Here is a 288,358-nt window from a genome sequence, read left to right as displayed (position 1 = left end):
CACCTACCTCCACAAATCTCCATAATTAAAGGAATTTTCCATGGAGGTTTCCAGATACGCAAAGACCTATCTTCCTTTCCTGCAAGGAGTATTTCCTGCAATACTTTCTCAAACATTCCTGTATTCATTTAACAAAAATATAGGCACGTGTCATGGCCATTATATTTATATATGTGTGTGTATATACAGACACATAAATTCATAGTTATATAAATACACATAGATATAAACGTACAGAGCTTGCTGGAGATGCTTGCTTGGGCCACGCACAGTAGCTTGTGTTGATGTGTAATGAAGCACCACTAGACAGAACAGTCACTTGTGGCAGGTAGCTAAGAAATTTCAATAAAGTAAACTCTCAGTATTATCAAAATTATACATTTGGGGCTGTTAGCATGGCCTAGAAAAAGATGAGGACAGGCTCATCTCATTAAATGAGAAGAAATAGTGGAATTAGCTTGAATCTAATTACAAGCCACACTATCTAATGTAAAAACATGACTGTTTTTTCACTCCCATTCATTTTGGCTAGTAATTAGTTTTGGCCTCTAAAATGCCACCCTTTAATCATCCAAACACAGATGTGATTTGCCGTGCAATTTAATCTTGCTTTAATGAAGAACTAATGGACGCATCGCAAATTACTTTCCCTGTTGGAGAAAAATTCTATTTCCTGCTTTTCAAAAGATCAAGAGTATCTTGTGATAATAGCCCAAGCGGCCCTGGCAGCCTCGTCACACAGAGCAAACAAGCTCTTTTACTCAACTCCCAATTCAATGGAGAAAAAGAGGCTACAATTAGCAACAAAGCAGGGGAAACGCGGCATTACAGCCGAATCACTTTCTGCAGCTCAACCCCCAGCAACCACTGCCTTGTTAGAGCCAGGTCTAAAGTGTCAGGAGCGAACAATGTGCTGTGATAAATTACTCTCTTCAAACAGCTGCACTGCTAATTTTCAATTATACACACAAATGGCTCTCAGATTGGAAGAAAATGGAGTGCATGGGGAGAACAGTAGTAGATTTCTATGTTTGTTTGGTGGTGAGTGTGGAGGCGGGAGAGTGACATCCTGAAAAGAAAGCTGTAGCATGTGGAGTCGGTATTTCAACACCGGATGATGAGCCCTCCCAAATCTTACAGAACCTGGTGGCTTCCTTTTCACATCTCTGCTAGGCTGATGCAGAAAAAGGAGCAGAACAAGTTAGATCCATTTTTAGAGTACATAGCTTTGACCATTGGCCACATCAGTAGCCTTGGCAGCAGATGCAAAACAGCCGAACGACTTGGAGGCACAGGTTCAGATCCCAGAGGAGCTGATTCCCTTTTTCTGCTTTTCGACAGAAAGGCAGTGGATTCCATGTGCTTCTTTAAGTGGGAGATGGGCTGAAGTACGTGAACCCATGATTCTGTGTGGACACTGATCATATGACGTGTTTGGTGGCAGCACCAATTTCACCATGATGAAGGTAAATCCCATTGCCATACGATCAGCTACTGTGCCACATCCTGATGCTGGTGGATTCAGATGACAAACTGCAGAATTTACTTGGAAAAGGTGCTAGTGAAAATGTCTAGGAGTCTTGTTTAAGTCACAGTTCCTATTTTTAAGCATTTGGGATAAAAAAGGCAATAAGGATGCACAATTAGGATTACTGTTAACAAGATGTGGCTCAGCTTCAGTAAATTACAAAGAATTGACAGTGATTTTTTTCTTGTCTTAAAAAACTTCACCATCCCACTGAAGTCAAGAGGTATACCTTAATTTGGCCCAATATACTAAAGTTTTCATTGATGCTTCATCATGATTTGTTTTCTAATAGATGGGAAACAAGTAACAGAACTCTACAAATTCAAGCAGCTGGCACCAAGGTAGAACAATCAGTTCAGTACAAGTTTTGCAAGAAAAGGAAGAAGGTAGCTGTTCTGCCTTGTGTTGTTTTACTTGACCTTAATTTTGATGAATTACAGCACTGGGGGCAGGAGGGGAGGCAGGGGTGGTTTACAGGTTTTTCACCTGCCCAAACTTAGATAACTTTAAAAACCAGCTTTCTTTAAGATTTGATCCTCAGATTTCATGATTTGATTGTTGCTATCAAAATTGATGCCCAGAAAGTAAACATTTAAAATCCTTTCAAAATCTTGGGTAATTGTAACACTTTCGTAAGGCTAGAGAGAGAAAAAGCAATTAGGGCTGACGGGAGTAGGGAATCTACCATTTTTAAACGGCAATATGTTGCCTAAACCAATGACAAGGTTCCTAAAGTTCTCTGTAGCACAGTGTCAGCCATTTGCCAAAAAGGGCTACTGAGCACAGCTCTCCGAAAGACATGGGAGCGAGGGGAGCCCCGTGTGCGCAGGGAACCACGCAAAGGTAGATTCTCAACAACTGCAGGTTACTGTAGTATCTTTGATTTCATTATGAAGCAACAGCTTTGCAATTTACACCCTTTAAGGTTCTGGTTCATAATGTTTTCTCTTAGCCCACCTTCATTAGCTTCATACTAACCCTAAGTTCAGAGTGAGTTTTGAAACATTTTATGGTAATTGCAGTCCATAGTATCCCTGAGACAGTCAAATATAAAATACGTTATTAAAATGTTTATGGAAAGGGTTGGCAAAGTCATCAGATTTGGTTTATAAATAGCTATCATTTCAAATGAAACGGGCAAAAAAAATCTAGTTGATTTTAATACTTTTCAGCCTAGCTTTTTTTCTACTTCCAATAAATGCTAACATTGTGTCTCCTAATTATAAAGCGCATTACCATACAAAAAGGATTATTTTTAAATTTAAAAATGCCAGTCACAATTTAAAATTACTTTTCTCAAATATGGCTCCTCAGAGAAGCTAAAGAGAGAACAGAAAGTAAGGGGGGTTGGAATGGGGGGGGGGGGAGGAGAGGATGCAATATTGAATTGTAACAAGACACTTTTATTTTTTTGCTGAAGTGGGATTTCACTCCCTCTAGTTTATAATCGTTACAGAAATTTAAACCTCAAACCATTTCAGTCCAAGCTTATACTAAGCTTGTTAGTGGTTTCTGATGCTGCATATGATAGTGCTACAGCATTACCATAAATCAGCAGAATTAACTATGATCTTCAGAAGCATGCCTGAAAGTGGGTGACAGAAGTCTGCAATTTGGTGCTCTGAATATTATGATAACATTCTATATTAAATGTTTATAATCTACTTAGAGCTGAGCTTCAAGTATATTTTATATTTGTGCTTTACCCAATATTAGAAATCATGGGCTATTATGGCTTCCCATGCCTATGTTGTTTGTAATACCTAAAATTAAAGAAAATATAAAAACACAAGGCGAGCAAGTTTGTTTTCCCACCAATGCAATGTTATTAATATTAAGAAGTTAAAGTTTCCCTACAGGTTTGAAAATCTAAATGCACCTTGCAATAAATATACTTTACTCCTTTCCATTCATATATAAAATAATCTACAGCACTGACCGGATTTCAGAAACTCCATCCTAATACAATTTCCAAACTCTCTGCTGGTATTCGAGATACAGACTCAATTTTCCTTCCAGTCTTCGTAAAAGTAACATATCTAAATATTCATCAAAGAGTAAATAATGATGATGATTTGCAGAGAATAAAACTACAAACTCAACAGTTTTGATAACTAGTACAAAAAATCAAGGTTGCCACATTACACAAAGAAATGTTCTGATCCTAAGCAAGCCTGATCCAAAATTTATAAAAAATAGCACTGCCCGTATGAGGTGGGGGACTCTATTTCTGCCCTATTCCAACTGCCATCCTCCCAACTTAAAAAAAAAAAAAAAAAAGAAAAAAGAATTGGACTAGCTAGTATTTTCCTACATGCATATATAATTACAACTGGCAGCAGGATGCGCTTTTATCAGAATGCCTCCTGATGGATACACTAGTCCTGCTGCATAAACAGTCTGGGGGGACAACGAACTATATATCCTCCCTAGCATAAATCAATATATCTCTGGGCATCCTAGCAAAAGTAGGTTGAATTTGCAGCAGCCGAGAATCTAACTTCATGACTTTTCAAGTAATTCTGAGCATGAGCTACCAAACAATGTTGTGTTTATTGTTGAAAATTATGGTTAAGAGCAGCCTTCTTCAGATTTAGACTACCAGAAATATCAGCTAAGTAGGTGAACCTGCATATTTTTTTTCTGAAAGGACCACATCCATACCAACATCAGCAGGCTGAACTTGCTGTGCTAGCTACCAGACGTGGAAGGTGAGACACAGACACCTGTCAAATTTTATTGTGTAACAAGATGATTTAATCCCAATTTTAGAAAAGTTTTATCATTAATGGACAAGAAAAGCAGAAGCTAACAAGTCCTTTGCTGTTTCTGCACTCTTAAGGCACCAAATTACCCACCATCTCCAGAGGCAAATGGCAAACAGAACCAAAATGCAGCCTCCACAGCATGAGCCCTGCGTTCTCCTGTACGCCCGGATTATTAGGACCCTGCCCGTAGGCTCTTACACACAGCTCAGGAGGCAGGTGACCTGATCCAAGGAGGTGAGAGGAGTGTGTCCTGTTGGGGGCTGCTCTAAAGGTTGCTCCTTCAGAGCACCGCAGGGCAGCAGGCAGGAGTCTCTGCGACTCAGTCTTTCTGTAAGCAGGCACATTCACTTGGCTCGCACTGAGCTGTTCAGTATGCACAGGGCTCTCTAGGATCTCAGACGTGACCTCACATCGCTGCTGGGAAGATACAACGAGCACCAAACAACACATTTAAAATACGGAAAAAAGGGAATTACAGGCAAATATGTCAGAAAATTGAAAAATAGTACTCAGTGTCTTGGGTTGATAACTGCCGAAAAGAAAATGATCTCCTGCAAAGATCACTTCATAAATTCTAACAAGGCACTAAGACCTATTGATCTGCTGCATAAGCATGGGTCGTGCGAGCCAGAGCTGCCTAGAGACAGCCCAGCCAGCTTTTCAGTCTGCCTCAATCCCCTTTCACACGGGCACACCCCACACTTGCCTTTAACAGCTGAGAAATTTTGCCTAAACTTTTTATGCTACTTATGGTGTTAAATATAAGCCAATATAAATCTATGTATCTGCCTAGCCCATGAATCTTCAACGTGAGTTATACTGGAAAATAGGGACAAATCAATACAGCAACATCTGTGGATGAAGTTTGCACCGGTACGTGTCAGAAGGTGAAAAAGCACCATGTTTCTGGTCCATCCTTAACAGGAATGGGGTTTGTAAACAGTGTCTTTCATATTTTGTCTACTCAATGTACCCTCTCCTCTCCGGGGCCAGATTTCCTGCCTGTGCCGTACACCCCCCGCTTGAAACCACACACAGACACCTATGGGTCCTGCCCAAATGGCCCAGCACTCCTCCTGGAGCCATACGCACTTAAGTCGTGTTGATTTTTCAGTGGTTCGGTACCATTACAATTAGCAAATGACCTTGAAGGTGCAGCATCACCACTGTTTAAGATGAATTACGCCAATGGGAAAACAACTGCATCCCATAATATATGGCAGGTAAAAGAGAAGAAAATGCAACCTGTTCTTTCATTACTTTAGTTCCCATCTAGGCTAGTTTGAAGGCTCTTTCCTTTTTTTTTTTTTTTTTGACTCAGAACATACTGAAGTGTAGATGAACACTCCAGCAAGTTGGTTTGCTCTAAGTTTTATTAGAGCTTTTAAGTTTCTTTAAGCTGCAGCATTTTCCAAGTGAAGGATGAGAGCAGGGATTTACCCTCACGACATCCACTGAAATATATTTTTTTGTGCTAGTATGAAGACTACAAATTAGCATTTTGTGATGTTCCTGAAATTAGAAGCCCCATGAACTAACCATTTTATGATATTTATGCTTTGCTTCATAATGCATTCTCCACAGATGAATCAAAGGGCCAAATGCAGTTGCTGTTGTGAGATAATAAAGCATGAAGTGTGTTTGGAATTAAATTTACATAAGACGAAAGATGGTGGGAAAGTTTATGATGACAGTAACAATCGGTGAGCGTACCGTCGTGCTGGCTTCTCAGAAACTGCTGAACAAAATACCGCATCATGAGCATGAATAATTAAAGCAGTGTCTGGGGATTCAATCAATTTAAGAAGGAAGGAGAAAAGTTTCCCCATATTTTCCTGAGTTTTATGATCAGAGCTTTGTCTAGGACCTGCATCAGAGTTATTTCCCCAAAACAGTCTCATAATGCTGCGTAGCTTGCTGGTTTTGTGTTTGCCTCTCTCTGAGATGTGTTTTACAGTTAGCAGAAGGTCTGTTGGATTAACCTAGGCAGAACCCCGCACAGAGCTCCTGGATTCTGGTGAACCTACAGTTTCAGCCTTTCATTTTCCACGTTTCAACTCCACGAGTGCCCCTGACCCCTCTCTGCTGCTCCAGAAAGTCACTGGAAGGAGGCACCCCCTACCTTGCAGAATATAGTCATTGCAGTTGTGCCATAGTGTGGTACAGGGACTTCTGCCTGTCCCATTGCCCAACGCCTTGTGAGCCCTCAGAATGGAAATGCACGCGGTAATAATTAGTATCATTCACATATTCAAAGTACCTCACAGATATTAATCAATTAGTACCCCTCTCACCCTCACTTCATATGTTCCATCTCATCCTGCTAGCACCTGGGGGAAACTGAGGCATGGAGAAATTAAATGTTTCAAAACCAGCTTTTGCTTTCTGGAACACGTGAGGCATCTGGTTTCAAAGACTTGTATGTCTGCAGTTTTAAGCTGAATTTATTTTTGAGGCATGTGAATACTAAGGCCTTTAAAGGCATGGCTAGTTAGGCACCAAATATGAGACAAATCCTTTCACACAGCAGGTGACACCACTCTTCCCAGCGACACTTCCCCCTTGGGGTCACGTGCCACTTCAGTAGAAGAGGCAGGACTGGAATTCAGGATTTCTCAACTCTTAAATCTATTCAGCCATAAAACTCACTTAAAATAGTCATTATTATCTAGGAATGACACTTTCAGTTCCATTCCTGATCATGCTGTAGCCATCTGCCAAAGCAGAGGAAGCCAGAAAGACCAAAGGAAGGCATTCCCACAAAGAGGACAGCACATCTGTACAGTGGCTAGTGCCAGGTCTTATCAGCCGGAGTTGAGTGGCTGGTCACAGCTGTAGGACGCATGACAAAATTCAGAAATCAGACTTCTGGAAAGTTTTAAATAGTACCAGTTGCCGCACGCTCAGTTTTTCTTAAGCATCAGCACCAGGTTTCTCTAGAGCACGAAAGGAAGTCTAGGTAATTGCAGTTAGTAAATCTTGCTCCCCTGCCCTGCGTGTGCGGAACCACTGCTGACTGGGGATGGCACACAAACACTGACAAGGGAAGGGGAGGAGAGGAATCACACTTCCAAGGAGTTTGAAAAAACACTGCTATGTTCAAATCACATATAAGCTCAATGGTGAGGGGTTTTTGGCCTGAATGGTGTTATCAATTATTATCCTGTGGATAGTCTCACTGAAGGATGGGCACCATGAGAGCTCATCACGGCACAGCCTGCAACCTCCAAGTATTAAATTAAGAAAGAGGAGGGTTTCCTTTGGCTGATGAGAACAAAGGCAGACCTTTTCAGGTCTTTACCCTGTGTCCATGTTATACAACCTTTAAGACAATGACAAAACCTCACATCTTATTCGTTAAGGTCTCACTGAGTTTCAGAACACTCTGAAGTTGGAAAATATCTTCAAATGTATGTTTCTTAAAGAGATTAGAGAGCAGAACTCTAGTTAGCTTTTGTCTGTCTGTTTTGCTGAGGGTATTATTCTCAGAGCATGCAGGAGATGAATGATCAACACTGAAAACCTTGACGCTTCTTTAAATGCCTTATTTTCATTTTTTAAGCAATATGACAGCAAGAATTAGTACTGGCTCTTCTATTTCAATAATGGTAGTCATGTTGAAATGACAACAAACATCATTACATTTACATGCACATTTATGTAGACAAAAATTGTCATTACTTATTTTGGTGGAACATTTTATAATTTGCCCTATAAACAAATGAAATCTGTATAAGCTGTTTTTAGCCTTCGGCAGTATGTCAACACAAGCAACTTAGAGCTAGACTTACTGACACTTACTGGAAAATATATCCTTCCATTTTTAAAACGCTTAAGATTAAAAATATAGTATTTATTTTTCAGTTTTTAATAATACAGTGAAAATACTTTTTGATTGCTGGCTGCAAATAAAAAGCAGATGGTTGAATGCCCATAAATGTTATATATTTAAATGAAAATGGGGGAAAAATAGAGACATACCCATGTGCCTGTTTTGACTTTAATATTCTAACTAAGTAGGAAATAAAATGCAACAAAAAATAAGATGCAAACTGAGAAAAAAGAACACCTTCTTTTAGTCTACTTGGAGTAAAAAATTATTCTAATATTCTTCTACCATATTATTGACTTTCTCTGTTCTCCCTTCTGTCTCTTGTCTGTGCTCTAATCGCTGTTACAATCGACTTAAATAGTTTGTATTACCCTACAGAAGTCTTATGGTTAAGGCTGTAAGTGTTGGAGCACTTTGTATACGTATCTGTTAAGCATCAGAGGTAAATGGGAATACTCCATAGGAAAAAAGCATTTCCTAGCACGGGAGGAGCTGAACTGGCTTTTCTAAGAATTACTTGTTTGAATGTACAATTGGATAACGCCAGAAGAGTCAGGAAGTATCTGGGAAGACTATGGAATAGTCAGACAGAGCTCCAGGTCTACTGTGCAGGTCTTCCATAGCTACTATGGGGTGTAGAACAAAGATAAAAGAGGGAGATCAGCTAATTAAGCTACAGAAGACAGTGCAGGAACAAACTTGCTGTTACATTCGGTTTGTCATGAAAATTTTTCCTGGCAGGAGGTCTTGGATCAGCTTCCCAACAGAGAATGTAGGGCCAGAGAACTGAACTTGCCTCAGGATGGAATTTCAGACATTTGTGGTCAGAATTATGTGACACATCAGTGACTGTGAGAAGCACATTTAGTGGTCTGTGATGCTCCAGATAGTCTTGCCCTATGTTTCTATGCTAGGTGTCAGCATCCTATCAAAACGAGCACTGTCGGGTCACTTATGGGAGGTAGGTCCAAGACAACACAGAAGGGAGAAGGGGTGATGTGGAATGAGAACAGATGCCTGTCCTTGTATTTCAGCTCTCCCATGCTAGCAGGAACCATATCGCAGCAGATGGTGGCAAAATGGCTGTGCACCTCGATACGGAAGTTTCAGATTTTTTGTATTTCTTCAGTTATTTCTTCTCTTCCTTTCACACATTCACTAACAGCGTCAAGGGATTGCAACAGGGAAGGACTTCACAAACCAGGCTGTGTAAAGGGCCTGGCAATCTATCTGCTTGAATGCTACCATTTGAATTCTAACCATTATCATTCAATACACCAGCTGAATCCATGTCACAACAGAGCCAAACCCCATCCCTGTTTATCCTCAGCAAAGCCTGAAGGACCTCTGTTGATGTCAGCAGAACTATTCGGCATTTGCTTCAGTATGGCCAAGACCAGTATTTTCACCTGTGAAGAGAACTTATAGTTCTCTTTAATATCAAGTCTGTTTTCAATATTGGTTACGTTGGACCAAACTCTGCTTTTAAAGTAGAGCATTATATACCTGGGTTAGCTTTGCTGAGGTAAACATAGTCCTTCTACATTTACAGCCATGCCGTTTGCCTGAGAATTTTATTTTCCTATTTCTTAAGGCCTTTAGTAGTCAAGATAGCTCTGTAAAAGCACAATATAAACTTGGCTATCAGAGTAAACCAAGAAAAAAGTCATGTAACATAAAAAAGTCACGTAAGTGTGACATACATGAGTGCTGATATAAGAAACTGAATAAGCAGCTGAGGAAGAGCCAGGCACGGTCACCTCACATGGGTGAGGGTTACAAAGGACTACTATCTCTGTCGCATGGCTTGGGTCAGTGTTATTGGTTCCAACAACACGGTCGTATCTTCCCTCTTTTTTGAAATTCAAATGTGAACAAAATGTATTGCCAGCTACAAAGACTCAGTACAAACTAATACAGCCCGTTAAAGGAGTAGTTACTGCTAACTCCTGGTAGCTGCTACTATTGCTTCTTGAATTAAAAAATAAAATAAAATGGCACGTTTCATTTTCAGACAAACTACCTGGCTGTTCCTTCATCCTCATTGTAAAACATTACATAATATGATACGGAATATGGATTTAGCATCATCTTTTACTCCTTCTCCTTGCCTCAGAGAAAAATACTATGTGGTAAATGCCATTTATTGTTAAGCAAGATCTAAGAGTGGAAAAAGGCCTTATGCAGAATGTACCTTAGGGTATCATAATTGAAAGAAATTTAAGAGAGTTTTATGAGGTAAGAAAAGGAAAGCTCCATTTAGTCAATTCAAATAGTTGTAGCATATTTGTTTCTGTTTTAAAATACGTTTGAACAGTATGTGCATAGATCACAAATACAATTCTGTTAATGAACACCGAAATACAGCAAGTAGGGAACTATGTGGTTTGCTTCCCTCCCCTCATTTAGATTAGAATAACATTGACAATACATTTATTTAGTTCTAGTGTTGTTTTCTTCATAAAGATCTAGCCTCTCTGGAGGCGATACAGGTGATAAGGCAGGCACGTACAACAGCTTTACTGTCAGTGGGTGAAATAGCATGAGGAATAATGTAAGCAGAAGGGGTTTTTTTTTAATCTTGGGGAAGGGTGAGGGAAACCTAAAACTAAGACATCTTCTCATCAGGAGAAAAAAAAAATCATTTAAAAGCTTTTCATAAATGAAAACAATTTACTTGTGCCGGTGTCCTTAAGTGCGACAAACTCTTCTGCTTCTGCTGCTACATTCCTTAATGATATTACTGCATATAGCACATCTCATCTAATCTGTTAGTAAAATCCTAAAGTCACTTATGTCAGTCTCTAATGCAAGCCAAATGAGCCTTCCCAGTAATAAGAAGCTTCGCAGAATTAGTTTTCGTTTTGCAGAAAATTGCCATTGGGGCTGGCACTTTTATCTAAAAATTTCACTCGTGCATAAGCAAAAAACTCATATATTATTTGGTTACATTCCATCAGTATGAGAAATAACATTGTGAGAATTCTATGCATGCTAATGATATATAGAAATCCACCTGCTTTCAGATAAAATGAGTTTAATTTTCTGTTGCCCACTGCCTGGTTGGCCTTTCATAAATTACTTATGCACAGCTATTATTAAAATAGAGGGAAAGCAAATTAGAAAGTCCTCATATCTCTCCACTGGATTTAACCAAGGCAGGGCTGTGACAGCTAGAGTCAGCGTTTTTGAAAAAATTCTGCTCTCTTGAAAAATTTTGCATCTCTATACAATTCTATGCCACTGTTGTAAACGTTCTGACCTGCCTTCTTACCAAATTAACCTAAATCCTTTCTATTTTTCAACATTAATGGAATCCTCTAGAGTCCTGCTGATATATATTAAAATATATTTATTGGTTAATTTGAATTCAAGCATTTTGTACCTCATTTCCCAGTACTTCTGTTATATCTGAACAGCTTGGAGCTTTAGCATTAGAAACTTACAAATTAAGATAAATACATCTGACAATTATCAGATCAAAACAACTTAACTTTCATTGGAATATATGATTGCAAATTTCCCTTCCTGATGAAAGAGAAAATGAGGACTGCCTGCGTGAAACAGTTAATTGGATTTGAAAGTACTGTACGTTTCAGCAGTCGGTGCAGCTTTTGGTTGGTCAATGACTACTTGACCTCCTGGTTTTCCAACAGACAAATGGTTTCCTTTTCTTGAGGGTCTTTTAAGTCCATAGTTCATGGTGACTTTAAGTTTAATTTTCTGTTAATGATATTATTTTGCGCTTTTAAGATAAAACTTTCTTGTGATGTGCTGAGCAGCAGCGGCAATCCCATTACTGTGTGAGGAAGGACACCTTCTCAAATGGCATGCTTTTACTATTGTCTGTATTGTTATGCTATTTCTAAATGTCATTTTAACACTTTGGGTTTGTATTCCATGTGCATTTAAACTGATAGCTACTCTGCTCCTTGAAAAAAATACAAATATTAAAAAAAAATAATCAAAATGCCATTGTGGCCACCTGCCCAGTCAAAGATCCCTTTTAAGTAACTGGGTCCTGATTCTAATCAGCTACTGGTTTAATGCCTTCCACTTCGGTAGACTGACTCCTGATTAGAAGTGGTGTGGGTTAGTTTGGGCCAAGGACGTGCCCTACAGGTTTCAGGCTCAGTCTCTCTATTTTCAAGCCCATTAAATTTGCATCCATACCCTATAATAGTGCATTAAGCCCATCCACACAGCAGGCAATTTTCTAATGCTAACAACAATTTTGTCCATAGCTGACATCCACAGTGCTTTGCTAAACCCAGCCAATCAATGCTAGCACTGCTAAAAAGAAGCCTCTGCAGTTCTTATACTAAAGCAGCTTTCCTAACGACTTGGAGCAATTATTTCAGAAGAGTTTTTCACTAAATTTACATAAAATGCATATTTATTTGTTATGTGCCATAGGTGTTATTTTATTTCATATTGCATTCTCAGAGGGGACTAGAGCCTTACAATACCGCCCGCTCTTAAGCTGTTGTTTCACATTAGAGCCCCGCAAATCTAACAGCTACGTGCCACCAAGGGGGGCTGTCCTGCTCTTCCTCCACCTCCACTGCACCAGCGCCCACAGCGAGGCAGTTCACAGAAGTAAACAGGAAGAAAAGCATCCACTTTTTTTGTACGGTTAGTTTTCTGATAGTTGAGTTTCCTTAACTGGTTTAGCAGTGTGGGGCAATAGAGGCAGAGAGAGCATATGGCTGGCAAAGGGAAGGGGGCAGACAGCAGTCCTAGACTGACTTAGGTATGAGGTAAAACCAGTTTCCCTGGTGCTCCGCAGCAAATTTAAATTCCAGTGAAGAACAAGTGGTTTCTCAATGAGGTATTTCAACTTTTCATCCATGAAAGAAGGCTCTGGAGAGATAGGAGAATGAAAAATTATCAGTAGGTCTAAAACTAGACATAGACTGACAAGAAACTGCGGAGCTCTGAAAATCTGCTGGAACCAAAGCTAGAAGTCTGGGTTCTTTGTAAAGTTGAGTAAAGAAAAAGAGAATCAGCTGAATAGCTTGTTTCTGTAAGTTTGGTTTCTGGGTCTTAATTTCATGTGAACACAGAACGAGTAAGAGGTGCTCAGCACTGGGTTGTCTCTGGCAGGTGGCACAGGGGGTAGTGCCACGGCTTTGGTGATTTTCTGGACTTGGCAAGCTTGCCCTCTCACGATGTAAACCCCTGGGCTAGCACTCAAGATCTCAGAGTGCTTCTGAAGCCACTTTTATGCACAGGCACCTGAATTACTGGCTATGGAGCATGAGAGTGGGTCTACCTTTGTGGGCAGATAAAAAAGAAACGTGTCATTTTAGCTTTACTCATATCAGTAACTTGTGCCTCACTCAGGGCAATCATGTGAGAAAAGCCAACCAGAGTACTTGGGACTGGGATCTCAGAGAACAGCTTTTGATCACAGCAACTCATGTGTTTATCAACCCTAAAATAATCCGGAAGTTTTTAATTCCTAAGAGTGCTTCTTGATGCTCAGGAGCGGTTGCTAATGCGGAGACTGGTTCTATTCAATGATTCACATTCCTGCATATGAAGCTCTATAAAAATGGGATAAGTTAAACATCCCATTGTGCAAGGATGTTATAAATCTTAAAAAGTTTTTGCCTGGATAGAATATACAATGCAAATGCAAACTGTTGAACAGAGTTTTTACTAGATGCCTAGCAAAACGTATTTTTTTAACTGCCTAAAATGTTTCTAGAATTGGTTCATATGTACACATCCAAACATCACTGTATACTATGCAAAGTTAGAAATCTCAGAACGAGTCATCTAAAAGTTGAAATCCTTTCTAATATGGAACATTGTCAAGTTCCTTTCCCTGTTTATTTTAGAACGTACACATTTTCTCTCATTTCTTCCAGTTCTATTATCTAATCAAAAGGATTAGTGGCGAACTGATAAAACACCAGTTTTTACCAATATCAAAACCATTTAAAAACTCATTGCTCATATTCTCCAAAATAATGCATTGTTCTAGCTATAAATATTGTTAATAGCTACAAATACTGTTAAATTTGTCTCTGGTTTTGAGACTTTTAGACTGTACTTCCTTCATGGTCTCCAGAGTTAAAACTTTGCGTGCATGTCCTTCCACCCTTCAATAACAATTTCAATTACCATAAATTCATGTAAATCCAGGAATGTTCTTTAATGGAAAGCGTATGTTGCAAAATTTGTGATAAAAATGCAAAAATTAGCAGGTAGGGTATAATACTGTGTTTCACAAATAAAACCACATATTATATGGTTGTATGCTTGAATAAATTGAAATGCAATGTTCTAAACATTACCAAACACTGCTGTCCACAATATCTGATTATTCCCTGCAGTTTCCTATCCCTCCTGACAATTCAGTATCTGGAAATCAGACCATACCTTTTGACATAACTCTTACCCTAGGCAGTCAAGGCCTAAGCAGTTCTTCTTGAGGCCTAATGGAACGCACATAATGCAAAGGCTTTAGATACAGTGATACAAACAGAGAAAAAAAGGTCCTGCCAGAAGTTTGCAATCTAAATAATATAAATTGTAGACGTATCTGTGAGCATAATGCAATATGCTATATAAATAGCTTGTGAGAAATCCATAGACTGAAATACATTCTCCTGAAACAGTGACAGATAATTTTCAACAATAAGTAATTGCATTTAAAAAAACCCTGTTTCCAAATTGTTCTTGAACAACAATTATTCACTTTATATAACTTACCCAGATGCAGCAGTCAACACTGAGTAAAAGCCTGTCATGAATTAAAAAACGTTCTGAACATAAAGAACACCAAAAACTATGACTTCTTTCTGTACTCTCTCAAGTACAGAGTGTCCTGTGCACTAGTAGAGGACATCCTATACTATAATACTGTTGAAATGCTATAATTAAAGGTCTGTCAGAGTTTCCATTAAATCCCTGATTCTCAGGGTTTAATTAATAATAACAGTGAAAATTAATGTGAGTAGAATTAAAGCCACTGTCATAGCTCTACTGCATATTAATTCCTGATTTTAAGTCTCTACAACATGTGGGACTGATGCAGCTTCCTCTCTTCAGGCAAAACTCCCATCACAGGGGAACTTCTTTGAATGTAAAATTCCTCACTGGAGACAGTGGATATTTGTTTGAATGTAGACGGTGCGCACAGGCTCTGAAACACCTATAGCGTTTATATGGTAAGTTAAATGAACATTTCAGAAAGATGAATTACTGAATCACATAAAGTTATGGAAGAAATGCGCTAAGCATAGTTCAAACTTATATACCTTAAACCCCATGAACATTCAGAACTCCTCAGTCAATTCCTCCCCATTAGTCAACTTTTTTTTTAATGCATTTCTTTTTGAAATATTAGTATTCTTAACTCCTTCTCATTTTTCCTAAGTAAGAACTAAGGGATTGGTCCCATAATGGAAGATGGAGACTATATCTAAATATTGGGAAATGGACTTTCTCTGAAAGCATGAGAGCAAATCAGGTGTTCTGTTACTGAAACAAAGGCTACTGGCATTTGGATTTGGGTGCAAATAATTTCCAACACAGAACTTTCCGTAAGATTATGCCTTAAAAATAAGCATTGATATCTCACCATACAACACAAGGAAATTTAATCTTTGGCATAAAAGGATCAAATAAAACTACCTCAGTGTGGAAGTCTAGAGAGGGACCTGGCAGAATACTAGAGGATATTAATTTCTCTTCGAAGCAAATAGCATTACAGCTGAAAAATGTGAAAGCATGAAATTTTCTCAACACTGCTGTGAGAAACAGACCAGAAACACCAGACGTATGCAAAATACTACAGTGAAGGGTAGAGACAGTATTTTCAGAAGTTGTTGAAAATGTTAGGAATATTTTGTTTCACATAAAAGCACCTATTATAAAATACACATTTTTGTCCAGATTCCAAACTAATAGGTGGCATTATTTTCTCTTACATTAAAAGAATCTATGTTGTACTGTAAACCTATATCACACACTTCTGTAGTTAATAGAGAAAAAAGGGTTCCAAACTAATTGCTGCTAGAACTGCTAAGTAGGTCGAGGTAGTTCACAAGTAAAAAAAACTTCACGTTATAAAGAAAAGTGGGTATTTATACGGCTAATGAAACCTATGCTTCTCAGAAGAAGCACTACAAAAAACTAAGTCCACCTAATGAAAAATTCACATTCTATCATAAATAAGCTGAAATATCATCATCAGAGAATATGATCTGTTTTCAGTAAAACTGGGTAGTCTGCAGCACAACCCAAGAAGTGTGATAGAAGATAAGCAATGGAAGAAAGCATGCTTCTGCTATTGTGATCTTCTATCAGTACTGTCTTGATATCTAAATGTGGGGTACACTGTGGTTGTCACTGTGCAATTCACTAAAAGATGCAGTCTTTGACCTGGAGAGCTTACAAACTAAACAGATAATATGGACAAAATATAGGAAAGTGTTACCACAGCTTTATCAAGCTAGAATCGAGACTACAGTTCCACAGCAGCCTAAACTAGAAATGTGACTGCCAGGCCCTGCCTCTGCCCTCCTCTCTCTACGTGCTCCCTAGGCCATTCGCTGAGCTGCTTCAGTTCACTATTCCAGCATAAAACTGTCCTCTCCAAACTGAGCTTACTTTTGCCAGACTAAGGTACTGATGTGGATCAGTAGAGGAATTGCCAGTTACCTGAGACAGCAGGGGACACCGAAGTGAGGCCAGGTGGGAGAGGATGGAGGGGAGGGACTCGTGCTTTGGGACAACAGTCAAACATAGACATTAAGTCATTTACCCAAATTCACTTAGAAATTCTATGGCAGGTATCATATAATGTTTCTGTTATCAGAATAAGTAGCTATAAGCAGATCCTGAATAAGTTTAGGATGGACATTTCAAGAGACTTTTTAATCCCTAGAGCACCAAAAGTTTGCGTCAGCCATCCTGCAAGGTTAACAAGAGCAAAAATCATAAGGAGATTTTAGATGGAGCTTTGCATTATATGAGATGGTTGACAGAGATGATAAAGAGTTACGACTTGAAAACTCAAGTGTCCTTTCAATTCTATGCATTTTGAAATGGCTCAACTAATTCATAACTAAGAGAAGCTGAAAAAAAGCTCCTTCAAGTACACTGTATTGGAGGAAGTTACATCAAATGAATGCCAATGCTAAAACCAGGAAAAAGATACGAATCCAATTCTGCAACCCTTAGGAGCCGAGAATAGTACTCTAATTTACTAACGTCACTATAAACCAGGACACAAAGAACACTTAGGCTCTTGATAGAGAAAATTACCAATCAAAACAGAGTAATCTATACTATTAATCTGGAGTGTACCTTGCCCTGCTTACCCAGTCTTTCAGAGTTTAAAGAATTAAGAAACCAGACCAAAACTTTGCATGGGGGCACAGTTTACTGTAATCCATGTCACGATAAAGCAAGGCATCTCACAACCAAAATGGATAAAGCCTGTAACTGTTTGTGTGTATCTGTTGCTGAGCTATCAGCTCTTGCGTTAGATTTAAGCTAAGCATCACACCATCCACTTTCTCCTCTCTCGTATTCTCTGATGCTGAAGTCACATGACAAACATCTGGTGATCAAAGCGAAATCACGAAGTGGATAATTTCTATTTGGACGTTACTTTTTGGCTCCACTTATGCCTGCAGCTGGAGCGTTTCCTCCCTGCAGCTCTATGCTGTTTTGTGAGCAATGCTGGCAAAATGTCACAAATTTAGGAGAAACTTTGAAGGGGCGTAGTGTTAAAGACTTCTACTTTCAAATCAGTACAGCTTGAATCAATGACACCGCTACTAAATGTAAACAGGCGTAATGGAAATTTTACAAAGCAAAACCATTTGTGTGTAATGTCAAAAACAGCACAAGATCCTCTTTCCATAAGAGTGCAAATCACATTTAGAGAAAGGCCAGAGAGAAAAGCAAGATTACTTTGTGATGATTTGCTGCCAAGTTCACTACACTATTTGCTTGATAATGAATTTCCGTCATATTGTCATGTACTTCAGGCTTCATCAACAGAGTGCTACACTGCAAAAAAATATGGTTTTAGCACATTGGAACAAGGTGAAAAAAGGAGAAAGAACACACATTATTATTTGATTTCCTGCAAGTAATAATTTGTAAAAATATTATTTTACTATAAACTAAATTCATGTTTCTAATGCATATTAAATATGGAATCAGAACTCCTTTACTGGATTTCAAGTTCTTAACTTTCATAGTTTTATATTCATTGCAGCAGGTTTTTGGTTTTATTTCACTTCCATACCAGCAGACAAATGACAGTATGCATTTTGTGGGGAATAACAACCAGGAAGAGATAAGGATTTTTTTTAAATGCAGTTTGAGAAAACACCTTGCCCTGTCTAATCACAAATTCCAAAAAAGGGAAGGAAGGGAGAAAAGATGAAGTGTCCTGTTGGAAGAATGAATGTGGATTCAGGTGTATGAAATATTGGCTAATTATGTGGTAAGATTTTGCTTCCATCAGAAGTAATAAATGGGAAGAGATTACCGAATACATTTCTGCTGCAAAGGGAAGAAAGCAGTTTCTGGTATGTTGCACTTGTAACAATATGATTTTTTTTTTGGCTTGCCATTACTTACAGTATCTTATCTACATTAGTAATAAATAAAAGACAAACAGCATCTTCTGTTGCCCCTCAAGTCGTCAATACTTCAGCGTGCTCTGAAGAGCAGCCAGGCTGTTCACATAAGCACGGCTTCAGGCACACCCAGAGAAAGCCCTGTGACCAAGTACACGCAGTGCCTCCGAAGGCTGGAGGCCTTCCAAGCCCGACACGCACGCGCTGTCTATAGGTGCTCCGGGTGGCCGGTAGCACGGATGGGAGAGGAGAAGCTCACAGAGCACATCTGCTGCTCCGAGAGTGCTTTTTAAGAGCTGTACACACTAACAGCAACTGGTGAATAGGTACAAGGAGCCTTCTGGTTTGTGTGTCTGTATAAAAGCACGGTCCCAGTTGTAAGTAATTAAGGGATTTATTGGTCAGGTCAGGTTGCAGAAGCTGTAGCACACAAGGAGAGATAGCTAGGTTTTGTGGCTCACATTCCCGTGTGATGTCACAGTTATAATGCTACACAGCTCTCAGTCCCTCACGTTTACATTCTGGCTGCTGCTGGTCTTCTCAAGCCCACGGCTATGCTTTCAAATTAGCATGAGTAACTGGACACAAAAGGCAGAGAACAGCTGCTTTTACCACAGGCCTTGTAAAGAACTTGCTGGGAATTCTTCAGGAAAACTGTTCTTCTCAGAATTGAAACTTTTCACATGAGTTTACCAATTTTAGTGAAACTTGCAGACGGAAAAGTATCTCAATTCAAAAACTGGATTTCTGACAAAGGTAAGAAAGAGAGGCCTGACCAGCATCCCAGGATCTAGGTACTAGCCTGGAGTGTCAAAGACAAGCGTGCAAGTTCACATTCGGGTGAACCTGAGACAGCATTTGTGATGTTGTAAATATAACTTTGTACTTATTAGAATACCTACATTTTCCAGATTGTTACCAATATAGAAGCTGCTTGGGTGCATGAGATTCCTGGATGTTGACTCAAGTTACGGCCTTTCCAACACTGGCGCTGTACATAAAGAGCTGTCTTTCCTGAGAAAGTCACAGGTACAGTGCTGGTCAAATGCACAGCATGCCTAGAAACCTCGGTTTAGGGAAGACGTAAATAGGGGCTTATCATGAGCATAGAGAAGCAACAGCTGGAAAGTTGCCTAAGGACTGTGAAAATGCTCTCACAACATCCATTTGATAATGACGTTACTCCAATAAGTTCAGTGAAATTATCCTCACTTTACATGGGGGGTCAGAGAAAAATGAAGCCGCTTAAACTGTAAAAATCCACCCTGTATATCTTATCATGCAAATTAAATTTAAAACCCCCATGGAAATAGTCCAAAGAACTTTCTCTGCATGTGGCTGTAAGTCATTTAAGTCACTCAGTGAGATGGGATAATGGCCATTATTTTTCATTTGGCCAGTTCATATTGTGACACTAGGAGAAAGACAGTCTGTCAAGTTTTTGTCTGCAGTGTCTAATTTTTCACCACACTGCTCCTGCCCTCCCTCCATTGTGTCAGGAGTACATTAGGTGTTGGAAGGGCAATGAGAGACTCAACCAGTGGGTGGAGAGGCTGGAGAAGGGGGATTGAATTATAGGCAGCCTGCAGAGTCTGTCTGAAAGGCTATGCTGTTCCTCTTTATGGTTGATATGGATCTATGTCCCCATGCCATATTACATGGAAAGGATTAGAAATAGGATTTCTGATATTTCAGCTGACATGTCAGGAGAGATGATTTCATGCAACTGCCTATGTTGCAACCTAAATTCAAATATTCTGCCTTTTAAAAGGATTGTATTTATTTTCATCTGTACTTCCTGGCTCAGAACCTTATACTGCAATGAATGATACTGCAATGAAATGCACTTCAAAGAGCCTAATTCATAGCTAATATTTTGTATCTGTAGTGTACCTTTCTCACTCCCCAGTGACACAAATGACTCTACGAAATGAGAGTAAGTGGTAAAACAGCTCAGAAAGCTACGTGTATCACAGTTTGTAAAAGTTTGGAAGTTCTTCTGTAAATAAAAAAATCAAACATCAGTGTTTTGTTTTGACCAAGGCCAAGAAAATAAAGGAAAAAAGAGAAAAATATCTTAACTGAAAGTGCAACGTATCAAGGCCACTGGCTATAAATATAAATACTGCTGCTGCACATAAATCTTAAATAGCCTACTGCAACTACTAATACAGTAGTATTAAATACTATAATTTTACTATATTAAATAAATATAAAATTATAGTATTTACAAGATCAATATTTTTAAAGAAAATCACAGGATCATAGTATCAAACAAGATTATGCTATGTCCTATATAGTATTTTAAGATACATAAAGCAGTAACATGACCGCACATATGCATTTTAGAGATATCAGGTAACCATTGCACGAAGATGGTAACACTGCGTACCTAATGCTAAGCACAGCAACAAGTCTGAGGCCCATCTGATCTCCCCATGCAAAACATGTTGTTCAACTCTTGCTAGCCTCATTGTATGTCTAATGGGAAATGCGTCACTTTTCATGCCTCCATAGAAATATGCATTGAGTGTTCCAACTATAATATATAGATCTAAGATTTTCTTACTGTTGGCTGTTGAGGCAGTAGAAATTACAGAAATGCTACAATGCAGAAAGAATCCCTGGATCCTGCCCTTGGTACAGAATGAAGGTACTTCTGTGAGGTTATATGCATTTCTAGCACGCTTGCGTTTTCCACGTTGAATTCATGCAGTCCACAGTCGGCACCAGATAAAATTTAGCATAGCTCTGTTCGTGCAGATAAGCTATGTATTTGGTACTCACCAAGGATCTAGTTCACTGTTTCTGAAGTTTGTCCAGCATGGGGAACAAATCTTCCAGCGAAGGCCAGCAATATCACCGTAAGAATCCAGTTAGTTGTTTAGGCCAATGGGCACCCTTCTTCTGGAGCACTGAAGAGTGATGAAAATATTAAGTAGAAAGTTTCACTTGCTAGAAGTTCCCGGTAGTAGAGAAAACCAAGCTCCCTTTCTCTTCCAAAATCTAAAAATATTTGATTTATGCCCATATTTTAACATGGCCAGGTAATGACCTTGCACAACAGAACAAACGCATCGAAAAGAAGCCCAGCTTGGGCCTGCAGTTACATATCTGCATGTACATTAGAACGTTTTTGTTAGAAGCATAAGCTCCATCTCGTTATGTTGCACTGCGTGGAACTTCGACTTTCACTAACCTGTAAATAGATACTGTTTGCAGCAAAGGGACCACGCACGTTTTTATACGCCATACAACAAAAGACCTTGGTCCTCTGGAGGACGTACGTTCCTGTCACTTTCTCTTCAACGGCTCCCCAAGCAAAAGCTGTTGCCTTGACAACTCTGGGGCATTCTCTGGCTCCATGTGTGCCGGTAGGAGGAAGGCCAATTTCCTTCCACAAGAAATAGAACTGCTAAGAAATAAACAATTAACAACTGTTCCGATTCCCTCAGTACTGCCAACATGAGGAAGAAAATGGAGAATCCGATTACAGACACAGGATTTCGTAAGCCAGAAGCAGAAGGATTCAAGCACTGAGAATTCACAGACACAAGTGGGGAACAGAAGAAACTGCAGTTACTTGAGACCAGTGACACTAGGAATGGCTATGGCTAAGGTCAGGCTAAGGTTCTTCTCTTTGGTCAGCTTCCTATAATTGTAAGGCCACTGGCCTTCCATGGCATTGCCCTTGCTTTACCATTATGCTGTTTATGAAGAAAGTGATAATAAACAATATAAAAAGGATCCATTTGCAATTTCCACTACTTCTGCAAATAACCTTTTGATAATATTAAGTAGGACTAACTTTATCTCGAATTTTGTGCTCCCTTTTTCTCCTTTGAGTGCAACTTTTCTTCAAGTAAGTGTACTTCTGAAGTAAAAAAGAAGACACAGGAAAACTGATGGTCAGGAAAGAGATCACAGTAGTTGCACTTCACTTGAAAGAACAGTAGACAGAGACACCGTTTATCTGTAACACAGAAAACTATAAGCATGCTGCCTTGAAGCTCTAGTCTATTCTGTATCCTGTAACTGAGCTGAAGCCTATTCAGCTATGGAATATTCAGCTGTATGGTTGTTCTGTACCAAAAATCTCACCACATCCATGAGGAAAATCACATCCATTGAAAGTCAAAGCTTGTACACAGAAAGAGAGATACACTGTTGTAATCTTTAAATTCTTCATTACTTCAAGGACGTATCATGGCCTTTGGCATTTCTCACTTATTAAACCTTCCCCTCCTTTAAGGGTTAGTCAAAGCACAAGCTATCTGTTTTGCCAGCAAATATATAATGATAACAGGTTACATGTGTCCTTTACCAAAATCAAACTATTTTGGAAAGTTTCCATTAGTAATTAGAGCAGGGTTTTCAAAGTCAATAGAAGCTAAAAGTACAGGAGAAGCTACTCAAAATTTCATGCCAATAGAACCTGTAATAAAAAGCAAAGTACTCTGTATTCCAAAGAGACTGTGGTATATCAGTAAACACATCTGCCAAAAGCACCTAACACCACTGAAGCTCTAGCATGCATTCTATTTGTTTATTGTATTTTATTCAAGGAAAGGACAGACAAAGGCTACTGTAGTAACACTTCTGCTGGCAGTTAAATTCCACGTGCAGCCACGTATGGCCAGGCTTCACGATACACCGACCTGCTAGTCAAAGTAATAGCATTTCTAGTTCAAGTTAAATGGAAAGGGACTAGGGTTAGGGTAAGAAAACTCTATTGACCACTGACATTGTTTATTACATAAAAGGTAATTGCTTAGAGAAGATTCCCTCTGCTTTTGCTGCAGAAAATGTCTTGGTTTGTTGTTAATCCTTCTCCCATTACAGTGTAGCCACATATGTACCACTGCTCACAGAAGCAAAGAGAGCCTTCTGTGTGACTGGGGGTGAGTACATTGTAATGCACTACTTTTATCTGCCATATTTTGGTCTACAGCAGTACATTTTGGATGCTTCTACTGACTACTCCCTGGATATATGGTAAAGACGTGGTCTTTTATACAAAGATACAGTACACAGAAAAAAAATCTAGAGAAACTGTGGTAATAGAAAAGGACAGGCTCAAACAACAATGAACAGCTCACAGTCAAATCCAAAGCATTAGAAGATTTCAGGCTGTGTTGGCAGAGTACAAATCCATCTTGGATCAAATTATTCACCCATTTACTGTGGTCCTCACTTGGCCTGGCAATTAGTTCAACTGTGGAATGCTACTTATGGGTACATTTGCAATCCCCACATATTCTCTACAGCACAAACGGATTTAGGAAGAACTGGGTTCAGGCTACCCCATGTAAACCAAATAGCAATTACTTTCATATAGGTGTTAAAGTTGTGCCTGAAAATAAAACACAAGTGAAAAATTCTTGTCTCCTGCTCTGCATTCTGGGCAATCTGAGGCAAGTCACTTAACCTCTTTGTGCCTCTGCTTCGTCATCTTTAAAACCAGGATCATACTACTGTCCTTATGGGACACACTGCATGTTTTTTGGACCTGATAGGGTCATTAATTTTCCTGTTACGTGCAACATACATGTGGACCTTGGTAATCGTATGCACTTTCGTAACACAATGCTTTCTCACCAGGTCATCTTAACATGGAAAAACCTGATCTGCCAAACAAAAAGTTATGTTAGCAAAACTTACTTAGGCAAAACAATATCCACAAATAAGGAAAATAAGAATCTGATCTTCAGCACATTCTTGAGGAACTCACCTGAGCAGACTGAAGGTAAAAGTTAATGTCACAGCATAGGCCTGATCTGCAGAAAGAAGTTTTCCCATTCTCTATAAGAAACAAAGAGAAGGAAAATGCTAGTTTTAGAATTACGCTATGAAATGACCGAGTTAGAAGAATTATGACATGCAAAAGTTTATTTTACCCTCCTTTTTCTTACGCATTCTGATTCACCATTGCATGACACAGTTTTTACAACTTACAGTGAAATATTGCAATTACTTTAATCCTGCATAAATAAAACCGCTTTATACTAAGCAGTAAGTCTCAGTCTCTCCCCGAAAACTGTTTAAAGTAATTTTGGTTATAATTAGTGACCCCTCAGAACATAATTACTCTGTGACTGGCAGTTTTGCAGCAAAGAGTACCCTCCTGTCAGATGGGTTTTAAACGGAAAGGTCATTTTGGCTAATAATTTCTATGATTTTATCTCCCTCTCCCCCTCAAAGTTAAAAGCTTAAGTTAACACATGATGTCTTAAGGGAAAGGAACATGCTTTCTTCTAGGGTTTTAGAAATGTACTGTAACCTTGACCTACATGAATAACTTCCGGAGGCAAAAGTGCAGTTTTGTTTCTCAGAGTAAGTCCTTGGCTTTACCCCCAAATTCATCAGAAGGCTGCTAATCATAGCGTCAAACAAAAGGGCAATTTTTAACAAGTTTTGTGCTTGAGCATGTAGGATTTGCTCATCTAAAGCACAGTGCTGCTTTTTCTTTTGCATTTGCCTGCTTCCACTCAGTGTAAGCAGACCCTTAGTTACCTTTCAGCTGACTAGTATCAATGATAATAACAATACATTTTTATTTTTAGAACACTCCAATCTAAAGGCAAGTTAGCTCTGCACACGTATGCATGCACACACAAATGTAAGTAATATCGGAACATTTCCAAAGGGCAACAAGTCCTTTTGGAATAGTAATGAATAGAGAAATCATCTTGTGCCCTGCATGAGATAGGTGCATTTCAAGATTTTCCTGTATAGCTTCCATGAAAATTGGCCCCTAAGCAAGGGTGTGAGTCATTGATGAATAGAGCTCTAAGGCTTCACGCTGTGCAGCAAGAGCTGTAAAAGGCATTAGGGGAACACAGGGGAGGAGGAGGAGAGAGAGAGGGGGTTAGGAGGTTATTAAATAAAACCTAGTAATGGTTTTACATGAACATTTTTCTGAACAGTGTTTTGAAAAACGTACATCCGAACCCACTGGGCCCCATTCAGACTGCTGGCTGCAGTGCCCTCTGTTGGCTGATGCTCAAAGGGGCTGTACGGACCCTGCGCCACTGGCAGAAAACAAGCTTTTGTCCCTGCTTAAAGGGACCTCTTGTTACAGCTACCCTAGCAGCCTCTTCCTGAAAACTCAGGTTGTACAAGTAGAATAAATTACCCTATGTTGTTACGATTTACAGCATTTTTTTACATGAATATTGCAGCAAAAGGATGGGGTTTTGTCTCCTTTGCACCCATATCCACCACACAAAAGCCCATGCCCACAACACTGTACCAGCAAGTCACAGCCTTCACCAGCACAGCTATGCAAAAAGTCTAGAACAGACCAAAAAGAACCTACTGGTGACATCTTTAAACTTCCTCAGAGGTATTTGATTTTGGCTTACACTTGTTTTTTAAGACCACTGCATTAAAATTGGTGCCAATGTATATAATTTCCTGGTTAGCAACAGACTGTATGTAACTGATAACGTATCACACCTGGATTATGAGCATTTTTCTTTTTTATACACCTGTGTTTCTCCTACCTAATCAGGAGAGCCAGGTTTCAATAAAGACACCAGATCTTTAGTCAATATGTAAGTCATTACCATGCCAGATTCCCCGTCCTTCAAGCTTCCTGCACGTGCTGATCTCCTACTCACCTGTGCAGTCCCCTCACTCTCTCTTCCCATTTTTGCTTCTTCCGTTGTGTTAGCAGTCTTGGTGCACCCATCTGAAAGGAAAGATACCATGGGCCCCATTACACCCTGTCATCAAACACCTTGCGACTTACAGGGGAAAAGGTTCACATGTGAAATTTATTATAATCAGTGATTAAATGACACTCACTGGCTACATTGGTTTAGTTACAGATAATCCAATAACCCTTTAAATAAGTCTTTTTTAGGTAGATGGCTTAGATGAACAGCCAGGAAAAAATGTTTTGCTGTATTTTAGATAACAGAAGTATCACCTGCTAGAAAGCAAATTGTAATGGAAATCTTGATTTTCACACAGGTAACTATTTAAGGAGCTTGGACATAAACTAACTAACAGAAAATATTTTTTTAAGAGGCTGGAAAGGAGCTATAAGTGTTTTAAAGGACAGAAAGAGTGGGCTTACATTTATGTAATTGTAACAAATGGGCACAGTGGTCTACATAATTGAAAATTCAATCCAAAAGGAATGCTAACAGAGGAAGATAGTTTGTCATGTTACAATTACTTTTGTTCCCCTAACAGCTTTAAAAATAACACACGATTTAGAAAAAAACCCTTCTGTGTGTATGTGTATATATATATATTTAAGAACAGGAATTATATTTTCCCTTTTAACCAAGAAGCCAATAAATATTGTTGCTGTTAAAAAAGAAAACAACACAAAACCCCCCAGAACTACACAGACATGCAGCACCATCTGCTGGGTTAGTTTGTCTGTCAAGCATCTGTGCGCTCGCAGAATATATTACCACAGGCAGAAGAAGCGAAAAGCCATACAAACAAAAGCACATCATGGAGATTTGTTTAGTCAGGATCAGGCAAGAGAAATCAAGGGGTGCGGAATTTCCATTAAAATCGTGAAACAATACTCTTTACTCATACAACGCTTTATACTTTTCAGACACTATGTATAAATGCTTTACTCACAAAAACATATGAACAGAACATTTATGATTACAAAAATTCAGAAGTTTGGTAGGTGTTTTAAATAACTGGATCAAGATTGATCTAATTTGATTTCTTGCATCTATGCATTATGGTACATGATTATAAATTACCATTTTTTGCACTGGATGCCTGCCTTGCTTAGCGAATAGGACTGACTGTTCACCTAATTACAAACAACTATCCAATAATTTGCTTCCTTCTTATCACGCACTATGTGGTCTCGTGTGTTATTTAACACATAAACTCTGCTTGGATAACACAAGATTATCAGGCGCTCATCACTGCAGTGCTACACTGCATTACAGATGTTAAATTAAAATCCCTGCAAGGTGATTTGTATTTATTTTTCACACACAGCGAGCAAGAGGCTCTCATTTTGGCTAGGGAAGGAAGGGGCCCCTAACACGTATACGCTGATGTGCTATTGTAGTCTCTGCTGTATCTCTAGTAGCTTGTAGTGTCTTTGGAATTCAACCTTTCCATTCAGCCAGGTTACCGAACTGCACTCTGCAACACCTAGCTCTTGGCATGCTACCCTCCAGTGGGTCAAAAAGCAGAGTACTTCGCAGGCAGCCCTTTCGCCCGACACCTCCCAGACAGCTGGTGCTTCTGCCTCGTTATCACACCAATGCATCACCCCTGCACCGACCCCTTTGTGCTTATCCCCATTTCTGATAGGGTGCTGAGAGCTGCTGGTCCTAAGAATTCATTTTGAAAAGCCAGCTGTCTTCTCATGTCAATCTTCTACAGGTCTCCTCCACATATACTAGAATCAAGAACACATATATCTTAAGAAGCCTCATTTTTCTGTCTATAGAAACTTCCCTTCTTAATAGCCATATATCTCAGCTATCTTTTATCCTCCTGCAGATGACCATCTTTGTCTTGTCCACCCTGGTAATGCAGGTCAAACCATTCCACATTCCTCTGGAAGACGCTAACTGTGCTCTGCACATCATTCTCAGCATCAGGCGGACACCATCTCTGAGCAGGCTGCAGAAGCATACGCAAAGAGACCAAAGCAGAGGACTTGGGCCATCATGTCTTCACACACCCCAGAAGGCGAGCAGGAAGGTGACAGGAGGCTGCTTGCTGCCAGTTACTGTCTCGAGCCACTACATTTTCCTGCTGTTTACCAGGACTGCCAAGCTGGCTTCTTCAAAAATAGCGTTCAGCACATCTTAGCACATAGTCCGCTGTGCCATGTAGACAACAGAGGCAAAAAAGACCTTCCTCATGACCTCTGCATTTTTTGCACAGGTACCTTGAGGCACTGTTCCTCTATTTTTAAGAAACTAGGTTGTCTCCTCACATTGTTCTTTTTTATTTCAATACCTTTAAGAATAACTTGAGACTCTTCTCAGGGAGATGATCAGTGAAGCAACCAACAAAGACAAGCAATAACCTGCACAATATTGCAAGTTGCCGCTTTGGTGCAGCCTCATCAGGCCTGACTTTCACGGTTCTTCAGTGAGCTTTTCTTGTCTGGAAATATCATTCCATAACATATGGCAGATATCTAGCAAAATCAGTGTCTCCAGCTACGGTCAGTGCTGCTGTTACACCGTAGGCCCATGCTTTTTAACAAACCTCACTGCAAACTCCTCACTCCTCCAAACCCATTTGTCAGTGCTTCCTGTCAGACTAAGTAAAACAATTAGAGAGTAAGATAAAGGCTTACCTTTCCTAGTTCATGGGATCAGAAACTCAAGGTTGGAATTTCTTATCTTCTCTTGGTTGTTTCCCTCAAGAATTAAGGCATTTGCAACTCAAGTGATCTTTTACCCCTTGCAAATTATAACCCGGCATAATGTTAAAGTCTTTTTTTTACTGTGAGTAAACATATTTAATCTGAGTTGTTCTATCTATTCTAGAATAGGGTTCTAGGGTCTGGAGCACAAGTGTGCTGGGGGGGTTTAGCCTGGAGAAGAGGGGGCTGAGGGGAGCCCTTCTCGCTCTCTGCAGCTGCCCGAAAGGAGGCTGCGGTGAGGTGGCGGAGCCTCCCTGCCTGGGCTGACCCCGGGCTGAGGCGGCTGTGGGGCGGGCGGGGAGGCCATGGCGCGGGGCGGCCTTCGCTCGGGGGCCTGGGCCGAGGACACCGGCTCGGGGGCCTTCCGCTGCGGCACGGGGACAAGCGCCTGCCGGCGCCGCCACCGCCTCCAGCCAGCCCGGTAACGCCGGCCCGGCCTGGGGCGGGGCGCGGGGCGGCTCCCGCCTCCGCGACGCCCAGGGGCTCGGCCGCCGGCGCCTCGCCGTTGCTAAGGGGCCCGGCGACGCCAGAGCTGGTTCCCCGCCGCCATGGAGAGCGTCCGCAGCCGCTCCACCGCCTCGGTGCTGGCCGCGCTCCGCTGGGACGATGGCTTCGCCGTCCCCGTGGCCAACGCGGAGAACAAGGCGCTGGAAGACGAAGTGAGCGCGGGGCGACGGGCGGGGAGGGAGCGGGCAAGGTAAAGGTAACCCCCCGGCGGCCCCAGCGGGTTCCCCGGCCCGCGAGGGGCTCCGGCGGCCGGTCCCTGCCCGCCCGCCTCAGGGCGCGGCGCGGCTCGGAGCTCGGAGCCGCGGGGCCGGGAGGGCGGGAGCTCGGCCCCGGCCGTGAGGCGCGGGGCTGCCGCCGCCGCCGGGCCCCCGCCGCCTGCCCTCCGCGCGGCTGCTCCGGGCGCGGAACCTCGGCCGGTTGGGTTGCTTGATGATAAGCAACGGTACTTAATGGCAAAAGTGGCTTTGTCGCTACGTTTTCTTCCGAAATCTCTCATTTCAACGCTTTGAAGGAATGTGGTGCGCCCTTGTTGTGTTTTTTGGTCAGTAAGCGCTAAGACTATATTTTTAAGTAGTTGCAGGTATTAAGTGCTCAACTAAAAGCAGTCGCTTGACAATTCTAACTCTTAAATAGCTGCAGAAGATGCAAAAAGAAAAGGTAAACCTGCAGAATGAGTTGGCCGACTTTGAGGAGCGTATAGAAGCGATGACATCTCATTTGAAAAACGTAAGACAAGAATTGAGCTTCACTCAGGTAAATTGCTACCTCTTGCAGATCCCCTTTATTGGACTTGTAGTATCTTTCTGTGGCAGGTATCCCTATGTATTCTGCCAGCTTTGTTGGAGATTTGTCAGGACTTTCATAGGAAACAAAATTTAAACTATACATATCGGTGGTATTATGTGGTGGTCATTAGAAAGACCACCCAAGATCAAATGATCTGTGCATAGTAGAACGCCAAGAATGATGAGTTTTCGAATTCTATATTAATAGAGGCTTTTGTAAGAATGATTCGGTCAAGGAAAATAAAACATCAGTGTAAGGGGAAAACAACTTTATAATCTCCATTATGGTCAAGAGTTAATTGTGAAATGCTAGTAAAGAGTTAATTCATGAACATGAAAAGAAAGTGAGATGGTTAAGGTACAAGTGTTCACTTACACTTGGAAGTAATTGGCCAAAATGGGTGGTTTAGATTTCTAAAGAGTCCCGTGTCAAAGCTGCACACCTTTCAGGTAAAATATCCCAGGTGTAAAAGTCTTAAGAAACTTCCCTGCAGCTGAGCAACTTCTTTTTTGTGCTAGAGTCAAGTTTTTACCTGCACACAAAGAAAGAGGCAGCACATACTAGTCTCTGTTTAAGAGAAGGTTCTAGTAAATTATAGATTTGTTATTATACAAGGAAGAAAACCCTGTTAAATCACTTTTGTCAGATAGATTAGGCAATATAGTGCTATAGGCCAGCCTGGTGGTGGTCTGTCTCTGCACAAAACAATAAAATGGTTTCTTTTTCTGTGCCTCCTGAATCAGACGTAAAGCTGCTGGTGATCAAGAGACTCGGATTTTGATTTTGAAAGATTAAGATTTGGAATCTTGGGTAAAATATCTTTCAGCTGAATTTTTAGGACTATAAATGGTTGATCTGTAGATATCTGGTACAATACAACGGGGGTAGGGGTGGGTGTATATTAGAATATGTATATTTGAGATACTAAAATCCACACAGTAAAGTTGCCCTGAAAATTCCTGTATTTACATGACAAAATCATACCATCTCTGACTTGGGATTTGGTTGTATGTAAATTTTGTGGTTTTTTGATGTATGCCTCTTGTTTATTGTAAAATGCTGAACTGTATTATTCTCTAGTCTCTTTACAAAGCCAGAGAGAATGAAGTCGAAACTGAACAACACTTTAAAGCCCTTGCTGAGAGAGAATGTGGACGTCTCAAAAGTGAGATTAAACGACTGGAAGATGAGATAGTTTCCTTAAGAGGAAAGAAAAACAGTCAAGAAGTAAGGCTTAAAATTTTTGTAAGAAAACCCCCATATTGCAAGTAGATTTTGTGACTTGTCCTCATTTGGACTTACAGAAATTATAGTAGCTAATTATAATTAAATCTCATAAACAATTATCTGGATGTGCCTTTCCCTCTGTAGGCAAGTGGGGTGACACTGAGGGTCTCCTTGTGTAGACTGGTCAAGGCTTAGCAAATATTAGCTAGATACTGAAAGACTGCAGTTCCTAATGTTCTTAATGCCAGATACACAGCCACACATCCGTGTCACCATCTTGTGAATTCTCACAGGTATTTTCTTTATGGTTAAAAAATTAAATTGTTGGTGGCAAATCTTCCCACTTAAAATAAACTTGGGGCATGATTCCAAGATCAAAAATTTGCTTTACATTTAAAAAAAAGTGATCTAATGCTATCTAATTAGAATCGTTTTTCTGTTTAATGGAACCATCTCTTTTTCTTTCTAAGAATAATTTAAATTATATTTGTTTATTGTTTTTATTTTCTCTCTTCTCATTAAGTCTATTTGTAATCTCCAGTCTCTTGGCATGGGTAGCCCGATGAAGATATCTTTGCTATTCAGCTGGATCCAGATTCTTTCACAGCTGTGTCAGGAAGTCTCTTCACAGTCATGTAGGGCCATTTGTAAACTGATAGGCAGGATAAGGGTCTAAGAACTGGAAATCAATGTGTGAGGGAGAAGCTTTACCCTATGATGCCTCAGATCAGTTAAAGAATAAATATCCCACACATAGGCGTATCTCACCAGAGGTTGACTTTTCTGTTTAAAATTATTTGCATTTCAAGTTTGTGGTAACCTATTGCCCTGTTCCGTCTTTAAAACCAGGATCTGTGTTAGCATTCCTCAAGTATAATGCACAATTAACAAAAAAAAGAAAACTAGCAGTTCTGTTGCCAACAAGATGTATGTAAACTTTTTACAGTAGCTCGAACTGGTTGTTTCAATTACTATTCCAGGAAAATATTAGACATTTAATATTAACCCTTTAATTTATCTCTATTTTTCTTAGAATACTATAAGTAAAACCACTAAGAAGTTGGAAAACTTAAAACAACAGATGAACTGTGATGAGGAAGTTCTGGAGAGCTGGATAAAGGAATCAAGTCGTAAAGATGATGATGCTATTACAATCCAGAAGTATGCACAACAAGATGAAGGGAAACTAGGAGTAAGTAGAAATGACAGCAATTCAGAAACAAAACAGAGAACCATTTTAGCATTTGAAGCCTTTGTTATGTTATTAAGTCAGGTAAGGCGGAGACAAGTTTTTGTACAACAGTGCTTTTAAACTGCTTTCCGCTTAGCACAACAGAGCAATTCTGCATGAGGATCACTTTAAAGGTCAGAAAGATCAGGTTTTAAAACAAGTGAAAGGCGTAATTGAAGACATTAATTTGTTTGTTCATCTGGGCAAAATTTAAGTTTGAGGTTTTCTGAGAAAGTGCACAAATGGCTAATAAAGTCTAGAAGACACTGCCAGTGAATTAAGAGAGGACTTTGTTCAAAAATGCATTCCAGTTAAGGACAAATAGTGCAGATTTCCCCATTAGAACTGAACTGGTTAATATTACTGAGAACAAAGTATGGCTATTTCAGTAAAGCTGCCCAGAATAATGAAAGATGATATAAATAGGCACAAATTCAGACTTTATATAAGGGTTCATTCTCAAATATAATACTAATTTAGAGAGAAGTATCCCTGGTTAATATTCTTTTGAGCCTTTAAATACAGGGAGGAGAAAACTGATTATTTACTCGTTAAATACTTAATCAAAAACTTCAGCTTACACAGTCTCACAGATATCATTTACGTTAGCAAGTCACACTGCATAGTAAGTATAGTAAAGTGAAACAGCTGATGCTGAGGACACCACGTACACATTTATATGTGGTGGAGGGTTACTTTGGCCTAGATCCGGTCGGGTCCCAGGGGCTGACAAGAGATGATGGCCTCTTGTACGATCAAAAATTTGGGAGGCTATATTCTCAGGTTTTTTGTTATCTAAACCACAATAAAATTGATGCCTCAGTAATTTCACCCCAGACTATGGCAGAGCTTTAAAAATTTATAAGACGTTATTTATTTGTTTTCTATTTTCATATCCTTTCATTTTAGGCATTAACCCTTCAAGTAGAAAAGTTGACCATGCAAGCAAATCAGAAGCGTAGAGCTCTTGATAATGAGCTTACAGAAACCATAACAGCTCAGGTTTGTGCTTAAGGTTCTTGAAGATATCTTGTTGTATATGAAACTTTCAAAATCAGAAATCATGGGGGTGCTTTCTTTTCAACAGATAGAGCTTGACAAGACAGCTGAAGATTTTCGCAGAGTTCATCAGGAGAGGCAAGAAGTCATCAGGCAGTGGGAGAACACAATACAACAGATGGAGAAAAGAGATCAACAGATTGATCACTATGCTTTGGTAAAACTGCTGTAACTGATCCATATCAGTATATCGGCCTTCATTCGTATCTATGATATTGATAGGAATTTTGCCAGTCGCACATAGGGTCTTTCAGGTGTTCAGTGTTGTCTTTGTGTTTACCTCTGTATTTTATTAAGTTGTTTCAAAGTTCAGATATTACTGAAATATATTCAGAATTTATTTTGAATACAGTATCTTTCAGTGTAAGTCATGGTGCTCTGCTTGATACTCTACAAGGTTTAATTGTCAATCTAAGGTTGTTGGAAAATGCAAAGCATGCCAGTTTCAGTATTTTCTGTGATCTAAGAATCAACAAGATGGAGTGTTATTTCTTAGACATAAGGACAGTCAGCTGCAAGGAGAGGATTCTGTGTCTGGCATGCAATATAAGAGAGAAAATAGAACATTTATTATAGAAGGAATTGGCATTGCTACCTCTGAACAAATGCACGACTCACATTTATGTCAGAATTATGATAAATAATCACATTATGATTAAAAATTTGTCCTTAAGTACATTCTGCAAATTGAGAGAAGCAACAGCACTCTTCTAATCCAAAAAAGATCCTGTTGGGCATTATGAGTCAGAATTAATTTCTAAAAGATATAGTTGTCTTTGGTTTTGTCAGTGTCTTATGCACAGATGGTACAATGCAGGAGGTACAAATAAAGTATATTTTATCCTGACTCTGTCAGAAAAAGTGTGAACTCCTCAGAAAGTTCTGCAGGGCAATAGAACAGATGCACCAGAAAAAGCCTGAAGGATCAGCGTAGAGAAAAATTTTTTAAATGTGGATTCCAAAGCAGCAATGGCTTTTTTTGAAGGGCGGGAGTGGGGCGGTGGATAAAGCATAATTACATGTACAGGAAGGCTCTACCTAAATCCTTAGCTCTTCTAGAACAGTATTTTCCTGCCGAAAGAATATCGGCTTTGTATTGTTGCCCATATGGGTATTAGGTATACCCTGAGCAGAAACATGGTTTAAATAGGCTTAAGATATAACACTAAAAAAAGGTTACAATAGAGGATGACAAGCTGGAAGAAATACTACCAAACAGAAAATATAATGGTCTAATTTAGCAGAAATATTTTTGATTTCATAGTATTTCAGGTCAGAAGATTCCTGCAACGAGCAAACAACAAACAGGTATAAAAAAACCTGCCCCAGCAACAGAAAAAACCCCATCTCCGGCCAACCTTCCATATATTAGTAGTCCTTAGAATGGTCCTAATGATGCTTTTGTAAACAGATTATTATTTTTTTCAACATTAGAACTACAGTATAATTTTCCCAGTAACTTAACCTTTCAAAGTACACAACTTTCACTGAATAGCTATTAATCTGGCAGCTGAAGTAAACATCACTACTGTTAGTATTTTTCCTCCTGCATTTCCTTCTTTTCAAGTCTGTCTGAAGTTTTGTTCACGTAGCTTTTTCTCTTTCCCCCATTCAGTCAATCAAAAATTATTTTTATTTCATATAAGTTTATAGTGTCATGGGGTTTTTTTTTTTAATTATTGGAATAGTTTGGAAGTTTCCAATCCAAAATAATTGTATTTGGTGTTGTGATATATTAGTGGAATATGGTGACTTAAGAACGCTGTGATCACTGGGCTGTCTCACACAGAGGAGTCTTAAGAGCAATCTATCTTCTGGTTGTACCCTTTATTAATCTAACACAACTCATGCAAATAAATCTAAATTATTTTTATCCTGCTAGCTAATCACAGAGATAAAACAGGAGATCAGAAAGAAAGAAACTGTGCTGAAAGAGAAGACTTCCTTTTTGGTAAATGAAACTCTTAATAATATGGAATATGAAAAGAAAATTTCTTTGGCTGAACGGGAAGCTGCCAGCCTCCGAAATGAATACCAAGCTCAGGATACCTACAGAGTTCAGCTGCAGGATGAGGTAAGGATGCCCAAACAGTTCAGAAAAACAGACTGAAACTATAACTTTTAACTCTAACTTTAGACCAGATGGAGGAAATACAGGAAGAGCATTTGCTTTTCTCTGTTTTTACACTAGACTTTTAATAATGCAACAAAATATCTGCTCTTCTCAGTCTACTCATGATTATTGGGATCTGAACCCTCAACATAGTCCTTTCATTGACAGTGGTGAGGAGATTAGCTTGTGTTCTCTGTTGTGTTGGTATAAAATGAATGGATTTCCTCTTAAATGGTGTAATGCTATTAGATGCTTCAGAAGGAGGCGTCTTGCCTTTAGCATACATAGACTGTAGTATTGTATAAAGATGGGAGAAATCTCTTCTGGATTCCAAACAACTCCTATCCTGTGCTCCCCGAAGTGAGTGTTGGTGGCCCTGGTGGCCAGGTTAAAATTCTTGGGAAAAAGCCCAAACACTTTCACATGGCTTTCTGATCGAGAGGCAGTGCGATGGGGCTGTTTGATGCTGTCCATACTTGCTCTGTTACTTTTATTTGATATGCACTTAAAGCTAGGATTGAGCAGCACTGCTTAATTACTTGAATGCCTATGGAAGTATTTCTAAGAGGTCCTTCAAGTGTCATGGCTCTGATGAGAAGGGATACCGTTGTGTTACCTGAGTAAGTTTTCCCTTAACAAGAAAATGGTACACTGGGCTACTTGGCAAGCTTGGGGATTTTAAAAAACAAACTTGCATCTGCTGTTGCCTTAACTTTGGATAGATTTTCTGTGGTAGATGGTTCATAAACTGATATTCTAATGAAACTGCAGGTAGCTAAACAAGGTGGAGGCTATTAGATTACCCTAAAATTCATGCAAACTTGAGGATTCCCAGATTTAGTAGGTTTTCATCGCTAAGCAGTGATGTTCTTGCTTGATGCTTTTCACATAATGTGATAATGGGAACAGGCTGCCATTATTAAGTGGTAGAATATCTGTGGCATGCAAGTGAGAAACAAGGACAGAGACAGACTTACAGTTCCACTGTGCCAGCTGCACAACTTGTGACCTCCCAGTTTCTCATTCTGGTACAGGAAGAGACCTGCTATATGTACCCTTGATCAGGTTTCTTCATCTGTGAAAGTGAAGACAATTACACTATTAAGTGATACTGTGAAGACTAATGAGCTGCTGATTGTAAAGTATTCCTATCCTGTTCAATGAGTGTATGCTATCATGTATTTTTTACCAAATTAAATGTCTGTATGTTTTTATCACAGTGTTCCCTTATCTTAATCAAAATAATTTTAGGTACCCGACAAAGTTTGAATTAGAAACGTTTAGTAGCTACATAAGGGTATCCATGACCACAAAGAACCTCAGCAAAGTTAGCTGTGCTCTCTAAAACCAGGGTCCCACTTCTACAGATGATGTTGGACAAGAATTGCAGCCCACAGCACCTTCATAATTCATTCTGTATTTGTACTGATGAAGCATTTTGTCCCAGTACTCAGATTATGTAAATTAGCCTATGGAGTTCACTAGCTGTGCCATTTACAGCACCTCAGAATTTGCAGCGCTTCTCACTTGGAAAACACCGTTAAAAAGAAACAGAATGCTTTCCAATAAAGAGGTCCCTTACAATTTTAGATATCCTGACATGTACCAAAGTACGTAAGAGCTCCATTGTTCCATTTTGTAATTTGTTAGCTGGATGCTTTGAAATCCGTTGCGGACAGAACTGCTTCTGACCTTGAGTCTTTGAGAACACAAGTAACCAATCTGAAGAAAGAAATTCAGAAAAAACAAGCCAGGTAAGAAACAGACCTTTAAAAACATAATTTTTTAGGATTAGTAATACAATCAAATCCTTGAGCTAGCGAAGGACCTTAAATAATGTTGATGATTAAAGCCCCCAACTTTCTGGCTACTTCATGTCCTGCATAGTTTCTGGCACTGGGCAGTTTAGGAAATACTCCTGGTAATCCTTGTTTTTGAAGGGTGTGGAAAAACTCGGTTAGGGCCTTGGTTATCATGGGTTAAAGTTTAGCCTGCTTTATTAAGCAACTGCTTAGCAAAGTATGCTGCTTGGTTTTGGCAGTGCTGTATATGCAACATACATTTAACTTGTGAAATCCTGTAATTTTTTTTTTAGATTAAGCTTTCTTAAAGAAAAAAATGCAAGTCTTTCCAGTAAGCTGAAGCTTGTGACTGAGGAGACGCTCAGCTCAGAAGACAAAGCTTTGAGGATGGAGGAAATACTAAAGGAAGAAGAAAAAATTGTCAAGGTAAAATGCTTTTCATAGTTTCTGCAAATAAGGATTCATTTGAATTTGAATTTGCAAGCTTATCTAGAACAAACATGGATTAAAATGGAACATCAGTATTAATATGACGTGGCTCTAGAAATGCAGAAGATGGGGTCGCTGTAGATTAACACAGGATACTGGAACTGTTATATCGGTATAAAACCAGTATTCTGATGGCATCAGTGTACTGAACAGGGAATTTACCTCTGACATCAGCTAGAAGCTGCTTAGAACTTCTTGGCTAGAGTGAAATAAAAGTTATTTACTGGAACGTGGCAAATTTTCTTATAAAGACACAGTAATGTTTTGCTTCTGCTGTGTAACAATACTGAAAAATTTCAAAATCCTGTGTTTTGCTTAGCTCTTCTGGGAGTTCATGTCTCTAAACATTCTGGTTTATGGGCTCCTGAGAAGCAAGGGTCCTTGAACTTCTGTTTCCCATCAATAAGGTTGTTAAAGATTGAGAATCTTGTCAGGATGACTTTTCAGTAACGTTACCACTGAAAACCTCTTGGCTTTAGTATAACACCGCCAAAACTTCTGAACCTGCAAAGAGCTATGATTTTGGCAAATTGGGATTAAAAAAGATTTTGAAATCTTTTAATCAAATTTGGCTGGTCTAGTCTCCTCTTCGTTATTTTAATTCTACTACATGATACCCTGACACATCTAACTTGTTGTGGACTATTAAATAATTACTGGCTCACTTTAGATTTCATATTCATGATGAATAAAGATTTTGTTCTCAGAAGTGGCACGTACAAGCTGTAACATGGTGACTATTTTTTTAACATGTCTAATAATACTACTTTTTTAATTCAAAACCCACTTCTTATGTTGCAAATTAAGTATAGGAGTAAAAGTATCCTAATTCATTATCATCTGATGAGCTGCAGAGGGCTTTTGAATAAATGCAATGTTGTAATGCAATCATTTGAACTTCCCTGCATTTCAGAAAATGTTCCTACTGTTTTGGCATTTTGCTTTTAATTCTCTTGAAGGCTGTTACTACTTAGTGTCTCACTGAACTTGATACAGGTTTGGTTGGTTGGGTTTTTTCTTCTTTTTTACGTCTTGCTGGACAATAAAGTATTGACTATGCTGAAGCTTTCCTTACTGTAAAATGATCAGGTTAAATCAACGTGACAGCAGGCGTTCCCACACAAGTGACAAAAAGCTGTGTCTGTGCATACCACTGGATACTTTTTTTTCCCCTATTTTGTGTTTCCTGTAGCATGTACGTGACACAATGCCTTGCAGCAGGTTGAGTGTTATTGTTCAAACTTTTTAACTCCACAGGCATTAACTGTACATTTAAAATACATGTGCAGAAAAGTAGAGGGGTTACCTTTCCTTTATAGAGTTTCTTAAATGACACGCCTTACTTACTGGTTGGGTTTTTCAGATAATTTGAAAACAAGTTGCAACGATATAACATATCATTAAAATGAAAACCTTATTCGCTTCCCCTTAAGACTGTTAGCAGGGTGGCTAAGCCGTTAGCAGGGTTTCTTCACTGGCATCTGTGGCAGACAACCTAAGATGACATTGAGCTTGGCAGCTCCACAGCTTCAGGGTAATATTTTAACTAGGATGAACTGTTCTTTACCAATGTTCTAACATATTAGTCAGAAGCATGCTTTCCATCACTGTTACACACGTGGCTATTTGCTGCATCTATTAATTTACTGTGAAGAGATATTTACAGGAACAATGGGGATGAGACGTCACTGTTCTGCACTTCAGTTCTGTGATACCTCTCCCTCTTCAGTCTGTGGCAAAACACTGTTGCACAGTGAAGCTTATTGAATATCTTTGTTAACAACCTCACTTAAAGGGAGAGAAACACTTTCTATGAAATAAACTAATTTAGATATTATCAAGAAAGACTATGAAATTAAGGTCAAATCATGATCCGGTTTTAGTAGACAAATTCATCATTGTCATTAGCTTCAGAAGTACAGCTCAGAATTGGGTGCATGCCTAAAACAGTTTACTTGTGAAATGAAATTCCTTTGTTCAGGCATGGTCAGGCCCACAGACATCAGCGTAATACGCTACAGGCTGTAATGATTTCAGATTAAACTTACACCTGCTTTTCCGTTTTGGATTTGAATCGCACTTACAGTGAGTTCAACTACAAAAACATTCTGTCGTGGTAGAATGTAATTATGAACTCTTAGAGGAGTTAAGGTATCTTTCACCATCGTTAAAGCTAGCAAGATGCTTTACAAGCAAATTTCACAATGTATACACATAAAATCAGGAATAAGCAAATTTTTAATTAGTGTAGAAAAGCGAATTCTAAGGTGTTTTGCTGTATTAATTTAAATGTGCATCTTTGAACTCTGTGCCAGAGTTCAGCTAAATGTAAATGAGTCTTTTGGAAGAGGATTGTGATGCCACATCGCGAGTTTTAGAGGCTTACCTTACAGGGAACCAGCATGCTGAACGGCCTGAGCTAGGGTTATGGGGTGGGGCAGGGGTAGGAGGAGGGAGGGAAAGAATAAAGTTGTCCTCGTGTTAGGGTTATAAAAAGAAAATCTCAATTTTGTTTGTTTTCAGTACATTTCAGGTTACCTGAAATGTTCAGCATTGTCTCACTGTAACAGACCCCACTAAAAGCTCATTTCCTGTGCTGATATAGGTGTAAATGGCAACTTACCTCTCAGAAAAAGGAAGTGATTTTAAAATGTGTAATTAATTTTTGAAACAAAATTATTCCAATTTATATAAACACACATGTGCATACACACAGAGTTACAACTTCTAATAAACCACTGAACAGCTTTGTATTGTATTTCTCCAAATATCCGCATATACTGGAATCAATAGGAGGGGTTTTTGAAAGGATGACAGGAATTTAGTTTTCTGAAAGGCTGAAAAGAGTAGCATTCCCATAATGGAAAAAAAAGGGTCATGTAATAGTAGGGTAGGATCCAAGTTAAAAAAAAATTAAAAAATTAAAAATTATTTTCTCTTCAAGTCAGAGACTTTTCTTGGCAACCATTTTGAAGACCAGTGAAATTCCATGTTCATATTAATGGATATAGTATTGAAAGTTTTTTATTTTCCTATATATGATTAATAATTACTCAGAAATTATTCTTATGGGATTAATTATTTCTTACTACTTAATGACTGCTTTGTCACCAGGAGAAAGAAACAGAAATGAACCAGTTAAAAGAACTACTTTTCAAGAAGACTCAAGAGCTAAAGGTGCAGAAGGATAAGGAGAAGTGTGTTCTGGCGGAAATTGAAGGTAGTCGAACATCGCTTAAAAATCTTAAGAGTCGACTGCACAGGCTTGACGCAGATGCATTAAAACAACAAGAATTAATATATAATCAGGTAAAATATTAACATACTTCCATAGTATGGTTGTTTCTTGGGTCTACTGAGGGTAAATTGCTTGAGTTCTGTAATCTTTGTCAATACCTTACCATTTTGGAAATGCCATACAGTACAATTCGAAGTCTGCATTTATTTCTGTCTCTAAGATTTCAATGTTATCCATACATATCTGAAACTTCCTATAGTATTACCTACATTAGGCACACATGTATTTCATTATTTTTTTGGATCTGCTGCTTTTCCTACTAATTTCTCAAATCAGTTCTTTACTTTGATCCCTCTGAACCACAGACACCTCAGGGTAAATTTTTAAAGCAATACAAGAGGTACATGCCAAAATCCTGTTATTTCCTAATTGGATTTTGTGCATATTTCCTATGCACCACTTTGAAAATTTGCTCTTTCATATCAGCATCCACTGGTAACAGCAAGATGGCAACACCACTGTAAGCTTCCCTACAGCAGACTGTGCTGAGTAGGCTTTGTTACTCTTCTAGAAGATTACTCTGCACCATCGCTGCACATCAGTCATCTAAGAATACTTTGCTAATGAGGTCTATAAGCTGTAAATTATTGTAAAAACAATAGCTTAATTGGGTGACTGTCCTAAAGCCAACATTTAGATCCAAGTTTATATACAGTGTTTCAGCTTTATAGGAAGGCTATAATTGCTTATCTCAGACTATTAATTCTTTTAAAAATTACTTTAACAGGATTTTTATATTCAGCAAGTACAGAGGCGGCTGTCACGGTTAGAAGGAGAGGTTAATGCAGATGAAAAACAAGTTTTGGAGGCAAAAGTTGCTGAGCTTAAGAAAACCTTAGAAGAAAAGAAAAACGCATATGATGTCTTACATGCACAGCACAAGAAGCTTCAGGTAACTTCCTTAGGACGTCAGGTTGGCTGTGTAACATCTGGAAGCCTCAGTGACTTATGTAGATTAATCAATAGCTTGGTGTTAGATTAAAAGATATATGAACTTTGTGTAATCCGTGTGGAAAACTTCATGTATTCCCTGTACCTTCCAGAAAAACAGGTCACTACTGCACAACTGAGACATCTTAGTGTGAAGACAAGCATTGAAGTGTTGGAAAGTAGAGTTTAGCTTCCATTTCAGGATGGCACTGACTGCTTGCAAACGTCTGAGTTTGTTGTTAGGACCGTGTGGAAATAGGATAATGTTATTCTGTGATATTACTACTTTTATATTTTTCATCAAATGATAAGTACAGTTGCATTTAAAATTGTGTAACATAACATTACTGAATTGAAGATCCGCTGTGTGAGTTGACTCCATCCTGATCTGTAATTCAGAAATACTATTTTTCTGTCTTTATTCCATGTGAGAGTTTTGCATGTTTTCCACTATCCAGTGACCACCATTAATTCTCTAAAAATGCACTTACCTTGCTAGTAGATATGAACCAGTTATTCTGTAGCCAATTCATAATTTCTTAAGAAATATATTTGTTTATTGATCAGCTACCTTTTAGCACATCTAGAAACCTCTTTTCAAAGAGAAACCTTACAAAGACAAAAGTCAGGTTTTTAATAAAACATCACAACTGGTTTCTTAGTGGTAGTTAAGAAAAAACTTGACCAATGTAGTGAGGGGAATAAACTGCTTACAGGAGGGCCCTTTAACTGGAGATCCATGCAATAACAAGATGTAAGGCCGGGCAACTGGTGCCCGCGCTTCTGTTTTGAGGAGATGCAAGATTTGAGCACTGAGTACAATCAAACACTGAAACACACCTCCAGGAATGTATTCACACTCTGGAGTCTTACCAAAGACAGATGGTTTTAGGGAGATGAGCTACGAGTATCAAAGTCATGGCCAGACATGCCAGGAGGTTGTTTTTGTTTTTTGTTTTTGTTTTTTTTTTTTTTTACCTAGACTAAAATACGTGACTACATGAGGACTGCCTTATTGGCCAAAGGGTGTATATTGTGTACCTAACAATTACTACACTCCACATAAAACGAGCAAGGACATTAATATTGCAGCAACACTCTGCATGAGGACTGCAATGCTCTAGGCACTGTTTGCAGAGCAGCATAGGGCCACAAGATGGTTATGGTGCCTGGTTCCAGGACTTGAAAAGATCTCATTTAAAATTAACTGTTAGCTATTGTTGCAACCTACATTCACTGAAATAAACATAACTTGTCTGGAAACAGAGTGATGTCCATTTCATCAAGAGAGCAATGGACAAGACAGGAGAAGAAACAAGTGGCATGATGGTCAAGATAAATGAACTAAATCTTTTCAATGAGAGATCAGATCAGGAGTTAAAAAAAGCTAAAGCCATTAAGCAGGTACAGTATTGTTTTGTAACTTTACTAACACAGGACACACTTGTTTATTAAAACACGTAAACTCGTGGCTTGATCTGAAGGCTGTTGTCTGCTTCCCACAGTGCTACATCATTACATCCCTAAGAACCCTCTCTGTGGTTTCTTGACTTACACCTTCCTTCCCAAACTTTGAAATAATTTTCATCACTCTTACCTTACTAGGCAAAGTGTTGCTTCTCCTCTGTATCCAGTGTAAAGTTCGTTTGGGCTTTTTTCCTTTTTTTCCTGAGAAACAATTGCCTTTAAAATAGAAAATGTATCTACTGGTCAAGGACATCTTTACCTAGCACTGAATTTTTATTCTCAATGTGTGATGCCAGCTAATAAGTTTGGCTCAGTTTTGTTATTAAATTGTGACAATTTTTCCAGCAGATGGTTTGGATCTATTCAATTTAAGGCATTAGAGATAAAATGGAAGTCCTTCTCCCCATACTTCGATAAACAGAAAACCCCAGTTCCCAGTCCTCTAATTACTGTGCATTTTTTCCTGCAATAAGCTCTAGCCTTCCTGAAGGAAGCACTAAGGGAGCAGAACAATACAGGGTCTAAGCAGCCGGGGAAAGAGTTTTGCTATGAACTGGTGCACTTGCTTTTTGAGGAAAACTCTTTCTTTTCCTAACCTGGAACTTTTCTTTGGGGATGAAATTCAGGGGCACAAAAGAAAGAAGCTGATGGTGTAAAAGAACTCAGAGGAGAAAATGTTAGAGTTTGCGATCCATAGGAGGTTTTTTTAAAAAATTATTCAAAGTCTTTGCATACTAATGAAGTTCACCACTTGCTGCTTTCCATAAGCTTTGGTACATATAAATTTGCTCATATAACAACGTGACTTGAAGACCTACAGAATCTAGAACATATTCCAAGACAGTTATAATGGTTCAAATGAGACATTAACTGCTTCAGAATGTGCCTTGTAAGGTCTGCTTAATTTCTCTGAAACCACCCCAGTTGAAAGAAGGTTGTAGACGGAGAAGTCTAACAACGGGAATCGCAGTTGGGATTAGAAATTCTGATGAATTTGTATAAAACAGGAAACAATCTATCCCTATTGCACGCGCCGTGTAAACTGTCAGCAAATGAGAAAGTGAGAGCACTTCTAAATGCAGAGCAAAATGAGTTTTACAGTTGTGTGTATATATATTAAAGATAACTGATGCTTTGTAAAAAAAAATTATTAACTTAATTAAAAATTATGCTTGCTTATTTTGAGACCTTTTTGGCATTTATTAGGAGACGATGGTTGAAGATAATCTCTTAAAACTAGAATTGAACCGTCTTCAAGATACTCTGTGTAATAAGACAGAGAAAGTTCTAACACTGGAAAAACAAAAACTGGAGTTAAAGAAAGCCATAGCAGAAAGAACTGAGGAAATTAAGATTCATAAGGCAATGCTGGATTCCCAGATAAGACTTGTGGATCAGGAACGACAACGCATAAGGTAACTATCATTATATAAATTAAACTGGTAACTCTTACTGAGTACGTTTTATATGGGGACTTACTGAAAAAGAGAAGCATTTTACCCAATTTAACCAATTGGAGAAATTAAGAATTAAATAAATCTTCTTCAAAGTTATACAGTGAGACAGTTGAGGCCAGCATGAGATCCTGTCTCTGAAATCCAGCCTACAGCTTTAGCTGCTTGGTGAACAAGAGATCACTGTTTATTCTGTTAGTGGCAATCCTCTACAGTACTGAGAGGAAGCCTCAGTATAAAACCACCTTTTTAAAGTAAACATCTATCAGGTGTGTGACCCTGCATACTTCAAGATAATCAGGAAATGTGAAATCCGTGTGTCTGGAGGTATGACAAAATAGTTGAAACAGAAGAGTTGCTTTTAAAGAGGGTTTACTCCCAACTGCTTGGTAAAACTGACTTCTTTGACTCATACAGTACGTCTGTTTGGCTTGGTTTGTTTTTTTTTACCTTTTTAACAAACGAGCTGTCCATTATGTGTCCTATATAACAAAACTAAATGTTCTGAATTATATATGTGCCCTCTTATAAAGCAACCACACATGAAATAACGTCTCCCTTCTGTAATAATCAGTGCAAAGTATCTGGGACAGTTCTAGCTCTGAAATCCCAGTATCTATATCCAGCCAAAAGCCAGCGCTTCAGCGGCTGAACTGCTGAAATCTGGCAGGCTTTTTATTCACTCCTCTGCTTACCACACCCCCCACAATAGGAAATTAGAGTGATTTAGTGTGTGACTAAAGCTTAACTGCTTACTGAGAGAGCAGACTGTGGGGCTTTTTTCCTTTGATAATTACACAGCTAATTGATACTTCCATGTAATTTGATTTGGGGTTGTTGCCTACTGTTGCTTACACTCATCTAGTAGTGGCAATATTAAGATAATATCAGCAGGGGACAGCTTGTGCAGCTGTAGCATTTAAATGCCCAACCTTTAAAAATTTTGGGGAAGGACCATGGCACAGCCCCTCCAAGATGCAGTGAGCTGGAATAGGAAAATAAATTTGCCTCAGCTTGGAGTTGCGTGAGACATGTCGGTACGCAGAGGCGAGTGGATGGCTGTGGCTGAGAGAGGAGCAAACCCAACTGCTGCCCTGCCTGTCTCCTGCTGCACAGGCAGGCTGCTGGAATAACACCAGTAACTTAAACTGCAGTAACCAGAGCTGCCCACAAAACACTACCAGACACGTCCTCAACCCATTTTTTTTTCCCCAAATAAATCAGTGCTGAATTTCAAGATCGCCTGAATAAAATTCATAAACTGAGGTGCAGATATGAAATTCTTACTGTTGCCATGATGCCACCTGAAGGAGAAGAGGAGAAAACGCATACCTACTATGTAATTAAGGTATTCTATTAACATAACTCTTATAATTCAAGTATTTAAGTTGCAGACCTTCCTGGGCTCTCTTCTCTAAGACAGCCTCCTGCCTGCCTGCCTGCCTGCCTGTCAGTCTGACTGTTTTACACTGACACCGTTGGTTATTTAAATGATACGGCGATTTCACATGAAGCTCTGGCCAGGCCTAATGTCAGTGGAGCCTTAACGCCAAGCAGTTTGGAAATCTTCCCTTCAGTGCTCATTAATTTACAAAACCACAAGACGTACCAGTCACGTGCTAAGCTGCTATAAACTGAAGTTTATCACAGTCTCACCTGATCTTAAAGTCTTCTACCCTTCAGAGTTATTTTTAGGTATTTATTTAACCATATGGCATTTAAACCTTGAAGAATGTCAACTTCCCCCTTTTACTTATCAGCTACCTCGGCCTGTTCGGCTTTTCATTGGGGAAACAAAAAAACTCAGTCTTCGTCCATAAGGCAATACCCTGATTCAGGATCAAAAAAAACCCTATTATTTTTGGTATCCACAAATTCTCCAATTTCCTATTAAAGCAAGATGCCTCTAACCGCGATCTTGGCTCTAAAGCCCATCTTATTCTTAAGTGTTAAAATTCCTTACTGATGGTAGTTCTGCTACTGTGAGATCCAGCACAGCACAAGCCCCTCTCAGTAAAACCCGAGTGGTTGCTGTGGGTGTAGCCCCTCTCCAGCTATGGAGACTTTGCACTGTATCAGGTGTTCTCAGGGGCCATCGAAAACATGTCCCTTCGCCCGCTGGCTGTGTGTCTTAGATCTCACCGACCAGTCGAACGAAGACTTCCGTATGAGTAACTCCTGGGCAAACCGGATGGCCTTTAGTACTCGGTGGTTTTGTATCACGTACAGTCTCAACTGTTACTTGGATTTTGTGGGCAAAGGAACCAGATGTGCTGCATGTGCCGCAGTTCACAGCAGCAGCGCAAGGCACGCCAGCTGCTCTGCCCGCAGTGTGGGTACTGCTAATCGGGACCCAGCGAGACAGAGGGAGAGGCAGGCACGTGGATGAACTACCTCACAGAACTTCCCGTACTGTAAATAACTACTCTGTCCAGTTACCTGCTAACTCAAGCTCAGCTCAAGCCTGACAATGCAGATAAGCCCCATATCTTGCCTAGGATTTTAACCCCTAAATGTTGCAGGTATATATATTTTTTTTCATATAATTGTCCTGATCTTTTCAGTATGCGAGCAGTCACCTAAAATACCAGTTTTATTTTCAGGCTGCACAGGAAAAGGAAGCACTGCAACGTGAAGGTGATGATTTAGATGCAAAGATCTGCAAAGCCGAAGAAGAAATTGTAGCTCTGGAAAACACTTTGTGCGTCCTTAATAACTGCAACAGCAATTACCGAAACTCCTTCAAGGAAATCACTGAGACAAGTATGTAAAATAGAAATCGCCGTTTGCTGTGTGAGTTAAGGATGATGGTGGAGCTCATGTGCATAGTGGGGGAATTCCATGGCACAAAAGCATGAATCACAGGGAGAGACTGAACGGGTGGTAGCAAAGGGGAGCGTACTGCCCACGCTGCTGGGGCTAGTTAGCAGAATAAGCACAGCAGAGAGTGCGGTAAGGCCTACTCACCTAATATTTGCATTCCTGCAGCTGGTTTTGGTGAACCTAATGGCTAGTCACAGAATGTAGGTAGGCTAAGTAGGAGCATTCAGAAGAGCCAAAGCATAAAGGTGAATACTGAGGAAAAAAGCCATTACTGGGAGAAAGGAGTGCTCACTGAAGCGTGTGGGTCCAGCGGGTAACGCTGCACAGCACAAACCCCATGCCATTCGCTGTCGCGCTGCGTCGCACACAGCTACTCAGGGAAATTACAGAAGTAACCTGTCATCTGGGAAAATGATAAGGAAGAGTAAAACTTACTTAAACTGTGTTATTTTAGTATCGTGTCAGCAGATTTTTAAGATACGGCCTACCTAACTCTTGAGTTTTTGGATATGTGGAAATTCCTCAGAATTCTGGAAAATGTCTTCCCCTGTTGTTTCCGTTGCCACTTAGACCTCATAAGTGTGCTCTCCTTCAGTGGACTCTTCTTTTTTTAGTGTGTAAAAAGCATCACCGCAAGAAATTACATAAACTTACTTTCTAGAAAATATTTGATTATTTAACTTTTGTGCCCTCTGCTGGCTCTGGGAACAGTAGCTCTTAAATCATTCACTCTCATGAAGCCAGTTCCTTTTTCACAGTGATTTTGAATTAGCACCAGACTATTTAAAAAAAAACCCTTAAACCTTGAGGTCTCTGTAATGCTGACAGCACTGACGTAGCAATGCTCTGTGATGCAGTTACTCCAAAGTGCAACTTATTTTAAAGTGAAATTTGAGTTGTATGTGCTGCTTGTCAAGCATTAATGCTGCCTCATTGTTTGGGATCACAGGTGAGGAGTATGAGGAAAAATTGAAACTAGAGGAAGAGAAGAGGGCTGCTGATGAAAAATACAGGTACAAATGCAGGCAGATTAAGGAACTTCAGGAAAATCTCCAGGTAAATTATGAGTACAAGTTTTGGTCAAGCAGACGAGACTGCAGCATGTAGCTAAATCCATGCAAGCTGTCCTATTTAAAGACGAGGAAATTCTGGGTCAAGTTTTTGCCTGTTCTTTTATATCCTGTGCTTTGTGTGAATGGGTGCGATTTTTTAGAAGGCTCTACCTCGCATTTCAAAAATTTAGTACTTGTTTAAATTTTCTTGAATCCCAATGAAACTTGAGGCTTTTCAGTCCCGTGCAGCTGGAAGTTTCAAAATCCCAGATGCACACTGAGAGATGCTGTGTTCTGGCATCTAAGAAAGCAGTTGTATTTTTGTGGAGTGTGCACCACTGTATTATATCATCCTCTCCGGTCCTGCAGAGACTAAAATCCCCACATCTTGTGTCTTCTGGCATCTAAGCCCCAGGATTTTTCTAGAATATATTCTGGTTTATCAGCATTCAGGGTGCTTCAGGTTAAACAGGATTAATTTAGCTCCAGAAAGCTAGCTGACTCTGAACGTAGCAGGCTGGGCACTAAATGCAGGTAAAGGATAGCTTGTGTTCCAGGCTCCACATCAAGGACTCTCTCTTGGTTCCCCTTGTTATCAGAAAGCCCATGCTTAATTCTGATGTGTGATGGTTTAGTTAAAACTTTCTTAGTCAGAAGCAGCCAGAGGCAGCCCGTTACATCTAAGCCCTGAGTCACTGGCTACAGGTTAACAAACCTTCCTACTGCTTATTCTACCACCGTACTTCAGAAATAACATCTCTGAAAGTAGGGAAGAGGGATGCACGTCTTTGTCAGGGAGTCAGGCCTAGGATATAATGAGGTGTTAAGGCATGACCTTTCCTGCCTTTTTATTTATTTATTAAAAAAAAAAAAGCCACCCTCACAGAGCTGACTTTACTCATTCCCAACAAAGGCATCCACCTCTTCCCAGGGCAAACAAGGTATTTTCCTTAGGAGCGCTTGCACTGGGGAGTTGGTACCGTGCCAAGTAAACCGTTTGTAGACACTGCTCAGAGGCACATCTGAAAATACATACGTAGAACTTCGCTAACAGTACCTTTACAGTAATTTTTTAAAGATACGTAAATTGCCTGGTGGTCTCTTTATCCAGGTGTTTACCCACTAAACAGGCTGACAGGCAGAAAGCGGTGAGTGGTGTTAGCGTTGGCACTAATGGCTTGAGCTACAAGCAGTAGCGATATCAGACCCTCCCACAAAGTAATTCAAAAAGTGAAAGGAGATCAGAACGGCTTTATCAACTAAACCTGCTGTTCAAATGGCTTTGCAGAGCATGGAAAAAAATTTTGATACGGTTCTGAAGCAGGAGGCCCTCCTCCAAGAGCAAAAGAAGGAAAAAGAAGCTCTCATTTTGCAGCTGAACAGAGACGTAGAAGAACAGAAGCCAAAACTAGAGAGGGTTATAAAACAGGTCTGTATATTCATTAATGACAACTTCTAATTTGTGGTGATAGACGGTCATATGGCTAAACCCACAGCATTTAAACTCAGCAGGCTTCTGAACAAGTGTTGCATTTGTCATAAGAGCAATGTTTTAAAAATATGTGTGTTAAAAGTGTTCCAGACTATCCAGAGAAATTCAGGCTCTGAAGAAGAATAAAACAGAAACACAAGAAGAAAGAGACATTGATCTTCGTGACTTGAAAAGCTTCAACAGAAACATCAACAAATTGTTAGCTGATGTTCTAGAAGCAAATCCTGACTTAACTACGCCCTTTCAGATGTATTTTCACCAGGTGAGCTTTCCACTTAACTGCCACCAAAATCTTGGTTGATGGCTCTAGTCTGCTGCTGAGCATCCTTCAAGGGTAACTCCTAAATTCCACAACAAACTACTCGGGGTGTAACAGGAAAAGTGTTCATCCGCTTCCAACATCTCTTCAAATACAAAGGATTATGACCCTCCCTCCCCAAACCCAGTCCTGTTATACAACCATTACGGCAACTTTTTTTTTTCTTTCCAAATTTTCTAGTCCAATTTAGAGCTTCCTACAATTGCGTCTGCTGGTGGTAGTCAAAGTTCTCGATCACCATCCACACAAAGCTCGTTGGCTTCTACCAGGTAAGTGCAAGCAGTGGGTTTTTGGCTTTTCTTTTTTTTTTAAAGTTAAAGTGTAAACCATCAAAATTGGTCCCTAAATGACAGAATTTCTCACTCCTGAAGGTCTGCTCAGTCTTCTATTTCCTGAACACTCTATAAAAAACTTCCTCCTCGTACTCACCCATCTTTACTAGACTTTTTTCTAGCGCACAATTCAGTTTATTTCTGCATCCATCACAGATCGAAACTGTGACTGCAGAATAATGACACCTGCTGTTGCTAACTGTGCTCTGAGCGAGCGGTTCCACAGTCCAAAAGCCCGAGGTTGAGCTCCAGCCTCACGTTGCACTTGGCAGCGTGCGCTCCCTTTCCTAATTCAATAGCGTGCACTTTTCTGGTACCTTTTTCGCTGTTCAACAAATACTCAGCTGATGGTGCCTGTGACGTTTGGGTCGGTTACAGTCCGACACCATCCCCGCGAGTCACTGAAGCCATTCGTGGTCACGTCTACAGAGATGGTTGCGGGGGATCTCGCCTCGAACGAACGCTGCTGCTGGCTGGCTTGTAAGCTGCTGCCGGAAGCGCTGCGTCGCACGCAGGGGTTTCTGCGCACCCATGAGCAAGCTTTTGTCTTTCAGATCCTCCAGAAGCACAGGTTCAGGCTCTAGCCAGACTTCATCGCTCAGAGTCATAGATCTGAGCCTGCCTCTCCCCACTCCCGCAGAAGCAGCTGCTCTTGGTTCACGGCCGCCCAGCAGAGCTGGCACCTCCAATACTTGCAACCGCAAAAAAAAGTCTTAGGTCATCTTTTGAAGGCCACAGTGAAGGCTTCATGCTAGTTAAGACTTAATTGATTAGTCTGTAAATTAACTCATTGCATACTGCAGAAGAAAGTTGAAACGCACGTTTCTGATGATAGAAATTAATGCCAAGATTGCCGATAGACCTTGAGAAATATTTTCTGGAAGTGTTAAGCATATGCTTTATACAATAAAACAAATTAACCTTTAAATGACTTTCCCATTAATTCATTTTCCACATAATGGAGTTACGTTAAAGCCATTCATGTTAGCAAACTGGTATCTTCGCTGCTGTCAAAATAGTTTTAGATTACATTGCAACAACCCAGGAAAGAAAACGTGTGCTTCATTTCAAGATCAACTTTGACTATTACTCATACCTTAATTGAAAGGTGACAGTGTATGACTGAAGTCAGTAAAGCTGTACTTTTTCTATTCAAAATTACACAGTACCTTTTTTGCAACGGACCAGTATCTACAGGATAATGCGGGAGGCTGGCGGCTGCAGCGCCGCTGGTCGCGCACAGCCTGCCAGGCGTCGCCTCCTTAGCGTGTTCTGGCAGCCACCACGGGAGAACTCGCTGGAAACAGCGAAACAGTTCCCACAGCAATGCCAAGGACAAACACACCTGCACAGAAAGCAGAGGCCCGCTTACCTACACAATGAACAGTTTTAAAACTCTTCTACTTCCATGTTTTCTTTTTTATTTTAACATCACTTAGAGACCGTGTCTGATGCCTTTGAAGAACGTAACAGACTTGCCTTCACAGCCCCGGAGGGTTCCATTCGCGTAAGCAGCACTGGTAACCAGTGCACCCCTGTGAAACGTCCCAGCGCCGTTAATGAAAACCAAGACACAAAAGTAAGAAAAATTAAGAAAGTTTAATGATCAGATGAGCTATACACACTGATGGCACGTGGCTTCCATTCAGTTACCCCCTTTCTAGAGCTGGAAGTTCTGATACAAAAGTAAAGTCAATGGTACCCCAGGGGACCAAAAAAAAAAAAAAAGCCCCAAACCCAGCAACCAAACCCAAACAGAAGTGTCTGCTGTTAAAGTGCATATTTGATGTGAGTTCCACAGCTAACTACAGCCCGGGAGCACAACAAGATTTCAACCCATCGGACAGAGACTGTTGTACAGGAGCATCCCAGGTTAAGGGCACAGGAAACTTAGATTTTTAAATAATAACTGATACTTTGTGTAAGATTCCCTTGCACCTCTTTCCACCACGCGAGCTTGAGAGTTCATTGACATTCTGCAAGACAGAACAGAATCTGCCCGTCTGTGACTCCTCATACGCGTTTCCTCACGAGACTCTCCGATATCTAACGTCCCTTTAGCTACACTCATCAGAACAGCATTTTCTTAGGGACTTTTCTGTTTCTTCTGCTTACTTCCTTTTTCCCTCTCAAACTCCGCTATTTGATTGAATATATTAACTAAGTTCTGGGGCAGGTTTCTTTTAGTGCCGCTTTCTGTTTGTGCTGCGCCGTTTAAAGGTGTTTCCTCATCTGGCTCCTGTGCTTTATTAGTCTCCTCAAAACTCCTGTTCTTAGACTCACTTTCATTTTTATGCTGACTTAACACGCGCCTGTCGCTGTCGTAACCTCTGTCACCCTCATGTAGGCTGGTGCTCGGATACGGCCTGTGCCTTCCCCCCGCCCTCCCGCAATAGTCGGACCCTGATGGAGACGTGTAAAACCTGTCTTGACCTGAGCCGTATTTTTTAAAGTGCTCTCTTCTCCCCTCTACGTCCCTTTCTAACTTCCTAAAATAATGCATCCTGGGTTTATTGTCTGACTGACGATACGAACCTGAGGAACCCCTCCAACTGGAGAAAAATCTATCGGTTTTCCCGTATTTTTCCATTTTGCTACTACCTGGCAGAGCTCTGGAGCTACTGTAGGAATCTCTTGCCTCTTCAGACCTACCTCCGAAAGTGTCTTCATCATCACCTGACGTCCTCGAAAAAGAACAGTGTCTGTCTTTCTCTCTTACTTCTGTTTTTAGGTACTCTAAGCTGTCCTGCCTTTCCAGCAGCTTTTCCACTTCAAAATTTTGGTTAAGAAAGGAAGCAGAGGTATCAGCGGGAGGCGAATACCACTCCTCCTCTTTCCTAATCTGATCTTTATAATGGGAAGAAGCTCTAGATGAGCATTTTTTGGAGCTGTGAGCAGACTCTGATCTATTCCGACGCTTTTTCCTACGTTTCTTGTGATCAGAGGAAGAGGAGGAAGAAGAAATTGATATATCTGATGAAGAATCACTTGATGACGACGAGGAGGAGGAAGAGGAGGAGGAAGTTGATACTTTCCTTTTCTTCTTCAACCTAAAAAATGTAATGAACCTGTGAGATAATCTTCAGTATCAGGCAAAAACTGCACGCAGAAAGCAAATCTGTGCTCCCCAGAGTCTGGCTGAGATTGGGCTGCACGGCACAAATGGAAGCTGAGCCTGACCTGGCCAGGCAGTTTCAAATATCGTTTCTTTATCACAAAATTAACATGAAATCCAGGGAACAGTTTCTTAGAAAAGGCACCTTTCCCAGTTTGATGTGGCATTACGCTTTGCAAATACTTCGCACTGCAAAGTATTTTTTAAGCAACTTCTCCACATCTATCTCCATTAAAGGGTATAAGCTCTAAAGGACGCTACCCATTAGAAAATTCCGGAGGAAAAGCAGCTCACCTAGGTACAAGTTCTACCGAGCTTAGCCTGGACAGTCTGTCTGGGAATGGAGTGTTCATGGGCTTATCTGCACTTATTGCCACATCATCAGCACACTGAATATAACAAAGTTACCTTTTTTCTTCTTTTAAGAGCTTACGCAATTTTTCTGCGCTTGTTTCTACTCTCTTTTCTTTCTGTCTCTCTTCTTTGGCAGCTTGTTTCTCCCTCATTTCCAAAGATTTCTTTTTTGAACCCAAGCATCATAAAAAAATTACATTAAAAGTAAGCGTTAACATGGGTTTTTTCCCCCGTGCCCCCAACCCCATTCAAATGTATGAACACACCAGGGATGTTTTACCAGGATTCCCAGATCAAGAATTATTGTTGAGGAGTTTGGCATTAGCCATTGTAATAATCAGGTTTATGTTAAGGACCGTATTGCAGTTTTTATCCCATTAAAGTGTATTTGCCCAGCCATTGCAGTGGTACCCGTGGATCCAGCACACCGTGAAGCATGGAGCCCAAAAGGCACGGACAGAATATGCAAGAGAAACACAGTGTTAGCAACAGGGAGAAGGCAAAAAAAGGGGGGGTGGGAGGGCAGCAGGGTTTGAGGGGAAGAATCATTATTGTAGTTTACAAGTAAAACATGGTGGAACCCGTTTCAAAATGTATTCAAGTTGGCCACGTTTGAATACAAACCGTTTTGTAACAGTTTCACAGACCAGTTTGATGCATAGTTTATGTAAGAAATCATGTTCCCAGGGTTTGTTGGTGATGAGCAGCACCGGGTGTCAGATACAGCAACAACGGTCCGATTCAGAAGAAAATGCATTAGGAGAAAAACACATAATCAGTATTACAGGAAAGCATTCAGCATTGTTTCAGCCATTCTAGCACAACAGTGACAGTATCCGACTTACGCACTAAAATACATGAAAATGCAGAGCAGCACCTCATCAGAGGGATAATCCTTGAAGATAAACTACTTCAGTCTATCAGAGATGAGACTTCTGCCATCTACAGCCCTAAAGATAGCTCTGTTCGTATTCAGAGCGAGCAGAAAGTCTGATGGTTGTTTTCAAAACTTGGCAAATGTCTTAACAGATGCGATGAAGGAACCCGTGACTGCGGTTGAGGCCGTGCAAACCAACAAACAAGAGCCAGCGGCCTGATTTTTATCTGCTGCATCGAGGACTCGTTACACCAGGAAAATGCTAAAGGAGAGCAAAATCATCTCCTACTCGTTGGGAGTATTTTTCATCATTTTAACTGAGACTGACACCTGCTCCTAAAGCAGCCGAATGTGGACAGTGCTCAAACACCGAACAATGGTTTGCCTATGACGTAGCTCAGTTTTATTAAAGAGATTGCCAAATCTCCTCTTCCCCCTTCTGTCAAACAGCCCGTCAGCATTATGGCTCCACCGACCAACGAAGCGGTGATGAAGGCCCCCTGCCCCGCTCTGAGTGCTTCCTTACGTGCAGAAGCACAGAACAGAGCAAGCCTGTCTCAGAGCTCGGTTTTACCCTCTGATCCTCTCTGGAAGACAACACAAGTCGAGGAGGTAAATGAAAAAAAAAAAAGGCAACGACTCGGACTGGCACAGAGACCCACCAGGGCTCACCTGGGGAACACGATGCGTGCAAGAGAAGAGAGGAAACAACCAGCAGAGAAGCAAGCTAAGGTATTCAGAGCTGCCTCCCAACACACCCTCCCCCTCCTGCTGTCTTCCTTTAAATTGCCTCTGAATTCCCCCTCTGAGGGATCTCCTCTCAGTTAGCTTTCTGGGCAGTGTTTATTTGGCGTGCGTAAGTGTTCTACACGTTGCCGGTTTGCATTCGCAGAATATTTTAACATTATTAATTACGTTTGTGCAATAGACTATCCTTATCCTTAGGCTTTGCTCTTTCCCCATCTCCGCTGTCTGGCATTTCTTTCCTATCCTGTTCAAAACAGCAGAGGCACCTTTCCTCTGGTAGGTACAGCCATAATGCTCACGGCAAAAGATGTACCGGGGAGGAGGCAGGCAGAGAGTAAGACAAACCACTTAAACTCTCAACTTGAACTCTCCCTGTTTGAAAGATTTAACAGGATTTTTGATGCTCGTTTATTTTCACTGAGCACTATGTGAAGAGAAAGTAAAGAATCACCTGCATGTGCTTACGGAGTTTCACTAAAGCCTCTTCCGCTTCCTGAAAAGTCTCATCCAGACTTAAGGCTTTCTTATAGTAATTCTCAGCATTCAGAAGTTTGTCTTCCTCTTCCAGCCTAAGATTGAGGTCATAATTCATACACAGTTAAGCCACAGATTTTGACAGGTTTTTTCTTATTTTTAGGACGGCTTTTCTCACGTGCACCACGGCACTACCACCGCGTCCGTCCAAGGCCCTGTCTCTCGTCTTAGCCCACCTCAGTAAAGACATACAGTGATATTTCGGACACATCTCCCAGTCATCATCAGTAATACTGTTCTTGGAAATTTCAGTTTCAAAAATACACCTCTCTCTTCTTAACACAGGGCTTAAAAAAAAAAAAATCTATTCCCTGAATGCTCAGAAGCAAAATTTTGTGTTACAGCAGCTAGCCAATACCTCCGCAGCGTCAGAGATCACAATTTTGTTACAAGTATTTTTAAAAAAACACCACAAACGACAACAAAAAACCCCAAAACATCCCCCCCCAACACCCAGAAATGAACAAACCTATTGGAATATATTCAAGCATTCCACAAGACTTTACCCAGGCCTGGCAACCTCCCAGTGGAAGGGTATCACAGATTAAACCTCAAATATGTTGCCAGGATTTTAACTGGGACAGAGAAGCAAGTGTAAACCACTGCACAAGCAGGTATATTTCCCACAAAGACTTTTTATTTTTAAAAACACACGCAGCCAGGAAGCAAAGATGGCATTTGTGTCTTAACTAGAATGGGATTTAAAAAAAATTAAAAAATTAACAGCCAAACCGACGCATGACCCTGACACTTACTGCCCGCCTCTTTCCACAAGTGTCTGACAGAGGTATTTTCTTGCATTTCTGTGGGTAGGACAGTTTTCTAACGCAATTTCAAAGTCACCTATGGCTTTGTTCAGACTGCCTTTTGTTGCATACCTGGAACAACAGAAAAGTTGGGCAGATTTTAGCGACGTTTCCCTTTCACAAAGCAGAAAAACCAAGGAAACAAGCAGACTTACAGAGCTCCGCGTGCTACCAAAGCTTCGACGTTCTGCGGATCAATTTCCAACGCCTTGTTGTACTCGTTCATGGCGTCCACGTGGCGCCCAACCTTAAAATAATCCACCCCAGCCTTCACGCTGGAGAAAAATATTTAGAAGACATGATGTACAGTTAGCCTAGGCAGATCTTTATACTGTTAATTACTCACAAATCACGGTTCCAAGCAAGTGGTAGGTAACAAAGCTTGACCTTGTTATCATGTACTTAACACGGGCATTTCAAGTTAGCGCCGTATCACCATAATTCCACAACATACTGTCTTTAATCCAACATCTGGAGGCACTGGAGGGCACTTCTGCAGACGGTGCTACTACGTTACACGGTTCCTCATTTACAGAATGAACAGTTAAGCACTTTTCCGCACAAAACTCTACACGTGACCTACTGCCATTAAACTAGGACAGGCTTAGTTATACCCAAAGCTAAAAACCACCATTAGACCACGGGCACGAGGTGCGGTGGGGAGGTGGTAGCACACACCGAAACCAGTTCGCCCCAAACTGGAATATTCTGAGGTTTTATATTTCATATTACTTGAACCTTGCTTCTACGTTTTCCAAGAGATCAACTTACTGGAAGAGAACTGGTAGGAGTTGATTTTCAGAACTTTTCATTACAGACTTTTTTAAAAACTAAAATTTAATCCAACGTTGCAAGCAACTTTTTCTGCAATTAATCAAAGCTGCAAAACGCTGTTGTTTTAAGAACTCTGCTTTGCTAGCACAAATTCTGAGGCTTCACTGGTAGATTGAAGAGGAGTTTTTCCACAGAAAAAATTTAGATTTTAAGGAGAAAAGTCTCTTCTACTTCTGCCCCCTCCCCGAGTGCACTGCACAGGGGAAGAGCAGTAGCACCTCTCTAGAGCTGCTGTTCCAAACACAGCCAGGGACGTACGTGTAACTTCTCAAAGACAGCAAGTGCGCTTGTTAAAGCATTCCACACCCGGTCATGCAATGCAGAACTGCGTCCCGGTGCTGTCCCGACTCTCGCTCTCATCTCACCGCTGGGATGGCACGTCATAAGCATTGTAAGCTTAAACCTGACATTCTTTTTAGAACCAAATCTCAAGGCTTTATCTACCACGTACCCACTCAGCAGTTAGGGTTACTCTAAAGAAGGTCTTCCTGGTTACATCACTACAAATGCAGTGGAAAAACTGGTTTGTGTGTTTTCTTTTAAGAAATATAACCTGCAACCTGATCTAACCCAGCAATAAGCTCTGGGAAGAAAAAGTATCGCGTACCATTTCAGGGCCCAAGACGCAGACTGCTTTTTCCTCAGTGCAGGGGCAAAATCTTCTTCACTGAAATTTTTACTTTAAGGAAAAAACAAAAACGTCAAGTTGGCCTTCTGAGTCTACAAACTTAAACTTAAAATATGTAACGCAGTTGAAATAAGCTGAAATATTATTCACACAATGCCTTACTGCTCTCCCTCAGTCAGGAATGGTCTTCTGTGTTTCTGAAACCAGTTTTTCCCAACCTGTTCTAAAGTGCTGAACTGAACGGGTACAGCTGCAGTACGTTTAGCAAAAATATAACATATTCACACCTGCTTTGGGGCCGTGTATATATATATATTTAGGGCTCACAGCATCAATCGTTGCCTATGTTTGAGCCTATTTTACTGAAGAGGTCGGGCCTATTACTAAACAAGACATTGTGAACAGACACCTGACAGAAACCATTCAAATGGAAACAGCCTGCATTTCAATCCAAAGATGTCAACAAGGTTTAGCAATAAATTCTTAAAGCATTTGGTATCAAACATTTGGTGGGATAAGGTGTCTTGCTTATTCAGAGCGCCAGAATTTCAAATGGAAATTTCTTACTCTAGAGGAGTTTGCTTTTAAGTATTTAAGGCTGCAGTCATGCAAATCAAAATGAAAAAGGTTTAAGTATAAGTGGTCTAGGGCTTCCACTCATGAGTCTCTTTCGATGGATTAGAATAATCTCCACAAAGCTATAGGATAGGAACAACGTAAAAATCACTTACATTTGAAGGCTTCTCATCAAAGACGGTGGATTTGATTCACTTATTCCTAGTTTTTCTGCTAAATATTCAACCAATGACGGATTAGCGAATCCTGGAGAACGATGCAAAACCTCTTCGAATGTCTCTGCCGTATTAGCAACTTCCATGCTTCGCCTTAAAAAAAGCACCAACGTACACAAGCACAACCTCACAGGCACCGTACTCAGTCTCATGGTGCTTATGTTTACAATAAAAATGCCTATTCTGGTATTTGTTCCTGCTCACAAGCTGTTCTCTCTCTTACAGGCACGTATCTCCCTGCTACTTGAGCCTAGGTGAGCTTTTAAAACCTGTTTTGGCACCCATCTGGGACACAAAAACACTACAAAAACGGCAGAGATAGCCGTGTCCTTCTGTCTCCTAAGGGCAACTTTAAAAATTTAAGAGTTTTATATTCCAGTCTCCCAAGGTTTTTGTTTATTGGGGTTTTGTTGTTGTTTTGGTTGGTGGATTTTCCGTTTGTCTTTTCTATTTGTTAACACAGTCCGGCAGTGACAGATCCCTCACTCTGCTTTTTGCTTCCCTTACGTTTTGGGCAAGGTGCTAAAAGACCAACCCCACCTGACGTGCCCAGAAACGAGTATTTTAGAGAGAGGAACACCAAGAAGTACATAATCAGAAACACCATCGACAAGTTTAAAGACCAGTCCATCACAGACGCGCCTCAGACACAGCGAGCACAGCCAGCGAGTACAGCTGCACGGCGCCCTCGTACCTGTAGTGTAGCGGGAAGTCGTCGGAAGTGATTACGCCTAGACTCGTACTGGAAAGACTGGGCGGAAGAGCTGAGCTGTAAAGCGACACCGTGAGCTTCTCATGGTAACGATCAACGTCCTTGACCGCAGCTACAGAAACAAAAAAAAGTTCAGATAAAATTACAGCAATGTCTCAAAGCCGAAACAGATTCCTGGCAATTTTTGCAGCTACATGCCTCGAATAAGGTCTCCAGTTTGATAATAAGATAAAGGATCTCCGTGGTTGCTCTGGGGAGGCACATCTCTCAAGGGACACAGAGCCTACGATAGAAGAAAGTAGGAATGTCACAAACAAGTCAAAAGTTCTTTTTTTCCCTCCCCGAGATTAAGCCAGAAGTTTAGTTTAATCTTAATGCAGACCAGAGCCATGATAATTAAAAGCACGGCTTGGTTCAAATACAAATGTATGCATCCGTAAACAATGAACTTTTAAACGCAGAAGTAATGAATATCGTGTGGGTCCCAAAAAGAAGCATTTGCTGACCCCACAGAGCATCACGAGCTGTCCGCAAGCTCAGCCACCCCCTCCGCCCCACAGCCCACCTTCACCTTTACGCATACCGCTCCATTAAGGGCTACAAAGGACAACTAATGCACTAAAAACTACGTATCAAGAATAAAATATTGATCAAAGCCGTATCTTACAGTTATTTCCAAGTCTGAAATCTCCCGTACGATGCCACTTCCCAGACAAATCAGCACCATGAAAAAGCCAAATTCACGAATAGAAGTAATCCTCCCAATCACGATATCGCCGCGCTCGATGTCGCGAAAAAATAATTCCCTCCTGTCTTCCCTGGGAACCTCCATGAACCGCTCCAGGGGGGGCATGACGGCGTAGTACTCTGCAACACACGAGAGAGTCACGGCCACGGAACGGCCGAGCACAGCCGGGAGGCACAAAGCGCCCCGGGGCGGCCGAACACGTTAGACCCGGCGTCTGCTCTCGCAGGAGCCTCAGGCACGGCCCGCGCAAAGCAGCCGCGCAAGCTTTTCGCCTCGCCTCCCGAACGGCCGCGGGTCTGGGGCCAGCGGCCCGGCGGCCTCACCTTCGTTCTCTTCGATCGTCTCCGAGAGGGGCCCGTTGGGTTTCCACGCGTGGGCGAAGAGCAGGTCCGCCTTCTTGGCGATGAAGCGCTTTATCTCGGTGTCGAGGCCGGCCGCCTCCTTCCTAGGGGAGGGGAACCCGCTGAGGCCCACACCGCGGCACCCCGGGTCGGGCACCCCGCCCCAGGGGCGCCCCCTCCCAGGCCAGCCCCGCCCCGGCCCGTGCCCCCCCCCCTCACCAGGCGGCCGGAGGGGCGGCGGCGCCGCGGGGCGGGTCGGGGTCGGGGTCGGCGCCGGGCGGCGGCAGCAGCCCGCGGAAGTCGGGGTTGTCGTGCTGCTCGGCGCGGAGCAGCGAGAGCAGCGCGAGGCCGTGGTGGCTCAGCGCCTGCCGCAGCAGCTCCCGGTCCATCCCGCCGCCTCGCCGCCGCCACCAACCGGAACCGGAAACAGCGCCGGCCTCGCGCGGCGACACCGCCCCGATGACGGACGGACGCACGCACATGCGCCGCGCGGGGCCAGGAGCGGAGCGGACAGGGCGGCCGCAGCGCCCCCTGGGGAGCGGGAGGACCGCCCGCCCCCCACCCGTTCGCGGCCGCGACACAAAAGCACCGGACAATAATGAACGATAATAAACGCACAGGGCTGAGGTCACGCGGCGGGGGCTCCGCCCCGCCCCACCCCGCCCGCCCGCGCCGGGGAGCGGCAGCCGCGGGCGGCCCCTGCCCTTCCCGCCGCCGCGCCGGGAGGGGGCGCCGAGGCGGGCGCGCCGGGCCCGGGGCCGGGAAGGGCAGCGGCTCCGCGGCGGGGCGGTCGCTCCTGAGGGGAGCCCGCGGTGTGCGCTGCTGCGGGCGGCGGCGGCTGCTCAGGCCAGAGGGTCGCAGAGTCACTGAGGTTGGAAAAGGCCTCTGGGATCATCAAATCCCACCTAAACCATGTCCCCAAGTGCCACGTCTGCACCTGTTTTGAATCCCCCCAGGGATGGCGGCTCCCCCACCTCTCTGGGCAGCCTGTGCCCGGGCATGACCACTCTTGCAGTAGACATTTTCCCGAATCTAAACCTCCCCTGGTGCAGCCTGAGGCCGTTCCCTCTCGCCCTGTCACTGGTGACTTGGGAGCACAGACCGACCCCCCCCTCACTCCAGCCCCTCTCAGGCAGCTGCAGAGAGCGAGAAGGGCTCCCCTCAGCCCCCCCTTCTCCAGGCTAAACCCCCCCAGCCCCCTCAGCCGCCCCCCAGCACACTTGTGCTCCAGACCCTGCCCCAGCCCCGCTGCCCTTCTCTGGACACGCTCCAGCCCCTCAAGGCCCTTCTTGTCCCGAGGGGCCCAAACCTGAGCCCAGCATTCGAGGTGGGGCCTCCCCAGGGCCGAGCACAGGGGCCCCATCCCTGCCCGGCTCCTGACCCGAGGAAACCCACCACTCAAGAAGTCCTCAATCAGTTCTCAGTCAGTTCTTAAAAATTTGCATCGAATTCGGGCAAAGAGAACAAGGAACGGGCGCGGCAGCCCCCACGGCTGTGTGGGGCTGGAGCTGGCCCTGGAGGCGACGGGGGGCTCCCGCCGGAGGTCGAGGCTGCCATGTTCAGAATGCCACTTCTTTGATCTGTCCCTCTGACAGGCTTCCATCAGAAATTCCGATCAGAAGCAAGGAAGTGTGCAGGCGAGGGATTTTCTGGCTTGCTTTGTCAGAATAGCTGTACTGCAACAAGGGTAAAATGGGCGGTTATGTCAGGAAAAGATAATGCACGGAGGTGACAGTTGAGCCTTGAAAATGGGCCTAATGCAGGATTCGGTGGTTCAGTTTAGCAGCACTAACTTTAGATGCTAAAAAGACACTTAACTCAGGAGGCTCTTTGTGCTAATCACCTCTTCTAGCTAATGGAGAAAGGTGCTTAAAACCGGCTGGAATTAATCCAAGTCTATTAGAAGGATCACAGTTCTTCAGTCCCCAAGAATAATTTGTCCCTGGCATCACATTTAATAATTAATTTTAAAAGGGCAGAGAGGGGAAGGAAAAGAAAACCCACTGCAAACAGCATAATGTCACTTCTACCCTCAGTACAATGTTGAAGAAAAAATAGCAGTCTGGCTGTCAGCAGATCAGTGACACAAACTCCTCTAGGAAGCAGCACGACTGAGAGGGCAAGGATCATACCAAAGACTGGGCTCAGAAGCTCAGTTCAAAGCCAGCAGGGATATCACTGGCAGAGCAGGCTTGGGGAAGACACTAGAAGGACAAATTCATATTTTATTTTCATTTCATGTCCCCCTGTTTTAATACAACACAAGATAAAGGAGGCATAACACTTATTATGTATCGAACAGCCACCAGGATTTTGATTTAGATTCTTCCCGATCTATACAGGACCAAGTGTGTACTTAGATTTCTGGTTACTGTGGTGGGAAAAACCCACAAACGCTAGATGGAAATTTTTAGACTTTAAAGCCGACTATAGAGAGATGGACATGGAAAGGTTAATGCACCTGCGAAGATGCGGTGCAGAACGGGAGCCTTTCCTGGATGAATCACACTGCAAGTGCAATGTCCTCAACTGTGTTGCACAACTGCAAATAATGGCAGTTTTTATTTGAGGGAATGGTATTTTGAGGAAGAGTTAATTTATGTTGCTTAGCAAATACAAAGAGCTAGCAATAAAAAAAGTTGTTTGAAGCACAAACTCTGCTTGTGTAAGCATTTCTCTGGTCTAATATGCAGATACACACACAATGTACAAAGAGTAAGATATTATCAATAAATACTTTAAATGTATTGTACCTTCTGGACTTTACATACCAGCAAAAAATCACAGTGAAAGCTGAACCACTCTAATTATGGACTCTTCTTGCAGGCATTTTCTTCTATGCGTAGAAATCAATTGCATTTTGGGAAATTCAGTGATTTATGTCATATTAACACACAGAACATAGATTAGTTGTCTCTGAACAGAAGGGTTAACTTCATGTTTAAATTGATCCTTTCTTTAACTGGGCCCAACAAATTCTGAGGTTATCTTAATCAAGCAAACTAAAATACTCCAAATAATTCTGCCTTCAGAAATAGCTTTGCCAGAGCAGGGTATGTGAGCAGGGACTTGCAATTTTCTTTCTTATTTTGCAGGCCAGAGTAATGAGCTCAGAATCAAAGCAAGGCTCCGGCATATTGCACGTTGTTCCACCGCACTCAGGGCACCCATGAGCCTTTGCCATCCTTTTCTCTCGTGGGATACTGCCTGGATATCCACTGTGCTTTTAAAAATTTCTCTGCATGTTTTCAGTGGTGGATTATTTGTTTTCAATTTTTGCTTGTTTTCCTTCAGTTACCCAATAGGAAATATTTTTGATAAAACGATACAGCAGCCACCAGGGTTCAGGCGGGGATAGTGCCAAATGGAGCAGTATGGAATGAACCCAGAGGTATAGATCTACAGCGTAAGGGACCCCAGGCCAGAGGAAGGGGCATTCTCCATATGCTGCAGCGTCATTAATCCTCTGCACCATTGACTTAGGAACCGCCTGGATGAATAGCGCTTCATCCCATATGCTGAATAAACAAAGAGGGTGGGCAGGAAGCGTCCCGATTCTGCAGGAGAAAGTGACGCAAGTCAACACGTCGTCCTACTCGAAGAGGAGCGTTCCAGATACTCTGAAACCAGACATGTCTGAATGAGTTTGATGTGAATTTTCTGACAGTTTAGGTCAATGCATGATAAAAGACAGCTCCCCAAATCCATCACGCAGCCTGCAACTCCCACAATACAAAGCTTATGACTTTACACCAGCCAGCTTTGAACCCAGGGTCAAACTCGCAGTGATAGAGCCCCTGAACAACCCAAAACCTGATAGGCATGATAGAATTTCAAAGTGGGTAGGTGAAATACCAAGCAGATTGTCATCAAACTCCAGTAAGCACAGTTTGAATGCAACAAGGTCAAGCTGCTTTTCAAATGTTCCCAAGTATCCAATATCCGTGGTAAAGCTCACAAGAAAATTGCGCGGAGGAAAGGATTTTATGTCAAGAGCCACATTTTATCACTGACAAAAAGATTGGATCCTCCAAGAGCATGCTTGTCAAAGTATTATTTTCTCCAAAGTTTGGGCAGGTTTGAGATAAATTTTAGCCTGTTGCAAACGGGAGCGAAATGTTCAACTCAATACGCTCTTTGAGCAAAGAAAGATGAAACTAATAGTACTAATGAGAATTAACATGAAGAGCTGTACTTCCAGCTGTGTTGTCAGATTTTTGGCAAACTCTGCCAAAAGCAGTCCTGCTGCCCAGACTTTCTGTTAATTTATGAAACAGCAAAGGGATTGTTCAGGGATGACGTGATATCCAAGATACTATTTTAGCTCAAGAGCGATGAAAGGAAGTTCAGCACAAAATAATTGCTAGCCAGTTAGTAGCTCTACTTTGAGGAAAACATTATGTCTGCAGGCATAATTCACCAAATATGATGGAGGAGGTGTGAAAACACCACCAAACCCGGAGTGATGGAACAACACAAGCCATGCCCATTCAAGCATTTCTCTTTCTAACAAGGTCATCGTTAAGTCCACCTTCGGCACGGTCTGTGAGAGCGAGTACGGTGTCAGTGACATGTAGAGTCACCTGGAGATATGCTGAGCACCTGCTTACGGTGCCATCGGGACCTTTGCACTTCCCAGATTTCTGGAAATGTGTAGACAGAGAATTGTCGGTCGCGTGTAATAAAAATGCAAAGACGGGCTGTGGAAACTGCCCAGGCTCTGGATCAGCAATTAGACCCTGTTGGAATACAGCAGAAATGTCAGCTGCGAACCCCCTCTGACTTGGGGCGATTTCTGTCAGTCTGCAGGCAGTGGCACTGCTGAGCCTTTGTACGGCTCTAAGGATAACTGCTTGTGCGCTTAGTGCAGCATTTTGTGCCTGCAGATTAGTGACAAGTGTTTGAAGGTTTCAGGTGAGACTGAAAATGTTACTGAAGGAAACATTGGCGCTGACATTTCTTTACCTAAATATGTCATGAATGAAGGTTTGCTTATTTGACAGGAACACCAGTCAGGCAACTTAGTGGTAATCATGACACAGACAATATGTGTGCACCCACCTGTACAGCTGGCAACACATCTAGAAATCCTGCTTACGGAGCAAATTCCTATGATACGTGAGGGACTCAGCAGAAGGTATGCTGAGCAGACAGGGTTTGGGGGTTTTTTAATAAAATTTCCAGATTCTAACGCTCCATAGACTGATAGTATCTACTGCCTACAGCAAGGGAGAGTCATCCTGGTCTCTGAGTTTCCAAGTAAGTCATTGCAACTTGCGGTCGGCATCACAGCTTTCCAGTCAGCAGAGCAGAACGCTACTTACAACCCAAAATCATATTTCCAGCATATAGCAAAGCACAGTAAGAACATTTGATCTCAAGCCTGCAGGCACTACAAGGAGATATTTAACTTTAAGCACCTACTCTCAACTATTAAGTCTCTTACCCATAGTAGCACAGTATTCACGTTTTCATTGTAAAATTCTTCCTCCAGCAATTGTTAGCTTTCTCAGTTGCCATGCCGCAGGTAGGAACTTTGCAAAGGTGTTCAAAGAAGTCGCTGAAGTATTCTGAAGATCTAAACCGACTGGAGTTCTTCTACGCCTGGTAAAACAACCTACTTCTTGTGTCTCGTGGTCGGTTGCTCTAACATCCCATTTGTGCAGCATGTACAATCAATACTGGCTAAAGAGCAATTAGCAAATATCAGAAGTTGTTTTCTTAATTGCTCGCAATGAACCAGGCATTTAACCATCCTCACAAACTAATTAGCAGCCTCCTAACTTATTTAAAACCTGTCGCTATTTAAACTACACTAAAATTAAAAAGTTAAAAACTGTTTTAGTTAACTCATGAAGAGTTAAACAGTTGGCAACGTCACAATACAGATCGATTATCTCCATGTTTGCTCCCACTTAATGCACAAGCATACCTTTATTTAAGACAAATAAAAAATATTTAAAAATTAGTTTTGTCCTAAGCAGGTGAAACTCCCATTAAAGTTGAGTTCATCTGATATGATTTCCAATTAAGTTTTATCTCAATAAGAATTGTCTGGAAATACAGTGATTAACATATACTTTTGCAAATAGAAAGAGAAGTTAATTCCAGTATTATCTGGATGGTCTAATTCCAGTAACTAACAGCCGCAAGTAGCGACCCTCACGTGTAGGCATTCATTAGTGTCCTGGCAGATCAGGTTTGTTTTTCTGATCAACAGCCCAAAGCAGCGGCCAAGTGGAATAGTGAAACGTCAAGCTGATGTATGTATGTGATATTTGTTTAAGCATTTGCTGAATTCATCACAGTGTTAAATCCAGAAAGCTGGACTGATCTGCAAGTAAATAACAGGCCGTGAAAAAAAAACAAGATTATATCTGCTCTGAACTTCATAATTATCCTTAAGTTTATAATGTATTATTAGAGGTTTCCAGTTTGTATCACAAAACTTTTAAAATCTGTAAGTAAAATCTGTTGTAAGTAAAATTGTTGGTGTTCCAGTTTGCTTTTGGCTCAGCGAACAAGTTACAAAGGCTGAGATGGAACAACTGCCACTGTTTATAATGGGAAGTTCAGTGCGGCTGATGGATTTTGGATGAAGACTGTGAGGGCTCCCGTTGGCTTCAGCAGGTTTCAGGTCAAGCGTGAAAGTCAGAAATCAGTCATTAAGCTTTCTGTGCTCGCACTGCTGTCTACAATTAGGAAAGCATTAATCACAACATATCAGCGCAATCAAGTGTCAAAGTCCAGACACTGTTTGGCTGGGGCTGTTGAAATGTAAGTAATATGCATCTGTTGATTTTCTCTAGATTCTTGTCTTACTAAGGCAGTTGAGCTCAAAAACATAATCACAGGGAACAGAAGCTCTGAAACAAATGAAACTCTAAAGCGGAAACAAGAAAAGAGGAGGTAGCTTGAAATGTGAACAAATAACACTTCCGAAAGAAAGATGTGCATGTGTGCAGGTAAAGGTCACGGACTTGTGTCAAAAGTACAGCCAGAGCCAGAATTTCTTTCTTTAAAAAAAAAATAAATACAACCTCTAATATTGTATCCCAGAACAAACGCAGAGGCAAACTGAAATGAAAAGGATGCATTCCATTCACCTCTCTTTTGTAGCCTGTTCTATGACGCCGATGCCAAATTCTGATTCTAAAGATATTGGCTGCTAAAGCCACAGACGGTGCCTGAGAAGGTTTCAAAAAACGTAAAAGCAGGTTAGGCTTGTAAATACCTTTGCAATTACTGCCCTAAGAAAGGATTATAATTAGTACCACAAATGAAATTCTTACATATGCAAATGGAATTGTTTGTTGTCGCAACTAATTACAGATGTAACTCTGTGCCGAGTTGATTGTGAGTGAGAAATAAACAGGAAAATTTAAAACACTGGTGTTTAAAACTCCTCCCTTGTAATTGTAATGATCTGATCCTCCTAAAACTGGCAAATATATACATGAGGGACTGTGTGTACATGTGTAGGAGAACAGTAAGTGGGAGAAAGAAAACCAGATTTTTCCATCTGTACAAAATGTCAACATACTGACTATAAAAAGCCGTCAACAAAATCCTTGTAAGCACAATTCAGTCTGGTCAAGTTTTAATCTGTATCTTCGCTGACAGTGAGAGTTAATCAGAGCTCCAGTACAACGTTTTCTTAAGTTGAGAGGTGGGAAGGAAATGATGTGGCACTTTCAAAACTGCTGTAAGGCTTGGTTAGTGCTAGATCGCATGCGTAGCCTCAGAAGTTTAAACAGAAGGTTAACAGTCCAGGAGGAGGTTGGTCCTGAAAACTAACACTTGAGTCAGACGTGGTTGAACTGCCTTGCCGGCTCCCACTGCCAGAACGTGCCTCTGAGGAATGACAGCTAGGGGAACAGATTGTTGTCAGGTCCTTAAATGCAGCGTTCCATTATTTTTTATCTTTCACTTCTCTAACTTGGTTTTTAATCTCATAATGCAAATTCAGCGCTTTGCTTCTCTAAAATTGAAAAAGTTTGCCTTGTGTTAGGAGTGATCACGAGGTACAAGGAACAGTTTTTCTTCAAAATCAGTGAATTCAAATAACGTACGGCATCCGAACAGCATTTTGGGTCCTGTGGTCCAGAAGAGGTTTGGATATTTCAAAATGTGCAAAGGTTTTCCCTAGATGGCAAAGGTCATTTTGGCATCGAGTGCCACAATGAAAGGAAGAGCTTTCCCTAGGCAGGACTAGCAGGGCCTTCTTGAGAGGGGTGGGCAGCAGGGACACCATTTACTGTGTCAGGTGGTCAGAAACTGCCTGGGGTCTTTGATAAATCGCTTGTTGCAAAGTGCTGTCAAACCCCTCCCCAACAACAGGTACAGGAAGGATATAGGGCAGGGATATGATGGGGAAAGAGTAGATGAAGATCTACTTAAAAGTAGATTAAGTATCTTCAGGAGGGGCAAATGGATGTATCAAAATATAACAAGGGCTATAAAGAGAAGTCTAAGGTATTGTAATTGCAGACTCCGGGCAGTGATAGGTTCCTGATGGCACCTAAAATGGACCATAATCCTCTGTGTTCTACTTCAGAAACTGCATCTCGCTCTGCTGGGAGATGAAACAGTCATTTGGTCTCTTTAAGAGCTATGTTAAGAGCCAGAAAGAGCAGGAGAAAGTGGCAGCTTGGCTAGTGTGATATACAAGCCTTTTTTTCACAGGGAAAACATACTATTGCCTTCATGCTTTCAAATAATGATCATAGAGAAGAAAAAAATATTGTAAAGTAAGATAAGAGCACTAGAGCTGTTTAGCTTCACTGAAACCAGAATGGAAACGCAGACACTTTTTTTTGTAATTTAGCTGGAAAAAAGGAAAGCCATTACTAGCAAAAATCTGTAGATTCCTTCAGTACAAAAACATACAGCATAAATAGTTTACATTTTCAGTGGGGAGCATCCTTTGGTGCATCAAGCTGTCACGCAGCCTAGCAGCGTGACACATCTTAGTGATTAAATGCTGGCTCCCTGGCAAAACCTAAAAAACAAAAGAAATGAATTTTTCAGTGGATAAACCCACTGTTCTCTTATCTGTACAGTGGCGCTCTCAGCTGAAAAGAGGCAGCAGCAGGATGTTAGAAATTAAAGTGTACCAGCAGGTGATCTGTAGTGTGAGCATACCACCTCACAGGGTGCCTCTATCTGCCTTCAGCCTCACTCATCTGTTTGGGCAAAATACACCATGACTTAAAAATTTCACTTCAGTTGTTGACTATGCAACATGCTGGCCCTTGGAAAGCAACTCTTAGGGAAGTCCGCCCAGCCAGTGGGTCTGGGTCCAGGTCCAGGTTTGGAGGTCAGAGCCTGGCACAGACACAGCTCCAACGTGGCTGCAAAGTAACACAGGGAAAGGAACAGTAAACCCTCAGCTTAAAAGCAGCTCCCAAGGGAAAGGGGGGCCAAGCCCTCACTTCTAGTTTTCTTTGCAGTAGTTCTTGTTAGCGAAGTTGCTGATCTTGAGCTCAGCCCAGTAACCCCTTAATGTAGCCAGCCAAGCTCCGGAAGGGCATACAAGGCCCTGCACAGACTCAGACTGTACGCTGTGACCAGTGCAAAAGCAGCTGCACATACGGCACAGGCCAGTTTCATCACGCAGGGGCCCTGTATGTCCCTCACCAGCCAGTCCGAAGAGCCGAATTAACTTATTTCTTGAGAAGTTCACACTTATGCCTCAGCTCATTCACTATTACCAGTCCCACCAGTATGTTACCATCTGAAAAGTCAGCCTAGGTTTACTTCAAATTATACAAAAAAGTATTATTTTTTGGGGTGACTTCGTAGTGTTTATCCACCTTTGTTTTCTTTGTGCTGTTTGCAGTTCCAAAGGGGTCACATTCATCAGCTGACCATGAAAAATATTCTCCTTAGATCAAAGAAAACTATTGGGAGTTCAGCGCAGGATCTGCAGTCACACGGGGGCCGAGGAAATGCACGCACTGACGCTTTGATAGGGTAGCGATTATCCCGTAGTTTAATAATAACATGTTAATCATCTTAGAGTCATTATTCGCTCCCAGGCACACACTGTGCTCCCATACTGATGTTAAAAAAAACCCAAACCCCACACCAGAGGACATTTCTACAGGGCAAAACACACTTGGAAACAGAAAGGATCCTGTCAGTGAAATGCCCTAGAGCACAAAGCCAAGAGAAGGGTGGTGTACTTTTGTGCTACTTCGTGCTAGTCATCCCAAATGATTTGGGATATAATTGCATAGGCTTTTATTTACTAAATTTAACAACAGTGTGAATGTAAAAACCTAGTCTTGGCATCATATGAACACCCTGTGGTAGCATCAGCAAAACTTCCCCCACACCAGTATCTTACTGGGTTGCAAAGGTTCCTGTGGGAAATCTGTCTCTGATTCATCTTTAGGTGACACACCTAACCGTGACTGCCAACAGAGCTGTCTGTGCCAGCTGCAGCAGTAGCTTTCAGTATTTTTTATCTGGATCATCTGTGATTTGAGGTCACAGCTATGGTCACCTGTGCTACCACCGGTCCAGAGGCTTTTAATTTTGTCCGAACCTGTCCGAACCAGAGGTGGTTCACGAGAACTGTGGGAGGTTGCAATGGATGGGAAGTGTTTGATTTGGGCGTTCTCAGTCTGCGGATATTCCTTAAAAGCACGTCTGAGTTCGATGGACCCGTCAGGCCCATGGGGAGGCTGCTCCTTCCCGTGGAAGCAGCTGAGCCTGTTTGGTGACGACGGTCCCACTGGCACAACATGGCAAAAGGAGAACAAGAAAATCACAGCAAGGAGCTTTGCCTGTATCAAAGCAAAGACAGTGAGACACGTAGTGCTCCCAGGAAGAAGATTCCTAAGGAGCAGAACAGAAAGTCATTGAGTTGTCAAAAAGTAAACCTGGAAGGAAAGACACAATCTGCAAACTGACAAGCAGCACAGACAGACATTATTTTACATTTTGTGTTTGCTTTAGAGTTGGTTGTAGATAAAGAAGTTATTTACTATAGTTTATATTCTAATACAACCTGACTTATGAGTTTCAAAGCCTTTTAGGGGTACTGACTCAGTGTAGATCTACAGACTCCTCTTGGAGGTCGGACGGGTCCCAGGTCCTGTCACGGGTCTGAACTGCATTTGTTGGGAGTTTGCTGTACCGCAGCCAAGCGCTAACAGCCAGCCCAGTCCCTGCTGCCGCTTCGTGAGGCACACGCCAAAGGCATGGAAGTTCATGGGAGTTTGGGAGAAGGTCATGTCCTGATGCTAATGGAAATACATTATTTGCTGAAATATACTTAGTCAAGACTTTGTCCAAGTCTTCAAGAAACGAGGTTTAAAAAGTTCCCTGGGAGAATTTTACACTGCATAGTTCGTTTCTGACTCAGAGTTTTTACCTTAGTAATCAGCCTAAATTTTCATTTCTTCCTTCCTTCTGCCTCAGAACATACTAAATAATTCCTCTTCCTTCTTGCTGCTTACCCCATCTGTAGATTGTTGGCAAGTTCTTTGATTCTCAACCACTTAACCTTCCTTTCACCAGCCTATAAATATTGATCCATTCCAATCTTCCCTCTATTGTCTATTCAAAAATCCCTCAGTAGTTATTTCTGCTGTACGCTGAATGACCTTCAATTTGTTTGTTGTAATGAGCTACCTCGAAATGCATGTATTCTCTGTCAGAGTTGTACGGAGGTGAACAACTACCATCATATTCGTGTTGCACGAGCACAGGCACTCCAACCATTTCCCTGTCCTTCACACTGCTGCTTTCCAGATTTGTCCATCACAATGAGTACGTACAACTTGAATTATTTTTCTTGCGATAGATCAGCTGGCAATTTTGCATGTTGAATCCAATTTTTGTGGCATTCCATCAAGTTTTTAAGACCTCCAAGAAACAGACTGTTTCCCAGTTGCTTTCTATGCTTTTTTAATAACTCATCCAGGGCACATCCAAAGCACAGTCGGGAGGTTTCATCAACATGTGAGTTACTTCTTTGCCTAGGTTATTAGTGACTGTATTTTCCCAGGAGCTACCAGTGGTCTCTACTCTACAATTAGTCACCTTATTCTAACCCAGCATCCGCCCATTTATCAAACTGTCTCTTGATGTTACTCTTGACTCACCACTAGCTTTAGGAAACAAACAACTGTTTGGCTGACATTAAAAGGTATCATATCAATGGCATCATATTCCAGAAATGGAGACAACTGCAATTTTGCTGTATATATGCACAGATATATTTATGAAAATGAGTATGATTCACTGCACAGATTACAATTTTATGTTTAATACTCAAAATTATTTCAATCAGTTTCTAATAATATAGTAGATACGCAGCAACTGCTGCCTGCAGCAATAGCTCTTGCAAGCTTGCAGCCACAGACATTATTATAACGCACTATACAACCATAATATAAACTGTCCTGGATGGTGAACTGAAATCATAAAGAACTTTCTGGAAATTCCTAATAACAAAATTTGTCTCAGTAGTCACAGAATTAATTCTGTTTAAAATCTATGTACGAAAGAAGCTGGAAAGTCTGTTTGAGGGAGTTAATCTTAGATCAGTTGTCTCTTGAGAAGAAATTTTCCTTCTGCGTTCCAGCCAGAGCAAACGAGATGCCGTTGAGCTTGTGGAAGCAGAGCCTGTAGCCACCTGCATCTTTCTGGCCGTAGTCTAAGTCCTTTTTTGGATTTAGACAAGTAAGACATCATGTAGCAAAATCCCACTGTTCAGGCTTACAGCACCTGCTAAAAATATCTGGTTATTGCTATTTAGCTAGAGCTCAGCCTTTTCTTTTGTCTCGTGCGTTTCCTCAAGCTTGTCCTTACAAAAGGTCGCACAATAGAAGAAAGGCCTCATTTTTTGTGACCCTTGTATAATCCTATCGATTCACCCTGTGTTCAACCCAGTTAATTTCAATTTACCCTTTTATGATTTGTTTTCCTCAAAGTTAATAAACCTACGCTAACCATTTTAGTTCCAGCTATTATTTGTCTGTGCCAAACCGCAGGGGAGAAAACTGAATGGTAATCTCCTGTGCTGTGCCCCTGCGAGATGCAGCACCGAAACGCCAGCCCACGGCACGGCCCGCCCGGAGGGCTTACGCAGAGCTGGAGGCAGCTGCAGCGATGCTGGCGGACTGTGCAGCTGCTCCTGGTACCTGACCACACTGTGTGAGACCTGCGGTTGGTTCATGGCACCCAGTCCCCTTGGGAACACCTGCTTTTGTTTGTTTGTGGCTTGGCGAGGGATTAAAGTCAAGTGTGATGAGCTCTCTGGGCTGTGATGTAATTCAGGATCTACACAGCAGTCTGATCTATGATATTTGCTGATGGTCCCAAGCTGGGAGGAGCAGCTGATGCACCAGAGGCTGTGCTGCCATCCAGCAAGTCCTGGACAGGCTGGAGAGCTGGGCCCAGGGGAGCCTCATGGAGTTCAACAAGAGCAAGTGCCAGGCCCTGCCCCTGGGGAGGAACAACCCCCCGCACCAGCACAGGCTGGGGGGGACCTGCTGGAGAGCGGCTCTGCTGAGAGGCCCTGGGGGTGCTGGGGGGCAGCGAGGTGACCCTGAGCCAGCACCGGGCCCTTGGGGCCAAGGGGGCCAGCGGTGCCCTGGGGGGCATGGAAAGGCGTGTGGCCAGCAGGGCGAGGGAGGTTCTCCTCCCCCTCTGCTCTGCCCCAGCGAGGCCACATCTGGGGGGCTGCGTCCAGGTCTGGGCTTCCCAGTTCAATAAGAACCGGGAACTGCTGGAGCAAGCCCAGCGCAGAGCTGCCAAGGTGATCAGGGGCTGGAGCATCTCCCTGGTGAGGAAAGGCTGAGAGAACCCATCACTACTGCTGACCAGCACTAGGACAGACAGACAGTGCACACAGTGCTGTCTTAACAGCAGTGTAGCTGCTTTGGTGTAGTGCCAAATCTGAGATAAGAACACCAGCTTCACAGGCAGACTCATTAGGAACACTGTGTTAAAGAAGTTACACTGCTCTCGGTTTCGTTGTGTGATGTGGATGTGCCCTTCACGATGCCTGAGCACGGGAAGTTCTCTCCTGGTTGGCACCCTTTTCGGTTTCTGCTGTACCTCTTTTGGTCAGAGGGAACAAGAGAACCTACAGACTGTACCACACACGAGCAAAAGGAATCGGGAGAGATCAGGATGTATGACAGTGTAACCTGTAAGCCTCTGGACCAAGCGTATGTTTGAGCAATATGTCGAAGAGGGTTGTACTGTTAAGGAACACCGTCTGCATCCTCTTGTGACCGTCCCCTGAATGTATTTTGCAGTGTTCTGGGACCTCCACAAAACATGCTGAAATCTCCACAAATTCTGAAAGTTACATCACTCTCCGCAAATTTTCTGACAGTATTGATACAGGAAGGTCAGAATTTCATGATAGCAAACACCACTGAAGTCACAGCTTGCCACAATTATATTTTTCAAAACATTTACAGGAAATTGTACCCATGCCTAATGACATATAACTTGGTGTTCCTTTCTGTATAACCTGAACGTTCTCTCTAAAATCCAGTTCCAGTGGATATCTGTATCATCTATAACTTTTTCAGCCAGCAGTTATTTCAGCTCATCTCTGAATCGGAAGCCTGTGGTTTAGAGCACAGGAAACATTTGAGAAAAGATAATCTCAGAAGTATGGTGTTAGATGGCAAAGTAGGGCTGAAATTCATCACACTGTGGCCTCCGTGTAACCCCTGTTTCAGCCAAAGCAAACAGTTTTCCAAGAAAAGCAAATACCTAACTATAGCTCCTGTACCAATATTATTTTAATTAGATTTGTAGCAAAGAGAAAGCACAATATGTAACTGCTGATTGACTCAAAAATAGCTTTAACTACAAGTAATAAGAAACGGGTTAGAGCAGGGCATGGTGCCTGGAGATTTTACCAGGCAGCAGATCAAACAGCTGAACTCCTGACAGACTCTGCAGCTTTCCTTTGCCTGCTGTTTCCTGCAACAGCGAATTCGGGAGCCATTTGAGTCAGTGGCCAGTTCATCCTCACAAACCATTAATGTCACATCTGAGCTTTCAAATGCCACAATGGAAACAGCGACCATTAAAAAAAACAAAAAACAACCAACCAACTCAGAACTTTCCTGTTTCTCGAAGAATAGTTTCATTGTACTTTTTGGAAAGGTTTTTGGAATGCGCGTTGCAGGTGATTGACAGGCCTATGTCTGACCTAAGTTTGGGTGGAAAAAATCTATATAAAAGCTCTTAAAATGTTCTCTTACAGTTATTCTTCCACTGAATAAGTCTTTTTATCATGATCAAGCATCAAATGCGAAGTGCCATTTCCTGAGTGCTTGGTGAGGGCTTTTAAATTTTCCTTTATTGAGAAAATTAGAACAGCAGTTGTAATTTCCCCACAGTTCCCCAGGGAACTAATGCATTTTACTCCAGAGAGAAGCACAAGGACCTCAAGGTCTACAGACATGTATTTTTTAAACAATTTTACTCATTGATTTTGTGCCTTAAGGAGGCCAGAGTTCAGAACAGCCTTTTGTGTTCCACAACAATGAAGATACCAGCCAGTGACATTTATAGATCTACTATTAATTGCACATGCTTCTATGCCTGGGCTCTAATGCATAATGCTTTGAATCACATATCTAACAAGGTCCAAACTAAAACATGCCAAAGAAGATGATGAGAAATCATCATATAGGGATAAAGCGCCAGATGCTCTCCTGGCCGCCGGCTCTCCAAGGCTCTGCTGATTGATCAGCGAAACCGAAGGCTGGGAGGGGTTACCTGCAACACTACTGCTGCTATCTGTGTTCCGTCTCCTGTCACCAGGGCACTAGTTATCTCCAGAACACTCTTGTTAATGCTGGCTCCCCAGCTGTGAAATGCAGGCAAGGATGTGAATGACAAGAGCTCACCTCTGTCTTGCTCATGAGTAAACTCTTAACAGGAACCCAGCTCCTCAGATCTAATTATAGCCAAAAATTCCCTCTGCACTGACTGAAGAGTGATGGAGTAAATCTTACCTGACTCGGAGCTAGAATTCAACTGAGGTTATTGCCTGCTGGAGACACAGAATATCATTTTTCTTTATGTACTTTAATCTTTGGGGTTTGGTTTTTATTTTTGATAGTCTGCATCTTTAAAAATATTAGGAATATTATCAATGTTCTGAAATGATTAAAAACAGGCTTCTAAGAGTATCATTAGATGCTTCTCAGCGCAGCACACAGTCTGACCTGTTGCACAGAGCAATAATTTACAGTTAATGGAGGCGAGAGCTCTGAAATTTTCTGGAATCTTTTTATACAATAAATCCCCAGAGAAATGTATGCATTCATATGGGAAAGAATTATATATTAAAAAAATGAATCTTGTGTATCCACAAACTGCCCTGTTTCATTTAAGCCTCTTCTTATCACTTTGAATTAAAACCAAACTGTTCTGACTGTCAAGATGGAGGCACTACACAAAACAAACTCGTGTAAGAACAGTACTGTTCTCATACAGCACTTGCAGTCAGGAGGTCTCAAAGTAATTACAGAAATATGATTATCCTCAATTTCTAGATGGGGAAATTGAGGTACATAGAGGTGAAGTCACTTGCCTAAAATCCTCCGGTGGGTCAGAAATCTCAGTGAAAAGAGCAGATTTCAAAGCCTTTGCAACAGCTTGATGTGTCAAGGAATTCCAAAGACAAATTACTGACATTCAGGCCCATTCATAACCTGAAAATCAAATTCAGGTTCTTGAAGTACCCAAATACTCAAAACGAGCATCTGCATTGCCACTGAAAGTTATCCTCCTTAACTAGGGAGAGGAACCTAATGTGCTAAGTATACAAACCTAATGTGCTAAGTTATACAAAATTAGTAAATATTAGTGTTTGCCTCGAAGGGATAAAATGATAGTAATTTTGTGATTAAAAAAAATCTTTCTTACACCTTAAGAGTTTCAGAATTTTGGATCCCTTGCTATTAATTACATATTTATTTCTTACAATTTTCAAGTAACAGCTGCCTCAGCGATCAAAGCCAATCAGAATAACCGGGTGCAAGGAAGGGCTTGTATTCTCTTTAGAACATTCCTGCGGTTTTGATCAAAGTATGCAGAGAACCACATCAAGCAGAGACTGAATTTCATGGGAGGCAGCTATTTTCAGCTGACATAGAAAAGTTTACTTTATTGGATAAAGAGGTCTGTGTTTATCCTATTTTTGTCTCTCATCTCAATTTTTTCCTACACTGTGTTCATTATATATGTGCGGACTGAATGGGTTCGGGGGTGTTCAAGACTAGAACCTAGCCCCTAAACCGATGAGGGTCACAACTGCTTTCACTTTACCTTCTGCATTGTGTCCTCCGCTGCCTAACTCTGTGCCCACCAAAGCACGGCTGTAACAGCACAATGATGAGCGGAATCTGAGGCCCTTGGCAAATCTTGGAGAGTAATTGTTAACGTAGGTGGCCCCAGGCTTTGCTTTTGTGAACAGTATTACCTCTGTGCATAAAGCCACACTTTGAGGGCAGAATATAATGCTTAGAGACATCCCCTGTTGCTTAGGAAAGGGTCCAGAAGGCTGTTGTCGTATATGTTTGAAATGGAAAAAACCAGCCTTCATAAGACTACTCAGATTCACCTAAACAGAAGACTAACTGCCAAGCAGATAACATAGCCTTGTCAGGGCTGTATTGTTTTCCAGAGCCAAATGTTCCCAAACAGATCCTTCAACAGAAGCAAGGAAATCTATAGGTATCTTTAAATCGTAAGGTGCAAATAGGATGAATATGTGAGAAAGTAGCATTCACGTAAGATAAAACAGATTCCCTACAAGTGTAATTACATCAATGCAAAAGATTTTGCATATCCTATTATTTTAGTCAGAAGAGTAGCTTGTTGCCAACTAGATTAGTGTTTCTAACAATTTCACGTAAAATTAAAAAATAAACCACTCAAATAGAACTAAAAGAAACCTGAGTTTTTCTGCACTAGCTTAACCATATTAGATTAAATTCATATTTTAAAGTATACCAGTGCACTTCTGTGGTAAAAATTAGTCTGTAAATAAGTGTGTTCATTAAAACCATGGAAAAAGGAATGGAATACCAATGAAATGAAACACGTGGTCAAGGGCAAAGTATATGCATCTATCAGGCTTCATAAAAACTGTAATCTATTCCAAAGTTAAATAGAACAGACTCATGGTCAAGGTCCCAGACATTTTTGTAGACTAAAAGTCTGAAAACTTCATTGTTAGAAAAACAAAGAGCTCGGTTTTGTGGTATTAGATGAAAGCAATAATTCCTGCAGAAAATATTTTTTTCTTTTGAAAAAAAATATTCTAGTTTCATAATGAAAATAGAAATGTCAACATTTCCTGTGAAGACTAAATGATTTTTAAAAAATTATTATTATTTTAGAAAAATGGGGGGAAATTCCTTTCAACTTTTTATTAACTGAGAAGCAGCTGCCTGGCCCATCTCTAGGAGACTCTCCAGGCCAGCAGTTAGAATCACAGAACTGTTTAGTTTGGAAAAGACCTTTAAGATCATCAAGTCCAACCGTTAACCCAGCACTGCCAAGGCCACCACTGACCCATGTCCCTAAGCACACATCTGCACCTCTTTTAAATACCCCCAGGGACGGTGACTCCCCCACCTCCCTGGGCAGCCTGTGCCAGGGCCTGACCGCTCTGGCAGGGAAGGCATTTCCCCTCATCTCCAACCTAAACCCCCCCTGACGCAGCCTGAGGCCGTTCCCTCTCGCCCCGTCACTGGTGACTTGGGAGCAGAGACCAGCCCCCCCCTCACTCCAGCCCCTCTCAGGCAGCTGCAGAGAGCGAGAAGGGCTCCCCTCAGCCCCCCCTTCTCCAGGCTAAAACCCCCCAGCCCCCTCAGCCGCCCCCCAGCACACTTGTGCTCCAGACCCTGCCCCAGCCCCGCTGCCCGTCTCTGGACACGCTCCAGCACCCCAATGTATTTCTTCAGTGTCAGGCCAACCCAGTTTGTTCCCAAGAGCACAGAAGTCCTTTGAGTACATGGGACGAGGAGGGGAGTCATGTGGGATGTGCCCGGCACCACGTAGGGCTACGTGAGAGAGGCACGCTCAATGCACTGGGATGTGGAGATGACGTGGAGGTGGTGGGTAGAGTCCTGCCACGGTGCTGCAAATACCTAAATTGGCTTTTCAGCAGTGGCTTACAAAGGGAAGGTGTGGATGATTCTGTATGCTGGCACGCAGAATGGTTATTTGTTCTGGGCCTAAAATTCAGGGGAAAAACCAGCTGGGCAAAGGGTAAGCTCCGGCCTGGGCAGTGCAGGACGTGGGATCCAAGAGCTGCGCTTGGGCAGGGCGCCCACTGCCACGCAGGTTTCCCTCCCTTGCCTGATTACAGGGTGCTGCCTCAGTACACAGCCCAGCCAAACACTTACATTTTGACGTTATCAGCATTTTCCAAAGGAAACATTCCTCCAGAAAATTGCCAATGAGCTCTTATGTGCCCATATTGAAATGCCAGCACAGCCAAACTGCGTTTGTCTCATTTCATTTTATCTATGCACCTGAATTCTTTCCCATTTGGGATCTCCTCCTCTTCCTCTCCTGAGCTCGGCTGTGTCAGTCGTTATACAACACTGCAGCACTCTTTTGCCCTCTCAAAGGCTTTTGTTAAGTGGTAGATTATTACTTATTTATAGTTAGATAGCTGCTCACTTAAAAAGGGCCTAATTCTGCTCTTAGAGTCCCTTAATTGGCAGACACTGCATAGAAAATACGTAAGTGGTGAACAAATGGGGAGAAAGATAAGGTCGAGCCCGAACTGATGAGGTTCTTTAGAATAAAAAGGGTGTTATATAAATAGATCATATTTTCTCATTAACAAGAAAGTTTTTCCACTTTCTTTCTGAGGCCTTGAATCTGCTACTGAAGTCACCATGAACTTTTGCTTTCAGGGCCTGACTTTGGGGTTTCTCAAGAACTTTTAATAAACAGTTTAGCTTGCAACTTGCTGGCAGATGGAGAGCGCTGGGATTAATGTTAGTAGGCAAGGGGTGAAGACATTTCTCAGGCTGAAGAGCTCTATAAAGATGAGCACTTCTCTCTTAATGCCTAGTGGCCAAATTCTGCATGCAGATTCCTCAGCATAAATCAAAAGGAGCATTATCACAATCAGGGGTATTAGAAAGGTAAAATCCTAATAAATGAGAGGAAAACAAAGCCTCAGGGGGTTTTAAGAAAGTGGATTAGTTTAGGTAATTTTGAGCAACTATTCTCAAGAAAGCACTTGGGGACAGTTAAGTTTAATTAGGCTACAGCTCGTCCTAGCTGCGGGTGGGTTTGTTTCTGCCACAAACCTCTTTTCTTCTCCTCTCCCATGTACCAGTGAGTAGCACTGATAAACCGCTGAAACTGCTCCTGCTTGACAGCGGAGGGAGGGAGAGGTGACTGGGCCTCTCTCCGGAAGGGGTGCAAGCGGAATCACTCTTGTCACTTTTGAATTAACCACAGCTAAATAAATCTCGCTGCAAGAGGTGGGGTTGGGTGGGAAAAGGCGCTTGTATATATGAGCTGATCTGACGAATACACTTGGTCTGCCTTAAGTAGCATTGGCAGCATGAGAAGAGCTGGGATCGTGACTGCTCCTTTCATCCGACCGTGATTTTGGATAAGGCTGGTTTCACCACATTTCCCTTCTGGGACCTTGATGAAAATGCCATATTTACCTGCTGGAACCTTCACAGCTGTTATCTGCTTGAGTCAACACAACTACAGGGAGAAAACTGCAGCAAGCGTACAAAGCTTAGGAAGAGGTTTCAGGTCGCTGGGAGATTTTAAAAATTATTTTTAATTTATTTGGGTTAAATTTTAATCATGCAGAGAAATGTGACTCTAACAGCAGAGTTAATTATATTTTGTGTTTTCTGCATTCACCCACAATTTTTTTTAATGTGGTGTCCCTGACACTGCACTTGTGACAAAAACATGGTGGAATGACTCAGTTTCATACAAAATTTATTGAAATTTTTGTAACTGTACATTCCTTCAGTCATTTTCATGTATAATTGAGCTTAACTTGCATTTGCCTTAATCTGAATTAGGAAATCTTGTATTGGGATCAGGTCAGATTTGTACATGCTTGGTATCTCAATAAGAAGCCAATTCTAGATCCTCACTAGTTTTAAAAACATCCTTACATCTTAATAAAATGAAATTGAATTGATGTGATTTTAAAATCTGAACTTGGGGTTTGAATATATAAAGACAGGGATTTTTGTACTTTCTGAGTATTTTCTTACTTTCTCTTGAATTAGGAAGTTCTCCCGAAAATCTTTCTGATTATATTGTCTGGTTTTAAGTATTTATGCTAATTTTACAGAAACATCAGGAGACCGGCAATCTTCTAGTAAACCAAACAAAATAAATTCCAGGCCTAACTGTAACCCCAATACTATCAGGCACTCCGAAGCACTTGCTGGGGAAATCCATGTAGACGCTTAGCGATTCTACAATACCCAACGCTGCATACATACGGGTAGTACCTTCTTTTATACGCTTGCAAGGGCAGCTGGTCTTGAACAAAATGGGACAAAGAGCAGAAAAATGGGTGCATAGAGGGTGCTAATTTGGGAAGATGTGAATTTGCCTTCCCAGGCTTATCACACAAACTCTCACAGTAGTCACTGAAGTATCCAAAAATAGGAGTCTGCAGCCCTAACTATAGCCTTGCAAAACAACCAGGAACTCATAGCATCTCTCCTATTAGAAGGACTTGCCGTTTAGAAAGCAGATCATTTGGCACAGCGCATTTCATCCGCTTTCAGTAAGTCGGCAGAATGTTTCAAAGCACAGCAGAGCTCAGCAATACAGTTCTATCACTTTAATTATAACTCATCTCAGGTTTTATCACCTCAAATCCTTTGGCCTAATTTTGATTCATATTGACATGCAAACAGGAAGCAGGGACGATGGGGAAAGAGAAGGAAGGAGAGAAGGAACTCTACAAGATGTTAATATTCTTGTCAGCGAACAATTCCAAAAGTCATGCTAGTACGTGTGTGACCTTGTCCCACCAAAGTGCAAATACAAGGGAAAATAAGACCATTAATATCAAAGGCAGCACTTGGGAATGTCACCATGTTTATATAGTGTTGGCATTTCTGTGGGACATCAGTTGCTTTCTTTTTTTCATTATAATTGGATCTTAAACATTTCCTCAGTTCTGCAACTTGGAATTTCAGTGCCAGCCCAGCAGAAACTTCCCTTGGAAAAATATCTGGAAAGTCAAATCTGTTCTGAGTATTAAATGAAGCACAGTTATTTGAACCCTTTAAAGCAGTCTTGTTCTGGCAAGCAATCACAGCACCTTGTTCAACAAGGCTGCTCTCCACTATGGCTGATCACTTAAAGGCTAAAAGTAAACTTTGCTGTCCCACACCTCCTGGAACTGATGCATCTGAGAGGATGGAAAATTGATTCTATTACTACTTGGTACAACAGCAGAATTACTACATTTTCATTACCTCCCTTTGTAGGCTCTCCCTGAAGGCACTGGGGTTGCAAAGGTCTAGAAGTCTGAAGAGTCTGGCCTTTGAAAACTTTGTTCTTGGCAATAACATATGAAAACATATTTTTTTTTCCTGACTTGTCACTTCATAAAACATACTTTAAAATGTAAAGTGAGCGAATTTGATACAGAAATCAGTAAGACTAAGCAAAAAAGCACCAACAATATCTATTTAGAGCAGAATTGTACTTCAAAGGTTTTTTGTTCTGCATCACTGTAACTGTAAAAAACCATTTAACTGTAAATATTAGTGTTAAAATGTTTATAGTCTGGGACTGCAGATATCTGCAATATGGCTCAATTTTTTTCAGACTAGAAGTTCAAAATTCCTGAAAAAGTATCCATTAAATAATGATAGTGAATTTGCAGAATTTGCAAGAGTTCAGGATGCTGAGAAAAAAAGCATTTTTGAAACCTGGCCGTTGATGTCCCATGAGAACTGAGATTTTGAAAATGGGCCCTGAATTTTTTGTTTCAGCTTTACAAAGCATTTATGATGTGCCTAAAGATGAAGAGACACGGCTAGGGACATTTATAGAAGCACCTGAACACTGGTTGTTAGTGAAAATTAAGCGTATAAGCCACTCAGATGCTTCTGTAAATCACACTAGATGTCCAGCTGCATATTTAAAAATAGAAAACATTTGTAAATCAATTCCTTTGAAGCTACAACCTCTCATAAACCATATCGGCTCTCTGGCATATCCAGGGATGGATTGCTCTCAGCCTGGATCCTTATCTTAAAGATGTCCATTACCTGTGTGATGGACCAACGTAACACAGATGGACAAATTACAACTGAAGCATCTGTGGTGATGTCAATGATTACTAAATTTCTATACCTTTTTGATTGATTTCCCCACACAGGACAAATTATATGTTGTTTACTGTCACGTTCTGGAAAACATATGAAAATGTGTTTCTCCTGAGGGATAGTACATGAGCTACAATAACCTTTCATATGTCACTGAAATATGGTGAGGTATTTTGAGATGTTGTCTCCACTGAGGTTTTATATTCACATAAAGTCAGGCAAAAATGACAGTGATTTGCGATTAATTTCCCCAAAATATAGAAAGGACTTTTTTCTGTTTCACTTTCAGCTTACTCGTGTTGTCTAATATAGACTTGGGAGGAATATACAGGGAGATGGCACATGTTTTGCTTGGAACAGATGCAAACTTGGATCTAAAATGAGAGGTGTGTTTTGTAAGTTGTTACTGATGACATATGGGCATGACAAATTCAGGACAGATTGTCATTTAACACCACCAAGAACCTTACCCTTCAAATGAGGCTGGATATGACCCCAGCTGATTACATCACTGCCTGCAGTCGTGTCTTTGTGTCCGGGAGGGATTGTTTCAACTCCCTTGGCATTGTGACAAATTCACCAGATCACACGTGTCATTTAAAAGAATGACTTTGGTGACCTCTCTGCTCTGCAAGTGCCCTTGCCCTTGTGATGCTATGTATTTCTTTATGCTCAGTTGTATCTACATGTGTACAGCCTGCGCACAGAGACAGTGACGAGGAAGAGGAGAGCGCAAGATCCTCAGTCCTCTGTGATACCAGGCTTACACAAGTAATTCTAGCATGGAACACCCTGATGTGGCATCTGATTCCCCAGCATTTCATTTCCAGTTTTATGTGGAATAAAGCAAGTGAGAGCCGCTCTGCCGTAACACTGCCAAACAATGAAAGGAAACCTCACGCAGGTGACGTTATGATCATTCTTACGGGCAGCTTCGAAATGCTGATTAGAAGAAAGGTATTAGGCTTTAGCTGCAAATCTGAAACTTTTTGCTTGATAGAGAGTTGCCTATAGGTACCTATGGATTAATGACGGGAAAGATGGCTGGCTTTCCATGTAGCTGCTTTCTGGCTTGTCATCAGCTCCTTATTGCCTTACCAGCCTAAGGAAATTTCCAGAGAGGACTGTGCTGGTCTTTACTCCAGAGTGACATGAGGAAGAACTACCAAAATAAAGGGGGGCAAAAAGAGATCAGTAATAAGTCACTCACAAATCTGCTCCTCAAACAAAGAAGCTTGGAGAGAGATGAGCAAGGAGTTGTGCGAGTTGTCCAGCTACCAGAGGAGGAGACAGAGCAGCCACCTGAGTGCCTGAGCGTGCAACTGCGCGTTTTGCTTGCACCTGAGACTTCTAAGTGATGTTCTCAATTTCTGTATTAAGTCAAAGACTGCAGCCAAAGGTAAAAACCCAAAGCCTCCAGGGAAGAGAAACAAATCGCTTTGACTTCTCAAGAAAATCAATATTAGATGGTCCACTGATTAAAGTGTGGAAACCCATGGATCAGTTCCAGATTCTGTGTGAAGAGATCCCTTAGTAGATCTTCATTATATAGGGCTTAGAAACACTTCAAGCAGGAGACAAAGTTAAGCTGGACAACTCTGAAAGTAGCTTGTCTTTTGGCTTAGAAACCAAAATGTATTTTAGTGTAATTTAAAACAGTCTGCTAAACCTGTGAACTCTGCCAGCAAAACCACCGCTCTGCCTACACAATCTCCTACCTGGGGAAATAACGGGCAAAAGAAAAAACCTCAAAAGTCAAAAGGTTCCCTTTCCCAATGAAAGGTTACAAGGCACTTGGGTACTAGGTGATGGGAGAATTTACATAAAACGAGATGCAAGATGACCATCTTCAATTACATTCCAACTTACAAAGCTGGATCCTAGAAGACCACTCTGTGGCCTTATGAAATAATGTGAAATTAGAAGCAGATTCACAGGTGAGTTACAGGAATATGAACTTTAAGGAGACAGAAGACACTGTATTGGTTTAACTACGCTTAGACAGTAAAAGGGCATTCTCCTCTGGTTCCAGCTGTGCCAGTGTAATATGCTGCCACCCTCAATCTAATCCTCACTGAAATCATCATATTTCCTGTGGTAGGAATTATGCTGCCTCAGATCTGCTGCGGCTCCGGCTGCTCATGTGACTTTTCCTTAACCTCCATCAGTCTAAATGAGGCACACTAGTTGAAATGGTTCAAAAGTATATTTTTTTCACTAACCCATCAAATTTGGAATGAAATGGGTTAGGGAGCACATGCACAAGCAGTCCTGCTGGCAGGTTGGAGGGGCTGTTACCCTCAGCACAGGAAGGGTAAGTAGGTGCTGGGGGCTGTTGAACTTCCGACAGCTAGACAGAACTGTTTGCGAAGTGAACCTCGCACTTCACCCTTCTCCAGTTACCTCTTGGCTCTTTTGTCTTTCAGTTTCATTGAAATCTTAATGCTCTGGGCAGTCAGGGAATTAAGCCTAATGGTGGAGAAACAAAACCAGAAAAAAAAGGACTATAATAAAATCTTGCTTTGCCCAGTCCTACGCTCAAGGATTGCGGCTGCTCAAGAACTTCTCAAATCTTTAAAGAGACAGTAAAATCTGTATCATCCTCATGGCACATGGTTTCATAATTAAACACTTATTAAAACCTAAAAGCACACATGTACACTCTCAAAGTCAAAAAGCATACAGAGATCCATGCCACACTCCATTTACACAAAAGCCTGGTTAAAAAAGGAGCAAGTCACCATCTGCTGAACCATCTGCTTCATCCAAGTCCTGTTCTTCATTTATGGTCACTGGGAGCTTCCACAGGAAAAAATGTTCAGCATCATCAGAATCCCCAAATAAATATTTAATACCTTCTAATACCAACCTCAGCTCCCTCACAATAGTGGTTTCAGGACAGAATTTTGGCTCGGGACACAGATTTGATTTAGCTGGCTATATACTCGAAGACTGAGGATGTGTGTTTAAACAGCACGTCAAGTGCTAGGGAGTAGATCTGAGGGGTTCTGCTAGTTCTGCTTTACTGCTTGCCATGGGACGAGTAGCCCACAGCCTTGGCAGAGAGCCGTCATGTGAAAAGACTGTCTTGTTTGAGCCTGTGTTGTATTGTGGCCATTTGCAAAAACAGTGAGTTTTGCCTGTTGATCCTGGTGCGCTTTTGGTTTGAAAAGGAAAAGTGAGGCTTACAAGCCATAGATTTCTTTCCATATAACCTGGCAACTACATCATTTTTTGCTACATAATACCTATTTTAATCTAAGCCTACCTTAATGTTTAGCCTACTAAAGTATTTGGGCCCTCAGAAAGAGACTGTTTTCCTGCTCTTCTCCTAAAACAAGCCTTCTGTGGAAAAACTGTCTCTCTGAATGTGACATGAGCTCAGAAGGGTAGAAGTTTCCTTCGACAGTTAAATATTCCTTCAGCGGTTCATTCCTGTCTGTGTCTTAGAAGCCTGCCCAGGTGGGCAGAAAACCAGGCTTTATACCTGCCTGCACTGAGCGCACCTGCGCACCAGGAGATAGCGGGCGGTATGCCTGTGTTACTGTGCAAAGGGCAGAAGATGGAACTATTCCAGTACCTTTGTCCGTAAACAGTTTGGTAAACATTTAATCCAAAGCAGGCCTGTCTGCTGCTGACCAAAATGGTGCATTCCCTAATTCCGAGATGCCGGTGGTCAGAATTTAGTGGAGATGGGAACAGGCATTATAAAGGGCAGGTGACTGGTGGCAAAGAGATGTATTTTTGTTAGTGTCTGAAGCAGCCACCGCTCTGAGCTCTGTGCTTCACCTTCTGTTGGACTTTAGGACAGCAAAGGAGCAAAATGGATCAAGCGAGCATTGCTTATCCGCTCCAATGCAAAGCAGATGAGTTGGTTTAAATAATCCCAGTCCAAACCTCTCTGCTGTCACGGGCACCTAGGGACAGCAAAGCGGCTTCCCCCTTCTCATAGTTAGGATGTTCTGTACAGCCGTTCTTTTCCTGCCCAAATCGTGTTTTCTTCACTTTACAATTTTTCCATTTAGTTTAACTAAACTTATCTTGCCTTCAAACACGGAAGAAGGAAAATATATATTTAAAAACCTAAATAAGAAAATGTACCCTTCCCCCTCAAACTCTTATGCTTCCTTTTGACCCTTTCTTTTCTGAATCATTTCAGTGGATTCTCCCAACGGGGAGTAACTGCAACAGCCCAGCAGCCCAGCTACCATTTTCCCATGTAAATTAGTGTATTTATTATGGGGCTGAAAATGACATTTGAACAAAAGGGAACCTTGGGTGCTTTCTCCAGGTTCCTATAGCAACTCTGTGCTCCAAACTGCACACAAGCAGGTATAGCTTGGGGTAAAGTGGCCGTAAATCCACTGGAGGTTGGCCTGGTTTCATGGCCCAGAGCCATCTAATAGAGGTTGCTCTGGTACATCATGGGCTGGCACAGCCCCAAAGGGCTATTCTTGCAGAAAAGGATATGCTGTGGCTGACAGGCATTTCCCTGACTGTGTTTCAAGGACAGGAGCTAGAAGGTGGCCAATAATGTGCTGCCGCTTTGTCACTCTTCCACCTCAAATGCCCACTTAATAAGAAGAAATTCCCAGACACATCGGTACTTTGGTAAGTTTAGTCTCTAGAATAGCAGAATAGAGCTAGAAGCCTTTTACAGTCACAGGTCAAAAATGATAGTACAATGTGTAAAGCATGTACGCTCATGCTAATAATCTATTCTTCAGTACAAAAGGAAATAATTCGCATAACTGTGTTAGCCGCTGCTTATATAAATGTTGCACAAATTTATCATAAACCCCCAGTCTTGAGGAATGATGAACCATGATAGCAGTTATCGCTGAGCAGTTCTCAAGGTACCTATTTACTAGAAAGACAATCAAGACCTAAAACGAGCAAAATGTTGTATTTAGAGGGGGAACCCAGAGCAGGGTGCTCATTAAAACAGGAAGGGTGAATGCTGATTGCAGCTAATAGCCAAAGCAGGCTCACTTTCCACAGCAAAATGATTTAGTGCTTCCATTAGAATTTCCCCAAAGCTTGAAAGCAAGACTGAGAAAGCTGGCATGGGGCTGCGTACCAGTGTAGGAAAAATACAGCTCTGCTTTGAACGCTGGGACCTGCAGAGGTAATGGTAGGCGGATAATGGACAAGATTAGCACAAAAACTCACTGCTCCACTGATACAGTTCTGAGCCATGGTTTATTCCTCTCTTGAAGGAGAGCGAAGGCACCCAGGACAATATACCTGGGCTGGAGAAGGCATGTCCAAAAAGAGATTGTAGGGCTTACTCTGACTGTCCTTTCTTAAGGGTGAAATTCTGCAGCAGCAAAAATGTGGTGACTTAGCGTTCACTCCTGTAGTGACTGCTGCATTTGGGATCCTTCTGTGCTGAAACATGAACTTGACTGGAAATGGGATATTTACTTTTCCATCCCAAAACAATATTCATATATTTTTTGTGTCACAGTGCATAGGCTTGCATGATTTAGCACCATTTTAGTGAAAAAGAGGCAGGACTCTATCATAAAGAGGAATATTCAGGCCATAAAAATGGACCATACTCTTCTCTGGCTCTTTAAATCCCCGACAGAGAAAGCAAACATGATCCATATATCCTGGTCATTTGATAACTGTCTCTCTCAGCCTTGACTCCTTCTGAAAGCATATTGCACTGCCCAGCTGAGAGGGCTGCACATATCCTGGTTTCTGTACTTCATTTATATGGAGGATAAGGATAATAAGGATATTTGGACTCAGTTTAGGGGAGCAACTCTTCTGAAAGCTATGCATTTGGCCACATTTTCAGAAGAGCATCACTCTGCATAGCTCTGTTTTATCCTCCCTTGTGCATATTTCCAAAGACTTGGTAATATGCAGCCCCTGGGTGACTAGCCTTTTCACACGTTCACCATTGCTTGCTTGATAATATTATGACTTGATTATGGCTTGAGCATATTCAAATGCTACCAAAATAAATTAATGCCATTCTACTCTAAAATTAGATATTTAAGAACGTGAACTTTGCACATCAAAGATTTGTTACTGCCAGTTTTCCAGATTACAGCTCGTTTCTGCTAGTCACAAACCCAGAGTTTTACTGAAGAGTCACAGCTGAAGGACGGGGAGCTGACTGCTGCTCCAATTTTTGCTTTTCTACCAGATTTGCTTCCTGAGTTTGAAGCATTTGTTTGGCATTGGCAATAAAGAAGTCCCAAAGGTATGAGAAGTGGGGCTGCCTGGCCTGTAGCATTGCCATTACCTACAATAATGATGAAGAAATCTGAGTCAGGTTCGCTGGCAACACCTAAACACTGCAGTGTAGCTACATTTGGCTGGGGTGAAGGGAAGAAAAAACACATTAAGATGAAGTTCAAATTGTATTCCTTCTGCAAAGTAAGAGGAGATTAAACCTGTATTTCTAAAGCTTCATCACGTCGTTAGGAATGTAATAAATTTCTTGTCTTTTAACCAGTCCCATTTCAGAGCCAGTTTCTCCATGAGGAGCCTTAAGTTTGAAAAACAAGGTCCCTTGTGAACATTAAAATAAACATTTAACAAAGTCATTAGGGAATATTTTCTGCTTCCTTTTCACGCTTACTCAACTGCTACGTTCGTGAATTTTTGAAAATTCTGGTTGTAAAGATCGTAAGTCTTGGTGGAATTAAAGGCTAAAGAACTTTATAGTGTGCAGCACTCCATCATAAATCATGCCAGGCTACGTGGCCAACCTCATATTCCATCAACAGCAAAAGTGGTATTGCTTCCTATATGATGCAACTAACAAAATTCAAAATCCTCTGCCACCAATCCTGCAAATTTGTCATCATTTGAACCAGGAAGATCCTTATGTAAAAGGCCTGTTTGTTTTACTTTTCAAATATGACTAGCAGAGGGCTTGAACTGGATGACTCAGTAAGTTCTTACTGTCTCTAACTGCTGTGGTTCTGTTTAGCAACTGCCTTACAACAGGAGTATAAATGCAGTCTGTAGAAAGATTTCAAACTCGCAGTGGAAAAGAGAGTAAACCCATCATTTTTAAAATTTGAAAATTAAAATTTCTTGGGTTGATTTTGCCAGATTTTCTCAAGAACTGAATAAGGAATGGGTTTTCGTTTCCGTGCCCTTTATGGAAAACACGCGAATAGCCCTGACACCTGTCTTCTGCACTGAAAAATCAGGGTCAGCTCAGCATTAGAGGTAGAGATGATAAAAAATGTTTTAATAATTTTTTTTTGAAAAATACCTGTTTATCAAAACAGAGATCATATCAGTAGAGACCTGCTGGAAGCTGCTGGGCTTCTCAAAGTTTTTTCTGGATTGTTTCTTGCAAAGCCCCGGCTTCCCAGATGGCGCTGGTGTGAAGGCTGTGATTCCAGGCTACCTTTGCATTATAGATAACCTGGGGACTAGGCACATTTCAGTGGTTCTCTGGAGTCCCTTGGTTCTGGAGTCCTAATTCAGAAGGTTAGGCTTGGTGGTGCTGCCATTGTGAGATTTCCAGTTTCCATCGGAATCCGCCCATTTCCAGGGCGACAGCTGCTCATTAGAGACTTCTGCCGAATGCAGCTGCACAGGCCCGGAGCTCAGGCAGGATCCACAGACACTGCTGAAATAAGTGACTGCAGTTACTTCACTTATCAGTGAAACACAGAGCTGCGGGTGAGGTGATCTAGCAGCGCACAACACGACATAGCAGGTAAAGGAACAGTTGATCCAGCTGAAACTGCCAAAAGAATTTATAAACCAATCTTATTGCACAAGGGATCGGCTTTGTCTGTCCTTGAAAGAATTTTTGGGGATCCTTATTGACTGTAAAATAAACTGTAGGCAAACTAACCTTACTAAGTATCAGAATCCTATACCTGTATCCTTACAGAAGGTTTCTTGGTGTCTTTGCTGACGATGAGCTGCCCAGGTCTAGTCTGAGAAAGAAAAATCTTTCCTGCACTGACTCAGAATGTATCTTTGTTAGTTAATGCCAAAGCTGCAGTTGACTATGGTCCCAGAATTACTGGTCTGTAAAAGCTGTGATGTAGTTAGGATTTGAGCCTTTTTGCCTCCTGCTGTCTTGGCTTTTTCACATTTCCATCAACTTTATGACAGCGGTGCTTAAAGAAAACCTTGCAGAGGCCACTGAGGAAATATTTCAGTCGTGTCAAACGTCATGGTTGTAACACACTCAAACTCTGTCCGTACCATTGATTACACAATTGCTACCAAGAGCTGAATGTTATGGATATGAAGCTTGTAAGTCTCAGTGCAGGCTCTTTTAAAACTTAAGTTTTCTTGGAGGTCTCAATCCAAATACTAGCCATGCATGCCACTCTCAATTTGAGAAGGCTCAGAGATTTCACAAATGAAAGTGGCATGATTCAGACTACTTTTTTTAAACCTTCCTGCACATTGACATTACAGTAAATGCCAAGTGTCAGAGGAACTGCCTTTCTGAATGCTGACTTATTGCTACTGCTATCTGTCACTATTGCTGAACTACACCAGTGCCTAGATCCCAACTTTAGATCTGGGTTTCAGAGTGCAAAGTAAGCCAGAAAGCCAGTGGGAAAGCCATTACCCTGAGAAACAGTTTAAATAGCCAAAACCAAAGAGGGAATAAAAATGAAATAGAGATACCTAGAAATTTGGAGCAACTTGCCCAGGACTATAAAGCAAGGGTTGCGAAGCAGGAAATAGAGCCAATACTTCTGAGCAGCTACATTATGCTTCAGTAATAAATTTATCACTTTCTTATTATGATATGACTGATATTCCCTCTTTAACAGACACCCAATAGGGACGCTTTAATAGTGGCTCCCAATACAGTCAAGGAGTATTTCATAATACCTGTCTATAACTGGCAAAAGTTTTTTAACATCCGAAGTATTAAAGAAGCTAATCATTAACAGAGAAGTTATATTTATAAGAGGTAAAACAGAAAGAAAAGGCACAAATCTATTTTGCAGAGTTAGAGTATATTACAAAGACCATATATGAACTACCCACACAGAAAAATAATAAATCACACAGCATCTGCCTTCAACACCTGCATGCTGCTGAACTGCAGTGATGGAAATGGTCTATCACTTCTGTCTTTCGCTTCTAGTGATGCTAATCTCCTCTATTCCTTCCTCCCTGGTGATTCTTTCAATTAATAGCTTTTAAATGTTCCTTTCCTGCAGGGACTTCATCTTTCCATGAATTTTCCTGTAGTATTTACATCATATGTGATACAAGCAGAGATTACAAGCAAAGCCTGCAATTTAAAGTACTGAACTCCTTACGCTAATGTCTCTTAATAGTACTCTGGCACCAAAAGGGCCATAAAGAAGGGGAGATTAATTTGCTGAAGTGTCAGCACAGGGACTCCTCTCTTGCATGCAGAGAACTGTGCGCAGTGACATGGGCTGTGGCCAAACTCCACTGTACTGCACGTTTCCTCCATCTCCTGAGACTCAAAAGGATCATGGGGTAAAGAACTAAATTGCTGCACCTCCAAACCAGATCAATACACGCAGAGACCAAGCAGATTCCCCATTCTTTTCAGAGCAAGAGCATATAAAGGATGCCTGAGGTCCAGGCTTTCCTTCTGCCCTTCGCTTGCATGAGATCTCAGGGGGTGAGATCAATTTCATAACTGTAATTCCACTGACTTGTATGGACTCATTTCTGCTTTCAAATGAAAATTGGGTCTAAGAACTCAGATTTGATAGAAAAGTGTCCTAAAATATTCTGGTAGGCCAACCCTGCAGTCCCTGGCACTGCTTTTGATGGAAATTTGCATGTGCATGCGAAAGCGGATTTAGAAGTTATTAGTTAGATTTGAGCCTAAATGTAAAACATCTGATTTAACATTACACGTTCCCATGAGTTTTGCTTGTTTGTTTTTATATGCATAAGCAAAATTCAATGATTGCCTGTTAACATATTATTCAAAACATAAAAATCAATTAAAATAATTTCCTACAATTCACTCATAGCCAAATGCTGACACAGTTTAAACTGGCTCGCTACCTCCGTCAAAAGCAACGGGAACACCAAGCTGAAGATGAATATGGATTTAGCCACTTTAAGAAAAAACTTCAAGTGTTTTTCCTCCCACATTACGAAGCAACTGAAGAACAATGAATAATTAAAAAGATTGGTCAGCTTTTAAATAAGCTTTGCTCATACTTGCTCTAGATTAAATAAAGCTATTGTAACAATTTAAATAAAATAATTTCTATTTTTAGAGGATTTAGTCTGACAATGTAGCTGGTAATTAAGGAAATAACCGTTCTAGCACTTGCTTTTTCTTGTATTTTCTGCAGGCAAAGGATACACGCTTTCTTGCAGCCCAGGCCCTGCAGACCTTCCTGGTATGAACAACATATTTGTGGCTTGCACAAACCTGTCACTACAGCTACAAAGGAACCTGCCGGCAGGATAAACCACAGGGGATATCAGAGTCCACACAGGCTGCAACTTTTCATGGAGATAACTCTGCATTTCCCAAGGATTCTCATAATTTTTGTAGAATGTGACACTCCCTAGAGTTTGTAGTTTATGTTTCCCCCTTCATGGATTAAAAGCATCCTCTCATTCACCCCTCCCCTGATGGACAAAGGACCTATCTGCTCCAGTCACAGCAGAATTTGGGCCTGTGAAGTAGGTGCGATGTGGTAAAGACTGAGCCAGGACTAAGATTTCAAGATTAAGGCTTATTTGTTATCATTCTTACAGGACATGCTTTGTTCCTCTTCTCATTAGGGAGATATATCTTAAAAAGCCCTGAACTCTCCACTGATCCTACATTCAAATGCCAGTGAGAGCCTATTATTAAGTAGGAATTAAAATTCAGTAAGGAAATAATTTTCCTTTTCATGACTTGACTAGTTATTTTAAGTAGTAAGTAACTTGTTTTAATAATAGAAAGAAATCAGATGGTTAGAAGACAATGGTTGATTTTCAAAGGCATTTTGCTGACAACAGGAGTTAAGCACTTCTGTTCCTTTATAAATCTGCCCCACAGTGTACTTCTGACTAATAAATGAACTAAAATAATATTAACCTGTGTTGGAAACAGGGAGCAGTGCCACGTGTCCATGATCAGCAGGTCCCAGGTGGGGAGTCAGGCTGTGACTGAGGCAACTTGTTCGTACAGAGGAATGCTGCTTCTGCTTCCAGCTTCTGCTCTGTAGGCCCATCCTCATCTCAGAGCTGTTGCACTGTTTTCCCCCGTACTTCAAGCACTCATTAATTTCCACTGTTTTTCCCTCTCAGGCTTACGTTGGGGAGCAGGTTTTTATTCAGACATCCTTTGCTTATTGCCCTATGTGCCCTGCAGTAAGTTTGCCACAGCAAACTCTTTTCTTGTACCTCTGACATATGCCCCAGTCATTTCCATCTCGCCTGACCTTTTGAAAGATGAAGTACCACTCAACAGTGACAGAGCTTCACATGCTTGATAAACTCATTTAATATCTCAGATTTTTCCAGGCCATTAACTTTTTGGGTTTTTTTGTTTACTTAAAAATACCCAGTCAAAGAAATTCCCCAGCGTGATTGAAGTTCATTCCCAAAGCAGCCTCACATGAGCAGAGGCACTGTTAGAGGATCAGACATTATGTAGCTAATATTCAGCCCTGTAGAATGTTATTAAAGTGTCATAAATATTTCATGCAGTTTTGTAGCTGTAACACCACTAAAATTTTACATCAGATTCACTTCCTGTACACTGAGATTGTATATTAGGTAAACTTGAATACATTTTAAATGAATTGGTCTTTATGTTTCCTGTTGTGTGCCTAAGTCTTCCTGTCTGTCCTGGTTTTGGCTGGGATAGAGTTAATTTTCTTCCTAGTAGCTGGTCCAGTGCTGTGTTTTGGATTTAGTGTGAGAATAACGTTGGTAACACACTGATGTTTTAGTTGTTGCTGAGCAGGGCTTACACCGAGTCAAGGACTTTTCAGCTTCTCCTACTGCTCTGCCTGCAAGGGGCTGGGGGGGCACAAGGGGCTGGGGGGGCACAGCCGGGACAGCTGACCCCAGCTGACCCCAGGGCTGTCCCACACCGTATGGCGTCATGCTGAACAAAACACTGGGGGAGTTGGGCAAGGGGCGCAGTCGCTGCTCGGGAACTGGCTGGGCATCCGTCAGTGGGTGCTGAGCAATTGCATTGTGCGTCACTTATTTTGTATATTCTTTTATCATTGTTATTCTTTTCCCTTCCTTTTTCTGTCCTATTTAATTGTGTTTATCTCAACCCATGAGTTTTATCTTTTCTTTCCCATTCTCTCCCCTATCCCACTGCGGGGGGGAAGTGAGCGAGCGGCTGCGTGGGGCTTAGCAGCCTGCCGGGGTAAACCATGACACTGCCCCTGGGCTATGATTTGCATCTCTGTGCCCAGGCTAGAGGGGTATATTAGCAATAAGTCTGTCGTGCTTCTAAAGTCTGACGCTATCATTTCCCATTAATGAGCAGAATTGCCTAAGGCTGCTTGAGCAGGATTTGCTCCATCTTTAACCCCCATCTGCACCTGCCTGTGCCAGCACAGGTGGTTTTGCAGTTGTACAATAATCCAAAGGGAACGTGGGCGTGGGGAGGTGATTTTTAATTTCCCTGCCATGTTTTGCTGTGTAGCCAAACACGTAGAGAGACTGATACTGGTGTGGGTACAAATTGCCAAGGGCAAATCACATCCACTGAAGAAGTGCATGTGGGAAGACAGTCTCTGATATTCTGAACTTTCCTACTTGTTTTTTTGTTTTTGTTTTTTTTTTTTTTTTTAACCTGGTTGTTATGGCTAAATGTGAATTTATAGATTGCTAGAGATCCTTGGCAGGTTTTTGTTTCTGGCTAAAAACATCGTGCTTTTCCCTATGAATTATATTTATCCAGATCCCTATGTGTTATAAATCCTCACCACTCACTGCATATCAACGAAGCAATAACAATGTGCAGCAAGTTAATAAATGTCCCCCTTAATGTCAAAGGCAAGGAGAGATTTAAGCAACAGCTTATCTTTAGCTGCACGCTTATTCACAAAAGGCAATGGGACTGAAGAACATGTGTAGGTGTTTTGCTGAAGCATGGCTCAATGGAAAGCCAGAGCTGAGCTTCCTCTGTCAAAACTATCTGAACTAAGTTATACAGATTAAAACACAGTACAAGAGCTTAGGCAGAACCTATAAAAAAAGCAAGCAGCTAAATACCATGTTATGGGTTTTCGTCTTTTTTGCAGAGCGGAATTAGCTTAACCAATTTCCGTGCTTCTGGTAGAATACTCACTGAACAATCCCATTACAGAAACAGAAATTGAATGGGCAGCCAATCGTAAAAATAATTGCTCAACCTTTATCCTTTCCAGCTGATTTTTGAGAATCTGAACTCAAGAGCCCTCCTTATGCTAAGCATGAATTGATTTGTCTAAAACGGAATTAATTTAATTTGGGAACAGTCATGTTTGAAGGCAAAACGTTGCTTGACCAGAATTTATTATTTTAATCTCTGATTTCTGCGTAAGTGCAATCAAAAAATGAAATACCTGTATTTTGAGGATGATTATGTCTTTACATGAGACTGCTACTTTGTTATATCACCAGCAGCAGGAGCAGACTGTTTGCTACGCAGACCTTTAGACTGGCAGCTTAAATATGAAAGCAAGACGCAGAAGTCCCAGAGCTCCATCCTCTCCTTAGATACTGGGCGAGATGCATAACCTTTCTATATTTGAGTTTGACATAATAGGAAGAAATATACTTACAAGCCCAGCTGACAGCCATACTTTCACATACATTATTAGTTTAGAAGTTTGTAAAAAAGAATTTTACTAAGACCAAAAGCTGTAACTTGAAATGCTTCAAAATATAAACCCCACGCAGATATATGGATAGTATTGAGACTATCTGTAAGCTGGCCCTACGCGTCAGAAAACATCACAAGATTATCTAGGTCTTTTTTAAGGTGTTCCATTATCGAAAACAGCAGTACAAGAGTTAGAAGGAATAAGTGTATTCCAGAAGCTGATATGAATTTATCTACAAGACCACAGATGTATCAATTAATGTTTTTATATTAGGCAAGACTGCTAAACTCTGCAAGATAGCAGTGAAACGGTGTGATTCTAGAGCCACCATTCAGGCAACTTTTATAGTTAACCTAATTCGCAGACAGGCTAAGAGCTTGCTGTTTCCACCAATTTGCCCTAGAAAACCAAGGATGCTTAGCAACTTGGAACTCCTGTCTGAGTCTGGCCAGAGAAAGATTGTAGAATGATGCTGTATATTAACATGTAGCTGTAGCATGTCATTTATTTTTCAATCACAGGCAAAGAGTAATATGCAAAGAACTGTATTTCCTCTACCTTTCCACCTGTTAGTCAGCCTTGATCATTTCCACTGATTTGCACTACAGTGACATCCAGGGTCCCAGTACTGAAGCCCCACTGCCTTATGGTTTGTACACACACACTGATTTCTGCACTGCCTGCATCTTCTGCGGTTGTTCATATGCACAGTAAGCACATGCAAATTTGTCTTTCTTATTCGTTAGCATTGTGAACCCATCTTTCATGTGAAAACACAGCATTAAAAAAGCATTTCTCTCACTGTAGATCACAAATTCTTTGGGCGTCCAGAAAAACATCAAGGTATTGATACTATCCAAAAACCAGCTACCTCCCTTTAATTGCTGGCAGCATGGGCTAGCTCACTGTTGGTACAGTTTCTCAGTGCTAAAGGCAATTAAAGCTAGTCAGCTGGTCAGTGGATAATATAAAAAAGACACCTGCCAGAGACACAGTGGGGGAGGGTTACATAAAGATTCACAAGCTAAACATTCTGCTTGCAAACCTTTGAGCCATCCGTGGGTCAGCTTTCTCAGCAGCTAGACAGAATGAAGTTTCAAAAGGAGAGCTTCTCCCAAAGGCATTCACAAAATACGTGTTGTATACACCTTGTATTGATAAATCTGTCCTCTGTAATAGACACTTAAACTCCCCAGGCCCATTCTGTCATTTTATTTATGGTTTGGGCAGCATTTGGCAAAAGAGGGTTGTTCTTTTAGAAACAATAACTGGCATGTCTGTTCACTTTTTCTTAAGACGTTGTATGCCTGAAAGCCATAAATTACTTTTTTAGGTATTCTTCATTACCATGCGAAGGAAGTAGGCCTTCTTCAAGAAAGAAACGCATCCCTAAGCAGGAATATAAAATGGATGAAGATTAACAGACAGGTTCATAGTTGTTACTGAAATTATCAGACACAATGAATTCTTGCAACTGTTAATAGAATCAGCAATATTTAAATCAATGGAAGCTGAGCACATATTTGGAATACCCTCGTGACGGGGTGAACTAAGAACACGGCAAAATGCGTCCCTAGGTTGGAGCCTTACTGAATTCTGAATGAAACCCCTTAGTACTTGTCTCAGTTGTTCAGAATTAGATACAGAAGATTTTAGAATCAGCAAACTCCTTAAGATGTGAGAACAGTTCTCTTTTCAAGACTCATTAAAATATATATGTGCACTTCAAGCTCTTTCCTATCTCCTGCTAGCTTTTAGTCTTTTTTTAATGAACTCTTCACTAATTGGGAAAGGTCCTTTCCAATTTGTGACATGTTTTTGGATTGCTCAACAGATGTAATTAGCATTAAGTCACTTTATCTCTGAATCAAGCATTTTTCTGCTCCTGCTATCTTCCAGCATTTAATGAATTAGTGCTTATTAATGCCTCCAGGCCATTATTAAAATCTGTCCCTTAATCTGGCAGTGTGGATTGGTGGTCCCCTGACTCTAAAAAACCCATTGTCTGTGAACTCACAGGAGTGAACGGGAGAGAAGGAAGGATGGTGGGCCTGGAAAGATAGTACAAATGCACAGAAAGGAAGCAAGTCACTGAACAGCAGCAATCCCATCACTAAGCTGAACCGAAGACTGATGGAGTGTTTGAGGGGAAGGTGGCTTCCACACCTCCCATTCAAGACGCCAGAACAGAAGTCCTGCCCTTCCCAGCATCACTGGCAGGCTCTAGCGAAAACCACTGAGCCTCCAGCGCTATGTCATCCTGGAAGGAGACTCTGAATTGGCTTTTAAGAACACACATAAGTACCTCCAGAAAGGGAATCTGCAGTGCAGAACAATTATATAAAATTCAGGAACTACCATCTATATGTGCAAACTGATAACTGATTTATTAGCTTTCTGGCTTACTCTTAGCTAATTGTTTACAGACAAAACAACCTGTGATACGCACAGGAGGCAGTGTGGCATGGATGGGGAAGATAAGGAGATACCTGATAAATAATATGTAGAACATTCAGGTGTGAATGTAGAACATTCACAAGACAGGTTCAGTGAAAGCTCCTTGGTTGTCCAAGTATGAGTGAACAACATATAATTCAACCCAATGACCCTCAACCAAGCAACACATAGTGGTTTTTATTTGCAAAACCTGAAAAACCATCCCATTCTATTCTTGGTTCACTGGATCTTGCGTTCCTGTTTCCCTTAGAGGCTGCAGAAAACATTATGCTTTTGTCTGAAAAGGCTATAAAGCAAACCTGGGAATAAAAAGCAACAGTGAATGAACAGAGGTGTTCTTTAGAGACAATTTCTTCCACTACTTTTTCGGGTTTTGCTTTTAGTCATAGTCTGTGTCCCAGTGGATAATGATGCTAAAAGCTGGATGGCACCCACACACAGCATCCCAAGTCTGACATACTAGAGATAATTCAAGGGGCAGAGGCTCCCTTCTGAGCTCTGAACAGCCACATCTGTCTCAGTCCTTTGGGCTTTTTCCTTCTCACTCAGCAATTATTTCCTCTCTTTGTATCCGTCAGCTTGCATGAGCACAGAAACCCCTTCTCTTCAACAAAACTGCTCAGACAGCTGCCTGGCTAGAGAGGAGAGAAACCTGCAGTACAGGAACTGGAGCAATGTCAGAGCTTGCATCAAGAGAAAAGTGTGCTACCCAAGGGTAGTCGTGGCCACTGGCCTGGGCCAGCCTTAGCCAAAGTCCTGTGCCCTACTTGAATCTCAAGTGTGTATGCCAAATCAAGCTGGCCAATCTCTTACCTCACCACATTCTTCAGCAGCTGAATTTGTTGGTAGAAATTAGGAATTTTTACTATCCACTTCAGTTCAGACTTTGCCCACACCAGCTCAAGGGGCAAGCAGAGTACATACCAATCTGTCCTACTTGTTTAGAGCAGATATATTACAAGGTAAAATGTTGTTGACTGCCAAATTACTTGCTATGTCTTTTACTGTACATCAGCTACTTCCTAGCACCTTCTTTTGTTCAAATTTGGCTGAAGCTCCATCCACAAAGAAAGTCTGAAAATGTACTTGGAAAAATACCTCTCTCTTCTCCCAGCGCCATGCCAGCTGCTGCCAGCTTCTGTGATTTGGCTGAAAAACCACCCAAAGCTCACAAAAGGGAAGACTAAACCCTCAAAGCTGTTATTTTTACATTTCATATTCCTGACACCATTTTCAGGGTTCCCAAATGGCTGGCAGACATTTTCAACATCTGATGTTGGCAACACTGCATATTGCCATAGCTGAGCTCACATGAGCTGGATCCTTCTCAGTTTAAAGGAAGCTGATTTCAAAGCATATCCAGGAAAGCATTCATCTAGAGAACGACTTTCATGACTTCCCTGATAAAAGACAGTCTTCACAATCAGGCCAAAGCTAAACACTTTATTTTAATTGGCTTTGAAAGTGAGAGCACCTTACCAAGACTTAATATTCAGAAGGAAAGGGAATTCAATGGGGGAACAGTTGGAGGAAAGAGCGCCAATGCATGAATGACTGGTTTAGTTTGACTATTTCTTCTTGGGGCAAAGGAATGTTAAGCAAGAAAATGGATCGTTTAAACCATTACAAAATAGAAAAAATGGGCAGTTAAAAATTAATAATCTGTTCAATAGTTCCTATCATTGATTCTAAACTTTTATGTCTAAACAGGAAAACCTTTATGAGCTCCCAAGACCAGAAATTTGTCCAATCCCTTTAGGCTGGTGTCTGTCCTTATACAGCAAGGTACTTGAATTTAAAATGCTGTATTACTTAGCACTTAAAATCTTGGCTGTATATTCATTCTAATTACTTTCAAACCAGCTTTTGACTGCGCAGCAAATGAGATAGCTGGCAGGTTAGAATAACACTGCAACGTTCTATTACTGCCTTTTTGTGCTAAAAGAGTCAGTCATGGCACGCTGTGATATTCCCACTATTTTTAAAATGAACAAAAATATATCTCAGCAATTTTTATAATAGACATAAAGACTCTTTCCAGCTCTGCTCAATATGATTTTAGATAGTTCCTCTGGCTCTGAACAGAAGGTTTTATAAGGAAGCAACAGATAATTCACAGCAAAAGATTTCTTTCTTTATCTATACTATTGCTTTGTTTGCTTGATGCATGGGGCAAAATGCAAGTTTTAGACATATTGCAATGTCTTAATGTCACACAATCAAATATTGGTTAGTCAGCCTCAAAGACCTACAGAGCTGAAACCAGCAGGAAAAGAATGAAACTAGGCAACCTCTTATAAGTTTTCACAACTCCTTCACACAGATGATACTTGCAGAGCACACGTCTCTCTGGCTTCGGGTACTTTGCACTGCTCCGGGCATGTAAAAATGCCCTGTAGTCAGGTTAGCCATCTGCAGCAGTCATTTGTCAGGTGGAGGGAACCCATAGCAACTCAAAAGCCAGCAAAAATTTTTACAGCTGGTCAAAGGACCTAGCCAAAGAAACGGGGGGAGATGGGGGAAATTGCCGTTACTTTCATGTCTCTGTGTTTCGTGGCTCTCCGGTCGCTGGACCAGCATCTTACAGTCCCTCACACTTTCAAAACTTACTGCAGCCACTGCACTGCTCTCATTTGTCTGCAAGCTCAGAGCCCTGCACATAAGCATACAAGTGACTATTTTCAGCGAACTTTTGCAAATGTGCATACACGTTTTCCACGGATTTTAATGATTTTTCCAGAAGTGGATTCACAGATAGAGTCTACAACTAAAATAGAACTGTACAAATAATTTACTGTGCTGGTTTAAATGATGTATTATGCTTCTTTATAATTGCAAATCATTTTAGAAGAAATCGTTAGTTTCTTAAACGTTCCCCAGACAACTTTCACAAATAATTCTTGATTTGCAACTGCACTTCCTTGGGAGATGTTCAATATTCAAAGTCTGATGTGAATTGATTGGAAATTCCAGTCATGCAAAATAGATCTTTGTATCTAATTGATTAAATCCTAAACTAGGATTTTGGTGCTATATTTTATCGATTTAAAACGTACATTCTGCAGAGCCCCTTTCAGTATTTGGTTTACTCTTGCTGTTCATGTCAGGGAAATAATTTCTTAGAATAGCTAAGAAAATGAAGCATACTAAATATACACATTCTTAGAAAAAGTGGATTAACAATTCAAGTTTGCATTTATGATTGTAGTTTTATAATGTTCACTTAATTTAGGATAGATTTTACTAACGTGGTACAAATATGAGAGTTCTCCTAAGCGATTTCTTTATGTAGGACCTAGACTATTATCAGTGTATTATTGATTGTACAACAATGTTCAAAAGTTCTCAGAAAGCACAGACTTTAAGAAGAGAAGATACGAGAGGACACACCAACAATATCAAACAGATAAAAATCAGTGTTTGCAGTGCTGGGAGGCACAGATGGATTGCCCTGCCCTTGGAGGAAGACAACTTTTTGTATAGACACTGCCAGACTTGACTTTTATCGTGCCTCAGAAATCATTCTACAGCACAAAACTGGTTTCCCTGAAAGGGCATCACATGGCATTTGCAGTATTTCCCTAGGGCAGAGCTTACCTCGCAGGGCTATTCGAAGAGCCAACAATTCACTGATTGCTCAGTGCTGTGAAGACAGAAGCATTATGTTAGTGCTTAATGCCTCTCACAATTTAATGATTATTTGTGCCGCCTCCACCTCTGCAGCACCTCAGGTCTAGCAGAGGAATGCACCTTTTAGAGACGCTCCAGGCTTATTAAAAGCTAGGTACTGGATTCAGTTTTCAGGGCATGTGATGCAACTGCCATTTGTGGCTACATTTGAACAGTTTGTCTCTCTCATTTTCTGTTTATACTTGGTACAACCTGACTGCATCTGTGTGTAGGCCTCTTGATGTAAAAAAAAAAAAAAAAAGATAATTTATTTGTGCTCTTTTAAACCAAACACAATAGGCATAGAGAGAATATGCATCTGGCTGAGAAGTCCTTTCACAGCAAACTCCTTTCTGAAGTCAGTGAGCCAGGCTGGAGCTCTTGCTGATTTTCGGTAAAGCCCTGACATGCCCTAGTGGACGTCTGTTGAAGAACAAGGCTCAGTAAATGGGCCTGTCTTGCCTCCCAAGGGCGCAGGATGCATACAAATCAAGTCCCGTGAGAAAAACCTGCTCTTCTCCTGGACTCACCTTCCCAATCCAACACACACTCCAAGAGCACAGCTATGTCTTCCATCCACATAAAAGGTTTTACCACCTAATGATAAAAGGTGAAGCTATCCCTGCCACCCCTCCACCGAGATCCTCTGCTGTGGCTCTGATTAGTAGTATGCAGGAGCATGTCTGCCTTGGGGACATGCTGCCCAGAATGCCAAGGAAAGAAGAGATAACCTGGAAGTGCATTCTCTCTCCAGGTACCCTTGGCATTGTTAGAACAGTCTCCTTACCTGCTTCTGCTCCCACAGTTCCTCATTCAACTTCTGTCTAACCTTAAATACTCAAATATTCAAACTGAGACATATAAACTAAATTAAATTTCAACCCTATGCTCTTCTACGCTGACTAGGTGTTCTGCTCCTCACAACCCTGTAGGCAGACAGGCTCTGGATGTGGAACCCAGGAAAGGCTCACACGATTTCAAGATTTTGAGTGCAGGGAACTTTTCCGTATTCGCAGGGTGCAAGGGAGGCCTTACGCAGCGGGTCACTCCTGCACCTGGAGACCTGGGCAGAGAAAGGCATCCAAGAAAAAAGAAACAAAAAGCCGTGACGAAGGATTTTCACCATTAGCTTTTAAGTAGCAACTGAATAAGCAGTATGATGGGGTTTTTTAATCATTGTGAAAAGGTTTTCAAGCATTTTGAAACCGCTAATAAATGCACTTGCTGGATTTCCATACAGCTTCCATTTGTCACTGTCAAAGCATCCGAAGTTGGCAAAGCTTTGTATATTTGGTAGGGTTTTTTTTTGCATTTAGTGCATTTATCAGTGATTTTGAGTTTCAATATGATTAGCTGGTATCTGAACCTTAGGCAATCTTACAACCAGGTTATATGATGATTAAAAAAAAATTTACAGGATAACTGAAAAGGACAGTCTTCAAGATACAGCAATAACCTTCATCAGAAGAATAAATGGAGGAGTCATGGCGACAGAGAAGATGAAGTCCAGATGTAGTCCAAGACCATTATTCTGACCAATTTCAACCTAAGCATCACGGCAGAGAGACTTGGGAGAGAGAAAACGAGATCATGGGGTGGGGGTGGGATAAATCATTCTAATGCAGGAAGCACCAGAGAGGCAGGGCCGATGGAGGGATTGTGCACACCCCTACCCAGTCCCCATCACAACTCAAAGCAGACTTCACTGGGTGGTGGAACGAGGGCTATGGCACTCCCAGTATTTCTGTAACTTGGGTTGAATAGAAAGAAATGCAGCTCTAAGGAGGCATAGCTATACCGTGCTCCTCTGATGGGCCTTGTTTCCAAAGCAACTGACTGATACCACCTCTAACTCATCCTCAGTCTAGCCCATGTACCAGCAGCATGTCTTTCCATCCATCGCCTTGCTCCTTCAGAGCCACTAATTCCTTTTCCTTTCCCATTTTCAGCACTGGGTCCTTGTCCTTTTCCTCCCTTCTTGGCCCTTTCCTCTGTCTGGATAGGATCTCTTCTCCCTCCAGCTTCTTCAAAATGCTCTTAAGGTGCTTGCTTGTGCTTCAGATATTTTAGACTACATTTTTGAACATCAAAACCTATCAATCACAGAATTTCCAGTTCCAGAACAGATACGTCCTAGGGTCTGTAAAAATATATGCAGAAATGCCCTGTCTATTCACCACGTGTATGCACCCATGGGCAGGACATCACTGTGTGAACGTGATTTGGCAGTTTGATCAGGAGTTGTTTTGTTCAATCAGGAGCTGCTTTGTATAAGAAACCTTTCTGTAGCACAGATTTGTATGCAGCCTTCGTGCAGACCACCTGCTTTTTCATGCTTGAGGCATCAGAAATATCACCCAAGCCATTTAACTCCAAAACCACTGGACTAGTGTAGAGGGTGAAGGACATGCTGGCATAGGCCATAGCGCGCCACAGCCTTTCTAGTGGAAACACCTGTCAATCAAACGACCAGCTGGGGGATCAGGGAGGAGATGGAGACTGAGGCACTGGTCAGTCAATGAAGGAGCTACAGGAGATGGCGACAACAAAGCGTGCAGCAGAGGGACAAGGGACAACTCCTCTGCAGTGTGTGAGACCTGAGAAGTCTGATTTCTTTTTTACTCATATTGCAAATCGTAACACCATGCTATTCTAGGCCCTTGTTTACAAGAAAAGCATGCTGTTTTATGGTAGAGTTATGCCATTTTCATTTAGAAATGGTTTATGGGAATGATTAGCAATGATTTTGAGACCAATTTCTGCTTCAGCCCCTCTGACGCTCATTGGCAAAAGCCTCTGGCACTCTCTGAGAGTTTTGCAAATGCAGCATTAAAGCTTTTATACCTCCTGTCACTAGTTATCGCAGCTCTGTGGGATTACACGGAAAGTGAGGAGCTGGATTCTGTTTACCTGTCCAGTGCTATAATACCACAAATTCAAATGGCTTCAGCCTCGAGCATGGCCACAGGCAGCACTTTGGAGACCTCAGGTTTACTACTTTTCCATGAGAAAAAAATTAACCCCACTTTTCTTGAGGAATATTACATAAAGAATGGAGACCACTGACAAGTGTTTTTTTGAAAGGGACAAGGACTGCAGATAGTAATGAAGCCAGAGGGCTTAGCTTAAACTAGGGAAGGTGAGGAAATGTAACAGAGAGAAGGGAAACAGAAAGGAAAGCAGACAGAAGAGTTCTGGGAATGCAGCTACTGCTATGCTAGCCAGCACAGAACCAGTGTTTCATCTATGTTAGAGGATAGAGAAAGGCAAGAGAGACAGTAGGGAGCAGGGAGATGAAAGAGGCAGACTTGGCAGGAAGGTGTCTGTACACAAGAGGTATGGAACTGGCTGAGAAAAGCTGAGGCTGGACTCCTCTGGGCTCAAAGTCGTCACTCTGCTCTCCCCTGTGCTTGTACTGTGGCAGGGTTGAGCATATAAAGCGTTAAAATAGGGGCCACATCATTTTAGAGCCCCTGCACATTAAAGGGCTCCTGTGCTCCATGAACAGTCTTTCCTGGAAAAGAAAAGCAGGCTAAGCTTCAAATCAAAAGACTTGAAAGAAGCTGAAACCTTATATTTTGAAAATAGCAGAACAAAATATTTCAATTATTCTCCAGAAAATAATTCCTTTCTTCTGTTATCAATAATTATATTAAATAATAACTTTAGTTATACTAAAAATACATATTTTTGGTGATAAATTGTTTGCTTAATGTCATCCAGCTTCATCTGGTAGCTGTTACCGTAGTGCTCAAGAAATGAGATGTCAGTATCTACCAGCAAATACTGAATAGAGCAGATTCATTAGAAGGGTCTCAGAGACTTGTAACACAGTTCCTCAGGTTTGCAGGAATAAAAAACCTATAACCTTAACTTGTTGTCGTGCATAGAAGAGAAAGCTAGAAGCGACTCCCTGTTACCTTCTGCACTGGACTTCTGAGAAGAGCCTGAGAAAACATACACACTTCCACCAAAGTGAGGGTTATAACTCCCACTGGTTACAGAGGTTTATTAATGGGCCCAGAGAGGAGAAGAACACATGAGAGGAAAGGCAGACAACCTAACAGTGAACGGAGAGCCCTGTTAGCAGACCCCAAGAGAGACTGTCCAAACCTGGAAGGAGGAGAAACAAAGCAGGAGCTGTGTACACCTTAAGTGTGCAGTGGCTGTGGCACGTCTGAACACCTATTTCTTGGAAAGCTAGTTTCCACCGTGGGATGCAGCCCGGTACAGGGCTCAACAGCCTCCCACGTTTCCTTGGAGTAATACTGCTCATGACAGGCGCTGCGTGTCTACCGCACAGGCTAGAGTGTGTGTTCAGATTTAACAGCCAGCCTCAAAGGCAGGTAACCAGACTGACGAGAACACAACCAACAAAACTGTACGCCAAAATATGAAGATGCAAACCTGATCCATGTAGCAAAGCAGTCACACCTGGCATACGCAGTTTGTTTGGGGTAAGTGAAAATTCACTCCATGCAGCAATGATTCATTAAAAGAACGCACACACACAATCTCTCCTAACCACTGGTTATTAATGTCTATTTACGGTGATGTTATCAACATGGGTTTGAATTTGATATTCTTCTGGATATGCTTCTGGCTCTGAAGGAATGTTATGTTCATGAAGAGCTCAGCAGAGCTGTAATTTCAAAGTAACTTTTTAGACATTCTTTTTATGGTACAAGTTGTAAAGGCTGCTGGATAAAAAATAAAGATAGTTTAGTAAGATACAGCAAATAAATAATAGATGCTCAGCATAGAAGATGACTGCCTTTCCTCTCTCCAACATGCTGGCCAACTGCAGAAAGTAAACCCCAAGGAGACTAGGTCGTAGTTAATTTGTCTGTCAAGGGAGAATATTAAATGATGAAATCACATTTTCACCTCCATAAAAAAATGCAGGAAGGATATTTATTTTGCATGTATAAGTAACATATTTTAGTGTTCTATTTTAACATTTCTTTTCCTCAGACCACCTCCAAGAAGGTTTCCATAGAAACCCAAGAAGAAAAGCAAAGAGGAACATAGTTTTGCTCCGTTTATATTGATTCCAAATACCACTGTACTTACACCAGCAATGTGTCTTCTGCACACATTTTATCAGCTGAAAATCGAAGTGTTACAGTTGATTAAAATAGAAATTTAGATTTAGCAGTTACCAAAAACTCTGTTTGCAGTTCAGTCTGTCACCTACCCAAGTTATGGCATTGTAGAACATCAAAGATGAGCAATTTTTAAAGCAACTGTAATGAGCTCTATCAAGATGAAAACTGCTTTGGAACAGCTATGGTCCTCCATTCTCTCTGGTCTTCCTTGGTGCTGATTTAAGGTACTATAGATAATATATTAAAACTTTAAATAGGCTTCACACATGATTCTCTTCAGTTTCTTAAACTGCCTTGTATTGGTGATTAACATAATGATTTCTCCAGAGAGCCTGACCTCTGTTCATTCCATGGGATGTGAATTGGCCACTTGCTGAGGATGATGCAGTCTCTGATCGCACTGGGCCACATGCTTTTTGCAACTTCAGTGTCCTGATTTCTTTCCTTGGGTTTTTATTTATTGCACCCATATTTGGTGCGTATTGGTTCCCCCCCCCCCCCCCCCCCCCCCCCATTTTAAAATCTTTTCATCCAAGCCAGAAAACAAGGAGAAGTAAAGAAATCAACACATTTTGAAAGGATTCCCAAAGGCTTCAAGGATGCAACCCCTTTTCTGCATGCAGTTACTTATTGCTGCTGTCCACTTCTGACTCATTTACACATGCCACTTCAGGAGAACCAGTCCAACAACTGAATATTGTGTTCTGAGAAGAAGCCTCATGCTGAGATTCCTGGGAGACACTACACCTGAGCTTGCAAGAGCATGTAGGTAGCTTCGCTCAGAGACCCCATTCTCTTTTCTCAAGGAAGCTGAAAATTACCAAACCCTTTTAGGATGTGATGACCTTTCACACTGTTTATCCTAAATGCTGGTTGTTGGACATCAAAGCACTCTCAGTGGCATGAATCTAGCTTTACTTTCATGCAGTTCTAGCACTGCCATTCAAAAAAACAGAATACAAATAAACCACATTGCAGTACTTGGCTAAAAGTATAAATTACTTCAGTTTTGTTGTCTGGGATCCATTATTTCTGCTGCCTTATCAGTTCTGGATGAGGCAGTTATTTATGCAACTACAACTACACACTTACAGATGGACCAGGTGAAGGTGAAATTATACATTCCCGTTTTATTTCAGGCTGATCAGGAAAGACGACCTGTGAATTTACACTTTTGCTCATACTTTATTTTTTTATCATAGCCACTTTAGGGATGGCAGATTTTTTTCTATTCTTCTTTAATCAAAAGCTGCTTTTTTTTTTTCAGGACATCCAGAGGATGACAGAATCCACCCTGAAAAGCAAACACAGCGGACCGGACCTTTCATGTGAGAGCTCTTCTCCCCTTCCTGTACTCACAAACACTAAGATACAGGTAACAGTACAGAACAAGCAGCAACATAATAAACCAGAGCACCATTTCTTGGGGACTTTCAAGCTTGATTTCTAAATTATAACCCCATTCTAAGATCAGTTACCACACCACTTTCATAGTGGAGCTCTTTCAGATTTCTTGTGAATGTTTATTTTTAGGCCAGGTCTGCTAATGAGCTCAAAGTGAGTGAAAAAAATCCCCCTGATGAAATGACGTAACAAGTACGAGCTCTGAATTTGTGCCCAACAATGGTTAACAACGTTGGCACTTGAATCACGGCCAGAACAGGCTGAATTTCTGTTCCTGCCATTTTAAAAAAAGAAACACGTTGGCCTATCTTTCCTCGTTCTCCGATAGTGAAATGTAAAAATAGAACTATGCACTCCGGAGGGCTCCAAGGGCTCCTTTCATTAATGTGAAAAATCCATCATGTATAGCTCTGCAGCATGAATAGGTTTGGAAGACATTTAATCACTAGTAAAAATGCCACAACCCCAGCCCTACTCCTGCAGCAGTATATATAGCTCACAGCTATTCATCGGGGCTTGTTGGGAACCGCTCGAGTGTTCCATATATTCTCTATAGTGAATGAGAGCAAAGGAACACGTAGTGAGAACTCCTAGTCCAAAATACAACTTACACTGAAAATACATAAATAATCATTTCGAAGGGAAGGTAAATGATATTGGTTGCTTTCAAAATATAATAGATTTTGCCTAAGTACTTTCCAACGAGGATCAAATCACACTTTTGATCTCTGTCTTGGCATGATAAGTGGCAAATAGGAAAGCAGCTGTAAGAAAATCTGTCTTGGTATTAAGGACAGGAAGGCTTGTATCCCAAGGACTAATCTGTATTACACTTCAGACCCTTCCACAACCAGGTGTGAATATTCTAGATAGTTTTCTGCTTTCCAGAAATGCTGAGGAGGATAGAAAAGGTTTTGCTGTGAAAATTGCCTGATTTGAAATGTTCCATATGTTACCAGAGGGAGCACAATTAAATTAATCTACCTTTTTGTCTGGATACACACATACAGGGATCTACTTTTGTTATAAAACAGTTTAGATTCCTAAAACACTTCCAAGAATCTGCTGTCTCTTCACAGTGCTATTTAAAGGTGGATCCAGATGCTAGTGGTACCTATGTGATTCTCCTGATTTTTGGCTGTGTTTTTCAGTTCAGAGCTCCCACAGGCTCTCAAAACCCGCTTCCTTTTAATATTTTTATTAAAACCAAAGTTCGGTTTTAAAGACCTGTATCATTGAAATGGTAGGTACTGCTTTAGAAAATGATAATTGTGATACGAAAAGCGTACTTCTTAAAATTGAAAGAGAGCGAAGTAGTTAGTGCACATGTTTAAAGTAATGGGCAACATGTTTCGTTCCATAACTCAACAAGTTTTAAACTGTTTGCACAAAGTGAAAGAATGCAGCAGAGAAAATGGAAGAGAAAACCCCAAACCCGAAGCTAAAATGTGTGACAGGATTAAAAAGGATACCTTGGATCATTGAATCCAAATCTCACATAACCACATGCTGTTTTAAAGACAGATCTCATTTCCCAGGCTTTCTGTTTCAACACCAAGCAAGGATCATTCTGGTGCCTCAATCAGACCTTTTTCAGATCAGGCAATATATAAATCCCCCTTTAGACCCCCTAGCACTACATCAGAAATGCTGCCAGCACATGAGAAACAGAGAATGTGGTATAACCTCTTATCGCCTTTTAAAATTAGTTGGAAAAAAACCTGTCTAGCTGCCGTTGCACTGGCAAGCTCTGCATTGGATTACCTGTCTGGGGCACCCCAGCTTCAGGCGGGTCAGGTACCACCTGTCTTTCCGCAGGCAGCAGGAAGCCGCGTTAACTCAATGCTGTGCGCTAGTATTAACGTGGTAGAAAAACACCTGCATATGATTTCTACCCAGTTTGCCCTGTTGCCTGCATTAATAATTAATTGCCACCTTGATTTCAGATGCAGGAAGTGGGCACAGGCACTGGCTGATACACTTTCTGCCCACCTTCTCCTCCCATGTTTATGCAATGCAGGGGACTCGAGAATGGAAGGTGCCCTTTGCTGGCAGCTCCGCGCTCGCAAGGTGGAGCACCACAGCCTCAGCTGGGTCTCTAAGCACATCTGCCTAAAGCAGCACAAATACACCATCTGCAATACACATAACTTAGACCATTTGCAGCTGAGTTTTCACTGACTTCATCCGGGGAGGAAGACAGCGTGTTCCACAGGGTACGTTAGAAGTCTGAAAAATCTAGAGGTAAGCATAACAAAGAATGACTCTCACTGAATCTGGCAGTCATTCATTCCTTTGCTATCTCCCAGATATGTCAAGGACACTCAGGAAAAGAAGCTGAATTAACCAAAAAGGTGTCAATTTAAGGCAAATTATGTAGATCAGCTCCACTAAATGGATGGACTTTCACTTAGAAATAAAGGTGGTATAACTTGGTTTCATTAATTCATTTCAAGTGAATCAAACTAAAGCAAATTGAGGCCATTTAAATTCTGACTGCATGTACATAAGGCGATTTAATATGGTTTCACTAATACATTTGAAATCCAAATTCATTTGGGTTAATTTTATTGAACATCCCTGAGTAGACAAGACAAGGTATAATCCAGCTTTAAACATCTGTCCCGGGATTTTTGGATTTGTGCATTCCTTTCTTTTTCATCTTTTCTTTTACATATCTACCATTGCTATTTGAATTTCAAGATAAGTGTCCCACAGGGTACTGTGAGTTTTTTTTCCTTTCAAAAAGAACCATCTGGAGAAAACCAGCAATATTGCCAACACTAGCATTAGAATCATGAGTCAGGCCTTAAAAAACCATAAGATTTATTTAAAAGCATGAATCTTTCCCCCCACAAATAATGTATTTACATTTTTTAGCGTGTCTCTGATATTTTAGATGTACACCAGCCACATTTCCAAACTGCAGCGCAGGAAAAGCTGGCTTGCCTACTTAACCACTAGACTGCAAAAGCCACAGGTTTAATAAAACTACCAAATATCAGGCGAGATACAGAGTCCCAAGAATTTAAATTCTAAAAGGCAGGAGCCATGTCAGCACTATAACTGTTGATGCTATGGATCAATTAAAATGAACCTGTTCAACAGGAGACAGCCAAGACAGAGACTGCTGGATTTGAACCTGACACTTGTTTAGTTCAGACCCCAGTGCAGAAACAGCCCATTTTCCTCCTTGTTGCTTGCGTAAAGCTGAAGTCCTGCTTGCCAGAAGAGGATGCAAATGACATGTAATGTTTGGGGTTTTTACTGAATTCTGATCAAGTAACCTTGACCAACTACTCACACATATCAAACTTGTCTGTCTGTCTGGTACCTAGATTTTCTCCAAAATACCTATAATAAAGAGGTATTTTGATCAAGCTGTCACTTAGAAACTTTTATTTCTTAAAACCAGTTCAGAAATACATGTTCCTCTTTTAAGTTACAGACAATATTAGTGGTGGTGAGCTTATCTTCTTTTAGTAATAGAAACTTCACAGTATCAAGCATTCTGCAGCTGGGTCAACCACACCAGAGATTCCCTAAAGGGACTTGTAGAAAAAGTAACAACTGCTGCTTAAAGTTGTGGGATTTTAATCAGAACAAAACTTTAAAACAAGTTAATGCAAAGAGAAATATTTCTAACTTGTCAGCTGCTTCATTCAACAGACGTTAGTTCGCTCTGCTTTCACAGATTATGTAGTTAAAGCTTGAGTGGTGCAGCAGAAACGTCTATTCACAGGAGCTAAGCTCAGAGCTAGAGCTACAACCCACTTGGAGGGTTTGGATAAAGAAGGGATTCTACGGATCCGGAATCACACTGCGATGCTTGGTCCAAAGCGCCTGGCGGCAAAGCAGATCCTACAGGTTTACACATACAAACGATGAGGGTTGATCCAAACCTTCAGGGGAGGCTTCCCACAGGGATCTCTCCCAGCCCTCCAGCACAGGCCCTGAGCTTTTCCTCAGGCAATGCAGGGGCGGAAGGATGGAGAGGAGAGCTTCTCTCTGCTAGGTCTACACTTTCTGCAAGTATGACAGCATCAAACCTCAGGCCCACTCATCAGTACAGATGGGTTGCAGAGTCAAAGGGATTTTTTTTCTCTAGCCCCACTCAAAAGAATTATTTTTTCCTAACTTGTGCTTGCTGAATGTATTAGCAGCCCTTCAGTGTTCAGCACTGCATGGGAGCTTTATACTACATACAATACAAGTTATATAAGAATAATTACTGGCCTGCATGCTGGGATACTTGATGAAGGACATGTCTACTTTTTTTTTTTTTTTTGCAGGCACAAATATACCATAAACAAAAAGCACTAATTATAAAGCAGCTCCCTGGAGAAATGGAAATTACTTGAGAAGTAAGAATGACTGCTCTGTCCAGGCCACATCCCACCAATATGCAGTTTATTTCCTTCTATATCACTCACATCTTTTTTCTTACACCATCGCTCCTGTATTTTACTGACTTTTCACAACCCTCAGTACGTAAGGCTCAGTGAACTCCATATCATTCTTCACAAGATGTGTACAAAATGCAGTAAAAATATTTGCGTAGTATATTTAAAGATATTATCACAGCCCAGGGTTGTAAACATACATTTTTTTACTATAAGTCAGGTCAGAATTTTAAGCCAGACATTCTTTTCCCCTGCATGATCGAGTATACTGTAGACACAGTAGCATCTCTTGTGTTTCCATCAGATTCTTTTTGCAGGAAGGCTCTGATTTCAATATCAACACTTCTAATAAATTATATGAGGGCAAATGAAGAGGAAGCATGTCGAATATGATTAAAACTACTGAAGAACAGCTTTACCGAGCAGATTCCCCTATCTACAGGATTGCTTCATGACTGTTATCGGATGGAGTGATAGGGCAGCCATTCATCCTCCAGGCCAGCAATCCTACACGCACTTTATTTCTATAACCCAAAATGGCTTGCTTCCAGGTAAGCAGTAAGGTGTCCTACAAAAATCCAGAGGTTCCTTCAAATTCACGGTTTCCATGAATTCTGCGACAAAAGCACAGTGTGAACCTCATACCAAACCAATATTTACCCAGGGCATTTCAAAGACAGACTAAGTATTGTAAGCACAAGTGCTCTGGCAGATAACTATTCATGCTTCTCTTTCAGCCGTTCCTGGGACACATCCCCCGAGTCCAGGGATTCTACTGAGAATCTCGATCCATATGAAAATATAGCCATCTGGGAAAGCAGTAAAAAGCATCCAATCAAACAGAAAAGCCAGCAGTTATAATGGCCATTTACACATAGGACTACAGAGTCCTACGATCTCACAGGACAAAGTAGCCGTGTCCTGACCAAAGCACCATACACCACATCGATAGCTTTTCCCTGTAGTTTTGAACGTAGGCTTGGGTTGTTTCCTGTCCTAAACTGCCGTGTGGTATCACAGTGCACACTTCAGCAATTGCTGTCTTCTGCTGCAGCAGAGAATGAAGTCATCCCAGATGGTGTGCAAGGATATACTTGTTTATAGAGTGACTCATATTTTGGAACCACATAAATACAAATTTTTTTTATAGGCCGTATATTGATATGGTACAGCAAACAGTTGTGGAGCAAGTTCTGCACTCTCTCTTCTGTGGGTTGTCGAAGTAGCGCCAGATGGAGGGCTCTACCACTGACACATGTTGTACCTCTAAACCCTGCTCTATGGGAAGGAGTAACCTGAGCAGCCAGCTGCTCTCGGTAGCCGTGCTCCATGCTACTTACTGAAAGCGAGAGCTGCAAAGTCCACTCCATAAACATTGTGCCAAAGCACAGAACAAATTATTTGATTCAAGCTTTGGTTTATACTCTGCATAGAACTCAGCCCCTAACTGGCCTACTCTTTTAGGAGCCTAAGAAGAAGAGTAAATTATACACAATGCAATCAAAGTGAACCTAGTCTAGTATTTAAGATCAAATATTCACGAATAGGTATTACCATGTGTGAGGGAGCTGAAGGTGAATTATTCTCCAGAGCTAATTGAAGAGTTTCCTCTAAAGGAAAGGAAACCTGTTTTGATACTTTATTTTGCTAATGAGATGCAACATAAAATGACTTCCCAGTTATGCTGAAATACGTTATGCATATTCAAAAACTATCTCTGAGGAACTGAAATGATTTAGACAAGATGAGTTACTGAATACATGAAAGGAATTGACTTCATGATCCAGCAAATGATTAGATAGGCTCAACTGTTAAAAATAATGGCTGAACCAAAAAAATCATACAGTCACATCAACTGTAACCACTAAAAGTTTCTGTGAGCTTGCAGGCTGAATGGCAATTTAATTTTATTTCAACTGTTTGCTTTTCATTTGTCTTAAAAAAAAAAAAGAGTCCATTTATGTTCTTTGCACATGTGGAAATTCAGCATCAGGTGTTTTTGAGTTGTCTTATGACTAAAGTACTGTCAATTATTCTCTAAGGTAGTGCAAAAGTGCTTTAACTGTCCAAGGGTTTTGACACTTTAAGGGTGCATATTCACCCAATAAATTTAAGCCAAACCTACAAAAAAAATACTATCCAAAGGCATCTACTTAACACAACCATACTTTAACTAGCCCAGAGTAGAGCTGCCCAGTGCTATGCCAGGATACACAGTAGAACAAGCTTCCAAATGAAAATCGATAAATTCTCAACAGAGTTACAATGAACTGTAAACCAGTGATGCCTGTTACAGTATCTTCATGACTCTTAATGTTTTTCCGCATCCTCCATGAGGAAAATATAAATCAATGTACCCAGGAAAATTTCCAGAACCAGGACCGAGGTGTGAACATTTGATCCTTTATCATTTTCTGTGAAGTAGCCAAAAACTTGGTTGAGCCAAAAGAAGTTACAATACATAAAACACGTAATGGAAGTAACAACCAGACCTTGAAAGGCCAGAATCATTGTTTTGTAGGAGCAATGCACTGCTGGATCCAAACAGGTTATGAGATCCCACGCTTAACCTAGGAGCAGGTTGTACTTAGAATCATAGAATGATAGAATGCCCTGAGCTGGGAGGGACCCACAAGGACCATCGAGCCCAACTCCTGTCCCTGCACAGCACACCCCAAATTCACACCAGGTCTCTGAGGGCCTTGTCCAAGTGCTTCTTGGATATCACCAGGCTGGTGCCGTGATGCCTCCCGGGGAGCCTGTTCCAGGGCTCCACCACCCTTGGGGGGAAGGACCTTTTCCTAATATCCAACTCCTCTGAGAGTGTCCGTTCATGTTGGCCAGTGCTCACTGTTTTCTCTGGGATGGCTCAGAGAGAATCATAGAATCATTAAGGTTGGAGAAGACCTCTAGGATCATCAAGTCCAACAATCAACGCAACGCTACCATGTCTCTTAAACCATGCCCTGAAGTGCTGCATTTACACATCTTTTAAATACCTCCCTCCTTTTTACTCCAAATGCTTCCAAGTGGCACAGCAGGACCAGCGCTTGAGAATGACATAATTTCCCTGCACTGCCTCCAGGAAACCCTTCTGACAAAGGGCATAATCACTTACTCTCTTTGTTTGCAGTTTAACCAAAAACACACAGCACCCACACCATCAAGAAGGTAGAGCTGAGCAGAGGGGATGAGACCTGTAACTCGCGTGTGCTGCTGCACCCGGGGCCAGGCTGGACCTGCTGGTGACAGAGGAAGTCATCTGCCCCCAGGCGCAGCCGATTGCAGTAAATCCCACACATCCTGGAGCTGGCTGAGGAAGGGTCTGTCTACAATGAACCCCCAAAGTGGAAAGCATGATGTTCTTTGAGATGCTCAAAGACTGTCCAACATAGGATTTTAAACTTCTGCTGCTGAAAGGGTTTGACCTTCAGAGCAAGGCTGCAAGGACAGGGGTCAGGGAGTCTGATTCATTTTCAAGCTCTATATTAAATCCGTCTCACCCACGATGTCTAATCCCTGTTTACAGAATTAATATCTGGTTTATTATCTTCCAATATAATATTTAGGTAATTGGGCATCTGTATTTTTTTATATGATCTCAAGGGTGCGACTAACTCAAGGGCCTGTCATCCACCCTTCCCTCGGGGTCACTGGGGCTGTAAATGGGCACAGGTTTACTCCTGCACAGAATTGGCTGAGTATTAGGGCCTTAAATTCTGTATATCACACCAAAAAACCCCCTCCCAACAAACAGGGAAGCACAGATCAGCAAGAAAAGCCTTCATGAGAGAATTTTTGACAATTTTTTGGCATACTTGGTATGCTTCATATGTACTTACTGGGAGGAGGCAGAAGGGAGAGGGTAGCAGTGCTTGATTGGGACAGGGAGAAATAGGCAGGTTGAAGTGAAAGACGTTTTAAGCAGAATTTAGAAAGGACATTTAGAAGCACCTACCCCCCCAGGTAAAGAAAGGCCAAGTGCCTTTACTCCAGCTTTCCTAATCAAGTTAGACAGATTTGCTGGGTATATAGTATTTCTTGCTTGGGGAAACTGATAATTGCCCCGTTTTCAATGGCAGTAACCTGCTACTGTGCTGACAAGGGCAGTTTAAACATAGAAGTCACTCACAGTAGCCTCAAGCTCCCAGAAAAGTAGAAAAATTCATTTAGACCCCTATTGGCTTTTGTAAGGAAAGCTTAAAAATCTCTGTTTTCAAATTAAGTTACTAACACTCCATCTCTAAGCTGACACTTCACTTTGCTTGGGTGGTGTGTGAACTGCAATAGCTGGAGCTGATGCAGCTAAAAGGACACACAAAATGACAGAAGCAGCCATTTGAGAACATATAGAAACGTATGGGGCATCCACAACTTCTCTGGGCAGCCACCACACTGGATGATTTAATGTTTCATAAATCTAATACAGGCTTGTGCTTCTCGTTACTCTGATGAATGCAAACAATGAAAGGAAATTTTTTTTTTACTTTTTCATTTACTTTATTTTTTACTTTTATACTTTTTCATTTATTACTGTAGGATACAATACAACAAGCTTGGAAGTGATGGCCTTGCTAAAGCTGAACTAGGCATAACACTAATACTCTCTCAGCTGATAGAGAATGTGAAATAAAACCACAAAACTAGGGGGAAGTAATTCTGGCAGTGGAAGGAAAGTATCTTTATTAAAATATAGCACTATCAGGATCTGCTTTTTCCTTGACAGGTGCTTATAACTCTGACTAGTTTGTATTACAGCATTAGTGCATAAAAGCTTGTTGGTTCCTGGTAACAAAAACTGGAAATATTTTTCAAGAACAACTCCTGCACGGCAATCTCTGTACTTTCAACACAGCTGCCTGTGCAGACTCTGAACTGAAACTACTCTCCATAAAGTTCCTCTGATTAGCACATCAGCCTTTTTACTAACAGGTAAATTTTATAAATAAATATTATCAGGTTAGTGTAATATAGCTTGAGCAAATAACAAATCAAAGTATGATCTCATTATCTCTCTCTGTTATCCCCTACCGGGGAAAATCAGCTCTGGCTCTTTCCTTTGTGGAAAGAGTGGCTTGCTTTCCTTTTTTTACTGTGGTTCAGTTGAACAAATACAGAAACATCGGCAAATGAATCTACACAGAAGGATGAAAAATAACATAACGCAGTATTTTCACATGCTTGCTTGCCCACCTCTTGCCCTCCTGCATAGCAGGAGAATCGCAATCTGGTATTGGCCCCTTTCCCGTTGATGAAGATAAAGTAGCTGACATACAGGGAGGTAATGGGGCTCCCTACTGCTCCTTAGTCACTTACATGGAAGAGAAGTGTAAAGGCTTATGGCTGAGCGCAGCTCTTACATGACAAAGCACTTTGTTCATTTGAGCCATTCCTTTCTACTTTGCTCATAACCCTGCTTGTTTCTCAGATACCTCAACGAATAAAATCCACATCAGTGAGCAGCAGGCTCCAGGACACTACCCAGGGAGTACCTTTGCTGGTGACACAACCCACCTTCAGCTTCACTAGCACAGAGCTGCAAAGATCAGCAGAGATGGACTTGAATCCAAACTTGAGGCAGAAGCCTCAGAGTTTTCTATTTGTGAACATGGTCCGTGTTTGTAAGAAAGGGGGGAAAAAAAATGCCCACAGGATTATATCCCACAGACAGTTTAGATGCTGCCTTTCCAAAGCCACGACAAAAGAGGTGAACTACGCTCAGCATTCTGGGAAAAAGGCCTACAAGCACTGATGTCAAGGTTTCAGCCCTGACAGACCTGAAGGCGGTAGGAACTAGGAAGTATACAGCCAGTTTCAACTTTAAATGCTGAAAACAGAGAGGTGGCTATTCAGCTTATAGTTCTATGGTTTCATGTTAAGTCAACTAAAATCAGTCTCTGCCATGTAGGATGATTTAAACAACATCACTAGCAGATACAATACCTGAGAGGACCAACTCTCAGCTTCAAATCATTCACAAGGAAAGTCTAATAGGAAAAGCCAGTTAGAGAATTGGATTTAGGATTGTAATTAAATGCAGCACTTCTATAAACAGACACATCCTTATCAACCTAACTATTCAGACATCTGGAAGTGGTACTCTCCAGTTCCAGAAAATCTATGTCACTTATTAGGCAATTAACAAGCACTGTGGTCACCAGCGCTTACGAACACCTGGTATCCCAAAAGCTAGATTAGCTGGTCTGATTTCGGTGCAGAAAGAAGTCAAGGAAGAGAGAATTCATCATAAATAACAGGTATGATAGTTATTTCTCCAGACTTGAGAAGATAGCTACATTTAAAAAAAGTTCTGGAACACAGATTTTGTGGAAATCACGTTGGGGACTGTTTTAAAGCAATTAATCACAATGACATATATGTGTGATGAAATATTGGTTTACATGTTCTGGATGTCCTCTCCACTTTCACATGGATTGAACCTTCCAAACATGAAAGGTTTAACTGACTGACCTAGAGAATATAAAAGTGGTGGGGATTATAAAGCAAAGATTTTTGCAAAATTATGAATGCAAACTTGTTTATTCTATGATGCAAAGCTTTTAAAAAAGGTGCAGATGGAATTGGCTACCAAAATTAAGGTAGTTTAATTATACATCAGAAGAAAGTAAAAAAAAAACCTTTGATAACATATCAGGATATACTTGAAATACATAGCGGGTGTTGGACTGAGCTCCATTCAGTCATTAGAACTGTGACAATTTCTACTTCTGACACTGGGATCCTTAAAGGAACACTGGGGGATGTGGAAGGCCTCATGGGCTGGGATGGAGGGGGCCTCCAGGCTCAACTGTCCCACTCCATACCTGACCATAATCAGTTATCTGTCCACTCCCACCTCTGTTTTTTCTCACAGAGTTTTCTCTATACATTTGTATATCTTGAGGCTTCAGTCTCAGCTGTGGCTTTTAAACTTATTCCAATAAAAATATTTAATAAAAATAATGCAAATGCAATAAAGCAAATGAATCAAATGTAGCCAAAGGTGTACATAAACTAAGTAAAATAGCTATCAGGAACAGACTAATAAAATCATGCAAATATATGACAGTCATCAAAGAGCGGGTATTTTATATGTAATCATAGAACAGTTTGGGTTGGAAGGGACCTTTAAAGATCACCTAGTTCCAACCCCCAGCCATGGGCAGGGACATCTTCCACTAGACCAGCTTGCTCAAAGCCCCATCCAACCTGGCCTTCCACACTACCAGGGATGGGGCATCCACAACTTCTCTGGGCAACCTGTGCCAGCACCTCACCATCCTCACAGTGAAGGATTTCTTCCTTATATCTAACCTAAATCTACCCTCCCTCAGTTTAAAGCCACCCGCCCCCCACCTTGTCCTGTCCGTACATGCCCTTGTCAAAGGTCCCTCTCCAGTTTTCATGCAGGCCCCCTTCAGGTACTGGAAGGCTGCTGTAAGGTCTCCCCACAGCCTTCTCCAGGCTGAACAACCCCAACTCTCTCAGCCTGTCTTCACAGGAGAGGTGCTCCAGCCCTCTGACCATCTGCGTGGCCTTCCTCTGGTCTTGCTCCAGCAGGTCCATGTCCTTCTGATGTTGGGGGTCCTAGAGCTGGACACAGCACTGCAGGTGGGGTCTCACTGGAGCAGAGCAGAGGGGCAGAATCCCCTCCCTCGACCTGCTGGCCACGCTGCTGGGGATGCAGCCCAGGGCACAGTTGCATGGATGTTCAGTGTGCTGCATTTCAAAAGCAGAACTAGGTTTTGTGGCAACTTGTGAAAATTTATATATAAATACCTGTCAAGCCCTTCCTTTCTATTGGCTCCATCTATCCTCAAACTGCTCCTCCCAGTATTTTCTCTCTGCAGGTTATGAATAGCTACTACTCTCTGCTGCAATACTATGTGGATTCTTATTATAAACATATAAACAGGAAGTAAAGCAGAGGGTACACAGTCAGACTGCTCATATGTATTTCACATAGCCCTTTTAGGAAATAAGGACGGGGAAGCCAGCCAAAGGGCTGGCTTCAAATTTTAGCTTAAAAACGGTCACAGGTTTCTACATCACAACAGCAGGAGCCTTGGTCAGAATCCTCCACACTGTCACTCCACCAACGTCAGCGGAGGGGTGGCAGTGCTGGATTTGGCTCTGCGCACTGTCACCGCCAGAATGACTGAGATAATACATGTTGCCAGAAGGACAGCACTTTCTGAGTTCTCAGGACCAACCTATCAGAATCCTGAAAAAATTATTACATCTTTAGATTAGAAAAGAGTGATGACATATATATATACACCCCCCCAATATGTATCTACAGCCACCTAAAACGAATTGGTTTAAAATTTAGATAAATATATTAATGGTAAATAAGATCATTATCTCTAGTTTTAACTGAAAACAGAACATTACGGAAGTGGCTGAGTTGCTGAACACAGTGGATTGGCTGAGCTTTTCACAGCTCCGAAATGAGACGCACAAGTTGAGAGAATGAAAGATGTTCCCTCCTCCGGATGGTAAGCTGCCTAGGCAGTAATTGATTTTAATCACAGATTCCTGACAACATTCTTTGCCTAGAAAGGGCTCAGTAGCTACTGATGCCTGAAGCTGAAAGAATATGGTGCCTCTTTTCTGTCATTTTTGGCCCAGTTCCCAACATGCACAGTGAACTTTCAGTAACATAGTTGACAACATTTTTATCCCCTCTTGTTCCGTGCTTCACTGCTTAGTTTCAATTGTAGGTGCACTTTAAACTGAATTTCCTAAAACGCCATTAATCTTTTCCAAGCCACTAATTAAGCCATCAGTTTATAGGTATCCTAATCCACTTGGTTTTATGGGTTACAGTATCACGTTTTCTATTCAGTCATGTGCAAGATGTAACCAAAGCTCCTTGACCTCAATTTTTATAAACTGGCTTCAGTATTCTTGCCAGAAACTGTCACCAAAATTCAATCCAGTCCATTTAATTCCACTATCACTTTAAAGCTAGCATAGTTAAATGCATTTCTCCCTACACGGCCATCTTTCCCAGCTGGTTCCTAGGAGAACCACTTCCAGTAATTTTTAATGACACCACAACATCTATTTTTCATCTTCACTTAAGTATCCCTGGTCATCCCACAAACGATGTGAGACAGCCACCATATAATGAATAAAGGGTTCTTCATATTTTCTTCTTTCCATGTTTCTTTTAACTGGTTACTGCATCCCATCCAACTTGAAACCTTTGCGTATTCCTTGAATACAGTAATAGGCTGTCCTAAATTCTCTGTCTGCTTCCCCTGTGTTGCCTCTGAAAACAGTCACAGAAGCCCAAGGACTTTAGTCAATGCAAGTGCTTGTGTCCCTTGGGTTTCAGATTACCTCTCCAACGGTGAAATACTGAAGAGCATCCTCTGATGATACCCTTCAGAAATTACTAGGTATGAGTCCTAACTATGTCCCTTTTAACAAGCTGCTGTAAGGGATTAAATAATCACAATCAACCCGTGATGCTCTCCCCTGTTGTATTTCCCTCCAGACAAAAGAGGAGGAGATGAAAGTTCTCACACTACCTCAGCATCTCAGATAAGATCATCTTCAGGAAGAAGAAATCTAAAATATATTCACTAGTGGGTCTTTGTGGAGGACTTGAACCAGCTCAAATTTAAATAATTTTATTTTTAAATTAGATTCAAATATTCCCAAGAAAGAAATGCTCAGATGTACACAGGTAACACAACTACAAGAAGCTCTCTACCCTTCACAGAATAATTTCTTTTGTTTGGGCTTTAGAGATGCTACAGAAAAAAAGAATAGTTAAGTACATCATGTACTTGAAACAATCACATACTTTTTCTTTATTATATTTAGCACTAGAGAAAACATAGCTGCACCACAGGCATCTCTCAAATTAAATACCGTGTACAGTCCCTTCATTTGGTTGATACACTAATGGCATATTTTGCGTAGACACAGATGTTCTTTACTGGGTTGTGCTGAAACCAATCTAATTTTGTGAGAGAAATGAGGTGTTCTGATTTAAGGACTTTATTTCCCAGCATAACAAAAACATTAAAAGAAATGAAGCCTCTTACCACTCAGAGTTCAGACAGATAAGCTAATTTCTCTGCCACAGCTTCTGCCTTTTAAACCTGAATTTCAGAAAGGTATATATGAAGGTGACATCCATCAGCTCTTTGGGAGATGTCTGGAAAACAGAAAAAGATGACACAGACTTATAAGCTACATTAGCTTAAACAGTAATTAAGTATGCAAAACTTTGCTTTAATATCAGTGACAAGATATTAGGCAGAGGATCCGCATCAAAGAATGAACATGGACAGTTACCCACAGACTTTTAAACTGAGTCTAAGTAGCTCGGGAACATGGTACTGTGATATGGCATAGAGTGCAAGATCAGCTATGGCCTGACTTGACAAGGTGCCAAATCTCAAAGCCACCTGATGGCGCATTTGACGTGAGCTGGTGGCTTCCGTCTAGTTCTTGGTCAACTGATGTCCTCATCTTACCTACTGACACTATCCATCAGCCTCGGCTGAGGAATGAATATTAGAGGGAACTACAACATCCTGTCCTTATATAGAAGTGGCAGAAAATTTTTCTACTGTTGGAAAAGTTTGAAACTTTTGGAGCCATATCTGGCACCTTTAAATAGCAAGAACGCTATTTTGTTAAACGACAGGGAAATATTCTGTGCTGGTTTTCCAAAGACGTGCCCACACTCTGTGATGCAAGGCAGCTCTGAAAAAAATTGTTCTAGCACTGGAAGCAGTATAGGTCTGTTTGCAGAGTGATCCCTTGGCTAGTTATCCCTACTCGGGAAGATTAGATAAATTCAAATGGTGTGCTGAGCTTATTTCTATTGTCAAGACTATCTCCGCGAGCACTTCTTCCTGAAGCATAGAGGCAACCAGTCTCACAAGCCCGATAAATGGGAGTGGAGAGCAGTTATGACACAGGTAAGTCATGTAATGTCAGCCCCCCCCCCCCCACTGCTTTAAGAGCCACAGTACCTCTCAGATCGCCACAGCACTTTGGCTGTGCCATAACGAGTCACTACTGGCGCAAGCTGCATCCTTGCGCGCCTCAAACACCCCAGAGCACCTTTGCCATATCCTCCCTGCTGCCTTTGCTGTGGAGTCTCCTCCACTTGAGCCCATAAGGCCCATATATCTCACAATTTTAACATGGAAACAAGGGTCTGGTAAAGGCATCACCGTGGATTACATTGAATAGGAACAATTTTTCCTAATGAGTAGCACAAGCTGGCAATATTTCCTCTAATGATTATAGTAAGTCATTAAAGAAGTTTAACAGTAATGTAAACTAATATTTTTATTAAAACTAATTAGTAAGACAGTGATTAAAAATCTCATGACTACAACAGCAATACAGACTGTGACTCCAGTGTAGACTAAAGTATGTTCTCCTTTATGATGAGTAATAAAGCACTGAAATGCCCTCACCCTGAGGAGCAGAAAAAGCAGTTCAGATTTTAATGTTCTAGAAAGCACATGAGCTAATAGTCCTTGCAGGCAATTACATCCACTTACAAAGAACCTTCTCAGACAAAATAATGTTTTCTTATTTCAGGAAACTTCATGGTGTAAATTATGAAAATTTAACTCTATCCCAGCTAAAACCATGACAGTATTTTATCAGTATTACTACGGTTTTTTGTTGTTGTAGTGCCTGCAGGCACCACCCAAACCTGGGACCCTATTGTGCTAGACACTGTGCAAACACACGAAGATTGTTACTTCCCTGGAAGGCAGAAGAGGGTGGGAAGGTCATACTATTCTCATTTAATAATAAACTGAAGTACAGGGGATGTAAGTGATTAGCTTAAACCATACACAGTTTATGGCAGAAACAGGAGCCAAGACCAGCTCTCCCCAGAACCAACTCTAGTGCAAGGACCAGAAAAAGCACCTTTCCCCTCTAAGGGGCTCATCACATACTATCTTTGGGAGGAAAAAATTACAAGTGATTCTTTGCAGGACTGGAGCTTAATGGCTTGTCACTTAAGTCAAATAATTCAGTGCCAAATGCCTATGACTGTTTAACGATTGATCGACATGCCCAGATCCCATACACATTAGAGGTGCCTGGTTGCTGTGCCCGTCTCATTGGAAGTTGTACAAAGTAGCATTCGAACATCCTTCACCACTTTATTAATGAAATAAATTTAACTTCTAATAGAAGAGAAGTCCTTCGGTGTTCTAGAGCTACAATTTGCATTCACATATACTGTGTATCTTGTCTGTTTGCATTAAAAGAAAATCCTTTCGATCAATGCTCCGGCAATGAAATTGCACTCCCTTGAATACAGTTCTCAGCCAGCCTACAGTGTAAATGATACTTAATAGATAGAGACATGCTGTCAAGATCAGCTGTGCGTGTGTTAAAGCTCAATTGTCTCTAAGGTGGCAAGGAATAAAAGCCTTTTGATAACACATTACTGTCTAGCCTCATCTGTAATCCATTTCAATATCAGCAACAGCGCTCCTCCTCACTGTACTTATTTCCCTTTGCATAAAGACTCCATTAGGGTAACTGCGAAAACTTTATCACTTACAAACTGGGAGACTGAGACAAAAGAAACCTGAGGTATTTGACCAGGATTATGCCTTGCCTTAGCATCACAGGTGACACTAGACATCAGGAATCCACAGATTCCAACCTGTCACTGGATCATCAAGCTACATCCCTTCCACTGTCACCCAAATGGTACGTCAGCTGTTTACTCTACAAAAAGATATACTGGAAACCTTAATGCTGGTTTCCTCGGTAGGATTACCTAGAGAGGAATAAGCTCTTAGTCCTCTTTAGTATGTGGTACAGAAATGACCACAGTCACACAGATTATAGCATGGTTTGGGTTGGAAGGGACCTTCAGACCCCATCCCGTCCAACCCCCTGCCCTGAGCAGGGACACCTTCAGCTACAGCAGGGTGCTCAGAGCCCCGTCCTGCCTGACCTTGGGTGTTTCCAGGGATGGGGCATCTCCCGCCTCTCTGGGTAACCTGGGCCAGTGTCTCACCACCCTCAGTGTAACAAATTTTTTCCTTATACCCAGTCTAAATCTCCCCTCCTTTAGTTTAAAACCGTCACCCCCTGTCCTGTCACACAGGCCTTGCTAAAGAGGTCGCCCCCATCCTTCCTATAGCCCCCCTTTCAGTACTGGAAGGCTGCTGTAAGGTCTCCCCACAGCCTCCTCTTCTCCAGGCTGAACAACCCCAAGTCTCTCAGATCCTCCTCCATTTATTTGAGCAGCATCCACTTCTGGTTCATTCCCTAATGAGAAACAGAAAAGACCTACAAAATCAGTAACTGAGTCCAGGGAGTCCTTTTGCAAACACAGCTTAGCACTGCGGGGTACGAGATACTGCTGCACCCTCCTGACCCAGGTTTGTACTGAGGACTGGTTATGTTACTAACACATAAATGGATTTGGAATCACAACGTTTTGAGATTTTAAATTAAATATACAAGTCCACCTTTTATTTTTCCATATTTCCCAGTCAGCTACAAAGTTTATGGAAATTTTTGACAGTCGGTATTTGCAATTTAAATAAAAAGCAATCTAAATTTGAACTTTTTTTGTTGTTCACCAAGACAAAACACCACCACGGTATGTAAAGAAAAAAATATTTTGGTTGACAAAAAGAAAATTTCAGTCCATGTAAGAACATGGGCCTCTCCCTTGCACTGCAGAGGGGGTAGCCATGGGTTACTTGTTCATAGTCATCATAAGATCAGGACTATGAATATCTGTGCAGGAAAAAAAAAAAGCAATATCAATCCAAAGAGAGGAATTTGATATGATTGCTTAGAAAAGGAACTCTGGGGACAAGTGGAGGCTCGTTACTTTATCAGACTATTATGAGATCAACATACTTCTTTTTGACAACACAAGAAATAGAGGGCAACAACGCTGTTAACAACTGCAGCAGTATCCGGACACATGGCAAATGTCCCCAAAAGTTAGTGCACAAAGCTTGTCAGCCTGAGGGAAAACTGAATTTGTTTGGGAAGTTCTTATGCAGCTCCCGACTTTGACCATAAAAATTACTTCAAAGCACTGTCTTCGTTCTCAGCATTGTTTTCAACTGCGTTTAAACAAATCTGATTTTCTTTGTCATCTGCAGCAATATTTCCGTTCTCTTTTGCTTTCTTTTGAAAGCAGCTCACTGGGATAAATTCAAAGAAAATGCAGCTTCATTCCAAGGGTTTTTAATTTCTTTCCCGCTCTGATGTTCACTGATCACAGACACATATTGTAAAAAAGAAACTGAGACTGAAATTGTACCAAAGGGGAATTAGTTTAATATACCCAAGGACTCATAGGTCTGCCCTTAAAAGCACAGTACATCAACATGACTGATCGACCCTAGTCCTCTCTGCTCGTAGGAATGATGTATTGGTCTAGAGTTGCTTTCTGTAGCACTAATATACAGCATACAAGAAAATCTGTACATCACAACAAGAAAATTCACACACACACACCCCCCAAAGGCTTCACCGAACAGGCAGGATGAGAGAATACATGTACGTTATCACATGTTAAAGCTGTTTTAGAAAATGCTTGGAGAAGAGAGGAGAGAGGGGAGGGGAAAGACAGCAGTTATTTAATTACCTGTCATGCCCTTGCATTCACTCACACGCATCCACATTCATACACACTAACAGCACTTAGGCAAGAAGGGGGGTCAGGGAAAAGAAAAAAGGAGGGGCTGCATAGAAAGCTAAGCTAAAAATAAAAATTCTCTAGGAATCCAGATTACAAGGCCTGTTTTTCAAGATATGTCAAAATCTTGGAGATAAAAAGAGATGTGAGAAATTCCCCCGTACATCCTAACTGATAGAAGGGGGCTGTAATGACACAGGCCCCAGCTTCATTCATAGATACCTCTGAAAACATGAATTAAGCTGCTTATTGTCCCAGGACATAATGTGACCAGCTTTACAGAGATCAATGTCTTCTCTACAGATGCCTGCTTGCCAGTTGAGAAATCAATCAGCTAAGCCTCAACAACTGCCAGAGGGGCAACCAAGGGCAATGCTGCCCTAATACGAAATTTAAACAGAGATTACGGCATCTGTTTCCCCCGCAAAGTGTTTCTGCATCAGACTGTAGGAACTCCCATTCGGGGCTGCTGCCACAAATGCCAGGGAAGAGAAACGAGATCTTGTTTGGTGTGTGTGAATTGTCATATCTACACAGCACAAGGTGTTTCCCTGCTAGGTATCCCTCTGTCTTTTGTGAAACACCCTCACAGGACCTGACCTAGGCACAGAAGAGCTCAGTGCTCTCAGCGCGCAGAATGCCTTCATCTTTTTGGTGAAAACATTTAACGCTCAACTTCCTTGTATGCTGGAATATGACAAAATCCACCACTGTGCACTGTCTGCAGTAACCGATGAAGTCCTTTGATACATACCCATAACTAAAGAAAGTTAATATTTCTATAATTGCTGATGGGCTTTTAGTGTAAGTCTGAAAGAAAGGGAAAATAGCCAGCTATGTCATGCAGAGGTCTGCTCTGGAGCGGATTTTGCATTCTGAGAGCTGAGGGATGAGGAAGAGAGTAAGAGAAATCCCCAAGAATTCAGCTGGGTGAAATTCCTTCTCTCAGAAATGCAGAAAACCTTGGTTATTGCACAAGGCGACTCCTTGCAAATGCTGTAAAGTCCAGAGCGCAGCACTGAGAAGGGCCGTCACTCAGTTCTCAGCTCCCTCTTTCAGGGCTTGGGAAGAGCTGCTGTACTCATGGGCTCGACCTTGGCAGCCGCCCTGCCGTGATTCCAGTGCCTGACTGGTAAGCGTGGGTCTTCCCAAGTCATTTTCGATTCTCTGACAGTTGAAGTTTCGAGATGTAGAGATGACCATCTGCATGCTGTACTGCAGGGAGATACACGCAGGGAGGAGACTCTTTTTTGTTCTAATACTCTTCAATCTGTTGTGAGAGTTACTTCTGATTAATTGAGCTAAACAATCTGGTGTGATCTTCTGTTCACACAGAACAGTTAACGAAGTTTTCAGTTCTCTTACTCATCAGCATGCAAATCTAACTCCAGCATGATTTAGAGAAAGAAAAACAGACAGTAAAGAGGGTGCTGGGCTCCCTACCTACAGCAGTTTCAAGCTCTGTCGGTTACTGTCTCTGCGTCCCGCCTTTGCGAAGTGCGTGTCCAGATGCAGTGCACGTGGGAGACGCGGGGTGCCCGGCTGACCTCTCTGCTGAGTCAGTGAGCGGGAGGATCTAGTATCAGTCAGGGTCTTTGAATGAGGTGTTCGTGAGAGCTGGGCCAAACTCCCAAAGTTCACATTACGGGGGTCTCTGAACAGTCTTTATCCACTAATTGCCTGTGTAGAATTCCAGTGAGTGATGAAATGTGTCTGTGTTTTTAAATGCAATTAGAAATTTATATTCACAGCCCTCGATTTCCCATCAAGAACCTACAGTGCATTTCAGAGTCGTACATTTAAGTGCATTTTTCAAGAAAGCATACACAGGAAATAAATGAACAACAATACATCCTTATGATATGTCGATCCTTATGGGTTCCTTCCAACTCAAGATATTCTAGGATTCTATGATACATGCAGGTGACATTTGTAAATACCAGAGCACGTGAGAAAAACAAGCTCTGTGCATACTTCTCTGTGAAAAAATCCAGCAATTGGAGCTTTTTCACATGTACCAGAAAATCACAGCACAGAGAAATGAATAGAAACAAATGGGTACCCGGTAAGTGCTGCCTCCCCGAACAAATCAGGTGGCTTTGCCTTCAGTTCTCTATAAGCAAGGACAGTGTCCCCTATGTCAGCAGGGTGTGGAAATACCACAGAGTGGGATGTTCTTATGTCCCAGAGAAAAAAGATCAGAGGAACCTCTGAAAAGGGAAAACCAGCTACTCAAAATTATCCGCTCCTTTGTAATGCAGTGATTTCAGTCCCTCCTGCATCACATCTCAGGCTGCAGCAGACAGTGTTTGAGGAGGTTGGGCTAGCACATGGTGATGCTGAACAGTATTCCCTGCCTTAAACAGGGGCTTTAATAAACAAACAAAATGGGGATAAGAACATACTGCAAAAGGAAAAAAGAAAACAAACCACGTAACAGAGAGAGAGAAAACAGTTAGGGATAGAAGAGGAGGCAAGTACGATGGGGTTACAAATTAAAATTAAACTTTTTGGGATTTGGTTGCCTGTTTCTTACTAATTATAAGAAAAAAATGTTCTCAAATGAAGAAAAGGACTATCTCACAGCTGAGATTTAGGGTATTTTTTCCTATATTTTAAACTCTACAGGAAAATAATCTGTCAAAACTGATGTAAGATAATGAAATAATTAATCAAATTTCATTCCTTTCATTAGCTTTTCATCAGCAACATGACCAAGACTTTTAGATAGTTAACGATGATTTGGCTGATTGCAAATTCAAAGTCAACCATAAAACGGCTACTGTATTTTATATGCGGTATAATCTTTCACCGAGTTTAATATTTTTATGATGTACATTGTACAAATAGGTCTACAAGATAGACCTCATTTAGAAAACCCATTAAATAACTGCACAGTCCTAGCATTCAAGGCATGCTACCAGTAAAAATGTTTAAAGAGGAGATAATGTTTACTGTGAACTGTTTCTTCCCCTTTGAAGTGGAAAGTGAAGTATTCTGTAGCTAAATGAGAAATGACGCAGAACATAAATCAGTGTTTTAACTGAATTGAATTAATTGACATTTGTTATCTTAAGGGATAGATTGTTTGTAATTTTTCAGGAATATCTAAGTCTGAATGCCTTGTTCATAAAATGAAAGTTCATAAAAGGGGGAAAAATAACAAAACTCCTCCTTACTTGTTAATCTTTCTTGCAAAAGCTGCTTCCAGGAAATGTAGAGCTCCCATGCTAATGAATGCCATCATTCACAGGGATGCTCAGGGGCCTAGAGCAACCCCACATGAACCCATTTGCTACTAAACCCAGCTCATATATGAAACTAAAGTTCTCTGTACTAAGATAGAGCCCTCAATAGAATGGGAAATCATTTTTTAGTAAGGAGAACACATTTTCTTAGTCCTGATATGGATGAAGTGTTCGGCTTTCAGTTCCACACTGTAAAGAAGCTTCGATCATCTGGGTATTCCGTGCAGTTCTACACAAATAACATGGGACCAGATCCTGATCCCATTAAAGGCATGGGCAAAATTCTCTGTAATTTTAATGGATTTTACTCCGCATATCAACATTTTGTTTTAAATGTGTGTGTATACAGAGTAAAAATATATTGTTGCAAAATACAGTTCTAATTTACTCCTGTGATTCCAGCAGGATGAGCCTAAAACCATGGAAGAACAACTAAGGTAAGAACAGGATCTATTATGTGGATAAAAATTTCCAAAGCGGGAGAATAATATCTGTTGACTGGAGACAGAGCTAAGAAGTCAAACAGGAAACATTTTTCTCTCAGACTCTCATTTGATCAGCTCAAACCAAAAGCTTGACTCTACTGTTCTTATAGACCAGCCACATCCCTTACCTCCAGTGAAAGATTTGCTGGAGCACAAATAAAAGGCTTGGGATTAAATATTGTAATGACAAGCCAACAATATTGTCCCTGGGAATACTCCTCTTCTGAAAAGCTTTCACCTTCTGCTAGCACAATTAACTCCACTGAACAACTTTTGCTCTACCAGCTGAAGTCTAAATGCTTTGCAGATTATCTTACTGCACTGTACATCTGCAAGACCTGACTCAGGAAGATTCTTAGCTGCATACCTGATTTTACGTGCTGGGGTAATTCCCTTGCCATCAAGTTCCTCAGGTACTTAAATACAGTGTTGGCTCAAGAATTATTTGATTTTCTTAGCTGATTTTTCAACCTAAATGGATTTGCATTTTCATGTGGTCTTTTTCCCATTCTGACCCTGTTGAATTTGACTATCTCCGTAATTAACGTCCTGTTTGTTTTTACACCCTCATTGCCAAAGTCATTAGTTCATGAGCTGCTTCAGCATCTGAATCGCATATATTTTTAAAGCAGCAATGGCTCAAACCATGACATCCCTTCATCTCTTCTAAAGACCATCTTCTACATTCATAACTAGTTCTTTATTCGATGCCTCTGGCAAGTAGTATGTCAGAGCCCCCCAGCTAGTGATCTAAATATCCCCTACTGAAAAAATCCCCTGGCCTGGTCTTTCCTGAATCCTTTCTCAGGTTTCAGAAATTGAAAGTGTGCAGCCTCTCAGAGCTCAACAGGGAGGAAATGAGAGTAGTTTTAAGGCTATTCCTGGGCTGTCCTCTGGCTATTATTATTTGGACATGTCTGAGAGACTGCCTGAAGCTACAGTACATACTTTGTACAGCATAGCTTGAATCACGCAACACTGTGCTCTGCATTACCTAGTAGGGATATCTTGTCTTAAACCATCACAGAATCTGGCTATTACTGACAAGAGAGTTGTTTCTCTTTTCTGTAACTCAGGGCACAAAAGACATCTTTCCTTTATACCTAACTCAGGATTTTTTTGAAACTGTACTTAAATATTTTCTGTACAGTCATGGCCTTATGAAATTCAGCATATTTATTTTCCTTCACTTATATATTCTTGCTCTCTTTGTGCCTCTAACTAGTCAATCCTTTAATTGAATTTGCAAAAACACTCGGGGGCAGAATTTACAAGAAACAAAGTTCAAGTACAAGGAATGACATTCTTCTGGTTTTTAGTTTTAGTTTTCACTGTTTGGGAAATCAGTTTGATGTTAATTCACTGGAAATGAAGCTTAGGGTTTCTGTAGCCAGACCTATTAATCTGGAAGTACCTTCTCTATTTTTAATTATCTGCTTTTGCTTTTAGCACACCACTATGAGGAACCGAAGATGTTATTTGGACATGTTTGAAAACATGACTTTCTACAGAAAGTTTCATCTGCTCATTTATTATTTGCCTTGACGCTCTCATCAAAGGTAGGTGACAGAATGTTTTTGCAGATACCTGCCCTAAATCCTTTGAAGAGGTTTATTTATGTCATTATTACAGTATAAATGATTGTATTGATATTAATAAGGTTTTACCATTTGCATCCTTCCCACCTCTTATGACAGGAATTTAAATATATGCAACTGTCACTTTTTCTCAGTTCCAAGAACTGAAAGAAGGTTACTTTCAAGAACCTTCGCAATGGAAATTTCACTGCACCTGAAAGGCATTTAGAAGTCTGTTTTGTGAGTTTGCATTTGGTGAGGATGGCATTGAAGTACCTGAAAGCTGGTGAACAATAAGAAGGGCTTCTCAGCTCCACCTGTAGGCATATTTCTACCTAAGGCCCTGGAAGCGTCAGCCATCCAGCTGATCACAGCATCGGCTATCACTGTTGTAATCAATTACGACCGAGATCAGTTTTTCAGGTGTTCAGCAATCTCCCAGTGTACTATTTTTCACAAAACTACCCTAACAGCCTAGCACACTAAGTACGTGAGGTGTTTTAGCCAGCTTTCTTTAACCAGAAATATCTTTTCCGGTTTTAATTATGTTCTGTTTGTGCTTGGTATATTAATCTTATCAAGAGCTGAAGATACAATTTTGGGTTTGTTTTCACATTTATTAGTACCAGATCTGTGCACTGATGATCCGTTTCCTGTGACACGAAGTGCCTGAGGTAAAAATTACTGTGGAAAAGGAACCCACCATTTCTTTGCATGACAGGGAGGAATGGATGATGACAGAATTAGACAGGTTTGTAGTCTGCCCAATTTCAGTGGTTTTGTTCTGTGACACGGTAAAGCTTGAAAATATTATACAGCTCGGGGGGAGCTATTCACTGTGTAGTAATTGCAGTTCTATGCTTGCTTTATGTTTACACATTATTATCTGACTGCCCATTTAGGAGAAATAATTAGAACTTAGCTAACTATAAATAAGACAGATTTGTTCTTTCTGGCAAATTCCTTAATGCAACTGATTACCCTTGGCAGAGGAGCTACCATGGCATGAACCTCTTAAATAAAACCTGCACAATGATCTTTCCATCTGTCTAACTACCATAATTAAAGACAGCAGCAGCGAAGAGAAAGAGAGCTTTAGGTTTGGTTCTCAAGTATGATGGCATCTATCATTAATTTGGCGGACAGGCTTATTTGCCTTCATTTCACCAGTTTGCTTTTATTTCCTGCTAGTACAAGGAGACCCGTAGGGGCCCAACAGGTCTGATGGATGCGTCCTGCTTTCAGCGACACCAGCAGAACGTTGAATGACTCCATTCAGTTGTACCAACAACAAGCAAAATTTTACTCACTGGGTGCAGACAAATCTAGAGGGTTTTAGTGAGATACATGCCCATGGGAGACATAAGGGAAAAAACCATTATTTTTGTATGACGGAAGAGTATGAATGAGTTCTGGCCATTTTCAAATCACATTGGGCCAATGCAGAGAAACCTGCCGGTATAGAAACATAAGGGAAGCGAAGTTTCTAGGGCTACCATCCCAGCTGGGATAATTTGCCACAGGCCTACAGAAATGTAAACTGACCCATGAGAACTTGCTCCAGCTACAAATCTCCCCACTGATACATTTAATTCAACAGCTTTTCGCCTGGTCATGCTCTTGTTGAGGCTTCACTTCTACTTTCTGAATTAATTGTGTTCGTTCACCTTATATGTTCTCTCCTTGCCCTGCCTTCTCTCTCTGACATGTGTCTTGTAGCAGATGAAGCAAAAAGAGAAACTGTTGTGCTATTGTGATCCATCACATCAGAAAATATTTGAGGGAAGCAAAAAAGATTCTTCTTCATAACAGAATCCACTGAGTCCTGGCTGAGGTTCAGATTACACAGATCACCTAGCCTCTACTAAAAACATAAATATAATTGTTTCAGAAAATGCCAATATATCCAAGATATTGGAATTTGAAACTAAAATTCTGCAGATAAGTAACTTCTTTAGAAATTTTGTCATTTTTATTTGTACATAGTCAATATTATAAAGATTTAAGTAAAAAAAAATTATCTCAAAATGTGTTAGATTTGATAACTACAGAGACTAGAATATGAGATTAGATATTAGTTAATAAAATATCTATGAAGCCCACACCCTTCTGGAAAGAGCACTCTGAGGGCACAAGCTCTGTATCTGAGCATCATCTAAGTAGGTTAGTAAGGAAGGGTCCTAAGGGAAGGCACTGCCTGCTGCGGTTTGAATCTGACACAGAACAGTGCTTGCCTGTTGGTACGAGTTGGCCTGAGGCAGCCCGCTCCATGCCAGCTTTGCCTCCCCTCCTGCAGATGCTCTCAGCCCCTGCTGTCGGTTACCGCTGCCAACGGTGTGCCTCCCACAGCCAGGAAGCAGACAAGCACAGTCACTGTAAATGTTATGGGTTGCAAAAGATGGCAGTTCTGATCCTTCTCAAAAACAGGCAGCTGAGAACTGGCAAACTGATCTTCAGCCTACAGAAAATCTCACACGGGGAAACCTTTTCTCATTGGATGTGACCTCCCGTTTACAGAGTTTTTAACCTCAATTACCTCATTCAGTGCATAAAATGGAAGGAAAGTGAACATTCAGGCATGCAATAAGTGTTTCATTTTTCTCTCCTCACTCAGGTAGATAGGTAACACCTGCCTCAGAACGATCTTATAGTGGAGCAAGATATCTTTGTGTAACAACATAGAGAAAGCTTAGCTGTGCAGGTGTTCTCAGGTCTCAAAGTCTGTTCTCAGTGTTCTTTCTTTTTAGATGTATGTTATTCCAGTGAACGAAATACAGTTGATCTCAACTGGAGAGCCGCTCATCAATTTGGAAATGATAATGAACAGATCCATTAAGTACACAATTCTCATTTATATTATGTTTCCTTTATATTTTTGTAGGGCTTCAGATCGGATAATACACAAGTCAAACCGCAATAGTTTTCTCATGTCAGAGATTAAATGCTGGTTTCCTCCCCTTCACCAAACTGTTTGTTATTTACCCTTGTGCAGACCACTGAGCCCCTCATACCTGCAGAGTTTCATACATATAAATCATACTGTAGCGTTTTCATCCTAATGTAGCACTTCAAAACAGATAAACTGCAAACCTGAGAAGAACCAGGGAGAGGGAGAGTACATAGCAGAAAAATGTTCCTAAGCAGAGAGTGGAAAGATAAAAATAGAACATGCACACAGCAGAAAACAGAAAGCCGATCTTCAGATTCCATGGGTAAATCCAAAGGAAACTGCTGTGATCCTCCAAACATCTCCATTTGGATATGTGTCAGAGCTTTCCCACACAAGCCTTGTGCTCCTTTCTCAGTTCTGGTAAAATGGTTCCAAACCCTCCAAGATTATGTACCTCCCTCCTCCTGCAACTTCCCCTGTTCTTTTGCCCAAGCCAAGATGCGCGGCTGAGGCACATCTCTCATAGAATGATAGAATGCCCTGAGCTGGGAGGGACCCACAAGGACCATCGAGCCCAGCTCCTGTCCCTGCACAGCACACCCCAAACTCACTCCATGGCTCTGAGGGCCTTGTCCAAGTGCTTCTTGGATTTTACCAGGCTGGTGCCGTGATGCCTCCCTGGGGAGCCTGTTCCAGGGCTCCACCACCCTCTGGGGGAAGGACCTTTTCCTAATACCCAACTTTAACCTCCCCTATCCTGCCCTCCCTGGCTTCTCCAGCCCAATAAGCTGCTCAGTGGGATAGAGGAGAAGGACAAGGAAGCCAGAGAACTTGACCAGGTTTGACCCTTCATTTCCACAGCAGCACCTGGCAGCTAGAGCTGCACCTCCTCCAAGAACCACAGCCAGTTGCTTGGGGACTGCAGCTCTGTGCTCAAAGGGAGAAAGCCCAGCAGCACTCTGCGTTGTTAAGCAAGTGAAATCCAGCTGGGTTGGCTTAGCCATCGCTACACTGCCTCCTCCTTCCATGTACCGACCCACAGGGAGCCAGTCCCTGTGTGGCATCTGTGTATGCTGCAGAGCCACTTAATGCTGCAACATCCCAGAAATCCTTAACCATGTAAATCAAGTCACATCCTAAGAATGTCAAGATAAAAAATGACAGTTACAGTCTTCACCAATTAACTTGTGGGTTCTGAGCCTTCAAGTTAGACTGTGTCCACACCCTCAGTGTTTTGAATGATACCACGAAGGCTTGATCCGTATTCAACTTATTTCTTTACAAAATGAAAACAGACTGTCTTCAAATCACTGGACATCAGTGTTCGGGGCTTCATCTAAACAATCACTAGGATGTAGAGATGCTTTTGTTGTTTTCTAATAGCAGAATAAAGCTGTGATCCCAGCAGCGCCTAGCAGGTTTCTCTATGAACAGAAAATAAAGCACTCTGCTGTTAAATACAACATTGCAACTGAAAGTGCAGGTGGGCTAACCATGTAAGGGAAGAGGCCCACAGATGCTCGGATAATCTATGTATACTGGAAATGATTGTTACAATGCTTATTTTACAATTATTAAAGACAGAAAACTCCTGGGCCATTCTTCTAGTTCTTTCCTTAAAACTATTTTTCCTTGTAAACAAGTCTATCACAAACTCTTTTGAAATTAAACTTCAGTAACTTTAAAATTAAATGAAGAGTAAAATACAGTAAAACCCATATATTCTCCAGGAGCAACAAGAAAGGCCAAGACTAATCTGAGCGGCACCTTACTAGAATCTTAGTCTTCCAGTTGCCTATTATAATTAAAGCTCAATTGTAAAGTATGGTGACAATCTATTTTCACACATACAAGTGCACACATACCCCACACTTTAATAGCCTCCTTAAAAAATCAGTACTGACTAGACTTGAGACAGGAATTTCCACATATGAAACAGAAATGCGTTTCTAGAAATAAAAAAAGATGTGATAAAACAGTCCAGTTCACGTCTGATGGGAGAGAATCAAATGCTGGAACTTCATCTAGAAATCAGCCATATTTCACACTAACTTAATGTGCTTTAGAGCCAGGTTTCAGTGCGCTGGATAAATTACAGCTTTGCCACTCTTTGCTGCAGAGACCAAGCATTGGAAGGACTCTGGTTTTGCAGATAAGAAATTACACATGGTATTAAATTCTCTTTTAACACCCACTGTTATAACATCACCGAGTACATGTACACGTTGGTGTCCTGGGCCTTCTCGGTTAAGCTGTCAGTTTAGAACAAAGCATATTTAGGATACAGTTTCAATACCGGGAAATAGAGAAGTCAGTGCTGACGCACACATTTCCAAAGCTGAAAGGACAAGCCTTCAGTCTAAAGCTATAAATTATTCATTGCATATTCTGACACATTGGGGAAGAGACCTGAATATTCATACACCACGCAACTGGTAAGTCCCTATAAATTTGCAAAATTATGAGATTGTGGAACCTCTCCTTATTTTCATTACACAGGCCTTATGGGACAAGCTGTGCCACAGTGGATTTCACTGACACAAGACATGCAATCAGAACAGATGAATCTGTGGAAGACTTGAGCCTTGAATCAGAGTTCCTAGCTTTTGAAGCAGTTTTCCCCAGAACAAGTGGGGATGCCAGCAATTTGGGAACTGTATTCTGAAATCACAAGCACTCATAAAAGGTTGCCAATCATATTGCACTCATTTGCTGATCAGTTTGGAAGCTGTTTGCACAACGCGTCTATATTCAAGAATATAAACATCTGATCGGTGAGCCTCTGTTGCCGTAAGACCTGTAGCCATTTATAACTAGATGAAATGAGTGCAAAGCATAACCATTCAAATTCGGTGGCAGGTTCCATTCATTGTGCATTAATAAAATTGACTACTTAATGCCCTTAATGATATAGAATGCCAGTGCCCCAAAATTACATCTCTATAAAACAAAATAACTATGTCTGTAACATCAGTAAAAACTTTTACAGACAAAGTATGTTACAGCACTGGCCAGGCAGTGGGAAATCAAGACTGCAGTGTTCTTCTTCCTTTTGAAAAATCATTTCATTTAACCAATTAGTGTTCTTGTCACAAACATGTTCTGGACAGATGCCATATATCCACTTACGCCCTCGAGTTTGGTGTCCAAGACCAGAAAAAAGTCCTCTGCCACTTTCCTTGCCTTTTCCCTACCCTTTCTCTACAACCAGCAGCTTTCAGTCTGCCTGATACATACTACTATGATCTGCATTCAGGATGCATCCAAAATTCAGACACATTGTGCTTTTGTGTTCTTTTTCAGGAGACAGGCTGACCCCAAACCTGTTGTGACACGGCTGAAGAATGAAAATCAAGACAGACACAACATTTAGAGGGTCCAGCTTACTCTATAGGTTTTTTAGAAATGCTGTTCTCCCAAGTGTCAGTGGACGTGAGGGACAGAAAAGCCTCAGGGGATGAAATACCTGAGTGAGAATGTGGTGTCCATGTGGTACGGTGATATGGCTCTACATGTGCCATATAGAAAAAGAATGGTCCTCTTGTTAAGAACGGCTTGGAGCCTGAGCATGTGAACTCCACTTCTGACACTCCCACAAAGCTTCTGTGTGATCCTGGGCACCTACTATAAATTTTGTGCCTCAGTTTCCCTCTAAAATGGAGTTAACACTTCCTTTCCCCACCTTCTGTCCATCTATCTTGAACTCTAAACAATTGAGACATAGACTGACTCACAACGCCTCATCCAAATACATCCCATTCTTGCCTGGCATATCTAGGGATGGCAAAAACTCTGCTATTAATACTTAAATAGTAATTAGTAGTATGAAGAGTGCCCAGACTCTGCCGCCACTTAATCTCTGTACTTCCATTTTCCCACTGCAATATTATTACTTTTTTATTTCTCCTGATGTGTAATGAAGCATATATTAGCTTTGACAGTCCAGTGCCTCTGAGCACACAATTCCAGGAGAGCACGAAGGACTCTTGGGCTAAACAGCTGATAGTGGGCACCTCTTTACAAATGAGTTGGGTAAGATTAAATGATGCAAAGAATAAAAGTGATGTTAACTGATGGCCGTTGCAAAGAGTTATTTTCAGGAGACTGTTCCCCACAACGGCTTTCACTAATGCAAGGCGACAGGAGAGCAAGTTAAAGTGACTAAGTGTACGGGTTATGTTTATGGTTGAGACAATCAAAGCTGCCCTAAAAGTCGAGGCACCCAATTTCTGTGAATGTTAATGGAAAACAAGTGTTTAGAGTTTCCAAGTTGCCTTTAAAGAGCTCAGCACCATCAAAAATATTTTCTCCTAATGAAACAATTTTTCAGAGCTCCTTTTTCACTTAAACCCCTGAAAGGAGCTACTGTTTTTTCAGAACTGGCTGTGCGGCTGTGGTTATGCTTTGGGCAGCAGCGCAACCTCCGCAAGTTGAAACAACCATTCTGGCCCTGCTTCCATGCATATTCCTACCCATCTCGCCTCTGAGCTTGCCAGTAATTGCAGAACATCAGAATCTTACTCATGTGGCTGCTTATTTGCTTTAGAAGTTGCTGTTCACTCTTCCATAGAGGGAAAAAAATTTATTTTTAATTATGTCATAAGGTAAATACCTTTCATCACTAAGGCCACCCGGATTCTATTGGGGTAAAAGCCTAAGAAACAGCTATCACACTCACACATGCAGCTGGTGAGCTGAACTGTAGCCACGAATAACAGTATATGTGCTAAGTATGGTAATCATTTGTGCTCAGACACCACCTTACAGTCTTTATTCATCATTCCACCTACTCACTGATACAGGAAAGTAAAATCACCTCCATTTAAACATGAAAATCTGAGGCACAGAAATCTAAGGCCAGTCTAACTCTAAGAGCCTGGGTTTGATGACACAATGCCTTTGGCAGCAACAGCAGCACAAAGTATTCCTGCCCTGAGCCAGTCAATGATGCTTCTTCCTCCCCATCGCGGCCTACCTTCTTTGTGTCACTTATCACTGACTGAAGTGCTGAAATCACAGCTAGATGTTTCCTAACAACATTTATCAGATATTCATGAATATTGCTAGTAATTTGCAGGAATTTTGCCACATACATTGACGTCTTTGAATGCAGACAGGCAGAGCTACAAATACGTCAGATTCAAAATATGTGAACTAACGCAGCAGAACATCACCTGCATCTGACACTGATCATGCACGTTGTGTGAATGTCATATACTTTGTGTGAGCTGAGAGATACGACTCTCTCACACAGCTTTAAGCCGCTTTCGATTAATGCCACACTACCCTTTATCACTGTGAGAAACACATAGGATTCAGACATCCACTTTAGGGTGGAACGAATTATACCCTAAACTCCAATGCCTGTAGCAGTTCAGTCTTTACTGGGAGTTAGGATAGTAAGTATGCTCACTGTCTTCTCCAAGATCACGCAGCAGCAAATCAGGGGCAGAGCAGGCAATGGCACCCCGGTTTCCTGACTCTTGGCATGGTGCCTTTGGCGCTGGATATTACTTCCCTGCTTTTGAAACTCATGCAGAACAAATTTTAACATAGTCCATGGATACAAAATGAAGTTTAAAAAAAAAAAAAAAAGCCCACACTGAAAAGTCACGTTCGGAACACTGACTTCTCATCGCTGCATACATATTTCCCACTGACATGAACAGTAACGTGGCATTTCAGTGTGGTGTTCTGAGTATTACGGTGCTTAAGGAGTGGAAGCACATAGCCCCTGTGAAGCAGCCTCAGGTGGATTTACATCACTGTCTGCTCTTTCAAAGCGACAGTTTCTGATCTCTGCTTTCTGTTGGTTACTAAGCTACTAGAAACAAGTATATTGTACACAGGTAAACAGTTATTGTATACATCTGGGTCAGTAGCCAGACTGTAATGCAACCTGCCGTTAGTGGTAATGCACACTGGGTTCCTCTGCACACACATCTACTGGCTGCAGCACTTCAGCCCTATTTAGACATTCTGCTACCCAGCTTCAGAAACGCACAACAGGATGTGGATGTTGCCCTGGCGAAAGAAATCATTCCTAAAAACCTGCAGGTTTTCCTCATACAGAAAAGTTCTTGAAAAGCTTAGAGCTATTCAGCATTTCGCAAGATTCCCATCCTTTCTTGGAAATCTCTCCTTGCTTCAGGGTACGTGGCAGGCATTGCAGGTGGGACGTTCCTCAGGAGGATGGTACAAATGACAAAAAGCCTCGCTGAGGACAAAGGAAGATGCATAAAATAGAGCAGCTTTTGACTTGCATTTTTATGCGTGCAAGCTAACCAGCTACACACATCCCTGCCCTTTTCATGGTCTTTAAGCCAAGACAGGAGCAATCTGTTTGCCTAGACCCCTGAACTGCAGCACGCACTCATCCACAGGGATCCTGCAATAGCTATAAAACAGAGCGGAAGCATGAAGAGTCAGTTCATGTTCCAATCCGTCCTGTACAGATCCAGTAACGGAGGAAATACACAGACTGACAAACACAGCAAAAGCACGAAGCGGCTTCTCCTTATGTAACAGTATCCTTCCCCCCAGCCTGTGCAGCAGCGTAGCCTTTTAATTGCTGCAAAGGCTGTAATGAACCTCACAACTTGTTTACAAAATAGCGATCCCTCATTAATCATTCTCTATTTCTCCTATGTCGTACTGCATATTAAAACGTTGTAGGCTTTTTAAAATAGGTCTTGCTTATATAATACCAGGCACATGTGAAGTGAACATGAAATAGAAGCCTTGACTCTACAGCAGTTGACAGAAAGAAACATCCGTATGATTCCTCCGCAGCTTGAAGCAATACTGTCTTCACTGAAAAATTTTTCTCCAATTCATTCTCAAAATTCAGTACATTTAATCTTAATAAAAGTGCATAGTGCACCGCCCCAAAGGAGTCATCACATACCTTAGCCTAGAACACTGTCAGCAAATAGCTCATTTCTTAAGAAGATCATAACTACAGAGCTCACTTGAACTGGTTCTTCATTTGGAGATCTAAAAAATGCTCACTTTATGTAAACAATCACATACATTCATGTTACTGAACTGTGGCTGGAGTAGGCATAGCAAGTGCTCCCTGGAAACCTGCGCAGGGTGGAGGCCTGAGCCGGGGTGTGACACCTCAGCAGGCACCACGACTGCATCCCAGGAAACGCTGGAGGGGCTCTGAGGGTCACCGTCCCTACGGACGTCAGGTTTATATGGAAGATTAATAGGGTCCAGTGGCAAAATTGAGGGCATTAGGCAGGAAGCTGAAGATAAGGAATCTCTCTCACAGGAGTCCCTGCAGTGCTCCCAGTACCTCACGTGGGGCCAAACATGGAAGTAAAATCTCTATGTAGAGATGAGAAAATGGTGTGACGAAGGGCATTTCAGATGCAATGAGGGAGTTTATGCAGGATGAATTTGGCATCGCCTAAACAAGATGGGAACCAGGCTACTGGTGACAGAAAACTCTTTAAACTAGGGTATTATAGAAAGCTGGAGTAGAAGAACGCATGGTTCGGGTTGTTCCATCTCAGGGATGAAGTCACGGGAACACTGCATTTTTCAAATATGGTGCAGAAAACATTCTGCAAAAGTTTAACACAAAATTACAGAGACTAGCATGCCTAGCTTTAATGAAAATATTGATATAAAAGACACAGGAGAAACCCGTAGAAGAGAATTAGTGGGATTCTGTAAACTCAGTAAACTATAAAGGAAAACCAAGTAGAAGAAAGAATTGTACTATATGTTAAAGTCAAATGGGAAAAGTACAGCACTAAGGCTATTACTATTTACCTGACCACAGTGGTGACAGCCTGTAACATGCTGAAGGCTGTGAGAGCAGGAAACACTATCTGAATGTAACACATGTTGATGATAGACGTGGTGTCAAGACTACGTACCTAGGCATCACTGACAGCTGCTTCCTTAATTAGCTCCTCACAGTTTGCTGGAAGAAAAGCAATTTGTGGCTCGATTCTGAGCACCATATAGCACTGGCTCGTAATGTCCCTGTAGGATCACAGGGATTAGAGAGACAAACTACTCCACCAAGAAAGAACAGCCGTGCACAAACGCCCATGCAATCAAGGCATTCTCAGTCTGTCAAGACTGCGTCCAAGCCAGGTGAGGTTTCCATCAAAGAGGAACTGAAGGAGTCCCCTGAATACACAGCTATTAGTTTATTGTCATATATATACAACTCTATGTAGTCCTTTGAATTTGGCAGCATTTCAGATTATTTTATCCATGCATAAATAAAGAAGCCACAAGAACTGAATCCAGACACATATTCTCCTCCCATAAACTCAAGATGTATCACATGAAAAACATGGCTTCTAAAAATGGTGATTTTGTGTAAAAGAAAAAATAAACTGCACTGTGGCACATTTGCCTGCTAAAAATGACAAAAAAGCTACCGGATGCCAACAGAGAGCTCAACTGATTGCCTGACCAGTTCCCCTTGCTGTTCAAGATGCGTTACCTTTTTGCACTAGTACTCATTGAAAACATTATACAATTTTTTAATAGAATTGAACATTCCTTTATACCTATAGCGTACACAGACACACAGAGGCAAACACAAGTACAGATTTTTATTCCATAGTGTGATGCAGCTAATTTGAACTTGTTCTTGGTAACACTCAAAAAGCTAATAGGTTTTCAAATTAGGCTACTGAGGTTTCATCGTGCTTTCGTTAGGGGCATTAACGAAACGCTCAGTGATTTTACCAAGAGCCAGGATTTGCTCCTTAGGAAGATAAGAAAACTTAATATTAAGTGTTGCAATCTTCTTAAAATATATTGTCACTCTTCATTGATTTTCAGAACTAGCATCTCTTAAGTAGTTGATTCATTTGTTACGATAAGTTCTGCTGATGCCTCAGGCTTTTCTGAGTTTCTTTTTACTTTATTTTCTGGTCTGGTAGAAAGATAAATGCCCAATGAATACGGGAGTTTTAAAGTAATTTTCATTTTAATTTACACGGTTTTGTAAGATTGTAGTTGCCGTGTGTGATTTCTAAAAACACAATAATTTGCATACATTAAGAAGGTATGTGTGTGCAGTATGTCATTACTTCTGTCTCCTGCATAGCTTTTCTACAGAAAAGAGATTCTGATTCCAAATTATGAAAACTAATGTCAATAAATACTGTAGAGAAATTAAATTAATAATACTTGGCAATTATTTCTTCTCTTGAAACATTAATAATTGGGTCTTGTTCAGAATCTGTCTAATTCTGAGCATAAGTGAAGACCCACTGGAGCCAGAAAATATGTCATAAATTTTAACTCCATTTAACTGACAAGGAAACTAAGAACTGGAAGGCTTAAGAGACTTGCTACAGCTTTTCAAACTTTGTCTGCATTCCGAAAAATTTAGCCTTTTTAGAAGTCCTCAAACCCACGCACCATGTTCTTTTTGTCACCAGAAGGAGCTACTGAGTACTGCGCAGTTTTGAAGTCCGGCCAATGCCAAGACTCCTGGCATGTTCCGGGCGGCATGCGAACCATGCACTTGAGGGAAAAAATAATGAAGTAAATTGCATTTATTTAAGGATGGATTACATCAGTTAAAAGGGTTGAAGGTAAAGCAGACATTTAGAAGGGAACAGTAATTATAACCACTGACACATATCCATTATAAACTTGAAAAAATATGAGCAAAATGTATTTGCATGTAGCTCACATCTCTGTATATGCTGTTGTACGGCTTGGCCGGCAACGCCACGTTCAGCAGAGGGCAGTTCTTTCACAGCGCTTTAACACTGCAGCACCGAGGTGGGGAGCAGTCACCGCTTCAGTTATAACCGCAGCAATGGTGAACTTTACCTTCGTTTCACAAGCTCTATTCTTTTGGCCTCCTCTTAAAAACAGAGGTGTCTCCTGCCTTGGAGACATTTTTTTTTTTACCTGAGTGATGAGAATTATTCACAATTTTCCAAATTAAATCCCTCTAATGCCTTACAAAATAACATTGAAAGTTTCTTTCACAGTTCCACTGGAAATTTCTTGCCTGACACACACCTCAGGTTGTTATTTACTTTGTTTCATGACTGCATCAAACTGATGGCTCACAGCAATCCTGTAAGGCTCCCTCCTCCTTCTGTCATTTTCAAATAATAACTGTCTGGCTTTAATCATATATGTTTATATTTAAATAGTTGTAGGCTTCATGCAGGAATTATTCAACGAGGTTCTCTAGTTTGTGTAAACAGGATGTTGGATTTCTCATGCCTCCTGGCTTGAAAAGCTAATTCTATAAACCCATATTAAGTCAGGGCCTTAGTCAACCTTGAACAGCGCTGATTAGGATGGGACTTGCCTCGATCGAGTTATTCCATAATTAGCCCCTGCAATGTTCCTCAGCCCTTTTCCAAAGCATCTAGTGTATCATTTTCAGAGTCACAATATTGGATTAATATTGATAACAATAATATTTGCACTTGCTTGAGTGTCTTGCTCATGGCACAGGAGGGTTTGAATTAGTATGCTTCTGCAGGAACAAGTAAACACTGAGGCAGATTAGAAAACAGCCTTGCACTTAGGAACTTAATCATTTAAAGTAACATCTTTGGTATCGCATTAGTCACATTCTTGACAGAGCAAAGGACTATGAAACCTACTGGAATTTTCATACTGATGTGACCCAGACTTAGTCTCTCCCTAGATTTTGTTTAATCCAGAGCCATTATACTATTAGCTGTATTTACTTATGATCACTTTTCAGCTGTGCTCTCTCGTGTTTCCTTACATGATCCTGTTTCTTGCTCTGGTTCCTCTCTAATTCTTTTCCCTGGCTTTCATGGTTGAACTCTTCTTTTATCTCTCCTTGTTCTATTTGCTTGAAATAACAGGTCTAGCACTTAGATTTGTTTTTGTACTTATCACAGAGCAGGATCCTCCCATTAATTACATTCACTCTTCTGCAATTTTAGCCTTTGTTTTGGTTTGAACAACTGTCTAATTTTTAGTTACTTAACAAATCCCTTTTTACTTTACATTCACAACCTGCTATTTGCTTTTAGAAAGCACCTCTATCCTGTTGCACATCTTGGAGGAATGCACACGAAGCCTTCAAGGTTTGACATCTCAGAAACCTTGGGAACATATCTCATTCCACTTCCCCGCTTGCCTTCAAAAGAAACCCCCAAAAGAAAGATTTGCTGTTCTATGCAATGGAAAACTAGATCAACTAGAACTATTGGCTTTTATCTTCTTTAAGTTAACATCTACTTCATATCTGATTTCTGTGCCTCTGCGCTGTAAAAAGTAGAGTAATAGAAGAACCATAGAAAGCTCCCACATAATTAATTTTTGGTCTTTTGGCTAGAACTGTACCAAAGTTACTCACCATTTTGATTTAATCTGCTCCCCCCCGCCCTAGTTTTTATGACTTATTTCCTTAGCAGTCAGTTATCACCCCTGCCATGGCAAGCTGGGCACCGGGCCACTGAGCTATAGCTATGTGCCCACCAGGACTCACCCCTTTGCAGCACAAAATCAGAGAAACAGGCAAACAAGACAGCCCTCACCTCATCACCACGCTCTAACGTTCCTTCTGCCTGGAACACGCCAATAGCTATTTTAGGTATCAGCTCTGGGGCTGTAAGGTATAAAAAGCAAGTTTGTCTATGACTGAAATGGTCATAGTGCTTCTTGCTAATTAAGCTTTCTGTGATTCACCGGCACATCCAGCCAGCTCCCTGCAACTTTCCTACAGTCCACGGCGATCTTCTATTTAAGCTTTTAGGGTTTCTCCTGCCAGCTTTCCCAACAGTGAGAAAAGCAGTGACCTGGCTCTGTGTTACGTGCTTAAGATAAACCAGGAAAAACACATGTGGGTGAGGGCTGGTCTGCAAATCAGTCACATCACCTCGCAGGCCCATTTCACTGTATGACACCGCTCACCTCTAACAGTAGCCATCGTGTACTCAAGAAAACTGTACTCAAGCACCCTCCTGTCAGTTGGCAGAAGCTGCCAAGGGTCTTGCACACTCAAGGAGCCAAGTGATCCCAACTCCAGGTGGGAGACAGTGAAACCCCTAAATGTCTCCCACAAAGATGTCAATGGCAGTAAGAACAGGAAAACAACTTTTGCGCTGGAATATTAAAGACCATCTGATGGAAAAATACCGACTCCTCTCTAAAATGCGGCTCTGCTAAAGGAATGTGGAACACCATTTTCTAGTTCTCTATAGGTAGATGACCTCTTTATTACTTCTTAGGCATTGCTCCATTAGTCAGCTTTGCTCTTTCTGGCCCTGACCCTCAGCCGAGAGTTCTGCAGACTCCTGCTAATTGTTGCAAAAATTGTACAGTGCTCAAAATTATTTCTGGATCATTGCAATTCCCTGTCACTGTGAGTAAAGCCATTACCTGGAGGTACTTCTCACGGAATAAAGCAGTTCTCTATCATTAGTATGGTCTCATATGAGGGAAGAAATATAGGGAATTTGCTGGCAATATTCTTAAAGCTATTGGTCTAAAACTTCCATAGGGAACTTATACAGGAAAAGAGCATCACCTCACTGTTACATGCTTTCAAAATCATCAGATGCTACGGGGTACCTGGAGCACGGATCACTTTGTGAGTACCAAACGATTATGGGGAATGCTGCTGACATATCCCCCTGTCAAGATTTAATAGGGTAGACTTGTCTATAAATAATGTGCTAAAGTTTGTCACACAAACCAGAATTATTTCCAGTGTCAATCACTCTCTCTTCTTTCCTTTACCCTTTCTCTCCTCTTTTTATGTACATATATATAGATAGATATACACCCAAAGATAACATCCTGCCATACATGGAATACGTGTCACCAGTCTTTGAAGACAAATATATGAAGTGCCAGTTCGATGTAGTAGAATAATAAAATGTGCACTGCTAAAAGTTTCTTTCTGGTGCAGAAAATGATAAATAAAAGGATGCATGTGGAGATCACTTGAGATAACTAAGACAGATAGATTAGATGTTACTGACAGAGTAGGCAGCCAAACTCATACTGTTAAGAGCTGATGTGTTATTTTTCTAAAATACAGATAAATAAGCAGTGGAGACAGAGAAGTGACACACGAAAGCCCACCACAGCGGTGTCTCTGCAGCTCTGTGCCTCCTGCGACCACTCACAGGCTGGCACTCAGACCTGGACTTGGAAGAACAAGCTGGATTTACTCCAGTGAAGAGATTATCCAAGTAATCGGTGATGTTTTTATCATGACAGTATTGTAATCTGATCCTGAAAATATTTATTACCTACGGTATTATACAGTAGCATCGGAAGAACAAAGTATTTAATGGCACTACTCAAAGAGGTAGCAAATCTAGTATACATGGGCAGGATCAGGCCTGTCCTCACGTTATATGAAATATTGACAGGATAGGAGTCTCTGAATTTCATTTTGAAGTTGCAATAAAAGATGCCAGTTCCACAGAGAACTGTGGTCTTTGTGAAGAAAAAAAAAAAGAGAAAAACCTCAGAACACAAGACTGGTTTTATTTTAGAGAATATTTTTTAAATTAAAATTCCTGAATTGTATGACTTCGTTTTTAATACATCTTTAACATCCACACTTTTATCATGATACTGGTCTCACTGAAGATTGACCTGTAAGAGAATATTTTTTAAAGTTCATTTCTTAGTCTGTAAAATAGTTGAAAACAAAATTGCAAATAAGATTTATCAAAAACATCTGAACTAAACATATTAGCTTCTCTTTGTCATCCTCATGCCACCTTTGGATCACCAAACTCTAAAATCCTGATGGGAATTTTTATTAACAGCAGCTCAAAACAACACTTTACTATCTGGAAAAACGTTTACTAAATGCATTGAATTGTGAAACATGTTTCATCAAGGCAACAGTAAAAAGAAAAAAGGCTTTACGACAGTGACACTCAGTACCATGCACATCACCACAGAGCATATGTACCTCCACATCCCACAGAAATCCATTATTTTACTGATAGACTGTGAGGAGACAGAACACAAACTTCGCCCTTTGTCAGACTTTGTGTTTTTCTCATTCCCTTCTAATTGTTTCTAGTTTTTGCCAAACCCTACCTAAGTGTTTGTACCATATTCTTCCTTTTTTATATTTTTTTAAACTAATTTTGCAGCAGCCCTTCCTTTAGGAGTTAAAACTCTAAAGTTGAGTGACAACTAATGAATTACAGCTCGTTAGGTAATCCTGGTCCTACAGCTGATATTTCTCGATGCATTTCCTGCTCTCTTTTTGCAGCATGGTTACTCATGCTTTATTTTTATCATTTATAATTTACAGTGTGACATGCGTTCCTCGTTCTTCACAAAGCAGCAAATCTTCCAGGTCCCTGCTCAGAAAAGCTTACTATTTATGATCAAAAGGACGTGGACTTCTCTGCTTTGAAACCTTTTTGAATGTTACATCACGGAACAACCAGTGAAAACGTTTACAGCCCACCCCAGCCCACCCCACTGCTGGCCAAATAAGCCCAAGACGACACCGAGGCCTCATTTATTACCATAAATCTCCAATCCATTTCCTTTCCATGACCTCCATTCCATTATTTCAGCACAGTGGAGCTGATGTTTACGTCACAATCTGGTACACATCTAGGATGTGTGTGCAGATGCTGATCTGTCCTTATAGCTGTTCAGCGACATCTGCATAAAGAACTTCAAATGTGACTATGACACAAAGCTGTATTGCAGGGCACAGCCTCTAATTTCTTTTGCTCTTTTTAGGTAAAATTCACCAACACACACTGGATATCTGGTTTAAAGGAACTATAGGTCTATAAATATAACTTATGGATCTATAAATGCAACTTGTTCATTCAATCCATGCCTGAGTGCCAGAGACATCTCATTAAATTCCAGTTAATGGCCTTTTTTGCTATTCTCTGATGTGCCAATGAAATGCCTGAAAAAGTCACTAAGAGCTGAACTCTGATTTTTCATCATTATTTTTACACTGGTTGATGAACAGGTCATCCTGTGACGACAGAAGTTGAAACCATTACCAGGTTTCTAAACCATCTTGCCCTTTTTGTAAGCATTTCAGGCTTTCGATAAGCTTGAATTCTGGAACTTCTCAGAGATGTTATAACATGCTTGAAGTTCTCAACATTAAAAGAGACCAACAAGTGATTCTTGTGAAGAACTGTTACAGTCATGACCATCCAGGATGATAAGCAGAGCTAGCTTTTTTTATCAGACCAGCTAGAATAGCTGTAAAAACTAGAGGGGCTTTGAGGTATGCGAACCTTCCTCCAGGTCTGAAACAACAGAATTTGGCACATACAAGCCCTTCTGAGAGAGGGAGTTTCTAGTTTATAAAGCATGCAAGTGTGAGGGAAAGGAAAGTTCCCAATCTCCCTCTATAACCATTTATTTCCACATTAATCTTCTTTCTACAACAACCAGTCGTGATCCTCATGATCTCTTCGTATCAGTTAAGTTGCACAGTACTACACGAGGCCACCGCATCCCTGACTTACGTAACCGTATTATTGTATTTTCCTTATTATTCTCCAGCAAAGACCGTATGTATCTCAGTGCCAGCTCTGCTTTGTGACTGCAGCAGTACACTGTGGCACTTTGTAGCAGAATCACTTGAAGATGTGAAGTTTTTACAGCCTGCTAGTACAATGAATAAAGCTGAAATACAGACAAAAAAAAGTAAGAGTTCAGCTGTGAGAAGAAATTAACTTTGTGATGGCGTTTTGGCTACAGAGGAAGTCCAAGGCCACACAGCAAGGTTGGAGGAAAAGTCCTATTCTGGAAATACAGAAAGTACAGGATATAGTCTCTTCTCAGTTCTATTCTTCCCTTTGCAGCTAACATTTAAAACGGCAAGGGAAATACAAGCTGGTGGAGGAATAAATGCAATTGACTAGAACTTGAGGCTAAATTCAGCTCTGTTAATCCTCTGACTGAACCAAGAAGAGTAACTTTGGTTTGAGGTAAGGCACGTTCCTTCTGCCAGTCTTTGTATTCGTGGGCATGACAAAACCAGAAACATTTCCCTCTAGCTTAGAAGACTTAGAGATCAGAAACCCATTATACTAATCTAAGTACAAAAAAACAAGGGGGGAAAAAAAGGCCTCAGGAGTAACCATCCAGATCCAACACCAGCTCATGTGTTTACAGCAACCAGGAAACAGCTGATCATCTTTTGTTTCTAATAACAGCTCAGTTCCTGCAGGATGGCCAAGTGCGAATTGGTTGTAATTACTGATTGCAGGAAGTGATTACTCACTCCCTGGCCTAAAGAAACAGCTTCAGCCATACCTAAGATGTTTAGGTGTTTCTGGGCTAATATAAACTCTCTTCCGACTCCCTTTGAAATTACAAATCATGTTTTGAGAACGCTGTTTTACAGACACGAGAAATGATCTTACGTTTTGGGGAGAAGACTCCAAAGCTGGAGCTGTCAAGACTTCAGAGTTTCCTCTCCCAGTCATTTAACTTTCCTCTGAGATTCCATACACTCCTCTGACAAATGAAGATGATGATAATAATCCATATCATCATGATATTGCAAGTCTAAATTCATTAAAACTTATAAAATGTTTTGCAGTGCTTAGAAGAAAAATGTTACAGAAGGTGAAAGCATTTTTGCTATACTAATTAGCTGCAGAGCAAGACCTTTACAGACAGTCTGGAGGGATTACAGGTGCTTTTACACTGTAAATGTTTTTTAAGTCTGAACACATTTTATTTTATTTACTGCAACTGAAACTCATGTAAAAGCATATTGAGTGCATGGTGCCAATACAGCTCCCCAAAACATTGGCTTAGCTAGCCTAAGTTCTTCACGTTTACATCTGACATTATATAGCCATACTGGGAGGGAGTAACTCATATGTTGCCTTTTCTCCTAAGGAATCTCTGTGAAAATTAGCATGTAGATTATACACAGGAATCACAACCAGAGCTTCATAGCTTGACAGCTCACAGTAACTGCTCAACAGACTAGAGCAGAAATAAAGGATAAGTCGGGGAGCCCACGGGAGTGCTGTGTGCATGGGAAGGAGCTAGAATTAGGGTGGGCAGAACATAACTGTTTAAATTGGAATTTAGACAAGACAGCAGAGCTAACATGCCAGTAATGTAAGAAAACTGAGATGCAGGTACAGTAGATATTTTGATCGCTATTAACTCACTTCACAGTTCTTGTAGGGTGATAGCAAAATCTGTTACCATTAAAAGAATTGTGAAGCCTTAATTGAACATATTAAGGTCTCTCTATCCATCGCTGGAGCAAAGGCTTCAATATGATATGGTCTGAGTACATTTTCTGAATCCTTAATGGAAACACTGTTCAGTTTTTGAGCCAAAGCTTGCATAAACAGTGCTTGAGCAGCAATTTGCTTGCTTTGGTTTATGAAGAGGCACCCAGACATCAGCATCCCAGAATCAGCTGTTGGAAGGATTTACAGCACATCACAGAGAGGCCGTGTGTCACAAGGAGCAGATACACACCAAGCAAGGTTTCCCTAGCAAATGGAAACAGCCGGCGAGCAGTAATGCAGATTCAGTTGGAAATCACTCCATACTTCAGAGAAGGACAAGAGTTTTGAGAGCTTCCAAGGGAGAGAGAGAAAGACGGGACCCAAACTTTTCTCCAAAGTGTTTCCATCGATGCGTTTGGTCACAGAGCAAAGCAGGGTGGTATGCAGCACTCCAGAGAAAGAGGGGAAAGGGGAATGCATTAGAAAATTGAGCTGTTGTCTCCTCCTTGGACGTATCAAGTAGGTTTTTTGCCAAAGTACAAATTCTCTATATGCCCTCCAGCTTCCAAACGTTAGCAACTGTTTTGCTCTTCATCAGCCTGACACTTCCCGAGTTAATTATTTTGCCATGAACTCGCCTAACCAAACCTCCCAGCATACACTACATCTTCCTCCTTGTCTCACGAACCAGGGACCACACAGGCTACCTATATGCTCCCTCATACCTAAGCAAACGCGTACGTCTACTACGCATGGTATCTTAATCACTGGTACTTTCTGAAGAAAAGTTTCAACATCTGCTGTAGCTTAATTAGAGCATCTCAGGGGGCACCAGCTGACTTTCACCTCAGTTAGCAAAGCCTCTCCTACTAGGAATTCATTGGAGGCCAAATCATTCATCTTACCATTACCACAACACAGCAGGTGAAATGTTCCGATGCAGCAAAGCAGCACAAGACCTATTTGCCTTCCAAGCCCTTCATGTAGGATTTACTTACTAAGCCTGCAACAGAGAGTTAAATACCTCTCTGCAGAAAGATGAATTCTACCTCAAAAGAGGTGGAGTTGTTCAGTAAAAAGCAGGCCTTTGTCAGGTATAAATTATCACAACTCTGTTGTCATGGAGCTATGAGAATTTGTCCCTGCTGAGGATCTGCTCCAGGATTTTGCAGCTTTTATTGTAGTCATGAAAGGTTGTCTATCATGATGAAAGTAAGAGTAATACAATTATTTGTTTGTATTTATAACTCTGCGTTTTTATATCTGAGTGTTACTGATTGGTTTGGTTTATTTTTTCTAATCACACCTGCTCTTGCTACTTTCCGACTCTGAAATCCCCCATTAAGCTGAATCGGCAGTAACAGCCTTTTTCACTCTCTGCTGGACCTTGGACACGTGCAGCTAATTACATGCACACACCTTTGCCCCAGTTTACAACTGAGAAAGCAGGGGTAGGAAGGCTGCGTTAGTGACAATTTTAAAGAGAAACAGTGCTAAGGCAAGATTAGACAATATAAGCTCCTGGTCTAAGTCCTGTGTCGACACCACTAGATAACATTCCCTGACAAAGTGAGAGAGCGTTTCTTTTTGGAAATGACACAAATGCATAGAATCAAGAATTCGCCTTAAAAGTGAACAAAAACTGAATAATGAAAACTTACAATAGTTAGGAATAAGACTTTCAGAAGTGTTCTCCTTTAAAGGTTTATTTTTATGCTTTATTCAGTTGCACAACTCCACAGAATCACTTTTATATAGTTTGTAACAAGCAGGCTCATTTTTGGAGATGAGATTTTCAAAAGCACCAAGATATCTCTGAGCGCAAATCCCGTGTCTTTCTGTGACACCTGTGTTACTGTATCACTGTTTGCTTTGAAAATCACCTCTTCTGAATCCAGTGGAGTTTTTATTCTGGTTTTGGCCATAGGGACAGAGTTACTTAAAGTGTTCCAAAGCCAAAGCCAAAATATTCCCCCCACCGCCCCGTGTCTTACATTATCCTATGGAGACAAAAGAAACCCTAACATAAACTCAGTTTAAGTGACACTGACAAACTAGAAGCCAGCTTTCAAAGAATTGGTTTATCAAAAGACAGACTTCAGAGCCCAGCCGTGCACTTTAATAATTTGTTTCACAGGTGTGAAAACAGACATTTCCGACATAGGCATAAGGAGTTGATTATTCTTGTCCCATCTCAGCCTGCTAACCTGATGATTGCTGCTGGTATTCTAGATCACAGGGTGGGCATTCTTTAAAATTTACAGGGAGCTTTTCATCCTATGTCAAAGGACCTCGATCACTGTTGTCTCTGTTACCATCAGCATATCCCAGAATTTTAAGACAGCTATGTTTTTACTAACTGAAGAAAAGATAAAATGCATGTTTCCCCTCTGTGCAATCAAAATGAATACCTCTGTTACAAATATGCTTAGAACCATTAAATCATGAGCCTGAAACACAGGTTATTTGTGAACAACAGAAAAGCCAAAAGGAAAGATTCAGCAGAATTTCTTTGTGGCAGACTAGTCTTACACGCTGAGCCTCACATTTTAAAAGTCTCGCTATTTAAAAGTTACTTCCTTGCTATGAATCATGTCTAGCCATTCCTATGAGAGCAGGAGGACTGATGAAGTGAAGCTGGTATATTTGCAGAACTCATGACCCTGCAGCTTTCCCCTTGGCGGGTGTCCAGCACAGCTCCCCCCACCAGCCTGTGCTGGAATGAAATAGGGATCCGTCTTCTTACCAGCTAGGTGATGTTCGTACCTCTCTGCATGGTCGCCTTCCTTGCTGTGAAATGCTGTAAAATACAGAGATCATTGTGCTGGCTCTCCACATGACACTACATCAAGCATAAAGAATACCAAGTGACTTTAGCAGTGACACTGAATCACTCAGGGACTGGCCCAGTTGGGCTGAAAACTATAAGAGCACCTCTCATATTCAAGCATCTGAGCAAGGACATAAGGATTTGGCCTACTGAGCTGGCGGGACAGACACGTGTTCAGGATCCCACAAAGTCAGGTCTCAGAACAGTCTTTCCTTATGTGCTCCCTTTGCAGTAGTACGCATTTTCTGTAATGGAGTGTATGGATGTAATGTTCTGTAACTTGCTTTATCAACCAGCCAATTCCTGATCTGTGTGACAGGAACTTTTTTAAACCACGCAGATGTTTCAGACAAATAAAATAAAAAAAAAAAGGAATAATCATTAATAAAAAGTATTCTTGCAGGTTGAAACTGAGCCTTATGAAAAATCAACATCTGAAATGTGAACTTCCTGCTCAGCACAAAAAAGTAATGACTTTGGGAGCCAGCGCAGCACAAGAAGGCCAAAAGCTCTAATGAAAAAAGGTTTGATGGCTCCAAGGGTGCTGAGGAAAGCATGTTCTCCATCTGATACGGAGTGTATGTGGGAGATTGGCCCTGGCTTCCCAAAAGAGCCCTCCCAGAGTGACAGGGACCGTCTAGAGGAAAGGGAGGAGGTTCGGGTTTTAGGGTTTCAATGCTGCTGCCCTCACACAACTCAAAGTACAGCTTTATAACGGTTTCTGGGCAAGGTGCACAGATGGGGAAAGCAGCTTCCTTTAATGTCTCACACCAAGCTTTAAAGCCAAATTCACACACACACCCCCCCGTGGAAAGAATCATGTATTTCAGAAATCCCAGCCTTTCTCTTATTTAGTAGGAAGTTGTATGGTATCAAGGGTAACACCGCTCCTTGCGAATCAGCAAGAGCAGGTACTATCCTAACTTCTGCCAGTGTCCTGCTAGGTAGGTCCTGAGTATATCAGTTCAGAGATCACAAAACCAGTAATTACAACAATCGTTTGTTCCTGTAACACAAGTCTAGGCCCACCCTAAATCAATTCCTACCTGAAGCAGAATATATTTTTCAGAAAAAAGTAATCTTGATTTCAAAACCCCAGAGAATCCACAACAGTCCTTTAAAAACAATTTCAAGGGTTTATTACCTTTATTATAAAAATGTGCACTTAGCATCTACTGTTGCCTAACTTGCAACATTCCACCCCTTTAGTTTTTTTAGAACTGCTTTGTTAAAAAGTTTTCCCAGTATCATTTTCTGTCCCTTCTATGGATACAGGCTGGTACAAATGATCTTCACTTAAACTGGAGAGGTTCAAGCCCTCACGTATCTTGCTGCACAGAATCTCCAATCCACTAACCATTCTCTAAGCCTTCACCAACTCTCTATTCCTTATTGAAACATGAATCTGAATCTTCCCAGGGACTCGGATACTTAGGAAGTTATCGCATCACTAGTAACCCAGAAGTACCATAACTTTATGACTCCTGTTTGAAGTTTCTCTTGAGGCCGTTGGCCACCGTGTGACACTGAAATCCTACATCCGACCGATTTCCTGTCATCATCTCCCCAAAACATTTCAGTCATTATTTGTCAGGATAGAGTCATTCATCCTGCAAATGTAAGCTAAATTATTTGTTCATAAAGATGAAAAGAAGCCTATATTAAACAAATATTTATACGTATATGGTATTACCTTCAGTTTTAATGAAGCATATATGATTTATGGATCACTTAATAAGCTAACTTTATTTCCAAAGTCCCAAACTTTATTCCACCTGCATAAATTTACCGCTAATGATTTTTCAAATTTTTTTTTTTTTTGTCATTTAAAAGGAATGGCCCCAGAATTCCTAAGGGATCCTATCAGATAATAATTCCCACTTTGTATATTAAGACTACTGGATAAGCAGTTTTAGGTCTTTTTAATGTGTTGCCCGGTTGAATTTGCATTACTCTCATTTCTCAATCAAAAGTTGTGTGGTACCATGACAAATGCCCTAAGAAAGCCCATTACATCAGCACTACAACATTCATCAAGCAAACCTCATGTATCATAAGCAAGCTATTGAGTTAGTCTGACATGCTAGATCTTCCATAAACCAATGACAACTGCCATAAATTACAGATTTATATAATTTATAAATCTGATTTATAATAATAAGTCACAATAAAGTCATACTGATTATGACTTTACTAATAACATCCAATATCAGCCTTCCATTATTTTTGCCAGGGATTGGCACCAGGCTGAAAGGCTGTAATTACTAAGCCATCCCATTTAAAACTCTGGCACAATATTTGCCTTCCCAGTGCTGTATCAATTAATAAAAATGAACATTAACAGTCCAGAGACATTTTTAAGCGGTTCCTTGAACTCCCTGATGAGCACTATTGGAACTGCTGATCATAAAAAGTCTTAACTTGAACAGCAGTTGCTTAACAAAACCTCCACGGTTAGCGACGAAATGAAAATAACTTCCCAATCCCTATCTCTACCTGTTCAAAATGCAGATAACAGCTCTTACTCCCAAAATGCTTTGAGATCAGTAGTTTAAGAACAATTCATAAGAGCAATTTGACTTTTTTAACTCCTCTGTATTGCAGTACCTCTCCAGTGATTAAAAACATTCACACTTCAACAAAACCCCATCTTTTGTGTTGAATAGGATCTGAGATGCAAAGTATTCTTGTATCTTTTTCATGCAGGATACCCAGAATTTACACAGCAACATTAAACCTTTTGCTGCCAGAAAACCCCTTACGTAACTGTGTGGAGTCACTCTAAATGGATGCTTCACTGAATCCATCAAATTCTCAAGGTTTGTCAAGTACAACAAATAGCGAAACAGTTAATAGAGTAACAGGAATACTTGCCGTCTATATTATCAGCAATCACAAGTGGATAAATTCTGACTGAAGAGCAAAAATTTTCACTTTGAGATCTGTAAGGCATTTCTGTAAGGCATTTCTGTACTCAAGAAAAAATGATCAGAAGAAAATCCTTGCAAATCATCCTTTCATTTGAGGTCTGGCATGTTGTAGGTACTCATACTACGTAAACATTCTTAGCAATATTAAACCATTTAAACTAGATTTTCATTAACTCTATACCAATTATTCAATATAAGTAATTTTTCCTAACTTCAAGGTAAATTGATGTCTTTACATTGCACTCCCTGATGCAATGCCAATGCAGTGCAGACATAGCAAAGCTAGCTTTAAACTAAAGCCAGCTTGGATACTGGCACCCATCCAGCCACTGACACCAGGGGCTTGGAGTCGGTAAATGCCTGCATATTTATGTAGCTTCTAAAATGTGTTTTGGAACCCCTCGTGAGCTACATGCTGTCAAAATATTACTGGTATCTGAAAAAAACTTGATTTAAATTACTTAAGATGGTCAGCTGTGATCAGAAGTCTAACAGACTTAACACCAGTGATGGGAAAACACAGGCTTGAAGGTATTTAGGCAAGTTAGTCGTTTTCCAGATAACTACACCTGATCAAAATCACCCTCAGATACTTTCAGCATAGACTGAAACAATCTCAGAAGCATTAAATAAAACCTGTAAACAGGTGCGAACATAGTGCTTAATGTTAAACATTGGGGAAAGGCCAGAAAGCTTGCTTCTAATTACAGCAGAAATACTATAACAAACAATTTAAGTATCCTGAAGACGATAAGGGGATGAGTAAGCAGCAATGCAGACTGTTTTCTCTGTACAATTGGGTAACAGGCATTACAGAGAGGCAAAAAACCCTAGATATTTTTAATAAGAACTTTCTGATATTATCATAAAGAGCTGAGGGAAACATGGTCTAGAAAAATCACTATTAGATGCTGCTTAACTCTACTCAGAAACAGTTACTGATGATTCACTGTCAGACTGGAGGGGTTTCCCAAGTGGCATTCCACAGAACAGCATATAATTCAGTATTTTGATTGATGATTTGGCTAAAGGAATAGAAAGCATATTTGTTAAATTTGCAGGCAACATGTACCTGGAAGAGCTTGTGAGAACAAGACAAGGACGTGATCAGAATTTAAAAACATCTAGGTAAAGTGGAGAAATGGTTTTGAATAATTAGGATACAAGTCAACAAGTACAGTGGCAAAATACTACAGTTACGTAGCACTAATAACCGCAAAAACCCACAGCGGGTACATCAATGGTTCAGGAGTATCACCAAAGGTAACAGTAGATCACAAGCTAAACATGACTCAACACCATCATGGTGTTGCAACACCGCATGGGGGGATGTATAAACAGAAATACTGCGCGTAATCCTCATGAAGAAATTTTTCTGTTCTCCTGAACAAGAGCAGGCTAGAGTACTTGTCCTGTTTTGGACATTACGGAAGTACACCTGTCTAAGGAAAGTAGTAAGAAAGACGACCAAGATCTAGAAAACCCAACCTATGCGACAAGGTTTAAGGAACTGGGACTGCTTAGTCTAGAAAAGAGAAAATGGCAAGACATGAAACAATTTTCTTCAAATGTGTACAAAGCAGCTGCAAAGGGAAAGCGCGTACATCCTTCTGCACATCAATTTTGGCTAAAGCAAAAAGAAAAAAGGGCTTAAAGTTCTGCAAGGCATATTTAAGTAAGGTCAATAGTAAAAACTTCCAAGTAGTAGGGTAGCTAAGCGCTGGAGCTGATTATCCTGGGGGCTGGGGACCTTCCACATCTTGAGACTTTCAATAAGAGGTTACAGAATCAACGCTAACACCTTTGTGCCGCGCTGCAGCCGTAGTCACTGTGGTACAGCTGTATGCTTGGAGATTCCGCACCTTCCATAACACTTTTTTCTACTTGATAAATGAGGAATGGTCAGTTTAAAGGTCTGCAACACTTACATAGATGAAGCACTCTGTTTTAATGGAGTCAGAGAGAAGTCTGTGCTTACTTCAGCAGAAGCAGGACAGGGTTCAAATTCAGGGAAACTTAAGAGCATTGGCTATTTGGCCATTGAAATGTAGTTTTCTTGGAATCTGCTAACAGGTGTGTGGGGAGAGGAGAGAGACTTGCTTTCTCCTCCTTTCTTTTTCTAAACAGGCAGAAGATCCTTTTGTATAAGGCACTTCTTTGTGGAGAACACTGTTACTACGCATCAAAAACAGCATCTCTGCAAACAAAGCAAATCTCCTCTGCTAGGAAACTGAATATACGGCCTGACAAACAACAGTAACTATGGTGCTACCAAATACAACCACACAGGATGAAGGCAGGGCAGATCTCCTAGAAGATTTCCTGTCCTTATGATTTGATGTGGGTGACATGTCAGTGGATAACCATGACTTATATCCTCCTGCAACCAGGCCGCATTTTGCAGCACTAGCTGCTGCTGACCCCGATCCAAGGCTACGTGAAAAGCCCACCCCGAGCCCGCCCTTCCCAAGGCAGTTACAATTTCTGCACAGGGCTTCTTTCAGACGCAGGCCTGAGCGGCACGGGCCGGGTAGCAGCAGTAACCTTGCCCCATCACATACCCGGCCTGTACCACATGTAGGCCAGTGCTCGCAGGGACGCGGCGGGACTGCTCCCTCCCCTCCGCGCTCACGGCACTTACCCGATACGTAAAACTGGGCTACCAACAACAGGCATGCTACACAGAAATTAGGGTAACGACAACGGGAGCTTCAACTGAAACAGGACTGCAGAGCTTGTAATTACATTAGTCAGAATCTGGAATAACGTGGTCTTTTTCTTCCTTCTGTTGACAAGTTCTAGGCTGGTATTTACTGTCAGGCGCAGAGTTACAGGTGAAAAAAAGTGGTGTGACTCCAGCATAACGAGGAATTACCCTGTTAGCGTTCTGCTCGGGCTGTTTACAATCTAGTTGCTATTCATTACCGTGAGCTGTGGTTTCTGTGTTGGGTCTTGTTAATTAAATGTTTTATGTGCATCATTAGCAAAACTTTGCGCTTCTTAAAATTAATTTAGGATTGCATGTTGCTCATATTTATTATTCATTACAGTATGTAAAGCACCTTAAACACCTCCTTTACATGCGTTCCCTAAACACACACACATTGCGATAGCGTTAAAAGCAACGTCTAAATATATAAATTAAATATAAATAATATAATTAGAGCTTTCATTGATGTGTGGTTGTACCTTTTGTACCTTACAACTGCAACTAGAAAACAAAGTATAAAGTGTAATTAGAATCTGTCAGAAATAAAATATTATAAATCCTTAATTCTGTATTAATAAGATTTGAAACTATTAATACATTAACAATCAAATTTAATTTTCACAGGTTTCGCACCTTACTTGAGTCTAAGAATAAGCTAGGTTATTTTTGGTAGTTAATTTTTAATCAGCTCCATGTTTTCACAAATTAGGCCAATTGTTTTCAGATAGCAGAAAATATTATTCATGAGAGTATTTATTAGTATTAATGTTTGTAAAGATCTATTTCTTAATCAAATGCAGGCATTAGGCCTAAATGAACCCAAAGAGTTTCCATGTATGCAGATTACTTATTATCTCCATGGTTACGTGAGCTAATAGACTGATGTTTTTATAAAAGGTACACGCACCAGAACATTAATCTACTACGAACAAAGCAGCAAATCTGTGTCTTTATGACCAAACATATGCCATCGTTGGATGCTGGCAACACAACCTGCTGTCGTACACGGGAAACACCAGAAGATTCACGGACATCTGAGAAGCACAGCAGAGCGATGGAGCCGACGGCCTGCCGTGCACGCAGAGCGCCAAGCTCCCCAAAGCACTCTCTCCAAGTCTTGCTTCTGAAGCCACAGGACGCAGCGCGCCACAGGCAACGGCCGCCGATGGACAAATCATCGCCCTCAATCTGCATTCAGAACTCCTCCAGCGAACAAGTTACAGCTATGGAAACGCATCCTCCTCCAAGTTACCTGCTGCCCACCTTCAGAAAAGCGTCCCTATTCAGGAAGGGCACATAACGACATGTTTCACACAGAGCGTATATTTGCTTTCCTGACTTGGAACGTGCGGGTCTGTTTATCATTGCGTGATTTCCCTAACAAAAATCACGACTTGCCCTTACCGTGTGGTTTCTTGGCGTGGAAACCACGGGCGTTGCCATTCCAATCACTTCGTTAATAGGAATGCTACGATGACTGTTAGTAACTTGGAGTCTATACGTGTTGTCTTGCACAGTTTCAGAATCAGCGATTTAAAACTAAATTCGCAGGATGACGTAAATATCAGTGAGGCCTAAAGCAACGAAGTATCTACCGCTCCTGAAAATCAATAGGCCTCCCAGGGGGAGTTAAATGTCAGGTTTCTGACAGTAATTTAGTAGCTGCCAGAGCCTCCAAAAACACCTTGCTCACTTCTGTATTTCCAAAATTGCCCCTGCGCTCCCATTACTGTCTCTAGGCTTCCTAATAGCCCTAATTGCCCCAGAAATATATTTGAAAACAAATTCTGAGCATTTATTTGTAAAATAAATGATTTTTATTTGACTTTTTGCAAAATTTCCCCTGGCAATTTAGTATTAATTAAAATCTGTTGAGCCATATGGCGACTCTTCTTTTTCTTAACAAACATTATGACTTTCATATTTTCTACCACGATTTTTCCCATTTTTGCCATATCAAACAACAAAGCTTAGAGAGCTCAGAGCACGCAGGCATCACTGGTGCAAATACTAACGCAGCCACACAGACAGACCAAAAGGGACCACAATGGAAAAACGTTTTCAAAGCATTTTAGGCAAGTGACCCTTGTGTGACTGAACATGCCCTGTAATGAAACAGACCTTTGCGTTCACAAACAGCAGAGTCACAAACAGCACAGGCCCTGGCGCTCACCTTCTCCTGAGCTGTAAAGAATTTGCCTTTATATTTGCGTCACAGAATTGCACATCGCTGCTTTCTGTCCCACCCCCCACCATGTTTTTGAAATTGTACTATAACTGGGCAATAAATGTCATGCACTGATCCTAGATCAGAACTAGATGGAGAAAAAATCTTGCCAAAGCTTCTTCTAGTGAAGAGCTAGAGCAAAGGCAGACTAGTAGAAGCACAGCACTGCGTGTGCGCGTGAGCGTGGCTTGCACCGAGAGATATTTAAAGAACAGCTCCTCAAGTAGAAAGCACTGCCATCCATCTATTTATGTGTGCATCTCCCTCAGTCTCTCTGCTGCACCGACTGCTGCTTTGCCAGCCTTCTTGCTGGCCAGTGCCAAGTAATTTAGCCCCCTGCTAGGGAAAAAGGTAAAAGCTGGATCTACCTGGCTTTACTGGATCTGCCAGATCCTGCCAAATCGTGGCATCGGTATACCACTGCATCAACAAATTGTGAAATGAAGGCACCCGCTTCTCATGCGTTAAGAAAAATACCTATTGCAACACACCCTATACTATAAAATCTCATGTCCAACATTTGGATCTTGCAAAATCCTGCTAATGTTTGTCCCTCACCCAGAAATAACGTGGTATTAATCATCATTCCTGAATTAACAATTCTTCTACTCTAAGTGTATACTTTTTTCCTGCCCTGTAAGCAAAAATCCAAATCACGACACATACACTTGGATCTAGAAAAAACAGATATTACTATGTGCTGGCATTAACAAATTTATCCCAGGTTCCCCCCAAAAGAAACCTGAGAGCTATGTGCTTAAAACAACAAAGAAATTTTTACATGCCTTAAAAACATTCAGCTACTACAGAAAACTTGCCCCCTACCCCAGGAAAGGATAATCTGGATCTACTGCAGCCAAGGCAAAAAAGTCCACCTTCAAGATAACTAAAAGCTTAAGAGTCTAAGACATCTCTGTTCAAACAGCAAGGACACCAGGGCTCTGGGTTTAAACAGGGCTTGCCTTTTGTTCATCAAGACCTAAACTTTCTCCTAAATTGTGCAAAAAGGCAGCAAATATTTATATCTGAAGTATCTGTACTCCATGTTTTATATTTTAAGTGAAAGCACAATAAATTAAATCTGGTATTTTTATCTATGTAAGCGCAGTCACCTTTTGTACTACACGGTGAAATTTTACAGTAAGATATGGCTAACACGTATGGACAATCCCAAAGAAGTATTTTAAGCTCATCAGCTCTTAACTGAGGTTTTCAAAGCGGCTTAAGGGATTTAGACAAAAAATATTCATTTCTTATTTCCTTTTATCACCAATACATGGCTAAACTACTAGGCTGTTCCGAGAATCTCAGTGAGCTGGATACATATTCATCAGATATAAGAGAACTGTCACTTTTGCTATCTATCTAGAAGACAAAACTCGCAAGCTTAAATGAAAAAAAATAATTGGCTAGATTGTGCTCGTGCCATCGCTGTCGACTTTACAAACTCCTGTTCTGCAAAATCCCATTTTTTCAGCTGAATGGGAACACTTCAGAAAGGCACATTTAGTCAGCTGAAACGAGAACTGCGAAGACGCAAACATGCGGGTTTCAGGAACAGCAAATCTGGTTTATGTTGCTCTAGTACTAGGACACGCTTATGGCTGGATTGCTCCGGTCAATCAAAAGCATCGTAAAGTTTTGTGTAGTTTAATAGTACAACTTGAGAGCTCAGAGCCAAGAAATTATACAACCTAGCAAATTACAGGCACTGGATATTTTCTGTGCTACTGAATATAGACACACCGGGTAGGACAAAGATTTGTGATGACATTGAAGCAGTTGCTCTTTTCAGCAGATCAGAAGTTTGAGATGGGGGAGAGGAAAAAAAAAGCTGGATCAGGGATGCTGCAGGTGTCGTTTGCAGGACTTCGCCAGGCCCGTTGGGCCGGTTTACAAGGTCAGAACTGTGCGCGTACACGCTATCACCGGATTTTTTTTTTTAATATGACGGTGCCTTTGGTCAGTGTTGAAAAACATCACCAGGCGGTACCGCCAAGCCACAGCGAGAGCCGCCCGGTGCTTCCCGCGGCCGCGCCAGGTCCCGCCCGCGGAGCACAGGCGGGCCCGGCCCCAGCGCCGAACCGGAGCTCAGCCCCCGCCGCCGGGGCGTCCGTGCGCCCCTCACCGTGCCGGCGGGGTCCGGGCGCGGCCCGGGCTGTCCCCCCCGCGGGGCGGCACCACCGGCGGCCAGCCAGGAGGCTCCGGGTGCCAGGTCCGGGCTTTGCCTCCGGGACGCTCCCGGTTTCGTTGGTTTTAGGCGGACTGTTTTTTTTTCGGTTTTGGGGTTTTTTTTTTTCGTTCCCCCCCAACGCCGCAGCGGAGCCGCGGTTCCCCGGGCGGGGCGGCGGGGCCGGCAGCTCCCCCGGCGGGGCTCCGCCCGCTGGCCGCGGCGCTCCCTCTGCGGAGGGAGGGCGGGAGGAGGAGGGCGGGAGGCGGGGAGGGCCGGCGGGGCGGGCCGGCCGGCAGCGGGCCGAGGCGAGGCCCGGCAGGGAGCGGGCGGCCCGGCCCCGCACCGCCCCGCTCGCGGTGCTCCCGCCGCCGCCCGGCCCCGGCCCGCCTCCCCCGGCCCCCCGCGGGGAGCGGCGCCTCGGCGGCACCGCATTAAAGCGGGAGAGAGACGGGGGGGTGGGGGGTTGGGGAAGGCAGAAAGGAACGGAGAGGAGGGAAGGCAGCAGCCCGCAGCGCTGGGTTACTGAAAGCGGAGAGCAGCTTCCAGGACAAACCAAACCTTTTGCAAAAAAATAGGTCCTTCAGGGTCAGCAGCGTTAAGGTTTTGGGGTTGTTTTTTTTCCCCCCCTTTCTTCTAGCGGAGCGCCCGGAGCGGTGCCCCGGGCCGAGGGGCAGCCGAGGCAGCATGTACCAGGGCCACATGCAGGTAAGCGGCTGCAAGCAGGCGGGGGAGCAGCGCCCCGGGCGCGTGCCGCGGTGGCCGCGGGGCGAGCGGAGAGGCCACCCCGGGCCCCGCAACAAGTGACCCGCTGCAGCTCGGGGCCGGGAGCCTGCCCGGGGCTGGCTCTGCTCAAGGGGGAGGACGGGGAAGGGCTTCTGTCAACTTTGTAACCGGGGGAAGTTTTGCGTGTGCCTATTCATTGTACTTGCTTGTTCAAACAGATTCAAGGGAGCGTTCCAGGGCAAACGTTGTTAGGGCATGCTTTGACACTTATCTCCTGCCATCCTCTCGATGCATCTCTTCCTCTATGTCAAGTGAAGGGCAAACAATAAGGGAAAAGACAGAGCAGTTGCTTTGCAAAATGTGCAAAGATTTCATGCCACCCTAAAGCTGTCGATTGGCAGTGTGTTGTTTGTAAAGGGGATGGATTTCTATTCTTCCCTCCCGACACGGGCTGAGGATTGATTTTGCTAAGCCCTGGGATGACTTTGTAGAATGAATTCAAACACGTCTCAGTGACTTCTACGTTTTGGGCAGAAATCTTGTCTCATGGTCCTATTGATCGACGTCGCCATAGCAGAAAATGCCTCTTGCCCCTTAAAAGCATGCTGGTGCCTTGGGCGTGATGGCTTTAACCTTGACTCCCGCTCTCCTTCACATGGCTCTTCCTTGGAAAGCCCAGTCCAATCTGGAGGAGGAAGAAATGCCAAAGTGGAGTCAAGGTTTACACTGATCTCCCAAGTAGTTTTTTTTTTTTCCTTCTTTTGGACCCAGCCTGGCTTTGTGTTCATTGCCAGGAACGATCAAAATGCGTTCCTCAAGTCCAGTGGCACCAGCCTCGCACGTAGCACTGTTAGTACTAAGGCTGTTTGCAGAGAAACTGCAGTCTGGTAAGTGTAAGCTGAGCACTTCTGTTGGGTGTGATTCTGCACAGCATTTAGAGATCTGCTGAATGGTCATCAGGGACACCAAACTCGAGTCAATGTCAGACACGGGGCTGTGTTCAGTATGTGCGAGTTAAGCGAGGGCTCTGATTCAGCACTCTCTGCTTTCCAGAGCCGAATGAGAGCAGGTACTCTTTTGTGTCTGTGTTATCTGATCTCAACAATGGTAAATAACGGGCTATAATGTTGCTTGTGATAGGAGAGCAAACAGGTTTTAATAAGAAATGTAATCAATGGAAGGAGTATACGCATTACTATTTATTTCCGACAATAAGGTTAAAGTATGTATTATTTTATGGTAACACAAAAGCCATCCTATAACTAGTGATACGGAATTGGACATGGGCAAATAGGTATCTATGCCCTTAAGAAAGCAGAAGTTCTTTGCTATGAGCAATATATTGCAAGGTTTCAATAAACGTACACCACTTCTTAAAAGGAAATGTGATGAAACATTGAGGTGTCTGGCAGCATCGTAAATTTTCTGAGTCACTAAAAGATTGAAATCAAATTTGCAAAAAGAAAATCAGGTCAAAACATACAAATGTTGTGACTGATGACCTTTAAATTTCTTTCAAAATATTTTTATCTTTGTAGCCCCAAAGTAATCAATTTCCAACCAAATTCTCTTAAAAGTTTGCTGAATTAAAAATACTATTCATATTGAATATACTTACTGAAAATAAAAACCCACCCAAGTTCATCAACCAAGCTCAATACATTCTGTCCTAACAGGAAGCACAAACGTTCTTCAGATAGCTCCTAAAAAGCCTAAAGCTTTAGGAGAGATTTCCATGTTTACCATACCCTTAATCAGAGCCTTGAAGTGAGTCAGGCAAAGACAATAAGGAGCTAATTTCTTTGCAGTGAAATGATCTACTGTCATGGTTATTAAACCATGGTGGAACACAAACTATCAAAGTTACCATACAAGTATCAAACCACATGCTAACAGAAACATAGGCATGTTCTGAGCATTGCGGGTGCTTTCTTACTACCTCCAAGATTTATGGCAAAACTTCTACTCACTTGGGGAAAACTATTTGCAATTGCCTGCCAATCTAAAATCAGGAGAACCATGAAACCGTCCAAACTGGGGTGGATTAAGTCAGGTACCTGGACTCCTAAACAAAAACAATCTTATTTTTAAAGACACCGAGCACTCAGAGAGCTTCCACTTCTTATGTGAAACTGGAGTGTTTAGCTGGACCCTGCCTGGGTACTTAAGCATCCAACTTCACAGATCCAAATGCAAAATGAGGTGCCGATACATATTGCCTGATCCTACACTCTAAGGCAAAAGCTCTTCTGAAGTTACTGTCATCAAACGCAGGCTTTGATTTAGAATGCCAGTCGTCATTTCCCTTTTTCCTAGGGTTTTGTTCTCAGATGTAGAAGTAAAATCTGCAGAAATAATTCCTTAGTCAGGTTACTTTAAGAGATATTTAGAGAGCCTGTATTTTACTAATAACCTGCTGTAACTCAGCTAATTCTTGCAAGACTTCTGAAAGGTAAGAACATCAACAACTGTAACAACATAATAAGCGTAATGGCAGAGATTGAGAATTTCCCTACCTTGAATAGGCATCGAGCCCTGTCAGCTTCAGTGGGGAACGTCTGACTACGCTCAGTGACTTCTGCAAGTGTAGATGAAATAGACTTTGTATTTAAGCACTGCTTAAGTCCAGCAAGCACCTGAAGTACTTCACTACATCAGGCCATAATATGTGTGTATCTTCTTAATGTGTAGTTTATAGTAGAGACTGGTTTTGGTGTTGTTTTTTTTTTCCCTGAAACCCAGAAAATCACTTGGTTTATTCCAAAGACCTAGGTTTAGATTTCCCTCTTAATGTTTTATAAATGAATCCTCACAACACAGAAATGGCAGAGAGGTCTTAAGCTAAAATTCAAAAGACAGTAGAAAAACCTATAACAAACAAACAAACCAAAACAAACACAAAACACCGAACTAAAAAGAAGGGATGTTACTGGTTCATCAGCTGTCTTTACATGTCCAGGTACCTTTCTGTAGGGCTAGCTTTTGTGTTGTGCACCACACGCTTTTGCATTAAATACTAGGAGAAAGGCGAAGCGGCCTTCCGCAGAGCCAGCTCCACAAACAGAAACAGGGTGCAGAGAGGTACAGTGCCACGGGAGCTCCTTCAAAGCTATTTCACTATCGTAATGAGCATAAGCATTTGCTTTAGCTGTATTTACCAACCTGTTCAGTTTACACAGTAACTGTCTGAAACCTACCAGGGACTGGCCCAGGTTCTAAGGCACATAGACACCTCCTGAAGCCCCAGCCTTTCAGGTGGGGCTGTTGCCTGAGAAAGAATTTCCCATGAGGTGCACAGACTATTTGCCTACTAACATATCACTTCGGTTATGGAAGAAATCCTCTTTAATTCAGGAAACCGAGGCTCTTACAGGGTAAAACCTGATGGTTACAGGAGCACACCCTGGGAGTACAGAGAGAGCAAGAGACCTGATTCTAAATTCTAAACTGTACAGGTGAAAGAGAGCATTTCTCTCAGGACAATTTGTGCTGCTTTCCATCTTCTTCGAGGAAACAGTAGCAGGCCAGATGGAAGCAGAACATAAGCCGAGTTCATCCCACAGTGACTGTTCTAAAATGTCTATCATTTTAACAACCAACAATAAGAGGTTTTAAAGTTTTTACAGTATATCGTAGAGCTGGTACCAGTCCCTCCCATTGACTTTTTTGAGAGTTCTATAAATAGATGGAGGGTAAATTACAATCATAGGATGGGATTTTCAGCAGCATTTGGCTTCCTAGGAAATTCAAAATAAAGGCTTTCAAAACTGTTTTGCCTTGATGCTGTATATAGTCAGCTTTCTCCAGCACAAATGGTTGAACAGAAGTAGTGCTTTGCCAAATGCTGGCATGGGATTTTATGTATGGCAACGTTACGTTTCGAGATGGCTTAATTTAGACAAAGCAGAAATCTTGACCACACATGGCTATCGGAGTTCCTGTGGCGTTTTTTCACAAGAACAGGCTTGTTAGTCATGATGCCTTGGCCAAGTTCCAGATTAGGTAGCTAGTCTCCTAAACTTTTAATTGCATAGGCAATCAACTTCGTGTCCTTAACTTGTGTTCTGTAGTATCAAAGATATTTAACATTCTACCTTTGGCATTTCATATTTACATGAAACTATTCATATTAATCATGCACATTTCAGTAGGCAAACACATACCTGTATGATCATAGGGGTCTACAGAAAAATAACGATGCACACATGAAGATTCTTGCAAGAGGAAACCTCAAGGGCTTCATGTTTTACTGGGCCTGGAAAGTGTTGCTAAATATTTCAGAAGTTACAAAAAACATTTGTGCACTGATTTCCCAACACTTCAGACACAGCTAACTCACTGGGAGAAGTGAAGCAGACCTGTCTCACAATGAGCTGCAGAAGCAAGTCCCATCTTTGCTTGTTTGGTAACCTATTAAAAATACTGTAATGTTGGTTTCGCTGCCACCTAAAATAAACAAACCCCAAGCTATTGATCAATCGTGAATAAAAAAGTAACCCCTCAGCTATGCATTTTGTCCGTGAATAAACCAAAGAATATGCACAACATAAAATTGAATTCAACACTAAATTGAACCTTTGTTCAGCCATTAAGATCAACATAAACTTAATAACTTTAAGCTACAAAATTCTAAAAATCTGGGCGCATTGCTGGAATGTTATGATTCATCGACATCACTAGGGATCATTAACTCCTAGCCTAGCTGACATTCCATTATGATAAACCCGATAATTTTTCATTATAACAAGCCTTTTCTAGAAGTATTCACAATACTAGGGCAGTGTTTATTGTGGTATGTTTTCCATTTTGTCTTGATATTTTCCAGTTATTCACTAGCAGTTTTTCAAGTTTTGAACAGCACATTATGAAATGCTTACAAATGAAACGAGCTAAAAATAATGAGCTCGCTTTCATTGAAAGAAGTTCATTCAAAGGAATTAGGTGATATACGGCTTTTGGCTGAGACGCATACTGAGACCGTACGAATTGTGAGTATTTGTAATGCCGGCATAGGGAAGCGTTCCTTGAAGCTGTTGGGCAGTTCTACAATAACCTAGCAGAAAAATCTTGCAAAGGCCCAGAAACTCTTGCTGCACAGCGTATTTTTGCTGGATGCAACTTAAGAGGAACTCTTACTAGCTAAATAAGGATCCATCCCTCTATTCTGGAATTAAATTAATTGAAAACATAGAAAAACAAATAGTCCCTAGCACTGTATTTTTTTTAAATACATTAGTCTAAATCCCATACACAGCTTTGACAAAAGAGGCACTGTTTACTCCAGAAATCATGCTGTGTTTTTTTAACAATCACTATTGTCACAATTTACAGCAGCACGATAGTTGCTAGTCTTCAAGCTACACATCTAAGAACCCAGATTTTACATCTAGCTTCAGCAAGCCCAGTCACCTTTCCACAAATCCATTTTGCCCCACCTGTGTTGTCCACTCTGATTACCTGGCATGTATGCTAAGCTTGAATAGCACTTTTTTTAAAATAATGTTTTCAAATATCCTAAAATGCACCTGCACAACCGCTAAAAGCAAGGATTGATGACCAGTAGCAAAACATGCAGCTGCATGAACACCTACAGAGGGAGGAACACTCTACTTTGATTACTTAGCTCATACTCGTTTGAAAGTTTAGGCTCCTGCATGTTTGAAAATTAATCAGTTCCATGGGACCCACTGTTAGTGTATCGGAGAGGGAAGAAGGCAGGCCAGCAGCCTCAGAATGGAAGAATGTAGATGAAACCGCTATGCAAAGAGGCCAAAAAGTGGAAAAGAGTTTACAAACTAGATTAGGATGAAATATCCAAGAAGGACAAGGTGCATGAAAGGGTGGGAAAGATAAGATAACCACATACAGAAATTTAGAGTTCCCTGAGAAAATGCAGTCTCCTAAACATTTGTTTGTAGAAAGTGGTTCCTAATTTATAATAATCTTGTTTCTAAGCAAGCTGTTTCTCCAGAAACTTTAAAAGAGGTTTGATGTCTAAACCAGGTATGTTTAAAACCATCCACGTGTTTAATTTGCTACCCTTTTTACAATAGTTCAAAATGAAAATGGCAAACACATTGGTATGTTACTTAGAATGAATCTGACCAGCTTGCTTTTCTTACCTAGCCAGCCCAGCAAGTGTCTGCTAGTTGTTTGTATCACAGAATGTAAGTTTGCAGAGTCTATTTCAGAAATAGCTGATACTGCAAAACTGAGAGAAGTAATTTTCTTCCAAATCAGGTGTCACGACATGGAAACTAGGGGTGACTTTCTGTAGTTATGCATTTTCGTCATTGTCCAATAACATTACTAACGAAGTGCCTAAGGACCATAAAGACCATATTCAGCAAATTCTTCTACCAGTTTACAATTATTACGAACAGGGTGATATTTCATTGCTTTCTTCTCAGTCTTTTGAAATTCTGAGTCATTGGTACATGAGTTTCACTTCCAATGCTTTATTTGCATATAAATAAATGAAGCAAAACCTAAAATATCAGGTAACTGGAACATTATACTTACTGGAAAAAACCACGTCTCATCAGATTAGGTCCCCATAAACAGAAAACACAAACCAAAGTTTGCACTATTAGTCGCGTGCCTCAGTATTACTGCAGTTCCTCCCAGACATTTTTCATTAAACTTCTGTCAGGTTGGTATAATAGATGTAAGCCCCAAGTTTCCTTCCTCCGCTTTTCCGTGGCCTATCAAGACACTCAGATTTGCCAGTGTTTCTTCTCTCACTGTGTCCTACTTGTTCTTTTTCTCCTCCTTATCCAGGTTCAAAGGCTTTCTTGAAATGTTTTGCCTCCTACCACATTTGCCCTGCAGTTTCATTTGTGCTGCCTGCAGTAGGGCGGCCCCGCTCACCCATGGCATGACCTCATGCTACATGCAGCAGGGTCAGGTCACCTCACAAGGCAAAGATGTTCCACAGTGAAGTTCACTGCCATGAGTAGAAAGAAGCAAACTGATGGCCGGGGTCTTTTCTGCCAGCAGAGCTCACTGCTCACAATCTAAACCTAGATCGGGAGGCAATAGGGGACCCATCAAGAAGAGAAAAGCAGCTGGCTTTAAAAGAGCAACTTGACTTTGCCTACAGGCACTACAACATGTTGGTAGGCAGACCAATGCCCATGCACTCTCATTTCTCACACCCTTATCTATTTTGGCAATCCCTAGAGAAAAATAATCACACTACAATCTTTGTGACTTTCTCTGTAGAATGCAGGAACGTTTTACTGCCTCAAGTTCACTTGGCTTAGAGCAGTTTGCTATCTTCTGGTAACTTGCCACTGTTAATTTTATATCAATCCCTTAAAACACCTCTTGTCCTAATACAGATGTTGAATATAATACAAGTTACATCAACACAAATGTCTCTGGACAGCATTTTTCAATTAACACACAGAACAAGAGCTATGCATTTAGAATCTGTCTGTATAACAACAAAAGCATATGGGATAAGGCAAGTACTGGGCAATGAATCCAGACAATCTTTCTTGATTACATTAACACAATACAGAAATTCAAATACTCTTATCCACTGACACTTAGAAATGACAACTTCAGAATGATTTTCAGATACATTTATTTTAGGTCCAGTCAAATTTTTCTTTGTATTTTTTTTTCGTTGCATCAATCATTTGGCTTTCTAGACCAGTTTTCAAAAGCTGACGAAACAAACTAAAATCTGCCTTGCCAACATTAGAGCCAGCTGTATCTATCATTACGTGAGTGAATGTAAGTGGAAATTATCCTGATTAAAATAAGAGAATAATTGCCTTCAAGCCTTTTTCACATTAATCCCTGTCTTCCTAATGTCACCAGTTGGGTTTCCAAAGTTACAGTGTCAGGTAAAGACTACAGCACACGTCCTGAGTAGGAGCAGGAAAGCTGTTACAAACTGAATCTTCTAATTCAAAATTTTCTAGCTTGTACTTGTATCAAGAAAAAGCATCACGAACCTTTACTTGCTGTTCATTAAAAGTCAATTGAAAAATAATACTCACCTGTTTAAGCCTACCCTGGAATAGAGTCATCTGTTTCTCAATAAGTAATACTGAATACGAGAGTTTCAGTTCACAGAATTTACTACGGTCAGGTTTGCTACTATCAGTGTAGGAATAAGCAAAGACTATAATAAGTAGAAGCTTTCTGTGTATTTGAGTGTATGTAAACCAGACAAAACATTGCTTTTTGATGTGATCGTAATCTGTCAGAGCTTTTTAAAGTCCAGGGGAGTACCCACTAATAGGAAGATGTTAAAAAAAGCCAGTATCTGGTATTTTACACAGAACAACAGATTAATATTATTTATGTAAAGTAGGAGTATGGCCTTAGTCTTCACTAAGGCCTTGGACACTATTGTGATAGAAACAATGATAGTAATGTCATAGAAGTGATTAACAAGATAATAAGCGTAGCTCAACATGTGTCTCAAAGCAACAAGTTACTTCTGCTGTCATTCACTGAAGTTTAACAAGGAAGATAGTTTCCCAGTTACAGGCTTCAGACGTAGGTGAGATCTTTCATCTTTTGCTACTTGTCTTCTAACACTCCTTCCAAGAACTGGGACAATAGGAATAACAAGGAAGAATGACTAGCACTAGTAAGTAAAAAACCAAACCCAAACAAACCAAAAACCAAAACCCCAAACCAACCCAAACAAAAGCCCACAACACAAAAAACTTCTCAAAATAAGAATGACAACAGAAGGTTAGCTAAGAATTGGATTATCTGTAGTTTGTCAGATAAAAGAAAGGAGAAAAATGATGATGCACAACAGAAAAATAAGGCAAAAGAACGGAAACTAGGAAGCAAGGAAGTGCTGTTACTGTTCTGAACAGTAGAAAACATTAATATCACCACTGTACTTAATCCAGAAAATGTACACAATGTGGCAAAGTATACAGAACTGGGAGGCAAAGACTTGGCTGGCCTGTGCAACAAAACAAAGGAATCTGAACTATTAGAAAACAGCTGGTCACTACATGGAAACAGTGAAAGAACACTTTTCCCTGGAGCACTTGCAATGAAAGATTATGTGCTATTCAGGAAAGACAGAAAACCAAAGTTGTTGGTCACCTTAGGAGCCTGGATCTCATGAAAGTGGGCAGAAATTTTTAAAGAAGCTTCAGAACTAATGTTTTCAATCGTTAAAATGCTAAGGGTAAGCCAAAAGAACACACAAGGACTGGAGATACAGTGCTCCTCAAAGGCAGAAGGAAGGGGTACAAGTTGCCTAAAGGAAAGCTTATTTAGATCTTGAAAGCATATGAAAACAACTGTTAGAGGTTTTCCAGTTACAAGGTTAAGAAGGCGGGGGGGAAGCAAAAGATACTTAAAGTGGTATTCTTATTACGGGTAACCTAATTTGTGGTGCAAACCCAAAACTGTTACAAAGGTATGAATCCTGCAGTTGCTACAGATGTGTGAAGCAAAAGCTCATGCATAGATACATTATGATATCTGTCCCAAGCTGCCGATAGAACTATATGAAATCGAAGACTTCGTGGCAAATATTTAGTAGTCTAGTTATGAATCCAGACGTGGTGTCATATGACAGGGCGACAAAATATGTCAAGATTTAAGATAAGGTGAGAAAAATGGTAAGATAACTAACAGCCCAGACACCCACATGGCTATCCATAATCTGCAAGGTTTTAGGGGACAGACTTTAAGAAAAATTAAACAAAAACATACAGTGAAAAATGGAAAAAGTACTATTTGAATTTATCAAAAGAAGATAATGTCAGGCTAACTTGACAGTATTTTCTGTTGTCATAACTGGGTTTTTAGGAAAGGGAGATGTAACTGACTTGATCTGTATGGTCTTTGATAAGCTTTTGTTGTGGAGCCACAAAAGAAATTTATTAGTGAAGCTGGAGAAAGTAAGGAATGGTAGAAAATCTCTAGAGAGGACAAGAAACTCATTTTCACGGGGAAATGAAAAATCCAGCATGGAAGGAAGGACTGTCAGACTGAGGAAGGTTTAACAGAGAAAGTCTTTGTGGATGAGTGTTGGAACTGATGTTTGATGTTTCATCCATAAACCTGCTAGAAGCAGGGACTACATTTGTTGATTACTCGATGTTGGGAAACATCATCAGTATTGGGAAATGTCATCAGTACTGATGAGTTTCAGGTCACTCTACAGAGGGAACTATATGAACTTCAGCAATACAAATATGATTAAATTTAACAGCACAAAATGCTGTTGAACATCAATAACAGAAAGTGACTACCCTAAGCTGTAAACTATCATTTAGAAATGATTTAAAAGAACGACTTGCACATACAAAATGACTCTAAGACATTAATGCCATATATGCATAGAAGAGACAGATGCAGTTCTAGTTTTAGGAGAGGTTTTTCCAGAATAGTCAGGAAAATATCAATGCAGATTTTCAGTTGAGAGTCTTGTATGTACACATCTGGTTAAGAAGAGAGGCATGGAAACAGGTCCAAAGAAGGATGATCAAGGAGAAGGGAAAGCCTATCTTACGAGAAGAGACCAAAAGATTTTGGCTTATTTTGTTGAGCAAAGTGACAGCTCAGCGAGAGCATAATCACAGCATGTAAATGCATCATGGAGATAAACACCAGATACGGAAAAACCTAAATTAGCTAAGGACAAAACTGGCACAGGAACAAATGGATATTAACTGGCTGTGAATAAATTTAGGTTAGAATTTAGAAAAAGGTTTCTGATCATTAGAGTAATCAAGGTTTCCAGTAGCCTTCCAACCGGAATAGTGGAGGCAAACACCCCAATTACTTTAAAGATTAAATACAATTTATGAAAGACTTTGTGTGACATGCTGCCTGCGAGAGCAGAAGCCTGAACCTCCATAACCCAGCAACACCCTCCTTGTCTTCCGAAATGTCTCTGACTTCAGCAGAAACAAATCTGACTCTTGTTCAGTCAAAAGTCCTCAGCATCAAGAAGTCAGAAGTCTTCCTATTAGAGCTATGGGGAGCTTGATGGTCTTCACAGCTTCGGTAACCTCCTGCCAATAGAGCTGTGCAGGAGCTGACAAACTAGTCCCGCTTCTCCCATTGCCTAGCCCAAAACATCATTTTGACTACTTGTAGGGCTGAGCTCTACAGTTTGAAAACTCTCTCTGCCAGCTTCCTTATCGAGTCTCCCACTCAGCTGAACTGATAGTTTTGCTACATATAAAACCTTAATAATCAGACAAATGTATTTCCCCCATCCAGCTAAACTCAATGGTTCGTGCTAACAACACTGAAGCTTTTCCCCATCTTGTATTCATGTTTCCACAAGCAGGCACCGAGGGTTTGAAATCACCAGCTGTGTTAACATTGTGTACTAGTAAGCTTATATTTATTTTAATAACAGCCAACATAGCAGCATGAGGATCTAAACTAGAATCCATCAGAACCAGTAGGGGTATTTTCCCAGACCACAACTGACTAGGATACAGCTTTTTCTCTATACTATCACCACTTTTCTCTCCTGAGCTCTAAAAATGTGATGGTCGTTATCTAGAGCATATGCTCTTAAATAAGAGAACTTGGTGCCCTGTTCTGCAGTCCTAGTCAGGAAAAACTACTGAACTCACTTTGGCCTGTTCCCTTTGAAGGGATCATACAACTATATCTTATAGTCAGTCCCATGTCCCTTCTAGTAGACTGAGTCAGAAAGTTATTTCTGGCTTAATTAGGATCATAAAGCTACTTCAGGATCTGATTGCTGGGGTTCCTGTCCTGTTTCAGATCACGATGGCTGTGATTTACTTCCCTCAATGTATCAGGTGGACAGATGTCCATGAACACTCACTCCATCACAACTTGATAACATCATTACAGCCTCGCAGCTCTTGGTTGCTAGCAGCATTGCTCTGCTACTCTTATTTCAGAATTTCAGGAGTTATACCAGCAAAGAGTTTCCAAATAGGTTAGATCACTAGATAATGGCTAGTCAGAGATATGCAAAAGCATATTGCTAAATTGACTGAGCAAGGAAATACGATGGCGATGAGTTAAGTAATTTTTCCTGCCAGTACACAAAAAGCGAACACTTAATTTCCAAAGTGTTTTATAGTTTTCAGAGAGTAACAAAATTTCACTGCCCTTTTCTCAAGTAGTCATTGACAAATATCAGAAATAAAGTTTCAAATAAAATTCCAAGTAATTAACTCAGGCTTATTAATCATCACAGAAAAAACTGTACATTCAGGTTGTTATGTATGTTGTGTATTTTCCAAGCACCAAGCAAAGTAATTTTATGTGAATTTACAAACGAGTGTATTTACCATTCCTTCTTGCACACAAACTCACTCAAGTTCCATCCTGTAAGTGTCGTTTGCAGAATTAGGGAGCAGGACTATGTTACTGAAGTGGCCAACCGGACAAGATAGATTCAGACTGGGAAGACTACATATATCAAGACAAAATTTGTCAGATGGCTAAAATGTACATACATAGTGTGCCCACTGAACAATTGCAGTTGGCTGAAGAACTGCAAATAGAAAGTATGGGAATAATAAGGTTTTTTTACTTACGCCCAGCTTTTCACAAGGAAATAGAGCGCTTCGCTTAACTAATCCACAATAAATAATCAACATTTTTTTTTCCAACTACAGTGAGTCGAATGCCTGCACGGTGCTTTCGATATATCACTGCCGATGGGAGTTCTTTAATTTCTGCCCTTTTTTGCTAAATCAACAGTTCTAAAAATTAAAATCCTACCTAGCATTTCAGCTGACAAGAAGGTAGTTGTTTCAACTGCATCATCTTTTGGACAGCAGGGGATCAGCAGGGAGTGTGAAAGCAATGCATTTACACTCATCTACAAGTGGAAATTTAGCACTAGTAGTATTTTCACTATGACATTTATATAACAGGTGGTGATTTATGTTTTATTTTGAAATGACCAAAATGACAGCTTGACTGTCATTCCCACTTCAACTGACAGATACACACCAATCAAAGACATGTTAATACTTTCCAGAATACTCCAAGTTTAGTAGCCAGAAACAATTATGCATCTGTATTTTTTAATGGGGTTTTTTGATTCTTTGTAACTGACACTTCTTGAAAAGCAATAGAATCATTGCATAAGAGTTTATCTACTCATCATTTGTTTCTCCTTGAGTAAATCTTTAATATTTGTTTTGACCTTTATAAAACAGACATCACAAATTCTGCTCAGGCTTATATTTACAGGTTCTCACAAAATAACAGGAGAAAATTATTTAGTGTATCTGTTTAGCATTTCTTTCCCTCCAGTTTTAGTTTTGGGCAGTCCATCAGAACTTGTGTTAATGGGCAGTAAAATAATTTCTGAAATGTGAGAAGCATAATTTCACAGCAGGAATTCGTTACCGATATTTATCTTACGTCACATATTAATACTTATTACTGGCAGAGGATCCTGGCACCATATACTCATGTACTGCAAGATGCATTTAAAAATATAATAGAACAGTTTGGGTTGGAAGGGACCTTTAAAGATCACCTAGTTCCAACCCCCAGCCATGGGCAGGGACATCTTCCACTAGACCAGGTTGCTCAAAGCCCCATCCAACCTGGCCTTCCACACTACCAGGGATGGGGCATCCACGACTTCTCTGGGCAACCTGTGCCAGCACCTCACCATCCTCACAGTGAAGGATTTCTTCCTTATATCTAACCTAAATCTACCCTCCCTCAGTTTAAAGCCACCCGCCCCCCCCCCTTGTCCTGTCCGTACATGCCCTTGTCAAAGGTCCCTCTCCAGTTTTCATGCAGGCCCCCTTCAGGTACTGGAAGGCTGCTGTAAGGTCTCCCCACAGCCTTCTCCAGGCTGAACAACCCCAACTCTCTCAGCCTGTCTTCACAGGAGAGGTGCTCCAGCCCTCTGACCATCTGCGTGGCCTTCCTCTGGTCTTGCTCCAGCAGGTCCATGTCCTTCTGATGTTGGGGGTCCCAGAGCTGGACACAGCACTGCAGGTGGGGTCTCACCGGAGCAGAGCAGAGGGGCAGAATCCCCTCCCTCGACCTGCTGGCCACGCTGCTGGGGATGCAGCCCAGGGCACAGTTGGCTTTCTGGGCTGTGAGTGCACATTGCTGGGTCATGTTGAGCTTCTCATCAACCAACATCCCCAAGTCCTCCTCCTCAGAGCTGCTCTCAATCCATTCCCTGCCCAGCTTGTATTTGTGCTTCAGATTGCCCTGACCCACGTGCAGGACCTTGTGCTTGGATTTGTTGAACTTCATGAGGTTCACACGGGCCCACCTCAAGCCTGTCAAGATCCCTGTGGCTGGCATCCCTTCCCTCCAGCATGTCAACCACACCACACAGCTTGGTGGTGTTGGCAGACTAGCTGAGGGCGCACTCAATCCCACTGTCCATGTCACTGACAAAGATGTTAAAGCAGCACCGCCCCAAATCTGACCCCTGAGGAATGCCCCTCGTCACTGGTCTCCACTTGGACATCAAGCTGTTGACCGCAACTCTGAGTGCAACCATCCAGGCAATTCCTTACCCACCAAGTGGCCCATCCATCAAACCCACGTCTCTCCAATTTAGACACAAGGATGTCATGTGGGACAGTGTCAAACGCTGTCAAGATGCTACTTTATGTTTATCTACTCCCCATCCAGTGAAATCCTGATATCCTGGTTCCAGTAAAATCAGTGACAAAGATACCATTAATTTCAGTGCAATCAGGATTTTGTTTAGAATCTTTCACAGGAGGAAGCATCGTTCCTTGTCTCAACATACTCTTAAAAGGGACCTCTTCATTCTGTGAATGCAGAGAAATAACTGGTATAGAAGGCGGCTAAATTCTACTTGGGGATTTGTACCTGTTCACACACCATTTGTATGTGGTACATTATCTACTTTCTGCAGAAACAGTTGAAGGATTAAAATACCTATTGTACAATTTGAAAGGTTTTAAATATAATCTACTCTGCCTGTAAGAGAGGCAGGCTCCATTATATTTAGATCATCTCTTCCAATAGGTTAGATAAGAAAAGCACTCAATCAACTAAGCGATTTTTGTGAAACTTGTTTACTGTTTGGATTTGAAAAGGCAACACTTGGCTCAGATCAGGCGAGAAGGAAGTTTGAAGACCCAGCATAATCCGCTGTGTGTGGGAATAACGGCCTGCCCTACCTGGCAGTTCAGTATGTGGGAAAGGTACTGGCAGGACAGTTACAGCAATGAAGTCCATTTCCGCAAAGATTAAATTCTCCCAAGTGCACACATGCCAGGTTTTAAGTCCTTCACTGGAACTGCACAGGATCATATCTGCTAGCTCCATACCATTTACACCGGGACCAAGCCCGAGGGGACTGTATTTTTATTTAAATGCAGGTTCTGTCCAGTAACTTTCTGGATCCACGTGCGTAATGACATAACCTCCAGTGGTTATGGCAGTCCCAGAGAGGGATCCGAGGTTAAGCTCTTGCTTTGCCATGGCCACAGATTTTCTGTATGAACGTGGACAAAGCACTGTCTATGTGCCTCTGCTCTCCATCAGTAAAACAGGAATTAAAGCACTTGCATTCTCACAGGGTGTTCTCCAGATGTATTAAAACATACAGAAGCACACGTTCATTCAGTTGGAGAGCACTTTTGTTTCTAATTCCTAAACTGATTTTTTTGGTGATAAAAATTAAGTCATATTAAAAAATTTAGATCTGAATCCAAGCTTTTTGCCAGATTTCACAGAGAAATTAAAGTAACAGCATGCTACAGGATTCAGTGCCCTTCACATAACTGAACTGGTAGGGGAGTTGGAAGATATATACAGATAATGGAATCCCAAATACAAGAGGGCTCTCCCCAAAACAGGGACAACTGGCCAAGTAAAGTTAACTCTTCCTTCTGGGATATTGCTGATAAGACACAGATAGAACAATGATTCATATAAGAAGAGAAGCAGATGAGTACTACAACAACAGAGAACCATAAATGGGTAAGGAAAACTAAAAATAACCAAGCAGCTACGAAGCAGAGTCAGCTGGGAGCGTCCTCCCAGTGAGAGCACACAGCGGTGGGTACACAAGTCACACCACGGAAGCGGGGCCAGGATGGCGTGGCTGAACCCCCAACCGCAGAGTGTGAGGAGGAGGAAAATCTCATTCCGAACCAGGCTCGGTACCTGAACGAGGGGTCAGAGTTTTAAGGGTAGAGCTAGTTGAACACGTGTTGTAGCAGATAGCTCAGGAACTCTTGGTGATTTTTTCTGTTGGTTCTAGGAAACTAGAACAAGTTTTTCACACCACAGTGCCCCAGTCTATTCCCAGCTATGTCTGGCTAATCAACTGTAATGCAATTCATTCAGTGCATTACCTTATAACTGTTGTATACTCAAGCTCTGTAATAAAAGGTAATAAAAGAAATACAATAAATGGATAACACTGAGCCCAGTCTTGATTTCCAAAGCAGTTTGCTGCACTGGGGCGCACTAGCAAATGACCTGGTCTTCAGGAACAAACCAGCATTGCTTACTTTGGTTAGAAAGCCTTGTTTACCTGGCACTTACAGTAAAAGATTATTCTGGTTTCTCCATTTTTCACACATAATGCAGAAAAACAACAGTGTCGTGCAATAGATAAACTTAGTATTTTTCTAAAACAAGATTTGGTTTACAGGGTGGCTTTCTAAGGCTAACAACACATGATAACAGTAAGAGGACAAGGAATAAACTGGTGTTGAGCAATGGGATGCAAAAAGCCAACTACTGGACATTTCAAAGTGGCTTTTCAAGATAGAGTTGTGAAAAGGTATGAAGTGAGAGTTCATCCAAAACAGTAGAATCAGTTAGAATAATTCTGAGAAAAGGGCCAGAACGTGTGTGTACTGTTAGGAACCCTTTCCTGCTGCAAGTGGTGTGCTCTGTTTCTAACACAGTAACTAGCAGGCATATCCTCCTGAAATTTTGAACATCATGAGGTGACATCTCAAAGACTGATACCTGATGAAAGCATTAAAGGCCTCAGAAAGAGGCCTTTTCTAGACAATTAAGATATTTTAGTCTCCATAACTAAATTTAGATGAAACACTTTAGTGAACACCGGAATTTAAGATTAACACCTTTGTGTTACCTGGAGCAGATCCTTGGGCATGTGATTCTTAGTTTGTCACGGTGTCAAAAAGCAGCAGCAAGAGCAGGGCAGCCAGTTAAGACAGCTGAGACACACGCAGCCCCAGCCGCTGGAGCACTTCTACAGGAGAAGGATCATGCCAAAGGTGTCCCAAATATCGCTGTGGTTACCAGCTGCTTTAACAGCCTTTCTCTACAGAAGGAGACTGCAGCTTCATAACTGGTATGAATTGGTCTGCCCCATGGGTCAAGAAGGATATGTACATTCCCCTCCACCCTCATTTCTTAAGCTATGCTAGGAAAGACAGTTTCAACAAAACCTGCTGTGAAGGGCCATAGATCTTGCTTTAAGTAGCGCTCAGTTTTGAATGTACTTCATCATTAGACTACATGAACTGTAGGCTACTGCTTGTAGAGTCCCAGGACAGCTCTCCAGGGAATATCACCAACCTCTCAAAAAAAGATAAGACACTTGCATCTCAATTCCCTAGGGATTCTTGTTTAGGAGGAGGGAGGAGTCCTCAGTACTATTCCCTCTAATACACTGTGCTGCCTTTAGAGCTAAAACTACTAATGATCATACCAAAAATTATCTGTAGTGAATCGTAGAGATGGAAAACAGGATAAAATCAGATCAATCTTGACTTGAGTGGAACAGATCACTGCAAGCTGCTGAGCTATACCCCCCACCCTCCGACATCTGCAGAGACCCTTTTAGTTCAAGGGATGATACAGATATAATTAGAAGAGAACCTGATGCAAGATATTAGAAACAACAGCTAAATAACATAATGCCATGGATTAATATTGGGAAGCTATTTTGCAATAAAAGAAAAATTTAGATTTCAACAAATGCTGAAATACAGAACATGCTGAAAACATCCAGAAAACATTAAACCCAATCATTTTAAGAGAAAGCTACATAGTCTTTTTAGAAAAAAAAAGAACAGAGGGCACTGCTGCTGGCTAGGTATTTGTTAATTTTTCATGTGAATTTATTGCATATGTAAGTGATTGAATTAGTAGCACTGACAGGAACCCAGGCACAGTAAAAGCTTCCTGATCCTGACACAGCACTGCTCAAGCTGTACAGTCCTGACCATTAGCAATGCCGCTACTGAAGCCCTGAGCCTTTCTCTCAAGCAGAGCCTGCAGAGCACACTGGAACTGGACTAAGCGAGGTATTGTTTCTGTGATGTGAACTCGCAGACATCCATAACAAAGACTAGGATGAGACCACCACACCTTTAGATTAACGACCTCATTTGGACTCTGATGCCAGGCTCCAGGGAAGAAAGTCCAGTGCAAGCTAATATCATGCTACCAAAATACTGCAAGGTAAGTTTTGGGGGAAAAATGTTAAGAGGATTTTGTATTTTGTGGTAAAAAGACTGAATGCAAAAGGAAGCCAGAAACAGTCAGCTGGCAGAGGAGACTATAAGGTACAGAAATCAGAATGATTTCCCACCTTTGAGAAAAGGGGTCATTTCCAGACAGTCAGAGGCTGAGCAGGGAAATCTGGATCTTCTATCACAGACCGATAGATTGCTTCAGAACAGTGAGGCTTAGAGAGCAAACTAGGGGAATGTAAATTGCATACCTACTAATTTAAGCATGCAAGTCTATTGCTAAATATTACCATCTAAAAGGAACACAGGTATCGTGGCTGCTGTGAAGTCCTTCGGGAGGCACATAACCTTTTGGGAGCCCTTCCCTCCCTCCCTGCAATGTATTAACCTTTTGACCACGTCAGTGCTTGGATCTACGTAAAGAAATCGTACACACAGGCAGTAATAGTTGGGGAGCAGTAGAAACAAAACTGTGCAAAACATCAGGGATGCAGGATGTTGTGTGATTTCTGTATGAAAACCTCATATCCAAGAATAGGTACAGATCTAAAAAAAGGTATTTCAGATACATTATGAATGTGCAGATGAGCAGCCACGGGGAAACGTTGCATTGCTATCTTATAAACTATATTCCTGTAGTGTCAGATTATGACAATTATAAGAACGTAATACGAGCTTTTTCTAAGAGTAATGTTGCTGGATTTAATGGTGCTGCTAATGGAATAAGATTTTTCTTGGAGTAAGGGTGCCATAAACCAGCCCGCAGTCACCACTTCCTGTTTACTTCTTGCGGTTTATTCTCTAGAGCAAACAAGTATTTCTTTCACTGGAAACTTCTGCTTGTTACAAAAAAATCATCGCTTAATATTTTCCTTTTAACACCATTCATCCTCATGGAAGGCATTTCTTTTTAAATGAAACATTTTACATGTAGAAGAGTGAAAGAATTACTGTTCTGTGATAGCAGAGTGGTAGAGCATCACTTAGGCGTTCTTTTTCAGTAGGTCTAGACAGTCGCTTCTAAAATTTCATTTAGATATAATGTGTAACTCATTTGAACAATTTTAGTCACTTAGCAATGTTACTATGGCATTTTCCTTTTTATTGAAAGTTATTGCACTGCTGCAAGCAAAGTATTTCGTTTGATGAATTTCCGTGTGGGTTGATCCCAAAGGAGAGAGGTCAAAACATGGGAGACCCCCAAATTAAATTCCAATCCAATTTAACAATAGCTGTAAGGGAAATGAGGAAATACTAGTTACTCCAGAACCTCAGTCTCATGGTAACATGAAAAATAAAGCAGATCATCCAAAAATTTTACATAGGTTAAGTTTTCACCTGTATACAAATGGCCCGTGAGCAACTACAGACAAAACCAGGCAGAAGCTCCCATTGCGTGGTGACATTGCACCGATGAAAAAGATTCACAAGCTGGGACTGAGATATACATTACAAAGAAACACACACTGCCGTGCCCAACTAATAGTAGAACTAGTGAATGTTCTTGACATTTAGACCACACTTGAAATTACAAAAGACATGTCGTAAGACATTGAGATTTTGAGGCTAGAAGGATCCATTTATTGTCATCCCATATGAACTGTAACATAGCACAGGCTGACAAACTTCACCACCTATTTGATCTTCAGGATCACCGTTTGAAGGAGAACAGCATATACTCTGGAAAAGCATCTAGTCCAAGTTTAAAGACTTAAAGCAATGGGAAATCTACTACTACTTGCTCAAGATATTCCAGTAGTGACTCCTCAGATTATTCAAAGTATTCCTAGTGAGTGTTATCAACATATTATAACATTTCTTTCATACACATACAGAATACATTAGAAACTATCTTAAGAGAATATAATAAAGCAGATAATAGTTCTAGAATTCTCAGGCAGACTGCATATACAATGAGAAGGTTTGAAATTATATTTCTGGGCATGGAGAGTGTACCTAGCTTGGTCAGGACCCGTGTAAGTAAGGACATGAAAGGATCAGTTAAAAGTCTGTTTTGTTTCCAGAACAGTATTTCAGTTCACTCACAGTGGACAGAAGTGGCAGTTGGAAGAGTCAGAGGAATAACCCTCAAGGCAGCAGCAGCCTCTTGCTATAAATGGCACAAAATGATCTTACAGTGTAAAAGTTCCCATTGCCTTTGGAGGAACCAGGATTTCACCTCTAGTCTTGTGGGAGGGATTTGTGATCAACTTTTAGAAAACGTCAAGAAACAGACAGGCTGCTTTGTAAAGCGAGCTTAAGATCTGCTTGAATGTATATGCCAGGAGTGTGTATTCCTGTACGTCATAGTAAGCAAAATGTAGTCTACCTACTCTGAGGTGGTTTAATCCTGTATCTATTCAGAACTTTCTCAGAAAGTTCCTGGCAACGAGAGTTTTCACACTCCAATTAACAGAATAAGAAGCGACAGTCTCTCAGCCTGAAAACAGTTCCCACTAACAATGATCTGGACAAGGCTACAGAGAGAACTCCTCTTTTCCTTACACACGGAAAGGAAACAAGCTTATTCAAGCATTTCTTAAAAAAAATGGAAGAACCATTTTTACCCACACTCAGAATGAAAGCAAAAGACAAAGGATTTTGAACTTGTCAGTAAAAGGAATAGGTTAGCATATGTCCTGGTCTGGGAAGAAAAGTAATCAATATTTCAAGACACTAAACAGACTATAGTTGGAGACAGTCCTCTCATCAAGAGAATGCTGGAAGCCAAGAAAAGGCCAGAGGAAAGCTGAAAGGGGAAATTACATTGTGCTGGTAAATCAAGGTAACAATAAACACAGGTCAGAATAAAAAAAAATGCGTTGACTCTACTACTAACCTCTTATTTCCCTACTCAGTGGAAAGGAGAAGTAGTACACCCAGTACCACACCCCCCACCGCTTATCATTTATGATAACCAAGCCAATGCTACCAGCACTTACAACAGCCCTATTCCATGCTTTCCAATTATAATCACTGGATTAATTTCTGTCCTGTTAACTCCATGAAGATACTAATTTCTTGTACTAATTCCCTTCTCCCCATCTATTAACATAAATAGTAGTCATTTCTGTGCAACTAATACCAAAGTGAAGTACACTGATTTGGTACGAGCGGAACAGAAATGGGAGTGACCTTTCCTGCAAAATACATTACTAATTGTTTGAATATTTACCTGAACTAGCCAGTTAGAGCTATTAAATTACAGAAGCTTTTATATCCTGGACAGTATAATATTTGATTTCCTTCACAGAAATTATTCAATATCAATAATTCAAACCGAAACACATCTACCATATATTTTTAAATTCTGGATTAGGATCGAAGGGATGCTTTTGCTATTCCCTCATGACATTACAAAGGCAAAAAAAATCCCTCTACAGGGACTCGGTAGTTGAATAAACCTGTTTATGAAGCAAAGCCTACTTGTTTTATTGAGAACAGTCTCAGCAGACCACAGGTAGCGCAATTAATCTCTACCTGGATGCTGTCAGCCTTGCTTTGCTAAAGCAGCTCCTTACCTTGAATTTCTAACATTTTGACCAATTGTTTTTTTCTCCCCCAAGTACTTGAACTGTATTTATCTGGTAGCAGAAGTTGAAAATTAATAATCCACTGGCAAGATTACAAGCCTGTACCTTTCCCTTGCAGTTGTATTCACTCAAAACAAAGTTAGTCAAAGAAGCCTTAATCAAGACACATCATTCTACCACACAGTGTGGGCAAAAAGCTACTTGGATCCTTTAAGCTGGGAACCCCCAGTGAAGCTCCATACTAGCAGGGCAGCCAGCAGGGCAAAGCAGGTTTACCGTGATGGGGCATCAGTGCCATGTGTAGCTGATTTAGTCACCTGCGCTCCCCAAGTACTCAAGAAAAGGCACATTGTTTCTTCTGTGCCTGTCAATTCATTGTTTGGAAGCCGACAGAGGAAGTCCAGACAGCCGTGGCCCCCGCGTCCCCCCTCACACAGCTTTTGCTGCCCCACCTGAAAGAGGGTTCCACACAGGTGCTATAAGCACCTCTGATTGGTTCAGAGGGCCAGATACTCCCCTTTTACTTCATTACAATTAGGGGTTAAGTTACAGTTAAAACTATTGGAAAGAGAATTACTAAAAGGTAAAATAATTAAAAGCTTTACCAATAACCAGAGTACTGACTCTTGCTTAAGTGAGGCCTATCTCCTGAATACCATCCATCAGTAGTATTGAAATAACATTTTGACAATCCAACATATCAAGTTAGACTGGAGAGTTTTCACAGAAACTGAACATGATGCGCTAATAACACAGACAGCACGTGAGGCACCTGCGATTCCCCGCAGGTCAGACTTGCGGGATTCTGCCACACTACCCCACGTAGCTCGCTCAGAGCTAACTTCACGCAGGTGCGTACACGTTAACAAGCAGCAGTCGTACTTTAGGAGGAGATCACTTTACTGAGTAATGATACACATTCTTTTAATTATTTCTACTCCCCTTTCACTCCATCACCTCCCACAAAAAATAGCATTTCAAGTGCTTGCTGCATGAAGAGTGACTATGAGTTAAAGCTAATTCAGTGCCTAAGACTTACCAATACATCAAGCAGTCACAATACAGTGGAAAAAACCAACAAGCTTCTAGAGGCTCCAAGAAAATAGCTTGAACATCCTACCCTGAGACAGAATCTTATCTTTTGACTTAAAATTGCAGATCCTGTATAATTTATGCTCTAAGCACTTAAAAAAAGGGGGCAGTTGTCAAAAGATAACCATTTTTAAAAACATGTAACACTTAACAGTAAGCTTTTTTGCCAACACATGGTTGTGGGGACTTTCTGGTGGTAGCCAGCATCGACCTGCACAGCTGAGCCTGTGACGACAAGCAGGCAAGGCCATAACTCCTGCAGTTCATGCAGAGGTTCTGTTGCTTCATAAAAAAAGCTCTACATACTTTATCAGTACAGCAATTTGAAGTTCAAGTGTCTCGAACGATCTCTCACTATCTAAAACATGAAATGTATTTAAAAATAAAGTTTTCCTGTAAAACTAGCATTTATGGCCCAATTACTGCAGAAGATAATGGAAGCCTTGTGGGAAATAAAGCCATTTGTGTTAGATTACGAAGGATCTTTTCCAAACAGTGTACTTCTGAACATATCCAGCTCTGTAGCCATATTTACTCAAAAAAGCTGGTTTTAACTATGTGACTACTACTCTCAAATGGTAGATTGATGAATGAACTATACAAATTAATCAAAATCTGATGCCACATGAGTTTTAGATCATTCGTATATACAAGAAAAAGAATTGGACTTTTCTAAATAGGCAACTTGTGTAACTGGTACTTCAGGCAGAGAAATGGGATTAGACAGAATCATTTGGAAGGTCACAGAAAGAGACTGCAAAAAAATTTCCATTCTGACTCCCTACCAGACTTCTAATGAAAAAATATTTTGTCATATTGTGACAATTGGTAACCTTTACATAATAAGACCATTCTTGTCCCTAGAAAAATCAATAGCTGCATCTTCATTAGATCCAATCAGTAAGGCTAAAATTCCAAATGCATTTTGGCAGAACAAGATTTTATTTATGTATGCATTTTTATATACATAACCAGAGAAAGAAAATTAAATGAGACACATGACTAACATAAAACTGCCAGTAAATATCAGATTGTCATCTCCAAAGGAATTCTAAAAATTCTTGCTCTGTCTTTGGACTTTAATATTTTCTTATTAAGCCCTCTGCCTTGAATATGAACCTTAGTACCATGCTGGAAATCATTCCATACAGAACATCAAAAGTTAGCAGACCAACAATAAATGTTCCACAGCAATATTTATTGCTATGTTGTCCGCGCTGCATGTACCAAAGGTCTCTTGTTAGGATTCCATGGTATATGAAAAGTGCCAGCACTCTGGAAAATGTTACTGGACACATGGTTCACTGTGCCTATGAATCCATTCCTGTGCCTCAGTTTCTCTCTTTGTAAAAATACCTTAGGGACAGTACCAGCCTGCCTTACAGAGATCTATCACGTGGTTAAACTCTGATGCATGTCAAGCACTTCTAGATCCTTGGATTAAAACAAGTGATAAAGTGAAGTGGTACTGGAGCAAGCACTGACAAATAAGTTGTCCTAAACTAAGGTAGAAAATGCACCAGCTTCCCAAAAATGCATGCAGGGGAAAAGGGAGCTATCTTATGTGCAAAGCAGAGATTATTTTTTTCACATGCTGGTAATTAAAGTTAAAATGAGGCTCCACGTAGCTGCAAATGAAATTTTTATCACCTCTTCCCATTTCCTCTTTTTCATGTCATCATTTACACCGCTTTTCTGGCCTATCATGAAACCCTTCATCTGAGAATTAACTTCCTCAATTCCCTGCCTTCCAAACCTACAAAAAAATGCAGAAATTACCTCCCTCCCTCACTGTTCTAACCGCATTTTTTTCTTTTTAGGAATGCTTCTATCATGACAAGTTTAACCACTTCGCTTAATGTGTACATGTGAAAATGAGATCAAGACAAAGCTGTAAATTACCTGGTCAGTGTGGGATCATGCTCACAAAACCATTCAGATCTGCCATCACACATTTTGTCCATCACTGTCCTATTGCAACTATATAATCCCTTTAGCATTGCATTTTAATGTACAGTGATGTTTCAGACTGCTTCGTTCCAGGTTTTTGTTTTATATAATCTGATCTTGAAATAGTGGGAATTATTAACTACTATAATATAGCAAGTTATTTTTGAGGCATGGGACAGGAAATACTAATCCTGCACCATTAAAAGTTATTCTGTACATACATAAGTCGAAGAACAACATAGATACATACGCTAAAAATCCCCAACCTAACGGTTCAGCACATCCACAGGGCTGTGTAGGAAAACAGCTCAACCTGTTAAGAAACAGATCAGCACTTTCTGCAGTATGACCTAGCTCTTTCATCTTATTGAGCTTCAGCGGGTTTTGCTGGCTGGCAGTAGCGAGCAAAGAGAAACAGAGAAAAACAAAATGAAAGTTGGGGTGAGACATCAGCTTGACAAAGCTGCAAGGGGAATCTCTTTACCTAACTCTATTTCTCCCGGACTTGCAGGCACTCACCAGTGAATTGCAAAAACCTGCTTGTTTTCCACACAGGCAAGAAAAAATTAAGTTGCATAAGACTTGGTGCCTTTTAGAAAATACATAGGGAGTCTCAGTCTAGATTCTAACTACTAAGAAAAGGATGGTGAAACTTCACCATAGCTGATAGATTTACAGACAGAAGCCCCGGATACATCAATACATGATCTCTCCAAGTTTTTCTGGGACTAGAGCCCTTGGGTAATGAGAAAAAAGCCCTCGCTGCTTCTGCTCTTCTGTGGATATGTTATAAATATGAGTTTTCAGTGCTTTTAGTTCTTCCACTTTTGCCAGTATCCCAATTACAACAAAAAAAGCACTAAATACATGCACCATCTCATGCATGTGCAGGCAGAAAAGGGCAAGCATAATAGTGATCAAAGAGCTCTGCTCTAACACACTCATTGGAGTCAGGGGCGAAGGGCTGAAGTGGGAGCCCAGCTCCGGCTAGAGGCTGGTATGCAATCACCCAACCACTCCCAGGCTGCAGCAGAGACAAGTGTTGTACCTACTATCTTTCTTATGTACATAGCGGCTTCATCAGTATAGTATCTTAAACTGTTCTGACTTATTTCCAGAATGTAATTAGAAATTGGGGCAGTAATTTTATCTCTATGTTGTAAACAGTAAAATGTAAAGAAAGAAGTTACTTTTCAATTGTCTGTGGCAGACTGGAAGTTAAAGCAGAATTTGTACACCTACATTTCAGTACCTAAATTAGCTCCCTAGCTGCCTTTGAAATCCCGCAGGCTCCCTCGGAGAGAAAACGCAGGCTGCCCCCCTTAAGCAGTTAAGATGAGTACCTAATGCTGGGTTATATGAAGAGCTGCCTTCAGAATCCCCCTCACAAATGACACCTTTTTTTCCTCATTCATTCCTTCCCTCTTCCAAGAGTCAGTGCCTGAAGGGAACACGGCATTTGCAATTCCAGTAAGCCCATGCCATATGTGTATGAGGCTGATCAACAGAAACACCTCCTCCTTCTGCAGTTCCCCATGAAGCAACAACAATTGGTCTGACACAAATTCAGGCTTTTAGAGCACAACTAGAACACAAACCAATTTGCAGTCAGCAATTTTATTAAAACAAACAAGTTACATTTTCTATTGCAAATCTTAACATTGATGCCTCTTCATTCTGATGCGCCAGTATAATGTAATTGTACCAGAGATCTTTACGAAACACATTATCTGTCTGCTTTAAAATTGGTTTACACATGAAAAAAGTCAGAGAGAATAATCCTGAACTGTGAGCAGAGGAAGTATCATAACATGCAGCTTTTTTCCACTCCTCACATCTAGGAAGCAGTAATATTACAGCAGCCTCCAAGAGCTTCAAGTTTAATTTTTCAAAATATAGTCTCTTTTTAAAATAACCCATTCATTGCTAACAACCTACAGGCAGCTATCCCGAGCACAAAGCCTGAGAAATTAAGCTAAATGCTCTTGCCCTGCAGGTTATGTTTACGCTAGTAAAAGGTGAGGGAAAGTTCCTGGGCACTGGACTGCAATCTTCTCTACCATCAGACTGCCATCACAGTCGCTGACGTGCTTTGGACAGCGTTACCTTGCAATCTTCCAGCCAATGCCCGGGCGTGATGCAGGGGCAGGCAGAGGACAGTGACCACTTCTGGTAGCAGTCTGGTTGCAGAGTCCCTTTGTGGGAGGGTAGTATCTTGGTAGTATGGATGTCTGTTGTTCTACACCAGTTAGGTCCATTCCTCACTGCTGAGCCTAGGTGCATTTAACTTCTTACAGATGTAACCACAGGAACTAAGGAACTCCCAATTTCTTCCACTGCAGAGTACATCCAAACAACATATACTCCATGAGAGGAATCACTTTTGGCCCCAAATACTCACAAGCTCCCTCCTCCTCCTTCAAACCATTCTGCTCTCAGCAGAAAAGCAGACTTCACAGGCTGGCTTATTTCAGCAATGTGGCACGTACAGCTTTTAACTGTGACAGAGACAACTATGATCATCAAGTGTCACCTCCACAAACACAAACCAAAGATTATGACTGATCCCTCAGTTGAGTCCAAGAGACGGTATTCAGAATACATCTTTTAGAAAGCCAAGCAATCTTGACAGAAAGATGAGACAGGCAAGCTACTGTATTCCTCGGTGCAGTCAGAGTTAAACAGGATGCAGCTGTTTACTTCAAATGCACACCACTGTTTTTTCAGCACTGTTACCTGCTTTGTCTGATTTTCCTAATTGTATAACCCAGCACTAACTGCTCGACAATAATGACTTAGGAAGAAGCTTGTCATAACTGAGAGAAGGTATTTTGCTTTACAATCTCCAAGTTGAAAATGCATTAATAGAAATTATAGCATGCCCATTATGCAAAAATATGCAGAATTATCTGAAAATGAGCAGTCAGCAAAGGGCAGGTAGACAGTGCTGGTGTCTCTGGGTGATATGCACATTTTATTGTCTTAGCCATTCTCAGCAGTTTCTTTTGTCAAAAAATAAATTATGCTTTCTGAAAAAAATAATAGGCAATATAATGCTTGTTGCAGATTCGCAGCTAAGAATTTATTTGACATACCTTTTCTTCAGACAAGGATACAGTGAGGGTTTATCCCCTCATAATTCTCATCTGGAAAGCACTGATATTATGTACACATGTGAGATTTAAGACAATGTTTACAAAAAGCATATCTGTAAATAGATTATGTTTATAAAGAGTGATTGGATGTCTCTAAATATCTTCATAAATTATACCAGTCAACTAAAGACACTTATTCTTACTAGTCAGCATTAGCTTATCCTTTCTGTGCCCAAGCCCTGTTCTAACGGCTTGTAAGGGACAAACACGTTGAGATTACCTCCTTGCAAGACTGAATCCCACTCTCAATGAATAGATAATCCTAACACCAACCCAGTCTTCTTCTAAAAACAAAAAAGACAAACAGCCACCCAAGGGGTCCAATCTAATTTAACATTGTAGGGAACATCACTACTCTCAAAGCTATTCCCGCCAAGCTCCCTTCCCTACTGATGGAAGCGTTTGGGTTCTTTCAGTGCCAGCACACAAAGTAATGTAACTACTCTAGCACGGAGCGTGACATCAGATCTGTCATTGCAAGCCAGAAAATCCATCAAATTGAGACTTTGTTCCCTCAAACAGTCATTTACTACAGATCATTGAGCTGCTTATTTAATATTTATGCACACTCTTCATGATATTGTACTGGACCATGTATAAGAGAATCTGTGCAAAGACAACTTATCTCCTAAGATGCTAAAAAAGTATCCACTTTGGTCAATAAGACCAACTTCAGTATGCAGCTGCTTTCGAGAGCCCTGTGAGGGATATCTTTGAAAGCCTGCATGAACCCAGGGGGCACCACTCCTGTTGCTGTCTATATTGGCGTGTAGTGCTCCAGATCTTAGGATTCGGAATCAGTGATCTGCCTGAGGTCTGGAAGAGAGAGTCCAATATGAGGACACAAGCAGCTGTGTAGTCCTAGAACTAGAGCAATCTTTGCACACCAAAATGGAATTGGGATGGTTTGCTCCATGGAGCACTGCTGTGCACCAACTCAGTGAGGGCACAAGTAGCTGGATGCAGAGTTTGAAACAGACGGGTGCTCCACGCTAAGCTCAACATTTTCCATTGATCAAAAGTATGTAGAGCAGGTCAGGTGTACCGTTTTACAGAGGACAAGAAAGAGCAAAGGGAAGCCCTTTCCACTTGTGTTCTCCCCAGCCCCCTTAAGGAAGGCTGTCTAGATATATACGAACACAACTACCTAGCTGCAGCTTCTCATTTACAGTTTCCTCTCCAGCACAGTTAACCGGCAGATTTCTCAGCTGGAAGCACAGCACAAACCCAATTGCCTTCCAAACGGGTCCGCTTGGCACAGCAATAACAAACCCTCAGATGCCACATTGTTAATCAACCTAGCCCTTACACAACTATTTCCACTGTGAGCTCTGCTCTTATATAAATGTCACAAATGCCATAATTAGTATCAGCTGATGCTATCGGAGTGAATCAAAATCTGTATTATTTGATCAGAACTCACTTTTGGGAAAGCAAAAAAAAAAGATAAAAGAAAGAAAATTCACTTTGATCAGAACTTGTTTTGCATAATCTTTATTACAGGACTTCATCGGTATTTGCAAACTATAGCAGTGGTATCTGACGTACACCTTGCCGACCTATGTAATTCGTAAAGTAAAATAAGGATAAAATTAAAATCCCCTTAACTCTTGACAATTTAAAAGTATTTGGGATACAGATAATATTGAACTAACACACTCTGCCTTGGAGTTATTACATTGATTTTCTTATTCCTGTCACATTCTTTTTAATTGGATAACAACTGCAGTCATATTATTTCCTTCTAAGTACAGATGAGCACTTAACAGTGTTTATGCAAAGAGCTCCATATGCCTTGCTAGTTAAAGGGGAACATTGTATTTTTAATATGCAGCAAAGGGTGGCAAGCTGCTTCACAAGTGCTAACCACAGAGGAATGAGCTGCACTAATGGTGAACTACTGAGAGCTCTGGTATCTGACCATCGAAGCATTGCTGCTAATAACAAGCGAGGACTAACGCTTTACTAGCACAAGGTCTCCTCCTGACCTACAGTCACTACCGACGCTCCATCTTTTTCTTTCTTTCCTTGTGCTCGTTGGATTAAAACAAGGAAAGGAGAGGAATGAGTTATCTGAGTGTAAGGCATCGAGCGTTCAAGCGTCCCCCTCCACGTGCTGTGCCCATACGTATTCCACAGCACAACAGGTTTCCAGGTCACTTGCCAGGGAAGAAAAGGTGGGCACAGCTTTTTGCTTCCTAATCTGGCAGAATTCACACAAAACAGGGAGGAGAAGTACAGTGACCTCAGCCTTAGTCCAGCTGCTTATTATGGGTCAGATTCAAATTTGAAGTCAGTCAAAATTCTCTGCAACTCCATCAATTTATGTAGCTTATCCTTAATGGCAAGAACAGATTATAAATGTTTCTTTCATTGTCACGTCCTAGACTCTGAAGATACTGGGTGCAACCCAGGACAGCACTTTATTTACCATCATTTATAATGAAGTTAAGCACAATCTGAGAGCAATATCACTGAAAGCTCTCTCAGACGAGTTATCAGATGCTTACGTTGCATAACTCAGTGTAAGCTTGATTTGCATCGGTTTAGTATTTGATATGTAGAGGAACCCTTTCCAGAGGGTTGCAAATAGTGTCTCCCAGAGAAACTGGGAGAGAGCTAGAATTTTAATTACCATATCTATATAAATACTCTTTTCTTTTTATTTTTTTCTATATATTGGGGGGGGGAAGGGGGGGAAGCTTCTCCTCCTACTGTACACCTAGGTAGATTTAAAAGAAGAAAAGGTGCAGTTGACACCATCTCAACTTATGTTTTCCCCCAGCGAGCTCATTCTACTTCACAAAAGACTGAATCCTGCCACAGAAAACTGAAAATGGAGGAGATTCACACACTAACGTAAACAATTGGTTCTGACACTAGTAAAGGCATGTTGTTTTCCCTCCAGATTGCCTCCTTTTCACATAGGCAAGCCAGGTTAAAGACATAAAACTACTCTTCATGCGGGAAGGTGATAACCTGCCTTCTCAGGGCAGTTTGATTATCTCAGAACACGTGCAAAGAAAAAAAAATATGCACAAGCAGCTTCCTGAAGCCAGTTGCTTTGTAAGAGGAATACTGTTCAGGGAAACAAAGTTCCAGTATCTTTTAAGTATAAAAGAAGGTATATCTTTAAATTTATACCAATCAAGTGGCTCCAATGGCCAATGCAAAATGAAAATCGGAAAAAGTCCTCATTTGTAATTTACATCCTGACTAGCTACACTCAAGTCATAACTGCTATAATTGCGAGTTCTTAAGTACCAACTAGTGAAGAAAAAGTAAGAATATCAGCATCTGGACCACCTCATGTAAGGAAAGTAATCTGTATTCTGTCAAAATCAACGAAATCTCTGGATAACAGGACAACCTATAATAATATACTAGGGAGGTTAAAAAAAAAATCTTCCAACAGATATATTGCCAAATGTCTGACAATGTCATTAAATGGGCATCTCTGTCGCTTCACAAGGCCATGTAAGACCACAAAGAAATTTCAGGTCTCGGTTCTATGAAGTACTTCACAGGTCCTGGTGATTAGGAGCATCCCCAGTACCATACTGGTCTCATGTTTACAATGGTATCGTAGGAAGAAGTACTTTGATTTCAAACGATGGAAACTAAATCAGCAGTGCGAGACAAACCATTTCAATGACTGATATAACTTCTGACATTCCCTGACAAGTTTCCACTTAAGTTAAGAAGCTGATTAGGTGAAGAGGAAAAAAAGAGAAAAAGAAAAAAGTGCAAACTCATTATTTCTTTTCCATATGAACAATTAGAATCAGCAGAAATAGGTTACTTGCCTGCAAGGGAGTCTTACTTTTGTAAGATTATAATCACATCTCAGAATCCCAAATCTTCAGATGAGGAGCAAAAGGTTGTATTAATATAAATATTTTCATTACATTGTCTTAAAAAATTCAAAGGAACAATGCCTTACTAACTGCCAGAGTACGAGTTAGTCAACACAATATTGAAAGATATTTGCTTGACACCCTCCAGCATACACTAAAGAAATGTGCTTCTAATCTCTCTAACTGCCACAGATTTAACTTATTTACAGCAATACCAGTGTGTCCAGTTCAAATCAAGTGCATTAGAAGGAAGTACACCCTCACTGTCAGGTGGCATAAGAAATTGTGCTGTCCTAAGCAGTCGTGCTCTAAGGAACCGCTGAGAAGTAAACAATTTACCATACCACTTTGCATGGCTCTAGGATTCAATGTCTCTACATAAGTCTTTCATGCAAAATGAGAAAAGTTACATTCTAAAAAACATTTCAGGTCCTGATATCTCGATTTCCTTCCTAGCAATTGTCTCCCAGGAGAAATACTGCTGAGCAGATAAGCAGCCAGATTCTTAAGGTGTTTTGCATGGTGTGCTTGGGAACCTTCCACATAAACAGCCCAGCTTATTTTTAGATTCCTTTATTTATTGATTTAGGAGGATATGAGGAATGGGTAAAAGTGAAGAGAGTTTTGCAAAAATGATATCTTTTATTAGATTAGCTGATACAGCTTGAAAAAGCAAGCTTGCTTTTGGGGAAAGGGTGCCTTCTTCAGAAAAATCTAACTCAATACAGCCAATTTCAATTTAATCTTATTATATTGATGACAATGCTATTATGAAATAACTGTGGAACTGACTAAGAAGTGGGGTATGTTGAAGGTTTATTTAATTTGAAATTTCAAACTTCCACATGAAGCCAAATGAAATGTCTTGGTCAAGATTATGGGGAAAAAAGCACAGGATTTCTTCCTCCCCCTCCCATGCTCATCACTGCTCAGAAACCTGGCTGTGGCTACTGCTGATAATCTTAACTCTTACAAAAGCAATAGTAATTGTACAGTTTCCCTACAACAGTAAAGATACCATTGTCAGTAATGTTCCACACTTAGACACACAAAAAGTAATGGCGAAATATCAGTTTTTCCAGTCTTGTTCCCCCCCCCTTGTTCCCATTACAAAAAGACTACGAAAACCAACCGTGGGAGATATCCAATATGGATTGCTAGCGCAACCACAACAGACTGAGAAACAAAAGGCAGCGACTAAAAGGCCATCACAGTGCTTCACTATATGAAGAGCTAAGAGTAACAGAGAACCTGCACTAAAAATGGAGAGGAGAGAGAGCCAAACAAGACTAGGGAGGAACCGCTGAGGCTGGGAGGGAAATGGTCAGGAGAAAAATAAAGGCAGACTGCCTGAACGCTAAAATGGGTAAGAAAGACTTATAAATTGATGAAAGTAGAGAAAACACCAGACAGCAATCATTAATAAGTGGACACCCGCCTCTGTGGTGATTCCTGGCATTGCCACAGATAGCTTACAATCAGATTTTTCCACAGCAATGCAGAACTGCACTACTAAGCAAAAATACACGATTTGTTTTTCTGCTGCTTATAAAAAAGTCAGCGGTGTCAGTCAAAATTATCCTAATTAATTTACAGCTAATTAAATGCAGAAGTCCTGAAGAACCAGGCATTTATTAGATGAACTACAGCAAACAAGTCAAGTGCAGCAGTGATTATTGCACCAGCACAATGTTTTTACTCATCTACATCAAGACTTGGCTTTCTTTTAATTCTTTGACTGTTGCTAGAAAACTCCTTCCTGAAAGCAGGACCATGAAAGCAGCATTTAGACAGAGACAGGCTAGAGGCTTTGCAGCCCATCTCAGGAAGATCATCCTAAGCACACAAAGCTGCAGAGAAAAGAAAATGAAGCAGTGGGAAGAAAAAATGGTCCAGTGAGGCATCACAGCTGACATCTGTAGGACCACATGGGAGGAATGTGGAGAGTGTCACTGTGTACAGAGAATGACACTGTTCTTTGTTTTCCTTTCCATCCTGTCCAGGCTTCAGCTTCTACTAATGAATCAATGTTCATTAATAGAAAATATTTCTATTCAGTGTTCACTAAGCAGAAAATGATAGGGAGAAGAGTTCTGGCTGGTTTTATTCCCATCTCTGGTATTAGTGAGCTGCAGAAACCACAAGTTATTTATCACCTTGTAATAAGACATTGCCTAAAACACTGAGGGGGAAGGCAATGTATTTCAAGTGCCTCTAGAGGCTACTAGAGAAAAAGAACAACATTACCTCTAGATTGGAATAGAGAGAGGTTCACTCAGCTCAGATAGGCCTGGTTCTACCTGTGATTACTGTAAAACGGGACTGGGAATGACTATAGCCACACTTCCCAGCTCTCCTCTGCCCTCATTGTCATACACATACTGTGATTAACGGTATGGAGATTAAAGTTTGCCTGTGAGCTAAGAGAAACAAAGGATATTTCTATATCTCCTCTGCTTTTGAACTTTTACTTCTTTGCTTTGAATTATCCCATCTGTAAAACAGGACCAAAATAGTTCTTTACTGTACCTGCAAGTGCTACTGTGGCTCTGCAGCTCAAGTGCTGGAGAAGGTCATGTAAAGTGCTACTTAACAAGGAAGACAGAAGTCATAGCTCTTTATTCACTGTCTTTCATCCTACAGTACACTCTGCTTTGCTAACCTAGCTGGCACGATCTTTAGTAAGCTGTTTCATTTGTGTTTTGACATACGCTTTTCAAATTGCATCATTAAAAACACAGCTTGTCTTTTCCATGCACTATTGGCAGTAAATTTCATCATTTGAGCGACCATTTTATTATTATGAATGTTCTGAAAATCCTTGTGGATTAAAAAAATGCATTAAGCTGAAATACAGAGGGGAGAGATGAAATCTTTACAAAACACATGCTCATTCGGATTCTTTCCACCAAGCACCTGGCTAGGGCAGCAGAAGCACAGAGGCACAGTGGTGCTGAGCAGGGCATCATCTAACTCGGAAGTATGGCACTGCCTCCTGAAATCTATAGCTCAGACTGGGCCCCAGGCACCTGGGGTGAGTGCATGCCTGAAATCGGCATCCATGGCTATTTGTAGGCACACCAGGAGCTACTTAAGAAATCCAATGCTCAGAAAAGGCTGTTTTGGCTTATTTCTGGGCTACAGAAATCCCTTCACTAGACCGCTACCAGGAACCTCATACCCAACACTTTGCTATGAAGAAACTGAGATGACATAAGCCCGCCCTCCCAAAAATACAGAGAACAGGAGCCGCAGTGCCCTCTCCAGCATGCAGCACTTCAGCTTCTGAAGATAGGCATCCCATTCTAGAATACACCTGAGAAATCTGAAACATCTGCCACTTTCAAGGTGTCCCCAAACCAACAGATGTAGGACAATCTGCTATATTAATGGCATTTTCACTCCTTCCTGCTGAATTTGCTCCACTGTGCGTGGAATTGATTAAATATTCATAGCAACAGTCAGAAGAGGGATAAAAGCAAACTTGGATATAGCCCAGCAGCCAAAGTAGTCATGCTGGAAAGAAAATGCATCTGAGTTTTGGCCTTTCTTTTGCTGATCACCTGAAAATAATTAATTAAATCCTCACTAAAGGAAGGGTCTGAAACTCAGGATATTCCCCCTTCAATTTCCCCCACCACTAGGCTTTCTCCAACCCACTGAAAAATATTTCAATTTTTCAATTAAAAAGTAGCAAGAATGGCTTCCAGCTACCCCAGGATATCCTGCAGTTTGGCATGCGAGTACTCTGATGGGATGAGCAAGCTGAAATAATTTTGGGGAACAGAAAGAATGGGACACAGGGTAAGTATTCTAACCGTGGCATTACTGGGTAAATGAGAAGGATGCCATGGCTGTGTGGACTTGGCATGCTCTGAGAAGGCCTACCAGATTAAACCGAGCAGGCAAAATAGACGTGAGAACACTTGTTTCATGAATCTTAGAGTATGAGACAGTTCAGTTCTACCAAGATGCAGATGTCCAGAAGCAAAACTTTAGGTGGTTGAGAAACGGCAAGATAATGAATTTTAATGTAAGAACCTCCTCCTCCCACCAAAAAAACCCTCCAAAACACACAAAGAGCTTTTGCCTCATTTGGAAGCTCTTTGGGCAAGACAGCATTTGATTACACAATGTAAATCTAGAACTAATGTGCCTAGAATAGAAATTTTGTATCTAAAATCTGCCTACCTAAAGGAAATCATCACAACAAGAGAAAGGCATGCATAGAAAAGGACATATATACAATATAATATATAATTAATATTTAATTGAAAAATAACCTATCCATTGACTCCATTTTCGAGACTTTGTGAAGCGTAGGGGATATGGACCATCTTGCTGTAAAGCCATGTAACAGGGGAGGAGATCTCACAAGCACTTGGAGTCCTCCCGGGCCTATTCCTCACTTCTGCTCAAGGATAGGAGGTTTCTTACCTTCAATTAACAATAAAAGAATTCTGGAGCTTTCTAGCACAACTAGCATGTGTCACACGACAGATGACACATACAATACATAGGGGCAAGTACAGAAACAATAAAAGCATGACGACATTTATATTATTTGGGTCTAGCCTGAAATGGCAAGAGGTTGGCACTAAAGCCCAAGACTAACCATGAAATCCAGCTGTACCAGGGAGAAGGAAATAACCTCCCTCGGCACTCCGTGCTATACGTTGTATGCTCTGAACTTCACTACAGTATTAATTGCCTTCATTTGTCAGTGTTTAACATACAAAGTATAGAATAAAATCACTTAGGCAACTCAGCCCAAGTAATTAGCTATTTTGCATCCTTTCTATTGTAAAATAATCTAGTCTCATTTTATGACTTGGAAAACCATTCACTATCAATTTAGTGATAATATATTAATAATTGTGCAATGTTCCAAGCAGTTTCAATAGATGATGTCATGTCCGCAGAACAGCTTATTATCAAGAGATCTGAGATGCAAATCAGTGAGAATTTAATTATGTTAAAATAGACAGATGCTCTGCCATTCACCGAGCTCCCTGACAACATTTGATAAACCAGAAACTGAATGCAGGTTGTTACACACAACTGTCACTTCCTTGGCCATATAATCTGTGTAAGGGGCTCCTTCCCTGTGCACCCTCTCCTGGCTTAACAAACAAAACCAGATACAAAGAATCCCAGCTGACTTCAACCCAAGCAACTGCGTACCACAAAAAGGAGCTTTCTTCCACACATTTCATATTGTTATTATGTCATTTTCCATTTTTGGCAATTTGCTTTTCATCTCATTCTGATCTTTTCTAAACAGCCAGCCCATAGAGTTACACAATTATATTTAAAGCTCTCTTTTTATTTCGGAAAAATGCTTCTAGGTTTTATGGTTGTTGAGAGAAACTTTAAAATGTAAAGACATAATGAGCCAGAAAGCAAGTAAAGAAATCACCAACTTTATTTTTACTCTCTCATTATTTTTAATGTATTGGCTCATATTTCCTAAAGGATTCAGAAATTCTTGACTTTCAGAGCCTCATTAGGACAACACTGATTCTAAGACATGAAATTTTCTCCTCAGAGAGCAAATTTTCAAAAGGCATACACCTGCAAGTAGGACAAGTTTGAGATTGAGAGTATAAATCTCCTCAGGTTGAAAATATTTGTGCATGCAAAGGGAATTGTACACATACTCCTAGAATGCTAAAGTATATATATAAAAAAGACTTATTAAAAAAAGTTCAGTCATGCTTAAGGTGATTTGACTTGACTGCACTTGGAACTATAGATAACACTGAAAAAACAAATCTTATTTTCTTTTAAAAGCAAAAGGGCAAATATCTTGAAATTCAGTGGCCTAGAAAGAGTTGCTAAAGCAACACAATATTTTGGAGATGAGAATATTCATTAAAACCTGACTGGTGCATGTAAATCTAAGTAACAGGGAGCTGAAAAATATCTCTTCTCATCTTTTTCACTGTAAGATGGGCTTTTCCACATCCACTTCTCACTCTGCTGAAAATTGCCTCCTTATAGGTGAATACAGCTACAGCACCCTACTTCATTCTTGCCATGACACCACAGGAAAGATTAATCAGCTTGCTTCTTCCCTCCCCAGAATTGCCTGGGTTCATTTTTTTTCCTTCTGATCTCTCCTAAACCCCAATTCCAACATTGAAAAGCATCTTACAGTAAGCAGAGCTTCTGTACTTAACTCAGAAATAGTCAGATGTGAATCACTATTCTAGGCTTTTCTGCAGCTTCTCTCAGCTGTTCCAGCAGTATTTGGCTTTGAAAGATGTCTCAATATACATTAAGCTAGGGAAACATCTAGGGATTGATTATTATTTGTGTACTATAGATGGTTTTTCCTGTTCATCCTTGTTAGTTTATCTTCATAACCTGAAAGACTGTGGAGAAGATTAGCTACATAAACTAATTAGCTGTTACCAAATCTGCATCCTAAAGAGGGATCTGCTGCTTATTGAAAGCTGCAAGAAGCAGGTGACTTCTGGTTTATTTGAGCACGTTAATTTGTGTCAGATCTATAATATAGGAAGCATGAATGTTCAGTTTTGTATTTAATATGCAGGACAACTTTGTCTCCATAACTTTGCACACAGTTTCTATTAGTTCAGGCTAAGCACAGATAAATTGCTATGGCTTTTAGATATTTCTTTTTAAACGTTTTTCAACCTTTAAAGTGTCTTCTCACAATCACCTACTAACTTGCAGTTTCAATCTATGCTTTCCCAACTGTGCTCCCGGAACCAGGATCCAAAGCTTCCAGCCTCTATACTGCTTGAAGTCCTAACCAGCTGCAAACATATGCATGTGCACAGCAGACATCTCTCTAGGACTGCCTTTTTTGCTCTTTTCTTGTATTTTGCTGAAATCAATAGCCAGTCTTAATGTGAATAGAAAAGACAACATCAGAGTCAAGCTCTTCTACACCAATATACAGCTTTAATTAGGATTTGAAATACGCACATTGTCTTTTGTGGCCAAACTATTCTCTCAGTTGCAGTGGAATAACTCCACCAACCTAAGTCCTCTTGGACAATCCTGTATGACCAAAGATAGCACTATATACCTTAAGAGAATTCACATAACCGTTTAGCTGAAAATTAATGTAAATTAGAAAGGTTGGTGTATTTTGTTGTTAGCAGAATGGATATATTTCAGCATGTAGGCTTCAGCTGGCTTAGGAGAACAGACTCCACAACTGTGGAAAATATGCATTCCTACTATGCTTTCTCCAACATAATAACGTGTAGTCTCAGCAATTTCTTGTCCTCTTTGGAAGAAGCTGCAAAGACCCAGCATATTGTAATATACTGTGAATTCAGCATCTGTTTATGATATTCAACAGGGAAAGTTGTTTCTTTTCATCCTCTGCATATGCAATTATAACAGCAAGGCCTGCAAAACGTTCAGATATCAGATGTTGAAGACCAGCAAAACACAGAATGAAATGTTACTTTTGTCATAAAAAAGATCCCCTGGGTTCTTCTGTTCAGAACCCTTTAGCTTGAGTATAAGTATCATGAAACTACAATACTTTGCACCTTTGCTTCACCTTCAATATGAACCTCTCGATTGACTTTGCAAATATAACTGGGTTAAGTATTCCAACAGAGAGAAGTGTTCTGCAAAATGCAAAAGCAAAAGAACCCAGGGTCACACACACTGAGCTCTGCATGTCTACCACTGCTTACACACAAATATGCTAGCATCATACATACAAAAAAGACATGTAAACTTTTGAATTCGAACACACATTTTCAAAATAAGCATAAAAACACATTAAGATTTTGACCTGTTAATCACAGTAAGATCTGAGCCTTTGAGGAGAAGTTTCAATGCACAGTTCAGAGAGGGTTCAGAGCCATATTCTTCACAGATAAAGGAAAAAAGCTGTCCCAAGCTCAGAGAGTTTAGGTAAATTTGTCAAAAGTACCCATATAATTAAGGACAGTATGGGCTTAGATACATTAAATTGTCACGGGTTAGTTAACCTACCAGAAGATAAGAATTAACTCTCCTAACCTCCACCAAATGCAAGACTACTCAAGTTACTTTAGCCATTCTCCACTGATTTCATAGAATCACATAACTGTTGATGTTGGCAGGAACCTCTAGGGATCATCTAGATCTTTTCTGCTCAGAGAAGAGTTAACTAAAGCAAGTTGTGAAGGACCACATCCATTGGGATTTTTAATATGCCCAAGAATGGAGAGTCTACAACCTCTCTAGGCAACCTGCTCCAGTGTTCAATCACCCTTAGAGCAAAAATTTTCTCTCTCAAGTTTAAATGGGATTCCCTGTATTTCAGTTTGTGCCTCCTACCTCTTGTTTCACTAAGGACAGTTGAGAAGAAGGTGGCTCAGTCTACTTTCCCTGTCAGGGATTTATACACATTGACAAAATCCCAAGCTAAATATTCCCAGCTCTCTCAGACCTCCTCTCATATTTAAGATGCTCCAGTCTCTTCATCTTCATTTCACTTCACGGGTCTCACTCCAGTGTGTTCATGTCTCTCTCATACTGGGGAGCCCAGAACTGGACGCAGCACCCTGGATATGGTGACACAAGGGCTGAGTAGAGGGAAACAAACACCTTCCTCAGTCTGCTGGGTATGATTTTCCTCATGCAGCACAAGAGGCTGTTGAGCTTCCTTGCCACGAGGGCATGTTTCTGGTTCACGTTCAATTTGGTGTCCACCAGCAACCTCCAGGTCCTTCTCTGCCAAGCTGCTTTCTAGCTGGTTGGCCCCTCACCTGTACTGGTGCAGGGGGTTATTCCTTCCCTGGTGCAGGACTTTGCAGTTCCCTTTGCTGAACTCATGAGATTCATGTCAGCCCATTTTCCAGCCTCTTGAGATCCCTCCAAAAAACAGCTAGTGGTGTACCAGCCACTCCTTCCAGTTTTATGTCTGCAGTCTTGCTGAGTGCACTGTGGCCTCTCAACCAGGTCATTAAGGAAGGTGTTTAACAGTATTGGCCCAGTATTGACCCCTGGGGTAGGAGAGCAGACACACAGTATGCTCCTACAGCTGAAGTAATTTATTTCTGCCTGATCCTTAGTCCCACTTCAGTAAGTGCCTAAAGACAACACTTTGTAGGATTTACAGAATCACCAGACCACATCCCCAGCTTCCATTAGGATCAGCAACTTAATCTGGACCCATCTGCATCTTTTGGCAACCAAAAACTTGGCAAAAATCTAACAGGAATCACATTTCAAATTAAACTCCAGCTCCTAAAAAAAGAGGCACATTTGAAATTTTAAGTCTTACTTTGTAAATGGGCAATTAGTCATCACTGTCCTCTTAGAGGTGACAAATTGAAACAATAAGAATCTGGGCAAAGTTTCACCAAAACTTTGTAGCTGAGCCAGGAGCTGAACCTAATCACATTGATTTAAGCACCCTTCCTTTCAGAATTAAGTTGTGGTAGAATGGCTGAAGATATGACAGTTATGCAGAACGAACATATATATCCATTCTTATTACAAATAAAGGACAAGTTCGTTTTGAATGAAATAAAGTTTGTACTTTGTTTTAGGATGACTCCTTGCTGCTAATTTTCTCCAGCTCTGTCCTTCCGCCTCATGTTTCTCGTACCAACATTTATGTCTGGTTCACAAGTCTACTACAAGCCGGAGTAGGAGGCTGACAGAAGGAGCAATCAGAAGGTGGGCAGCAAAGCAGGAGTCATTTGCATTGTTTTTCACTCGCTTGGTGCTGAGCTGATATGGCTCCAGCTAGGAAGTCCAGACCAAACAAGACACGTGAGACTGTACAGAGGGCAAGTAACTGAAGGACAGACTTTAAAGTAGCCAATAGGTGGATATCCTTGTGTGCAAGACAGGCAACTGGTGCACATCTCCGGCTTATGCAATCTAAGTCGATCCTAAAATAGTTTTTCTATCACTGATTAAAACTACCCAAAATTCTACTGCCAGTTTTCAGTGGGATGATTCTGCAAAGATGAATAAGTGTGAAGTTACAGGAAGAAGTGTGGTTTCTGATCAGCTAGCAGTTACTCGCAAAGATAGACGATTTACTGGAGAAGACCTCATTTTTTGCTACACAGTAGTGGTCAAATTTAGATAACAAACTGTATGAGGGATTACATTTTACTGTAAGGGTAGTAAAGGCTAAGGCTTTAAGTAACCATTTGTTGCAAAGGACAAATGAGTCAGGGCCAAAATCTGATCCGGAGTGTCCAACTGACTACAGAGCCATCCAGATGGCAGTAGTAAAATAAAAAACAGACAAAATTACCACCACTACTTTTTTTTTTTTTGTCAGCTGGATATTGTTGCTTTATCCAATAAATCTTAGCCCACACCAATGGTTTTCCACCTGTGGCCCACAGACAGGGAAAATTCACAATTAAGCAAAATTCATGGATAATATCTAGGAAGACTAGAAATGCAGCTAACAAAAGCAGTATCGCAGCTGCTATGTCTAAATTCCCTCTGCAGGGCTTCATACCTCCAATGGAAACATACACGGGTCTACAAGGGGAAAGACGCAAAAATAGTACCCGTGCTTCCCACCCAGGAGAGAAAGAACAATTCACTGATTAGAAAGCAATCTTATGAACTGGAAAAAAAGGTATTCAAACCCCTGGGCTGCCATGCATTGTGATTCGCTCTGTTCCTGAGACTACCTGCAAAGCAGGGCATGCACATCCTTATCTCTTCTGATCCTTGTGAGAATAGCATTGAAGATGCACACTTCAGACGGATTATTGTCAGTAGGCATCACTAGGTGCAGGAACATCTGCCATTTGAATTATTTCAGAAACATCCATAAAAGCAGCTACCCGTAATTATCAGTGGATTAACTGGCTTTACCACACCGTGGAAGCACCCAGTCAACTGTGTAGTCATTAATGAGATAGCTATGAATAAATGAAAGATTTTTGTGAAAAAAATGTGAAAAACAAAAGCCAAAAGTATCCCTCAACTGTCATATATGAGATTAGTCACAGGGTAAATCAGTTACTCTGTATTCCACTGCTCAAACTATTCTATTAAACCAGAAAGCGTAGAGGAAGCAAGAGAAAAATCAATCAGTAGCTTAAATTATTTGGGATATGCTCAGCCACAGCATAAGATATTTCATTTTATACTTGGAAGGAAGAAAGTACTTATATAGGACTTTGTTGTTTCAGAGTTTTTTAAATACTACAGATTGGCATTAAGATGCCTCCCAAAACTATTTGGGAGTTCAAAGACAGTCAAAACTTCCAGTATTTTAAATAGTACTCCATGCCCATTCCTGGGATACTGCATGTTTCATCCTCCAGCAGAAACGCTGATACACAAAGTATCAGAAGATCTACCTACCTTGTGAATTCACCTGTCAGTATGGAAATACAGGATCAAAAGGGGTATAAATTACAAGCTGTTGTCAGCAGAGTTATTACAGCTAGTAATAACCAAGGATTTTCTCCCTGATGTCCAAGATGAAACATACATCTACCAAGTGCACAATGATAAAATAATATTTTAAAAAAATAAATTGAGGTTGTAGAAGTAACATAAGGTACAAATATTTTGTAAAGCATTCTAAATAATGCTGAGTATTCTGAGGGCTTTGGTCAATACAGATGCTTCAAAAACGCAACTAGTCATGGAGTCATTCCAGGCTGCTAAAGACTCTTAAATGTTTGTCAATCTCTTTGTGCAAGATCTCCTTGCCTCTTGGCTATACTGTGGGGTCAGAATTTCTTGTCTGAACAGGCCATTCCAGATCCAGAGAAGGTGTTACGTAGTGCAGCCCAGACCAGTAAAAAAATGGAAGAATTCACAGTGCGCAGGTAGGATGACTTCCAACACCAGCACCTGTATGCTGAAATTGGCAGCGTTAATGCTGTCTTTGTCAGGGTCCAGACAGATCTGGGAAGGATATGCAACAGTAAATATTCATGAAGCGTCCAGATACTACAATGATGACCACAAATAACAGAAAGATGGTGACAAAAATAACCCCACTCCTGTAACACCTTTACAAGCAATAAAATCTCACTATGGATTACCTTGAATTTCTCAAAAATATGAGTGACATGACATAACACAAACAAAATTTAAAAACACCATTCAAATCTGTAAAATAAAGTACTGTGACGTATCATATTTAGTCAGCACCTTTTATCTAAAGCTTCTGTAACAGTTTCATTTGCTTGGCAGCTACGTTTCTGAAGTGGAATCATATGGGTTGTTCTGTAGTGAAGGTTTCCTGAGGTTTATCTTTGAAAACAGTATGCCTTACCACTGATAAATTTATCAGAAAATGGTCTCTGCATCTTGGGCAACACTATTAGTTTCCAGTTCTATTTCAAATCACATAATATAAGCTGTCTTCAGTAAGATGACAAGTCTTGGAATAACATTATATTCTTCCTGTTTTTCTACCAAGAAAATCAAAAGTCTATAAAAGCAGAAGGTAATAAAGAACTTCAAATGGAGCATCTGCAAAGTCCCCAGGCTTTTATAGACAGTTTTGTCATTTTGAAGGGGATGGTGCAATGTTTTATCATTCAGGTTAGATAGCTCTCATTCTGCCTGCCAAAACATGACTCCTTTTAATATCACATATGCAAATGAACACACACCTAAAAGCTGCATATGTGGTCAATCAGCACTTATTCAAACCAACAGAAACATTTACCCATACATTTTCTCAGAATTCTAAAATTCTTAATGCATTTGGAACTCAAAAATTCCTTTGACTAAAAGATTTCAAAGGAATAAGATTGAAAAGTTTGCTAATAAATTGCTACAAATTGCTTGAATGCTGACCCACTTCATAACATTTGTATTGTAATGGAATTCATAAGCCAAACTGCCTTTCAGTCTGCTACATTTCAGTATTGAATATAGCGGTTCCTTCACAATAGGTTTATAGGAGTAAAGTTCAGCAGCTTTGCTAGGAAAAAACATATAAAGAATTCAATTTAAACAACGTTTATTAGTTGCTTGGATATTTCCTAAAAAAGTGTCTATATCTGATTTCCAATACAGGTGTTTTATAAGAATTCCGTGCAACCTGGCTATGGGCACAATAATCATCACAGAATCACAGAACTGTTTAGTTTGGAAAAGACCTTTAAGATCATCAAGTCCAACCGTTAACCCAGCGCTGCCAAGGCCACCACTGACCCATGTCCCTAAGCACACATCTGCACCTCTTTTAAATACCCCCAGGGATGGTGACTCCACCACTGCCCTGAGCAGCCTGTTCCAATCCTCAACAACCCTTTTGGTGAAGACATTTTCCCTCATCTCCAACCTAAACCTCCCCTGGTGCAGCTTGAGGCCGTTCCCTCTCGTCCTGTCACTGGTGACTTGGGAGCAGAGACCAGCCCCCCCCTCACTCCAGCCCCTCTCAGGCAGCTGCAGAGAGCGAGAAGGGCTCCCCTCAGCCTCCCCTTCTCCAGGCTAAACCCCCCCAGCCCCCTCAGCCGCCCCCCAGCACACTTGTGCTCCAGACCCTGCCCCAGCCCCACTGCCCTTCTCTGGACACGCTCCAGCCCCTCAAGGTCCTTGTCCTGAGGGGCCCAAAACTGAACACAGGATTCATTTCAGCCTACTACAGCTTGGCCAACAACAAATACTCAAGAATGCTACAAGCAGGTGAAAAGACGACCTTTGGGAAAAGGCATGGTCTTTTTTAATTAAAAGAGTCCATGTGTTCATATGCAAACAGTTGTACCTAGTCTGGGACCTACTTACCCCTTTTAAAGTACAGCTATCCTCAGCACCAATTTAGGGAAGAAAAAAGTTGAAAGCTCAGTAGAAATTTGCATTAAGCAAATTAGTAACTTTTTGAAATTATTTGCTTACTAAGTAGATAAATTGAAGGAGAAATTAATAGTATACAAAACTGAAGAGAATTAGCTTCTGGCAATAAATTATAGATTTCTACAAGTACATGCTAGAACTTCTTTCTCTCAACATTTGGTAAGGTCATCAACCATATCTTATCCCCGATAACTAGCTTTTCCCTATTCCCTGTATTTTGTCCCAAGACAAAATGAGGTAACATCCATATCCAAAGTTTTGGGCATAGATAACTCTGGAACAATGGCAATATCTCTGACACAATATGCAAAATTATGTCTATGGTATGAAATTTATTTGCTTGGCAAACACTGTCCTCCTTCAAGTATTATCACCTTTAGCTTACAAAATTTGGTGATGATTAACCCGTATCTGGAGAGGCTGATGCTCAATGGATTTAACAGAAGAGCTTGAAGAAATGTCCACAATGCCTGAGGCTTAAGTCCTGACACAGAAATGCACGTGCATACATATGCTTTAAGTTTCACCACATTGAATATTATACAGGATATCTTCTCCTTGTAAAAATGCCTCTGGCAAGGCTCAGCTCAAGAAAACCAGAACAGAATATGCAAAGATACCTTACTTAGCCAGTCCTCCTCTATCAGCATTTTAAAAAATGGTTTCAGCTCTGATTATATTTCTCAAGTCTTTGCTAGAGCTACATTCACCCAGCCAAGAAACAGAGCACGCCAATACCACATCCTCAAAGTAACAAATCACACAGAAGCTGAGTATTGAAAACACATCTTTAATCCTTCAGTAGACTGAAATATGTTCACAGGAGAATCCATTCAATAATTCTGAATAAAAGGCCTGCAGCTGACAATCATGGACTGTTCACATGCGATTTCTCAACAGGAAGAAAGGACTGAATACTCAACCCATCTCTAGTGCTGTTTATAAAGTAGTATATGATTATTTACATCAAATAGTCACTGCAGAAAAAGGTTTACACTCCAAGCTGTTAACCTTTCAGGTATGCTATCTTGCCTTTGAAGATTTATTTTAGCTGTATGGTTATGTGGGTGACACACTACTAAGTAAAAATAATACCCAATATTTGCAGCCTCACACTGAAAACTGGTTAGTTTTAGATTATACTTCACCATGGATTTCGGGGAAAGATGCAGATAGGGGCCAGTGCCTCTATCAGTTAATATGATCAGAAAGAACGTGGTGTTCAGTCGAAGAGACAGAGCCTGTCTGCTGCTGGTACACAGGAAGTGATTAGTTTTGTATAACAGCAAGAAAATTCAGTAAGCATGGATCTGTCACAGGGTATTTGTGCAATGACTTACACTGAATGATGTGCACCAACAAAGAATTTATGGTCTAATCAACTACAACATGGGAAGAGATGAAAATGAAGTGGAAGCACATGGCCATTTTTCTTGTTAGAATTTTACATGTGAAAAATCAAGTTGATGTAGACATGAGTACTCAAAGGGCTACTTGAAACAGGGGATCTGGAGACATTTTTGTTCTCATATAGGTAATAGAAATTAATTTCTTAGTTTAATGATGCTGTAAAGTACCAAGAATTTTCTAGAAGGGTCAAAATGAAGATGATCGTTATCTCCTAGGAGACAATAACCTTCAGTAGGATCATCCTCCTGAAGATATTTAGCAACTCTGTAGGGTTCAGTTGTTTTACAGGAAGAAATCAGAGTTTACCTGTGCTTTTAAGTGTTTCTGAAGGGAAGATAACTGAAGCTTTTCTACAGCTTTTGAAAGGCCAGTAAAGGGAAATTATTGGAGAGGGACCAATACAATTTAATATTATTCCTTGTTTATAGTCTCCTGACATAACATAATAGCAATATGTACTTCTTCAGAAGTCTCCTTATTTCCACAGCCAGATTTCATGCTTTAGTCTTTAGAGCCATTCTTTCCATCAACTCCATCACAACTCATGTCAGAATTTCTCTTTCCAAAGCAAAGGTACACATTCAAAACTCCCAACAGAAATCTAAAGGTCAGGCATTTACATTTTCACCATTTAGCACCTTGCCAGCAAAAGCGCCCCTTGTGTCTATTCAGCACATTCCTCATTATTCTAATATTTTTCTACCCTTCAGAAAGCAGAGGGCGATACACCCTTTTTTAGTGGGAATAGTGGTGGAAACCAGTTATTAACCAGAGTCATTTTCTCTTAATACTGAAGCAAGTAGTTTATAATTTTGAAATTATTGCCTTGTATAACAAACACAGAATATAACATTTCCTTCCACTGGAAACGCCTTAATGAGCCACTGCCTTCTCTGCACAAGGGCATTGGTCATATGTATTGATCTCAAATGTGTTGAAGACTCCTATTCCTTTCACCCAGGCTAATCTTAGATTATCAGCATTAGCTCTGGAAAACACCCATACAGAAATTAATCAGTGACAGGCACAGAAGGAGGAGCAGATCAAATGGCAAAATAGCATCAGCAATTAGAGAGGCCAGTTACTGGCAGACCCTCTTCCTGCTCTGGACTAAAAGGGCCCTGACCAGAGTAGGAGGGTCAGCAAGAAGAGGGGCAAGCGTGGCAGTATGCCCCTCCCCGTGCTGAACAGGCTCAGCTCTTGCATTCAGGTTCAGGAAGAGGGATGGGCTGTCGTACTCTTCCGTTCATACCTGATTACTCACTCTATGAATTTGAATGTTTTCCTATTTCCAGCTCATTTACAGCTGCTTCTCCCTAAGTCAGGGCCCCATTTGCCACAGTTCACTTTTTCAGGATTATCACACAGTACATTATTTCATCTCCACTACATCATATAAATAACCTTACCATTTTTAAGCAAGTCATTTGCCAGACGGCATCTACAGAACAAGAACCTTGGACAACTCCATAAACACTATCCCTCAGTTCTTACCTAGGTACCGAATGATTCACAAGCAGAAATGCACCATGGTGGCTCTGTGCTCCCTCACCTTGGGTCTGCTATTAAATATTTAAAACACTTTTTTTTGGTAAAGGAAGTAAAGATTAAATCCAGGCTAAGATAATAGATTCATAGAATGATTTAGTTTGGAACAGGCCTCTGGAGATCATCTGATGCAAACCCCTTTGCCCCCCCAAAGTGGGGCTATTTATATAATACAAAATGAATGTCTAGATCTGCAGAAGATAACCTTACAGAGTCCCATACCGTAATATCCTTCATAGGACACAGAAATTAATTGAACTTACAAGTGCACACAGAATTGACAACCTTTGTTCTTTTGATACCCTGTGGCTGACCTAATCATAGGCTTTAACTGGGAAATACATTCAGCCTCCCGTGAGAAGCATTAACAACCTTTGTCCCAAATACAAATGGTTTCCTGCCTCACATGTGGTCCAAGTCCCATGCATCCCACAGACTGAAGGAACAAACAGTTACAATGAAAGAGCAAGTATTTTACTTAGCCTTCCTTCTTGAAAAAGGCAAAGAGGACACCATAGCACAGCTAAAGTCACCAAAAGCTGTGTCATTCCACTCTTCCACACACAGACAGCAGCAGCCAAATGCAAAAGACATTTAATTAAAACTCTCAAGTTAGTTCTAAGTTTGGAGTGCTTCCACTGAAATACTTTCACATAAAAAGAAAATTATAATCAGTCAGTATTGTGGGACCCACTGACAAGAGGATCAAAGGGCTTTCTGATGCTGCCTGCAGATTTTATTAGTACTCTATAAAAAAAACTATTTTAAAATTATTTCAATGACAGTAATACAGCAAAGTCAAATACAAAGAGATGGACAAGCTGGTTTTGAAAACCAGTAACTCCATTGACCAAGAGAATTTTACTATAGCTAAGAATATACCCTGCCACGTTTTTAATTAAATGCTATGAACCCAATAAGCATAATGTAAAGATCAAATACCAGGTACCGCCCAGATCATCCATTCCTTCTAGTACAACTAAATTAAACCAGATTCAAAACAGATTAGGAACAGATTATAGCACTTGAGTTAACTGCAAATAGTTTTTCATTTGTGCCTACAAGCCATAGCTATTACACCATTAGCAATATTAATAAAATTGGTTATAAGGAATTTCAGAGGGAACCCTGTGGAAAGCTGCACCCTGATAGAGCCGTCTGGGCCACCTCTTCAGCTGTGTTTTCTGTGGATAGATGCCAAGTACAATTTGAAAAAGATGAAACTCTTTAGATGCATCCAGGGACCAAAGCTCTCTTCACAGCAAAGGAGATTTAATAACTCCTTTGAAGAAATCTCCTGAGGAAGTTAGAGAAGCCACTGGTGTCTTATAAGTAGCAATTCCAATGACTCAATTCCAGCACCACACTGGGATGCCCTTTACTTCCTCCATTTAATGCAAAGCCTGAATCACAGCATTAGCAGGCAGATAATAGTCACATAAGGTGGGCTTAGAGAGGAGGACAGTAAAAAGAAACACATTATTTGTGCTCCTCTTGCTTGTATCAGTACCTGGAGTGTTCCTAACCCAGCTCCTCCAGGAAGAATATACAAAAGACAAGGCTACAGCTGTACCCAAAATCCATACTGGGCAGGTGGTAACAGAGTGATGAGATCCCCTGGTGGGAGTGCAAAATTGGCTTTCAGCATGAGTCATGAACACAGGGGGTGCAAACAGCTATAAGCAACTCTGACTTCAACCTTTCCATCAACAATTAGGCCCCGTCCTGCTTCTATACCATTGTAGAAGTGCCCCTACATTTGCCAAAAGGAGGCTATAGGATCATAAGTACTCCAAACTGGTTTAAAAGATACTGCAGTAAAAATACAACTGCATTTTCCTGGCAAAGATATATCAGACACATGGGAGCTACTATCTCAAAGAAGGGCATATTAAAAATTACCAAGACAGAATTAGGAGTAACAAGGCACCTGGGCTTCCAGTTGTAGCAGATTGCCAGGAGATACCCCTTCACACCCGAGACTCTCAGAAAGAGCATGCTGATTTTATACCATATGTAAGGCTGAACAGCCACACCATACGATGTGCCACAGCAGCTGATTAGATTCAGAAGGTGCATAGACAGACTTGGGGGGGGAGATAAACTCTCTACATTTTAGGGTTTTTTTCCCTCCACCATTGATCTTTGTCAATAAATTCCCCTCTAGTGGAGGGCAGGGGTTGGGGAAGTTCCTAGAGTAGATTTTAAAACATCAGGTTTTTGGCATTCTCTTTCAGGGTTTTTTCAGCTGGTAGATACCATCACAAACAGCTGCTCCCAGTCACAGTACACTTACCACTGCCAGACTGCACACTGAGAGCTGGAAATCCGAGAGGAGGATTGTATAGAGTAAAACTCCGCAGGCTACTTTTAAAGCTAATTTAGTACTCTAGAGGTTAATAATTCCAGTTTTTACTGGAATTTTACAGTTGTACTAGAAGTTTTACTTCTATGTTTGATTGTGATAGACCTTTAGTCTCAAAAGCAAAGGTCGTGTGCTCTGTGCAGCTTAGACTGATATTCTACATATGCAATGGATAAATTAACATGGCAGAATGAATCCTACAAAATTTTGCAAATAATGTGCTTATTCAAGTGAAAACTTCATACCTATTTACATCCTTGTGTACATTCAGGAAAGCATGATGGATAACGTGATCAATTGCAAACGAGTGCATGTTGTTGAAATGCAACCATCCAATAGTTAGAAGCTTGAAAACTCTCATATTTATGTTTCTGCAGCTGCTAAATCTTCTTCCTAACTGGTCTTTTAAAAAGACTTCACTCCAGAAAATTAAATGTCTCACTTCACTGAGTCTTTTTACTAATTTAAGCAGTAAAAGAAGTTCATTATACAAGGTCGATCACACATGTTTAAAAGCTTATTCGCTAGATTATGACTTGTAACACGATATATGTAAGTTCACCTAATGTATCCCTGCAGAACAACGTTATGCCTCAGAATACCGTGCCTTTCACAGGCAGCAGCTGGAGACAGTATTTTCTAACCACGTGCAGCACACTGAGATAGAGGGCTGTAGGACTGCTGCAGGATGTATTTGTACAATCTATTTCTGGAGTTTAAGACAATCAGCTTTCACTGTTTACTACCAGTTTGAATTTCATACCTCAAGAAGTAGTCCAGGTTCATTTGTAGTCCAGAAACTGCCAAAGACTGGGCACAAGATGGTTTTGAGCTTTAGCAAGTCACAGCAAAGCTTCTATTGAAAATGGGCTGGTACAGGAACTTACAGAGACACCTTTAACCATTACAATTTTTGGATGGTCCTGAACAGGCACCAACCTTCCTCCCTTGTGAAAAGGCCTAGGGAAATCGGTCCTGATGTTGCATGACTTCATATAGTTGCATACATCTCACATGACTGTCAAACATGAGATTTACCACCCCAAAGACCCAACACCACCATTAGACAAAACATTAAGAATGACTACAAAAGATAACAGAGACTGGGAGATAAAAATATAAATTGCACTAGCACATGTCAATTACCTGCCTACTGTAATAGAATTATTTCTTATTAAAAAATTATTAGAATACAAGTTATACAAGGGAAGCAGAGGCAGTGATACCAGCTACATGCGTAACAACTCCAAAGCCAGCTACACAGAAGCGTGTAAGCAGAGAAACTTTCAATGTATGATATATGCTTCTAATCTCACTTCATCATGTCTAACACCTTTGCCTCTTACAAACCCTGGGCTCAGCTCATCCCATGGCATACTTCATGAGGGCTGATGAACTTGTCCTTCTCTACTTCTGACATTTTTTTGTTATCTGTGTTCTCCCTTCTTCTGTCTGACCTCAGCACTGAGAAGTGCTCAACAGCTCGCGCTCTCCTCCTGAAACCAGTATTTTTCTATAAGCATACTTAATCCCTGATGGTATTTGGAACAGGGAGACATGGTGAAACTGATAATAGGATTGTGACTTTTATCAACAGCAGCTTTTTTTTTTTTTTAAATCTGTGCAAGGAATAACAAGGAGTATTTACCATCCAGGCTTGCCTGTGGCTGTGCACACTGACTGGGGCTAGCTCCAGGCTCTCCAGTTTCTAAATGTTCAAGATGTTTCATGATCATAATTCCCTATCATTCACACAAAATTATGAGCTTCATTTGCCACTTGGAACCAAGCTTAGACTAAAGTTAGAAATTTCAAATCAGACATGGTTTTGTGCTGACTGAATATAAACTTTAGGCTGATTTTCAGTGTTTATTTTTAATGGATTCTGAATGCTTCTACTAATACAGGAACTCAGCTGATTACAACAAGGGAAGGAGGAATTATTTTGCCAAACGTAATTCCTGATTACGGGATTTACTGAGCTGCCCCTTATAGCTGGAGAAGGCAATAGGGTTGTGAGCATTTAACATCTTACAGGGTCAGGCCACAAACACTTTCCATGGTCTAAACTCCACTGGGTTAATGCTCTAAGGGCAGATAACAAATGCTGGCCTGTGTCACATCACTAACTACAGGTCGTATTTAGTCTTTATACATGTTAATACATATTGTTATACTTAGATCTTGGACAAGCTTTTATGTTAATACAAGTGTCACATGTAGCTACAACTAGAATCCAGAATGTAGTTTGTTTTTATAATTGCATTACTCAGACCTTAACAAAAGGGGAGGGGATATGCAAAACTACCTATTCCTGGCGTGAGCTACCAACAGTTGGGATTTAGGAAGTACTTCCAGAACACGCAGCAACCACATTCTCATGGGCTGGTAATATAGCAATAGCAACATGGATGGGTGGCAGGAGTATGTGTACAATAGGAGTATTTGTAATATTTTAAACTGGCTTCAAGCCATTTTGATAATTGCTAGTTTTACAGCACAAAAGCTAATAACTGTTCTGGATTTCTGAGTGAAAATGGTATTCTTTTTCAATAGCTCATTTTACAGCATAAATTCCCAACAACCTATATGGTGGGTTTTGGTTTTTTTGCTCTTCACTCTTGATTTCAAGAGTTATATATATGGACGAAGTAAAAGACTACAGACATTATTACTGCAAAACATTTAAGTACATCTCATCTTTCATCTCACATTAATAGGCAAAACTAGTTTAGAAAACTGGACTATGGAAAATACTCTTTAAAGTGGTAAGGGACAGGTGTGCTTATTCACTACCCGTTGTGCCATGTTCCCTTATTTTTTCAATTTATCTTTCACAATGGCATCCTCTTAGCCAGTATGCTGATATATGGCCTCTAGCCTTGGTTCTCAATTCTGAACAATTTTTAAGAAGTTAATACTCCTTTATAGAAGTGTTTGCTCACATCCATCCACTCACCAGGACCCCAGGGGGAAAAACATCAAACTCTCAGAAGTTGTTCTGTTCTACTCTAGAGATGACAACCGCATTGCAAAGATTTCCTGTCGAGCACTGAGCCTTGCCATAAAATTCAGAAATTCCTTTACATCCCTCTACTCCTGCTGGTTTTATTCCACTTGCTGCTAACATCAGGCAATTCTTACAAAATGAACAATTGAGAAAGGAGACACATTTTTCCACCTTCCCCCTCCTTTGGAATTCATCCATGGAAATAATAAGACCAACAAAGGAAAAAAAGATGCCTAAAGCAGCAGCAAGCTCTGAAGCAGTGCTGTAAAAAAACCCAACAAAAAAAATCTTATTGATCGAACATACATAAGTTGGGTTTAACTGTCCACATTTCACTGAGAGGGATTGACCAATATGACTGAGAACGGCATGCAATCTTTATCAACATTCAATTAACATAGATTTTTCAGGAAAAATATAGCAGATATGGACTGGCTGGCGATGTCTGCAGTACACAGCAAATAAACATACAATAAAGGTAAAAGTTTAGACAGGGTCAAGCCTGTCTAGCCACCTTGCTTTCAGAGACCCGTATTCATTAACACTATGAACTGTACTCAGGTTTTATAAAAAGGAGAGATAGTATTAGAAACATCGGCACTGCAATTCAAGGAATAGGTGGTCTCTCAGGGTGCATTTACCTGCTCTGGTGAGCTTCACTGAGACACAAATATAATCACACCATAACAGCTCTTGTATTAGTTTGTCAAAAAAGTTTTGTCACCTGATTCACGTGTGCCATAAAGCACATTCCCATATTGGTTTTAACATCAAAATTACATCATGGAAACATTTAAAAAAATATGAATCAGTAAAAGAATCTTTTTATAGATTCCTAAATGTAGGAAGTCTGCTGGTTTTACAACACACAAGTACCTTGCTGAGAGAGAACAAAAATGCAGAACTAAAGCTGGGACAGAATTTCTTAGGAGATAGCATCATTCACTGAAAAAAAAAGAAGAGTCGGCATGGTATATTTACCCAATAGGTGAGAAGTAAGCTTCTTAGTCCAAAAATTTCTGGAGAATTTTGGATCCTCATTTTGAAAGGGCATTCTGTTCAAAACTTACATGCACTTAATTAAAAGTAAAGCTAGAAACCTAGGAACATGGATTCCCTTGAAAGTCCAGTCCCCTACACTAATAGGTCACTGTCCTTTCTGTAGGCCAGGATCCATCTTAAAAATTGGTTTTTTTCCCCATTACTACTTCTAGACAGCTTCAGAAACTTCTTATTCCCAACTTAAGTCTACTCATTATCCATTTTTTATTCTGCTAAAAATACTACCCTTCAAATATATTTTTTTTAAGAAAAGCTTTCATGTCCCTGATTGGCCCTTTTGTGCACCTTACAGGGTCAATCAACCCTCTGAAACATGACTACTGTGGTATTGAGATGAGGAGATAGAAGCCTTTGTACCATAGAAACATTTCCTGTCTTGAAGTGATCAGTTCACAGCTGCATTGTATCACCAGCTTGCAGTAGTCCTGTGACTGACCAGTGTTTCTTCTTACTGGTTATTGCCAAATGAGACTCCCATATGCCAGCAGAAGTTCCTTGTTATTAGAAGGACCTTTCAACCTGGTTGTTACTCTGACAGGGCTCTGTATTAATGATGCCTTCAAGCCTTGTATCATCCATAGGTTTATTAGCCATTCCCAGCTTTTGGTGCCAGTCTCCCATGAAAACTATTTGGAGGTATCAGTCCCAGATGTTCAGCTACTGATTTCTTCTGACCTATATTTATTCTGTCACCTCAGCAACTATAGAGAAGACAGACTTAAAATTGAATGAAATAGGACGTTTCAAGTATTTTCATAATTTTGCATTGCATTGACAGACACTTTAGTTGTGGGTCAAACAATAATTTTTTCATTGTGATTTTCCCAGTCAGCCAATGAACCAAAGACAACTACTGACACAGCAGAAGAGGCAGGTGCGATCTGGATATGACCAGACCATTTACAAGGGTACTCCCACAGCATGTACACTGCTGATGGTGCTAACTGAGCAGAGATCCCAGCGGTTCTCCTGCTAAATCTATGCTTGGACACTGGTTTATTCAGATTATCTTATAAGGCACTCAGTATTCCAGACCATTCACATATCTTTTTCTAAATAATATTAAATCAATATATAAACAACTTTGGAGAAATGTCAACACTGTACAATAGCTACTGCAATATAATCTGCATTCCGAAGCAGCCACAGCTGTGCTTTATTGGTCCACAATGTAATTCTAACTTGGCAGTCTCATTAGAGAATATTTCACATCCTGCTTTACAAATACTTCCTATTGTGTCTAGGTGCGATATTCAGTATAACAAACAGAATAGTGCGCAACATACATCAGGATAAATCTCCTGTTAGTCAAAAAGTGAAACAGAAATACCTGATTTAGTTTTGTAACAGCATTTGACTCAAACATGTAATTCTCAGAGGATTAATTTCAAGTGTTGATCTATTTATTATAAAGTAAAATTAAGGGACAAAACCTAGCCTTCATTACTATTTTATGGATATTTACTAGGAGACTTTATAGAAATCATAACTTGAAACAGATAACAAGATATTATTGGAAATTCAACCATTACATACAATAAAGCACTACTGTGACAGCAAGCTCTCTGCTCCCTTTTGGGCTGTACTGTAAAGAGCAGAAAAGTAGCAGCAAAGAAAGATCAGCACAGAACCCTGAGTCCACTGAAGGGAGCTGCAGAACAGAACTGAAAATTCCTGAAGCCCCCTCTGCCAACATTACACCTGACCTGAAGCGTGGACTCAGGAGAAGAAAGGTAGCAGCTTTCCGAAATAAAACATTCCCCTCCAGATCAAGTAATGCCACTTGAACAGGCTGCCGAAGTCACGGCCTGCGAGTATTCTGCACCATCGACTCCCACTGGAGAAGTGAGGCACGGACATGACAGAGTAGCAGAATGGTTTTTGTGGATGCAGCTCATGAGGCAGGAGTAGGGAGCAAGTCAGTCTCTCAATCTGAGCTTGCTTTTTCTGAGCTGAGAGGTCAGGGAGTCAAACATGCTCCTCTCACTTAAGAGCAGCACTAGAGCGCTTCATGAGCGGAATATTAGAAATTCCATTAATTGACTTTTTAATTATAAAATATATATAAAAAGATATTCCCTATGAGATACAAGTGGTGTACAAAGAAGTTTTTTTATATTGTTTAGAGGTCAACTAAGGTGAGCACATGGAATATTATAACCTTAAATGCTATGAATTACTAGGAATTACTACACCACATGGTAGCGAAACAGCCCAGAAATTTAAAGCTACTTTCTTCATGGTACAAACAACCTTACTGAAAAAACCTTGCAAAGGAAGTCCTCTTTTAGTTTGTTCCTACAATATTTGTAATAACTGAAAGTAATTTGTCTATCTGGTGATATCTGTAGTACTTCTCTTTAGATTTAAACAGCTAATTTGAAATAGTCATAAACAAGTCACACTTGGCAATAGGAGTTTAAATTAGGCAGCTACAAGACAAAAGCCAGTATTTTGTTCTTGATTCTTCTCTTGTGTGCAGGAAAGCAATTGTGCACACAGCCTTCAACTCACAAATAAAGGACACTTCAGACTGAAATTTCAAAATGCAGCCCAAAATACAACCAATACAAGCTTGTATTCACTGCATGCGTGTCTGATCTACATTTACTCTCAGAAAAGTTCGCTTTCGCACAGAAGACAATGCCTCATTTTTATTAACAACTGATTTCCAGCTGTCTACATGTATGGGAACTAGCATGCATATTTTTAACATTCGCAAGCTGATCTTGAAAAGAGTTTCTAAAAACTCACAGCCTCTGGTATTGTCAGGATGCTTACAGAGTGCAAAAATAAATTTTAAAAACCCATATGCAGAAATAATACACAGTTAACAATATTGTCAAGTTCTCACTCTTGAAAGTAAAATTTAAACTCTGTTGTCACAGCCAATAAAGTAGTAAAAGGTCAGCATTCGACAAAAATGCCAACAGCAAACACCACCCTTTGGAGAAAACAGCAACAGCCTCAGCAGGCGTACAAGGGGTTATTCCTCTACTTGTGAGGGAACAGGGGCACAAAAGAAATGGGGGGTTCTTCAATGCTTTCAGAATAACACAGTAACATTTGAAAGGAGATGGTCTTTCATGTACTAGAAAAGAACAAGTCCTCAGTCTGCCTTAGCAAAACTGTCTTCAGTCATCAGCACTGTAACTGACCAAAGCAACTTACTCTGTCAACGAAATGAGACAAATATAGGAATAACCTGAAGTGTAGCTGATGAGAGGACAGTGCAATGCAGAAAGTAGTGTGTGAAAACAGCTCTAAGCTACTCTTTCTACTTCACTGACCATGAATCAGCTGCTTGAATTTTTTATTGGCTGCTAATGACTCCAAGGGACTTTATGTTAAGGTGTGAATAGAAGGAGGAAAAAAAGTCCTGGCCACGATGTGTGCATTCTTAGTTTAGCCTTTACAGGTCAACCTCGGCTTGGTAGGGTTTCATGAAGGCAGCTCATATGCTGCCCAGGTAAAAACCTCCCTTACAGAAAAGCACTGGTATTTTCCAATTCTACCAGGCACTTTACATAACTAATCAATTCTTCCTACCCTGACCATGCTGTAGCTACACCACACCAATACCACAGGCTGCCTCACTCCTGGCAATCCTCATTCCCTCATCTCTGCCAGATGTTCTCTGGCACTGATCCCTTGGGACCAAGACACACATTCCTCAGTTCACTTTTCTACTCATGAACATCCCTCCATAGGAAGGAATGATTCAATTCACTCTTTACTAATATACAAGTTTAATGAGTTAATAAGCATGTTTCTTAGAGCCTGAGATTTTGGCAGTTGCTCTGGTACGTTATCCTACCTTAGTAACCCCCCTGTAGCAAACTTTGGGTTGAAGCACATGTCGTGGGCCTCTTACTGCTATCGCCATCTGCGACAGCTTCTTTTTTCCTCAATCATGCTTTTGCTATCTGGCCTGAAAAAAAAAATCTTCCAGTCCTTGCCAGTCTAAGCATATGCCTATGTATTTATGCAAGTAATTTTTATTGATCTGAGTTGACAACGCCATCTTTCACAGCATTTCACTGGGGTTCCCATTAAGCTTCAGACACTTCATGTTAATGAAAAGAGTCAAGTTTGGATCAAGACTTCCTTATTTACAAGTTTTTCAGAGTGAAATGGAGCAGCAGTGTGTTTCAGTGAATACAAAATTCAGAGTGCTATCTGATAGGCCAATTTCAGGCAGTCAGGTCATTGTCACTAGAAAGGCCAAGGCACTCTACTCTCTTCCTAAAGCCAGCAGGAGACAAGATTGAATTACTGCTGGGCTACACCAACAGCAAACTAGTATCTCTTTTCCTGTGCTGGCTCAGTTACTCTCCTCAGCAAGTAGAAAGCAAAGTCAGTGTACATAGATACATATATTTGAAACTCCACCACTTACTCTCTACAGCCAGGCCTAACACTTATCTCACCCATGCTGAGGTGCCAGAAATACCCGTACTCCCCCCGTGTTTTTGTCAGCCACATCCCAGTCTATTACTCAGCACAAATGGCAGATGTGAGCAAGCTGCTGCACCCCTTTTCTCTAAGATACCAGCTTGTTACTTCTCTGACAATACGTACATTCACTGAGGCTGTCTGCGAGCACTTCAGATAGTGGCTCACTCATCCCTACTCTTTCACTTGATCAAGATTTATTCTGATGTTCAGGAACAGTCCCTGCTAAACAAATGTGTTCTTGTAGAAGGGGACACAAGCAGTGTATAGCACTGCACTACAAAATTAATAGATTTATTTTTTTTGTAGAACCTCTGAGAAGTATTTTTTACAATAGCTGTCATGGCATTTTCAGGCAACTTAACCTCCACAGCATTAGGTTACTGTGCCCTGAACTATGGGGAAGATTTAGTTTAGCTTTAACTACATAGGACTGGCACTAGCTTTGACATCCCAGCCAAACAGGCAGAATGCACTAATTAGTGCGACAGTACATCCAAGGGATTTTCAATGTACCAGAAGCCAATTCTGAAATACAAGCAGTATCATTTACATCCCAAGAAAGTAAGTACTAAAAGAAGCTTCGCAGCAAGCATAATTGATGATTTAACAATTCTTTGCATCTAAAATCTTAATTAAGATGCTTTGAAAATCAAGAACCATTCTGTAAGAGGCATTTACCATTACCACCTGCTTTTTACCACCCGGTCACAGATATCGTGCTGTAGGTACTCGTAGGTTTTTTATTAAGCAAAATTACTACCTCACCAGCCAAACTAAACCGGTTTAAGTAGTTGCTATATGAAGTGCGGACTCACTACCTTTTTAGTTATACTGCAGACTCAGTCATCCCCAAACTGATAGTGAATAACAGAATTTTGAAATACTGCTGAATTACAGAAAAAATATAGTGACCTTAATTCTCTAATGAGGATCCTGACAACCTAAGCACATGTGGACAGCAAAACAGTGTACTTTGTAAACATTATTATATAATGTTAAAGCATGTGTTTTAAAAGTGCGTGTAAACTGAGTGAATAAGTACATCTTTCTCTTTTTTCTTTAATAGATGGTTGTTACTTTATAAATACATAAAAATAAAGGAGGTAAAAAATAAATTTATAAAAATGAGAGGGTTTGATTGCATTACAGTAACTTGATATAGGAGAGGGAGAATGCCCATTAAACAGAACAATACAGAGCATCTCTGATATCAGTGATGTCCTGGCTATTAGAAATCAAGATATTGCTTCTAGCTCTCTGTGGAACAGGACAAATGCTAATCACTAGCATTGAATCAAAATGAAATTAAATCCACTGAAGCCATAAAGAATATAAAATGCTTGCAAATATATACAAAAGAGCAGATTTTTAAACAAGTGTAATGGAAGAGGCCTGTTACGCTAAAACATTATCTTAAACAGTAAAGATAGAAGAATGGGCTTTTAATTGTCCAAGACAGCTGGGCTTCTGATTAGGTCTAGAAGTAATTGCCTACTAGTACACCTTTTTCTTTTTTGTAATTATGGTTTTTTTTGCAGTATTAGAGTAGAAAAGTCCCTTCCCCACAGAAATAGTACACTTATCTTTTAAGAGCACACTCCTAGTACCTCAGTTTTAAGAACTTGCTTCCTGAAGGTTTCCAAACTGTGTGATAAGCAAGTGGCTAAATGAAGGGGCAGTAGCATAATCGCCTCTAAATGGGCTGATACGATGCTGTTAATGCTGCTTTTGCAGGATTACCAGACTTTGGTATTTCAGATGAGATCATTCCAAAGCTGAAACTGTGTGCAGAGGCCATCTCCAGGTCAGGGACGTTAAGTTATTTTGTAGTCATGCTGTTACTCTACTGCCTCATCTATTATTGCTATTGTCTGATAAATGGCAACTTGCTATTTTTAGGGAATAAAAATAAGGGGGTATACATTCTACTATACTGTGAGATAAACAGTTTTATTCTAGCAAGAACATACACTAAGACTCAGAAACCTTTGTTACCAAGAACTCGCAGCACAAGAGACACAGAATGAAGAATTTTGCGTCAAGGATACAGCATAAAGCCCCTTCAGTAATAAAGTGCTGTAAGAGCTCTACTTTATTCTCCATTGTAGAAAGGACTCAAATCTTAAGGTGTGGCAGAAAAATGACATAATTCAAGGATATCAAATGTTTATATCATGGTGGGAATCAAATGTTCGTATTATGGAAAGTGCTAAATCTATCCCTGCAGCATTCAGAACAGTAGCTGGAGACAACTCAAGTAGGTCAAGGAAATAAGTCCCAAAATTATTTTTGAAACAAACTATTCTGATCTGTTGTTTTCAAAGATGCCATCTAGTATAAGTTATTATTTAATATGTACTGGTCTAATCATAGGCCTGATGAGAAAGTAACAATAATCTGCTTCAAAACAAATCCAGATAATAACTTTCCATCTACCCAATTTCACTTTTTTGTTCCATTCATTCTGTGCCTCACCACCCTTCTACCCTTTTATGTGTAGAATCGCATATGTTATGTCAGGATTAAATAAATTTTTAGCATGTCATGTTAAGAAAATTTTCCATTCTCTTAATATAGCTTTTGAGCGAGGCACTTAAGCGCCAAAACAAAACCCGTAAATAGAATTAAATCTTTTCCTGTAATTATTAGACACAAATCATGAACGAATCTATGAGAGAATTAAACTGAAGGCATGGATTTCGATCACATAATGTTTACCCTAGATTTATAGAAATCAAATCCTGAGATTTTCATCCTAATCTTCAATAAGAGTTAATACTGCTGAGAATACATTACAAACTGTCTTCTCTGTCCAAGCTGTCTTCCTTCATAAACAAAATCAGATCAAAATAACAGTAATTTTAAAAGAATTATGTAATGCTTTAACCGCGGCTGGCAACTCAGCCCCACGCAGCCGCTCCTCACTCCCCCCCCATGGGATGGGGGAGAGAATCGAAGGGGAAAAGTGAGAAAACTCATGGGTTGAGATAAAGGCAGTTTAACAGGGAAAGCAAAAGCCATGTGCAAGCAAAGCAAAACAAGGAACTCATTCCCTCCTTCCCACGGGCAGGAGGTGCTCAGCCATCCCCAGGACAGCAGGGCTCCATCACACCCAACGGCGATTTGGGAAGGCAAACGCCATCACTCCCAACATCCCCACTTCCCCCAGCTCTATACGCTGAGCATGACGCCATGTGGTGTGGGACACCCCTGGGGTCAGTTGGGGTCAGCTGTCCTGGCCGTGTCCCCTCCCAGCCCCTTGTGCCCCCCCCAGCCCCTCGCTGCTGGGGTGGGAGGCAGGAAAGGCCTTGGCTCAGTGTAAGCCCTGCTCAGCAGGGACAGAAACATCCCAGGGTTGTCAACTCTGTTTCCAGCACAAACCCAAAACACAGCCCAGTACCGGCTACTGTGGAGAAAGCTAACTCAACCCCAGCCAAACACAGCACAAATACAAGTTTAAACTGGTTCTGAAATTAGGCACCTAACAAGAGACATATATAAATTCATTTGACTACATACATATCTTATTATTCAAAACCGCATGCAGGATTTTATCTGACTCTGAAGTAACAGGGCATCTGAACAGTTGCCCTTATTCAACATAGTTTCACCTTTCCTGAATAATACCACCTTCCTTAAGGGCTTTCAAAATGAGAGTAAAACCATCCTTACAGCAACAATAAGCAACATGGACTCTTTTAATCTGACAATGAAAAAGCCAGAGGAGACAGACAACCACTATGTCCATCCAGCAGTTTTGATTAAAATTTGTTATATTCTCTGCAGGTGTGCCAGTTCTTTTCTGCACAGAACACCACAGTTTCAGGACTTAGATGATCTTAAGACTCTTATACAATTGTAACTATAGGATATGACTGGATTAGTATTCACACAGAGCCTTCTTTTGGCTCTATATTTCTTTTAAATTCTGTTTATTTCCTTGCCTTTCTTTTTCATATTCTAAATGCTTGATGAGTCTCAGCCCAATCTAGAGAAAGAATCCACCAACAAGAGTATTGGGCTAATGGGATGCAATTCCTTTTTTGGCTACATGGGCATACAACTGCAAAGCAAATGGATTCATAATGATCTGGAATATATGAAGAACAAAGTACTTAAGCTTGCAAACACTGGAGAAAATACACATTTCTTCTATGTTCCAGGCAACGAGAGAAGAGATTATCATTTAAACATCAGAACCTCCATCACTTTCTTTTCAAAAGAACTTGCATCATATTCCAGGCAGTTATACTTCTAGTTATCTTTTATGCATACTTAAAAACATTGTCATACACTTTTCAGAGTCTCATTGGTCTCAAGTGAAGAAGTAATAAAAGAGAGAACCAACCCACAGACTGATCTCTCCCCAGAGATCACCTTCTTTTTCTCTGCAAAAGCTGGAGCCAAAGGCTGAGGACAGACAGACACTGGGTACCTGGAGATTGCCTCTTACGTGAGGCCAAAACAATTCTATGTTGCCTCACTTAAGTGCATTTTTTTTTATTGAGAAACATGAGCAATATCAAGACACATCAGTTAAGGCACAACAGTTGCTGGGAATAGGTGGATCTGTCTTTTTTTAAAATTAGCAGGAACATTTAGGCTATGCCATGACTCACTCCACATTTTGCTCTCATCAACACCACCTTTGCTATATTAATATCAATAAGTTAATGTTTTGACTCCCAGAACACCATGCCTGAGAATGCAAGAACCTCTCTAACAGCAGAGATAAATGCAGAGATAGTGCAAAAGCAGATCCAAGCAAAACCATCAAAATCAAGATTCCCAACATCTATAAACATTTGTGACAAGCATGCAACAAGTTAAATGCTTGTCTCAAGCTTTGTAGCTCAAGCCATTGTCCAAGGTTAAATAAGAACAGCTATTAATTTCACTGAGCGCTACCCTATCGCTACAGCTATAAAACTTTTTATATGACAGGCTCAGTTGACTTATATAAGCAAACAGTTGTCTTGTAATCATCAATCAGCTCACAATGCTCTATATTCTGAATTTCCTACAAACACTATTCTGTGCTTCTGCTCTTTGATAAGCCTCTGATTTTTTTCCACATTAAAATACCACCTCACTTTATTTTCATGGGTTTTCCTAAACAATTCTTTTTTAAAAAAAGCACAAGCTACACATGTATTTTCCAAACTGTCCTGTTTACTCAGCTTACCATCAATTCTGTTTAGTCTAGCTGTGGCATTACATCCTGAACAGCATTAGCACTAATACAAAAGTTCTATATGTCCACAGATTACTTATAATCCAAATAGATTTCCACTGTATTAAATGGTTTACTCATCATTCAGGATTAACATCCTCTGTGTCTGGGGGAAGGTGTAAAAGAATTGAAATAGAATTTCAAATTCTACCTCCCAAAAGAAAAAAATCTATATTTTTAAAGACAAAACATTTAACTAATTTCTTTTACAGTTTTAAAATTGAATGCAGAAATCTTGTCTGTTTTAAGTCAAAATTCCTAATAATTCTTACTGATGATCCAACTTCTAGCTCTCAAATTACTTGGGAAATAAACTAAACTTACCTAAAAGGGCAGGGAGGGGAACAGTGCCAATGACAGGCCAACACATCACGTCTATGTACATCTTTAAGTAATTCTTAAAGCATATTAAGAGGAATATGAGAAAGCAGCCAAACTTCTGTCTGCTGATAAGAAATCTTAGGGATTTATCACAAATTTTTCCATTTGGTATTTATGGTCCACTGACCAACGTGTGTCAGCTGAAACCTCTGGATCTGTGACCCAGCAGAGCAATAAGGAAAATTTGCTAGAGCCTGTTTCCATCTCCCATCTGAGGGAAAGCACATGGAAGGTTATTCAAAATTATGTCCTACCCAGTTCCTTATATGCCAAAACATTGCTACTTATTAAACAGAATGTATGTGCACCAAATCTTTTAAAGAACAGATTTCACTTCTTTCTCTCTGATGTGAATTTTTGACAAACTACCACAGTCCCAGCACACGCACATAACTCAGCATTGTTTCTTTATTAGGAAGTGGAATTTAAATTATCATTTGAAAACAACAGCTAAAATATAATGCCCAACTAATCATATATGTGAATAAATGTCAGTGGAATTAAATTACCTTCACTCCTGCAGCATGAAAGCAAGATCTACATTACACACACACACCATGGTGGATCTGGTCTGCCAGATATCTGTTTCAGGAGCTCTCTGTGCTCCTAACTTTATCCTTAGCATCTGCCACTGCTGTAGCCCTTCATTCAATATGAACTGCAGCCTGGGAAACTCCGCTGAAGATAACACACAAAATAGGGCACAAAACTGGAAGTCACATCAGGAGAACTTGTCTCATCAGTAATATTACGCATATCAAAGTAGTAAGTCACACTTCTTGTACAGCCTTTAATCTCACCACATTTGCCACGGACTGTTCGTCTGAAATCTCTTGAACATTTAATGAAACAAAACCATTAGAAGTTGCGTAGCAGCTTTCAGAGGTGAGGAACCCCACCCATTATAGAGAACAATACATTATGTGCCAGGAGGAAGTGAGCAAAATACATCGTTTACACATCATGTGTGCAGTAAACACATTTAAACACTGGATGGTACATTAGTCAATCTGTTTATCTTGAAAGCGATCTGAGCATTTTGAATTTCACTTGAACTAGTACTGGAGGAACCCCCGTTTTAACTCAGTACATGCATTATCATAGTAATAAACCTATTCTGTTATGTGTACTTTATGACTGGGGCTCACGATACTGAAGTCAACATAGAATGAACCCCAACTGAGAGAAACACTTTAGTATTAATCCTCTGCTGAAGACTACCAAGCCAATTGAAATTGCCAGTTGCTAAATCCAATGACTTCACAGCATTCCTTGACACAGACTAAACAGAGATGAAACAAATTCTACAGCTGTTCCCTGAAGTTTTTGAAGTCATATACCATTGTGCAGTCAAAAGACTCACTCCTTCAATAATGCAGTTCCAAATTATCAAGAAGTCAATCAAATAAGTGCTAAAAAATAGTTTCTACGTATTCACAATGGCCTCATTAAAAGATGATGCAGTCCTTTCTATGTAAGCAAAATGTCTCATCAAGCCTGCTATCACAGGCAGCTATATTATATAACTTGTTCATAAAAGGAGCAGTACCTTAAACAACCTTTGAGTAGTTAATTCTGTCCAAGACCTTGCTCTTCTTGCCAACCTCACTCTATACTCCAGGCTGGATTTACTATTTAGTTAGGTCACATTATTATTCCAACATTAGAAAGTGTTACCTCGCTCAAAAGGCACACTTCCCTATGTAAATTCCAAATAAAACTTTTCGACTTAGAAAATAAACGAAACACCTGAGTTTCACTGCAAGAATCATACTAATTCATAGAGAATGAGTTATATTTGACAGAATTGTTTATAGATTTCCAGTCATGTGTTGAGATGCATTAAGTACAACAACTTTGCAGAAGTTCTTCAGAGCAAAATGGGTCTTGCAGAGCTTTCACCAGAGACATTTTGGAAGCAGGCCCACTTGGCTTTCTGAACAAATCTATAGGCACCCGAACAAGAGAGCTTCTAAAGGGAGCACATTAATGCAACAGTTACTGATGGTCAATAAGCAGAAAACCTAACAATGCCATTTCAATGCAGATGCTTCTCAAACTAACTGGAATGCAATTTAACCACAGCGCTGCTATTTAAATGGCCATAAGACACAACCCGATGACGGTAAATGTGAACATTTGTGCTGATGACCTTTTATCAGCACAAATTATTTTCTCTCTCTCCACCAATTTTCTTGTATGCAGTAAAGGAGAAGTCTTCCCATGTTAATATTGAAATCTGCTATTCCATCAACATAAGAATGGAAAAAGAAAGGAATGCAAGATGAGCAGCATGCTTTGAACTTGGCCAATATGGATTTAGCTGCTTTACTCTAAAGTAATTCTTAGGCAACCCTTCTTATACCCGATTCCTTCTCTGCAGACAGCACTATCTATATTTCATCATAAGCTTGTGAGAATGAACTGCTAAAGGTCATGAGTTAAGAGAGTTTGGGCCATTACTAGCAGAAAGCTTGGTTTAAGGTTCCAAAGGATGCAAGTACCATATGGAAATACTAGCTCAGGTCCTGCAACCTGGGGTACCTTGCCATTACTGCTTCCAGTTGAGGACAGATAGTTCCCATCTCCACACCACAGTCAAATGAGCGCTTCCTAAAATAAGTATGTTCCCATTTACCTTAGATATATACGGCACTTTGTTAAGCTTATAATAAAAAAACTGCCAAGAGCTTTGATGAAACAGAATTTCCTGTTTAAATATCCATCTTGTATTGGTTCATAAAACTGCCTCACCATATGGTTTCTCATTATTTTTAATGATATATAAGATGCAAGACATCACACCACTAGAAAACAGTAGAAAAGCATAGATGATGAAAAGACAGACATATGGAGAAACACAAATGCCTGAGAAAGGAAAAATACAAAGTAATAAACATAGATCCTACATGAAATCAAGAGCCCAGTAGTACTGTGGAAACTAGAACCCTCATGGCACTATTGCATAGCTGCGCGTGCTCATTTTGAGAAGTAGAAGTGTTAGCACTGCATAATTTTAAACAGTAACACCAAGTTTGTCCCTTCGTTTTTATTTTTAAATTGCACAAAACAAAGACTTATTGTTCCTAATTTGGAATAGGCTGAGTAATTGGTACTCCAGGTGCCTGGGGACCTGGACAGCAGCCAAGCACCCCCGTTCAATACGTGCAGTAGCTCTGTCTGTTCTCTCCCCTGACATAGGAGGGCTACAGCTACTGTAACTTAAAGTTACCGCTAATGCATCTTTCATGAACTTTGCTTTATAGAACCCCTCCCCAACCTACTAAAGCTATTAAAAATGCAGATCCGTACTTCAAGGTATTCTGGACTGAAAAGTACTTGGTGGGGGGTTTTGTTATTTTGTTTTTAAACACACTCCTATTCAGTAGCCCGATAGGAAAAGTTCAGGGGAGCTGTCCTTTTTCACATTATATTCACAAATACCGCAAGCTGTTATTCTGTTTCTCAACTAGAAAGGAGAAATGTCACATGAAAGCAGTAATCATATCATACATGTACTAGGCTATCTGCATATAATTTTTTAATCAAATTTCTTTACAAGGGCAGTTGTATTAAAACTTCTCTTTACAAAAGCTTAAATTTAAACATGTGCGTGTTGAGATGATTTCCCATCGCTTAGTGAACAGCGATGCATTGTAGTGTATCAGGTAAAGCTGAAACAGCTTGGTAGGATCTTTGGAAAATAAATGGAACAGCACAGGTTTATATAAAGGCAGAATTTCTTTCTCCAGGTATACATATTTAAAAAACAATCCAATCACTAAATTTTTCTGTTCACTTTCTCACAAAAGTGCTATAAGTATTCCTGAAAGGTGAATTTGGGACTTAAGTACCTTAAATATTTGTCAAAAGCAAACTTCTAATTATGTGATGGATTTAGATAAAATCCTTTTATTGCATAGAAGATGACAAAGAATTTCTATAATTAATCATTATAGTTTAAATGCTGTTGTCAAAATGTTAAATATTAATGAGGCACTGCCCATTGGCTTTTCATGTACGAGGACAAATTTGCAAACAACTATAATGAAGAACTACAGATTTATATAGTATTTCACCAAACAGTAACGTTTCAAGTCTGACCATGTATTCATTCTAGCTGATCTGCCCATCACAACTTGAAGGTGATCTATTGGTCCCATGCATTTAAAGAAAAGCTTTATCATACGCAAGCACGGTTACAAAGCATACTGATTTATGAAAAACCAAAACTGTATGCTGTTCTAGAAATTCACATTAATATGCTCTTACAGTAGCTTAATTAAATACTTACTACTACAGCACATTGAAATAGTGTGACTCGTACAAAATTTAATTTGGAGGTATTCAGAAATACCAGCTGCAAAAAAGAGTATTTCCTTACAAAATCCTGCCAAATCAGCATACTCCATTGGAAATATCTATTACTATCCATTATATGATCCCAAAGGATAAACCTAGAGAAACCATTATTAAATTCTGAAGCCAATTCTGTTAAAAATATTTAGCACCATGGGAATACTCTGAACTCTACTCCCTATTTTGCGCTGGAGACATCACCTAAAGGAACCATTCCATTTTAAGTGTATTAAATAATGAAATACTGGCACATTTCTCAGTCTTAAGCAGTATACTCCATAAAAACAAAAAATATTTTTCTTCACCAATTTGTGTTTGTCTCGATTCGTACACAGGTTGTCATGCTCTGCATCACAACTGTTTCCATCTATATATTGGAGACAAATAGGGAATGATGAAATTTTTTACTGAATTATTAAACTGTTGTTTACAGGAGAAAATAACTTACCTTGCAAATCTGCACTATCGCCAAACTGTTCATTTTGAAGACCTTGTGATGGTAAAATTAGCTTTTATGGAATTACAGGGTTGGAGCAATAAGCTACTGTAACAGATAAATACAATAAAATGCTAAGAAATAACACTTAATATTGGAGGAGGCCAAGTAGATAGCACATTTAAAAAAAACAGAATAATCCTTCAATGGTTATTTCAATAACTGTGCTAGCGATTGTTCTTTCAGCTGCAGTTCACAACAGTAACACTGTTGGCCTAGCCACAGAAAAACTTTTAATTCCTCTCCAATTCTTCTGCCTCATCACTTCATAGGCAAGAACTGAATATATAGTATTCACTATAGCAAATACAGAGGCCAAACTTTTCAAGGTTGCATACCTTACATCAGACAAAATCCACTGCTAGTCACTGGAACAAAACACCAGCTTTTTCAATTAATTGGTCACCTGTGTAGCTCACATTTTCAGATTCTGATGGAGAGCTATTTCACTGCTGTGCCATTCTCTTTGGTAACCAGGAAATTGCCTGCCTACTTCTAGTTTCAGAACAATTATTGTCCTACCATAGGCCGAGTAGCCAGAAATAAACCAACGTGACTTACATGTAGCCTTTTAGAAAAGCTAAAAGACAGACCTAATTAAAAAAGTAGTATCTAACCACTTGGTTAGACTAGCAAACATATGAAGTCTGCTCATAAAAAATAGCACAGAAGTATTCAAGTTACTATTCTAGATTGTATGATACCCACTTTAAACTGTGAGACAGATTTTATATATGGTATCCACCACTCCCAGGGGTTTGCAGACTTATGTTTATGAAAGGTTAACAGCAGGCACTAACACGAGTATCATGACTCTTTTCAGGCAGTAGGTGAAACCTTGAAGAAAAAGTGGCTCTGTCTTCAAAAAAGTGACCTGACCTTTGCTTTGGTGGGTTTTTTACTCTGCAAGAAATACAAAGCACTGCATGCTTTCCAATGCATCCTTTCTAGCTGATAAACTATTTTGTTCTAGCACTCGGCACAAAAGGATTACATTTTATAAAGATCAAATAGCATGTTGTTAGTGCTAGCTAACGATAGCTCCACATGCCATACTAGGAACAAGCTTCATAGACCTGGAATATGTCATATAAATCATGACCAGTAAATACGTAACTGGCCAAGAACCTTTGATATGTTTACTAATTAGAAGTAATTCTCACTTAATTAAATATTTAATTTTACAATAACTTTGCAGTTCTTTGAATATCAAAGGCATCACAAATCCAGCATGCTTACTATTTATGACACTTCTGCTCTGAGAATTTCTTGCAGCATGCAAAGAACTCTCTGTAGGGTAACAGTGACGTGTTGCACAACCAAGCTAACTTAACACTGACCTGATGATTAATAAAGTCTGTTCAAAAGCCACAACAGAATGTAATGTTTTTTACCTGCAATTGATGAAATCTTTCTGAAACAACCTGTAGTTCAATTTAAGCAACAGTGTTGGGTTTTCTATTGGACACAGAACACAGTGCTAGTGAAAATAATTCTAGTATATGATACGGTAGTAAAGAACTCCGCCTGTTAATAGACTTTTAATTATTTAAATATATTTAACTCTAGTGTAAAATGCTGCTTTTATGGAGCCAGATCCTGCAGTCTTTGCACAGCTAAGACTTCCACATAAATCAATAGGAGCTTTAAGCATAATGGTAAGGACATGCCCAGGGTCACTACCATAATATGGCTCTGCTGCTATGCTTTATGTGTATGCTCAGACTTTCTCTGCCACTGGCAAGAGAACAAGAGATCAAAATACAGAAATCCATGTGAAATCAAGACAATAAATACACTTTTAAAATAAAGAATAAGACTCCAAAGAGAGCATGGCACAAACTGTGCCTTTTTTGTTTGGCTAAAATATTAAAATTAAATGTAGTTAGAACATTTTAACTTTGTCTTGAATATTTACAATATATTAGTGAATTTTAAGAAAAGTGAAGTTGAAAAATCCCCTTAGAGTAAGTTCAACAACAATGATTTTTTGGGGAGAACTGTAGCAATGCCTATGATGGCAGAATGTGGCTCCGTATATTGTGTTAGCAAAACCCAGACCGTCTGTATAATGCAAATCGCTTTTTAAAAATGTTACTAGAGCTATGAACACTGTGCGCCCAGCCCTACCGGTTATACTTTCAAATTTCAGGGAGAGTTTGCCTCAGTGAACTACAAGGATCTGCGTTTTATTTGCAAAATCAGACTGATGATGTTTTTAAGCAAAACCCAGGAATTTCAAATATGAACTTCTGGGTAATTAAAACTGAATCAAGGGGTTGGTCCCGCAGACCATGCTCCTGTGGAGATCCTGCCCTGCAAAATGCCCAAACCCTTCCATTCACTCTGGAGTGTTTCCAGCCAAGGTAGTGCCGTGTTCCTGTTGGCTTCAGTGGGGCAACTCTAACGAGTCTCTAGCAAGGCTACGGCTAGACCCCAACCGCGCTGATAACGAACTGGTCGTGGATAATTTATTATTATATTTAAACAGTGTTTGTGCATTCTGCTTTCAACCCAGCTTTGCTTCCAGCTGTAAGCACCGTGGGCCGAAGGACTGGAGGCTCTGGGGGCAATGCGGGGAGGCGGGCGTGCCAGGCTCGCTGCTGACCGCACCATGTTGGTTTCGCTGTTGTAGGGGAAAGGCGCTAGGGCAGGCGATAAGGCTGTGGCCATGGTGATGAAGGAGATTCCGAGGGAGGAGTCAGCAGAAGAAAAGCCCCTCCTTACTATGACATCACAGGTGGGCGGAGCGCGGGGCGGGGCTGCTGTGGGCAGGGCATGGGTCAGGGCCCCACAGGAGGTGCAAGGCCCAAGGGGAGCCCCGGCCGCTCCTTCACTCCCCCTGCACTTCCAGCCCCAGGGGAGCAGGCTGAATCCCTGCTGGAGGGTCCTGCACCAGTGCAGTCACGGCGCCTCACTGACAGGATGGGCAGAAATGGCCTGGGGTAAATAATGTAATCACGTGGGGGCTTAGATGTTCTGACATGGCTATTTAAAAAAAACGCGTTTTTCCCCAAATAACGGGATTTATAGACAGTTCAGAACATGCCAGTTACCAGAAAGATATTTAAAACCAATTTAAAATTTCAGTTACAATTCATGCCATCAATATTCACATCGCAAACACTCATTTGCAACGCATATAAGATACCCACATTCAATGTATATATAAAATAAGAAGCAACCGCTTCATAGTAGTATAGTTTTCAGTTTCTCAGAGCCCATCCCTAAGCTCTCACTGGGATTCTACTCCCAGGCCAAGTCAGAGCATGCTATTTTGCACACCCCATTGCTTTCATTTCTACAACTTCAGTTGAAGGAAGGACACATCATCATCACAGGAAACCTTACACCCTGGAGCACCCATCGAGCCCTCGGTGGTTTCATTAGTTCATTGAAGCCAGTGACTGAACACAACCATAACACACAACACTTCCACCTCACTGCAAGGGTGGATTTTATTCCCTCCTGTTGCTCACATACATAAATTTGTTCCCCAAGCAAGTGTATTTATTTGCTGTAACTGTTTAGTGCACGCTTGTTATTCCTACTCAACTGGCAGTTTAATGGAAGTAATCTCACCGCATAGTTCTTTTGTGAGAGCCTTCAACAAAATCTGCCATCCTGGTTTATTCCTTTCTGGAAAATACTTTCTGAAAACATTTAAAGTTGTACACAAGGCCAGCACAAACTTCTACAGAGCATCACAGATGCACTGCACTAATACACACACATTCTAGAAATACCACCTACTACTTTGGAAACTAGGACTGCCCATCTCCTCCTCAGCCCCTCCTGAACACCTTACGTTGCTTGTGGTAAAATCTAATGCCTGTGAAGTAATTGCACAACAGAAAAGGATGCTCTCTTTAAGGCATCTTTTCTAATTTTCTCTTAAGTGACTAACAAACAATTAGAAACCAGCATAAAATGTCATCCCCTCTATCCCCCGCCACCCCCACCCCCCCCCCCAAAGTGCCAAACTTCCATTGGCTCCAGCAGGGCCAGGGGTTCATTCAGCCTGGGTTTGTTAAGTGTTGAATGCACCATGTGGTTGTCTGTCAGTCCACTCAGCAATAGTGATGATATAAATTTATGAGTAAAAATGCTTGTGTCTGTTAGTCAGTGTAATTTCTTCCACTAAACACAAATACCTACTTCCCTGCTATGCACCAAAGGGGTGCAGAAGCCAAAAGGAAACAGAATCAAGTGAAAAAGTGAGTATTTTCCATAGCCATCTCTGCATCATGTATGTGTGATGTGCAGTTATACGACCATATCGCATACATCATTTGTACCCTAATTGTCTGGCTGTAATGTTGTTTTGAGATGCTTCTGTAGTACGTCCGTGTAAACCTCTCGTTCAGCCCATCCATTCAGAACAACGCACCGCTATATTGCAATACACATTTCGCCATTGCCATCAAAGTGTTTGTCTCTGCTCTCTACATGATGAAACAGATGGACGTGGTTGCTGCTCACAGGGTGAAACATGCAAGTTCCAAATTGGCTGCAAACAAGTTCCCCAAGCCAGATCAAATTGGGTCACGAGAGTAAGGCCGGGTCTTTCCAAAGTTGTCACCACCACTGAACCCAGTACAGGCACATATGTATCTTAGGAAGTAATTATTTACATTAGGTATCTATGTTGCTCCATCCCTACAAGTAACTAAACAAGAAACTGCAAGTAAAATGCAAGGATCAATCCCAGATAGATGAGTACAGGCTTTTCTGGAAGCGTAAAAAACAAAACACCCACCCCCAAAACTCAAGTGAAATCTCACATTTCTCAAATCTTTGATGAATGGAGGATTCATCATATCTGGCTGGGGAAGCAGGCTTCACAGGAAGCATAAGCAGATTCTGATACACAAAGAAGAAACTCTAAATCCTCATTTTGAAAGAAATAGTGATAATGTAGGGAAGCCTCTGAATTAATGTTTTCAGAGATGCCTTTTGCTCTCTTCCTCTGGAAAACATTCAAAACATACCTAACATGGAACAAATCAGGTAAATACATTTTATTGTTACGCTCCTAGCAAGGCCCTGCCTGTAAAATGACACTTATTTGTTGACATAAACACTGCGAATTAGATTTTGATGACGTTTCCCATTCACAGGTTATTTTATGTCATCAGGTACTATTTCACAGCACCAGACCTGGAGGAAAACTTCAAATAACATGTCCCAAAAAAGTACTGCAGACTCCAGTGTGGCTATGCCAATATTTGGCACCTGGGGATCTTGACCATCATTCCAGCAGTAATGAGTGTACTCGAATAAGCATAGGGATGTTCTGGAGCCTTTCAGGATCTATTTTTTGTCATTCACAATATTTGTGATTAATCACAATTATTTTCAATGAAAGATGCTTTATTGGTGTGAGAAAGCATTCAGCAGTTGCCGAATGTAATACTTCGAGCATCAACAGAGACTGAGCTTTCTGTACTAACGGGATTTTGTAGAACATAACTCTATTCTATGTTGCTGTCTCCCTTTATCTTTTTAAAGATAATTCAGAAGAGACTGGAACAAATGAAAAAAGTTGGGGTTTTAAAAATATGAATAAAACCTAGAAAAAGTGAAAGGAAGTTTCCTGAAGGTTCAAAGATTACCTGGAAGTTAAGCTATGAGCAAATATACTGCTACCTGAAGCAGAGAAATAAATGAGAAAAATCGTGCATAGAAGTTTGACTTGAATTCCAAAATAAAATTGTTTAACTTCTTCACAGCTTCTTTGCATTTGTCAGGAAAGGAAAAAACCTCACTTCAGAATTACTTTCTAATGAGAAATTTAAACCTAAATATCCCCTGAAGTCAAAGTTTAATTATACAGTCAGCTATGAAATTCCTAATTTACTACAGGTCAGTGAACTTCAGAAGCTTTGCCTCAATGAAGTTCTTCAATCCATACATACTTTAAAAGATTAACTGCTTTATTGAGGAAAAAAAATATGCATGCTTAAATGCCTTGCCAGCCTCATTTTAAACAAAAAAACCTCAGTGTCACAAGTTATTTGTCCCAGATTCATCCCACCTAATTGAGATTCTTCATTAGAGCACATAAATTGGAAAGCTAGTGATGGTAAGATCCCTACAAAGATTATAGAAATAAATAAGACCTGCAGGAGGTGATTCATGTCCAAGGTGATCCTGTGGCAAATATACTCTGGTATCACATGGAACAAAAACAGGAGTCCATGAAGAAGTCACCAATAAAAGAAACACAAAGTATAAAAAAAGCTATCCCCACTTCTCTTTAACTGAAAAATATGGAAGCTGCCTGCTTCAAATTTACATGAACTACACAGACATGGCTAGAGAACAATTTTGATATTGACTGCTTAGAATTTAAAAAGGCAACCTACAGAACGCTCAGTTTTAGAATTTCAACTAAAAAGAAGAAATTTGAAAAGTTAAAATTACATTGTAAGAAACATGCTGAAATTCATCCTATCCCATGAAAAATGCAGGCTACAACACAAAAGTTGTCAACAAAAAAGATGTTTCATGACTACACGCCAATTAACTCCACCAGATGCTTTGGACTTTTATTATAGTCTCCCTCCGAGGTATCAGTTAGCATTCAGAATACAAACACTTTTTATTTTTTAAATTGAACTTCATTTGCATGTCATTTGTTGATCCACCCACATTTATATTTGCTCAAGGGGTTACAAGTAAAATACAAACACTTCCACTGCCTAAATTCCATTGACTTTTTTCCCTTCTCTTTCTTGGTTGGCTTGCCTTTTTGTTTTGTTCTGGGTTTTGGGTTGTTATTTTTTAACCTCTGGTGGGAGATCTTTCCAATACTTTGTTTCAACTTTATAAAGGAAACGGTAAAGATATCAAATATTCAGCTCCCAACATCGCTGTTAGATGTTCTGACGTATCAAGGACTTACTACATGAACTTGATTGCATGATCAGTTTTCCATACAAACACTAACAGTCCCATTTGAATCAATCACGTTCATTCTAAGCTTCTTTGCATCAGACTTGCATTGACCTACAGCCCACTCCATAAATGTTTACTAGATAACATTGTAACAGAACAGCAGGAAGTTAAAGCGAACGTAATTTGCATCTGTTCTCTTTTATACCAGTCTAAACCAGAATTAACTCCATTTTAACTAACTGGTATGCATTAATGTAAAAAAAGGCAAAAATCATGCCAGTTTCAGATAATGAAATTATTAAGTTTGGACTACAATAATTAACCGTTCATTCCAACCTGCTCTGAGTGGCCATTTCCTCACTGATCTTTAAGGACTAAGACCCAAGATCATATTTTTGTAGTATTTTTAAAGGATTCATGATAAATTCACTAGCAGTATTTTCCATATCTCTCAAATCCATCTCATTTGATTTATTATAAAATTTTTTGAGTAATTTAGCAAGGGACACTTCTTAAGACTGATAACTCTGTCATCTATTATTAAAAGAGGGTAAATACAAGAACACAGTTCATAAATGCATGCTTAGCAGTACAAATATTGATTGATTCTTTACCTCTAAGTTAAATACTGCTCAACGCCATTACTGCTTTTAGGGCAGTATGCATAATTTCAGCAGAAATATTCTCATGAGTATAATAAAGTTGCCTTCACAATATGCTTAGGAGTAATAAATTGGCTGCTTGCCTAAAATTATACACATTTCTCTGTCACATAAATTAAACACATTTTTCCACAAAATAACAGTTCTAAATTGAAATTGCCATGGGAATTGATGGTGTATTTTTTTTTTTTTAAATAAAACATTAACTATACTGTTTCAGACACTTTATAAAGCTTTACCATTCCATAAGCAAAGGAGGATTTGGACAAACATTTTTTGTAAATATTATGCCAGTTTAACCGTATTTTTTTAAAATTATTAATAGGAATTAATATTTTAAAAATATTTTTATTTATGAATAGGAATTAGTTTTCAGGAATGTGCTGGTTCTTCATTCACGAATACTCAGAGTAAAAATGTACTATCCTGTTACAGAGTTGCAAGCCATATACTACAGTTGTTCTATATTCAGCGAACTCACTGTTCATACAGTAAAGATGTTCTACTGAATTGCAAATGCAAAGAAATTCACAAACAGCTTTCCAGTTTCAAGCTTTTCAATCTGCAAAAAAAAAAACATTTCAAAGCAAACACACACACCATGACAGATCCCTACAGAGAATAGCTGTATAACTTAACAAGTAATTATGACTTGCTTCCTACAGCTACCCACAGTAATGCATCCAAAACTACAGCCTTATTCTGGATTAGCCACAAAACTCCGTTTTAAAAGAAAAATCCACAGAAAGGACAAGAAAAATCTCTGTGATTTCAAAGTAATTACAGCCTATAGCAAAGATACAGCAAGGGTACAGCAAAAGATGAACTTTGTTGCATGGAAAATGAACAAAGGGCATTTTCAAGACAGTTGAAGAACAGTAGGAATGGCATAAGCTGTACAAAAATTAAATTTGTGATAGTCATGATGGATTTGATATTGTTAATTCTCTCATTTTCATCTTTACAGTCTTCACACTGCTCTAGTATGAAGATTTGGTCTTTAAAAACCAGTTGTACATATTTCATCTAAATTGACATTTGATTATGTACCATACTCAGAATAATGCATGAGGCTGTACACAGCCCACTACTGCTGGAACACTTAAACTTATCTATGGATCACTGGTGGTTCACAAAGAATTTGTACGCGCAGCTCAGTTCTGTATGCTGGCAGACTCTTCACCTTCAGCTAACGAAAAACATTAAAAAACTCTCTAATATTTTGTAAGCAGTCATCATAGTTGCCCTAAGAGATGCCGCAAGAATACAAATTTAATATCTGCAAAGTGAGCAAAACAGGACTCCTAGTTTCGGTCCTCTGCACCTTATTTGCAAGCATTTGAGAACTGTTGTTCTCAAAGTCTGACTTTGTCTTCAGCTGGAGTTGCCACACAAAAAGTAATTTCAATGAATGATGCAGACACTGGAATCTAGCATCGTGAATTACCATTTGTTCCCAGTCATGACACACGTGCCTCTCCAGGTCTCCCACAGTGTAAGTTTCTTCAGGGCTTTCTCAAGAGATAACTGGATTCTGCAGCCTTCCCGTTCTACAGGGCTTTCCTAACCTGTATTTAACAGGTCAGATTTGTTAATCCCTCAGTTAACTAGCAGGCCATTTGAGGAGCACAGACCAGGTACTTCCATAAGCTAACATTACAGAAATAATTTCTTTATAGGAACATTCTGTAACTTCTTAGTGACTGTATTACTTTAAGGAACTCTAAGCATCTACAACAATCAGTTTTGTCTTTGATCACTGTTGCCGAGTAGTTCTTCAGTTCAGATAGCAATATGGGGAAAGGGAGAGGCTAAAACACAAATTGCAGGGTAACACCACAAAGACAACGCGTAGCCAAGTGAGGGAAAATAAAATCATCTAACACCCAGGAAATGGAGGCACTCTGGTTCAGTAAATATCTTCCTTTACTTAAAAAGTGCATAGAGCGTGCAGATATTAATGCAATAGACATATTTACAGTGAAACCACATTTTTAAGAGTAGTAAAGGCCAAATTGTCAGTCACAGTTGAAATATGACAACAAAAGTAACTTCCCTCCCCATGGCTCTGCTCCAGCATGACAGGCAAGCACATGCTGAACCTTGAGTTTTGCAGGACATGTTTAAGTGCTTTGCTGGAGTGAGGTCCAAATGCAGGAGCCAGACACAACTACAACTCCCATGTTTAGTTTCCTTTAGCCAGACCAAGAGGAACAGAGGGAATGAGATGGTGAACAGCGAGATACTTAGTTCTGCCTTGCAGCAATACACCGTAACTTGTACAGGCCAGCCCTGATGAACACAGATAGGATGCTACTGTGACACAGCAACTGCAGCAAGAGTTATCACCAAGCAATGCAACTGTTGTTTATGAAGACAACATTAGCATGGTATCATTTACCAATTTAGACATCAAGCATAGGTTTATAAACAACACAGCTGGCATCTGAATTTAAATATCCAATACGGTGATTACAGCAATCCTCCCCCACAAGCCCTCTGTCAGATGTTTGCATTGAGCCCCAGGGGGTCACTTGGCTGATTTCAGGTAAGATCTTGTCACCTCTGATTCACAGGCCACTCCACACCCTTCCTACTACTTAGCAACAGAGTACAAGTTATCACCTGCTGAGCAAGACTAGTCTTCAGAGAGGCAGCCACACCAAACTGCTCTTTGCAGAAGGGTGAAATGAGTTTCTCTCAGTCTTAGAGCTTCCAGCAGTCCACATTAGGTGAAAGTCAGTTATACTGCGTGCCCTGTGAATTGATTCTCTGTTCTTGTGAAAGCCAAATACTTGGCTGGCATGTCAGTTTTGGTGGGCAGAAATTCACACTAGAGCAACAGAGAAAATATTAGTATGACCCTGGCACAAAGATGACATAAAAAGTCAAGCAGCAATGACACAATAAAACAGTAAATAAAGGGTGTGAGGTGGTAATTTTCATTGTTAAATATTTATAAACATACTAGAAAAGCAGGTGAAGAAAATCTAACTCGTGCAATTTGAACTTTAGCATAAGACTAGTGATTTTGTCAGGAGTTCCCTTTCCAAATCTCCCTCAGCGAGCAGAAAAGGACATCTTCCAATTCCTACCCTGCCAAGACAACAATCTGTAGATACAACTCTCAGGCCAGTACTTCCAGTTATGCTCTAGAGAGCAATAACATCAATTTCTAGCTGTGGTTCCTATTTATCAGTTTTTAGAAATAGCTAGGTGGTGGAAATGAATTAACTTGTTTCCTCTTACCCTAGCGAATGCCACCAAAGATCACAATATGCCAGATAGGTGCAGAGAACCCACCTATCAAGAAACCATTGCTATGTATCATATAAGTTAATTAGTGATTGAAGTTCATGCTTTAGTACATGCCTCTGGTTAAGTTAAAAGAACAGTATAGCACTTACAAGCTACTCAAATTAATCTAACTCATTCACCTATTTGTCCAGTCTCACCCAAGCAAGAGCCAAGTTTCTCAGAAAAAGTTCAAAACCACAATTTCTCCAACAGAAAATCTGAGTTCAAAGGTTACTCTTTCTCCCACGCTCGTTACCACACCCTGAGCTTTCTAGGTCAGATCATTTCACTGATGCAGTCAGCAGCCCAACCACACTCTCACCAGCACACTGAGCAGGCAATACAGCAGAAGGTGCAAGTGCCCAGGAGCAGCTTTGCCACCAAACTGTACAGGGGATTACCCCTTAGTAGTTTGGGGCTTCCTCAATTAGTGCCTTGAGTAATTCAATCAGCCTCAGGTGACAAAATGGGTGGCATCAACCCAACTAACTTGGGTAGCTAATTACACCTAAATTTTAGGTGCCTCTTGAACCAGTCCTTCTAAAATAATTTCCATATATAGCCACTGGGAAAGCTAGGTGCCTTTGAGAGCCTCCTGAGGGACAGTCTAAATTAGACAGGCAGGATCTCCCCCTGGAGTTGCTTTTCTAGGCATTTATCTCTCCCTATTGAACATGGAGGGAATTTAGGCACTTAATTTAAGAGAACTAGTTCACTATGTGCTCAAAACATAGGTGCTAATTAACTGCCTATGCCTGACTGGAACCCCCCAATTTAGATTCCAAATAATTTATCTTAAAGACTAGAATTATGGTATACCCTACTCACATTAGAAAAAAAGAAACAAAACAACATGCATTGTGCATCACAAACAGATCAAGATCAGGAATACAGTAAGAAAGCATATAAAATGGGGTATCAGGACCATACCTTACCAACAGCCTCAGTGTGCTCCAGCACTCCCACAGCATAAGCTCTAGGAGGAGAAAGCAGACAAAGCACTTTTAGCCAGGAGCAGGGCAGATTGTACAGCCAAATATTATCAACTGTAAATGTGACATGAGGTAAGAAGTTGGTCCTCACAGTTGCTCCCCTGAGCACCAGGTGTGCTCCAGCTCCCTCTGCCTCAGGGCCAAACTAAGCTGCTCTGGGGAAACTTTTCACAACAGAGCACACAGCTGCCCACCCCCCACCTTTTTTTTTTTTAAAGTCAGGCTACTCCCTAGGTATTTCATAACTCTCTTATTACAAATGTAAGATGTAGACTGGGAGCAAAGCAAAACCAAAGCCATAGCAGTTGCTGTACACACACATAACCTCAGTGTCGCTGGCACAGTAAAGAACACTACCACCACCAGCAGCATCAGAAGAGGCACCTGTATTAAAACCATAAGCCAAAGGCCCTGAAGATGAGCAGAGAACAAGTGTTTGCAGGACAGCAATGCTACTGCCATGGTAGCGCCTGGGCACTTGCTGTGCCCCACACAGGCTCCCTAGAGGAGGGCCAGGCCTGAGGAGAGGCCCCAGGGCCAAGGCTTCAGGAGAGTGTTTTACCAGGCAGGGCACTCCTGCGGGGAAAGGGGAGAAAATAAGGTCTGGAAAGATTTAGGGGTCACAGCAGGGTTGAGGGAGAGGTGTTGTGTGGGCAACTGAGGAGAGCAGAGACCAGGCTAGATATTAGCTAGAGGGAAGAAATCCTTCACGGCCACTGCTCCCTTTTAGGGGGCCAGCGCTGCACCTCTTCCACAGCAACACCTCCCTCCCACCACAGTACACCTATGCCCAGGCCCAACTAGGGTTTGATATCTTTAACCCTAAACCAGCACCATTTACTGGGCTCCCACTTACCTTTCAGACCTGAGAATCGGCCAGAGAGGCAACTGCCATGAACTGCCTCTTCCTCCTCACCTCACAGCAGCTCTAAGGGCAGCATGGAGACCACTAACCAAACCAGAGCACTGGGGAATGGAAAAATTCATCAGCAAAGGCAGCTGCAAGTAATAAACTACATCAGCTGATTACATGCAGGCAGCTGGGGATGGGGTGGGTGACAGGGCACAGAAAATGGGGCCCAGGTGATTCCCCTTAGTGCCCTGGGCTGCAGGACAGCCCAGCCTGTGCTGAGGGGAAATACGGCAGACATGGCCTCCAGCTACAGCAACTGCTGCCGCCTGGCCTGGCCTAGCCTAAGTGCCTTGTCTCAGATCTCTACTAAATAATCCTCGCTTTCAGTATATTTAAGTGTATTAAGGCTGATATCAACCATCCAGTGGCACTTCTGACTCTCCCAAAGCACCAAAACACCTCACAGTTATGCTTTTTGGAACAAAAAAGTCTAACAGCAGTACTGGGGTAAGAAAAAACCTTTTTCTGTAGCGCTGTCCAACTGCAGAAGTCAATCACAGAAAATTCATTTGAATTTAGCAGTATTTAATACTATGGATGAGTCTCTTCAGATGTATTAGTAATAGGGAGTATCACTCTCCAGAGATTTTAGATACCCTTCAGTTAAAGGAGTGTGGGCTTTTTCTCTAATTAAAATAGATTTTATAAACAAAAATTAAGTTCTTGGAGACATTATGAGAATTTATGGCACTCGCTGGCTAAACCAGTATTCACAAATCAACAGTTTCACAGGCTGAGTCTACACGGCTTGGCGTGGGTACAAATATGGCACGCATAAATACTGTGCAGCGGTGCAGCGCCGGCCGCCTGGCCCCTGCTCCCCGCGCCGCTTCCTCCCGCGCTGCGCGACGTTGGGCAGCTTTCTTAATTTTGCTTTGCTTCTCTCATCTGCAAAGTAGAGATAATACTTCTCAGCTCTGCGGTGGTGCCAGGCTTGATTCATGAATGTTTTAAAGCATTCTGGGATATTCACCCTGAAAGGTGCTTGAGAACCATAAATTATTACTTTAATATAGATAATAGTTTTCATCTCATGAATGCTTTATAGCACTACTCCAAATTCATGCCTGATATAACTCTAATAACTTGAGCAGAGTTAAACTAAGGATAAATTTGGTACAATATATGAGGCAGCAAAATGAAATTCGAAGTGTGAGACCAAGGGCTAACCAAGTGGCATTGCATTCACAGTAATGTCAGAAACCTACCCCGCTGCCTGCTTACCTACAGCAAAAAATATCATCTCATGGCACTCTTTAACCTGTTAAGGTTTGATTCATCATGCTGTGCCTGCTTCGCAACAAAAACATACTTTTCTAATATATTCTATTGCTATACATAGGTAGCTTGTATTTATTGAGAATTAGTAGACTTGATCATGTATTTGCTATCTGTTTTGACCCAGATATTTCAGTTGAAAGCAGGTTATTTTTCACAGGAACAATCCTTTTAATAAGATAGTCATGGGGGCATAGGGGACAGGACTGGGAGGGATCCTCTGGGCCACAGTCCACTTCTCAAAAGCAATCACATCACAAACAGCCATGTAGAAAGCTTGTCAAAAGCCATTTTAAATAGTCAGGCTTTTTGTCCCCCTACCCTAAAACCAATACAGTTCATACACTTCACTCCTGTGATTATTAGCAAGATTCTTTTAATCCCCAGACCAGAGCTATTCATGGCAGCTTTAGATCTCTTTGTTGTTGTGCCAGCCTTTCTCTATAGCTGAAAAAACTTTCCTCTTCCAATGTCATCTAACCGCTCTCCATTTATGTATACAACAATAATAATTATATTCCTACTCAATCTTCATTCCGTTAGCCTAAGCAAGACAAACTCTTTAGTCTCCCTGTAAAATGTGTTCTTTATTCCTCCAATCATTTGGGTGGCCTATCTCTGATGAATTTAGTGTATATGTTCACTAAGTAAGAGACTCAGAGAAGATGAACCTATTTGCCTTCTAATTAAACAAAAATGCTGCAAGTGCAGCAGAAAGAAGAGACAACTTAGTAAAAATTAAATTTTGCTGTCTGCTGGCAAAATTGAGGAAGTGGATATTACCACCAATCTTCTTTCAGTTGGTAGAATTTTATCAAGGGACTTTGAGCAATACACTGCTGGTATCAAACTAATGAAGGCCTGTTGCTGAGCAGGTATTCCTTAGATAAACAACATAATAAAGAAAGGTCTAGGGATGTGATAACCAGCTTTGAAAAGAAAAAATATTTGCCAGACATCTGCTACTTCATACTTCACTTGAATCCTGGAGAAATTCAGATCTTTGCTGATTCTAGTCTCCTTCCCCTCCATGATTCTGATTCTCAACATGACTGCTGCTCTTCCCAGAGTTTATCCTCTTACCCCACAACAGGTTTGGGCAATATATTGCTCTTGGAGTTGGCCTTCAGATTTTCTATTCTTCACTGTCTCCAGTGAGCTGTCTTGGTTCTCATAATCCTTCTTCATTCCCTCCTTCTCCCATTCTTTCCTATTAAAGAAAGTTTCCATGGAATGGAATGGGAAGCTTGGTAAACATCCAAATCTTTGCCATAATGTACCCTATGATACACTTTTATAGACACAGAAACTGAGTATTTCCTATGAAGTTTTTACATTTACAGTGATTCCTATAGAACCTCTTTTTCTTCCCTCCTGTCCCCCTCCAAACGGTGTAGGACTTTTCTTTATGCTGTTAGTATATCACAGAATACATCACTGGACATCCAGAGGCTTTGACAACCTTTCTGCTGGATTCACCTGAATATGCAACTTGTTGCAAAAGTGCAGCAGCTGTTACTGATGCTAGTGTAAATGCAAAAAGAAAAATGTATTCAAGCAATTTTTGCTGATATCTAGATTTGATCATAAAGAAACTTTTAAAATCTTAAAAGTAATTGGGACAAGAATTAACTTGGCATCCACTTTCATTTTTTCACCAATAGAAATGAATAAGGCCTGTCACCTAATCATAAACAGAAAAATAAGGCCATCTAAGTCTTAAATATCAATATTAGGTGGAAGTATACACCTGGAGATAATGTGGGTACTGTAGAGCCACCTTTAATGGAAACCAAACCTGTGCAGCTGGTATAAATGCAATATCCAATCAAGTGTTGAGGTTTACCAAATTAAGCAAGTAACTTCTGTGCATTGAATGAGACAGCAACCTGGGCACTCAATTCAGAGATTCAAAAAACCACGTGATGAAGTCACCTGCAAGGTGCATCTGCAGTCTGGGTTTGGCATATGCAGAATTAGAGTCTGGGACAATGCCATGGCCAGATTTCTAAACTAAGTGCCCGCATTCGCACGTTCTGCTACACACAGTTGGGCAGGCAATCACTCATCTGTCTTCCACATTACTCATGTAAATTGGTATTTCAGTGCAAAACCGTAAGGTCCTGGGCAAATGAGTAAGTGTACATATTATACAGTCAGTCAGCATTAAGTACCAGCTTGAATGTTTGATCTGTCAAAATAATGGACTTCTTAGTTCGATAGCTCCGGTATTTTCTTGCAACTTTGCAATACAAAAATCAAGTACCAAACAAGTGAATCTAAGCTGTTTTGCTGTAATAACGTTAGAGGCAATCCTGCTACTGGAGTAGCTAAATGCCAGTAATCAACAAATATCAAATGAGGATGGGTAAATACCCTTTTTTGCTAGTTTTAGTCTATGTTAGCTTCCTAAATTTAAAAGTTCAAATATATCTGAGAGAAAATTTTGAAAACTCAACAATGGAAAAAGAGTGAGAATAGAACAGAAAGGATAAAAGTAAAGCTGAAATAGCTCCCGATGAAAGTAACAGACAGAGGGAAAACATGTTTTCACATTATTAAAGATAAAGTGAATGCAGGCCACACCATCAGACATCCATCCAGCTCAGCTTAGGTCTTGATCCTCCAATCAGAGACAGATTGCAAATAGGAGACTTTTATTTATGAGACTGTTTTACTGTTTTTCCTTTTTAATCCCTAATACATGAAACAGCCCGTAATATAGAGATTTCTTTTAGGTAGAGGCAAACCAATGCATTCAAGCAATTACAATAAAAAGGGAAAAGCGCTCATAAATAAAAACTGTATTATGAGTCTTCCCACCGTCAGGACTCACGCAGGAAGTTCATACATTCACCAGGCTCCATCCACTGTCATTCATGTGTCTTTGTATTGCAGAGAAGTGTTTTCTGTCTCAGCAGGTTATTGTTTAATGGGCTAATGCACATCTGCTAGATGAAATAGTATTGCGCAAGTTCTGGGGGGATGCATGTTACCGGTGAAAAAAAGACCGCTTCCAAATACTAAAGAAGCCCTGTTTAGTCTCCTGGCGGTAGAGAAGGCCAACTTCACCCATTGATTTGAAGGGAGATACATCAGGCCTCATATACTTTAGCCCTATATGCAATAGTATGCAATAATTGCTATGGGAAAATCAGCCTGCCGCTTTATTTTTGTGCAATTTGTAAACCTGGAATATAATTTTGCCCCAAAAGAGGGACTAAAGTTTTTTATTTCAAGCCCAGAGCTATTTGTACATCTTCTATTTGCAATCTCGTACAACCAAAAATAAAGCGCATGCTATTGTGAGAATATGTTTTATTTCTTTAAATTCTGCATCCCAACAATGCTCTGTGACCCTGGGTTTTTTTGTTGCTAGCTGGTGAACGAGCAACAAGAAAGCAGACCCCTTCTGAGCCCCTCCATTGATGACTTTCTCTGTGAAACTAAACCAGAAGCTGTTGCAAGGCCTGTAACATCAAATACTGCAGGTAAACAAAACTCCTTCCTACCCCTCACTAGAGAGAAATAATTTTAGTTTTATCTTAATTATGGTACATTTTTGTCAGGTGATTTCTTGATTTGTTACTATTAGCACAAAATTACAAACTGGTATTAAATTATAATTGCCTGATCTATTAGTCGGAAAACTTTGTTCATTACATTTGAGGGCCAATCTGATTTGATCCAAGTCACACGTATTCTGCCAGATCTCTGGGGCTGAAGTAAAGGGAACTTGTTCAAGTTCCACAGGAAGTATATATCAGTTTGACCAATTCTTGGTCATTGTTTTTGCAAAATTTTAACCTATGGGTAAGCCACATTTAGTCTGGTTTTAACCAAACCCATTCCTTACTCTAGAAAGATTTTCTTTAATAAAAACGTGGATGGGATGTCAGAGAAAAGGAAAGAGATATCAGAGCAGTTTATCCAGGCTGAGTTCGGATACTTTATTAGTGAAAGTTTCTAACACATTTCTCAGCTCCTTTGTGTGGCGGTGAGATAGTAGAGCAGATAATAAAAAGCAGGAGTGAATCCTGAAAAGCCTTTTGAATTACATTGAACTACATTTGAGGTATATTGTCCTTTGGAAGTGTTTTTAGAAATTGGCCTCCTCCAATTCAGTATTTGTGCAAAGGTGATCAAAGCAGTTGAGCAGATCAACTGAGACACAATAAAATCAGCATAGAACTACTGTGTTCTACTGCTGCCTCATAAAATGACTTGGCTTGTTAGAAGCCGTTTAATTAAAATCTATATGCATGCAAATTATTAAAATAACTAATTGACAGCTGGGTGATTATCTTCACATCTAATTAATATGTGTCTACAGCAATGTTCAACTTCTAATAACAAAACCTGGGACACTGAATTAAATATCAATTGTAAATAATATTTTTTCCTTTTATATCTATCAGATTTGGGAAGGTTCATTAGATTTTTTTAATCGCAAAATAAAAAATTCTATGAAGATTGATGAAATTCAGTGATTTACCAAGAACACAGATAAAGCACTGCAAGAGATAATGCAAATTGATCTGTCAAAAACACCTGCCCTACAAAAGGATGATAAAGAGGGAGTTTTTCTATCTTTTATGTGTTAATGAATTTTAAATGTTATTCTTTAAGCAACTTTTAAATAAAGAACTCAGACTAAATGTGCCTTTTATACTGATATAGTCCTTAATAGAAGCAGCAGTAGAATTTAGAATTATATTCAGTATTTATCCCCCAAAAGACAAACAGCAACAGCAGTAGAAGCTATTACTAAACATAGGGTTATTACTTTATGACCCAAGAAGTCCACCCAAGAAACTGTCTACACTTCAGCTTTTTCCGTAATGGCATGTGGCATAATGGTAGTGCCCTAAGTAGCTGTAAGCAGGACTTGAGAAATCGTAAGATTAACCCAAGTCTTATCTAAAAGGTCAATTGTACAGGGAACCCTCACAATAATAAGAAAATCTGTGGAGTAAGGCCACGGCCTTAAGACCTAAGATGTCTTTAAGATGTTCAGAGGGAAAGCCTTATATGCAAATCAAGCTTTTTTAAACTGCATCGAGATCAGCACCTGAAGTCCCTAGTCATATTTGGATATGCTGGTCTTCATCTTTAGCCAGGAGATATACATCTACTCTAGTCAAATGCAAATACATCAGTAATTTTTTTTCCAATTAAAACAAATTTTTAAAAGTGAGCTATTTGAATTAAACCAACATTGAATTCTAACATTTTGTCTCTAAGTATTATCAACAGGTCTGGATCTCTTGGATCTTAGTGAACCTGTCTTACAAACCCAAAACAAAGCAAAGAAATCAGAGAATCCATCAAGAACTGAAGGCTTAAAAGCTTCAGCCCACAGAAAGAAGACAGACAATTCTGACCTTATCAGTGTGGAAACTGAGCAGAAAGTCCAGACTGTCAGAGTTTCAGACAAGTCTTCACTAGATTTAGGTAAGAGTGTAGCTATTATATCGGTGCTACACAGCCTTGCTTGGCGCAAATTCCTCCTTGCTACTGTCACAAATACGGGCAACACCAGGGTTTTTGTTGCACCGCACTTCAGCAGGGAGCGTAACCTTTGTTCCACGTTATAAACTACTTGAAACACTAAACTTGAAACACTGTAAGCACATTTTGCCTTTGCCATTATACCTATTAAGTTGTCACTACTTATGCAAATAAAGTCTTGAAAGGATTCTTTCAAAAAAGAAGTTAGTCAGGGAAAGTAAAATCATAGAAAATTCTATTGAGGTATCATGAGAAACTGGTAAAGGACACAAATCAGAGGCAGCCCATGCTGGGTGTCCTTTTCAGAACTGCAGGTGTCAGAAATACAATGAAATTTGTAAATACTGCTTTATCTATGCATACAAGAGGAAAAAAAATCCATTCTTGACAAAAGAGCTATATTTATACAGCTTGAACAAAAAAGACAAGCACAACGCAATATCCTGCTAAGCATGACCTCTGGGTGACCTTTGGGAAAGGTGAATTTAATTTAGTTCCATCCAAACTAAATTACTTGCACCGCAACTGAGAAATTTGCAAGGTAAATATAATTTACACCAAGGTAGCAAATTTTCCATTCATCAGTAGAGAAATTCTTTCAGAGAACTTTATCTTCAAACAGGAGCTGAACATCTCATTTTTGCAGAGCAAGTCCAACAATTGACTGAATAATATCAGTTGCCTGCACAGTCAGTTTTAAATGGTAGCCAGTAAAAGAAGTTCTGTTTTTACAATTTGACTACAATTAAGAAAGTAGAACCACCCAAAATTATCAAGTAGTTAGTATAATTTTATCAACAGATCTAAATTACATACAAATTGCTGATTTTAAATCAAGTTCCACTGACATTCTGACCATGAATGCTAATAGATTTAGAAAAATATTGTGAATTCCCAAATATTTTCACAGAATATCCGCTAGAAAGGTGCACAACATTTCTGTATATTGGACCTTAACTAGAATGTAGTCTTTGGTGGCACCATTTTCTCTAACTTACAATTAACAGAGGAGATAACATTTTCTGCAGTAGTTTCTTTAAAAGATTCATATTTTCTTATTTTTTCAGCTGATATTCAGACACAGCTAGAGAAATGGGATGATGTCAGTTTTCATGGGGACAGGAGTAGCAAGGTCCACCCTTCTACAGAGCGAACATCATCATCATCCAGAGCTCCATCAAAAGAGCTTTTATGGTACAACTTTTTGCTTTCCTTACAAAAACAGTTGCAGTCCAGCTTTCCTAATTCACAGGAATGCTTGCCTGATGGCAAGTCATACTATTAAGTCTGTTACGATTACATTAAATGTGTTCAGACAGACATTTTGGACAATGTGTCATAAGCAAGTACACTATAAAATGACATTTTGCCAGCAATTTTTAATGTTGTGAAAAGTAGCAGGTGCAATTATGAAATAAACAGTGGTGAGAATTCTACAGAGGCATGCAGCGATCCCAAACCAGCTACAAACATGTCAGTAAAATGATACTTGGGAGTGATTTGACAGCCACGGGATATCCAAGGCATTTTGGCTTTGCTACCAAGAGGGCAGAATTTCTGCGTATAACTGGAAGAGGCAAGATATAATGTTTTAAGCCAAGTACTACCTCTTTCATGCAGTTCAACTAAAATTGCAGGGGATGTAAATCAGGGAAGGACTGGACGTTGCCTTTGGGAACAGTTCATGTAGATTAATTCTGCTGCCCTCTCGATATGCCAACAACACTCATTCACTACCTTACGCGTGACCATAATTAGCATTTGCATACATTAGAAGCAGTTTTCTGACCAACTGATGCTTATCCTGTATCTTAACCTGCCCCTTATCTGGGTGTTTCATTAACTTAGAGCTTCACACAAGTTTTGCTTAGTTAACTTCATTTTGGTCTCCAGGGTTTAATTTTCTAGGAAGAAAGACTATTAGGATATTGTGGCACAAAAATGCACATATGCCAAGGTGAATTCTTGTAACGTGGTGGTTGATTCTTAGACACTGACTGCAGGTACAGTCTTGTGTCGTGGCCTAACCTCATTTTGCCTGGCTGTGAAATAGAAGCAGAGTGGTAGAGGCAAAGTCTTCATTCCATTACGCTGGTTTCACACCAGTATATACCCAAGCCTCTACTGGTGAATCAGGCCTGACTCTGTTCTGTTGTATTAACTATTGTCTGCATGAGATTGAAAAGCGTAAGAGTGAACACTGAACACTGGGAAGGGTCCAGGCACTTTTGATAACTGCAAGTTAAATGATTCGGTTAAAAGAAATAACCTAATTAACCAGTATGTGCTTATGAACCTGAAAGACATAAGGCAACACGTCTTAGTGTGGAGTGATGAGTACGTAAATGCATTATTTCTAGGTCCACAGAAAACAGATCACAGTCTGAGCTGACTAATGTCAAGAGTGCCTTGGGCTCTGATGCAACGTCAGAATTAGAACTTGCACCTGCAACACAGGTAAGAGGGTTTGGAAGACTTAGAAACCAGAAAAAGGCAAGTAGGACTTGTCCCACTGGCCAACCATTCACATTCTGGAAGAACTATTTAAGGGATATTTTCAGTTAAAAGATTCATACAGCTGAATCTTCACACAGCTTCCAAATTAATACATTATGAAAATAACTTAAGTATGTCAGCATCTCAGACATTCAGTGTTTAATACTGCAGTGAACTGTGACCTTCCTGTACAAAGACTTCAAAATACAATTTACAGCATCATCATTTTCCCCTTCCTCCAGTTCTGAAATTCAAACTTCTGATGGTCCCCTCTCTCCATAATATATCTATTCTCACAGTCTCTTGGTCAACTAGGAATCCCCAGAATTGGGAAATGGATAAGGAATAGAGCAAGCAATCATTAGACCAGCGTTCATTAGCAGTTTATCCCCACAGGTAGGAGAGCAGCGTGGTCAAAGGGCTTTTTCCTGCTGGAAAAGGAACTCTAATACGGAGGGCTCTGGGTGAATGTTTGCAGACCTGCCCAGTTCCACTGTCATTGTATATTGGACAGGACCATGTGGAAACGATTACTTCAAGTTGTATGGTTTTAGATATGCATATATGCACACAAATGTACAAGCATACATTTATATATGCATTCACATAGATCAGGTTGCTTATATACCTTCTTTCCTGCTTCTTATTTTTTAACTGAAAGATTTCAAGTTCAGCCAATGCCAGTGGCAACGGGGGGAGAGAGTTGTTTGGTGGATTAACTTTTAGCTGAAAATAATTTTCTCCTCTTCCACAGCTATTTTTAGGCCTGGACTTCAAAACCTTACTGTCAGAAAGAAAATCTGGAAATTAATGGAAAATAATAGCCTCATTTGAAATGGAAAAATGAGACATCAAAATTCCAAAGGTCTTTCCTGAGATTATGCACCAGTTTTTGCAGAAAACAGAAATAGAACCCAGTTGTCAGGATCCATTCCCGTGTTCTGGTTAGGAAAAAAGTCTCCTTTACTTCCCTGCTGTCTCTACGTTACAAAGAGGATGGTTTTTTTCCCTTTGGAAAGCCAACAATAGTTGTAATGCATTATATCCTTCCTTTCTGTGCAATGGATTTATGCATCTTAGTAATGGAGAAGATGTGTTGCATAGTATCATCCACTTGAGATGGACAGTGTGTTTTCACACGCTTTGTCCAGCTTATCTTTAAGTAACTCTAGCCCCTTTCCAGGAGGCTGTTCCTCAGCCTAATAGATCTAAACGCCAGGAACTTTGTGCTCAACTGAGAGGTGTGTAAATCAAGTAGACAGTCACAGAATTTAAGTGCTGTGGCTTTCTGTAAAAGCAGTTATGAATTTAGTACATAACATTTCTACTTTATATGGTCTATTTCCTGTTTATCTTCCACTAGAATAACTGCAGAAGCAAAAATTCACATTTCTAATTCAGTGTGAGTTCAGTCAGTTGACGGTCCATACTATTCTGTAAAATGGCTGGTTCAGAATCAAAAAATGTGAAGTTGAATCAGCCACCTTGAAGGAGGAGTGGAGTATAAAATTCTTATCGGTTGTTCTGCTATATTTCCTGTTTTGTGTTGTTTTATCATAAGTTGCTTTTTTTACAAACTTGTGGTCCATTCAAGTAATGAAATGCTCTTGAGCTGGTAATAAACAGTGCAGAGAAATGACCTGAAGTGAGATTGCATCCTTATTCTAGGTAGTTTACTTAGAAATTTAGTATTTTCATTCCCTGCTTCATCCTGCTTACACTTGGACTGTCAAAGTTGTCAGTTCCCAACAAATAGGCTCATCTGTCTTGACTGAGTTCTTAATCTGCTTGCGAAAGAAATCACGTTAGAGCTTTTATCAAAGCATATGTTTTCCATATTGGTGCCTCTATAGATCTTGTCTAACCCAGTTAAGGGTAACCTTTGCATATGCAACAGATTCTGCCATACTCTAAAGATTTCGTTTTGTCAAACTTGCTGCAGTTTTCCATCAGCAATTTCTCCGTCACCTTCATCACTCATCTTTGACATGTTAGATTAAGTCCCTCAAAGTGAAATACTAAGTAACTAGGTCATATTTTCACTAAAATTATGCAATCTTCTTATCAAAATCCTGAGTTTACCAGCACTTATGCCAGTAAAAAATCACAAAGACAAGCTTTGAATTAAGGAAGAAATCTGTTTGAAGGCCAGAACAGGCAATAGCATGGTGGCCATCACTGGACATGGCCATCTTGCTTCTCCGTATTCTACTCGCATCATATGTTATGTATTATTAACTCTTAAACTGCGATGGCCCAAAGTATCTTTGTTCTTTCTTTTATCTGCCATTCTGGAAAGTTCTGTGTTATGCTTTTATTAATACTGAGATATCCTACACTGCTTGGGTTTATTTTTTCTCTTATAATTACAAACTGGAGAGGGAGAGAATGTGTTTAACTGTATATGCATAAAGTCTGCTCATGTTTTAACTCTCTAAATACCTCCCTGGTCATGTTAGATATTTTACTGCTTGCTCAGAATACATGCACAAAAACCATGACATGCTAAAAAACGGTACCTAATTCTAATATGCCAGCACTCTTGGACAAAGATATAGGGCAAAGCCTGTAAAACTCAGGAATCTGCAGCTTGGGGCAACAATATTTAGAATGCAAAATTTATTCGCCACTTCTCCCAGATAGCTACAGTAAGACTCATGGCTCTAGCTCTCCTTGGATGTGCCAGTTAGTCTAATGAAATGAAGAGTTACAAGGAACAGATTTAGCTCATTATTTGAAGACTTGCTCAAAAATTAAGACTATAATTTAAGCCTCTCAGCAACAATTAAGGTCTACCAGCACATAAGCAGAGTTTCTGGGAGTAACCACTCAGGCCATGACTCTGCATTGTCTAGATGGAAATGCAGTGTACGTGGGCTCTGTTCATTACTTCTTTTTTCCCTCTGGTTGATGACAGGGGTGCATTTAATGGAGGAGAAGGTCTATTTCCGTGGGGATTATGCAGGAACAATGTGTATACTCTGGCACGTGGCAGAGGAGGGGATTTCTGTGCTTCTTGTCCTCTCGTCCCTCACCTCTCTACTGCCCCAATAAGCTCACTCTCCCCTTCTGCAGTACTACTCAGTCTGAACATCGTGATTTCAGTATTGCCCTTGACCTAAGGAAACTGCAGTCACTGGAAACAAAAGACTAAAAAGCGGAAGTAATCTAACAGTTTGCAGGAGCCAACTTGTAAATAATGAAAAGGCTAGGAACATAATTAATGTCTATCAACAGAGTTCTGTGTCAAGAAAATCAAATTTAATTCTTTGATCAGATTACAGGTCGGGTTGATTGATGTCCCTGTGTGATATTCTGCAAGATGTTTGGCTTAACATACCATATTCTGATTTTAACGTTAATACCGTACAATATGAATAAAGCAGCTGTTAAACAGATTAAAACTGGCTAGCTTACGTTCTCAGGAACAGTAGTTATTTACTAGGAATTGGAATCACATAGGGGTTCTGTGATTCCAAAGAGAAACCATGATCTTCAATATTATTGATCTGAAAATAAATACGCAAGCCATTCCTGATAAAATTTGCATATGACACAACAGTGGAATGAAAAAAAATGTAAACAAGAGAGTCATAAAAATGAGTTGGTGACCAAGACATCTGTATAAACACATATTTCAATACACTTGCTTGAAAAAATCATACATTTCAGAAGAATGCAGGCTCTACTTACAACAGTATGCTGGAAAGCAATTTGAAAAGAATCTGTGGCTCAGAGTGTACGAGGATGTCAACATGAGCGCTCTCCATGCAGTACGGTGGTAAGAAGAGCACGTAGAAGCAGACATAATTAGTGGGAGATAGGAGAGCACCTGGTTTCTGTACGGAGAAACAAGACAAGTACTGGAAATTGGGTTCACTTTGTTTGTCTGTATGGCTAGAAAAAAATAAAGCTATAAAAATATGAAGAGTGAGAGTAAAAGAGACAGAAAAAAGGTTGAAATGTGAATAAAATGCCTCATAATGAGATCATTCAAGATCTCAATCTCTTTATATCATTTAAAAGACAATTAAAACCTGATTAAAGTCATCAGTATCTTTCCACAGAGAAAATAAGGGGTACTAAAAAGTGCTTTAAAGTGCTGGAAAAAGAATAAGAAGTGATAGCTGGAAACTGAAATTAAAATTAATACGAGAAACAAGGAGGGCAATTAAACAAATTTGCAAACAAAGTGATAAGATTAAGGTCTCCTGATACCTTGAAATTAAACCCAAGCACCTTCCTCACAGACAACGTCAATTTATTCTCTGTGGAACATCAGTTTCATGCTGCAGATGTTGAGTGACAAATACCGTCATGTGACATACAGACAAACGGATGATTTGAACCAGCTCTCTCTTCTGCCCTGCATTCTATTCATCAGTAAAATAACTGTTTTCTGTATAGGATTGGTTTTCGGTATGCTTTCAATGACAACCTGAAATCTCTTCCTGGCCTCACCAAAGAAATAAGAAATTTTCCAAACAACACGGGCCAGAGGCCGTAGGTGTGAAAACAGAAACGACAGGCCCTCAGCATAGACCTTGCCTCACGCTCTGTGCTTCCGGACACTTGCAGCCAGGTCCAGAAGCCAACGCCGAGGAACGCGCAGTGCCCCCGCCCCACGCCTCTCTCAGAAAGGGTGCTGTACTGTTCTTTTCTAACCGTAGCTGTATCATCGACCCAATGCACATTTCACTCGTCAATCTCTACCCGAGAGACCAAAGACTCAGCAACAAACCAGAAACTTTAGGGCTAGACTGGCAAGCGGATGTCATGTTTCTAGGTAAATAACCACGCGTGTACACACGCAGACGTACGTGTTCGACCATGCATTGCCCATTTCTTACATGACACCCAGGAACGTACTGGGTGTTTCATCCCAGCAGTGCATGTTCCAACACTTGGAGATACTGCCCAATGAGTCTGAAGTGAGCAAAATTAGCCTTTTAGGAATGTGGCTCACTGAAACGGAATACTACGAGTACAGTCATCAGAAATATAATCACATAAACTAATGCAATTGAGACCATGGTCAGGCAAATGAGTTTAACCTCTAACAAACACGAGGGAAGGGATTAGCAGTCAGAGCTCTCTTTAGCAAGATTAGGCCACTTTGTGCTTTTATGTGCCATCATTGAATACTGTTTGGTTTTGTACTGTGCCTTTTGTGTGGGAAAAAAAGAAGTTTTTAATAAAAGCACAGGGAGAAACTTGTTATGTATTTCCAATGGGATTGACTAATAGTACAGCACGGAAGAGAGAGCTGCTGATTGTAAAAATGATTTGTCCTTCCAGAGAAATCCATAGCAAACCTGGTTATCCAGTGTGATCCCAAAGCAGAATCTGAAAGAAAAACACAAAACGTACAGGGAAAATGAGATGCTTTCTTCCTGGAGCATAGTGAGTGGAACACATTGTCACAGTCATAATACAGGAGTAGGAACAGTTAAGGTAACAGTCTTATACAAAATAGCCTTCCCTTTGTAGCCCAACTCTGGCATTGTCTTTTTTTGGATGTCTCTTGATCTTTCATGCATCTTGAGTGAAAAGAAAAGTCTGGAAAAGATAAATTACTCTGTCTCCCATGAGGAATGATCTCTGCTACAGTGCAGGAGAATTCAGAGGAGTCCATTCAGGGACACAGCTAGTTCTACCCAAGAAAAAGGCCATCTGGGGCTCTAGGCAATTAAGGAAATAACTCGGAAATGTGGCAGAGAGTATATCATCCCTTTCTGATTCATTCTTTTATATTTTAGGCACGGTCAATGAAGGAGCAACGTTGGGGAGCACCCCTTCTCTCCAGAAATCATTCCTTGGAGGAGGAATTTGAAAGAGCAAAGGCAGCTGTTGAGGTATTACTTCATTTATTGTTCTCATTTTCAGCTAATATTCCATAGATTTCTTACTCATCGTTCATCAGCAGCACAAGTATAGGAGAAAGTTGGAACTGGAATATTTAAAGGAGAGAAAAGATATGTTTCCTGGAGTTAGTAATTTAAAATAGCAGCTTCTCTCTTAAAAAAAAAAAATAACCTTAGCTATAAATGACGGTTAGACAGGACCAACTTTTCAAGCTCCATTTTGTATTGCTATAACAAGTGGCTCAAGAAAAATTCCACATACATGTAAATACTTTGAAACCAAAAGTGTAAGAATGAAGCATATTTTCCCCCAGCAATGGAATGTAGGCCATCAGTTACTTAAGCTCAGATATAAACCAATAAACCAATTCTCCAGAGTGATACTGGAATTCAGAATCAACGATAAACCGAACAATTACCTGCTGTAGCGGGTTACTGCACGTACAGCAGTACCCGTGCACCAGTGCATTTTTATAACTAGTAGCAGAATGTTAAACACAGGAGTGCTCTCATTTCCTGGTGAATCAACTTAGTTTGAAAAGGTGCAGGTATTTGGATAGTTCTCCTATTGCACTTCTGGTTTTTCACCAACAACTAGTTTTCCAACACAAAAAATGCCTCTTGAGTGTTGTCCTATGCCACTAGTCCCAGCCAAAATCCTGATCCTGCGTAGACACAAGGTGACATACAGTTTTTTTAACAGAATCCAATAAAAAATTAGAGACAAGCGTATCTTCTCAGGGGTTCAGTCGGTAACCCTTCAAAATCCCATCGCCATAAAGAGCCAAGACAGCTGCATCCCACTGAGGACAGAAGTTCAGGCTGAATTATGTAACAGCCACTGAGATTTTAGGGTGGAAAGGATGATGCTGTGAAACCGATTATTTGTAGCGTGACCTGCAGTCTCATTAGTCTCCAAACATCTGGAACACTTTAGGGATATTTGGGTTTAGATTTAAATTTTAGTGTATGTATTTTAATACTCCTCTAACTCAAGTTCTATACCATTGTAATTCCAGGGTTGGCAGTTGAACTATTCTAGATTAATATTGGTTGATAACAAACAAAACTAGGCCTAAGTCACATGCTGGCTTCTAGCTAGAAACAGAATTTCTTATTTAAGAAATTACTTTGATTCGTAGGGCTTTTTCATGATACGCTGGGGTAAGACCACATGGTTTCTACCATGGTTTGTTAGGATCTTGTTGTACACACAAAAATTCTTGCACCAGTGTACAAGGTGAAAATGGACACAATCAGTAAGTTAGCTGTTTTATCTTCTTCTATTTTCTACTATTTTCTTCTGTTTCATTTCTATTTTTCTATTATTTTCTTCTATTTTCTGAGGGCATTGCTCTTTCCCGATCAAATAGATTATCTATAAACAACTGCTGGTGACACACAATAGGGCTGGGCATCGGTTGGTGGGTGGTGAGCAATTTCATTGTGCACCACTTGTTTTTTATATTCTTTTATTATTACTATTATTATTATTATTTTATTTTATTTCAATTATTAAACTGTTCTTATCTCAACCCATGAGTTTTCTCACTTTTACCCTTCTGATTCTCTCCCCCATCCCTGGAGGATGTGAGCAGCAGCTGTGTGGGGTTAAACCACGACAGGCAACAAAGACAGATTGTTAAAATGCTTTAATGTAGTCTCAGAAACGGCCATTAAAAAGAATCTAATTAAATGTTTCCCTAACTGTGTAGCAGGCAGTCTTAAGTTATTCTTTCTGCTTAAAATAGAAACTTGCACCAGGTAGTCAAAACGTAAAGGAAAGGATTCTTCAAGACCTTATAGAGCAGTTACTTCTATTTGCATATGAAAAGAGCTGGATTTTCATCCTAGCTAAAATGAAGTGGTAAGAAAGCTAGAGTGATTGAAATAAATTGCAGCCCATCTCAGAAAGATTAGTGCTTTCTTAAGCAGAGAACAGATAGAGCTCAAAACCTCGTCTTTTAGGCTTTGGATGTTTCCGCAATATTCTTCAACTGGGGAAAGCTCCAAGATTAGCCAGAAAACTGATCAAGAAAAGGAAGCAAATCTCAGGTTCTTTGTGTCCTAGTTCAAAAGGAATTAATTAACAATTCAGTAAATGAAGACACCAAACTTTATCCTCCACCCAGTATTCACTTTAGAGCTTTGGGAATGGTCAAACTTTGAGCTTAATGAAGATCTGTGAGGTAAATCTTTCTTAAGAAGGTTTAAAGATGTCTGTGCCACTGGGGAATCTTTTAAGAATAAAGAAGTAAATTAGCTTTTTTACTAGAGAGGGTCCAGATTCACTTGCAGTGGTTGGGTGCTTGCAGACGTGGTTACCTTCTCTGTCACTCTGGAAACTGCATTTGATTTTTGCCTCATCCCTTTGCTACACACGGGAGGGACGCACAAATAGCCTAAAGTCTTCATGACTTCCAAGTGCCATACCAAGTATGTTTTAACAGAATCTTTCTAACGGTTAGCTGTGTTTTACCAAAAATAGGTACTTTTGAATTTTTTTAAAAAGCCAGCATGGGGATTCAGATTCATCCCATACCTATATTCTGTTAAAACACTTGTTTTATCATCCACCATCCTATTGATAATGAGTTAGATTAAATAAAAATGAAACCAAGAAAGTGCAAAAAGTTCCAACTGAGAAATGTCTCAGAGATGGAAAAAAAGCAATTTTGGTATTTTCTTATTCCACGTTTCCCTGATGTAGAGATGAAACTGCAGATGCCACACGGTTTTGTGAGCTTACGCAAAAAGAAATTTTGAGCTGTCCTTCTCGGCATCATTTTATTTACAACACCATGTCACACGAGCCACCTGCTGTACGATATACTGTGATGAGGCATCAGAACATGTTACAGCTAAATTATGTGACAACAGTAGGAAGAAGATGGGATTAATTTATTCTAGCCTAGGAAAACAGTCCGGAATCATCAGCTTTGTGGTTCCCATGAACACCGGTTAGAATCCTTTCTGCACCTGTGATATTCCTGCCTCACTCTTTCGACATCCCTTTTGGACGTGCCCTTTTGGACTGGGATCTAGGAGCCCGAGTCACGCAGATGCATTTTATTTGTTACTCTCTCAAATCACAATGGGAATCTTTACCTCAATATACACTTTTTATCTCTGAACTTTACTGAAAAGGCGTACTTCAAGTTTTGTTTTGAGAAGATATCAGCTAAAGAAATCTTACATAGTTAGCATGTAAGTTTAACTTACTGTGTCTTTCACATTGAAGAGTGTGTTGATTAAGTAATTCAAAGAACAGCCACAGAACCTTTGTTTCCTATACAAGATGGAACATTGCAAATTAATTTTTGGCAGTACAGGACAGGCAAAATTCTATTCTTAAAGTCATTAAAATAGGTAAGTTTAGAAATTAGCCAGAAATATTCAGAAAGTACGCTCCCCCTCCCACCTTTCTTTGCTGTATTGTAGGAAGTAAAGAGCTTAGAAATACTTTGTCTCCCATTTGTTTAACTGCTTCAGCATATTTTTAAGTACTGAGAGTAAAAATAGTGTCTTTGACAAAATGCAGAATATTCTGCTTGGAGGTGGTCAGAAGGTACCAACATTTTTCCTGGTTGTCGTTCCACATAACTGCTGCAGATGATCCGAGAATGCGCTAAATGTTTTCAACTGGTCTGAAAACTTTGGGTACATCCAAAGTAATTCGCCAGCATTAAGGTGGCAAAAACATGGGAATGAAGTAATTGGCGCCAGTCACGTAGCAAACAGAGTTCAAATTAGATCAAGGAGTCTTGATCCAAAGCCAGATATTCAGAAACACTCAATATTAATTTAACCCTCCTGCCACTGAAGTCAATGAAAAAACTGCTACTAATGCCAGCTGAAACAGCCTGAGGCCTTTAACGAAGACTGTGTAATATTTATGGTCCTCTTCCTCAAGGACATTAAACTGCTCTGCTGTTGGCATTGTTATTTGTCACAGCAACATCAGAGCAGTTTATCAGGCGCTACAACTGCGCGTGAGCCAGTTGCTCAGCGCAGCTTTGCCATGCCAGTTTCAGAAACCCCACACGCTGGCTGCGCTTAGAAAGCTGTAGCTGGGGCTTAAGCCTGTTGGGCCCAAACAGGCAAATCTTTGCTTAGAGCTGCAAAATAACAGCTGGGTCCTGGCCTGTGTCCAAGTACGTTATGATGAGCTGAGAGACTTTATAGCCAAGCACTTCTCCCCAGTAGTTTTTCTCCACATTTGACTCACCATGGACAGACATTTAAGCATGGCCACTTGAATCCATAGCAACTCATTAGTTTTCTAAGTGGCGCATGCACACACTGACCTTCTGTGCAAATTATAAATATGTAATTAAGCAGCAGAATTTGAACTTAAGACCTAAAACCACTTATACGCCTGCTTACAACCTGCAGAAAGGTGATTCGATCCATTTCCAAACCCGCAAATCGTATGGGATTTCTGTGGGGAAAATACAAGCAAAAATTCTAATACAAACTCTAATATATGTATCTATATATAATTAGTGCTATGAGTTAATCTGTTTAAAAAGGCATTGCTAATTACTTTTCAGTAGTTTTATTAATATTAACCTGTAGGAAAGGGATATTTCCACTCCTTTACTTCATCCTGAATCTCAAAATTACTGCTAGTAAAAACACGGTCAAGTAATTTTTTCTTCAATGCAGCGCAGATTTGCACTGAATGCAAACCAGGTGATAGAGACGTCTGTTGAACAGGATAGTTTAAGGGATTCGAGTGCCTCTGGTCATGGCTAAGAGCAAAAGAGGGAGCGATCCGATTCATTACCCTAGCCTTTCACACCCCACATGGACATTTCAGCACAATCTCACAGCTATTTTAAAGACTGCGTTTCCATCAAATTTGGAATGAAAGCAAATTTTGAAACCTTGGAAGTCGTTGTGTCACAGAGTTGCCATGTTCTGTTCGCTTCTGTTACGGAGAGTGAAACCTCCTCTCCAGGGGTGAGGGATTCACGTTTCTTTCCTAGTCCACAGAGGAACATGGCAGGTGCCTTCACAGATCCAGTAATTCGGACAGTTCCGAGTCTCCTGGAAGAAAGCGGTGTGTATCAGGAGGCACATGCTACAGCAAGAGCCAAAGGGAAATGCCTGTTAAGTTTCCAGAGAGGCAACACACCTTGCCCTTTGTAAAGGGCCTTATGATTTACAGCAACCACACCGCCAGCTAGTGCAAGTCCTCCTTACCCTTCACACCTAATCCCCGATGTCCTCACTGCTGACTCATTCCAGACCTGTTAGTAGCCTGCGCTTTCCTTTTTCCAAGCGCCTAAGAAGGAGGGTTGTAGCAAGTCACACAATCCCAAACTAAGCTCTATTTCTGCAAATCATGCCTGGTTGTGGAGCAGGAGCAAAGCTGTCAGTCTTATAATGATGATTCAGGCAAAACTCTCTGGACCAGTTTACAATGACTTAAATTAATTTTGATTAGCACCTCACTCTCAAATAGTTCTGTCTAAACCTCAATAGAATTATCTGTGCTGTTGCCTTTGCCATAAATAAGCTGAGAAACTCTCCCTCCGTGGTGCCAGTTCACCAGGGTTCTTGCCATGACCTTGGAGGAACCGGAGAACTTTGCAAAAGCTCGTAGTGCTAAACATATATTCTGCTGTGGAACTGCTTTTCAGGGCTTATGACGGACGTGTGGAGGCTGAAAAACTAGCACCTTACCTTGGATTCTGCCCTCTTTGCTTTTAATCCTACTTCTGGTTTTTGGCATCATTTTCTAGCAGCCAGAGTGGCTCCCTCGTTCTGGTCGTTACACATCCTGCATCTCATTCTTTTTTCATCGTTTGGGTTTCTCTTGTGCGTGCATTTTTCCCTCTTGCCTTTGAGCTGAATGTTAATCTTACTGAACAATTTTTTAATCTGTTACAGATTCCTCTCACCAGCACAGTATATTCGCAATATTAAGATTTCTCCACTACATCAAAAAGCCCCATCTGTATTAATTCTCTTGTGCAAACACCCTCTAAGCTTTGCCATTACTCTTTTACACAGTTGAAATGATGCTGAATATACCAAAGTGGAACGCTTGTTCTCTTTTAAACTGTTTTATCTTTTGTTATTCTTTAGCATGTATGCTTAGATGATTTTTTTCTTTTTTCTTTTTTTTTTTTTTGGACAGGGACTAGCAGCATTAATTTCCTTCAATTTTTATGTAACAATTTGCTGTTAGCATAAATAAGATGCAGTGTAAGCTGCTGCAAATCCTGCTTCAAATAGAACATAAACTGCCTCTGAGATAAAGAGTTTTCTGTTGACAAAATGCATTCCAACATAAGAGATGAAATTTAATTATATGGAATTCCAAATACAAGCTGTAGTATTTCAGTCAGTGTGATTATTAATAGAATTAATACTACTCAGCAAAATTGCGAGACTCAGACCACTAGTAGAAAGAAATAAAAAAGTTACCGTTTTATTTTAAAGCTTTGCTGTTAATTTTCCTCCCCTTTTTTTCCTCTTTTTCTTCTAGTCAGACACAGAGTTTTGGGACAAAATGCAAGCAGAATGGGAAGAAATGGCTCGCAGAAACTGGATTTCAGAGAACCAGGAAGCACCAGGGCAAGTCACCATCTCAACCATTGAGAAGGTAACACAGGGGGTTTTAGTACAGTACGTCCTTCCTGTGAAACTCTGAGCTGAGCCCTAGCTATTCAAGGGAACCCAGGAAAACTCTTGGGACACAGAAGCTAATTTCACCCAAAACAGCCTATCCTCTCTAATTGTCTGTCAGTGGGGTAGACTTAAAAGGCCTCACCGCAGTGGGAATGCATTCAGACTGGCACACTGCCTGAGTTCAGCTGAAAGGGACACAACACAAACTGCTGGATTATGGGCACTTTTGAAGTTAACACTTTGGGAAATGTTACTTAAGCTGCACTTAAGGAAGAGCACCAAATAAAAAAAACTGGGCTGGCACATTCAAACTCTGTTGAGGATAGAAATGGTAGAGGTTCTGTCTCTCTTCTTCATCCCCTCCACTATGTTTTAATTTGATTTATATTATGTAGCTGATACTAGCACACACCCTTTACACTGCAGTGGCAAGAGGAGAAAGAGGCAAAATTTAAAGAAACCCTAAAACTCTGGTGCTTGCAAGACTGCTCTGTATCTGGAAGGTTAACTGAAGATCTCAGGGTATGAACTGAACAGACGTCAGGTTACAAGCGCTGCAGGGAGTCAGCGGCTTGATGTGCCCTCTGTATCACCAAATTGGACGTACTGGGCTCATATGAGGTTCAGTTCTGCAGCCGGTGTGAGTTGTTCCCATTATCTCTGATGGGAGCAGGAGAGCCCACCATGAGTACCAGTAAGGACAATTTCAGAGCTAAAGTAAAAACAGAGAGCAGAAACAGGTGTCCAGTGATGGCGACTTTTTACACTTCTTGTCATTGAAATTTCATGGGGGAGCTCATACTGTTTTCACAGAACAACGGATGTTTACGTCCAGCTGGAAAATCGTGACTCATTTAGTTTTATAGAGCTGCCATTCCTTGCTACGGTGCTTCCTCACGGGTCCGTTATCTCTCTTCTCCAGGGTTATTATTTCCATACTGAGAATCCCTTCAAAGACTGGCCTGGTGCTTTTGAGGAAGGACTGAAAAAAATGAAAGAAGGTGACCTGCCAGTTACAATCTTATACCTGGAGGCTGCTATTCTACAAGAACCCAATGATGCAGAGGTATTCGCTCGTGTGCCTTTTACTGATAAAGGACAAGGGCACTCCCTTTAGCATGCAATGATTGAATGATTTCAGGGTCCCAACCTTTGCTAGTCATGACTGACTGAAACAGATAGAACGCTAACAGTGGTTTTGGAATAGTGTATACCTTGAAATGGATAAAGGTGAGCTCTTCATAAGATAAGAATCGATTTCTGAAATTACAGAATTTCCAAGCTGTCATTTAAAAACATTCGAAAGTGACAATATTTCAAACCTTTCTTTCCTTTCCTGTTTTCAAACTTTTAAACACTGCTATTGAAAAGTTGAACATTTTTGATTTAACAAAAGTGTTTATAAATTTTTAAAAGTTATATCAATTTCTGCAGTATTGGTGTTTTCAATGAGCGTATACTCATTATTTAAAGTCTGTTTTCTGTGAAACCTGAAAAAGATTTACAGTGTCAGTATCTAGGTCTCTTTGAATCTATTGCTACATTAAACTAAGCAGGAGTATTTTACAAAGCAGAGAGAATTCCCAGACTCTCTAGAATACCTTAATCCTATACAACTTAATAATTGTTCTTCAGTCTTCTGTAGAATTCTAGCGACATTTCAAATGTACAGTAACTCAAATTTAAGAAATCAGCATGTGATCATACACCGACAAAATACCCTCGCATTCATTGATTATAAATATTATCAGGCCCAAAGATATTCAAAACCGCATTGATCTGACCTGTTGGTATGCACGCCGCAGAAAAATCAGTAGTTGGTGCTGGACAGATCTGCTGGTTTTATTCACCCCACTGCTTAACAGTGCTATTAGTCGTAACTCTGCTCGCAGTTGGGTGTAATTAACAAACTAACACAATGACGATTATTTTTGCAGGCCTGGCAGTTCCTGGGCATAACACAGGCAGAGAATGAAAATGAGCAGGCAGCCATTGTCGCCCTCCAAAGGTAGATGAAGATAATTGCTAAATGATCTGTCTGATGAGTATTAGGTAATGAAGGCCTAGGTATATTTAACATCTTACTTTCCTTGTAACATCAAGCATTTAGTTAACTAAGTAAAGCATTGACATACAGAAAGCTTCCCAGTGACTTCAGAGGAATGACTAGTGTTTAATATTTCTGTTTTATTTTAAAAGTGCAATGTTTAATCTAGTAATTTAAGTAGTTGCACGAAAGAAATGTGACATGGCCTGATAAACATGAATTAGGCCTAATGCAAATAAAATGCCTTTTTGATACACTAGATACTTGGCATATTTTCTGTAGTTTGTCCTTTAATGAAGAGGTTTTCTTAATTGGAATGAGCTCCTTTCAGCTGCTGAATACTGACAACATTTTCCAGTTGAGAGAGATGTGAAGATCACAGTATGCTCTGCATTCATGTTTCCATTTGAAGCAAGTACCCTCTCCATATTCAACTGCATTAGCAATGTTAACCATCAAGTCATTTCACCTACAGATACTCTAACTTGTTTGTATGTAAGTTCTTAGCCTACCTGGACAGAAATCCAAGGGGTTGCCTGATTTAGGGCTTGCTCATCCCTGCAGTTTTGAAACAAGCAACAGTGATGTTCACAAAACGGAATAGATTCTAGTTTCAGTTAATGGTATCTGACCGTAGAAAGTCTGCTTGAGTTGACTGGCCTCAGCTTTATCAAAGAAAAACAGAATTCAGGATGACTGAGAAGATCTATAGGGATGGAAGAAATTTTCTCTTCAAAATACTTTCTTGTACAGCTGCAAACCATATTAAAGCGTTTGCTTGAATTTACATAAAGCTTCTCTTTGTTTACTAGACAGAGAGTACAAAAAAAAAATGCATCTACCTGCACTTACTCAAACCAGAAGGGTGAAAATAAAACCATATGTGTATATTTATGTACATATGTGTGTACGCAGTGTGCGTGGGTATGTCTGTATATACATATGCATAATGCACTTATCACAGAAAAATGAGACCAAGTCCCTTCTTCAAAAGTATTATTGGGTAGATCTTCATTGTGTGAGTGATTTTTTTTTTTACACAGATTATCTTGGAAGAATTCAAGAATTGTGTTTGGCTAAAAAAAACCCCAAACCCTCAATATATTTTTATTTTCTACCTAGGTGCTTGGAGCTACAGCCAAACAACCTAAAAGCTCTGATGGCCCTGGCTGTAAGTTATACGAACACTGGCCATCGACAAGAAGCCTATCAGGCCCTAAGAAACTGGATAAAGCAAAATCCAAAATACAAGTATATCGTGAAAAGCAAAAAAGGGTCCCCAGCACTTACCAGGAGAATGTCTAAGTCATCAGATGAAAGGTAAATGTGGTGTAAATCCTCATGGTGGAAATTCTAACGACATCGCTAGAAATGATGGTGCATGCTGTGCCCCCTGACTCTGTAGAAGTCCAGCCTGTTCCCTACAATAGAAGACTTAATGTTTCTAGGGCAGGAGTGGGAAGCCACACGGGATATTTGGCTATATCTTATGCCATCCCTGGAAGCTAAAAAATAAAAAAACAAATTACAAAGAACCCCAACGAAAAACAGCTAAAAAGAGATGCTTCCCCTCAACTCCCATCGCTTTCCTCTGACCTTGTGTGCTGCCTCTGTATTCCCACACCCCACATCCTCATTCTTCATCTGCTTCCAAATCCATACCAGGCTTGCATCCCACTCTACATGTGTGTGGTCTTCCCACTGTTCATCGTATTTCCTATATCCTAACCAAGCCACTAGAATCCAGGAATAACAGACATTTTGCAGTGGGACATGGCTTCAGTTCACTAAAAATACTGGGAGGGAACATCTGCTTGTTTAAAAGCCATTCTGGTTCTAACCAAAGAAACGGGGTGTCCATTTTATCTGCCTCCAGCCTTGCGTACAGCAATGGGAGCCGGCAGCCTTTTTAAATCACAAAAAATTTCCTGAGTTGGCAGCCCTTCATCACGATTTCACGGGGTCCATAAATAAGTATCTCTGAACTGTGAGATGCATGATAAAGTATTAAAGGCATAAACATGACTTATAGAACTAAAACACAAGGGCTATCTCACTGCTTGTCATTGGGAAGACAGGCCTTATGTTTTAGCCTTATCACTAACAAGCCCTGGGTTGACAAGAAAATTTAGTAAAAGGAAAAATAAAATTTGCAAGTTCTGCTTAATTGCTAAATGTGTTATTCCAGTTTGGCCTCATACCGCTGACACCTGGTGTTCAGTGCAAAGTTTTTATGAAGCCTACAGTGGGTACATAAGTCTTAAATTTTGGCATCGTTCTTCAGGGGTCTTGGCTAGTCACTTGACCTATTCCTTTTAAGAATTACTACTATTTTTGCCAGCAAAGAACCCTTTTACGTCTGAGAAACTCATCCGATTGTTATAGTTTTAATAAGCCTTCATGTTACCTCACGTGGGTTCATAGCTGCACTTTGATTTCACAGAATCACAGAGTGACTGAGGTTGGAAAAGATCTTTAAGATCATCGAGTCCAACCATTAACCCACCACTGAACCATGTCCCGAAGTGCCATGTCTACGTGTCTTTTAAATACCCTCAGGGAAGGTGACACCGCCAGCTCCCTGGGCAGCCTGTGCCAATGCTTGACAACCCTTTCGGTGAAGAAATTTTCCCTAATATCGAATCTAATCCCCACCCCGCCCCCGACGCAGCTTGAGGCCGTTCCCTCTCGCCCTGTCACTGGTGACTTGGGAGCAGAGACCGACCCCCCCTCACTCCAGCCCCTCTCAGGCAGCTGCAGAGAGCGAGAAGGGCTCCCCTCAGCCTCCCCTTCTCCAGGCTAAACCCCCCCAGCCCCCTCAGCCGCCCCCCAGCACACTTGTGCTCTTCATTATATGGGTGGACTTTTTTATTCCAGACATGAGTTCACAACAGCACCCGGAAGTAAATCTTTGCCGTGATGAATCGAACAAGCTTATTTTCAAATTCTAGGAGTATATCACTTCTGATACATCCACTACAAGGATCTTAATTTCTGGCTCTGCCAGAAATTTGCAATATTTGTAAAGAATTGTAAGATGGAACTTAAAGCTATTTTTCACCCTTGTCTAGCTCATTACTTGAAGAAGTGAAGGATTTGTACCTGGAGGCCGCTCACCAGAACGGTGACATGATAGACCCTGACTTGCAGACAGGACTTGGAGTTCTTTTCCACCTGAATGGAGAATTTAACAGAGCAATAGATGCATTTAGTGCTGCTTTAACTGTTCGGCCAGAGGTACATTTTATGCTTTTACATTTTTAAGAATTTAGCTTTATGGGCCATTTTCTTTCTCCCCTCTTGATCAGGCAAATATTAATGAGATGTCACTTCAGCCATTAAAATTTTAATACCTGAAATAGAAATGTTAATTACAAGACAGTCCCATTTAGAAGCAGATTTATACATGTCCAATTTCTAGCTGTGTGCTGATCAATTGTACTAGTTACATAAAGTTGCCTGTAATCATGTGCCAGAACCTCATGTTCCGTGCCAATTAAGAGAAGATACAATACTGTTATTTTCTGTAGTCCTCCTTACTCTGCAAGCAAAAAGGAGCTATTATGTCCTTTTTTGATACCTACAGTAGAAACCTCATTTTCCCACCAGGACTATACATTATGGAACCGTCTTGGAGCAACCTTGGCAAATGGGGATCGAAGCGAAGAAGCTGTCGAGGCCTACACACGTGCTCTAGAAATACAACCCGGCTTCATTAGGTCCAGATACAACTTAGGGATAAGCTGCATAAACCTAGGGGCATACAGGTAAGCTACACAGATGCATATATAAAAAAGTCAGGGATCATAACTACCAAGCAAAAATGCATTTTTCTAGCTGGAGCTTTCTAAGAAAAAAAAAAAATCAGAATATAGCTACACAATCTCTTGTGACATGTTGTAAGTATATTTGACTAAGTACTAACAACGCAGTGATACTCTTCTTATACCCACGACTTCCACATAACAGAACTACTCAATTTCTATCAAAAGAAAATAAATCCCTCATTCCGCACGCTGCTTAAGGAGTTTTATTGCTCTAAGTGCAAGTACCCTTACAACCAGTGGTACTGCTCTCACACTCAAACTTAGTCCTGTGCTTAAGAGCTTTTCTAAAAGAAAATATAAGAGCCTGTCTTTGGAAGGGAAACTTCAGCTAAACTGCTTCAAGTAGCTAATGCCCTCAAAGCTGCTTTCAGTACATCCTTCAGGAATCAAGGGTGATATTCCAGGGCCCCAGCTGCCAGCTTAAGACAGTTAAGACAAAGGGGAGCCACACAGCAACGACGACAATCCCCCCAGATGTATGACTAGGCTGAGCTCTGCATTACTACAAGCTACATCCACTCGTTCAAAGAAAATCAAGCAAGAATTACACAGAGACTGATGAACTGTGTTGTAAAATAACATACTTGAGCCTAGCATAGCACTTTAGAAAAGTTTTACTCTAGTTGTTAAGCAAATTATATTGCTTGTTTCTTTTTTCTTCTCCCCTACAGAGAGGCTGTCAGCAATTTTCTCACTGCTCTCAGTTTGCAAAGAAAGAGCAGGAATCAACAACAGGTTCCCCACCCTGCTCTATCAGGCAATATTTGGGCAGCACTTCGAATTGCTCTGTCTATGATGGACCAGCCAGAACTATTTCAAGCTGCCAATGTGGGTGATTTAGACATTCTGTTAAGAGCTTTCAATCTAGAGCCGTAATAAAAAATACCCAGAAATTGATTGAATTGTATTAGGAAACAGAGAACTCTTTTATTACTCATCTCAAAATGACCACATTTTCCAAACTATCATGGCTGTAGATCAATAGGGGAATTCTCTCGGACATTATTCAAAAAGGAGAAGTTCAAAAGCACAAAATATTGTAAATAAACTCAAACTCAAAGGATTGAAACGAGCTGCCGCTAACCTGACAAAGCCCTGAACTAGATGAAATAGCCATTTCTGAGCAATCTTCATCCCATGCAAGCTGTATCTCTCTATATATACACAGCTATACAAAGAAAAATATATTAAGAACAAACCTAGATAATTGTAATTGCACATTAGAACGGCAAGCAATGCACCCAAGGAACCTGCTTAGCAGCTCATCGCACTACGCTGACATCACTCTGCCCTACGACGTGGATTCCCCACCCTCTGGTTTCTTTGTTGAAAAGTCTTCTCAAGGTCCACTTTTAACATAGCTCTGAAAATAGATGCATGTAAAATGGAGGTATTTTGTTCTGAATATTTATTAGTTGGCAGTCATGAAAAGTTTTGCTTCCAAAGGTACTTTGATTAATTTGGGCCCAATTCTGCTGGCCCACAGAGCTGTAAACCACATGCAATGTTAAGAGGAACATTGGACGTGGAGGTCTACGGGATTAGGCCATGTACATAAGGGAAGGCCAAGTGTTGCCGGCAGAAGTGGTAATTTGCACTAGAATTGTTGCTTTTTAAACCAGCTACCCCTGTTCTTGGACAGAGTATGTCTGCTTCAAAGGAGCTCATAGCAGGACCTGCACCTCTCTATGTACTTATGCACTTTAATCTTTGTTTTTGTAAAATAGCGCTATGCTTTTGGTTTAGTTACTAACAACGGAATGTACAGGATAGCCTTGTTGGCATAAAGGACCAAATATCATTTCCTGAAATGTGATGAGAGGGTTTTCAAGAATCTTTTGTTTAAAAAAATGCAAATACAGTATATTCTGCAATATCTATTAGAAAGGTTATTCTGTTATGCATCCATCAGGTACTCCACACATACATGCATGTGCATGCACATACATGTTGTATATGAATTATGTCATTTCAGAACATAATGAGCCACAGATCTTTATTGCAAAAAAAGCAAAGTCTTCACAGAGTTAATGCCTGCAGACCATGCTCAAGGGAAAATTTTCCCTGAAAATAATTGGTCTATGTAATGCTTGTAGGATGAGACTAAGATCTGTTCCTGCTGCTACGGCAAGCAGTAGCAAAAGTCTCAGTGATCTCCATGATAGCAGACTAAATCCTTAGATAACATCAGTAGTTGTAGCTGCTTAAAAAATATCTATATATACACACCCCCCATCTTAATTTTCCCCGAGCGGATGAACAGGGAACAGTATTGGGGCAGTACACTGCCACAGGCTGAATGGATCATTGATTTGGCTACAAACACATTTAACTCAAGGTGAATGTGTCAATCAAAGACAGGAATAGAAGTTTTTAAGGAGGTAATTTTCAGTTGCTGATGTTTTTAATATTTTTCCTAAACAGTGAAAGCTAAAGATGTAACTAGATGGTTACGCTGTTGATCTGCAGTCAGGAATTCGGTGTGCGGGGTAGCTTTGGAATGTGTTAAATCGGGACAAATAGCACATTTCCTGTAAACAGCATTAAAAGAAAAATCCAGCTCGATCAGCTGGATAAAATAAAATCCAACAGCACAGATCACAGAGAAAGAAGCTGTGCTGGGACTGGGCAGTTTCACCAGTACAAAACCAAAGTTTTGTGCAGCTGACACTTATTTTAAGCAACCACTTAAGGGAAAATTCCATGTAAGACAGTGTAATCACTGCATCTAATCACCAACTATAGTTTATTAAATAAAAATAATGAATTCTCATTAAAAAGTAAAAGGCTTACCCCTCACTCTCCCACAGGAGAGAGATGCCGAAACAGCTACAGGATTTTTTTTTAATAGTGCTTTATTAATTCATTGTTTACGTGTCTATTCCTATTTATCTCTCAAGCGTTTCATAACTGATTCCTGCAACTTTCTCTAAGGATTGGTTAGCAAGGACTGCCTGGGAATGTCATTTTAGCTAAGTGGGCTGCTGTATGCATATCTGCTGACAACAGTTTGCTCTTTTGCTTTGACAGCGATGTGTGGTGACAGCTCTTTATTGATAAGGCAGAGCAGAAGGCGCAGTGCAATTGAATCTGGAAAGCGATAAGAGAGGAGGGAGGCAGCTTTGAGAGGAGGCTGTAAAGCAAAAGGCATATGTGCTTAGATTTTGCTTGATGCCCTGCCATCACACAAGTTCTTCTAGAATATCCTCTGTGTTGTGGGGTAGAATAGTCAGTGCTTATCCAGAGGAATTAGCTGCTCAGGAGCTTTATTTTTATACCTTTCAGATAGAAAAAACAAAAACTCAATTGTTTGACTTCTCGGAGTCAGAATGACAAGGGGCATTCGATACTGGTGGCAGTTCACTAAACCTGTTCTCCTCTAGCGTGTGGACAAGCAACAGAGCAATTCAGTTGGGAAAACCTAATGCAACCCCTGGCCTCCCCAAAAAGAACAAAGCAGGTAGCTTTTGCTTCACGCTGCGATCGGTACAAGTTGTCTGTGTAAGCCTAGAGACACACCACCGGGGCTGAACCCTGCCTCCCGAGGGGGTACTCAGGCCCTCAGGTCATCAGAGCACAGCAGTTCTGCTGCACGGGACTCAGCCTGCAAAGCCTATCCAAAGAGAGTGGGAACGCTCTCGGAGATGATCCCAGCTGTTCCTCCTGGTTTAGATAGCCTATGGTCAGTTAACCACGTTCCACTGACCGAGGCACTGCACGAGGGAAAGACTAAAGCAGACAGACTTAGAGGGGACAGTGGCGCATCTCCTCATGCCAGACACCAGCTCTGGTCTGGTCTGCGTGGGAGAGCGGCCAGTGACTGTGCTCACCTCACCCTGAACAGGTCAGGCTCAGCAGCTCTTGGTACTTCTGGGGACTTCTTCAGTATCCTGGGCTCTACCGTCCTCCTTTAGCCCCCATGCCAAGCACTGTCAGTGCAGAAGACAGGATTAGGTACAGCTTTGATCTACCTCCTCGTGGTGTCTTTTGGTCAGTGGCAAGCATGTATATTTGCCTGAAACAGCAAGAGGAAACATGTGAGGAGGCTGTAGCATATTAACACCCCGAAAAGGAAATTCTTCTACTCATACTTCTAACCAAGCATGAGGTAGGATAAATAAGGCGGCTGCTGATCAGTAGCAGATTGAGCTTGAGAGCGAGAGACAGGAAATCTGGGTCCTGTTCTCAGTGCTCCCTGTGAGCTTGGCCAGGCCAAAACCCCCCGTCACCCCTGACATGCCCAGGTGTGCGGGGAAGGAAGACGGGCAAACAGCAGCCGCTGCACGTGGCAGCACTGCGTGGGAGCAGGGCAGTGCCGCAGGCTGCGTGGGCGAGGTCGCCACTTGAGTAAATCGAAAGGTAACACACGACACAAGGTCGCTCAGGTCTAAGTAAGGAAGCAGTTTTACACAGAGACTAGCAACTTCGGCAGGGAAGAGACTTGCAGATGTTTCAGGATTACAACTGCACAGCATCTATGGGGCGACGCCAAATTAGAGTGCTGCGATGGTTTATCATCCTCTCCCACCTGCTTCCCCTTCTTGTTACTCTCCTCTTTCCCCAGAGGTGATTTATCACTGCCAGGTAACCGATTCCAAGTTTTTGAGTCTTTCGTCTGTTTTATATTTCATGCAATTAAAAAATGCTTTCCTAACCCCTGCTTGTGACTGCCCCTCCTCTGCAAAGCTTTATGAATATGTACGAGCTACAAGGCTGATCCATTAAGCTGCTGAACACTGAAAGCCTGTGCTCTTCACAGGAGCGCTCAGCACTTTGCACGATCAGCTCGTGTGCGTGTACGCAGTTACGGGACGAGGGCTGGCCTCTGATACCGCTGCACATGCTGAACAGGCTCTGAAATCAAAGTGATTCTTTATGGAATAAGGCTTTGCCATGACAGCAATAGCCTCATTTCTTGCTGACCTTTTTAAACCATACTGACTCTAGAAACCCTGTTGCAATAGACTGGTATATGTCAGTTTGAAGAATCGATCTGACCTTTAAGTAAGCACATATACCTATCTGCACTTGTAAAAATATTGAGGGGGAGGTTGAAATGACACCAAACCTCACGTGACAATATTGCATGCAACTACCTTAACAAATAACCGCACCGAAACATTAACACCAAGCATGCAGCAATGCTACTTGCGTATACGTTTACAGAATGCATGCAGAAGACCCACCCATAGGGTATCTTTAAGCTACCGACCGGTATCTTCTATGGGATATTTTAAAGTACTTTGCTTCTGCCAAACTCAAAACAGAGTCATTTGTGTTATTTGGAAGAGGTTAGGCAAAACGCAGACCCCTTAATAAATCCCATGCTTCAAAATCACGTTATGTTCTAGACTTCATGTTTGCTTCAAGTGTTTAATTAACGACAGACATCTGCAGGAACAGCTTTTGCAGACATGTTTTAGTATCCTCTGAAGAATTAAAAAGCTAAATGCGTGCAGCTTGCACAGCAAAGCCGGGTGTTTGGATTTTCACATTGTCTTCTCTAGTCTCAACCAGATAGCACCAAAGCAGAGAAAAAGATTCCCCGAACCAGTGAATCTGAACTGTCTCTGTACCACAGGCCAGGCTTTTCAAACTTGCCCACTAGCTCCGACGGCAGCTCGGTGTCTGACTGCCCTGTTTGAAACAGGCAGATGTAACACTTCACAGGATCTGAGTGTCTGCCGCATCCGCTGATTTCAGCTGCGGACACTTAACCCAGCTGAAAGCTCAGAATGCCAAGCGAAGCATGAAGAGCTAAGGAGCCAATTCAGAGAACCTGGGCCTGCCTGCCAGCTGGGGAGGAGGACCCTGACAACACCAACAGACCAGCCAGGTGACCCTAGGAGCACCCACCGAGCACGGGCCTCCGTAACACAAAAGCCACCACAGCAGAAATGACAACTGATAACATCACTGGCAGCCACAGAGGCAAAGCCTGAGGCCTAAATCGTTGCCGGCTGGAGCCAGCAAGAATTGGGAGTGAAACCTAAATTGGTTATAGATCTCTTTTGCCTAAACGTGCATCTGCAAAATGAGACGCGTTAGTTACTTCGCATGAACCTGCACAGGTGAAAAACGGAGATTTCTGGTCACGGGTGTTGTCAGCTTAGTCTGTACAGTGAATTTATGTAACAAATATTTATAAAATACTGAGTAGTCACAGGTGAAAGTGATAGACAAAATGCACTGCACCTGTGAAAAAAGGCGGGTATGCAATACAGTATCAGCTGCTATTCAAACCTCATCTAGGCTAGAAATCAGATCCCTTCATTATAGTTCTACTATTTTTGGACTGGTGAAATAAATCAGAGAAAAGCAGTGCCGTGCACGAAGAGATCACTGACACTTTGACCAAACCTAGGCAAAATGAAAACCGAGCATGTCACAGAACCCGCAGACAGTTTCAGGGCCTCAGCCCACACCGCAGTAGGCATTAGGCACGGGAAAGAGAGAGAAGGGAATCTAAAGATTCCTAAAATAAGCTGTAACTTTACAAATGCTTGCGCACGTGACAGCCCCTTGAGCAAACCTGCATGGTCAAGACTTAACGTGCTTTGATCTTTTTCCCTCTTCCCCATTTACAGAATGCCATCGACATTGGCTAGAACTTTAAATAGCCTTTTTAATATCAGTAATCTATTGTAAATTCAAAAAAAAATCAAAACATTTATAAATATATTTTATATATCAGAGTATAACGTATCTAGAGCAAAATAAAACTATATAGTTTTGAGAGGCATCGTGTGCAGCTTCTTCTCTACGCTGTAAACTGAAAACCTTTGCAATCTCGCATCAGCTTTTTTGGCTTTATTTTTAAGCCAACATACAAGAAAGAAGCGATTATAGGGTTGGCAGATACTTTCGCCTGGGCCACCTGAAGAGCCCCGCCGCTGCTGCAGACTTACATCGCGCACTTATCTTTTCGGGTTGCTAGCGAGGCGCGGGTGCGAGCCCTGGCAGCGAGGCGGGCGGCGGGTGGGGAGGTGGGAGTTCAGCCCTACACCTGAATGTTTACATTCCCTTACAAAGGTTCGTATCGACCCAGACTGAGAATCTGTGTCTGTAAGTACATACCGAGTAAAAGATTAGTTTCTTACTACAGGTAACTTTGCCTCTGTATACTTAGTGCATTATCAGCTGTGTATGATATTAAACACAGACCTGTAGTTTACTGATGCTTTAATTTGGTGTTTCCTTGCACTGCTCTTTAAAATAATCGATTTCCTCAAAAATGAACAATGTGCATATTGGGCGTGTTAAATTTATGAAGGTCACAGATTACTACTGGCAGAGCACCACATTTATTGTAGTATTTTTGTACTGTAACGGAAGCATGCCTTCCTTGGGTTCTTTTCCACATATTAAATTGTATTTATTTACCTGTATTTATAACTGTGCAATTTTTAAATATGTTTTCAAAATAAACTTTGTCTGTGGCTTCAAATATTTCAAAATCTCTTTTTGATTTGAAAATGGTCTCGTCTATACTTACTTGAACTGAGGGCAGGGACCTATTTCTCAAAGCGAAATAAAGGATTTTTTTTAACAAAGTCTTCTATCCTATTGTTTACAATGTGAGCATGCTTTTCTGCTTAAAAATTAAGCCCAGAAGAGGCTTTTTTCATTACCACACATTTTTCATGAATTCATCGTTACTCTGGGGTAGTTATTGCTATAATTTATTTGTATTTCAACATGTTGATCAATTATACTTACAATGGAATTTACACTAGCTGAGGTCTGGCCCGAAGGACTTTGCGCATGCGCTCCGTGTGAAGAAAAAGCGAAAAATAAGTCGATCGGAATTTTTCTTGAGGATCGCGCAACTGCACACCTCAAAATCAAAACAGAAGTAATAATATTAGAACACAATCTTTCTGAAAAAACCAAACACAGCCAACCTTCAGTGATTTTTTGAACAAGTTGAACGATTTTGCTTGAACAAATTGTTGTTCAAGCAACTTCCCACA

The 288,358-nt window shown here is 40.7% G+C and overlaps 3 protein-coding genes and 1 long non-coding RNA gene across 4 annotated transcripts; 2 read left to right on the top strand and 2 right to left on the bottom strand.

The window, feature by feature from the left end:
• Positions 1–24,280: 24,280 nt before the first annotated feature.
• LOC135314420 (uncharacterized) lies at positions 24,281–29,277 on the bottom strand. Its single transcript, XR_010373935.1, has 3 exons — positions 29,051–29,277; positions 26,364–26,434; positions 24,281–24,543 (listed from the first exon to the last, which is right to left on the bottom strand). It is a non-coding gene; the product is annotated as an uncharacterized LOC135314420 (long non-coding RNA).
• A 223-nt stretch (positions 29,278–29,500) lies between these two features.
• On the top strand, positions 29,501–52,502 carry CCDC39 (coiled-coil domain 39 molecular ruler complex subunit). Its single transcript, XM_064458061.1, has 20 exons — positions 29,501–29,778; positions 30,260–30,379; positions 31,493–31,639; positions 32,673–32,831; positions 33,780–33,872; positions 33,958–34,086; positions 35,812–36,003; positions 37,693–37,796; positions 38,138–38,270; positions 41,448–41,642; positions 42,359–42,523; positions 43,828–43,965; positions 45,235–45,443; positions 46,707–46,830; positions 48,086–48,245; positions 49,255–49,361; positions 50,646–50,786; positions 50,932–51,111; positions 51,349–51,437; positions 52,055–52,502. The coding sequence occupies exons 1-20, from the start codon at positions 29,668–29,670 to the stop codon at positions 52,215–52,217; spliced, it is 2,859 nt and encodes a 952-aa protein (XP_064314131.1). The 5' UTR covers positions 29,501–29,667; the 3' UTR covers positions 52,218–52,502.
• A 578-nt stretch (positions 52,503–53,080) lies between these two features.
• On the bottom strand, positions 53,081–62,413 carry TTC14 (tetratricopeptide repeat domain 14). Its single transcript, XM_064458062.1, has 12 exons — positions 62,207–62,413; positions 61,970–62,091; positions 61,566–61,765; positions 61,097–61,181; positions 60,881–61,010; positions 60,127–60,279; positions 59,375–59,446; positions 58,089–58,208; positions 57,883–58,005; positions 57,045–57,162; positions 55,024–55,133; positions 53,081–54,550 (listed from the first exon to the last, which is right to left on the bottom strand). Exons 1-12 carry the CDS (start codon positions 62,374–62,376, stop codon positions 53,587–53,589), a joined length of 2,367 nt encoding a protein of 788 aa, XP_064314132.1. The 5' UTR covers positions 62,377–62,413; the 3' UTR covers positions 53,081–53,586.
• Positions 62,414–169,461: 107,048 nt separating this feature from the next.
• PEX5L (peroxisomal biogenesis factor 5 like) lies at positions 169,462–287,820 on the top strand. The gene is made up of 14 exons (XM_064458060.1): positions 169,462–169,828; positions 242,592–242,696; positions 257,378–257,489; positions 259,243–259,452; positions 260,577–260,703; positions 261,870–261,966; positions 267,765–267,860; positions 274,369–274,485; positions 275,434–275,577; positions 276,449–276,519; positions 277,681–277,878; positions 279,630–279,795; positions 280,168–280,325; positions 281,057–287,820. Exons 1-14 carry the CDS (start codon positions 169,808–169,810, stop codon positions 281,259–281,261), a joined length of 1,827 nt encoding a protein of 608 aa, XP_064314130.1. The 5' UTR covers positions 169,462–169,807; the 3' UTR covers positions 281,262–287,820.
• Positions 287,821–288,358: the final 538 nt, after the last annotated feature.

This window comes from Phalacrocorax carbo, chromosome 7, assembly GCF_963921805.1.
Source record: "Phalacrocorax carbo chromosome 7, bPhaCar2.1, whole genome shotgun sequence".
Lineage (NCBI taxonomy): Eukaryota > Metazoa > Chordata > Aves > Suliformes > Phalacrocoracidae > Phalacrocorax > Phalacrocorax carbo.
Note: the sequence above shows the minus strand (reverse complement) of the source record. Positions and strands in the feature narration are given on the sequence as shown.

Bases quoted from the DNA above. Each gene is read 5' to 3' on its own strand.
- CCDC39 (XM_064458061.1), top strand. From the start codon at position 29,668: ATGGAGAGCGTCCGCAGCCGCTCCACCGCCTCGGTGCTGGCCGCGCTC. The intron at 30,380-31,492 runs GTAAATTGCTAC...ATTATTCTCTAG, and splicing joins AAGAATTGAGCTTCACTCAG to TCTCTTTACAAAGCCAGAGA. The intron at 51,438-52,054 runs GTAAGTGCAAGC...TTTGTCTTTCAG, and splicing joins AGCTCGTTGGCTTCTACCAG to ATCCTCCAGAAGCACAGGTT.
- TTC14 (XM_064458062.1), bottom strand. From the start codon at position 62,376: ATGGACCGGGAGCTGCTGCGGCAGGCGCTGAGCCACCACGGCCTCGCG. The intron at 60,280-60,880 runs GTACGAGGGCGC...GCTTTTTTTAAG, and splicing joins GACTTCCCGCTACACTACAG to GCGAAGCATGGAAGTTGCTA. The intron at 59,447-60,126 runs GTAAGTGATTTT...TTTTCCTTAAAG, and splicing joins TTGATGAGAAGCCTTCAAAT to TAAAAATTTCAGTGAAGAAG.
- PEX5L (XM_064458060.1), top strand. From the start codon at position 169,808: ATGTACCAGGGCCACATGCAG. The intron at 267,861-274,368 runs GTATTACTTCAT...TTTTTCTTCTAG, and splicing joins GAGCAAAGGCAGCTGTTGAG to TCAGACACAGAGTTTTGGGA. The intron at 280,326-281,056 runs GTAAGCTACACA...TCTCCCCTACAG, and splicing joins ATAAACCTAGGGGCATACAG to AGAGGCTGTCAGCAATTTTC.